Here is a 288,358-nt window from a genome sequence, read left to right as displayed (position 1 = left end):
CAAGTCCTGCATCCATGCTGCCAAGATGGAGGGAGAAGAGAAGAGAGGGATATTGCCTGGAACAATGTCAGGAAGAGAAGAAGTCAGGAGGATGAAATCCTGAGAATAGCAATCTATTTTATTTATTTATTTATTTTATTCAATTTGTATTCTGCCTTCCCCGCACCAGCAGGCAAAGGGTGGATCTACATATCAAAGGACAGTCAGAGCCATAAGCAGAGCCCCTTGACCTCTCTATCTTTCTAACTCTTTGATTTGTCCCCCTCTGAAACCTGAGGAAAGGGATAGCGCTGAATCCTCCTCTTCCAACAGTCATCTCATCTCAGGTTATACCTCCTGCTGATTTCCACTCCAAGCAAATACTTGGCTTGTTTGAGCAGTAAACTGGCCCTACCTACATACCTACATAACCACAGGGTGTTTTATATGCAACTGTGTGTAGTGACCTCAGTCTCCATGATGAAAAGGGGAAGAATAATAATTAGCCATTTTAGTAGGTGGGCTACTACATTTTGTTTCAAAGAGGGACAAGCCTTGATGAAAAATTTATTGAAACCATGACCTTCTTTATGTAGTGAAGAGAAGCCTCCAAATCCTCCAGGTCTGAGTGGAAGATGAGAAAAGAGTAGGGTGCTTAAAATAGCCCCACAGTGTTTTTCTGCTCAGAAATCATCCAAAAGTACTACATCTTCCCTCTGTGGGATTGCATGTGTATTAATAAGGAGAAGCAAGAAAGAGTTTCGCATCCCCCCATCCTTTCCTTTTGAGACTGTTGTGATAGGTGACTCAGCATGCCTTGGACATGGAGGGGGAGCGATGCTACATGTCTGTCTGTGTGTGTCTTGAAAAATAAACACTTCTTGATTCCTCCCTGACCCTCCATTGGGTCAAGTTGTCACTACTAATGCTTTTAGAATTGGTCTGTTTAGTCCAAACTTCTATACAATGCAGGACATCCAAAGCTAGAGCATTACACACCTGATCAACACTTATTTTATGAGTTGGATCCAGCACAAGAACCTTGTGCGGTCCACATAAGGATCTCCATCTTCCTGGCTGTCCTCGCTCTCCAATAGCCATTTCCAAATTTATTCCGGAATTGGGTGGCTGTTCTAGGGAGAGGGAAGATGTAAAATTGCTCCTCTCTGCCTCTTCCATCAGTTGAACTCTGCTCATGCAAGAGACAAAATAGAGCCCCCAGCCTATATGGTTGAGATTCCACATGGGTCCTATAACCTTTCTTGGGGTCAGAAATAGCTGCAGGATAAGGAGGGAGGTGTGGAACCAGGAAGATTGGTGACCTTCAGCACCTTCTGATCATGGATTGTGGGATCTAATCCAGCACTCATGGCTTCTGGGTAGGGGTATGCAATCTGGCATTTGTATATCAGCTAATTGGCCACCTTTATGCTGATCCAGCAAAATCTGGTTATACTGGTTCAGAATAGAGGGTCCTGGATCAGATTTGGGAAGTTGGATACAAATGGGCCAGATTAAACTAAGATTATTCAGTTTAATCTGGTGAATGCTGCAGTCTGGGTTTTTTTCTTCCTAGGCATGTGGGGGGGCAAGACCATCTCCCTTGGCCCGTGCCCTAACAGCTCCCCATGCTCCTGGCTGGCTTCTCCCCCAGCTTCTGCCTGCTGCCCCCACTGGCCTTGTGCTGCTCTCCTGCCAGAGGTTGCCTCATCTGCACTTCAAGCCACTTCACTCTGCTGCCCTCTCACACAGAGCTGAACTACATGATACGAATGACACGTAAATGACATGTGAACGGACTTATACATGTCTCCCTGTTGCTTTCCTGTACAGTTGCCAGCCTGGCCAGACTGTGCTTGATCCCATGTCTATGCTGGCACGAGTTTCTTCTGTGCTCCTCCAAGATGCAGGAATGGTATCCCATCATGCACCGCCAGTTTGCACATGCTTAAACCGTTCCCTGTCCCCTATTGCCTTTCTGTGCAGGAAGAGGGAAGCAGAAGCAAAACAGAATCACCATTCTGCAACGGCAACTTGATGATACAGTCTGCGGACATTCACCAATGTAAACTGCTATCTTGCTGATGTGTGCACAGAGGAGAGCCACAGACACGAGTTTGTCGGTGGTAAAAGAAACACGGGAAGGTGAGGAAAAAAACTGAATCTGGCCACTCGCATAGACTCGTGTAATTCGTCTCATCTAGTTCGGCTCTCACTGTTGCTCAACCTCTGCTGCCTGCTTTCTTCCATGAGGAGAGAGTCATGGATTCCCTCTCCTCTCCTCTCATTCCATCCCCACCCAAATTCCAAAACAGTTCAAGCCACCACCAGCCTCCTTTTATACTCCACAGCTAGTCTGGCAAGCCTCAACCCACTTGCTTCTGTTTGAGATTCTCTGGTTTGTCATTGGAGTTCTTTGGTTTGACATTGGTTCCCTTGCTGTAGTTTGGTTCTGCTGGGCTATGTTAGTTCAGCTTTCATTGGGACTGGCTTTTGGCCAGGGGTTGCCATTGCTTAAGGTTTCTCTTTGTATGGAAAGTCTTGGTTTCCCCCATAGGAAACAATGGAGATTGGCTGGGGCCACTGTTAGCAGTCAGACTCCTCCTCGTTGCTATAAGGGCAGTTTATAGATGGAATATTATAAACAACTTTCCCCATATATCATATGCCCAAGGCCCAAAGTGGATGCCAGCGGGCGGGAGCCTGGAAAATGACCAGTGTGAGTGAAAGAAAAACCGGAAGTGTAGAAGAGGAGGTGGAGTGGTGTTGTATGTGAGGAGAGGGCTTGATTGTCAAGAAGTTATGGAGAATTGGGCGGACAGCCCGGTGGAAAGTATGTGGGTAGAAATAAGGGGAGGAAGGACAAAGGTTATTATTGTTGGAGTCTGCTACAGACCACCTGACCAGCAAGAAGAAATGGATGCTGCCCTCTTTGAGCAGATTGGCAGAGTATCCAGACATCAGAACCTTGTAATTATGGGTGACTTCAACTTCCCCGATGTGTGCTGGGAGACAGGCTCAGCAAAGCGTCATGAATCACACAATTTCCTGACCTGCCTGGCCAATAACTTCCTTTTTCAAAAGGTGGAGGAAGCTACAAGGGGTTCGGCCATACTAGACTTGATATTAACCAATAGGGAAGAATTGGTAGATGAGATGAAGGTGGTGGGGACCTTAGGGAGAAGTGACCATGTCCTTCTCGAATTCCAGTTGCTGTGGGGAGCCAAGGAAGTTCATAGCCAGACTCGTAGGTTAGATTTTTGTAGGGCCAACTTCGATGAACTCAGAGGCTTGATGAGAGTCATTCCGTAGGGGAGTGTGCTAGAAGGGAAAGGAGCAAGTGAAGGGTGGGCCATTCTCAAACACGAACTTTTGCAAGCTCAAGCCCTCACTATCCCAGCAAGACGGAAACATGGTAAGGGCTCCAAGAAACCGATGTGGATGCACAGAGAGCTCAAGAATAAGCTAAGGGAGAAAAAGGAAATGTTCAGGAAATGGAGAGAAGGACAGACCTCTAAAGAGGAGTATATGAGGGTTACGAGGTACTGCAGATCAGCCATCAGAGAGGCCAAAGCTCAGTACGAGCTGGGTCTGGCCAGGAGGGCTCACTACAATAAGAAAAACTTCTACAGATATGTGAGAAGCAAACGCAAGGTAAAAGAGGCAATTGGACCGCTGTTGGGAGTAGATGGGGAAACTCTGATGCAGGACAGAGAAAAAGCAGACAGGCTTAATGACTTTATTGCCTTTGTTTTCTCCCTGAAGAACTCAGGCACATCTAGAGATAGTAGAAAATGTGGCAGGACACCTGAATGGCTAATTGACATTGACAGAGAGGTAGTGGAGAGGCATCTGGCTGCACTGGATGAATACAAATCCCCTGGGCCAGATGGGGTGCACCCAAGAGTGCTGAAAGAACTTTCCAGAGAACTTGCAGAACCCCTGTCCATCATCTTCAAGGCCTCCTGGAGGACTGGGGATGTGCCACAAGATTGGAGAAGAGCGAATGTTATCCCAATCTTTAAGAAAGGGAGGAAGGATGACCCGGGAAACTACAGGCCGGTCAGTCTGACTTCTGTTGCTGGGAAGATATTAGAGCAGATTTTAAAGGGATCAATCTGTAAGCATCTGAAGGACCACTCAGTGATCCAGGGAAGTCAGCATGGTTTTGTTCCTAACAGATCTTGCCAGACCAACCTGGTTTCCTTCTTTGATCGAGTGACCAGCTTACTGGGTCGGGGGAACTCTGTTGACGTGATTTATCTGGATTTCAGTAAAGCTTTTGATAAGGTCCCCCATGACATTCTGATGGGCAAACTGGAAGACTGTGGAGTAGACTATAGGACAGTTTGATGGATAGGGAACTGGTTGGAGGACCGCACTCAAAGAGTGGTGGTCAACGGCGTTTCATCAGATTGGAGGGAGGTGTCCAGTGGGGTGCCGCAGGGCTCGGTTTTGGGCCCGGTACTTTTCAATATTTTTATCAATGATCTGGATGAAGGAGTGGAAGGGCTGCTCATTAAATTTGCTGATGATACCAAATTGGGAGCGGTAGCAAACACCCTAGAAGATAGAATTAAAATTCAACAAGACCTGAATACTGGAGGCAGCTGTGAATAGGATGCAATTCAACAAAGACAAGCGCACAGTATTACATCTGGGCCACAAAAATGGGAAGCACAAATACTGAATGGGGGATACACTTCTGGGCAGTAGTATATGTGAAAGGGATCTTGGGGTAAGAGTGGACTGTAAACTGAATATGAGCAGTCAGTGTGATGCGGTGGCAAAAAAGGCTAATTCAATCCTAGGTTGTATCAAAGGGGCCATAGCATCGAAATCGCAGGAGGTCATAGCCCTTCTCTATACTGCCTTGGTCAGGCCACACCTGGAGTATTGTGTGCAGTTCTGGAGGCCTCACTTCAAAAAGGATGTGGACAAAATTGAGAGGGTGCAGAGGAGAGCGACAAGAATGATCAGGGGTCTGGAGACTGAGCCCTACGAGGAAAGGCTGAGGGCCTTGGGAATGTTTAGTTTGGAGAAGAGGAGGTTGAGGGGGGACATGATTGCTCTCTTTAAATATTTGAAAGGCTGTCATTTGGAGGAGGGCAAAGAGCTGTTCCAGTTGGCAGCAGAGGGTAGGACGCGAAGCAATGGGCTAAAACTACATGCACAAAGGTACCGGCTGGATATTAGGAAAAACTTTTTCACAGTCAGAGTAGTTCAAAAGTGGAATCAGCTCCCTAGGGAGGTGGTGAGCTCCCCTTCACTGGCAGTTTTCAAGAAGAGGCTGGATAAATACTTGTCAGAGATGCTTTAGGCTGATCCTGCACTGGGCAGGGGGTTGGACTAGATGGTCTGTATGGCCCCTTCCAACTCTATGATTCTATGAAAGTGACTGACTGACTGACAGTCCTCCATGCCCCAGAAAGAGATGCATAATTTAGGACAATGAGATATCCCAAGAAACTCCTGACTTACCTTGTCAATGCCTGATCTCATTTCCCTGCAATCACTTACCCTAATCAAGTTACTCAGCAAACCTGGTTGCTTTCCCCATCCAGTACTTACAAGGTCATCAAACACGTTTTCACCTATAGTCCACCTTGGATAGGATCCATCAAACATCTCCCAACTTATTGTCCAACCTCCGGACAACTCATTAAGTTATTTCTGGGAGGGGGGGGAGGAGATGTCAGTTTGCCCCAGGGAGCATTTTGCCCTTATCTAGGCTCTCTAGTCACCAGTAAGTGTGTGTGTGTTCTGGATCCATCCCCACACCCCCAAATCTGTTTGGGCCTCTTTTCTTCATGTGAAATGCTGGTTGTTTTGCTGCTGCCTTCATGGACCCCTATCTTCGAGACGGGTAACTATTGCCTTGCCTAAAACCGCTTTCTTCCCTTTTCCTCCCTGATTTTCTTAGTTAGCCTTGTAAGTGTGCTATGTGTGATTTCTGTACGTTGGCCCTTTAATTTGTCTTCAATATAAAAAAAACCCTTTCTAGTTGAACATCTGCCTGGCTCATTTGAGAGTTCTCTAAGGGAATATTCCCTGTAAACATAGATGGAAAATCCCAGTTACACCCTCTTGCTCATCTCCTTCAAAGCTAATTCCCCCAACAAATTAGGAAATCACCTATTTGGGTCACAGCACCTTGTTTAGGGGAAAATAGAATTGGACCCCTGAGTCCGATCTTCCCAAAACTTTGGGGAGCAGGTCTTTAGTGAACAGAAAGGAGTAGCTTCCCTGCAAATTTGGTGGAGGTTGCTTGAACCCTCCACCCTATCCATCTGGATAGTTTCCCCCTTAGGGAATAATAGACAAATAAATTCAGGATTCTGTAATCCGACCAAATCAAATTAGAAAATTTGACCCAGATTTCAGAGATACCAAATGTTTATGGTACTTCTGGACTTTTTTAGTTCAGAAAGGTGGCTCTCTTGTGGGACTGAATGCTGTCAGTAAAATTATGTATTGCATGTGAAGGCAGCCTTCTCTCTGTAATAACCTACTGCCAGACAGTTAGATTTGTTCACCTAATATAATAGAACTACTAACAAAGCTCATTGTGGGGGGAAAGCCCATTGTGGGGGGGGAAAGCTCTAGAAAGGGGAGGGTGGGCAGGGGGGCATTGCCTCCTCCTCCATGACTGATCCCAGCTGGGTGAAAGTGGGGAGTGGACATTGCCACGTGCTAGGCTCCTGATCCTGGTCGGGTGAAGGGGGGCGGACATTGCAACCTGCTCCGCTACTGATCCCAGCCAGGTGAAGGGGAGCAGGCATAGCCTCCTGCTCTGTGCCTGGTTCTCACCAGGCGAATGGGGGATGGGCTTTACTGCCTGCTCCACACCTGATCCAGGGACAGCATTGCAATCTGCTCATCACATGATTCCAGCAAGGTGAAGGGGGTGGGTATTGCCACTTGCTCTGCTCCTGATCCCAGCTAGGTGAAGAGGGGACATTGCCTTCTGCTCTGCGTCTGATCCTGGCTGGGTGAAGGCGAGGGGTGGCCATTGCTTCCTGCTCTGTGCCTGATCCCAGCTTGGTGAAGGTGGGGGGCGGGCATTGCCATCTGCTCCATGCCTGATCCCAGCTGGGTGAAGACAGGAGGGGGGGCATTGCCACCTGCTGCACTCCTGAGACCAGTTCAGTGAAGGTGAGGGGCAGGCATTACCGCCTACTCTGCGCCTGATCCTGGCCTGAGCGTGCTCTCTGGAGGGATGGGCTGCCTCATCTGGGCTTCCCTCCATGGCAGCGCCCTCAGGAAGCACACCAGGGTAGGAGGCAAGTTGTCAGGAATATGTTTTGCCTTTTATATAGTAAGAAATAACCTAATATAACATAATTTGCATGTTATGAAGGAGGGTGAAAAAATATCTCTGTCTACTCTTTCCATGTCAGATTAAAAAATACTCCATCATGTAATATTTGTAGAACATAAACACACAAAAAAGGGGCAAGACCTGTTTCAGGAGACAGAATGACCATTGAAAACCTCACACAGGTACTTACTACAGTCCTATCAGGAGGTCATTGTGGGCCAGTTATTCCACTTAACTATTTCCTAGTGATGGCCCAGAACACTCATCTTACTGAATTACCTCCATGAAACCTCTTTATGGTCTTTCCCTGACAAACTTGAGTAAATTTAGAGCAAAATGTCCTGCCCATTTTACTGTACTAAGCATCCTGTTACTGATGGCCATGATAACTGGGTATGTTGTTGGAAGTTAAGCTGATCAAAGGCAGTCCTAGAGTTCTCTAGTGAGTCAGCTGAGCAACAAGAAGCATACAGCTGGAATGCAGTCAGCTTGGAACAGGAATTTGTGAAGAGTAAAGATAAACCTCTGTGGCTGTAAAGTTCTGTGGAATTAATGAATTAGGCTCCTTTGAAAGCTGGTTACACAGAAACTTTAAAAAAATTGTAGCACTTATGCAGCAAGACAGATGTCTCATATTTATGCTACTGCATTGAAATGTTTCCACAATCGGGCTATGACCATTGCCCAGTTCTCACAAACAGCAAATGAAGTTGTATAATAACAACAACAACAACAACAACAACATTCGATTTATATACCGCCCTTCAGGACAACTTAATGCCCACTCAGAGCAGTTTACAAAGTATATCATTATTATCCCCACAACAAAACACCCTGTGAGGTAGGTGGGGCTGAGAGAGCTCCAGAGAATTGTGACTAGTCCAAGGTCACCCAGTTGGCTTCAAGTGGAGGAGCGGGGAATCAAACCCGGCTCTCCAGTTTAGAGTCCCGTGCTCTTAATCACTACACCAAACTGGCTCTCATAGCTGTCTGTGTACTGTACCACTTAAGTCTGCAGCCAGGGTAAGAATCATTTGAGGGAATGTTAAAAGAAACAGCAACCTGCACATAGAAAACTAACAGTCAGGAAGAATGGTTCTAATCTAACCTTCCCTCCAAAATGCTACTTTTTATGTATAGAATTTCTTTTTCTCATGTGAGGGGGAACTTTTCATCATGTAATCATGTGCTACCAACTGTAATACAGTCCAGATCCAGTGTTACTACTTCACCTGCTGTTTGTGAAAATTATGCCTGTCCTGCAGAAACCTAGAACAGTCTTCCAATTATATGACTACCCATTCAAAGAACTTTTATTGCTTCTGTGCCATTTGTAAACATTTAGCATATATGATCACTTACATTTCAAACATCTTTCACTCTAGGAAGGCAAAACGCGCCACATCTATAGCTGTCAGGACAAAATTATAAGAAAATCTGCGCTCACAGAATTCTTAAATTTGTCATCAACTTGTAGAGAGCCAGTTTGGTGTAGTGGTTAACAGCGCAGGACTCTAATCTGGAGAACCAGGTTTGATTCCCCACTCCTCCACTTGTAGCTAGCTGGGTGGCCTTAGGTCAGTCACAGCTTCTAGGAGCTCTCTCAGCCCCACCCACCTCACAGGGTGATTGCTGTTGTGGGCATAATAATAACATACTTTGTAAACTGATCTGAGTGGGTGTTAAGTCATCCTGAAGGGCAGTATATAAATTGAATGTTATTATTATTGCATGTGTTCACTGTCAGTGAATATGAATTTGAAAGATGATTTTGGATTTTCTAGAATCTTGAAACATAACACTAATAATTGTTTTGAATGGGTTAATCTCACTAAAATTTGTATTGAGGCTTTCAGTACAGCAGGGATCATACCAGACCTTTGCTGTCTTTGCATTGGGTGCCTATTAGTTTCTGAGTCCAGTTCAAGGTGCTTACCTTGAAAATGCTGCACAGCCGGAGGCCCACTGATCTGAAAGACCGATGATCGTGATCATGACCTATGTGGCAACTTCACTCCGCGTAGCAGCACCCGTTGGTCATCCCAAAGCCAGCAAGGCTGTACTCTGTTGTTGCCTGTTTGTGGGCTTTCTCTGTAGCTGCTCCTGCTTTGTTGAACAGCCTTCCAGGGAAGTTAGGAAAACCCCTTCTCTTTTGTAATTTCCAAAGGGCTGTAAGACAGAACTTTTTAAGAGAGCCTTTGGAGTCACTTGATGGCTTCTGTAGTCTGTTGGTTATTAGGGGCTGGGTTTTCTGATGGATGTCATTTATGAACTTGTTACTGGTAGTTTTAATGGTTTGTTTTATACTTTCTGTAGTTCATACGGTTTTTACTCTGTTACTCACCTTCAATCCTAGTTGTCTTTTCAAACAAATAAAATATTGAACAGAACAGGTCAGAGCCAAAATATCACAAGCAAAGTTCTGTGAGTGGAGCTGAATTTTTTCACCTTCCCCCTCCTGCTGTAACTGCTTCACCCAACCCAATATTTTCAAGAAGATGCTTGATTTCATAAAAGAAGACTCCCACTATCATGGCCCACTGCTGTTCTTCAGGGTCCCATGACCCGTGAGGGGCAGTGTTTAATGGTAAAAGGAGCTAAAACAGGACAGGAAAGGGTAAGAAAAGGGGGTACTTCTCCTAGTCCCTGCCCCCAGATACTTTAAATGTCACTCCAAAGGAGGGAAGAAAGACAACTAAGAGAGAAATCCTAAACAGATTTGCTCAGAATACTACTCAGTCTATTCAGTGGGGCTTACTCCCAGGAAAATGTTCTTAGGATTGTGCACAAGCTTAAGCAGCAGTTCAGCAAATATACCATCAATGCAAATTGAATTGGAAATATGTATAAATAACAATAGTTCCAGAATAAGAATCATCTGAACACTTTTGTATATGATTAGTCAGTTTTTGTCTTCTCTGTGTGGAAACCGCATGTGTATTAACTGTGCAATAGATAAAATTACCTATTTATACATTCATCCCATGTTCATGTGACCGCACACCCTCTGGTTTTCATGCACAGTCTCCTTCAATTGCAACACATACAAGCAAGTCATTACCTGAGTAACTTTGATTTTTTAAAAAATTTATTTTGCCCTGACCTGGGTAGCCCAAGCTAGACTGATCTCAGAAGCTAAGCAGCCCTGATTAGTACTTGGATAGGAGACGACCATACCAAGGACAGCCAGGGTTGCTGCACACAGGCAGGCAATGGCAAACTATCTCTGAATGTCTCTTGTCTTGAAAACTCTCTGAAGTCCCCATAAGTTGGTGGGGACTTGACAACACTATACAGACATTCATCTTTTACTGTCTGGGATATGTTTCAGGAAAATGAGAGTGATGAAGATGGTGAAGAGATGGTAGAGATGGAGGGAGCTGCTGCACTGGATGAAAAACAGCACCTGGAGATGCAGAGCATAGGATACGGGTCCCTTCATTGCAAAGACACATCTGTATTTTGTCAGAGAGACACTTATACAAATGTCATTGAACATGGAGACTGTAGCTTGGCAGATCAAAAGAGTAATCCAGTCCCAGGAAAGTAAGAGCAGTGTCTGAGTCACTACACTTGCCCTGGCAACAACGTACATTCCAAAAGAAAAGAATACATTGTTAGCTACTCAGGAAGTGATGTCAGAATGACCTTAGAAGCAGTTTTCATACTGCATTTGGCAAGGATTCCTCAATGAAAAAATGAGCAATAGCAGATAAGCTTTCCTAAAAGACCATTTCTCCTTATTACTGTGTCCTCAAATGTTGTGTGGCTACTAAGACATACTGAGTATGTTTTAAGGTACAATCTCAGTTCATGTAGGATAAGAATGAGATGCAGGAGGCCTGCTCACTACCTCCTCTCAATGAACTGCATGCATCCAGGATTATATGTAATATGCAAGCCTTCTTCAGAAGATAAATGGATAGGCAAAGGCAGAATTTTTTTTAAAAAAAACTACAACAATGAAGGAAGTAGGTTCTCTTTTTGCCAAAACTAGGTCACAGATTATGTGTGTGTTTGTATGACAGAGAGAAAGAGAGAGAATGAACCATGAAAATATAATGACTTTCTCTGCATCATATGTTTTATACTTTGTGGTAGTTCTTTGTGGATATTTGGAATGTTGAGAAATGGAATGTTGTACTTAAATTGTGATGTAATTTGATTTGAATGTAGTAATCAGGTTGTTCTGAAAAGGAATCTGCAGCATGTGAGATGTAGCAGTATGTTAGTAGGTTTCAGTGGCATGGCAGATCAATTAGGGCTAAACTACACATTACTGTTTTTCAAGAGATGGGACAGAGTTCCTTGGACCCAACTCAGGTTCCGTGCAGCCACATAGCAGCTGTGGAGAATGGCTTCTTTTTGAAAAAAGAAGCGTTGAAATGGGTTCAGAATGCCACCACTGGGGAGCAAAGGCTTCTGCCTTCCCCTTCCTCCCCAAGCCATTTTCCTGCACAAAAACAGCATTGAGGAGGGGAGTTATTTCCCTATTTTTGCTGCTCCATGTGGAATATTCTGTGCAAACGGATAAGCAAAAATGATTAAATAATCCCCCCCAGCTCAAACCAGTTCAATGCATCGATGACTGCAACCTATGCTAGACAGATACTGCTCTCTCACAGGCATTGGGAGGCAAACCTTTTCTTGTCCATAGATAGCCCTCCCCAACCTAAAAACCCCTCACGTATAACAAAGCATGTCCCAACATGGACATAAATTCTGGGTCCAGAGTCTGCAATAAACCAAGATGTCAACTCTGTCCCCATATTTACTCCAACAGCACAATCATTGGACCCAACAACACCAGCTATATCATCTCAGATTCATTCACTTGTTCATCTTCCAATGTTATATATGCCATCAAATGTCAACAATGCCCTTCAGCTCTATATATTGGACAAACAATATACAAAAGTATGAAAGGACATAAATCGGATATCAAAACCCACAATATTTAAAAACCAGCAAGAGAGCATTTCAGTCTGCCAGGACACTCCATCACTGATCTCAGAGTAGCACTTCTCAAGCTGAGAAACTTCAAAGGAAAATTGCAACTAGAGATGGCTAAACTTGAGTTTATTTGCAAATTTGGAACAATAGAACCTCCAGGGTTGAATAGGGACATAGGATTTTTGTCACATTACAGATGGTAATTTTACACACTTTGCACCTATGTCCTATCAACATAATTACAACATGTATTATAGCTAGCTTCCTGACAATCTAATTTGCAATACCCCTCCATTACTCTCCCTGGATTTTAAAGTCTCCTATCCTTTTCCCCTTCATGTGTCTGATGGAGATTTGACTCTTGAAAGCTTACACCCTGGAAATCTAGTTGATCTCTAAAGTGCTACTGGACCTGAATCTTGCTCCTCCTCAGCATTGTTTCCACACAAGAAAATGGCTTGGGCAGGAGCCCTTCCTCCCTAATGCATGAGTAGGTCCTGGGAAGACTCCATTTGAAGCCAACTGGGTGACCTTGGATCAGTCACAGCTCTCCAGAGTTCTCTCAGCCCCACCCACTCACAGGGAGATTGTTGTGGGGATAATTACTTTGTAAACCACTCTGAGTGGGTGTTAAATAAATTGAATGTTATTGTTGTTGTTGTTATTATTGGGCCAAATAAATACTTAAAGTGTTCCCTACATCTATGAATGGTAAGAAATCCAAGAGCAGAAGTTCATTGTTTGGTATTCAGTAGCTGGGAAAACACTGGATATTTATCTTTTTATTATATGCTTTATACGTGAACAGAGCATATTAGAAACAAACTGATACTCCTGTAGCAGGCAGCAAAGCCATCATTCTGAAGTCAGCTTTTCAAAGACATTCCTTGTACCACAAGGTTCTTCACTTTCAGCTCACAGTCCAATTAAACTGCACACTGGCTTCAAAATGTTTCTTTATGCATCTGCCAAGGATTCTCATCTTAGTAAACTATGAGGACATTCCAGGGATGGCAAGCGATTGCTAACAACTCATGTAGAGAGACTCAATGTGGCAATCCTTCAATGAGGATGACAGATGAACTTTGAACAACTCTCTTATAATTATGGCTTTTGCTGTGGCTTGCTCATATTTCCTTGTCCCTGGTCTATTTGCCACCCTCCTGAGTGTACCGCCAAGAACAAGAGGCACTGTCTTGTCCTGCTATAGACAGACGGAGGAGGAGAGAACAGAGGAGGTTGTGGCCACATTGTTAATGGGTGTGGAGTTGTAAAAAACTTGATTGGAGTCTACCAACTCTTTGTGCCCCCGATTTCACAAAGTTGTTCTGAGAAGGGAAATGTTAAGGTCTAGATAAAGTTGTAGTAAAAAAACCCTATTTTGCTGTTATACTGGAATATTTTGGATTTTATCCTCACAATCACTAACATACCTTAGAATCACCAGTTAACATATAACATACACAGAGTGAATTGGAGATGAGTCGAATCATCTCTCTTATCTTTTAAAATTCATTCTAAATGTTTAGAAAGGAATCCTTAATGAGCATACAAAATGAAATGTGTTCAAAAATAATTACACACCACTTCTATTAGATCAACTTACTTGTATTGCGAGAGTCTTACTTTGTATTTCCACAAGATGGCACTACATTATAAGATCCAATTTGACAGTCTTTGAGCAAAATAGGACATTTTTGTTCTACCATTACATTGTGCAGAAAAATGAGTGGGAAAGGATACTCTGTTTTTAGAAGTTATGCTAAATCGGCCTGTTTGCATTAACTAGATCTGTTATTTAAATGTAACATATGTTAACTTAGAATTGTTCACTCTGAAAATGGCTCTCTTTCTCCTCTTTCATAGAGTCCAGTAGCACCTTTAAGACTAACCAACTTTATTGTAGCATAAGCTTTCGAGAATTGCTTATGCTACAATAAAGTTGGTTAGTCTTAAAGGTGCTACTGGACTCTTTTTGATTTTGCTACTACAGACTAACACGGCTAACTCCTCTGCATCTTTCTCCTCTTTGTTAACAATACCCGCACAAGTGATGTGAGTAGGTGTAGAATGAGGCATACCTCATACATCCATTGTAGGTGAGAGCCACCTTCTCACTGGGCCCAGGCCTTAAAAGAAGGAAAAGGAATTGACTGCCACACCCCATTCATCCCTGTCTTCATCCCAAGTGCAATCTGGAAGATTCTTTCTCTTCCTCTCCTCTTTTTACAAACAGACCACAGTGCACATAATACCTTCCAGTAGGATTGGTTACAATGATACAAAACAGTGCAAGCTTTCAAGTTCACCAGAACTCTTCCTCAGAGCTGCAAACAACTTTTATTTTCCTCTCTCTGTATCTTGCAAACTGTCCTCACAATCATTCCTGTTTCCTGATCCCCCCTTCCCAGAGAACCTTTTTACAAGTAGAATAACTGATGCTAATATAATAAAGATACTTAATACATTTTGCTGTATTTTTTCATGCAGGAGATCCTTTCACTGGTTCAGCTTCCTCCTACCAATGCAGCTATTTAATAGTTTAATAGAAACATACACACATTCATATCCTAGAAAAAAATCTGCCATGAATTTCACAAGCGTAAACATTCTAATTTTTTTTAGTCTTGAAAGGTGGCATCCAATGTTGCTAGGATGAATTTAGTAGGGATTTTACCATTATAGAGGACCAAAGCCCCATTTTCTTTTAATCCCTTTTCAAGAGCATAAATCTGGAAGCTGACAAGTTAGCCTGTGAGAATGTTTGGTTGCAAAGAACAAGACAATGAAAACTAATTTTAACAGTGTCAAGGCTTGAGTCGTATGGAAGATATTCTTATCACCTCTTCAGCTCATTTCCATTCTCTAAAAATGTGTCAGACTAAAGAAACAACCTGGCATCCGTGGGAATAACATTTTATCCGGAGTGTAAGGAAGACCATTTCAGATTTCAAGGGGAGAATAAATTTCCACAAAGCTCTTAAGGCTAAATTGCCACAAAACAGCGTATGTTAAGAGCATCTGATGTAAATTACAGTTTTACAGTAATGTTTTCTGTAGAGTTGGACAAGAATATAGTAGTGCCTGATACAATCATGTTTGATTCTAGAGTGTATGTGCATGTATCATTTTTATTTATTTATTAAAAGAAATTATCTTTCACCTTATCTCCTCAGACTCAAGTTAGCTAGCAGTGCAACACAAAGTTGCAAGGACCTAGTTGAATTAACAAGATTTTTAAATGAACAGACTGAAAACACACAGGCTTTTAAAAGTGCAAATTACAGATCAGAAACTGTATAGAATTAAAAACAAATAATTAAAAAGAATCTATGTACCTGCTCTCTCAGTGCACTTTATCTTTTCAATATTTAAGCAATGGAGAAAAATATTCTATCTAGGGCAATCCAGTGATTTGACAAATGGAAGTGACGATTCCTGGGTTAATCGTAATTTACACAGATTTTATTTTGTAAAATTAATTTTAGAGTGTAAACTTGGAGTAGAGTTATTTGTATATTTGCAAGTGTGCCTAGTAAGTTTAGGCTCATAATCTGAACCCATGGCAAAAAAGCCCTCAAGAGATTTCACCAGACTTTCCAGAACTTTCACCCCACCATTGATCTAACTATGAATCACTCTGCACAAGAAATAAACTTCCTGGACACCACAGTACAGATACATGAGGGACACGTATGTACCACATTATGCCGGAAACCAACAGATCAGCAAACATATCTGCATGCCTCTAGCTATCACCCCAACCACATCAAGCAACCCACTGGGTATAGCCAAGCCCTACGCTATAGTTGCATCTGCTCCAGCCCCCTCAGACGGAGCTACTCACTTGAAGGATCTGCAACAGGCATTTTTGCAACTACAGTATCCCCCTGACATGGTGAGAAAGATGATTGGAAAGGCCAGAATGACATCCAGGGACAGCTTGCTACAAGACAAGCCCAAAGAAAATAACACCGCTGGTGGCCACCTACAGCCCACAACTCAAGCCAGTTCAACACATTATTAATGACCTACAACCAAGGTTGGATTTGTGACACTTCCCTCACACAGGCACTGAGGGGTGACCTTTTCTTGCTTACAGACAGCCTGCTAACTTGAAACAACTACTCACACACAATTAAATTACTTAACAGTAACATGGACTCTGGTACCAAGGCCAACAAACCAAGATGCCAACTTTGCTCTCATATAGATCCTAACAACACCATCAGCGAACCCAACAACATCAGTCATACCATCTCAGGTTCATACTCCTGCTCATCCTCTAATGTGATCTATGCCATCACATGTCAGTAATGCCCTTCCACCCTCTACATTGGACAGATTGGCCAGTCCCTTCGACAAAGAATTAATGGACATAAGTCTGACATCAGAAACCACAACATTCAAAAACCAGTTGGGGGACATTTTAACCTTCCAGGACATTCAGTTGCTGACCTAAAAGTAGCAGTTCTCCTGCAGAGGAATTTCAAAGGGAGATTAGAGAGACTGCTGAATTGAAACTGATAACGAAGTTCAAGACAATGGACTGAATCGAGACCTAGGCTTCCTGTCCTATTAACAATGCTGATTTCTCCACACCTATCACCCCTCTGCATACCCCACCCTATCCAATCATGCTTGCTATTGTTATTCACCAGTTTTTGTCATTTACCTGCTATTGTCATTCAGCATCTGAAATTATTCCATTCACCAAGATATAAGGAAAGATGGACTCACATTCTAGCTGTATCTGAAGAAGTGAGCTGTGACTCATGAAAGCCCATACTCTACCACAAATTTTGTTAGTCTTATAGGTGCTACTGGATTCTTGCTCTTTTTTAGGCTCATAATGTAAATGTTATTTTTTATGCTATTTTCCCCCATTTTGACTTAACGTGGTGAGGGGGTTTGAGTGTGTCAGTGAAGCTAAGAGCAACACCATCAGGAGCATAGGCTTGATCAAGAGTCTGAACTCTTGGAAGAGTCACTCAAGGCAGAATGGTCAGAGCTGAGACATCAGACAATGATGCATCCAACCCCATCAGGAATCAATTGCCCCACCAGCAGAAGAAAACTGACTATTCCAATAGTGAGGGGAGCAGAGGAATTCTTGAAGGCTAGCTACTGGGTAGCAGCAGTAGTGGAAGGTGAAACTGGTGGAGGATCTTTCACAGATAACAGTAGCATCACTTCAGCTAACCCTGGTTAGTATTGCGCAAAAAGCAGAGATAAATCACTTCTGCTATCTCTTATCTTGAAAACCATATGATGAGACAATCCAAAATGAAAGAAGATACAGTACTGGAAGACACGACCCCCAGGTCTGATGGCACTTGGTTACTGGAGAAGAGACCAGGACAAGTATGAATAGCACTGTTCTTGAGACTGGATTAAAGCTGAAAGGATGTCCAGTTGCAGATCTGAATAGATGCAAAAGTTGTGCAACACACATAAGAACATGGAACATGAGAAGTATGAAGCTAGGTAAACTAGAAATCATAAAACAAGAAATGGAACATTTAAACATTGCAGTTCTGGGTGTGAGTAGACTAATATGGATCGACTCAGGACATTTGCAGTCAGAAAACCACAAAGTGTTTTACTGCAGAAATGTTAAACTCAAACGGTGTGGCTCTAATAGTGAGGCAAGACATAGCACAAGCCGTCAAGAGCTACAATGAAAAGTTTGACTGGTAAATATCAATCAGACCTCATGGAAGGCCTGCTAACATAAATATCATTCAAGTTTATGTCCAAACTACAGATGCTGAGGGGGAATAAATCAAAAACTTTTATGCAAGTATCCAATAAATTGATCATACCGCAAAACAAGATATGCTGATAATCATAGGTACTGGAATGCAAAAGTAGGAGACAAACCAGAATCAAACATAGTTGGAAAATTTGGACTAGGATCACAAAACTCATAGTGACTCATAGAATTTTGTGAAGCCAACAACCTGTTCATTGCTAACACATGCGTCCAGCAACAAAAAAGATGATTATATATATGGAAATTACTGGATGACCAATGCAGGAACCAAATAGATTACATAATTGGAAGCAGAAGATGGAGAAGCAATATTCTCTCCACTAAAGCAAGACCAGGAGCTGATTGTGATACTAATCATGAGTTGCTAATATCAAAAATTAGAATAAAGCTGAAGAGAAACACTAAAAGAATCATAGTGCCAAAGTACAATCTAAATAATATTTTGTTTTTATTAAACTTTTATTATATTAATAAACATGTACAATAATGATAACATATATTCAAATATATGTATGAGAGCAAGTATATCACACAAAAATATGTTCTTAAATAGCTATTACAATATATTAATTGTTGGCTAAGAACTACATATTAAAGATTCTATGTTCTGCTTAGTTCTATAAAGTATATAATTATTATATTTCAAGATTAATAATTGTTCAATAAGGCAAGCTAGATAACAATAACTCATTTTTTGAAAGAAACAAAAAAAGGACTCCATTTTGTGTATAAGTCTGATGTTAGTAAAGGATTTGTTGACATTAACATGATCGTCGTCGTCCTTCTGTGCAGCCCCACATTGGGACTGCGCAGGCGCAGGCCAGCCGCGGAAAAGATTTTTCTAGCTTATAGAGATGTGAAGGGGATGTTCGGATCCACTGCGCATGCGCGCTGGTGTTCCTGCCAATTTTGAATGTATATATATCCGAAAGTCCCCGGCATTCCCTCAGTTCCTTTTTTGCTGCCGTCGAAAAGGTTCTTCTTGTTCTAGCGTTACTTGTCGTCTCTCTCAGCATCTCTTCGGAGTTTATTCATCGTTTCTTGTGCTGTACGATATTTTTCTGTATCCATCTTGAGGAATACATCATCCCGAGATGTCTCAGACAGCTTTATTTAAGAAGTGTCTGAAGTGCAGCACGAAGATGACCCACTTGGATGGCCATGAGCTCTGTCTCATCTGCCTGGGTGAGGGGCACATTGTGGAGCGTTGTGTGGTGTGTATGTCCTTCACCCCGAAAGCAAGGAGCGATCGAAAGGCCAGACTTCGTGCCTTCTTGTGGGATGCCAACCTTCTCCCCCCCAAGCCATCAGGTTCATCGGGAGATAGGCCCCGCTCCGCCACTCCTTCGCCGGCACCATCTCAAAAATCGCCAGAGCCGCTCCCCTTGGAAGCGACGGGGCAACCCATTCCGGAGGGCCGATCTGACTCTGGTTCCGTGGATTGCCCTTCTAGCCGGAAGGCTAAGAAGCGTTCCTCATCGAAGCCGTCATCGAAGCCCTCGTCTAAAGCTTCGGCCACAGAGGCTTCTTCGGAGCCGCTGCCTAAAAAGGCCAAGGCCAAGTCAAAAGCTAAGGGCCATGCACCATCCCCAGCTCCAACTGTGTGGCTCGTTACGCCATCCAGACCGGTTCTGATTGACGACGATGTGGTGAGACTTCATACCCCGTCACCTCCTTGTACGCCTCCTCCAACAACATCGGAGGATTACGTACCATTCCCGCCTCTCTCGGAACCGTATCAGTCGTTTGAGCGTTCCCTGCCATCCGCCCCGGCGCCTTCGGAGGCCTCCATTCCGATGCAGCCTACCCCATCGGTTCCGACGCCGTACCACTGGCCTGCTCAGATGCCCGCTCTTCTACTTCCTTGGCAGCCTGTCCCGGGAATAGGGAACATGACCTCCTGGCAGGATTTTGTGGCTTGGTTCCAACAGTCCGTGCCCTTCCTGCAACATCCTTCGGTTCCGCTGTCTTCCGTTCCGGTTCAACCAGTCATGCAACCTGCGCCTGCTCCTCCAGCGGCTCCGGAGCAACTGCATCCCTCGGTTCCCGGGCCTTGTCCATCGGCTCTGGCGGGACGTCCGGCTTCGGTTCCGACACAGACCCCGGCGGAATTTTCAGATTCCGAGGATGAAGAGGGCCTGGCGTCTCCGTCCGATTACTCCTCGGATGTGGCTTCTGACCCTTCGCCGGATGACACCGTGGGTGAGCTCCGTTCGTCGTCCCCAAATGACGACTACGGAATGTTCACCGAACAGATGGTCAGGATGGCCGCTGTGCTGGAGATAGATGTTGCCTCCATGACCTCCAAGCCTAAGAGCAAGCTGCTGGAGGCGTTGTATTCGGGATCCTCGGTGGCGTTCCCTCCTGTAGAAGACTTTGTCAACAATGCTCTTGCGCTCTGGCAGACACCGGCATCACTGCCGCCAACAGCAAAGAAGGTCGAAAGGTACTATCGCCTGAAACAGGACGACTGTCCGTACCTTTTCACCCACCCTAAGCCCTCTTCCATCGTGGCGGAGGAAGGTCAGGCTCGGTTCCGATACGGTTCCTCTTCGGCTCCGGCAGACCGGGAAGGCAGGAAACTGGATGGCATGGGCAGGAAGCTATACTCGTCCGCTTCCTTGGGATTCCGTATAGCGAATTTCCAAGCTATAATGGGGTCCTACAACTTATTCTTGTGGAAAAGGCTGTCCTCTTACCTCTCCGACCTCCCGGAGGATTGTCGCCACCTGGTCAAGGCCCTTCAGGCCGAGGCCATGAAGCTGTCGAAACAGCAGATGAAAGCTGGCAAGGACGCCGCCGACTCTGCAGCAGGAGCGATGGCGACTTCGGTGGTCCTGCGTCGGCACGCCTGGCTCCGGTCCACGGCCCTGCCACCAGAGAAGAAGGCAAAGGTGGAGGATTTCCCGTTTGAGGGGCCCCAGCTCTTTTTGGAGAAAACAGATGAATCCCTCTCGCTGATGAAAAAGAACCAGCAAACGGCCAAGTCCCTGGGAGTCGCTCCTTCAGCTCAGCCATCGGGTCCGAGGTATCGTTACGGTCGGTTCCAATCCTACCAGACCCCTTGTCAGCCTTACCAGCAGCATCAAGGGTGATTCTTCTCGGGCCAGTCCTATGGCCACCGGTCCTACTCGACCCAGCAGCGCCATTCTACCAGGCGCTCCGGCCGGTCCAAGGGGAGGCAGCAGCCCCCCTCACCTAAACCCTCGACCTCCGTGCAGAAGCCCTCTGTCTTCTGACTAAGCCTGGACGCTCCCCAGTTGGCCTCCAAGGACACTGTTGTTGCTGCCCGTTTCTTGGACAGGCTTCGGCCTTTTTTGCCCTGTTGGCAACTTGTTACCTCTGACACTTGGGTCCTGTCTATTGTGGCCCATGGTTACAAATTGTTATTTTCTGATGCACCTCCCCTTTCTCTCCCTCCCCGTTGTTCTCCATGTTGGAATGTTGTTTTACACAATAATGTTATGGAATTGGTAAACAAAGGTGCTGTCCGGGTGGTCAATGTCGCTACTTCCCCTTGGGGATTCTATTCAAGATACTTTCTCGTAGATAAGGAAGATGGTGGGTCTCGGCCCATCTTAGACCTTAGGGGCCTGAACAGCTTTTTAAAGGTTGAGAAATTTCGGATGCTGACCCTGACAAGGGTCATAGAGCTCTTGGAAGCAGGCATCTGGCTAGCTATTCTAGACTTGAAAGATGCTTACTTCCACATCTCCATCTTTGAGGGCCACATAAATTATCTGCGGTTTGTCTGTGGGGGTTCTGTATATGAATATACAGTGTTGCCCTTTGGGCTGGCCTCGGCACCCAGGGTTTTCACAAAGTGCATGGCCACTGTGGTGGCGTATCTAAGGTCCAGGGGATGCTTTATCTACCCCTACCTGGATGACTGGCTCCTGGTGGGGTCCTCGGCTGACTCTCTCCAGGGACATATTGCCCTCACCTTGTCTGTTCTAGCTAAGTTGGGTTTGGTAGTGAATTGGGACAAGTCTGTCTTATCTCCGGGCACAGCCATTAGATTTATAGGGGTCCATTTCGACTCGCCACGGGGCAGGGCATTCTTACCCCCGGATCGGTTGACCAGGCTTTCCTCCCTAGTCCGTCATTTCCTGCACAACCGTTTCCAAATTGCCCTCTTGATTCAAACGTTACTAGGCCTTATGGCCTCCTCCACAGGGGTGGGTTTTTTCGCACGCCTGCGCATGAGGCCTCTGCAAAACTGGTTCGTCCGGAGGTACAACCCCCTCACTATGGGCCAGCATCAGAAATTCTCCATCCCCAGGGTGATACAGTGTTCCTTGGCCTGGTGGGCTGTCCCTGAGAATCTGTCTAAAGGTTGTCCTTTTGGCCCTTTCCTGGCAGAGGTCACCGTCTTTACTGACACCTCCAACTTGGGATGGGGAGGGCGCTGTGGGCAGCTCTCAGCCCAAGGCATCTGGTCCCCGACTGAGGCAAACATGCACATTAACCTCTTAGAGCTTAGAGCAATCCGTTACTCCCTTGCTTCTTTTGCAGATGTCATTTGGAACAGGAGGGTTCAGGTCCTGTCGGACAATACCACTATTACCTCAACAAGCCTGCTATTACCTCAACAAGCAGGGAGGAACGGTCTCACTCAAGCTCTGCAGAGAAGCAACGACTCTCTGGAAATGGGCCATTGTCAACAACGTCCTTCCCAGGGCCGTTCACATTGCCGGGGAGCTCAACACCGCAGCAGACACACTGAGCAGGGTGTTTCTGCCTCAACACGCGTGGTCCCTCAACAGGGCTTACCTCCGCCTAGTCTTCTGCACCTGGGGTACACCACTCATCGACCTCTTCGCCACGGCCCACAACAAGCAGGCCCCGCTGTTCTGCTCCCGGGCCGGAATTGGCCGTCACTCGCTAGGGGATGCCTTTCAGATACCCTGGTCCCCGGGGCTCTTTTATGCCTTCCCGCCCTTCCCGCTCATGCACAAGGTCCTCTCCAGGGTCAGGGCCTTCAACACCCACTGTATCCTGATTGCCCCTCGGTGGCCTCACCAAGATTGGTTCCCTCTCTTACTCTCCCTTTCAAAGGGGCGATGCCTGCCGCTGCCACTTGCCCCGGACCTATTGATCAGGGATGGGGTCAGGCACCACAATGTGGCAGTTCTGAGCCTGGCTGCCTGACTCCTGTGCGCTCCGGAGTAGGCCTCTCCTCAGAGGTTCTTAAGGTCATTCTAAATGCCCGGGAGCTATCAACCAGGCTGTCCTACCAGAGGAAGTGGTCCCGTTTTTCCAGGTGGTTGACCCCCAAGGGGGTTTCTCCCTTTGATTGTCCCTTGCCTATCATTCTGGACTACCTCCTGGGCTTGTGCTCGCAGGGTCTTGCCTTCTCGAGCATTAAGGTACACATGGCTGCGATCTCTGCTTTCCATGAGCAGATTGATGGGAAGACCATTTTCATGCACTGGCTTTCCAAGCAGTTCCTAAAGGGCCTGTTCAAGACCTTCCCTCCTAGGGCCCCGCCGATTCCTCAGTGGAGTCTGTCCCTGGTACTCTCCCAACTGATGCTCCGGTCCTTTGAGCCCCTGTCCACCTGTCCCTTGCCTTTGCTCACACAAAAAGTAGCCTTTCTGGTGGCAGTCACGTCCTCTAGGTGTGTTGGGGAGCTGTCTGCTCTGAGGTGTGACCCTGGTACGGTCATGCTCCACACTAGCATGGAATTTCTGCCCAAGGTGGTCTCCAAATTTCACCTACAGCAAAAGGTGGTCCTCCCTTCCTTCTTTCCGACCCCCTCGTCCCCAGGGGAACGGACGCTACACACGTTGGATGTGAAACGTGCTTTATTGTTTTATTTACATCGCACCAAATGTTTCAGGAAATCTCCTGCTCTGTTTTTGTGTTACTCTGGCCCTCGCAAGGGCTCACCTGCTTCTGCCCAATCCATCTCTCGCTGGATTGTGTCTACAATTAAACTTTGTTATCAGCAAGCTGGAGTCCAGTGCCCCTTGTTGGTTACTGCTCATTCTACTCGAGCACAAGCTGCTTCTGCTGCCTTCCTGCGAGGAGTGCCGCTCCGGGACGTCTGCCAAGCTGCGACGTGGTCCACTGCAGACACTTTCATCAAACATTATTCTGTGGACGTGAATGCACGACGTGAATCAGCTGTTGGCACGGCTGTCCTGCATTCTTTGTTCAAGTAGACACTCACACCCGCCCCCATTGGTGAGATGCTAGTTATTCTCCCAATGTGGGGCTGCACAAAAGGACGACGACGATAAACAGGGTTTCTCACCTGTAACTGTTGATCGTCGAGTCTCTTCTGTGCTGACACACATTCCCTCCCACTTACCCCGCTGTGAGTGCTTGGTTAACTAAGTTGGTTCTCCGGCGGCTCAGGTGAACTGAGGGAATGCCGGGGACATTCAGATATATATACATTCAAAATTGGCGGGAACACTGGCGCACATACGCAGTGGATTTGAACGTCCCCTTCACATCTCTATAAGCTAGAAAAATCTTTTCTGCGGCTGGCCTGCGCCTGCGCAGTCCCAATGTGTGTCTGCACAGAAGAGACTCGGTGGTCGTGTGAGGTAGCCAGGCAGTACTGGGGGGAAATAATAAGAGAAATGAGTGAAATTTTACAATTTCAAATTAATAAGAACCCATGTAGAAGTTTGCTATAACTGGGCTGAGAGGGCTCCCCATGGCCACCCCATCCATTTGTTCATAGAATGATGGAATAAGGCTGTTACATCCTCTGGGAAAATCTGATTAATAAGTGCAATAGTGTCTTTTACTGGAACCTTGGTAAACAGGGATACAACATCAAAACTGACAAGTATGTCTTGTGGATTGAGTTTCAGAGAACTGATTTTGTTGATGAAATCTGCTGAATCTTTGATGTATGATGAGGTTTTCCCGATGTGGTCCTGCAGGAGATCTGCCAGATGTCTAGCTAATTCATATGTCGGTGAACCAATGGCACTCACAATGGGTCGGAGTGGGACTGAATCCTTATGTATTTTGGGGAGTCCATATAGTCTAGGTGGCTGTGCTTCACGACAACGAATTCTATGAACAGATGGATGGGGTGGCCATGGGGAGCCCTCTCAGCCCAGTTATAGCAAACTTCTACATGGAACATTTTGAAAAAACAGCTCTAGAATCAGCACCCCACAAACCTAGTGTATGGTTCCGGTTTGTGGATGATACATTTATCATTTGGAGCCATGGGGAGGAAGAATTGATGGGGTTTTTGAATCATCTCAACAACATCCACCTGAACATACAATTCATAATGGAGAAAGAAATCGAGGGAAAACTCCCATTCCTGGATACCTTGGTCATCCGCAAAGCAAACTTTCAGTTAGGTCACAAGGTCTACAGGAAACCAACTCACACTGATCGGTACTTACACAAAAACTCCAATCACCACCCCGGACAGAAAAGAGGCATAATGAAAACATTAGTGGATCGTGCAAGACGGATATGTGAGCCGCACTTTCTCAATGAGGAAATTAATCATCTAAACCACGCACTTCAGGCAAATGGCTACTCCAGAAATGAAATCCGAAGAGCAATCAAACCCAGGATGAATCAAACAACCAAGGAAAAACAGTCTCCTACAGGAAAAGTGTTTTTGCCATATATCAAAGGAATTACTGATCAGATGGGAAAGCTTATGAAAAAGCATAACCTTCAAGCAGTATTCAGACCCACCCGAAAAATACAACAGATGCTACGATCAGCAAAAGACAGTAGAGACCCCCTCACCTCTGCAGGAGTATACCGTATACCCTGCAGCTGTGGACAAGTTTACATCGGGACCACAAAGCGTAGCATCCAGACAAGAATAAAAGAACATGAAAGACACTGCAGACTTGGACAACCTGAAAAATCAGCAGTGGCTGAACATAGCCTAACGCAAACAGGGCACAGTATCCTATTCCAGGACACCAAAATACTGGACAACACTTCCAACTACTTTGTCAGACTGCACAGGGAAGCCATTGAAATTCACAAGCATAAGCAAAACTTCAACAGGAAAGAAGAAACCTTAAGAATGAACAGAGCATGGTTTCCAGTTCTGAAAAACACCAGGCTAACAAAACATTCTATCCCCGACAATAGCCCTGCAGAGAAGATTAGCACATCAAGTACCAATCCATATGCAAAAGAACCTCCTCAGGATACACTGAAGCCTCCCGCCATTAGCATTCCACACCCTGGGAAACTCTTACAGGATGACTCAGCTCAACCCCACCCCTCCTGAGTAGATACAAATGACCTACATCTTTTCCACACTGTGACACTGAGAGATCTCTGTCTTTTGGTGCTACACCTCTGAAGATGCCAGCCACAGCTGCTGGCGAAATGTCAGGAACTACAATGCCAAGACCACGGCAATACAGCCCGGAAAACCCACAACAACCATCGTTCTCCGGCCGTGAAAGCGTTCGACATTACATTGATTGCCACTGTTTGATTAATTTAGGAGGAATATGGATAGGTATAGACCTGAATAAAAATAATAGTTTTGGAAGTATATAGGACTTTATTAAATATCTTTCATACCAAGGTAAGTTTTGTTTCTTCCATTTATAGATATCTGACTTAATTTCTTTAACTTTTTGAAGTTGATTAAATTGTATTAATTTATTGAGATTGGAAGATATGGATATACCTAGGTAAGGTAAATAAGAATGGGACTATTGATATTTATGTTGTTGAGAAATCCTGTTTTTAGATAATATTGTTATATTTACAGGAAATAAACTAGATTTACTTTGATTAATTTTTAACCTCGAAATTTGTTCAAATGCAATTAAATCAAATTGAAGAAATTGTAAAGATGTTACCGGTTGTGTTAGATAAACCAACATATCATCAGCAAATAAACTTAATTTATGATTATTTTGATTAATTGTTACATCCTGGATCAGCTGGTCTCTCCTTACTGTTTCTGCCAATGATTCTAATGCAATAACAAATAAAATTGGAGAAAGGGGACAGCCTTGGCGTGTACCTCTGAATAGCTTAAAGCTATCAGACATTACCCGTTTGAGCTGATTTTAGCTAATGGTTGTGTATGAATTGCTTTGATTGCATGAAGGAATTTATTGCCAAAGTTCATGTGTTGAAGTAGAGCTTGCAAATAAGTTATTTCGAGAGAGTCAAAAGCTTTCTCTATGTCTAATAATAAAATTATTGATTCCAAATGTTGATTTTTACAAAAGGATATGATGTTTAAAATTTTATAGATATTATCTGTTATGTCTCTTAGAGACAAAACCAGATTGATCTTGATGGATATATTCACTTATAAAAGTTTTAAGAAGTCTAGCTAATGTTGAAGTAAAGATTTTGTAATCAACATGGGCAGTGCAATCCTAAGGGGGGTGGGGAAAGTGAATAGGAACGGAACTAAGGCTTGTGACGGCGGAACTGGCTCCTATGTGGGCATAAATGCGCTTCCACCAGCGGCAGCACAAGGCGCACCACCGCTGCCAGGCTGGCGCCGCTGCAAGCGAGAGGCAGCCAGGCGGAGGCAGAGAAGCGACATAGGGCCCCGTGTCGGAGCAGGACGGGGTGGGGTGGAGGGCAGGGCTGGAGTTCGTTTGCTCCCTAAGCCCTTCCAGAAGCAGGAATGCTCACAGTGGCACAAAAGAGCTACGCCACAAAAAAACAAGGCGTAGCCCATAGGCGACCATTGAATGGTGAAAACTCGGCAGCAGCCAGCCCCGCCCCCGTGGCCTGAAGGAGCATAGGATGGGAACTTTTAATGGGGGCCAATCCACGTGCGCTTCCAGCGTGGATGAGCCCCCCTCCTTGCACCCAATCACCTGCAGACGCACTCTACAAAACATCCGCCATGCTGCTCGCACCCTCAGGTAAGTGAGCACACGGCTAAAAGCTCTGTCCGTTTGCGTCCTGCCACAGACACTTTGAACATGAGGCGGGAGAGAGGGTTCCCATGGTGGCAGGCACGGAGTGAACTTTGGGGACTTTGCGAGAAAAGTGGAAGAACTTTGCACTCGCTGAAGGGAAGAAGGGTGAAGTCCAGACTGTCTGGCTAACTAACAATAGCCACTCATGTTTCCTTGAAGGTTATCTGACTCTGAAGTTCATCTCAGTAAGGAGCAAGGTAGCACTTACTGGTAAGAAGGAAATGGGGCGGTGATTGGCGCTGGCCACCCCATCACCTGAACTCGCCTGGCCGCTAGCCGTGGCGGGAGAGAGGACGGCGGCGGCAGCCCCTGCCTGCCCCAGAGGCTGTTGAAACCCAGAAAACTACTCTTGACCAGGTGATTGTAACTACCTGCTCATTTTCTTCCTTAAAGGTAAAAGCACCCCAAGGCAGAGCACATCCTCGCCAGAGGGCCTTGCATCAGCCGGTCAGTGCCGCTGCTGCTCTCTACTATGTGCATCTTCTCAGATGTTGGAGTGCGGGCTTTGCCTTGGCCATGGACCAAGGCAAAGCCTACGTGTGTCTTTCTCTTGCAGGCACATCGTGACCCGTCTGGGAAATGACAGACCAAGCATATCTGCTCCCCTCCACCCCGTAATCCTCTGCAAGTGACATTCAGATCCAGCCCAGGAAGCAATACCTCACAGCAGTTCGCATCTCAGCCTTGCCCCTGGGAGCGAGAAGGAGGGCTGCGTGAAATGCCCTGGCTCCCTTTCCAGCTGAGGGACATTGGCCCTTTTCCCAGTTTAATAAAACAAGTTGAAAAACAACAAACTTGTGTGTTTGCATGCCTGACTTTGTCATTAGCCTCTCCCTCAACACCCTGTCACACATTTCCACTCACACATCACCACAAATGTATCAAGCAGACCCCGTTCAACCTCCCTGCCCCCTCCCCTCCCATGTAACTCAGGCAGAGGGGTGGGAATTGAACTGTGGCCCATGAATGTCTGCGGGGATGGGGGAGGTACTGCGGACTTTCATTCTCTGATAAGGTGAGTGGCTGGCATCTGATAAGCCAGGAAGATGGGGTGCAGGTGGAAAGCTTCTGCCAGAGGGTGGGGGTTCTGTTTGTGGAAGCATAGATGGGCTTGGCATGGGGAGGGTCAGTTCAATCTGGGGGGGGGCATTTCCTCAGTACTTTTTTACTGCCTTTCTCTTTATGTATTTTCTCCAATTGATTAATTCTATTTAAGATTTCTTGCTTATGGGAATTATTTATTTTATTAATATAGGCTGACAAAGATATTAATTGGCCATGAAGCACTACCTTTAACACATCTCATATTATGTGAGGAGCCAATGAGTCTGATTTTCATTAAGATACTGAGTAATGTATCCCTTGATTTTCTTGGTACTGCTGTTATTATAAATTAACTTCTTGTCAAATGTCCAATGTTTTTCTTTTTTAGTTTCAAGATTCATTGACAAGGTGTATTTGACCCAAGCGTGGTCCGAATAATCTGTTACTTATTTCAGTTTGTAATGTTTTCTTTACTAAATCATCTGATATAATGATATAAACTATTCTAGTGTATATATTATGATGGGGTGAAAAGTAAGTATAATTTTTGTCTGATTTGTTCATCTCTCACCATATATCAACTATATGAAATTGTTTTAAGGTTGTAATTAAGCGTCTTGTTTGTTTTTCTTTGGCTTTTTGTTATGAAGGTAAGTCCTATCCAAATTATAATTCATAATGTAGTTAAGATCTCCTCCTATTATGGTTCCTCCTTCTTGAAAATTGACCACCTTTTAAAATATTTATTCTATAAATTCTAATTGGTTAAGTGTTAGGTGGATAGATAGAAGCTAATGTGATTAGTTGGCCTTCTATAAATCCTTTAAGGAAGATATATCTTCCCCTAGGGTCTTTTAATGATGCTTTGTAAGTAAATTGAACATTCTAAGATAGTAAAATAGCAACACCTCTTGCCTTTGATGAACCCTTGGCATGGAATTTATATTGAATCCATGTTGCTCTTAACTCATTTTCATTTTTAGAATGGAGATGAGTTTCTTGTAAAAAGATTGTGTCTGTGTTGAGTTTAGCCAAGCTGTTTAATATGCTTTCCTCTTAATTAGATTAAGTCCGTGAATATTCTGGGATAAAATATTTAGTTTTGATTGTAGTGACATTGAGTTAAGTTCTCACTTACCTACTTGATGACAGATATATAATGAGTTAGCTTGTTGTTTAGTAGCTTTGCTCTTCTGTGCTTTTTTGCTTCTGTTTTCTTTGTTTCTTTTGTCTAGTTACAGATGTTTCAGAACCAAGCCTTTAGTATATTGAAAAATATATGAGGTTATATCCAATGTCAAGTACTAAAAAATAAAGATAAATTTTAGGTTAAATATTTTGAAAGTTTAACATTCCACTTTAATTATAACAATGTAATTAACAATAATTCAAATTTACTACTTTACAGATAATGGGCTCTAATACTTAACTATAATAGTAATGAATTATAATATAAATTTTACACTATATCTCTAATTTCTGATATTCAATATTATTTGCCAAAACTGTTCAACTAACTACTAAATCTGCTTATATAATACTATCTCTTAACTAACCAATATTAACGCTAACTCTACTAAACAATTTAACTTTAATTCTATAAGCTAGATTGAATGAGTTCAATAGTTATTTTTACTAACTTTATCATGTACTTAACTACAAACTAAATGCAATGAATATTTAATATAACATTAACTAAAATGGAATTTAAGACAAAGAAGAAAGATAAACTTATTAAATAACCACAATTTTGCTATCAATTTAAAGTTAACAATAATATTATTATTCCTCCTAATTAGTGAACTAATTTGCTAAACAGCCCTTTATAACCCTAGGTTTAAGTCTTCACCAGGATTATTGTGTTAGAACAGTAAAAAAGGCTGTCTTAATCGAAGGCTATTAGGCAGACTATTACTCAGCAATTCCCCAAAGCTATGTGATTGTAAAAACACCCCCTAAAATTAACTAAAGCATTTGAGAGAGTTATTAAGTTATAGAATAGTCCCTTAATGAGTTCTTGCGAACAGGGATTTTGCCATTCTTCTGTAGTGTTGTTGGGTAGCTCCTTTTTGTTCTCTGAGATCCAAGTTCTGTTTCCATAGGCATTGAGATACCAATTTTTTGCAGTAAAAGGTGACCCATCACTTGATCTGTTGCATAAAGGAGTTTTCCGTTGTGTCTGTAGTTTGCAGACATTTATCCAGCGATAGTTTACTTGGGCTTTCTGTAGTTCTTCAGTTACCGGTTTAAGAAGTTTTCTTTTTTCCAAGATTTCTTTGGGTAGGTCTGTATATACTGAAATATGTGTATCATTATATGCAAGCGATTTTTGAGCTCTGGCTATCTCAAGACCTTTTCCCTGTAATTTCCAGACATAAAAGACTGCAATTATATCTCTGGGGCTTGTTCTTATTTCTGCATTTGGAGAGCCGATTCTATAAGCTGTGGATATAATTGAAGCAGATCTATCCTCTAGCTGCAATATTGAAGCAAGGAAAAAAAGGATGCTAGCTCTGTATCTGCATTTACATTCTCTTCAAAGCCCCTAATTTTTAAATTATGACTCCTTGCTTGGAGTTCAAGTTGTAAAATTCTGCTTTGTATATGATCATTTTCTTTTTGGAGCTCACTGATATTGTCTTTCATTGCAATATTAAGATCAAGTTGGATGACATTATTCATAGCAAGTTTCAGTTCAGAAATCTGCTCCATAAGCAGTTTTAACAGATTGGAGATTTTACCTAGGATACTTTTTTCTAGGTTTATTACCAATGATTTTAATGTTGGATCTGAAGAAAAGGCTTCTTGTAGATTCTCCGCATTTTTGGTGGCAGCAGCCATTTTCTCTGCCCCTAATCTTGTCCCACAAGGTCAGGGAAAGCAAAAGGAATGTAAAGCCATGGTTCAGGATGCTGAAAGATCAACATTAGTCGCCGCTTGCTGTGTTGCTGCGAAATAATAATGTAAACGCTTTGCTGATTTAGAGTTTTGTTTTTTGTTGCTGCAGTCACTTTTACCCTTCATAGTAGCTTGACATGAATGCTTTAAGTGCCTTAAAACAGGGCTTTAAGGAATGGCTGAGCCAGAGCCTGCTCTCTAGGCGTCCATCTTGTAGGAGCCGACGCCATGCCCTCTCTAAACAATATTTTTGAAGAATTTAAAGACCATGTAAAGAATAGATTTGCAATGCTAAGTTTATTGATCATGAACCAGATATATTATCAAGGAAGAATGTACAAAGACTATTCCTGTAGCCAAAAGAAAGGAGAAGCCTAAATGGATGACTGAGGGAACTCTTAACATTCCTGAAGTGGAGAAGCAAAAGCAAAAGATAAGAGAAATAGAGTCCAAATTCTAAATGCAGCTTTTCAGCGACTTGCACACAGAGACAAAGAAATCTATTACAATAACCAGTGCAAAGAAATAGAGAACAATAAAAAGGAAAAACAAGAGATTTGTCCCACAAGATCAGAGAAAGCGAAGGGAAAGTCAAGCCATGGCTCGGGATGCTGAAAGATCAACACAAAAATACAGTATCTGGTCAGGACAAAATAAAGAAAAGATGGAAACAACACACTGAAAAACTATACAGAAGAGATGGAAGGATGACAGTCCCTTTGAAGAAGAATCTTTTGATGAAGAACCGGAAATCGTAGAAAGTGAAGTAAAAGCTGCACTCAAAGTAATTGGGAGAAACAAAGTACCTGGAGTAGAAAGAATACTAATAGAGCTATTTCAAGCTATAGAAACTGAGTCCATCAAAATATTAACAAGAAATCTGTCAACAAATATGGAAAACAAAACAACAGTTCACAGACTAGAAACATTCAATCTGTATTCCAATTCTAAAAAAAGAGGATGCCAAATATTTTAGCAATTATACGACTATCACATTAATTTCCCAAGCAAGCAAAGTGGTGCTCAAAATTCTACAGCAAAGACTCTTACCATATACGGAACGAGAAATGCCAGATATCCAAGCTGGACTCAAGAGGACGCAAAGAGGCACTAGAAGAGGCAAATTTACGATGGCCAATGGAACATACCAGGGAATTTCAAAAGAAAATCAGCCTATATTTTATAGTTTACAGCAAAGCTTTTGAGTGTGTGGATCATGAAAAGCTATGGATAGTGTTAAAAGAAATGGGGGTGCCACAATATCTGATGGTTTTGATGTACAACCTATACTATGGACAAGAGGCTACTGTTAGGACAGAATATGGGGAAACAGAATGGTTTTCAATTGGCAAGGGTGTCACACAAGGATGCTATCTCACTACAAGGATGTTATCTTGCCACCTGTTCAACCTCTATGCAAAGCATATCAAAAAGAAAGCTGGATTAGATTTGCAAGAAGGTGGAGTGAAAATAAATGAACTTAGATTTCTATTAGGCAATGTTGGCATGTGTGATGTTTTGCATATAATGTATTTTGGATTTTATTTCTGCTTGCTAATATGGGTTTTTAATCATTATTATTGTGAGTTTAAATGCAGGTCTCTGAGGAAAAGAGAGGGGGGGGTGGATCATTGGAGTCAACTGTAGCCAGGGCCTGTGCCAGCATTTCTGGTGCCTGAGGCTGGGGGGCAGCTTCAGGACTGTTGTTGCCCCCATGTGCATGCGCTTTGTGCGTGTGCACACCTGGACTGTGCGATGTGTCCGGGGTCCGAGGCACAGCCCCCGGCCTCAACAAGAGGAAGCAGGGGGAGGCAGCCAGGAGACAGCAGTCCTGCCACCTCAGCCAGCAGCCAGGGCCAGAACCTGCCTACACCAAAGGGGGAGGGCAGAGGCAGGAAGAATTGGGACCCAGCAGCAGCCCAAGCAGGGCCCTTACCTGCAAAGGGGGAGAAGCAGCCACAGCAACTCAGAGCCACGCCCCAGCATCCACCCCAGCTTGAAGATGGCAACCTGACTCAGGAGGTGCTCAGAAGCCAGCCCCTCCGGGTAGAGCTGCTGAGGGCACTCTGTGGGAAGAGCTGGGCAGCCAGCCAAGGGGCCGCAGCTGGGCCCACCTTCCCTAATCAGCTCAGCCAGAGAAGCCCAGTAGCCAGCCAACATGGTGCAGCTGTGGCTGATCCCGGCAGCCCAGCCAGCTACCCCTGCTGCAGCAGCTTGAGACAGCCCATGGCCACGCCAGGGCTAGAAGACAGCAGCCTGGCTCAGGAGTTGCTAGAAGCCAAGCCTCTACAGGGGGGGCTGCCACAGGCATTCTGCGGGAGGAGATGGGTAGCCCCGCCCAGCATTGCCAAGCAGGCAGCATGGAAGCTGGCTAAGGCAGCTCCTCGTGAGCAAGGCCAGGCAAGCTCAGTAGCTCAGAAGCTGGCTGGGGCAGCCCCTCGTGAGCAAGGCCAAGGAGCCCTCAGCTGGGGATGGCTCACACTCAACCCCACCCTGCCAGCTAGGCAAAGGAGCCCAGAAGGGATTAGTGGTTGGAGGGAAACACCTGGGGGAACGCACAGCTGGGCCCGGTCAGGAGAGGGAACAAGCCTGGAAGGAGGGCGGGGTGGAGATAGGAAGCCCTATAAAGGGTGGCTGGGAAGAGCTCTGGGGTGGTGGGTGTGAGTGAGGAGTGATGATGTGGAATGAGAGCAGTAGGATGCAAGGGTGGAGGCTTGGAGGAGAGTTCTGGAAGGAGGAGATGGAGGACACAGAGGGTAAGCAGGCCAGGTTGAGCAGGCCAGCGAGTGGACTGAGAGGGAGTCTGGGTGAGGTATACCGCCCCTCCTTCCACAGAGCAGGGTCCTGCAGAGTCCCTGGCCCCCCTGTGACGTCAGGAGCAGACCGCCCAGTGCCATGCCCAGCGGCAGCCGCGGCAAGCCCTGACAAGTTGGTGGCCCGTACGGGGAAGGTCGTTCCAACGCAGGCGCCAGGCGAGGGGATGCACCCCAACGCCACGGTACAGCTCAGACCATGGCTAGAGGCACACCTGGATGAGATGTGGAGGAAGCTGGAGGCAACCTTCCAAGCAGCTCAAGTGGAGCTAGTGCAGGCGGTGGAGAACCAGATACAAGCCTGCACCCCTGCAGCCACCCCACCAGTGGTATGCGCATTTGCGTGGGAAATTAACCCACCAGCCGGCAAGGCGGTGCAGGGTCTGTGCGCCACCGTGAGAATAGGACGGCAGACCCTACAAGCCCTATTGGACTCAGGGAGCGCAGTATCAGCAATTCGTTCCCAACTCATCCCAGCTGACACCCCAGTGCACCGCTGGGTCCCAGTGACAGACGTGATGGGCCGCACCCAGCTGTACCCTATGGTCTGGATCACAGTGGAATACCTGGGAGCGCTCCGCCGCCTGGAAGTTGCCAAGGTAGCCCACTTACCGCTCCCTATGCTGCTGGGGAGAGATGCCCCGGGGTTCTCCAGGCTACTTAGGGAGGCAGCCGAGGGACTGGCAAACCCACAGGTGGCCCCAGCGCTGCAAGTGGAGGAGGCTCCCGACCCAGACGAGGGTCCCTCTACCAGACCAGGGGCAGGCCCGCGGGCCAAGGACCCAGCGGGACCTCCGGCCGACCGCCCCTTCTGCGAGGCCCAAGGGGCAGATAAGTCCTTACAGCGCTTGCGGGAGACAGCAGCTCGTGAGGAGGACCGAGTGCAGGATGAGCGGAGGTCCCAACGGCTTCCCCGCATTCAGAAGCAAGGAGGGGTGTGGGTCCGCCTAGCCCGTGCCCCAAACGGCCAGGGAGAGATCCGCCAGCTACTGGTGCCAGCCGCTTACCGGGCAGAAGTCCTCCGCACGGCCCATGAGCACGCTTGGGCCGGGCATCTGGGGCACCACAAGACCCTGAAGAAGATCCTCGAGCGGTTCTTCTGGCCCTCTGTGAACGCGGACGTGAAGGCCCACTGCCGCTCGTGCCCCACCTGTCAGCGGGTGGCAGCCCGGCGCCCACCGAAGGCCCCCCTCTCCCCGCTGCCCGTCATGGAGACGCCCTTCCAACGCATCGCGATGGACTTTATCGGCCCACTGCCATGCACGCCCCGGGGCCACCGCTTTGCCCTGGTGATCGTGGACTATGCTACACGATTCCCTGAGGTCATCCCGCTTAAGACGATGCAGACCCCGGGGATGATACGAGCCCTGTCCAAGCTTTTTGCCATGGTGGGACTGCCTGATGAAATCTTGACAGACCGGGGGGGGGGGCGTTCCGGGCCAAAGCCATGCGTCAACTCTGCCAGAATTTGGGGATCCAGCAGGTATTCACCTCGGCATACCACCCTCAGACCGACGGTTTGGCAGAGCGTCTGAACCAGACCGTCAAGGAAGCCTTGAGGAAGATGACACGGGACAAGCCTCGACAGTGGGACCTATACATCGACACCCTCATGTTCGCCCTTAGGGAGACCCCGCAGGCGTCCACCGGCTTTAGCCCCTTCGAACTGCTGTACGGGCGCAAGCCGCGGGGGATGCTCTCTCGGCTGGCGGAACGGTGGGGTCCCCGCACCAGCAGCCCTGCTCCCCCCATACCGGAGTACATGAGCCAGCTCTGTGAGCGGGTGCAGCAGTCCCAGGCCGAGGCCAACCGCCAGCTGACCCACGCCCAGACAAAGCAGAAGGCGGCCTACGACCGGGGCACAAGGATGAGGACCTTCCAGGTCGGAGAGAAGGTCCTGGTACACCACTCGGTGTTCCCACGGGAGGAGGGGGACCCGTGGAGGGGCCCTTACCAAATTCGGAGGGTGCTGGGCCCTACCACCTATGAGCTGCAGTGCGGGCCAGGCCAACGCCGACGGAGAACCCTGCACGTGAACCTGCTCAAGCGGTGGCATGAGCGGCCAGAGGACGGGTGTGCCTTGGCTGAAGACCCCTTAGACCTCCCAGACAGCGAGCTGCCATGGACCGCTGACGCCCCGGAGTTCGAGGAGCCGAAGGTGGATCCACAACTCAACTCTGCACAGAAGGCCCAGCTACAGGCCCTGTGGAACCAAGTGCCCGGGGTCTTTTCAAGATGCCCTGGGGTCACGAACCTGGTGCACCATGCCATCCCCACCCAGCCGGGGCAATCTGCACGGGCAACCTGGCGACCCATCCCCCGGAAGCAGTGGGAGGCGGTGGATCGGGAGACGGAGGAAATGCTGCGCCTGGGGGTGATTGAACCGTCCCGAAGTGAATGGCGCAGCCCCATCGTGTTGGTGCCGAAGCCAGACGGGTCGACTCGGTTCTGCGTCGACTACCGCGAGCTGAACAAGGTGGCCAAGTTCGACGCGTACCCCATGCCCCGAGCGGATGTTCTGGTGGGGCAGTTGGGGCCCGCACGGTACCTATCCGCCCTCGACCTAACGAAAGGGTACTGGCAGGTGCCAGTTCGCCCCGAGGACAAGGAAAAGACAGCCTTTGCCACCCCCCGGGGCCTCTTCCAGTTCCGCCGCATGCCCTTCGGCCTCCATGGGGCAGCGGCTACCTTTCAGCGACTGGTGGACCAAGTCCTGGGGGACTGTCGGGACTTCGCAATGGCTTACATTGATGACATCGTCATCTTCAGTCCCGACTGGCCCACCCACCTGCAACATCTGGAGAGAGTCCTCACCGCGCTCCAGAAGGCGGGGCTGAAGGCCAACCCCAAGAAGAGCCACTTGGGGTTCCAAGAACTCAAGTACCTGGGGTTTGTCATAGGGGGTGGGCAGGTCCGCCCTCCCCCTGAGAAGGTGGCCTCCATCGGGGATGTCCCCCAGCCTCAGACCAAGCGTCAGCTCAGGCGGTTCCTGGGGCTCCTCGGCTACTACGGGCGCTTCATTCCCCATTTTGCATCCCGCGCAGCCCCCCTGACAGACTGCCTGAGGAAGGGCAGCTCTAGTCGCCTCAGCTGGACGCCAGAGCGGACGGCTGCCTTCCAAGATTTACGCACCGCCCTGTCAGACACCACAAAGCTCTGGAACCCCGACTTTGAGAGGCCCTTCATCCTGGCAACTGACGTGTCGGCCTCGGGCCTCGGGGCGGTCTTGATGCAGGAGCGAGACGGGGAGAGGGTGCCCATCTTGTTCTTAAGCCGCAAGCTCCAGCCAGCAGAGCAGAAGTATGCCACCCTCGAGAGAGAAGCCCTCGCCATCAAGTGGGCCGTGGGGGCTTTGAGATATTATCTGGCCAATAACCCCTTTACGCTGGTGACGGATCATGCACCGCTCCAGTGGATGCACCACATGAAGGAGCACAACCCCCGCGTCCTGAGGTGGTACCTGTCCCTGCTGCCATACCGATTTGCCATCACCTACCGTCGGGGGGCCAACCACATGGACACAGACTTTATGTCGAGACTCTTCGAGCCAGACCCCCCGGAGATGGCATCCAGGATAAGGGGGGAGGTGTGTCCGGGGTCCGAGGCACAGCCCCCGGCCTCAACAAGAGGAAGCAGGGGGAGGCAGCCAGGAGACAGCAGTCCTGCCACCTCAGCCAGCAGCCAGGGCCAGAACCTGCCTACACCAAAGGGGGAGGGCAGAGGCAGGAAGAATTGGGACCCAGCAGCAGCCCAAGCAGGGCCCTTACCTGCAAAGGGGGAGAAGCAGCCACAGCAACTCAGAGCCACGCCCCAGCATCCACCCCAGCTTGAAGATGGCAACCTGACTCAGGAGGTGCTCAGAAGCCAGCCCCTCCGGGTAGAGCTGCTGAGGGCACTCTGTGGGAAGAGCTGGGCAGCCAGCCAAGGGGCCGCAGCTGGGCCCACCTTCCCTAATCAGCTCAGCCAGAGAAGCCCAGTAGCCAGCCAACATGGTGCAGCTGTGACTGATCCCGGCAGCCCAGCCAGCTACCCCTGCTGCAGCAGCTTGAGACAGCCCATGGCCACAACAGGGCTAGAAGACAGCAGCCTGGCTCAGGAGTTGCTAGAAGCCAAGCCTCTACAGGGAGGGCTGCCACAGGCATTCTGCGGGAGGAGATGGGTAGCCCCGCCCAGCATTGCCAAGCAGGCAGCACGGAAGCTGGCTAAGGCAGCTCCTCGTGAGCAAGGCCAGGCAAGCTCAGTAGCTCAGAGGCTGGCTGGGGCAGCCCCTCGTGAGCAAGGCGAAGGAGCCCTCAGCTGGGGATGGCTCACACTCAACCCCACCCTGCCAGCTAGGCAAAGGAGCCCAGAAGGGATTAGTGGTTGGAGGGAAACACCTGGGGGAACGCACAGCTGGGCCCGGTCAGGAGAGGGAACAAGCCTGGAAGGAGGGCGGGGTGGAGATAGGAAGCCCTATAAAGGGTGGCTGGGAAGAGCTCTGGGGTGGTGGGTGTGAGTGAGGAGTGATGATGTGGAATGAGAGCAGTAGGATGCAAGGGTGGAGGCTTGGAGGAGAGTTCTGGAAGGAGGAGATGGAGGACACAGAGGGTAAGCAGGCCAGGTTGAGCAGGCCAGCGAGTGGACTGAGAGGGAGTCTGGGTGAGGTATACCGCCCCTCCTTCCACAGAGCAGGGTCCTGCAGAGTCCCTGGCCCCCCTGTGACGTCAGGAGCAGACCGCCCAGTGCCATGCCCAGCGGCAGCCGCGGCAAGCCCTGACACGATGATGTCACTGCATGTGATGTCATCACACAGCATGCGGTGTGAGCTGGCCCCATTGGTGCAGCAGGCAGCTGGGACAGCACACGGGTGGCTACCCAGCCCTCCCATTCAGTTGCCCCACGCCTCCCCGGCCGCCTGCCATGCCTGGCCTGCAGCTGTGTGTAGGTGGCAGTGGCGGTGGCAGCAGCACGGGACAACTGAGCAGGAGGGCTGGGAAGCTGCCCACTCAGACTGCCTCGTGCTGGTGCCGCCAGCACACACTCCCAGCCAGGCACAGCAGCTATGGGCCAGGCATGGCAGGCGGCCAGGGCGGTGCACGGGCAGCTTTCTAGCCCTCCCGCGCTGCCACTGACAGCTCCACAGTGCACGCCCCCGCAGCTGGTGCCCCTTCCGGCGCCTCAGCACTCGAGGTGGCTGACGGACCCACCTCCATGGACACGATGGCCCTGACTGTAGCTGTACCTTAGGGAGCACAGTGAAGTGCAGTTTTTAGTCAGTGCTGAGGGGAAGGTTTTCAGTTAGTCAGTCTTTGAGCATCTCAGAGAAGGATTTAGACTAAAAACTGTGTGGAAGCCTGAGAGCCTAATTCTGTTTATGTCAGGCAAACTGCATGAGCCTGGGTTAATCTGTGTACATCTGACAGAGAAGTTATTCTATCTAGGTAAGGCAAGCTATGTGTAAAGGTCTAAAGGAATCTAGCTCTGTGGGGATGAGATATGCGTTTGTTCTGTTAGTGAAGATCTGTGTGGAAAATTAGTTTATGTGAGTGAGAGCCAAACTACAAGTGACACCTGACACAGGTTGGACACTTGTCAGCTTCCCTCAAGTTTTGATGGGAAATGTAGGCATCCTGGTCGTGCAGCTGTAATGGAGAGCCAAGCTGTAAAACCAGGACGCCTACATTTCCCATCAAAACTTGAGGGAAGCTGACAAGTGTCCAACCTGTGTAAGGCGTCACTTGTAGCTTGGCTCTCAGTCTGTGAATATACCTTTATTTTTGAAACTGCTAAGCTTAAGAACTATTCTGAAACCAATAACCTTATCAAAACCATCACACTGATATTCTTATAAGTAAGTTCTACTTTAGTTTTAAAAAAAATCCCTTTTTACCTCACAACCACCCTTATGCACTGACCTTTCTACTTTGTTTCTCCCAATTTCAGGTATACCGTATACCCTGCAGCTGTGGACAAGTTTACATCAGGACCACAAAGCGTAGCATCCAGACAAGAATAAAAGAACATGAAAGACACTGCAGACTTGGACAACCTGAAAAATCAGCAGTGGCTGAACATAGCCTAACTCAAACAGGGCACACCAGGACACCAAAATACTGGACAACACTTCCAACTACTTTGTCAGACTGCACAGGGAAGCCATTGAAATTCACAAGCATAAGCAAAACTTCAACAGGAAAGAAGAAACCTTAAGAATGAACAGAGCATGGTTTCCAGTTCTGAAAAACACCAGGCTAACAAAACACTCTATACCCGACAATAGCCCTGCAGAGAAGATTAGCACATCAAGCACCAATCCATATGCAAAAGAACCTCCTCAGGATACAGTGAAGCCTCCCGCCATTAGCATTCCACACCCTGGGAAACTCTTACAGGATGACTCAGCTTAACCCCACCCCTCCTGAGTAGATAGAAATGACCTGCCAACATCTTTTCCACACTGTGACACTGAGAGATCTCTGTCTTTTGGTGCTACACCTCTGAAGATGCCAGCCACAGCTGCTGGCGAAACGTCAGGAACTACAATACCAAGACCACAGCAGTACAGCCCGGAAAACCCACAACAACCATGGAGGGCATTTCTTTTTATTGTGTCAAGCCATCTTGTTTTAGGTCTTCCTCTTTTCCTACTGCCTTCTACTTTTCCTAGCATTATTGACTTTACCAGAGAATCTTGTCTTCTCATAATGTCACCAAACTATGATAGCCTCAGTTTTGTCATTTTAGCTTCTAGGGAGAATTGAGGCTTGATTTGATCTAGTACCCACTTATTTGTCTTTTTGGCTGTCCGTAGTATCTGCAGAACTCTCCTCCAGCACTATATTTCAAATGAATCAATATTCTTCCTGTCAGCTTTCTTCACTGTCCAACTTTCACATCCATACATCGTAATGAGGAATATCATTGTTTGGATTATCTTGATCTTAGTCTCCAGAGAGACAGCTTTATTTTTAAGGACCTTATCTAGCTCCCTCACAGCTGCCCTTCCAAGTCTCAGTCTCCTTCTGATTTCCTCATTGCAGCTTCCATGTTGGTTGATGATTGAGCCAAGGAATAGAAAATCTTGGACAACTTCAATTTCCTCAGTGTCAGCTTGAAAATTGTGTAACTCCTCAGTAGTCATTACTTTAGATATTAAGTTATAATATTAAGTTTGTAATGTGTTTATGAAAACCATATGGTATTTTTGTACTTGGATATGTACCTATAGCACTTGCACTTTGAATAATAGAAATTTGTGATATATTGTGTCGGTGGTCTTTGGTGGAGGTTTTCCTCTTATTGTTAGTTTGCCACTGTATGGAGACTCCCTTTCTCTTTTCTTGTAGCTTGTGTCTCTGCACAGTGACAATGGACTTTCTCAGTCGTCTCCCATCGTACTAACTAGATCCATTCTTGCTTAGTCAGACCAAAATCAAGCTACCTACTTACCTACCTACCTACCCCCCCCTCTCTCATGCAGTTCCCCTCACACAAGGTGGGACTTTCTTCTGAGTAAATATACACAAGAACTGACTTTATAATTTCTAATCCTATGCATACTGACTTGGTGGCCATATGATAATAAGGTGTCAAGCTTTGGAATGGGCGCGGCTGCGCAGTGTGCCAGTGAGCCTGAACTCCAGCTCCCAGGCGCAGACAGGGACAACACAGGATCCAGCTCTGTGGAAGGAGGGGAGGTATACATCACCCTTGCTCCCTCTCTACTACTCACAGGCCTGCTCAACCTGTTGAGCTCCCTTCCACCTCTGCTTCTTGCCTCCAACCCTTGTCCTCTTTTCCTCTCTCTCTCTCCCCCTCTCTCTTCACTCACATACTCTCCTAAACTCTCCACTCCATCACTCTTCACTTCTCTACCACCATTCCTTCACAACCCACACCTGGCTCCACCTGCCAGCTACACCTGCCAGCCACACTCTAGCCATGCCCAGGCTGTCCTAGGCAGCCACACCTGGTGTTGCTCTGCTGGCTGCTCTGGCCAGCCACACCTATGCCTCCTTTGCTGGCTGCTGGGTTCTCTTTGCTAATTACCTCAGGCAGTCCCACCTGAGACTGCCTTGCTCCTAGCCTCACCTGGTCCTTGCTACTCCCTTCCACCCTGCTTGCAGGTTGGTGCATGGCCCTGTGCTGCCTCTGCTGCCTTTCTTTCCCTGTCGGTAAGGCTGCTGTCTGGCTGGCTGATGGCTGGCTGTCCCTGTCTCCTGTGCCTTTGTAAGCGGTCGGACTGGCCTCCGCCATTTTAATAAGCAGTCCTGGATATGGCTGCTTATGTTAATAAAGATGTTCAGGCCGCTGGAGTAAAAATGACTGCTGTATTGCCACTAGAGAGCCTCTAACAGTTGCTGAGTCCCGCCTGGGAGAACCCGGCATGAATGGAATACCACTCAGGAATGCAGGGTGATTAAGGAATGATTGGACTTGCAGTCCCTCTGGCCCTGAAGGTGCCCAGTGCAACAAAGGTCTCGCAGATTCATCCCCACTTAACACATTCCTTTCCCTTCTTCCGTGATGAGATCTCCTGTCCATGATTGAGGAGCTAATCAAATGACATTCATAAGTATATACAGTCGTTTCTGGGAAATAACAGTGTCTAGCAGAGCCCCTTTAAGTTCATTACCTGTATTGGTTCAGGCTTCTAAGTTTCCACAGGCCCAGTTCTAGCTTAACATCCTGGGAGCAGAATGTCTGGCTCAGCTAATTAACTGCACCTGCAAGCTGTTGCCGAGAGAGGGGGGCCTTGAGAAACAAGGGAGTCTTATCTCAGTTTCCGCTTAGCAATGCTGATTGATGGCACCTCTGAATGGCTAGGAATCTGAGAGGGGGATGTTGGCTCCTCTCAGCCCTCAGATTGCTCCAGGCTACTTTTCCATCAGCATGAGGGAGATTTTTGCTCTACGCCAAGCCTGACGACCAGACCTGCCTGGTATAGTTTAAGGAGTATGTTAGTGAGTATAAGCCTCAAGTTTTCCTCAGAGAAATGCTAAGTTAGCCAGCTTTATGTTTTAGTTAGTCAGCTATAGTTACAATAGACAAGCTTTTATTGTTTTAAATGCCCTTTGCTTGTGCCTTAGTAGAGTGGTTCCTGCTACTTGCATACATTCTTCTGAAGTAATAAACACCTTTTATGTAAGCCTTGTGTCTGTGTCTGACCAAGTGTGTGCAGAGTCCCCCAGATTGGAAAAGAACCTGGAGACCAGTGAGTCTCAACAGGAGGGGTTCGGGCTATTCTTCCAGGAGGCCTGCTAGGGGTTTGAGTGGCTGTAAGCAGCACTTGAAACGGCAGGCGGGAGGTAGCCCCTTGGACCCCTATCCCTGGATAAACAGTCCCTCCCAAAACGTACTGTACTTAGCTCCAGTGTACTTCTTCAGCAAACTATCCCTTTTGTGCAGCATTTGCTTTTACACACCCCGGCAGCTACCGATCAAAGTACTCAAGCCTTTTGTCTAACCCAGGAACTAACCATTGGAGCCTTTGTTCTAACAGCTAGGTGGGCTCTTCTAACTCAGGACACATTTTACCTATAAAGGTAGAGCTCTGGCCCCATTCAAATTGTTCACGCTTCGGGATCCATAAGCGTTGTTCCTTTGAGGTTTGCTCTGAGCCTCTTGCTCTCTTGGTCGAGGACGCTGGACGTTTGAAGATTCTCTCTCTCTCTTTCTCTCTCTCCTCACCGCAGACTGGACTACTCTCCAGGATAGGTAGATACACTCCCTCCCTCTCTCTATTCCCAATCTCTGGCTAAATTTCTTAGGACTGTGTGTGTGTGTGTGTGTGTATGTGCATGAAGACTTGTTCTTAATAAAAGTTATTTTTTGACTTCAAGAACCGGCCTCATTTGCTACTTTGGGAAGGGACCTGGTAGAAATTGGTGGTGATTTCCCGCTTGTTACCCCTCTCGTATAGCCATTCTCCTTGCTTGCTAATTCCTCCACAAATTATTTATTGCAAGGAGACCACTTCCGGTAACAGCTTCTCCCTCTGGTCTGGTCCCCTCCTGGCTGCCCTCCCTTTCCCTGCCTGGGCTCTTAGCCTCCCACCAGAGGGTGGGGCTAGCTGGCTTCCACCTGCCCTGTCTGACCCTCTGAGGCTTGGGTGTTTCTTTCCCCCCCTCTGCTGCTGGCTTGTTCAGGACCTGGGTGATTGTCAGGGCGGCTGCGTGGCTGTCTCCCGTCCTCTCCTCCCGGTAAGTCCTGGGGCTGAGCCTCAGACCCCGGACACAAGGATTTACTCCAAAGTAATTGTGGTTCTGAAGGGTATAGGAGCACAAATTTATATTTCATTAATCTGGAATAGTTAAAATGTGATTAGGGCCATTTCCAGATGGCTTACCTGGCTCCGGAACGTTGCGCCATCTTGTGGGGAAAATGCAAAATATCGCGTTTTCTCATGCGAGTTTTGCGCGATGTCACGTGACGTCGTGCAAAACTCGTGCGAGAAAACACGATATTTCACGTTTTCCCCACAAGATGGCGCAACGTTCTGGAGCCAGGTAAGCCGTCTGGAAACGGCCTAGGATCAGGAAGTAAGGGTCTGTTCTCAAGAGCACACAGTTCTGTTTAATCTGTATTACCCAAAAATATTGTTAAGATCTGTTCTCAGTACATCTGTTCACTTAATCTGCATTAGTTACCATGTTCTGGTTCAGTACTCTTGCAGTGCAATCATATGCAAAGCCACTCCAGCCTAAACCCATTGAAATCAGTGACGTTTAGAGTGACGTAGGTACCTCTGCATACACTTGCATTGTCAATCACAAAAATGGACAAGAAGCGTTATCCTAATTGAAGACAGGAGAATACACAATTGTGTGAGTGAATGCTGTTTAAAGAGCATTGAAGGATAACTTGTAAAGTTCTACTCACAAACTTGCAGAAACCGGGGCTTTCCATCACGCTCCCTAAACAATCTTTTCTCCTTTCGTCTCTTACTTTTTTGTAGTGGACACTCAACCTTAAGATTTCTTGACAAATTGAAAATGTGTTCAGCTGATCAGCTTGATAGGCGCACGGAGCTTCCATGTTCAAAGGCAGCGTACCTTTGAGTACCAGGTATTGGAGACAACAGCAGGGAATCCGTTGCCTTTATGTTGTGTCTATTCATTCTAAAACATCTGATTTGGCCATTGTGGCAAACAAAATGCTGAAAATAGTTGGACAATTATTCTTATGTTTTTTTGTGTTTAAGGGTACACATTTTCAACAGAGACACAGATTTTTCAGCTTTCATTTCTTGTGAGAGAACTTTGTATTTTGGGAGTAGGTGGAGATGGGTGGAGCTGGATCATTTCAAAGTTACTTCATTTTAAAAGTTGATCTCATTCTGATACCCACTTTAAACAATTATGTATGTACTGAGTATTGAACCAGGATATGGCATGCATATTTGAATGTCTGTCTCGTTGAATCCCAGTCTTGTTTGCTGGAACCAAAATAACAAACGTGTCTTGTAACTTCTTAAAAACCAACCTATTTAGTATGGCATAAGTTTTCATGAGTCAGATGCACGAAGAACCAATTGAAAGTACATTGCTGAGAACATGATCTCACAAGAGATGCTTTGGATTTAGGTCCAATTTTGTGAGTACCTAAATTTGTATGTTTTTTTTTTTAACCTGTGAAGAAATTTTTAAGATAAATTTTAAATATTTTTGTAACAGGTTTGAAAGATTTCTTATTTAGCCTGGAGATTCTGATACTTTAAAGTGTCATTTTATCAAGGTTTTTCTTGGGGGGGGGGTGCCTTCTACAGGCAAGAATGATCTTTCATAAGCAAACATTGAAGATTAATTGAAATCCTGTATGCTATATAAATAGCTGCTACTGAAGATGGGTCAAAACACATTTGACAGTTTGGCATGTTTTTGGATGCCAAGACTGAATTTATTGGGGATTTTTTTTATTTGTAAGTTGTAGCTTGAAGCGTTGATTATATATATAATTTTTCATTGTTGGTCTTATTTAGCTTGAACTGTATGTTTGTATGTGGAAATTAAAGGTAGCCGAATAGACTATATTGGTTGTATATTTTTAATTACTTTTTTGTCAGTAGCTATAGTGAAACATTTTATTAGGACCTACTGAAATTTCAAAGTTGCCAACCTCCAGGTGGGGTCTGAGATCTGGAATTACAATTGATCTCAGGGCTACACACATCAGTTCCTCTGGAGAAAATGACTGCTTTGAAGGGCATCACACTTCCTCCCTTATCCTGAACCCTGCCTTCCCCGGTTTCATCCCCAAATCTTCAGAACCAGAGTTGGCAACCCTGCTAGACTTTTCCTCTATAAATATGCCTATATAAGCATGCATATTTGAAAAACTGTATTTTAATGGGCAAGAGAACGACATTCGAATGCCTCTCTCGACGCGTATAGCTTTCTTTTAAAGACCTACTCAACCCTCCGCGTTCAGTAGCGCCAGCAGAGGCAACAGAGCCACGCTCAAGATGGCGGAGCTGTTTAGCCACATTCAAGATGGGGGTTGCCTCATAACCGACCCTCCCTCTTTCCCCTCCACTTTCCCTCTCCTACGTGCCCAGCCGCTTTCCCGGCACTGACTTCCGGAGTGAGAGAGAGCCCGTCTCATAGTAACTGGGCTACGTTTGGGGACGCTCGGAGGGCCGCTCATTTCTTGCCCTACAGCCATAGCGGTCGGAGAACGGAACCCAGCGAAGCACAAAAGTGAGGAGAAGCGAAGGGGCGAAAGCGGAGCTCCACACAAACCCCTCTGGAGGGCTGGGCAGGGACCGGATCTGCACCCGCCTTGCTCGGGGCCCCAAGCAGCAATCGGTGTCCCACTTCTCTCCGGGGACCAAGAGAGCGGTAGAGTTGGTAGACGGCGGATCCCTCTCCCCCCCCCCAGGTATTTGGGCAGGTAGAGTCCGGGAATCGCGCTTTTCCTCCTGGACTTCGAGGAGGCCCAGCCTTCCTTGTGTGCAAAGCCCAAACACGCTCAGTAGTGTTGCCGGATTGGAGCTGTGGATTTCCGTTACGCTCTTTTAGGGACGACTTTTCTGGGATTCTTTTAAACCCTCAATAGGACTATTTGAGAAGCCTAAGGATGGCGGGAGTCCCGAATGGGTATTACTTTAATAACAGCAAAGTGAACGTTGAGGATTTTAGCGGAGACATCAGTAGACATCTGCCTTGTTTTCCTGCCCTGTAGCGCAAGCATATCCTCTTTAGACTAAGCAGGGCAAGTACAATTTGGGAGCATCTCATAAACAGCTGGTTTTCAAAGTGTATAGAATTTTCTACTCTTTGAAAGGCGCAGTGCTAGTTGCCAGCTCACTCGCATTAGGTCTTTGCATCCAGCTCTTACTTGCTTTGAGTCATAGGCAGAACGCTAAGCAATCTGATACTTTACTGATGATTTTAGTTACAAATTTAGGTGCTAAAGGTGTCTTCCTACCAGATTTTCATTTCTCTGTGCTCTGGTGAAGAACCTGCTGTAGTGAGGCGTGTTCTTGAGAAAGAAATGTAGTTGTGCTATGGAATACTTGGAACAGCTCCAGTGGGTGCTGTAGTGCACATTTTGGAGTGCAGGAAATTATTTGGGTTAATTCTGGCGCTTCTTACATTTGAGACAGGCTTCAGCTTAACTAAAGAAACTCCCACTACATATACAGCAGAACCTGTGCAGTGTGGATTGGCCAGGCTTTAAAAAGGGGTTGGTGGGAGGCAAACTCTGGGGATTAAAGTAATGAAATGTTGCCTCGCAATCTTCTAATGATAGGGCTAGACATCTCTAATTTTAAAGAGTTATCTGGGGAAGTCTGGTATGTTGTTACTGGGAAATGTGCCATTGATGCCTCACTCTGTGCCTCAAGGGAGATATTGTTATATAGTTATTAACTTGTGAGTCAGTGAAGAAAGATTTTTATTCTTGCATGTTTGGATTAGGTAGTTTTGTGTAGTGGTTAAGAGCATGGGACTCTAATCTGGAGAGCCAGGTTTGGTTTGCCACTCCTCCACTTGAAGCCAGCTCAGTGACCTTGGGCTAGTCACAGCTCTCTGGAGCTCTCTCAGCCCCACCCACCTACTTCACAGGGTGTTTTGTTGTGGGGATAGTAATGGCATACTTTGTAAACCGCTCTGATTGGGCATTAAGTTGTCCTGAAGGGCGGTATATAAATTGAATGTTGTTGTTGTTGTTGTTGTTGTTGTTGTTATAAGACTGTTCCAGGTTATTATACCTTGTATATGCATAATCTTCTTAAAAGTGCTTTTATACCTAAAGAACACAGATAGCATGTAATGGTTCAGGCAATTGAAGGGTGGAAGGAACACCCCACTAGCCTAGTGGTCTTTGGTGTTTGCAAATCCAGGAGCCACTGGGCTGCAAGCATATGATAGGAAGTCATATATCAAGACATGTGACATGAAGAGGGGGAGCCAGAGTTATAACCTCACTGATGCCAAGACAGAACCATGGGAACTAAACCAAAAAATCCCTGGAGTTGGGAGCCATGAGCCAAGTACCAGGAGATGTACCATAGTCAGGAATGAGCTGATGGGGAGAGTCAGGGAGGAATCCTCTTCACCACTTGCCTCAACAATCTGCTGCTCTTCTCAGCATGTATGCAGAGGGGCAGATGGCATGGCATTTTTATTCTCTGCGCAGCCAACCATTCCATAATAGGTAGCTCTATAGGGACTCAATGACCCACCAGTCCTCGAAGGCTTCTGGTCTAACCTAACCTTCTGCTCTAAAAAAGGCATCCAAAATTTAAGGTGCTTGCTCAACAATCTTGGAACGGACTTTCCCAAATAACTAATATTGTTTTAGAATAAACGTTAATGTAAGAAGGTGATTTATACTGTTTTGTCTTACTCACAATTATTTACTTCAACTGGCAGCAGCTCTCCAGGGTGTTATGTACAGATTTTTCTCAGGCCTGCTACCAGAGATCTTTTAAATGGAAGTGTCTGGGAATTAAACATGGGACCTTCTGTGTGCAAAGTGTTTGCTTTAGACCTCTCCCCTGTAGATTCTTAATAGCTTTTTTGATTGATATTCTGATGTGCTAAACAAGGATCTACTAAACCACAATATTTACATTCTTGTGCTAAGTGTGTGTTCAGAGCAGGGAGAGCTTTCTTAGCTTTAGCCATAACATTTATGCAATCAGACTGCTACTCGTTCAGATTTAACTGTTCAGATTTAACATGGGCATCTACTAATATTCTTAATCTGTAGTGGAAACAGAAGCAAGCTACACATTTTTAAAAACTTTTTGGTTTGTTTGTTTCAGGCATGAAAATAGTTCTTTTTGATGGGAGGTACATTTGGCAAACTGGATGCTAAGGCTGTGTTCACTGTTATCTCCCAAATACACCAAGGCTTGAGGTTCACTTCTGTAGGGTTGGGTTAGAACATTGATATCTGCTCATTTCAAATAATACATCTGGATCTTTTAATGCCACCATAAAACATTAAATGAAGTCTTTTTGCTCATTTGTTTCCTAATAGACATTCCACAAGACTACACTGTGGGTTTCCCAGGCTGAACATCTTTACAGTTAAAATGTACCTAAATAACTACTATTATCTAGTCCTTGAAACTTTGCCCGTTGATCCTGGCAGTCACTTAAAGTCCCTACCCAGAACGAGATGTACATTTGCAGAATCCTGCCAGCTCACCTGGAGAAGGAAAATCTAGACATTTAATTTCTTCTTGTAGTAAGAATGTCTACCTAGTTGGATACAAGTAGACTTCCTCTTAGAATCAAGTGATCTGAAATGCCATTAGGCTGTCAGTGAAAGAAGAATGAAGGACATAATCTCAGGATAAATAACCTGGCATCTTTTTTCTGTGCAGATTCTGTATTTGAGATGTACAGACTGTTAAATATGTGCAACACAGATTGCATTTTAAGGGGTCTGCTGGAAAGAAACATGAATTCCAATTGACAATACTGATTTCTAAATCTTTATATTTTACAACAGTGTGTGTTATTTTTTCCCTATAAGCCATCTTTTTAAGATTATGTACAACATTTTTGCAATTATGATAATCCCTCAGAAACCTAGCTAATTGAAAGTAAAACCATTTGGGCTACCAAATCTGGGTTCTTGGTGCAGGACACAACTTCATAAAATAGGGGATTTCACTGATCCATTTTAAATTTTTGTGGTGTTTTGATTTGTATACTTAGTAAGGAATCTAAACCTGGTAAAGCTAGGTATTGTGGAAAAGTTCATTTGTAGACCTTTGTATAACCAGTGGGTTATAGCTGTGGTTTCAGTACTTATTGGATTCCTTCAGGTGAGTTAATTTTGATAAAAAAAATTAGTCATTGGGAGAGGAAAAATGTGCTTCTGAACTAACTCCTATGATGATGATGATGATGATGATGATGATGATGATGATGATGATGATGTAGGATGTTATAGAGCTGCTGCTGAGCCTCATGACTAAGTGTTCTCTTCCATTTGTAAAAGCAAAGAGAAGTACTGAAAAGAAAATTAAATTTCAGCTCTAAGACAGCCACATCCTCTTCCTTCTTCCCCTCTACCTACAGCAAGATCCAAAGGTAATTGAAAACCCATTGAAATGGTTCAGATACAGAGAGCCATTGTGGTGTAGTGGTTATAGTTTCAGACTAGGTTCTGGGAGACCCCAGCTCTGATCCCTACTCTGCCATGGGAGCTTGCTAGGTGACTTTAGGCTAGTCACACAGCTTAATCTACTTTACAGGGTTGTTGTTGGGATAAAATAGAGGAAAGGAGGATGTTAACCTCTTTGGATTCCCATCAGGGAGGACTGTGGGGCATAAATGAAAGAAATGCTAATAAAGTTCTAAATATTTATGAACTGCCTGTTAAATGTTAGTATTTTCCATCTATATGTCCAAAATTGATCTTCCTGGGAACTTTTGCACAAGTTTAAACTTCTGGCCAGTTTTATTCTGAAGATTTGTAGCTACTTAACCATGCTTATTTATAAAACCCCTAACCAAATGAAATGAAATCTAATGTTAAAATTCCACAACTATTCATGGATACTAAAAGCCAGACCAGGGTTTTAAAAAAAATCTTAGTAACATTTCTGTAAAATTATGACACAATGGGTTTGATTCCTTCCTCTGTGGGAAGGAAATTGAAAAAAAGCATTGATGGACAGTGACATAATGCCCTTGTGGTTCTAAAAAAAACCCTTTCTAGTTACAAGGTTACTTTTGTAATATAAAATGCACTTGAGATTTTGTCCATATATATATATTAAGTATTGTTGAAACCTTGAAATGTTAAAAATATTTCTGGATAAATATGAGAGAGCAAAAACCCAAGGCTTGTAATAAAGAGCCTTGGGAGCTGTAAGTTGTAAATCTTATGGTAGGCTCTTTTTTGGGCTTGTTTATTGTATTACAAGTCTTGTGACCAACTTCTAATGCTAGTTTCTGCACCTAGTCCCTTCACTGAGCTGCTGGCATGCTGCATTTCCCTAGAGAAGCTATTCAACATAGGTTTTGTAATTTGCCTTTCAAAACCAATTCCTGGGATGTGTCAGATGCCAGAAGAAGCAAAGGTGATAATCGATGGTTGTTGTGGGTTTTCCGGGCTGTATTGCCGTGGTCTTGGCATTGTAGTTCCTGATGTTTTGCCAGCAGCTGTGGCTGGCATCTTCAGAGGTGTAGCACCAAAAGACAGAGATCTCTCACTGACACTGAGAGATCTCTGTCTTTTGGTGCTACACCTCTGAAGATGCCAGCCACAGCTGCTGGCGAAACGTCAGGAACTACAATGCCAAGACCACGGCAATACAGCCCGGAAAACCCACAACAACCATCGTTCTCCAGCCGTGAAAGCCTTCGACAATACAAAGGTGATAATCATTCTAAAATCCTGCTGAAAGCAAGCTATAGTCATTCTAAGTATATCCGCAGTTTGCTTTTTAACCTGAGCTGGTCTTTCCACATATACACATTTTTAATCAGTTATACTCATCAGTTGAGGATTTACTTATCATTTTACACTATAAACATTTTATAGTCATAATTTTTAATATGGTAGATTTATTCAAAATAACTCTTTAATCCTAAAAATCTGCAGTAAAGTTTCTTACATGGAAAGCAGTTCAAGTATTATTATTAGTTTGTACTTTTAAAAACCTTGACAAATCTTCTCTTTTAGGGTAGTTGTATTTTGTTTCAGAGTGAATTTATTTGGCAGTAGAAAGCTTGGCTGGGGAGGGCTAAAATAACAAAATGGATTAACTCTGAGTACAAGTCACCCACCTCTATTTCCACTGGAATGTTATCAAGAATGGTATTTCTCAAATAACAGTTGTGCTTCAGGGTAGTGGCAGATTTAAAGGTGTGAACTAAAAAACTTCATTAGAAGCTTCTTATTTCACAACCATAAATTACTGGTTGCTGCATGGGTGTGTGTCTGTCTCAGCGGGGTAAACATGTTTACTTGTCTGTTCAAACAAACCTACTTGCACAAAGTTCTGAGACACTGTTGCATACCACAAAATGACTTGATAAATGTTTCCCCTTACTTTTGATGAAAAGCTCTAGTCTGTAACCCATCACCAGCTTCCTCTGAATCAAACTTATTCTTACTCTATGGTGGTTGACTGTGGGGCTTTTCTCCCATGTGTGCTAATTCATTTATATCTACTCCTTACCATGTTGCCTTTCTGTTTCTTTCCCCTTCTTTCCCCTTTTCATCATTAACTCTTATATACTCCAGTAATTAGTTAGATCAGTATATTAAAAGGTGACCCTGAATAATTGAGCCGCAGAAACTATTTTGCATTGTTTATACTTAAATCATGAGAGAGAGGTGACAAAAGAGAAGTATTCATATGTTTTTCAGACAGGAGGAAACACTAGTTTTGAGATGGAGCTACTCCAGCATGTACATTGTCTAAAACAAAAAAACTTTTTTCTCCCAAGCTGCTGTTCTCATTACATGCACATATTTATGTACGTTCAGTTAATTAAAAATTGTATATTAATCAACTAAGGTCTCTTTAACTGAGGAAAGTCCCAAGTGACTTGCTTTTTGCCTACAGATGATGTACATTATCCTTTAGTTTTAAACTGGGTGTACACCCTGATGTCTGTGTACAATTGCAGTTATTTGACAAGATCAATACATAACAGTATAGAGTTTCAGGAGAGTAGTCATGTTGGTCTGCAGCAGAACAGCAAGATTTGAGTCTAGTACCGCCCTAAATTCCAGTGAGATTTCCAGGGTATCAGTTTTTGAGAGTCAGTCTTTCTTCATCAGATACCATAAGAGTATACAACTGTCCTGTTAATTTTCCATTCATATTTTGTGATGGCTTTCTCTCTCTGCCCCCAGGCTAGTGAGCATCTGTATCTGTCTCCATATACACTTAGGCAATATCTTTACAAGACCTTAAAAATATAGCTCTGCCATCTTGGTCTTGGTTATCCTCTAATGTGAATGATGAATATCTTAACAATGTACTGCACTCAACATAGAACACACAAGTTAGTCCCTACACAAAAGAATAAATAGTTACATAGCTGATAATAAAAACCACAATATTTAGAAACCAGTTACAGACTTCAGTCTCTTAGGTACTCTGTTGTTGGCCTGAAAGTTACTGTTTGTTAGCAAAATAATTTCAGAGGGAGACTGCAGCTAAGATTGTTGAATGAGGATTATGAGGATTCTTAAAGAGTTTCAAGCCTTTCCTCCAGGCTTGGAATATCTTAGTCTTTATAGGAGTAAACTATCGTAGCAAAGCACCCAGTGCAGTGCTAACTAATTTAGCTTCTTTAGTGAAGTGTTTTTCTTTACGTTCACCTTGTACATTTGGGTTTAATATAAGAAGAGCCCTGCTGGATCAGACCAGTGGTCCATCTAGTCTATCATCCCCTCTCATGCAGTGTCCAACCAGTTACTCTGGAGGGCCAACAACAGCCCTTAGAGGCCAAGGCCTTCCCTTGATGTTGCCTTCTGGTTTTACTGCCTGTGAATGTGGAGGTTCCCTTCAGACACCATGTCTGAGTAGTCACTGATAGACCTATCCTCCATGAACCTGTCTGTGCCTGTGGCTATCACTATACCATCTGGCAGTGGATTCCGGCAGTGCTTTTTTTCTGAAAAAATGTTTAGGGGTACTCTCAGTTTGACTCAAGAAAATCACCATTTTATAGTTCAAATTGTAAAAAATTAATGCAGTCTTTTTTTTTTCTTTTTTTTTATTTACTAACAATACAAAGGAGAGAAGGGGGGCAGAGGGAAGAAAAAAAACCCAGCACATAATTAATGCAGTCAATGGACAAAATTACTGAGAACATGCATTACCTCCTATTACACAGCTCACAATAACTTCCAGACTGGTATGAGGTTGTGTCACAAACATCTTCCCGATTTATTGTCGAAGGCTTTCACGGCCGGAGAACGATGGTTGTGGGTTTTCCGGGCTGTATTGCCGTGGTCTTGGCATTGTAGTTACTGACGTTTCGCCAGCAGCTGATCAGTACTTACACAAAAACTCCAATCACCACCCCCGACAGAAAAGAGGTATAATGAAAACATTAGTGGATCGTGCAAGATGGATATGTGAGCCGCACTTTCTCAGTGAGGAAATTAATCATCTAAACCACGCACTTCAGGCAAATGGCTACTCCAGAAATGAAATCCAAAGAGCAATCAAACCCAGGATGAATCAAACAACCAAGGAAAAACAGTCTCCTACAGGAAAAGTGTTTTTGCCATATATCAAAGGAATTACTGATCAGATGGGAAAGCTTATGAAAAAGCATAACCTTCAAGCAGTATTCAGGCCCACCCGAAAAATACAACAGATGCTACGATCAGCAAAAGACAGTAGAGACCCCCTCACCTCTGCAGGAGTATACCGTATACCCTGCAGCTGTGGACAAGTTTACATCGGGACCACAAAGCGTAGCATCCAGACAAGAATAAAAGAACATGAAAGACACTGCAGACTTGGACAACCTGAAAAATCAGCAGTGGCTGAACATAGCCTAACTCAAACAGGGCACAGTATCTTATTCCAGGACACCAAAATACTGAACAACACTTCCAACTACTTTGTCAGACTGCACAGGGAAGCCATTGAAATTCACAAGCATAAGCAAAACTTCAACAGGAAAGAAGAAACCTTAAGAATGAACAGAGCATGGTTTCCAGTTCTGAAAAGCACCAGCCTAACAAAACACTCTGTACCCGACAATAGCCCTGCAGAGAAGATTAGCACATCAAGCACCAATCCATATGCAAAAGAACCTCCTCGGGATACAGTGAAGCCTCCCGCCATTAGCATTCCACACCCTGGGAAACTCTTACAGGATGACTCAGCTCAACCCTACCCCTCCTGAGTAGATAGAAATGACCTGCCAACATCTTTTCCACACTGTGACACTGAGAGATCTCTGTCTTTTGGTGCTACACCTCTGAAGATGCCAGCCACAGCTGCTGGCGAAACGTCAGGAACTACAATGCCAAGCCCGGAAAACCCACAACAACCATCTTCCCGATTCCTCTGCTTTTGGTGTCCGTCACCAGATGTCGTCCTTTCAAAAATCATGAATTTTCATACACTGAAGGCTTAAACAAACTCAAAGGAGGGCCTACCAATTTTATACACATTAAGTTTGCTACAGTGCTTAAATGCAATGAAGCTCTTGTTACCAGAACTGCTCTTATTAAAGGGGGAAATTAGCTTTTGGCAATCTGTAACTTAAAATTAGCGCGGATCTTAACCTATGTTTACGGAGGTCCCGATTCCAGACACTCTAGTGACAAAGAGGCAGACTACAAATAGGTCCAAGCACGTGTATTTGCTAACAATGTGGCGTAAGCCTAAACTTGCACAAGCATACAAGAGAACACACAAGATCTAAGAAATACAGAGTAGGAAATGCAGAGACTTTCGCATTAGCTGGTTCCCAATGATGGTGGGGAATACTCACAATCCTGAAGCGAAGCAGAGACACGACAGCGAGGTGGCCCAATGCCAGCAATGGGACCACGAAAACAACGAGACCAGGGAATCACAAAGATATATAAAGTTAATATTAATAGTTCAAAGTGCAAACGTGCAAAATTGTGTCAAATTTGAATAAATACAGTACAAAATTACAGAGTCCATCAATGACCAATTCATACAGTACACGATAAATATCTACAGTCCATAACATTCGTTAAACACTTGTAAAGTGCAAAATGCTATCAATGAAAAGCCGCCAGTGGGTGGATGACGGTGCAAGATGTTATCTCTTAACAGTCCATGGAATGAGTATATAAATGCGTAGAAAATCGCCGACGGGAATGTGCAGGCAATTTTTCAATAACCTGTTTCGTGAGTACAAACTCACTTCATCCTGGGCGTACAGCAATTAGGACTGGGCACACTGTAAGTATGAATTTACAAAGGTAAGGATTTACAAAGGTAAGATTATGTTACAACAAACATTTTAAATAAATCATTCTCATTCACATACTCACAAGTGCAACATATTATTCAACCTTATGTTGCACTTGTGAGTATGTGAATGAGAATGATTTATTTAAAATGTTTGTTGTAACATAATCTTACCTTTGTAAATCCTTACCTTTGTAAATTCATACTTACAGTGTGCCCAGTCCTAATTGCTGTACGCCCAGGATGAAGTGAGTTTGTACTCACGAAACGGGTTATTGAAAAATTGCCTGCACATTCCCGTCGGCGATTTTCTACGCATTTATATACTCATTCCATGGACTGTTAAGAGATAACATCTTGCACCGTCATCCACCCACTGGCGGCTTTTCATTGATAGCATTTTGCACTTTACAAGTGTTTAACGAATGTTATGGACTGTAGATATTTATCGTGTACTGTACGAATTGGTCATTGATGGACTCTGTAATTTTGTACTGTATTTATTCAAATTTGACACAATTTTGCACGTTTGCACTTTGAACTATTAATATTAACTTTATATATCTTTGTGATTCCCTGGTCTCGTTGTTTTCCTGTTTATAGTTACCGGGGTCGCCCGTTGTTTTTCTCCAGCAATGGGACCACGGACAGACAGCAAGGGGTTCTGGACAGGAATGGCCTAAGCACCGAGTGGTCTGGGAGACCAGCTTAAATACCCCAAAACGTACCCTGGGGCAGGTGCTGTACTTGGTGGTTCTCACAGATTAAAACAAAGGTTCTAATGGGTTACTGAATGGCTTGGATAGGCCACTTTGGTAATCTGATTGTGATAAGTGACACCTCAGGAAGAGGGGACAAAAGAGGGAGGGGGAAATCCAAGCGGGCTGAAAGGATGTTCCAGCGGACAGGGCTTGTCCTGATGTCATCAGCTCTGGAATGCAGAGGTTTCTTTGAGATGCATTCTCTAAGTGCTTGGGATGGTCGGCACTTAGTTCCTTCTCCGGGGCGGCTCCTAAGATATGCAGAGCGGGGCGAGGTACTCTCGCTGCGGACGTGGTGTGCCCGCTTTGCCAAAATGGCTTCTCAAAGCAGTCTTCTTCCCTGGGTCTTCTGGCTGCCTGAGAACATGGATGCCGGCTGGGCATAGCAGGGGCTGGATAGCAGGCTGCCCGGTAGCAAGGGCAAGCTCGGCGACCGGCTCGCGGGAGGCTCCAGGTGGGAACTGACCAGGGAGCACCTAGCCAGGCTCGCTGGAGGTTTCCCCGGCAGGCGCCCGGCTGCTAGCAGCGGCTTGGGCCCATATGAGGCAGGCTTCCATGGAGGCAGGGGTAACAGCACTTAAAACACAGTCCAAAGCAGGGAACAGGCACGGTCCGTGGCAGATGGCTATACAGGCATGGGGCACACTTGTAACACAGTCCAAACACACACTGGGAAGTCCAGATATAGGTCAGGGCAGGGCTGCCCAGAAAGAGAGTCCTTTGTGCAGTTATCCAAACATGGAGTCAGTAAACTACACAGTCTATTGCAGCAGCAGGGTAATTAGCAAGCAGGCAGGAAACTGACACGTGTATCAGAACACACACGTGCAGGGCAATCTTTGTGTAGCAGTGAAACAGCAACGCAGGAAACTTTAACACAGTTCATGGCAGGCCTTAAAGCATGAGAGGGGGCCTACTTGGCAACACTCTTGTTGGAGTTACTATTCATCTGTGAGAAGCCACGTTCACACTCACTTGTTGAAATGGGGATGTTCTTGATTGCATTTTAAAGAGGCATAAGAGATGATGGAACCTTCTTTTCTGAAAGATACTCTCGAAAACTCCTTTGGATTTGTCTGTCGGGAAGTCCAAATCTTTCACGCAAGTTTTACGGTCTGGTCCCAAAGCACCAACTTCTTTGCAAGCTCTGCACCCAAGTTTTTTATTGCAGAATTCATTTTTCTTGTTAAAATCCCAACATTCAGGAAGGTCCTCAGAAGATGGAGAGCCGTATGCCCACTTTCCACATGGTCTACAGCAGACGCTGTATCACACAACACCGTTGTCGCATCTTTTGTTTTTACAGAGTCATCATTCACTTTACACTTCTTTGCTGGCTGTGATGATGTAAAATAGTAATTTTCCTACTCATATTGAAATACTGCCACTCAATGAGGTTATAGGCCAAACTTTTGTCAGTAAAACACCACACTACTTCACAGATTAAACACTCGCTTCCATCTGAGACTCAGGAAACACTGTGAAAGGAAATGACGTCAGAAGACTGTTGGTGATGATAATTATGGGTATCAATATTGCCAACCAAGCCCCTCTATAGTGACATGTGCGCACAACCAAAGAGTTTCGGTACAGACAAACTCTTTGCACTCTTTGCGCAAAACGCACACACACACAAATTGGTTGCCACCATCGAGGGTAGCAACTACACTGACCAATCACCGTGCTAGATTCCAACTACCAGAGCTCCAAGTGGCTTAGAGAAAACTTGTTTGTATTTGTCTGCATCCTACTGATCACCGATTATGGCAGTGATCTCGGAGGCGTGTTCGATGCTCAAAGACGTTCCATTTTTTGTAAGATGAACAGCGCTCCTAGTGAGTTTAAATATAACTAAATATCTTTGTTGCCAACGTATGCTACATAAAACTTAACAAATCACATAAATATTCATATTATGTTTGGAGTTGGTTTAGTGGGAATTCCAACATTTTAAAATTTTTACTTTTTCCCGTTACGTTCACAAAATGTTTAGGGGTATGCGTGCCCCTGCGTCCCCCCAGAAAAAAAGCACTGGATTCCGGTCTTTCTGAGTAAAGAAGTATTTACTTTTGTCTGTCCTGAATTTACTGCCCATTAGCATCATAGGATGCCCCCAAGTTTTTGTATTTCAGAGAGAGAGAGAGAGAGGAAAAAGTACTCTTTGTCCACCCTCTCTACCCTGTTCATAATTTTATAATAATCTATCATATCCCCCCTTAGTCTCTTTTCTAAACTGAAAAGTCCCAGACTCTTCAGTCTTTCCTTATATTAAAGATGCTCCACACCCCTTAATCATCTTGGTTGCCCTGTTCTGTACTTTTTCCAGCTTTTTAACATACAGCCACCAGAACTGCCCACAGTATTCCAAATAAGGCACCATCATAGATCTATACAGAGGCATCATTTATTTTCAGTCGCTTCCCTAATAGTCCCCAGCACAGAGTTTGCCGCTTTCACTGCTGCGGCACACTGTGTAGACGTTTTCATAGAGCTGTCCGCTATGACCCCATGATATTTTTCGCTCTCAGTCTCAACAAGTTCAGGACCTATTAACAGGTACTTAAAGTTGGGCTTTTTTGTTCCAGTAGTTTCAGGTGGGTAGTCATTTTGTTCTGCTGTAGAACAGCAAGATTTGCGTCCAGTGGCACCTTAGAGATCAACAAGATTCTCAGGAGCTTTAAAGAGTCAAAAATAGAAGAGTCCAGTAGCACCTTTAAGACTAAACAACTTTATTGTAGCATACACTTTTAAGAACCACAGTTCTTTTCGTCAGATGCATTTACTGTTTTGCGACTACAGACTAACTCCTCTGGATTAAAGAGTCAAAACTTCCTTCTTTAGACACAAGTAAGAGTGGAGATCCTTGAGCCTTCATAGCCCAGCCAGAAGGTGGGAAGGGTATAGTAAGGAAAGCTATCCAGCTGCAAAGGTGCAATGCAGGTTTAGAACAGAAACTGGCATCTGTAGTGAGATAAGAATACTATGTCTGTTCAACGTGGGTGGCTGGGTGGGTTCCACTGTTCTGAATTTGTGAATGAACTCAGTTTCAGCAATCTCACATTGGAATCTTTCCTTGAAGTTTCTCTATTTGAGGACAGCTACTTGTAAGTCAGTGTGGAATGTCCTTGCTCAATATACATCACCTTACACTTAACAACATTGTACTACATTTGACACACTGCTGCCCAGAGATTCTCCTGGAGCTTTTCATAATCAGCCTTGGTTTTCACCATCTTGAATAATTTTGTGTCATCTGCAAACTTAGCTGAAACATTGTTCACTTCGAGTTCTAGATCTCTTATGAACCAATTAAATAGCCCTGGTCTCTTTTGTTAAATCAGATTTTTATTCCATAAGAGGACCTGTGCTTTTATCACATGACTGCTAAATTTACTCAGGAGTCTTTTGTGAGGTATCTTGTGAAAAGCATTTTGAAAGTTCAAGTATATAATGTCTACCATGTCACAGTTATCTACATGTTTGTTCACTTTCTCGAACTCCAAAAGGTTGGTTAGGCAGGACTTCTCTTTGCAGAAGCCCTGCTGATTTTCTCTCAAAGTAGGCTTTATTCCTCTTATATGCCTAATAATTGTCTTTGATCACAGTTTCTACTAATTTGCCTAGAATAGACAGACTAACTGGCCTGTAATTTTCCAGGTCCCCTTTGGACCTCTTTAAAAAAAATAATGTAATATTTGCTATTCTCCTGTCCTTTGATACAGCGGCTGATTTTAGTGACAAGTTACATAGTGACATGTTGTTAGTCGAGCAACAATTTCACATTTGAATTCCCTAAGAACTCTCAAATGTATGACATCAGGACCTGAAGATGTTTTTTTTTAATTTCCCCAATAGGCCTAAAACTTCATATCTCATCACTTCAATTTAACTCAGTTCTTCAGACTCCATTCCTGAAAATAGTTGCTCTGACCTGGGTTCATGCCTCACACGTTTTCACAGTGGACACTGACACAAGCAATTCATTTATCTTCTCTGAATCTGTGTTCACTGTGGAAAGTGTGAGATGTACCCAGGTCAGGGGCAGAGCATCATGGCCTCTTGACCCTCCCCCCCATGTCTTTTATATAAACTAGAGCATAGTGAAGATCCACTCATTGCATTGGAAGAAGTGGATGCTTTATGACACAAGCTTATACTAAAATAAAATTCTGTTAGAAAGAAAAACAAGCTGCTGTGACTTGTGATATGGTAGAACCGGTTAATCCCAAACATTTCTTGGATTAATCAGGATAGAATATCTGTCCGCATCCGAAGCATCTCAGGTTTGTTGCGGGAGACAGGTGCCATTCGCCCTACAAAACTCCCGGCCCCTCACAGGAAAGAAAGCGAGCCCATAAATGCGGTCACTTATGCCAATCACGGACCCCACTCCCAGTATAGGCCCCAAGGACATGGTCCTTACCCAGAACCACGGGGAGGGATCCTGTGCGGGAGGAGCAACAGCTTCAACCGGGGACGAGGCCCTAGAGATTACCGCCAAGGTGTTTCCTTTGCGCCCGCCCCGAGTTACGGCCCTCCTCCTCTGCAGGGCCCCCCGGAACCCCGGAGACAGGACATGTCCTTGGCCTTTATTTGACCAGTTTCTGTACCATGCATCTGACGAAGAGAACTTGATGTATTGTCGAAGGCTTTCATGGCCGGAGAACGATGGTTGTTGGGGGTTTTCCGGGCTGTATTGCCGTGGTCTTGGCATTGTAGTTCCTGACGTTTCGCCAGCAGCTGTGGCTGGCATCTTCAGAGGTGTAGCACCAAAAGACAGAGATCTCTCAGAGAGATCTCTCACTGAGAGATCTCTGTCTTTTGGTGCTACACCTCTGAAGATGCCAGCCACAGCTGCTGGCGAAACGTCAGGAACTACAATGCCAAGACCACGGCAATACAGCCCGGAAAACCCCCAACAACCATCGAAGAGAACTTGATTCTCGAAAGCTTATGCTACAATAAAATTGGTTAGTCTTAAAGGTGCTACTGGACTCTTTTTGATTTTGCTACCACAGACTAACACGGCTAACTCCTCTGTATATGATTGAGTTTCCCAAATATACCAAAAAACACTAATAAGGTACCCCAAGTGCAGTCACAGTTCAGTGGTTGAATTTTGTTTGAATATTATGACATGATAACTAATGTTTTGCATGTAGATAAGTTTGTGTATTTTATTTCTGTGTGTTAATGTTGTTTTGAATACTGATTGTTGTGGGTTTAAATGGAGGCTTCCTGAAGTAAAGAGGAGGGGGGTGGATGGGTGAATGGAGTGTTTTGTGATTGGATGGTAACTGTATCTGGGGGGTGGAGTAAACTGCAGTTATTTGTCAAAGTGCTGGGGGAAAATGTTCATTCTGTCAAGTTCAGCGGATCTGTGTGGAGTTCTGAGAGTCAGGCAACTGTGTGTGAGTCTGTCTCAATCAGTGTGTATCTCAAAGAGAGGTTATTAGGTCAGGCAAGCTGTATGAAAAAGCCTGAGTGAATCTGTGTTTGGGTGGATGAGAGGAATGCTTGTTCTGTTAGTCAAGATCTGTGTGGAAAATTAGTCTTTGTGACTGGGTCTGTGAATATACCTTTAAGAATAACTATTTTTGAAACCACCAAGCTTATGAACCTATTTTGAAACCAATACACTTAAAGACACTCTGCAACCATAATGCTCATATACTTATAAATACATTCTACTTTTGGTTAAGCAAAAAAGATTTCTTTTTTACCTCACAGCCACTCCCAGACACTCTCCGTTCTGTTATACTACCATCTATAACAAAATTTTCCTATAATACCAGTTAAACAGAAGAGATCTAGGGCGAAAGCCTTTTAAGCCACACAGACAGGGTAAAACGCTGGAGGTGGTGGTTGCAGTGCAATTCAAACCCCGAAGTGAAGATGTTCTCAAGGTAAAAGCCTGGGTAAAGTCTATATGTATGGAGAAAAAAGAAATGTTGGTTGTGACTAGAGCCCTCTTGAGGTAAAAGTTTAAGGTAACATAAGGAGAAGCGGTAATAAAGGTCCAAGGCAAGGCTGGTTAAAACAAAATCATTATCATTTCTCTGTTAAAAACTGACAACATAGTCATTGCAAGTTTTATTTTTTAGCTGATATATAGTGTGTGTGCTAGAAAATCTATTTGAATCTTGTTTCAAATTTTTGATTCTTGTCTCAGGTGTATATTCCTTATGTTGTGAGCCTGTACAGTCAACAGACAGGGAATGGGAAGCAATAATCTATTATACCGATATGTGGGGGAATAGTTTAAAAATAGGACTATGAAACAGTTGGCATTTTTCAGGCAAATAGTGTGATTATCCCAGAGTATTTTTTCATATGTATTGGTTCTGATGAGAGATAACTTTGAGTTGTTCTATTAACATTAAAACTAAACTCAAATTTGTCAGTTTTTGTCAGTTTATTAGCTTTATTTCACTTATCAAAAAGAGACTAATGTAACATAGAATCAATCATCATCTTAATGACAAGTGGGTAATTAAGGAGGTATCTAAATTGTCAGTGTAAAAATGAAAAATATTACATTAACTAAGACCACAATCTGCTAGTAACTTGGCATACACATGTGCTGATCCCTTTATCAGTGACCAGAAGCATAGCTGTTTTTGCATCTTGGTCCTAACTGCTGCATCTTGAAAGGCTGCTGATCGATTTCAGTTGGAAATTCCCAATAGCTGTACTCACCATCAAAAGTATTAGAAACTTATTTGCTTGGTTCTAAAAAGTGGGTTTTTTCATAGCTAATTTAATATGCAAGTAGTTATATCATCAGAATTGCTGTCAGAGTTTAGTAGTTAAGAGTGTTGAACTAAGATCTGATAGACTCAGGTTCAAATCCCTACTCTGTGTCCTTGAGCCAGTCACATACTCTCAGCTTAACCTACTTCACAGAGTCTTTGCGAATATAAAATGTAGGAGAGGAGAATGATGCAAGCTGTTTAGGAACTCTATTGAGGACAAAAGTCAGGGAATAAATGAAGTAAATAAATGAAGAACTTGTTTATTTGAATTTATCTGCATCTTACAAATAAGGTGGTTTGTATTTTACTTTTTTAAAATGTATGTTTGTTTTTAAATGTTCAGCTTCTTTTGAGTATTAGAAGCGCTAATGAATATATGATTGTCTGTCTTTTAGGTACAGAGAAGCCATCTGCTGAGGTGCTTGCTATTGCCTTAAATTATTTAGTGGAACCGCTTTATGACTGAAGAGCTGTGTATTTCAGCCAGGATAAGAATTGTGACATTGACAAAAAGGTAAATGATGTAAGTTTCTGAACACAGCTATTTAAATGTTACCATTTTGTTAGTAAATTCCCAATCATAATGGGAATATGTATGAAAACCCAGGTGTGGCTAACTCTGTGAATAATGAACAGTGTGACAAGAAACTGGCCTAACCCTAGCCCATTTCTTGGCTAAACTTTGGTTCAGGCTTCTCAGGCCACAAAAGAAATATCTGGGAAACTTAGTGAAACCGAGCTAGCTGTTCCCAGAGAGATCAGCTTTAGATATGGTGTTCACAGAACATAGGTGAAATCATCAAAGACAGAGGCTGGAGGGAGGTTTGTCCCCTGCCTTCCATCTCATTAGAGCTCAGGTGGCAGCTGGTTGCTCAGAATAAGGAACATGTCTCAGCTGCAGAGGGGCATTGTCATGTGTTTAGCAACATCCTAGTTGGGTGTCACCCAGTGTTGCAGATGACATGGAATAAGAATGGGATTTTGAATTAGCATTTTGCTCTTGGCCATCTTGTCTTAGCCACCTTGCTCTCAGACTACCATCTGGCTTGAGTGTTGGCTCTTGGATATTTGGACCAGCAGTTGGATAACTGTTGGCCCTGAAGTTTTGTTTTGTTTGTTTGTTTATGTCATTTATAGTCTGCTTGCCTCACTATGACTCAAGGCGTATTACACAGTATGAGATTAGTACAATGTGTATCAAGTACATTTCCATACAGTATCAAGGACATTTCCATAAACAATGCCATAGGGTAAATAGATACAAGTTTTAAAAGACATAGCATTAGCAAGAATCTGATACAAAGAGAAGAAAGTACTGAAACAGAACATAATCACTTTTAGAATTGACGGTAGACAATTTAAAGCACAGGTAGTACATAGGAGTACATATTTAAAGCAACAGATGATATGTAAGGCAACCTAATGGTGAAGTCTATGGTCCCTAACTCATTAGCAAAGCATCTGAGACCCCAGCCCTACAATACTGCCTTTCATTTGAGTAAAAAGCCTTTTTGAATAATTCAGTTTTTCATCATTTATGGAAAGCCAGGAGAGTGGGGGCTTTCCTGACCTCAGGCAGGTCATTCCACAGGGTAGGGGACCACCACAGAGAAAGTCCATGTACGGGCTGCTGTTGATTTCTCCCATGTACAGCCTGTCACTGCAGGAGACGCTGTTCAGATGAGCAAAGCTGCCATAGAGGAACATAGCGAGGGAGGCGGTTCCGCAGGTATGCCAAACCAAGGCCATGAAGAGCTTTGTATGTAATAACCAATACCTTGAACTGAACATGGTAACTGATAGGTAGCCAATGGAGTGACTGTAGGATGGGAGTGTTGCTCCTGCTCCTGCTCACTCCTGATAACAGTTGAGCTGCAGCATTTTGCACTAATTGGAGCCTCCTAGTTAGCTATGTATAATGCATTACAATAGTCAAGCCTTGATGTTACCATAGTATGGATCCAAGTGGCCAGGTTGGCCGTGTCAAGATAAGAAGCCATCTTCCAGGCAAGAGTGAGGTTGTAAAAAACATGTTTTGCCTGCCTTAACTTGTTTTTCTAGTATTAGCGCTGGATCCAGTATAACTCCTAGGCTCTTAACTGAGTCAGTGAGGGTCAAACAAACTCCATTGAAAGTGGGGAGTACAATATCCTTCAAGATCTCTGCCTTCCCAACAAGCATCATTTCAGTCTTGTCTGGGTTCAGTTTCAATTTGTTGTTTTTGAACCATTTCACTATGGCTGTCAGGCGATGATCTGAGATTTCTACTGCATCCTGTGGGGACCTGGATAGAGTTGGGTGTCATTGCATATTGGTGACTTTCATGGTTTGACTTGACAAGGTACCATCTAGATTATTAGGCTGCAGAAACCTGTTCAGTATTTTAGGTTTTAATAAGGTAGATTTTATTTTTTTCCTGTTTCACAGAATTTCTATATATGTAATCTTTTGCACAATTGTTATTAAATATATTGGTGCTCTCAAGTCAGAGTTGACTTATCGCGACCCCAGGTAGGGTTTTTATGGCAAGAGATTATCAGAGGTGGTTTGCCATTGCCTACCTCTGCCACCCTGGTGTTGTTGGAGGTCTCCCATCCAATTACTAAACAAGGCCAATCCTGCTTAGCTGCTGAGATCTGACAAGATCAGGCTCACCTGGGCTATCCAGGTCTGGAATAAATATATTAATTATACTGTTAATTATACTCTTATATGGTGTTATTGAATGGGGCTTCAATCTGAATCCATTGTCCTGGTTTATTTGGTTTAGCTACTGGTTAAATGGTTTTATGGAACTCAGTCTGCTGGTGGTTGATCTTTCAGGGCCAACTTCCTGATTAACTCCTGGCATGGCTAGAAACTTTGTTTCCTTGGTCTCTGGGGTTAGGGTTACTTAAAGGAAACTGGTGGTAGTGTTCTACCCTGAAGTGCAAGGGTGTTTGTCCCCCAGAAGAGTGTTTTGTTCTTGAACCCCCACCCTCACAGAGTTTCTCTTTTTGATTTCTCTCTGCTACTCTTGGTCAATGTTGATCAAGGTAATGAGTTGCTGTCTACATCTACAATATCCATTTATATCTCTGGCATCCACTGTACTTTCTACCCCAGATCTGGTTCCATATTCCTACCCAAACCTCTCTGTTTTAATTATGTCTCTACCATGGTCTCTCCATTTAATCATGCATGTGTTCTTTACTCCTGAATGCAATAGAACTTTGTTTGTTTGCATTCGAATGTTACATTTAACCATGGTTAAGGAAAAATGCGCACAAACTTAGCTCATTGCCAGGCTCCTGCATGCCTTACTCCTCTCCCCTTCTGGTCTTGAGAATTTCAGTTAAACATTAATAGTGAAACCCTAAGCAGATTTACTCCAGTCTAAGCCCATTGAAATCAATGAGTTTAGGGGACTTCCAGTTTGGGATCCATGGAGGTCTAATGCAGCTCTAAGTGCAGAGCTGACCGGGCTGCCGTTTCAGCGGCCAGCGGGGCACAACTAGCCCGCGGCCACCTGCTCTCAGGCGGAGAACAGGCAAAGAATGCTCAAGAACCTCAGGGCGCGTCGATCTTGGGCGAGGGGGAGTTCTGCACTAAGGACTCTCTCTCTCGTCCCTTGAGGTCCCACCCTAAGACAGGTCGGCTAAAATCTCTGCGGCAGAACCGGGGCCAGTGCGGCTGGCATAAGATCTACATGCCCAAGCTTCAACAGGGGAAAAGAAGGAGGAAAAGAATTTGAGATCGAAGCAGTGATTACAACCCAGAAAGACGCTTGAAAAGGTAAAGATCACTATCTCTCGAATCGGGATGGATTGCTTAAAGTAACGAACTTTTAAAGTGAAATCTTAAACTGCAACAGACGGAATATAATGAGGGGAAGACTCGGCAAGAAATAGATTAGAAAAAGGACTAAGTTAAACGAAGTTATTAAAGAAATTGGACAATTGTTTTTCATACCTGTGGTCAGAAAGTGATAGCAGGCTGTGAGAAAATTTCTATCATTGCGAGAGCTGCAGTGGAGAGACGGGAAACAGGAAGTGCGTCATAGTGATAGAGCTGCTGGAGAGAGACGACCCTTATTGGAGGACAGGAAGAAGGGAATCGCCATTTTTGAAAAGGGAAGGACTTTGACTTCAACAGGAGAGGAAGTAGGACATCTTGGATTACAAAAAGACTATAGAAAAACCGTAGAGAAAAGACGCCCGACATTTTGGATTTTTTAAATATCTTTTGTTTTTTTTAAGAATCGGGACATTTAAATTAATTTAAAGGGACACAAACTTAAACGCCACGGAGTTAAGGAAACGTGCAGACTCGTGGGAGCGAGGTAAATCAAGCCCCACGATGTCGAAAAAAGAGTGGCAAACGGCTATTGAGAACCTGGATAAAAAATTTCTTGAAATGTTAAAGGAATTGAAGGAGACAAAACAGGAGTTGGTGAGGGAAGTTAAAGATGTCAAAGAGACAGTAAAAAATGAATTGGCAGAAGTAAAGAAGGGAATGGAAACAATACAAAATGACTTGCAAGCAGCGCAGCAAAAAGTTAATGTTGTTGAGAAGGTGGTGGAGAATCTTACAGAGACGCAACGAATGGATATGAGAGCGATGAGGGGAAGGATGGCAGTTGCGGAGAGCAAGTACATGGAGAAGCAGCTGAGGTTTCGAGGTTTGCCGGAAATAGATGGAAAGACAGCACAAGAACAGGTTATAGAGGTGTTAGCTGAATACCTGGGAAAGGAGGAGGAGGAGGTTGTGGCTATCCTTGATGTGGTGTATCGAATAAATTCCAGATTTGCGACCCAGAGGAAATTACCAAGGGATGTGATTGTGCAATTTACGACAAGGAACTCAAGAGAAATGATAGTGAGTAAGCAGTTTCAAGATCCATTGATAGTTGATGGCAAGACGATTATCATCATGAAAGAGTTACCCAGATCGGTGCTGCTTGATCGGAACAAATACTGTCTTAGTTCAGAATTTGAAGGACATGAAAGTAAGATACAGATGGGAATTACCGGAAGGGATATCCTTTGAATTCGGAGGAGTGAAAAAGCGCATCAGATCTGAATTTGAGATGGAAAAGTTTATGAGAGACAATGAAAAATACTTACCAACAACAGGGCTATGAATATGGAGTGTAAAGTATTATCTTGGAATGTAAATGGACTTAATTCACCTAATAAGAGAAAAAGTATTTTCCACTGGCTATTAAAACAAAAATGTGATATTGTATGCCTGCAAGAGACCCATATTAGAAATCAGGATGTAAAATATCTTAAATTGGGTAAGTTGGCCAATGAGTTTGTAGCGGCCTCAAAAAAGAAAAAAAGGGGAGTGGTATTATACATAAGAGAGGAGCTACAGCCAAAGTTAATGATTAGAGATGTGGAAGCCAGATTTATAGCAGTGGAATGCATATGGAATTTAAAGAAAGTGTTGGTGATTGGAATTTATGCACCAAATGGAGCAAAAGAGAGCTTCTTTGAGGATCTAAGGAAGCAATTAGATGAACTTTCTTATGATCAGATAATCCTTGCAGGAGACTTCAATGGAGTTACAAATTTAGAACAAGATAAAAAATCAGTAACTGCACAAAAGAAAAGAGGACTATTACCAAAGACTTTTTTTGCATTAATGCAACAGGAAACTTTGGAAGATGTGTGGAGAATGCAGAATCCCACAGGTAGACATTATACATTTTTCTCCGCAAGGCATTCTACCCTATCACGAATCGACATGATCTGGGCCTCAAAGGACTTAGTGCTTTGGACTAAGGATGTAGAAATAATGCCCATGGTAGGCTCAGATCATAACCCAGTAATGTGGAAGTTTGGAAAAAGAACTAAGAGGAAAGGATGGAGAATAAATGAGGATTTGTTACAAGAGGGAGAAAATATGGAGATGTTGAGAAGGGAAACTAAGTTCTTCATACAGCACAATATGATTCGAGAAGTACCAACCAATAAGGTATGGGATACATATAAAGCAGTAATTAGAGGCATACTAATGGACTTAAATGGAAGAGCTCGAAAGAAAAGAGATGAGAAGAGACAGGAGATTATGGAAAAAATAAAAGCAAAAGAAATACAATTAAAGAAAAGACCAGGGAAAAAGAAAATCTATCAAGATATTAAAATCCTTCAAGAGCAGTTGACGGCAATGAATAATAAAGAATTGGAATGGAATCTTAAAAGAATGAATCAAAAGTCATTTGAAGGTGCAAATAAACCTGGGAAATATTTGGCATGGCAACTGAAGAAGAGAAAGGAGAAAAAGACAATTAACAAAATATGTGAGGACAATAAAGTGCATTTGGAACAGACTGCTATTAGTAGAGCTTTTTACAAATCTTACGCTAAATTGTATGACAAAAAAGAAGTGAATAAAGATTCAATAGCGACATATTTGGCGAAAATTAAGCTTCCAGTAATCTCGGATGATTGGAGAGCTAAATTGAACAGTGAAGTAACAGAGGAAGAGATAAGGAAAGCAATACAGTCAACAAATTTGGGGAAGGCGCCGGGACCTGACGGACTTACAGCTAAATTTTACAAGGTAATGGTCAATGAGCTGGCATCACTTTTAAAAGAAGTGATCAATGGTGCTTTGAGAGATCAAAGAATTCCAGATACTTGGAGTGAAGCTAATATATCATTGATCCCTAAAGAAGGACAGGACTTGACTAATGTTAAAAACTATAGACCTATTTCCTTACTTAACAATGACTACAAGATCTTTGCGAAGGTCTTGGCAGAGAGACTAAAGGGATGGTTATCCGAAGTTATTGAGGAAGAACAAGCAGGTTTTTTACCAAACAGACAAATCAGAGACAATTTAAGGACAGTTATAAATACTATTGAATATTACGATAGGCGTTGTGACAAGGAGGTTGGTTTCTTCTTTGTAGATGCTGAAAAAGCATTTGACAATTTGAACTGGGACTTTATGTTTGCCACTATGGAACAGCTACAAATGGGAGAAAGATTCATAAGAGCAGTGAAAGAAATTTACAGAGACCAGAGTGCAGCAATTGTGGTGAATGACGAGTTGACCAAAAAACTGACTATTGGCAAAGGTACTAGACAAGGTTGCCCGTTGTCTCCACTGTTGTTTATCTTGGTTTTGGAAATTCTAATGATACAGATTCGAGAAGACAATGCAATCCGTAGAATAAAGATAAAAGATTTTTCCTATAAGGTCAGAGCATTTGCAGATGATATAATGTTAATTGTGGAAGATCCAATTGAAAATATGCCTAAGGTAATAGAAAAAATCAAAGAATTTGGAGATTTGGCAGGTTTTTATGTAAACAAAAAGAAATCAAAGATACTGTGTAAAAATATGACTAAGTTAAAACAGCAGCAATTGATGGAAGTAACAGATTGTGAAGTAACATATAAGGTGAAATATTTGGGAATTGAACTGACTGCAAAAAATATAGATCTATTCAAGAATAATTATGAGAAATTATGGACTCAAATAGAGCATGATTTGATTAAATGGAATAGATTGAACCTGTCATGGTTGGGAAGAATTGCAGTAGTTAAGATGACTGTGTTGCCAAGAGTGATGTTTCTGTTACAGACAATACCAATTATTAGGGATTCTAAGCAGTTTGACAAATGGCAGAGGAAAATATCGGAATTTGTGTGGGCAGGCAGGAAGCCTCGAGTGAAAATGAAAGTATTACAGGATGCAAAAGAAAGAGGTGGAATGCAACTGCCCAATTTGAGACTTTATTATGATGCAATTTGTTTGGTATGGTTGAAAGATTGGATGAAGCTGAAAAATCACAAATTGCTGGCCTTAGAGGGATATAAAAAATTATTCGGATGGCATGCATACCTATGGTACGACAAAGTAAAAGCAGACTCTATGTTTTTGCACCATTACATTCGGAGAAGCCTCTTCACAATTTGGAAGAATTACAAAGATTACCTACAAGAAGGAATTCCCTCCTGGGTGGTTCCATATGAAGTAATAGATCCGAGAACGGTTGACAATGAACAACAGTGCTTAACATATAAGGAGATAACGCGAATAGAATCTTCTAAAATAAGAATAAAGACGCAACAAGAGTTGTCTCCAAATTATGACTGGTTTCAATATAGACAAGTTAGAGATCTTTACTACTCGGACTGTGTGAAGGGAGGGATAAGAATGGAGAATTCAGACTTAGAGAAAGTAATTTTACAAGTAGATAAAAAGGAAATCTCTAAGGTTTACAAAGTGTTGTTAAAATGGTACACGGAAGATGAAGTAGTTAAAGTGCAAATGGTGAAGTGGGCTATAAACTTTAATAAAGAAATAACAATGGAGGCGTGGGAATACTTGTGGAAAAATACATTGAAGATTACGACATGCACCAGTATCAAAGAGAATCCCTATAAAATGATTTACCGTTGGTATTTGACACCAAAGAAAATTGCGCTAGGGAATTTGAATACGTCTAATAAAAGCTGGAAATGTAAAAAGCATGAGGGATCTTTGTATCATATGTGGTGGACTTGTGAGGTAGCTAGGCAGTACTGGGGGGAAATAATAAGAGTAATGAGTGAGATTTTACAATTTCAAGTTAATAAGAACCCAGAACTCCTGCTACTGAACTTGGGAATGGAAGACATTCCAGCACAATACAGGACATTGTTATTTTACATGATAGCTGCAGCTAGACTTTTGTACGCGCAGAAATGGAAAGTACAAGAAGTGCCAACTATTGAGGACTGGATTTATAAATTGCTGTACATGGCGGAGATGGATAAAATGACAAGAAAATTGAGAGACCTTGACCCAGGACAGTTTAACACGGACTGGGAGAAGCTGAAACGATATTTGGTGAAAAAATGGGAGGTGGGAGGACTGTGGCAGTTCGAAAATTACTGAAATATAACAGAAGGAGAGGGGAGTGACTATACCGGGGGGAGAGAGTTAAGTGAAAAAATTCTAAGCAATTATTTTATTTGATTAGTATGAATAGTTGGGTATTAACAGTGTTATTATCATAAGGATTATAAGGATAGAATTTAATTAATTTTTTATGCTAGTAGATAACTGTACAATGGAGAATGAATATACATTAGCATACAGAATGTGGGTCTAATTGATAGACTTATGCTGAACGTGTACATGAATTGTTTATTTTTGTTGGATAGTTTTATAATGGAGAAATTAGTTAATTAAAATGGACAAGATATGTAAAAGAAAGTAAAGAACAACATATAGAGTATAAGTCAAACTGATTTATAATAAATGTATGCAATGTTTATAGAAGTATTTGAAGATGCATAAGGAGGGACAAATTGTTTGTCCCATTTTGAAGTAATTAGAAAGAGTAAGATAGAGTACAGACTATCAAAAAGATTATTATTATTATTGAAGAAGATAAGTTAAGAGTGTTATACTTTTACCCATTTGGGAAGGGAATTGTAGATAGCACTATGTTATTACAGATAAGCTTAGAAGAGTTTGAAAGTATATTACAATCATAATAAGTTTGAAATGAGTAGAGGGTGAATAGATAAGGGGTTGGAAAACTGTTGGAAGTCAACAAAAGGGGGGGAAAGGGAGGGGGTTAGAATTGGAAAATTTAAGGGAATGTGAGTGTAATAAATTTTATATGTGTCTAATCCAATAAAAAATTTTATAAAAAAAAAAAGAAATCAATGAGTTTAGACTGGCGTAACTGTTTAGGATTTCACTGTAATTCTGTTTATTTGTAACACAGGAATGCAGGTATGTAAGTTAAGAAGAGTTGGGCTTTTGTTCACTAATTGGGATTCTAAACCTGTATTAGGCCTGGGGCAGGGAGAGGACATCCTATTTAACCCACACACTTGCATTCATCTGCCATGGGTAATCAGTCATTGTTCAGCTGTGGTATTTGGCATGAGGAAGGAGAAGGGCAAACAGATCAGTCCCTATGCAAAAGAATAAATGAGCACAAAAGAGATTAAAAATGGAAGAATTCAGAAAACGGTTATCATTTTAGTCTTCTGTGGCATTTTCTTGCTGATCTAAAAGCCATTCTGCTACAAAAAAATTCAAAAGGAGAATACAATAGGAAATTGCTGAATTAGCATTCATCAATAATTTCAGTACTGTCTCCCTGGGGGTCTTAACAAAGACGTGACAGTATAAGTGCTGATAGCTTAGCACATCCTACCACTTACAGATGTTAATTAGTTCAGCTGTATGTCTTCACTCTTAAATTAAATTTGTTTATCATGTTTTACCCTGCACTAGACTTATTTTATATTAATCCCACTTTGCTTCTCTATCAACAGTTGGGAGGGGGTCTCACCTGCAGTAAGTGAATTTATTTTTTTAATAGATCGTGTTTTAAATTGCCCCCCCCTTTCTGCTGTCTGCAGTGTTGAGTATAAATATGTTTGCCCAATGGCTGACCACTTCATAAATCTGAAGAAGAGAGTGCTGACTCATGAAAGCATATTTTGGGATAAATATTAGGCTTTAAAGTGCCACTGAACTCCTACTTTATTCTCCCTCTTAAGTTTTCTGATGGTACTAGGACTTGATGCCTTTGTTGTGTTATGAGGGTTCATACCTATGGGGGAGGGTGGGGAATAAACACCGTGTTATGGTATAGAGCAAAGATAAAATGGTAAGCTGAGACTTGCCACTTCAAGGCTTACTTCAGACATGAATTTGCTAAGGGACCTTAAACAAGCAAACTGCTACTTTATGCTCCCCTTCCCTCATTAGCAATATGGGAGTGATACTAATGTACTGCACAGATTAAGGTAAACATCACTATGGTGATTGTGAAGTGCTTTGCATTACTATTATTAATAATTCTCTACTGTCAATGTGCATAGTGCTTTGCAAAGAGTCATCTTGTAATCTGCCCCCAAGAAATTCTTACAATTTAAATCCGATATGAGATAAATTCATGATATTTTGTGTTTATTTCTGTTCAGATTTTGTGTGTCAGCACCATTGCATTTGAGGAGAGCTTTTCTTGAAACTGCCAAGAATTTTAAATGTAGTGTAGTTAAATTGCAAAGACTAAAGATTTTGCCAGATTAGGAAGTACTATAATTATATAAAAACAGGTATATGCGAAGAGTTTGTCATTATTTAAACAATGGGGTTCTCAAATTCTACTCAGAGGATGTCTGTAGAACAATGGGTACTAGTTTTCTGCTATGGTACCATCTGATTCTATTGAAAGGTTAATGCAGATGTTTAGAGACTTGCAATGTGATCCTAAAGCTTTCTACATGGAAATAGCACTGAGTTTAGTGGGACTCTCTTCCTAATAAATATTCTAAAGAGTACAACTGTACATTTTTTGGAACCAGCCTTCCATGAGAGATTGCTGTGTCTGCAAAACTTGTTCCTGCTTGCTCTCTAATGTGTTACATTGACTTCAGACAAGCCTGCACATTATGCATGCTTCTTTGTCTGAAACAGCTCTTAAAATATAGGTTTTCACTTTGGCATACATTTGAACATTGTTTTGCCTGCACTGCTTTTATGGCTTGAAAGCTTTTTTAATTCAAGGTAACATTAGGCAGTATGTTTAAAATGTCTGTGACTTATTTATGGCCTTTAGTTTTTGCATTCCCAAAGTGAATGCAAAATGTAAGCAAATGTAAAGAACAGTATTTTTCAAATCATTTGGCTGTTCTGAAGCAAGCACATGCCTGTGTTTTTCAGACAATACTGATCCTTACCCTACATTTTGATAGTTTGTTTTCAGGGTTTTGATTGTGTGTGTTTTATTTCAAGTCAAGCAGCACAAAAGAGAAGCTATCTTAATGTTGGTTTGTTGAATACTAGAGATAAAAGACAGACTTGGCATTTTGGTTGGTTAGACCATCCTCCCAAGACATAAAAGGCAAACAGTGTTGCCGATGACTTGCTTTTTATCTCCACACAAGAGCAGTATGTGGGGATAAGAACTGAGATAGCAGCAACACAGTTTGCCTTCCTGCTCCCACCTTGGGGCTTCCGGAGGCCCAGGAAGGACCATTCCAGTGATGGGAAGACCCACCGTGGCAGCGGAAGGCCTGGCGGCTTGGCAGTGGGGAGGGCTGCACTGCAGTGCCAGACTTCTCCATCGATACAGCAGCTTCCTCGAGGCCTCTGGTAGGTCTGGCTGCTCTGGCCGTGGAGGCAGTAGTGAGGCCTGGTGCACCGGCGCAGCCCTCCCAAGGCCTTGCAGCAGCTGCCACCTTGGTAGGAAGGCCCAGCATGACGGCAGCCCCGAGCATGCCGGGGTGATGCAACAGGCCCTGAAGTGCTCCTGCACTCTGCAGTGGCCCAATTTCAGCCTGTTTGAGGCTGAACTGGGCCTGTTTGGGGCTGAAGTCGGGCTGCTGCGGAGCTCAGGAGCACTCCAAAGCCCATTGTGGCGCCCTGGCAGCATTCCTGCGCTCCACAGCAGCCCGATTTTAGCTCCAAATAAGCCTGATTCAGCCTCAAACAGGTCAAAATTGGGGCTCTGTGGAGTGCAGGAGAGCTGCTGGAGTGGCGCAACAAGTTCTGGAGTGTTCCTGCTCTCTGCAGCAGCCCGATTTCGCCCCCAAACAGGCCTTATTCAGCCTGCGTAGCACAGGAGCCGATTGTAGAGCCCCCCCCTTTTAAAATGGGCTTGGTTGCTAGTCTTAACCTTGATGAGCTGCTCTGGCATGCATGGGTATTCATTCTCCCACTTGTTTTCTACTTAATTTCACCTATATAGGGAATTAATTGAGGCTTGTTGACACTTGAACACACTGACATTAGCTTGTTGTGCAGGAAGAAAAGTAAATTACGGATTATATTAAAAAGAATGTTCATAAACAAGATCTAGACTATGTTCATGGATAAAAAAAACTATAGTATTTAAATAGATGGGCTGGTTTTTAGATTAGGAGAGCTATTACAAGATGAGGATTGCTCTATTTGTATTGTTTAACACAATAGTAACTTTATAAATTTTGTAAGCCCAAGTATCCCTTTAAGAATGGCTGTATTCACAGTTTTCTGCAACAGTGATATATCCAGGATGGAGATTGGGGAGGGATCTGCTGTATGAACTTAAAGTAGCCATTCACATAACATTTGTAGTTCTAAGTTTGTCTTTTGCTTCAGAGGAAATAATCTGTAATTAGGTATATTAGGCCTCAGGTACATGGAGTTCATGAATCTTCTAAAGCTCTTACTAGACCTTCTGGAATGCAGTGATTATGGCAATTTGGCAAGCTTCATATGAGTCCTGTTTTCTTTCAGATCCCCGTTATTTGATTTATAATACCCACTAGTCATTTAGGTTTTGGTGGGTTATATAGCCTTATAAAATTGCATGTTGAAATCTAAACAATAGATAGAAAATATAAAGTATCTCTTAAAAATAAAAACCTTTACTTATCTTAACCCTTAAGTGCTTGTTCAAACAGAGATTACTTCCAGAATATATTTGAGCTTTTGTGAACTCTAGGAGGAAGAAAATTCTCAATCATGGTGGCAGCCACTGAGGCCTACTTCTTACAAGCAACAGATGAGATGGTAAGACTGTTTCTGTAATTCAGACTGTAGCTCACATAATGGAGTACTTGCCCACAAGGCTGGGAAAACAATCCTTCTTTCTGAGATGCTAGCTTTCTGTTTACAAGGGGATATTTTTATACGGGGGAGGGCTCATACCTGTATTTTGAAGTTGTATATTCCAGGCATTTTACCATCTCATCAGCTGTTTATGAAAACTAAGTCTGAGATTCTTTGCCCTTATTTAAACATGCTGTGATGGTGGTGCTGTTAAGATGTACTGTATGATGTTAAAAGCAGCAGTTCAAGATGAGGATGAACAGAATAAAAGATGCAGAGCCCATGTGGCCTCCTGACTCACATCTTAACTCAGAAAGTATTTCTTAATATATAGAGCTCCAAATGGTGTATCTAAAGTATTGTGAATAAAACTCTGCCCATGAAATGGAAATCTCATCCACTTCCTCCTCTTGCAGTCATTACACCCCAGAGTTCAAGAGAGCCCCAGGAAAAGCAGTACATCCAATGTAGATGCTTGTGGTGGAGGTGGTAGTGGGGAAATCAGCAAAAATAACTCTGCCCTCCACATCCAGGTTGGCAGGCATCCCTTTTTGCTAGTAGCAAACAGGTATTGTATCCTCAAATCTTTAAACTAGAACCATTTTTACAGAAAGCTCAAATTGAAAGGATATTTGTTGGGGAAAGAATGAAGTTGGATGAATTAAGTAGTGATAATTGCACACAAACTTTGTGTTTATAATAAAATCTGCATTTAAGCAAATATAGATAAGTGCTACTTTTCAGTGCTACTCTTCAACACTAATCTAAACAGGGTTTTTTTCTGGGGAAAGAGGTGGGGGAACTTATTTATTTATTTATTTCAAATTTGTATTTCGCCCTCCCCGCAAGCGGGCTCAGGGTGGATACCAACATATTAAAAATACAATTAAACTCTCACCCAGGTGAACTCCTAGCAGGAAGTGGACATCACTTCCAGGAAGTGATGTCATCGTGCACGGTGTAGCCACCCCCCTGGAGAAATAAAGAGAAAGGAAAGAAGGAAAGAGGGAGGAAGGGAAAGAAAGAAGGAAAGAGAAAGGAAGGGAGGGAGGGAGGAAGGGAATGAAAGGAAAGAAATGGAACGAAGGGGAAGTAAGGAAGGGAGAGAAGAAAGAAGGGAGAGAGGAAGGAAGGAAGACAGACAGACATGGAAAGCCATGGAAAGAAGGAAAGAGAAAGGAAGGAAGGGAAATGAAGAGAAGACATGGAAGACATGGAAAGAGGGAGGGAGGGAAGGAAAGAAGGAAGGAAGGAAAGAAAGAGAAAGGAAGGAAGGATGAGAGGAAGGAAGGGAAAGAAAGAAGGAAAGACATGGAAAGAAGGAAAAGGGAAGGGAGGGAATGAAAGAAGGAAAGACATGGAAAGAAAGGAAAGGGAGGGAGAGTGGGAGGAAGGAAGGGAAAGACATGGAAGGAAGGAAAGAAAAGAAAGAAGGGAGAGAGGAAGGAAGAAAGACAAAGAGACATGGAAAGACATGGAAAGAAGGAAAGAGAAAGGAAGTGAGAGGGGAAGGAAGGAAGGGAAAGGAAGGAAGGACATGGAAAAAGAAAGGGAGGGAGGGAAGAAGTAAGGAAGGGAAAGAAAGGAAGAAGGGAAAGAAGAGCCATCTAGAGAAGGGGGGAGTTTAAATCATGCTCTTCTCCACTCTTGAGCAGCATGGAGCCCGATTTAAACTACCCTCCTTCTCCAGCTGACTGGTCACCTCCAGCTGAGACACGTGCTCTCTTTGGAGAGGTGCCGGAACACCATTCTAGGGCATTCCGGCTGAAAAAAAGCCCTGAATCTAAAAATCACTTATATGAAAATCTTTTTTCTCAATCACTGTTGGACACAGCTCTGAAAGACATTTAGGGTGGAATCACACAGCAGAACCGGATTAAAACCCATAATGGATTTCCTTATTGTCTTAGATCTTGTGCCAAAAATTCACTGTTTTATATCTTCAACAGCTGCTTAGAATACTGTGCCATTCCTAAAATGTTATGGAAGGCAGAAATTGATTGCAGTGGCTAAACCTGGCAAACTTCTGTATGACCCAGAAATCTATTGCAGTTTGTTTACTGTACATTTTTCTGTGACATATTGTGGTTGATCTACTTCAGCCCTAAAAACCGATATCTAGGTGAGGCCAGGTACTTTTGCATGGGTTATTTGATGGACTCAAGTAAAATACACGAGCAGAGGGTTTTTTTCTAACAGTATGTGATATGTGCTATATTGTCTTGATACTGAGCTTTAATTTTCTGTGCATGCAACTCGAGTATTATGATGAATCTTGTGAAACATTAGCGTGACTGGAACTATGCAGGTAGTTCTGCATGCCCCAGGTTTCTTTGAGCTTGTTATTTTCATATAGAAGCCTCAATGCAACACAAGCTAAAATTAACACCTACTGACAAGAGACTTCTGGCTTTGATTGAGATTCTGAATTCTAACCCCACTGCACAAGTCTGCTATGGATCAGATGGACAGTTTTCCAGCGTAATGTCACTACAGCAGAGAGTGCATCAGGAGTGCATGCTGGACCCTTTATTGTTTAATTTATATATTAATTATATGATTTCTGCTGTTTCCTCCCAAAATTGCTGCTCTCCATCTATTGCTATTTGCTAATGTTAAAGTTCCTATTTACTTTTTGCTGATGATGCTGTTCTCCTATCAAGAACAACAGCAGGACTGTCCTCTGATAAACACTTTTGTCTCTTACTGATAGTAAGAGCCTGATAGTTAACTATCAAAAATCCAAGCTTCTTGGGGGCGTGGCGTCGGCGCAGAGAAGAATGGACGCTTGTTGCTAGAGCTCCATTCCTCCCCAGCACAAATCCCTGCTTTAAAACATCACAACTAAATGAAAATCACTCAGAGTATGAAAAAACAGTCGAATGAAAAGAAGCAAAAGGTAAAAGCTGTTAAAAACTTAAAAGAGTTTTTTTCGGGTCAGGAGGCAGCAGCAAAGCTGGTAAAGAAACAGGAAGGGGGAGACAAAATGGCGGCTGCAACTAAATGCACAGAAAATAATTAACTCTCCCAACAGCAGAATGACGTTACAAGCTTAATCCAGCAGATGGAGCAAAACCTCCTTAAAAAAATGACAATGCTATCAAAGCAATTCACAGACCAATTTGCTGAAATGAAAATCGAACTGAGTAAAGCAATGCAGGATGCCAAATCTGCTATTGATATCCGCAATACTGTACAGAGCGAAGTTAAAGAAATACAAAAAACAAACGTAAATTTTCAGGAAAGAATAATAAAGCTGGAAACGGCAGCGAGTCAGAGGAACATCAAATTTAGGGGATTCCAAGAGAATATAAATGTAAATGAAGACCTGTCTGCTTTTTTAGCTTCATGGCTACAGACGCAGTTGCAGATGGAGGAGGAGGAAGATATAAAAATAGAAAATGCATACAGAGTGGGGATAAGAAATAATGCAAAGAGAGAATTTCCTAGGGAAATAATAGCTACAATCCCGGATGGGAATATCAGAAAAAAGATTTTTGAAACAGCCAGAGCCAGGGGAGGGCTGGACTTTAAAGGCACTCAAATATTAGCCCTTACAGACTTATCCCCAGACGTATTGAACAAAAGAAGAGACTTAAAAGGCGTTACTGAAGCTTTAAGAAATGCTAAAGTCAACTACAACTGGAGCAACTTAATTCTGCTACAGGTCAAACATAAAGATAAAATCTACAGAATATCAGTCCAAGAGTCAGGAACAGCATTTTTAAACAAAGTGGGACTTGAAACCTCAATGGACGTAGAGAAGAATTCACAAAAAAGAATGCCAATAGATTTATCCCCGCATAAGAACAGTAAAATTCTGGTCCGCTGGAACTAACTGATGGAACTTTGTATGGAAGAAATGAAATGCAGGTTGTGAAAAAATGGAACAACAAAAAGAATTTCTAACAGGGATTTGGGGGGAGGAATAGGAAGGTATAGCATCCAGCTCTTATAGTTACTTTCTGTTCTTGGGTTGGTAAAATACCAATAACCTGTGAGGTGAGTAATCACAGGTTAGATAGAACAAGATTGTGTGTAGGTTAAATAAGGGGGGAGGAGAGGAAGGTAAGGGGGAACGGGGAAGTGGGGAGGGGAACAAAGAAAAGGGGAGAGGGAGGAGGGAGGTTTAATAGGGAAGGGTAAATTGTAAATAAAAAAAGAGAAATATATATATACAAAACTATAAGTACTAGTTTATAATTGAAAAGGAAAGTTTGGATAACCAAGAAAGAGATTACACTTACTATTCACCACGACATAAAGTACACACTAGAATAGACTACATACTAATATCACATGGACTAGTCAAAAAGGCAGTAAATCCAGAAATAGGAAATATTGTGTGGTTGGATCATGCTTGGATGAGCTGCATGTTTTCCATTAGATGTGACACTATAACTACAAAACATTGGACTCTCAATAAAGACTAAACTAGCAAAAAGATAGAGCAATTTATAGCCCAGTACTTAAAAGATAACAATGAAAAGGACACATTGGCTCATATGAGATGGGATGCACTCAAAGTAGTTTTAAGGGGCCAAATTATCTCTTTGACAGCTCATCTAAATAAACGAAAGAACACAAAACCAGTTATGGATAGGATAGGACAATTGGAAGCACAACATAAAAAAACGGAGTAAAAAAATTTATCGGGCACTGCTTCGTGAACATAAATTATTAGAAACCATAGAATCCGGTCAAATAAAAAAAACCCTTTTATATTTAAAGCAAAAATACTGGTATAATACACCCCAAAATTTAAAGATTTTATCATGGAAAGTAAAAGAAAAACAGATGTCAAAACAAATAATAGCAATAAAAAACACAAAAGGAAAAATATAATACAAGCCAGAAGACATAACACATAGCTTTAAAGAATACTATAAAAAACTCTACACATCAAAGAACCCAACTGAAGACCTGATTAAACAGTATTTTCAAAACCATAAACATTTTAAAAAACTTACAGAAATGCACAGACAGATATTAGAAAATCCAATTACAACACAGGAAGTTAGAGAAACAATACAAAGACTAAAAAACAACAAGGCAGCAGGACCCCGGATGCAGAATTCTACAAGAAATTTCTTAATAACATTCTAAATTCTTTAACAATGTGACATTGGGAAATTAACCTTTGAAAGAATACCTTTGCCTGTTTAGAGGATCTTGTCATTGGTGATGCAGTCATGATGGGGCTTGAAAAAGCAATGTGAAACAGGCTGTGATAAGGCTGCCGCACCCGTTGCCAACAGCCCAGGAGAGGGTTTTTCTACCTTAGCTCTGCTGGAGCGTGTCCTCCCGCCGTCAAGTGCCGATGGGAGTTTGCCTGCAGAAAAAAGGAAAAGAAAAAAACGGATCACCATATGGTTATGTTGAAAGAACTGTGAAACTCACCAATGTTGTTTCTTCAGTGACAATTTATTGATAGTTATTGGGACATTGCCTGATTGTGAACACTGGTATTAGGCATTGGTCAAATTTTTGCCAGAGAGCCTTGAAATATTATTAAGAGCTTTGATATTGATTGGGATTTTCTTGTACTTTGCACTTTCACTGATATATTAAATTTATACATTATGTACAGTGGTCTCTTAGGACTGTGTCTCTGTACAGGGTCCTCTGTGTTAATTTGCTGTGTTAGAGACCACTTTCCTCTTATTGTTTGAGAAAAAAAGAAACCTACAAATCCCATGGTTTACATATTTTCAAATTAATTATATGGCATCTCAAATACGTCTTGTAGAGATCCTTAAAGAACAAAAAACTGATTTTGAGATATTATTAGAACAAAAGAATTATAAACAGAAAGGACTCTTATCTAAGATTTATAACATCTTATTAGAATCAGGAAATGTAAAAAGACATATGTATCAAAAAAAGTGGGGACAAGAATCGGAATTAACAATCTCATCAGAGCAATGGGGGAAAGTTTGGTCATCAAAATTATTCAGCTCACCGATATCTACTAAATTACAAACATTTAAAATAATATCCTATTGGTACTACGCACCAAAGAAATTAGCACAGCTAACAGTAAAGTATTCACCATTGTGTTGGAGGGAATGCGGGGGGACAGGAACTTATAACCACTGTTGGTGGACATGCCCGAAAATAATGGCCTTTTGGAAAGAAGCAACGGATATCATACATAAAATAACTACCTATTCAATACAACTGCAACCAACAATAATATTCTTAGACTTATGGCAAGACAATAAAGTTCCACAAATTAGAAAAGAACTCATCAGTAGTCTACTTGTAGCAGCAAAAACAATAATCACAATAAATTGGAATGCTAAGGCAGCACCAAATATAGACCAAGGGCTTAGTAAGGTGTGGGACCAAATGATTATGGAAAAAATTACAAAGAATTCAGCAATCATCAGGAAAAGAAAAGACAACAGAATTTTACAGTAAAAGTGAAAGCCATTTCTTGACTATATTACAACAAGCAACATACAATCTACGAACACAATCTACCAGTCATTAATAGAAACATAGGCAACTGAAGAACAACAAAACTTTCATGGATCTATATGGGAAAAACCATGTAAAGAAAAAGAAACTTTAAATGTTAATGGTAAAACTAGTAAATAAGTTATTGTTATGTGAATGTAAAAGTAAGACTTGAATTGGACTATGTACTTGATAATCCTTAATTTAAAAAAAAATCCAAGCATCTTGTGTTTGGAAAAAAATATCATGTACCTTGAAAGTGGCAAACTCATGGCAATAACATCAAGGAGGGCCCCCATTTCTAAAGATCTAGGGGTCTGGTTTGACCAGAGATTGACTTGATCAATGCAAGCTGCTCGTGTTAAAGATTGGCTACAGCAGCAACAAACATTATTTGTTGTTTCTTTTATTCATCTAGGGCTCATTATATTCCAGCTGCCATCAAACTTTTAAATGCCAAGGTGGCTGCTCAAAATTTATGTGGGACCTCTATCTGGATTGGTAAAATAGGAGAGTCCTTTGAATCAGTTTTCCTTAAATTCCTACGTTCCACCTTTGGAATTCTGAACTGTGTAGCAGGGGTGGCTCTCTGAGCTGAATTGGGTCAATCATCTCTTGAAGCTCAAGCTTGGTTTAAGGCTTTTCCCTTTAAAATCAAAATTATACACTCTGACATCTGAGAGGAATACCTCGGTTTGATCAGAGAGGACTCTTACGTTTCCCATTGAGATAAACTTGTAGAGCAACAACTTTAGCTCCCTAACCTCTACTTGAACTCCTTTCATTCAGTCACCAGACAGGAAGCTATGAACATGATTCAGAAACATTTATTTAAATATCATCACAACAGCACAATTCGTAGAGCCCGACATGTTTGCTCTACTCAGTTCATTGGTATTCTTCCATCTGGCCAGCTTCCTGACTATTGCTCATATTTGACTGTTCCTCGATACAGGCATGTCTTTATTTTGGCACACCTAAATGCCTTCTTATCTAGAGTTTTGCAAGGGAGGTACTGTAGGGTACCATACTCTGATTTTGAGTGTGTGACTGTGGTGTAGGTAGCATGAATGCTGTATGTCATGTGACTTTTGAATGCAGTCATTTTTCTGAGACTAGAAATCTTTTAATTTTACCGTTGCTCCAAAATATAGATCATATATATCATATAGATTACCTCTTTTATTAGCAGATAAAAGTAGACCGATCACTCTTTGTTGTGAAATTTTATGTGCTCGTAATTGATTTTCACAGTTGTTTAAATGTGGTTTAGGTTTTTAATCTTTTAGTAGTCTGCTTAAAACTAATAAGCGGTTTAATGCAAAGCGGTTATCCTCCGATAACCCTTTGCATTAAATCAGGCTGAGAGAGTATGACTGGATCAAGCTTACCTAGTTAATTTCACCCAAGTCTCCCCTCTTGTAATCCCACACTCTAACCACTATACAACTCTGTATGTACACTTTTTGTGTCTGTATAATCTATCGCATGCTGAAATGTAGTGCTTATGTCCCATTTTGGAATCTAGGCTCAACCAGTCATGCCTGTTGGAGATGGGACTGACCCATCTCTGATAGGCAGCTGTTTGGGGTAGGAGATGGAGAGTTTTTAGGCAGTTTTAGGCAGGACAGCCTTCAAGCCCAACTTCTCATGAATGGAGTGATGTCTGGAAGATTTGATGTGGGCCTGTACTTTATGCTATGCAATCTGTGGAAGTTCAGGGATGCCAGGTGAAGCAGCAGTGCAAAGCAAGGGTCAACAGAAGGAAGTGGAGTTGTGTGCTGTAAGACTGCATAAGAGTCAGGAGAGAACCTGGTCATTACCCTCGGCTTGGAGGAGGCAGACTGGGTGGAGGGGCATTGGGACCAGCACCCTAATGGTCCTCATCATGGAATGAAAACTAGGCCTAGCTGATGATGTGATAGAGAGATGTGTATGTGTGAGAGAGATGCCACTTCATACTGTAGGTGGGGGATCAGAAAGTAAAATGCTCTTCCATGCAAAACAGTTTCCTACATATAAAATGCTAGCTGTCAAAGTCTAGTCTAGCCATCTCCCTGACGCACTAGGTCTTTTTCTTCAGGGATCTGTATTTTGCGGACATCGTGTACGAGCTGAGTGATCAATTCTGTTCTATTCTGAATTTCTCACTAAAAGTCTTTTGTAGCAGTTATCCATAGTTCAAAACTGGCATAGGATAAACTTTCTTGCAATGACTGAAGGAATGAGTTGTGGGACTAGGACACCTTATTTGCATTTGTGTTGTATTTCTGAACAGACATTTGTAATTCTTTCTAGCCCTTGTGCTCCCTTCAATTATTGTTTCAGTTGTGCTTATTGCAATGGCTTGGTGCAGCTTTGTTATTTTTATGAACCTTTGGCTTTGTAATCTAATGCAAGCAGGTAATAAATAACATCTACATTTAAGGTTCTTCTTGGTAGTTTTATAGCACATAGCATTTGTTTTTAACTTTTTTGCATAACTTTTTATTTATATAACTAAGCGGAATCTCATTCCAACTTACAGCAAGCAAGCTAGTCGCTTAAAAGTATTACACTGGACTAAGAAAGACACAGGGCTTGTATGATTACTATTTCATTCTGTCTTGTTCTAGGACTAGCAAGATCCTACTTAATTACTACTTAATGTCTACCTTCTTTCTTTTGACATGGCTTGGAATGTCAACATGTTGAAGAATGAATAAAAGTAGGTTAAAGGGTAAATGGGACAGAGGCAGACGAAACTCACTCCCATAGTACCCTTTGAAAAACCAACTCAAGGGAACCTATAACTGTAAGTATATACCTATAAAATTCCCTAACACTAAACTTCAGTTACATTAAATAGTTGATGCAGCTGTGTCTGAAGTGTTGTGACAAAGGTCTTGTTTTTAGACTTGAAGGCAGCCCTTTCAGTTTGGAGTCTTGTGGCAATTCTGTTGTAGTTTCACTTTGAATTTTTTCTTTTCATTAACTCCCTGTACTTTGATTTCAGTGTTTTCAACAGCTGGCACTGATCGAAACACTTCGAATATTGGTTAGAAACAGGTAGAATACATTCTAAACATCCTGAAGTTGTCAGGTCATGGCTTTTTTGTTGCTATAAACCTAGAACAGATTGTATTTGCTTTTAACTCTTTCACCAGGATATAAGTAGACTGAATCTTCTTTCAGTAAACATATTACACTTTTAAACTGCATGTAAAATTCAGTACACTGTATGTAGTGTGTTGAAGAAAAATGTTGCTAATTAATTGGATAATAATTTCATAATCTGTGGATGAAGCAATTCCATTTGGAGGTTTAAACATTTCTTCCTAAATTAAATTTCTCTCTGACAACACTTAGTGTTGGCTCCATATTCATTTAAGTAAATGGAAGTTTATTCAAACCTTTTCTTTTTAACGAAATCCCAAGTGCATTACATGAGCTAAAACAAATTCTGACATTTGGTTTTCATTAGCTTTGTAACTGAAACAAAAACATACTTAATCCCAAAGTATTTTGAAGTGAATGTGCAGCTTTGCTGGGAAGGTACTTAAACTGTGATATCAGTTCAAGTCGGGCATATGCCAGTGTTTCAGAACTGTTGCTAAGCAAGATGTTAAATTACTTTTAATGTGGGCAAGATTGTGCGGTGTGGTATGGTGCGATTTGGGTGAAGTGTAAGAGAGGCTTGGGAACTGAAGTAAACACTAACCCTACCCCCACCATGTACTGATAACAGATTGTTTTCCATTTCATTTAAGCCAGCATTTTGCAGATGCTCGTGCAAGGTTCCTTTCTTGTGACTGCAGGATAAACTACCACCACCGACAACAGATTAGTTCTCAACTCAGAGCGGTGAACAACATTAGTGCTATTATTATCCCCACAAAACAACTGGGGAGCTGGGGCTGAGAGGAGGCCACCTGAGGAACTCATAGCAGTTGTAGGAGTCAAACCAGCAAAGTGCTGATTCAAAGCCTGTCTTAACCACTATACTACAGCAGCAGTTGGTCCCTGCTGGGAGATTGCTAAATGATTGAAGAGCAGGAGCTGTAAGCCAACTACAATATCTTAGCTGATAAATGGTTAAAGTTTTAATAGATTAAATGTGCATATCAATAAGGAGATGGATCCAAAGACACTTCTCCTCACTCAAGGGGAGTCCATAATGTCAGCGCATGTCACCCATGTAGCATCATCCACTGTTCCCAAGTTATTTCTAGCCCTCAAAAGCAGTTTTCAGGTGGCACAGGGAGTTGTAGAAGATGGTGGGAAAGATCCATTGTGCTTTCAGGTCTTTATTGCTAAGCTTAATAGTTGGAACAGAGAAGCATGTATTCCTGGTTTTCTTGGACGATGGATGCATATGTCACTGGAGGTGCCATTTTGAGAGACGGATTTCCCCCCTTGTACTGTCAGAGGAAGATGGAATCTGTAGTTTTATAAATACTGAATTAAAATGTGTTTTTTTTTTAAAAAAAATCTTTTGTATGGAGCACATGTTTAGTTGATTGTTAATTTAACCAGTTAACTAAATGTTGCAATTCTAGGAGAAACCTCATACTTAGGGTAAGTGGCTAGTTGTAGAATAATGAAGTAGATGGTAACTGGGGAGGCCAAGAAAAATATGGGACAGTCTAGGGACATAGGAAAATGGAGTAGAAGAAGCAGATGATTAGGGAGCACAGGATAGGAGGATTGCTGTCAGGGAGCTTTCTGTTGATTTTACTGACTTTCGTTATGTAACCTACCTTGAGTTTCAGTGAGAAAAGTGACTATAAGTAACATAAAATAAGTTATGTGGTTTTGTACGAGCAACTGCTTCAACCAGATGCTTGCCAAATTCAGTACGCTTTTATGCTTGTAGCTACGAGTTCAGCCTGAATTGCTTGAAACTGACCATCGTAACTTTTTATTGCATGATACTAAGCATGTGAAGAACAATATTACAACAGATTCACTGGCTAAGATAGCTACTGGAGTAGTCCGTCATGCAGAAATGGGACAAGGTTTTGCAGTTTTCAGTGTCTGGAGAGCTTTGGAAAACCAAGACAAACATAATTTTTATGTCTGCAATAGCATATGACTTTAATTATGCATGTATTAATGACACAGCTTTGTTGTAATTGGTAGGCAAAAATAGTCTTCTGTCCTGCATGACCTTTCACTATTTTCATGCATGCTTGAACGGTTCTTCGATTTTCACTTGCTTACCACATGTCCTTTGAACTGTAATGTGCTTAGTAATTCTCAGGAAAGTGAAAGGCTTAAGAATATTTTATATGTGTCTTTTTAACACACAAAATTAGACCTGATAACCTTGAAAAAATTGTAATACTATTTTTATTTTTCTTGAAGAAATCATGTTAAGGATTCCCTATTTTGGTTTCTCTTCTAACAAGTATGCCAATTAAAATAGGGAAGTTCCACATATGCTTCTAAACTTTAAAGATTTCCATACTTGCCATTCTAGTCTTAGTCAACTGAAGGCTCTTCATCTGATCCTCTTTTCCTTGGCAGCCTTTACTTAATCTCCTAACCTCCTCAATGGTTGGGGGAGGGGGGGAAGAAGAGAAGAGTGAGAATCAAATACAGTTGAACACTTCCTTCTAGTGGAATGTAGATGGAACAGTGAATTTGTTGTTAAACAGATCCAGAAAGCCACTCCAACACCCCCACCCTTGGGCTTGTTTAGTTCTCTTTTAAGTCTTTGCCAGCGCCCCTATTACATTTTATTCGGCAGGGGGCGAGGGATGACTTCTTATGTTAATGCACTCTCAGTTGCATTTTGTCATTTGATAGTTTAATGCAGTGCAGATCTTCATTTTGTTTGGGAACTTTTTCTTCTTTCTATTGTGCTGTGTATAATGATTATTTTTTTAAGATGACTTCTTGATAAGTGCTGTGCTGTCATTACTAGTTAACTATACCTACTTTCTTAAAAAATCAACTAATGAAATGTACTCCAATTTTTGGAGAAGTGATTTTTTTAAAAAAGTCCAGGTTCAAATATTGTTTGGGAGGAGTAGTTCCACTTTTTAAAAGACTGTATAACAGTAAAAGTATTGTGGCAAACAAGGACTTCCTCATTCGCAGGAGCAAAATAACAAAGCAATACAGTATTTGTATAGCATAGGGACAGGGGATTGGTTATCAACAATACAGTCAAGCACTAAACAAGGCAACATGTCTGATTTGGTAGTGTGGTGAGATGGCTGGGTTTTCTTTCTGGCAGAATCATTTAACCAGCAGTGTAGATACAATTGAAAGAATTTTATACTGTCTGTAATCAGTACACTCTGTCTTCCTGAAAAAGTTAACTTCTGCATGAAGCCTAACAGTCTTTTTTCTCAGTCTGTAGGTAGTTCTGTTTTGTGTTTGTCTGCAAAACAACTTCGTATGGAGAGCTCTTGTTAGAAATTTCCTACAGCACATATGTTAGAAATTCTCTGCAGCACGTAATACATACAGACTAGGCTTCTCTTATGCATTACTAGCTGGGGTATAGTTTATTTTGTTAAAATTCAAGAAATAGAAAGCTCCCTTCTGTGACAAAGCATGTGAGCACTAAGCATAGAACAAGATGAAAACTGGTGCTCTTTCTGAAGAACAAATTAATCTGCTTTTTAAAATGTATTGTGGAAAAATGTGTTCTTGTCTAAGAGAAAAATATTTTCTGAAACAATTTGATGTCAGAGCATTGAGTAGTGTTCTAAACTTGAGAGTATGTTTCTGTTCATGAATGAGGGTTCTGCCCCAGAGCTCATGAGCTGAAAGAACTATTCATTTATTTCCTTTTAAATAAAAACCTAATTAAACATCTCACTGAGTAATGTGCATTTGTTGCCCTTCTGTACCAAGCATAGTATATGAAAAGCTAGCTAACTTCAGTATGAGTCCTGTGACATTTAGAACTGACTCTTTTTTCTCCCTGGCAATGGTAATCATTCAGTTTTGTGGGGCATTGTCTGTCCTTTCTGTAAGTTGTGTCAGCACAATGGTCTGTAGTTTGTTGGCTTATTTCTACTGTGTTGGAGTGCTCATCCAGTGCCGATTACAGTAGAAAGGCTGTCCTTTCTCCTTTCCATTTGTGAGTTGGTCATTGCGATGAACAGGACTGACTCTGGCTCTGCCTCTCCTGGGAGACAGCCAGTGGGAGTGGGTGGAATGCTGAGGCAATGAAAGAGATGGTCTGTTGGAAGGGAAAGAAGGCTTTTGAGAGACTGAGAGGGCAAAAGAGTTGGAGACACTGCTAAGAGAGCAGCAGAAAGATAACTGGTTGTTAGTATGTTCTTTTTATTTTGAAATCTTTCATGTTTAATCCCAGCATGTGTTTTAAGTTAACCGTTCACTCCTATGTTCCATTGTGTAAATAAAGTTTATTTTTGTTTGTTTTAACCCTGGCTGGCCTGAAGTTGTTAGCTGAGGGAAATTATCTGACACACACACACACACATGCACGCGTGCTCTGGTCATGACAAAGGGGCCTAGCAAGTGAAATGGTGGCAACGTATATTGAGGGAAAGTAACTTCTGGGTTCCCCTTTCCCAATAGCTTTGGGCAGTAGCTGAGTGCAAGGAGGTACATACAGGGAATGTGCTGCCTGTCTGTGGAGCCTCTGGAAGAGGAGAGAAGGACCATGTGAGGATTTGGGTCAGAGCTGTAGTGGAGGCAAGACAGGTGGCATGTGGCAGTGGACTCCTGGCCTTTACTTATCTGGGAAACCCCAAACCTGTGAAGGGAGGTTTGTGATGGGTGGCAAGGAGTGTGAAAGGCTTGTGGGTCTGTGAGGTAGGATATACCCACCATAACAACAACAACCGCTACTACTGATTTATATACTGCCCTTCAGGACAACTTAATGCCCACTCAGAGCAGTTTACTAAGTATGCCATTATTATCCTCACAACAAAACACCCTGAGAGATGGGTGGGGCTGAGAGAGCTCCAGAGAACTGTGACTAGCCCAAGGTCACCCAGCTGGCTTCAAGTGAAGGAGTGGGGAATCAAACCCAGCTCTCCAGATTAGAGTCCTGTGCTCTTAACCACTACACCAAACTGGATAAAGATAACATAGTCATCTTTATCAGGAAAAGTTTTTTTATAAAGCAAAGCCCACATTTTTTTCCATTAGTGTTCATCCACTCAATTAAAAAAAGGAATATTGTTACATGATTTTGTAAGATAAGATTCTTTATAGTTTCAATAGGAGAGCTAATATGAGCGCTAAGAATAAATTCCTAAATTGTCTGGAAAGGCTCTAGCAAACAGCCTGCACAGTAGAATGATACTGTAGCTGTCATGAAAGAAAACATTTTGAAGATTTGCAGCAAGGGGAAAGCGTAACTGTTTATCAATATATTCATTGATTTCAGATGATTACAACTAAAGCCCTACATCCAACAAAACCAAAACATAGAATTTCTCTCAAGTACCGTTATCAAAACCATCAACCGTATCACCAGTGGTTGGTAAGGTACCACCAACCATATCACCAATAGTTGATAAGGTACCAGCCTTACCAACCATAGGGGGGTTACTCCTCTTAACCTTGCGTTGGAGTGAAGCAATCTAATAAATCTAGATCCAGACAACCTTAGCCACAGTGTCCAAAGTTGGGCCATCAAAAACTGCTGTTCTGACAACCCCCCCCCCAGCCCACAGGGACGGGCTAGCCCCCTTTCGTGATGCTTGGGCATGATTACGCCAGACTCTTCGGTCCTCAGAATTATCAACCAAGGCTACTGCCTACATTTTACCAAGTTACCACAGTTAACCCCACTCTCCAATGCTTCAGCTTGTTCTGTTGAAGCCCTTTTCCCTGTTATTGCTGAGCTGCTCTCCAAGGAAGCCATACATAAATTACCACTTGGAGATTCTCCGCTTGGCTTCTACTTCAGATACTTTCTTGTGGAGAAAAAGGATGGTGGACTCTGCTCTATTTTGTATCTCTGCAAGCTAAATTTGTTAAAGTTGAAAAGTTTAGAATGCTAACTCTCTCCAGTGTCTTACAATATTTGGAACCAAATCATTGGTTTGCTGTAATAGACCTCAAGTATGCCTACTTCCATATCACCATACATCCTGAACACAGAAAGTATCTTAGATTCTCCTTCCAGGGAGAAATATTTCAATACACTGCACTCCCTTTTGGCCTGTCATTGGTGATTGTAGTCATCTAACTTAGGTCTAAGGGGTGTTCTATCTACCCTTACTTAGATGACTGGCTCCTTGTTGCCCACTCAAGGACTCTCCTTCTAGAGTATGTGAACGTCTCAATAGAAACCATGTCGCATTTGGGCCTCATCCTCAATTGGAAAAAGTCTTCCCTTTCCCCCACTCAGATCATTCAATTCATAGGGGCTAAACTGGATGCTATGTTGGGGAGAGCTTTCATGCCCTTGGACAGGGCTAGATCACTCAATCTCTAGTTTATAAGTTTCAGGCTAACCGATTCCAATTAGCATTGGTAATTCAGAGACTTCTGGGGCTCTTGGTGGCCACTACCAGTATTGTGCCCTTTGCCCACCTCTTTATGAGACCTTAACAGAACTGGTTTCTCAGACACTTTGACCCATTGAGGGACTTCCAACAAAGAAAGCTTTCTGTTCCTAGGTCTGTACTTAGATCCCTCAACTGGTGGTCATATGATGAGAACGTCCTTGGTATATTGTTAGGAATCTAGTTACCAGATATCTCTATAACTACAGATGCCTCCCTTTTAGGTTGGGGGCACATTGTGGGTACCTCTCTATACAGGGGATGTGGTAATCTTCAGAACCTTCTATGCACATTAATGTCCTAGAACTAAGAGCAGTTTGTTACTCCCTTGCTTCTTTTGCAGATCTCCTATGCAACAAGAGGGTTCAGGTCCACACCAACAACACGACTGCCCTCTACTGTTTGAACAAGCAAGGGAGAACAGCTTCATTGACTCTGTGCTCTGAGGCAGAATTGTGGCACTGGGCCATACAGAACGTCTCCCCTCAAGCAATACGCATAGCAGGCACCATAAACAGCAAGGCAGATTCTTTAAGCAGAGTGTTCAAATCTCACCATGAGTGGTCCATCAACCTCAATTACCTACTCCCCATTTTCCTGATATGGGGAACACTGGATGTGGACCTCTTTGCAACCTTGAGGAATGCCAAGGCCAGAGCCTTCTGTTCAATGGCAGGCACAGACCCAAAATCCTCTTAGAGATGCCTTCCAGTTTCCCTGGGACCGAGGCCTCTTCTATGCTTTCCCACCAACACCTAATACCCAGGGGATTGTGCAGAATCCAACACTTCTGAACACACTGCATTTTTGTCACCCTTTCTGGCCACGCAGAGATTGGTTCCCAACCCTATGGAAAATATCCTAGGGCACATACATACACCTACTGATGGCCCCAGACCTCATTCACAGAGACAGGGCCGGCGCGCCCATGGAGGCCAGGTAGGCGGTGGCCTCGGGCGCGCGGGCACTGGAGGGGCGCCGCTTGAGCCCCGCTGCCGCCGCCACACTTCCCAGCCGGGCGCAGCCTCCACGCACCGCCCCAGCAGCGGCTCGCAGCTTCTGCTCCCGGCTGGGGCATGTGGGGGCGGCGGCGGTGGAAGCACGGGGCTGGCTGGCTCCGTTGCGTGCTCCTCCGCCCCAGCCGGGCGCAGAAGCCGTGAGCTGCTGCTGGGGTGGCGCACGGAGCAGCCTCCGTGCGCCGCCCCAGCCCCGGCTCGCAGCTTCTGCGCTCGGCTGGGGCATGTGGCGGCGGCAGCACGGGGCTGGCTGGCTGGCTGCAGCTACTGCTGCAGCCAGCCACCCCAGCTCTGCTGTGCACTCCTCCGCCCCAGCTGGGCGTAGAAGCCGTGAGCTGCTGCTGGGGCGGCGTACGGAGCAGCCTCCGCGCGCCGCTCCAGCAGCAGCTCGCAGCTTCAGCGCTCGGCGGTCCTCCACACGCCGCCCAGCCCCCCTGCGGCGCGTGATGACGTCTGCAATGACGTCATCACGCAGTCCGTGGCGCGCCCGCGCGCACACGCCGCCGCGGGCGCCAAAACCTCTGGCACCGGCCCTGCACAGAGAAAACAGGGTTATACATACCTGTAACTATCGTTCATCAGGTTCTTCTGTGCATCCCACATTGGGGACTGCACATGTGTAGGCCTGCCAACCGGAGAAGTTTTTATCTCTTCCATAAAGCTCCACTAGGGAGCCGCTTTCCCCAGTCACGTCTGTCTAGCAGAGCCCCTTTAAGTCCATTGCCTGTATTGGTTCAGGTTTCTAAGTTTCCACAGGCCCAGTTCTAGCTTAGCATCCTGGGAGCAGAATGTCTGGCTCAGCTAATTAACTGAACCTGCAAGCTGTTGCCGAGAGAGGGGGCCCTGAGAAACAAGGGAGTCTTATCCCAGTTCCCGCCTAGCAACGCGGATTGCACACACCTCTGATTGGCTAGGAATCTGAGAGGGGAAGGTTGGCTCCTCTCAGCCCAGAGATTGCTTGAGACTTTTTTTCCAGCAGATGAGGGAGATATTTTGCTCTATGCCAGGCCTGACGACCAGACCTGCCTGGTATAGTTTAAGGAGTATGTTAATGACTATAAGCCTCAAGTTTTCCTCAGAGAAATGTTAGTCAGCTATAGTTAATATAGACAAGCGTTGTTTTAAATGCCCTTTGCTTGTGCCTGAGTAGAGTGATTCCTGCTACTTGCATACATTCTTTCTGAGGTAATAAATACCTTTTATGTAAGCCTTGTGTCTGTGAGTGTCTGACCAAGTGTGTGCAGAGTCCCCCAGGTTGGAAAAGAACCCAAAGACTGGTGAGTCTCAACAGGAGGGGTAAGGGCTATTCTTCCAGGAGGCCTGCTAGGGGTTTGAGTGGCTGTAAGCAGCACTTGAAACGGCAGGCGGGAGGTACCCCTTGGACCCCTGTATCTGGATATGGTGGCAGCCGCGTGATACAATCAGAGGTGCGTGCAATCCGCGTTGCTAGGCGGGAACTGGGATAAGACTCCCTTGTTTCTCAGGGCCCCCTCTCTCGGCAACAGCTTGCAGGTGCAGTTAATTAGCTGAGCCAGACATTCTGCTCCCAGGATGCTAAGCTAGAACTGGGCCTGTGGAAACTTAGAAGCCTGAACCAATACAGGCAATGGACTTAAAGGGGCTCTGCTAGACAACGTCTCAGCCCGTTTTCCTGGCTAAACGGTCACGTGACTGTGGGAGGAGGGGCCCCTTCCCCTCAGTTCTCTTAAGTCTCTGTGATCTCATACTGGACCTTGCCTGAGAGTTCACAGTGGGGCAGGAAGGAGGGATGTGCGTCTGCACAGAAGAACTCAATGAACAATAGTTACAGGTATGTATAACCCTGTTTTCATCTTCATTCTTCTGTGCATCCCCACATTGGGAGATTACCAAGCTACACACTCACAAGGAGGTGGGATGAATCTCTCTCAATCATAGTTTAATAATAATAATAAAAACTTCATATTAAAAAAATTTCAACTGTACAGGCAAATGGGAGATATGCTAATAAAGACATAAGAATTTGCAATAACTTAAAATTGTATAGTGTTTACTCTCCCTTTTACTTTCTATTTATTTATTTGTTTGTTTGTTTGTTTGTTTATTTAATGTCATTTATTGTCCGCCTTTCTTACTGAGACTCAAGGCGAATTACATAGTGTGAGATCAGTACAATCAGTAGCAGGGACAAGGGTAGGCATTTCCATAAACAATGTCATAGGGTAGATGAGTATAAGTTTACAGAGACATAGCATTAGCAAGGATCCAATACAGGGTTGAAAGACTGCTGAAACAGAACATAATCTATTGTAGGATTGACATTAAACAACATGAAGCACAAGCAGTATATACGAGTACATATTCAAAGCAACAGATAATATGTAAAGCAACATAATGGTGGAGCCCATGGTTCCCAACTCATTGGTGAAACATCTGAGAGCCCCTCCCTACAATACCACCCTCCTGTTACCAAAATATCCAAGACCTCCTCCTTACAATACTGACCTCCTATCTGAGTAAAAAAGCCTTTTTGAATAATTCAGTTTTGCATTGTTTGCAGAAAGCCAAGAGCATGGGAGCTCTCCTAACCTCCTCAGGCAAGCTGTTCCATAGGGTAGGGGCCACCACAGAGAAGGCCTGTGTATGGGCTGCAGTTGATTTTGCCCATGTGCAGGCTGGCACCTGCAAGAGACCCTGTTTGGATGAGCACAGCTGCCATAGAGGGACATAGGGAGGGAGGCAATCCCGTAGGTATGTCGGGCCAAGGCCATGAAGAGCTTTGTATGTAATAACCAGTACCTTGAATTGAGCATGGTAGCTGATAGGTAGCCAATGGAGTGACTACAGGATGGGGAGTGATGTTCATGCTCCTGCTTGCACCTGCTAACAGTTGAGCTGCAGCATTTTGCACCAATTGGAGCCTCCTAGTTAACTTAGATGGAAGACCAATATATAGTGCATTACAATAGTCAAGTTTTGATGTTACCAAAGCATGGATCCAGGTGGCCAGGTTGGCTGTGTCAAGATAAGAAGCCATTTTCCAGGCTAGAGTGAGATTGGAGAAAGCTTTTTTTGCAGCTGCCTTAACTTGTATAATCCCTAGGCTCTTAACCGACTCTACAAGGGTCAGACAAACTCCATCGAAAGTGGAAGTACAATGTCTTTCAGAATATCTGACTTCCCAACGAGCATCACTTTGGTCTTGTCTGGGTTCAATTTTAATTTGTTATTTTTCAGCCATTTCACCACGGCTGTCAGGCAGCGATCTAAGATTTCTACTGCATCCTGCGAGGACCTGGATAGCGAGATACAGAGTTTGATGTTGTCCGCATATTGATGACACCCAACTCCATAGCTGCAAATGAGTTCTCCTAAAGGTTTTACGTAGAAGTTGAATAACATGGGAGATAGGATTGTGCCCTTCAAACAAAGGATTAAACAAAGACTGCAGTACTGCTCTAATTGTCACCACATTCTATGTGATGTGAACCTCTACAGTATAATGTCAGACAAAGAAGTCTGGCTATGACTAGTCAGCTGTCTTGCAGATTCGCTCTGCTGCTGCTGCTGCTTCTTTGTCTTTGTTGTCTTCTTTGTCATTGTCATTGGATCTGAAGGATCTCCCCTCTGAGAAAGGTCTCAGATCCAAAAGAAGTTTTGGAGCATGGTGCTTTTCACCCTTGGCTGCTATCTCACTGATCCAGCCCAAGATGGGCGCTTCTTCACGGCAAGCAACTCACTACCGGAGTATCGAAAGGTCTTGGATCTGAAGGAGGTTACGGAGCACAGTACTTTTCACCATTGGCTCCTACCTCACTGATCCAGCTCAAGACGGGCGCCTCATCACAGTAGGCGGCCTGCTGGAGTATTGGAACTCAGTGGATGCCCTTTAGCGTTAGATGACTTAACTGCCTGGGGGTCGGACTATGTTAATGCCTGTTAACGGCAGATGACTTAACTGCCTGGGGTTGAAGATTCCTGAACGCCTATTAACGGCAGATGATTTCACTGCCTGAGGCCATAGCCTGCTGGATTATTTACGCCTCAGAGCTGAGCAGATGCTTCACCACAGCAGTTGACAGAGCTACCAGAAGAACAGAGCCTGTCAGAGTTATACCTCAGTGTAGGCCATCTTAGTACCCTATCCAATGTCCTTCATAAAACAAAACAATCTGAGGTAATCTGAGGGCCAGTAGTTGTGACATGCAAAAGTCAAACTAGCTTGTTCAAAACCTCCTCAAAACATACAAGACATAAGAATGAGTGAAGATGTTTCAAAATTTATTCATTTTCTCTTCAAATAAAATTTTCAATGTTAAAAATTTACGGAGCTTCTGAGCAACATTCTTCCCATTGCGGAAACTAAGAGAGAACTGAGGGGAAGGGGGCTGCTTCTCCTGCATAGTCATGTGATTGTTTAGGTGGGAAAACAGGCTGAGACATGACTGGGGAAGTGGCCTCCTAGTGAAGCTTTATGGAAGCGATAAAAACTTCTCCAGTCAGCAGGCCTGTGTGTGAGCAGTTCCCAATGTGGGGATGCACAGAAGAATGAAGATGAACAGATCCTTCACCACAATGTAGCTGTCCTCAAGCTTACAGCTTGACTTCTACTCCCTTAGCTACCCCTTTCTCTAAAGAGGTGACTCAGATCATACTGAATGCCCATAAACCATCTACAAGGTGGTCTTACAGTCATAAATGGTCCTGCTTTTCTGCTTGGGTAGCACACACTGCTTTTTCTCTCTTCTCCTGCCCACTTACACTCATTTTTGAGTATTTAGTGTTACTGCTAAAGAAGGGATTAGCTGCCTCTTCTATTAAGGTTTACCTGCCATCTCCGCATTCTGTGAACCCATAGATGGCAGGACAGTATTCTTGCACCAGATTTCGAAACAATTCCTAAAGGGTATTGTTAACACCTTCCCTCCCTCCTAGGATACCTCTCTTACTATTTATTTATTTTATTTATTTATTTCAAATTTCTATTCCGCCCTCCCCGCGAGCGGGCTCAGGGCAGATAACAACATATTAAAATACAAAATACAATAAAAACAACATATTAAAATACAATAAAAATCCATACACATTTAAAACAGGATGGTGGACAGCCTTCACAGGGAGGGTTAAGGTTTTATGCACCCCACCCTTTTCCCCCCCAGGCCGGCGGAGGCCCAGCCTCAGCTATATGCCTGGCTGAACAACTCTGTCTTGCAGGCCCGGCGGAAGGATAGTAGGTCCTGCCGGGCCCTGATTTCAGTAGACAGAGTGTTCCACCAGGTGGGAGCCAGGACCGAAAAGGCCCTGGCTCTAGTCGAGGCTAGGCGGGCCTCCTTGGGGCCAGGGACCACCAACAGCTGTTTATCCCCTGATCAGAGTGTCCTCTGGGGAATATATGGGGAGAGACAGTCCCGTAGATATGCTGGTCCCAGTCCACACAGGGCCTTATAGGTCAATACCAGAACCTTGAATCTAATCTGGTACTTCGCTGGCAACCAATGCAGCTCATGTAAGAACGGTATTATATGTGCCTTATTTGGCACTCTCGTAATAACACGCACCGCTGCATTTTGTACCAGCTGTAATCTCCGGGTCTGGCTCAAGGGCAGCCCTGCGTAAAGCGATTTACAGTAATCTAGTCTAGAGATGACCGTTGCTTGGATCACTGTAGTAGTCATGGGTTGACAGGTAAGGGACAAGTTTCCTGGTCTACCGCAGATGGAAAAAAGAGGACCTGACAACCGCTGTAACCTGTGCCTCCATTTTCAGGGAGGCATCCAAGATCACCCCCAGGCTCTTATCCCTTGGAACTGGCACTAACTGTGCCCCATCAAGGGCTGGGAGCCAGAGTCCCAAACCTAATCCCTCGTGGCTCAAGTACAGGACCTCCATCTTCATCGGGTTCAGTTTCAGCCAACTCTTCTTCAACCAACCAGTCACGGCTGCAAAAGCATGTTCCAGGACATCTGGGGCTGAGCCGGGCCGTCCGTCCATCATCAGATACAACTGGGTGTCATCTGCATATTGATGACACCCAAGTCCGAAACTTCACACCAACTGGGCAAGGGGGCACATATAGATGTTAAACAATAATGGGGAGAGTATTACTCCCTGTGGGACCCCACACACCAAAGGGGGGCGGGATGACAATTTCTCCCCAAGCGCCACCCTCTGTCCCCAACCGTGGAGAAAACAGACAAGCCACTGTAAGGCAGTCCCTCGTATCCCCACATCAGCAAGGTTGTGAGTCAGAAGATCGTAATTGACTGTATCAGCCGTCCCAATCCGGATGTCTACAAAGATCGTCTGTGAGGGCAACCAGCAACGTCTCCGTCCCATGTCCCAGACGGAACCTGGACTGGAAGAGGTCTAGGGCTGAGACATCCTTCAGGAAGCCCTGCAGCTGTTCCACCACCGCCTGCTCAATCACCTTTCCCAGAAACGGGAGGTTCGAAACCGGGTGGTAATTGACCAGGTCAGTGGGGTCCAGCAATGGTTTCTTTAAAAGATGTCTCACCAGATGACTGCAGCCCCTCGATGGGCATGGGTCCAAGGGACATGTGGTGGGCCTAACTGATCGCAGGGTCCTGTCAATGGAGCCTTTCATTAGTTCTTGGACAACTTATGCTACCCCAATTCGAACCGTTAACCCACTGCGACCTTGCTTTACTCTCTTGGAAGGGAGCCCTCCTAGAGGTTGTCACTTCACTGAAGAGGGTGGACAAGCTAGCTGCTCTTTGCATATATCCATCTTTTCTGCAGTTTTTCAATGAGAAGGTCATCTTATACCCCAGCTTGGAGTTCCTTCCAAAGGTAGTCTCTAGGTTTCACCTACAAGAAAAAGCTATCCTGCCAGGACTCTTCCCCAACCTGACCTCTGAATTAGAGCACACACTCCATAAACTAGACATCAAGAGGGCTTTACTGTATTATGTTCATAGGACAAATTCTTTAGGAGGTTCAAAATCCTATTTGTATGCTATTCAGGTCCTCCAAAGGTCTCCCAGTAGCTAATCAGTCTCTTTCCAGATGGATCATGGCAGCCATCAGATGCTGCTGCTCCTTGGCCAAGGTTCCCTGCCTAGTGACCATTAGAGTACACTCCACCAGAGTGGAGTCTTTGTCAGCAGCTTTCTACAGGGGACTTCTCTACAAGACATCTGCCAAGCCGCTACCTGCTGATGAGCAGACACATTCATATGCTGCTACTTGGTGGATGTGAACACCAGAAGAGATGCAGTAGTGGGGACAGCTGTCCTTCACTCACTGTTATCTTAGGTCATCTCACTCCTTCCTTCATTGGTAAGTAGCTTGCTATACTCTCAATGTGCAACTGCACAGAAGACGATGAAAACAGTTTTGCACTTATCTGTAACTGTTGTTCGTCTAGTGTCTTCTGTGCAGGCACACATTCCCTCTCTCCTACCCCGCTGTGAGAGTCTCAGTTTGACTTGCGACGGCTTAGGGGGAACTGAGGGAAGAGGGGTCACTCCGCCTGGCAACACTGCATTTTGGCAGGAAAACTCCATGCATGCGTATTGCCGGAAGTAGCGCCCCCTACTATTTGCGAGTTTAAGAATCTTTTCTGGTGGCCAGCATGTGCCTGCACAGTCCCAGTGTGTGCCTGTTTTTCCCTTAATGCAGGTGGCAGTTCAACATGGGTGCTTGGCTTTTGCAGTTCCTGTCACTCTGCGTAAACTCCAGTTATAGCTCGGCTCCTGGAGCATCCTGCCTCAAGTAGCTGCTCAGCCTGGGAGTCTAGCTCACTGACAAAGTATGCTATGCTAGAGATTGTCCAGGCTTGTCACAGCTGGGAGAAGCTGTCACTGACAAAAGTGCCATGCTGGACAGGGCAAGTTAGCAACCTGAGTCCTCAGACCCCCTACGTGAAGTGCATTATAATAAGGTCTGACTTGTTTCACAACTGTCTCCCTGTCTGTTTGTAAGTGGATAACAGTAGCTCCATGCTCCTTCTTGCCCTGCCTCTGCCCCCCCCATATGTGACTTCCCCTTAGGATTGCCCCTTCACATGTCCAAGAGGGTGAGCTCTGACTCAGGGATGTTCCTGCTATGGTTGGTTTTCCAGGTGCCACTGCTTTGTTCTACTGGAAAATAGAGCAGTGGTCCAGCGGCACCTTGGAGGTTGAGCCCGCACTTGGGTCTGCCCCCACACATGTTGCGAGCTGCTGTGTGCAACTTGCACAGGAGATGTGCTGGTTGGTGGTCCAAGACAGTGTGTGGCAGTTCTGGGAAGGGTAGGGGCTCTAGGTCTCACACACACCACACAGACTGTGCATGGGTGGGGCAAAGGGAGCCAAAACGGATGGATGGGCTCTGCTGCCATGAGTACAGCAGACGGGAATTGTGGAGCTGCATCCAAGCCAGAATGATGGATCTCTAGAGTGCCCCATCAGCTAGGCCATGCTTGTGCCCCCTTGTGCTGTTTGAGGGGAGCAGAAAGTCAGCCCCAGGGCCTTTGCCTGCCTCTCCCTTCGTCTCATGTGAGGACTGAACCAGGAGCCCCAGCTGTCCTATCCCAGTGCCTTGTCACTGAGCCTTACTGATATGTGTGATAGTATCTGGCCGTCCTTCATGTTGCTTGTGGTTACATCGGAGTTGCTATGTGATGCCTAATGCCTGCTGGCATGTCTCTTGAGAACCTTTCTCCTGGCCTAGAGATTAGGGGGCTCGTCCTGAGTGTCGGGGCTGTGGAAGCCTGGTCTTGGCCTTTTTTCCTCTTTGCTTTTCTGTTTTATCTTTTCTGGGGGAAGGAGTGGGTTGGCTTAGAACATGGGTGTTGTGAGTAGGTAGCTTTTGCTGACAGTCTGGATCTTAGGAGTGACAGGGTGGGCTTCTGTCAGGGTGCTGCAATTATGAGGTCTTTCCTCCCTGTCTGCTGGCTCTCAGGGGTGGGGGGAGTAGCAGTGAGAGACAGTGGCTGTATTGGTGGCCAATGATTAGCTGTGGGTCTGTAAGTGCCACTCACAGGGTTGACATCAGCTGCTGTTGTGTGATTGTAGATACAAACGATGGTGTTACTATGGGCTCCAGAGCACTTGCTTTGCTGTCTTTGCTGGTGGGGGTGCACATTGGCATATCCCCCTTCAGAATGTCCATATGGAGCAGACTAGTGGCATTGTAATTTTGTGAGTTAAGGGTGCCTCTGTCCTGGGACCTCGGGATTGCATTGTCTTTCAGTTTTCACCAGTAGTAAGACATATTGGTTATTTTTTATGTCTTTTAAAATCTGTTTTTCTTAATATTTACAAGTTCTGTGCCACGTTAATAGCTGGATTAGCTGTTATATTAAAAGGAATGAAGTGCTAATAAAACCGCTTCAGTAAATGTTTTACTTTTATCCATTTCCATTGTAAAATGCAGCTGCTGAATAGCTTCGAAGGGTCACAATAGCGTTCACATGCAATTGCTCGAGGACTTTAAAATTATTACTTCAGAGAATAGTTTTAAACATTACTTTGAACTTCTGGCCTTTATTCCCAGAGATAGGTTTATGAAAAGATTGTTTTGATTCTTAAGTGGGATTAAATCAATGCCTTTGTTTTCATTAACTTACTCTGCCCCAAAGATTGACAGGAGAGCAAAGTTCGTTGGGCTTTATTATTATATGATCTTGGTTTGCAGCTAAACTCTCAAAGCAGTTTACAAAAATTTAAAAAACAATATGAATTACATCACAAATGTTCCATGGGGAGGAGGATCTCAGCTAAGGCTGACATGGGAGTGCTGAAGAGGTATGTGTTTACTTCCTCCTTTCCCCCATATGGCCACATTGGTGGTAGTTTGAAGTTGAAGGTGTAAAGTTCAAAGTTCAGGCTTAATGAAGGAGGTGTGCTTGGTGCTTGCCCTCCCTTTGATGGTTTATCTGTATTTTATATGAAAGTGCGCAAAGTTGTATTGTATGAATGGGGTAGGCGATTCAGAAGTTTGGTTGTTGTGGGTTTTCCGGGCTGTATTGCCCGGACAAGAATAAAAGAACATGAAAGACACTGCAGACTTGGACAACCTGAAAAATCAGCAGTGGCTGAACATAGCCTAACTCAAACAGGGCACAGTATCTTATTCCAGGACACCAAAATACTGGACAACACTTCCAACTACTTTGTCAGACTGCACAGGGAAGCCATTGAAATTCACAAGCATAAGCAAAACTTCAACAGGAAAGAAGAAACCTTAAGAATGAACAGAGCATGGTTTCCAGTTCTGAAAAACACCAGGCTAACAAAACACTCTATACCCGACAATAGCCCTGCAGAGAAGATTAGCACATCAAGTACCAATCCATATGCAAAAGAACCTCCTCAGGATACAGTGAAGCCTCCCGCCATTAGCATTCCACACCCTGGGAAACTCTTACAGAATGACTCAGCTCAACCCCACCCCTCCTGAGTAGATAGAAATGACCTGCCAACATCTTTTCCACACTGTGACACTGAGAGATCTCTGTCTTTTGGTGCTACACCTCTGAAGATGCCAGCCACAGCTGCTGGCGAAACGTCAGGAACTACAATGCCAAGACCACAGCAATACAGCCCGGAAAACCCACAACAACCATCGTTCTCCAGCCGTGAAAGCCTTCGACAATACATTCTGAAGTTTGTTGCAAACAGTGGGCAGCTATACATGTTATATGGAATTTATAATGGCTGCATGGAAAATTAAGTTGGATCCTTGTCAAGGAAAAAAACTTTAAAAAAACACTTGTTCTGAGTTCAATTTCTGTTGCCTATTAGTCATAATGATTAGCTTTTGCCATCATAATTATCAGTTCCCTATATGAAAACATGAGAACATCTCTGCTGGGTCAGTTCAGTGGTTTATCTAGTCCAGCATCCTGTTTCATACACTGGCTAACCAGTTCCTTAAAGGAAAACATTGTAAAATAAAGTAACCTGTATTGTAATACCTTTTACATTTGAAATACTATGTGTATTTCCAGTTGTTCTTTCCCAAAAAGCAAAATGGAAATTATTGAAGGATAGGGCACAGAGGGACAAAAACCCTGATGTTGCCTGCTGGCACTGGTATATAGAGGTTCACTGCCTCTGAATGTGGAGGTAGTTATCATAGCTAGTAGCCATTGATTAGATCCTGTGCTCCATGAATCTGTCTAGTCCCTTAAAACTATGTTTGTTGCCATCACTACATTCACTGCCACTGAATTCCTTAAGTTCATTAGTCAGTGAGTTTAAAAAGTCCTTTTTGTTTCTCCTGAGTCTGCTCCCTATCAATTTCATTGAATGCTGTCAAGGTTGAGAAAAATCTAACCACTATCTCATGCATATTTTTATAAACCATTATCATTTTCTTTGTCACCATTCTTCTGTGCAGTCCCACATTGGGACTGCACAGTTGAGGGTCAGCCATGGAAAAAGATTATCTTTAAAACTGTAGGGGGCACAATCCACTCAAATACACATGTGCAAGCATTTTCCTGCTAAAACGAAGCGTCGATGAGCGGAGCATCCCCTTTATTCCTCAGTTCCTTTTTTGCCACTGTCAAGAGAGGTTCTTCTCTTCGCTCTTGCCTCTTTGCTCTTCCCATCATCTTGATCATCTTCAGATAAATCATCTTCTATCTAAAGGGACACAGAGATGTCTCACAGGGCATTATTAAAAAAATGCTCAAAGTGCGACATCAAGAAGCCTCATACAGATGAGCATGAGTTTTGTCTTCTCTGCCTGGGGGAATCACATAATGTGATTGTTGGCATTGTCAAAGATTTACCCCAAAGGCCAGGAGTGATTGGACTTCCTGCCTAAAAGCGGCAGTTTGGTAAATGGTCTTACCGGGTTCTTACAGCCTGGCAGCTAAGTCATCTACTGAGCATGAACCCAACCCAGGATCCAAGTGACCTTTCCCAGTACTGAAGGCCCGGCTGCTGAGTCTGACCAAGAGTCGCTCACTGGTTCAATGCGCTATCTGCAGAGCTCCACACACCTAGGGCTTTGATACCCAACAGACATCTGACCCACAAGGTGGAAACATTAAAACACCATTCACCACAACCATCCTGTTCCAATGGAAAATGAAGACCAAATATGCTAAGAGACCAGCCTGTACTTCTTTACACCGCAGGCACCGTCACTCTCTGTCTTCGATACCGTCACTCGTTGTTGAAGAGGAGGTCGTTATTGCTCCCTTGACACTTGAACTATACATCAAGAGGATGAGGAGGTGAGCCCAGCAGAAGAAATAGTGTCCATATTCACTGTGGCTCTTGACTGAATTGGTTCTGTTTACTTTGGTTCCAACATCCTTGGTTCTGACTGCCTTGATTCCCATGACAGGTCCCTCCATTTCATTGCCTGCACCACAACTCATTCAACTTTTGACTCAGCCGCATCTCCGGTCCCAACTACTGGTGTACTGGTGCTCCTCCTGTGCCTTTGCCTTGGCCTCTTCTACCTACCAGGCACAAATACCAGTCTTACAAAAAATTCTCACTTGGCTAAAAGCCTCGGTTTCAACCCCATCGGTTCCAGTAGATTCTTTGGTTTCATCTCACCAGCTCTGAGCTTGATCACCAGCTTTCTTTGATTTGGAGGAGGAAGAAGTTGTTGCCTCTCATTCTGACATTACATCTGTACTGGCATCAGACCCTTCTGATGAAGCGGTTGGAGAGGTTGCCTTATCATCCCCCAGTGATGATTTTCACCTCTCCTCTGAGCAAATGTTAAGGGTGGCAAGGCACTGGGAGATAGATTTCTCTGCTTCACCACCAAAACCTTAAAGCACGGCGCTGCAAGCCCTTTACACAGATTGACGGGCATCCGTGGCCTTCCCTGAAGTGGAAGATCTGGATATTGCCCATGGCATCTGGGGGAAACTGGCATCCATACCGGCCACCTCGCGCAAGATAGAAAACTGTTACAGACTGAAACAACAGGAACGTGCCTTCCTTTTCATCCATCTGCACCCCTCATTATTAGAAGCTCTCTCTGTGGACAGAGAGGGATGCAAACTGGGTGCGTTAGGTAGGAAGGTTTATTCCTCTGCTGTTCTCAATTTTGGAATCTCTAATTTCCATGCCATAATTGGTTCCTACAACCTGTTCCTATGGGAATGACTATCCAAGTATACCCAAGATCTGCCTGAAGATAAAAGTGCGCTTGTGAGGGTTCTGAAGGGTGAAGCCACAAGACTGGCCAAACAACAGATGTCAGCTGGAAAACAGGCAGCTGATTGTTTTGTCAGGTCTATGGCCTCAGCCACTGTCTTGCATTGTCATGCATGGCTACATTCTGTTGCACTGTCACAGGACAAACACAACAAAATCGAGGACTTTCCTTTTAAGGGTACTTCCCTCTTTTCTGAAAAGACTGATGATTCTCTCCTCCAAATGAAGAAGAATCATCAGACAGCATGATCCTTGTGGTCATCGCCCCCCCCCCCAGCAACAGCAACAACCAATCAAATATTGCTATCAACCCTACCAGCACCGACCTGAGAGATATACCTCACGAGGTACATACCAATCCCAGAGAAGCTATTCTTCCTACCAGCGTACAAGAGGGAAGCTATCTACCGGGACAAAGTCCAAGCATCCTCAACCTCAGTCTCTGGAATCATCCCAGAAACAAAAAAGCCTTTTCTGACTGGCCATCCCTCAGCCAGTATAGCCTTGTTCATTTCTGGACAGACTAGCACCCTCTGAGTCCCAATGGGGCTTGGTTACCAATGACTCCCGGGTTCTTTCAATTGTTAGGCAAAGTTATTGGTTACATTTTTCTGAGTTCCTCCATTGTCCCCACCATGGAACAGTTCATCAGTTCCCTCTCAGGACCTTTAATGAGTTGTTTTCTAAGGGAGCTATTCAAAAGATTCCTCAGGAAGAGTCCCTTCTGGGGTTCTATTCAAAATATTTTCTTGTAGATAAGAGGGATGCAGGTGTGTGTGTGACCCATTTTAAATCTCTATTCTTTGAATAAATTCATTACAGTTGAAAAGTTGTGAATGTTATCCTTCTCTAATGTGAACCAGTTCCCAGAACCAAGTGTCTGGTTAGCTGTAATAGATTTCAAAGATGCATATTTTCATATTGCTATACACCCTGGCCACACACAATATTTCAGAGTCCTATACAGAGACAAAACATTCTAGTTTACTTTTGGATTAGCCTCAGCAGCTCGTGTCTTTACCAAGTATATGACTGTGGTAGTTGCCTTTCTGATGTCACAGAGGTGTCCTATCTATCCATACCTTGATGATTGGCTCCTTGTTGCGAAATCGAGAGAGCTGTTCTTAAGCTATATCAATATTACCATATTCACTATGTCCACCTTGGGTCTCACAATTAACTGGAAAAAGTCTTCCCTTATATCTACCCAATGTATTTAGTTTATAGGGGCTAGGTTTGATGCTCCAGTGGGCAGGGCCTTCCTACCACTAGATATGGCATGATCTCTCCAATCACTTGCCCTGTGCTTCCAGTTTATCTGTTTCCAGTCTGCCTTGACCATACAGCCGGGACTGATGGCAGCCACTACCAGTGTGGTTCCTTTTGCTCATCTCCATATGAGACCATTGCAGAACTTTGACGCTTTGATCTGTTTAGGGTATCACAGCAGGTTAAACTTTCCATTCCCAGATCCATAGTCAGATTCCTTTGATGGTGGATCCATAGTCAGAACCTACTTAAGGAATTGCCTTTTAGGTTCTAGCTCCCTGATATTTCCATCACTACAGAAGCTTCACTCAGGGGTTGGAGAGTGCATTGTGATGTCCTCTCCACCCAGGGCATTTGGTCCCCTTCAGAAGCCAGGATGCATATAAACGTTCTTGAGCTGAGAGCAATCCGTTTACTCCCTTGCTTCTTTTGCAGTTCTCTTATGCAACAAAAGGTACACACTGACAACACCACCTCTCTTTACTACCTGAACAAGCAAGGGAAATGGCATTGCTGACTCTGTGTGCAGAGGCTTCAGAACTTTGGCATTGGGCTATAAAGACCAACATCTTCCCACAGGTGATACACATAGTAGGCATAACAAATAACAGAGTAGACTTCCTAAGCAGAATGTACCATCCACATCACTAGTGGTTGATTAATGTCTACATACATGCCATTTTCCAGACGTCGGGAGCCCCATGCATGGACCTCTTTGCAACTTCCTTCAACACTAAGGCCAGAACTTTCTGTTCGCTGGTGGGCTCAAACCCTGTTTCCCTGAGGGATGCTTTCAAAATTACTTGAAATCAAGGGCTCTTCTAAGCTCCCCCCCAAACACCTCTACTGCCCAGGGTTCTGGGCAGAATCTGCCACTTCCAAAATTACTGTATCCTCATTGTTCCTTTCTGTCCACATTGAGATTGGTTTCCCACCCTATTAGCCATGTCCTGGGACTGGATCATACCTACTGAACGTGCTGGACCTCCTCCACAGGGGCCATGTCCTCCACCACAATGTATCCACCCTCAGACTTACAACATAGCTGCTGTTTCCCAAATCACCTTCTCGAACCTTCTTCTCCACAAGGTCCTTGTATGGGCACAAGTAAAACTGCTTTGCTACCTGAATGGTTAGCACAGGGCACTCTCCATTCTGCATACTTGTTGACATTTGTTATAATTTCTATTTTTTTAAGGAATTTTTATTGGATGGGTTTACAAACATAAACATAAAAAACATTATCATTATCCACCCCATTACATTTCCCCCCATCCTTCCCTCCCCTTTTTTCTGGTGACTCCCCGCAGTTTTCCATACCCAACTTAATCTAAAAAGTATATTATATAAATTCTTAAAATCTATAATATATATCTATATTATACATACTAATCAAATCTCTTTACTTATCTTAACTATCTACACTAACTATATTGCTTATCTTAATTGAAAATATAAAAATCATATAAATAATAAGTACATATACTAACTAAAGCAAAACTACATATATATATATTACCTACTATTCCTTACATACCAATTAACTATATTGTCTATATTTCACATATACTCCCTATAACCTTATTACTCATACGTATACTCCCCTATAAATATAAAAATACAGTAAAATATACCCCTTTTTAAGCTTAAGTAAGTTTCTATCTCCCCTAATTCTCCAAAGACCATAGTTTCCCCTTCATGTCCCACTTTTTCTCCACATATTTCTTGAATTTTTCCCAACTTAATGTATAGTCCAATTCTTCTTGTTCTTTCAATTTCCTTGTTAGTTTGTCCATTTCTGCCATGTTCAAAACTTTCAAAATCCAGCCTTCCATAGATGGTATCTCCTGAGTCTTCCACATCTGTGCATAACACATTCTGGCTGCCGTAATCATATAAAACACCATAACTGTCCATTTTATCAAAATCTTCTAGGTTCATACATAATAACAGCAATTCCGGGGTTTTATTTATATTCCTTTGTAATATATCTGACATAACTTTAACTATATCCCCCCAGAATTGCTTAGCCTTATCACAAGTCCACCACATATGATAGAATGAACCTTCATGCTGTTTACATTTCCAACATTTATTAGACATCTGGCTATTACCATTGGCCAACTTCTTCGGTGTTAAATACCATCTATACAACATTTTGTATACATTTTCACGCACAATGGTACATGCTGAAATCTTAACTACATTTTTCCATACCTTTTCCCAAGCTTCCATTGAAATTTCCTTATTACAATTTATTGCCCATTTGACCATCTGAACTTTAACAACTTCCTCCTCTGTAAACCATTTCAGCAATATCTTATATATTTTAGAAATTATTTTCTTCCTCCCCTGAAGCAAACAGTTCTCAAACTCAGAATTTTGTAATCTAAAACCATTTTTTCTTTTGTCCTTCTCATATAAATCTTTTATCTGCATATATTGAAACCATCCATATTGGAATGGCAATTCATCATTACCTTTAAGCAAATAATTGTTCTGCTTTATCTCAAGAATCTCTTTATATGTCAACCAGTCTTCCCCTGCATATTCTGTTCTTGGATTTACTACTTCCGCAGGGATAATCCACATTGGTATAGACTCTTCCATGTATTTCTTGTATTTGTTCCATACAACAAACGAACTTTTTATTACATAATGGTGTAAAAACATAGAGTCTGCTTTCACTTTGTCATACCATAGCTATGCATGCCATCCAAATAATTTATTGTATCCTTCCAGTGCTAATAGCTTCAAATGCTTCAATGACAACCATTCCCTTAACCAGTCCAAACATACCGCATCATGGTATAATTTAAAATTTGGTAATTGCAGACCTCCTCTTTCTTTTGCATCGTACAATACTTTCATTTTAACTCTGGGTTTCTTTCCAGCCCAAACAAAGTTTAACATCGTTCTCTGCCACTTTTCAAATTGTTTACTGTCTTTAACAATAGGTATTGTCTGTAGTAAAAACATCATTCTTGGAAGAACATTCATCTTGATTACTGCAATACGACCTAACCATGACAAGTTCATTTTATTCCATCTAATCATATCTTTATCTATTTGTTGCCATAACTTGTCATAGTTATTCTTACATAAGTCAATATTTTTCACTGTCACTTCCACTCCCAAGTATTTAACTTTGTTCACTACTTCACATTCCACCTTATCCATCAACTCCTTTTGTTGTTGTTTAGTCATATTTTTACACAGTATTTTGGACTTCACCTTATTTATTACAAATCCCGCTAAATCTCTAAAGTCTTTCATTTTCTTCATCAATTTAGGCATGCACTCTGTTGGATCCTCCACTATCACCATTACGTCATCAGCAAAAGCTCTCACTTTATATTCAAATCCTTTTGTCCTCAGTCCTCTTATTGAATTATCTTCTCTTATTTGCCTAAGTAAAATCTCCAGTACCATTACAAATAGACGTGGGGAAAGCGGACACCCTTGTCTTGTTCCTTTTCTTATTTCCAGCTTTTTTGTTACATCCGAGTTAACAATTATATTTGCAGATTGGTTTTTGTATATTGCCTTTATTGCTTGCATAAATTTCGCTCCCAACTGCATCTTCTCCATTGTTGCAAACATAAAATCCCAGTTCAAATTGTCAAACGCTTTCTCCGCATCCACAAAGAAAAAACCAACCTGCTTCCCTGGATTTTTGTCATAATACTCAATGGCATTCAGCAACACTCGTAGGTTATCTTTTATTTGCCTTTCCGGTAAAAAGCCAGCTTGGTCTTCATCTATGAATTCAACTAGCCACGCCTTGAGTCTTTCTGCTAATATCTTTGCATATATTTTATAGTCATTATTAGTTAGAGATATTGGTCTGTAGTTCTTAACGTTACTTAAGTCTAATGTCTCCTTCGGTATCAGTGTAATATTAGCCTCATTCCATGTATCTGGCATCTCAGCCCCTTCCAATATCTCATTCATCACTTTTTGCATCAGTTGTTTCAAATCCTCCGCCATCACTTTATAAAATTTTGCTGTAATTCCATCTGGTCCCGGAGCTTTACCAACTGTAGTAGCTTGTATTGCTTGTAAAACTTCCATTATTGTTATCTCAGCACTAAGCTTCTCTCTCAACTTCTCCGGCACCTTTGGTAAATCAATCCTGTCAAAGTAAACTCTTATCTTTTCATAGTCCACTATTTTTTTCTGATATAGCTTGGCGTAGTATTTATAGAATGCTCTCTCAATTGACCCTTGATCATATAATTCCTTCCCCTCTTATAATTCTACTTATTGTTCTTTTCTCTCTCTTTTTCTTTAATTGCCACGCCAAATATCTCCCTGGTTTATTAGCTCCTTCGAATGATTTTTGCTTCATTTTCTTCAACTCCCACTCCACTTCTTTATTTTCCATAATCCTAATTTGTTCTTGCAATAACTTTATTTCATACAACAATTTCTTTTTACCTGGCTTCTTTTTCAGTTGTTCTACTTGAATAATTTCCCCCTGAATCTCTTTTAATTTAGCTTCTTTTTTCCTCTTCTCTCTGCCATTTAAGTCCATCAACATACCTCTAATTACAGCTTTATATGTGTCCCAGACCATGTGCATTGGCACCTCTTTATCCACATTACACTGAATAAAAAACTTCGTTTCTTTTCTCAGCACCTCAATGCATTCTGGGTCACTCAAAAGATCCTCATTAATTCTCCATCTCCGTTTCTTACGTTTCATTCCAAATCTCCACATCACAGGATTATGATCCGAGCTAACTTTCGGTAGTATGTCAGTCTCTTTTGTAAACACTACCAGTTCTTTAGACACCAAGATCATATCTATTCTAGAGAAAGATTGGTGACTAGTTGAAAAAAAAGTATACTGCTTCACTTTAGAATTATATTTTCTCCAAACATCTTCTAAATTTTCTTGTTCCTGAATTTCAAAAAAAAAGACTTTGGTAATTTCCCCGTCCTTACTTTACTTGTTGATGAACTTTTATCCAATTGCAAATCTACCACTCAATTAAAATCTCCAGCTATAATTACCTGATCATAAGTCCATTGCGCCATTTGTTCTCGTAAATCTTTAAAAAATATATCCTTGGAACCATTTGGCGCATATAGTCCGAGTGCCAAAGTTTTCTTTGCATTACATAAACATTCCACAGCCAGGTATCTTCCATTTTTATCAGACACTATTAATTTAGTTGCAATTCTTCCTTTATATATATAACAATTCCCCTCTTTTTTTGCTTTGTTGCTGAAACAAATTGTTTTCCTAAATTTTGTTAGTTAAATATTTAACATCTTGATCCCTAATGTGAGTCTCTTGTAGACAAATCAAGTTACTTCTTTGTTTAGATAACCAATGTAACACAGCTTTGCATTTAGAGGGTGAATTAAGTCCATTAACATTCCATGAAATTAATTTGTACTCCATAATTATAATCTGGATGAGCTAGGAAAGTCTTTTCCATTCTCCATCAAAAAGACATCCATAGCATATTTCGATTTAATCACTTGTCTCCCTGATTGAAATTCAAAAGTCACTCCTTCTGGTAGCTCCCATCTATGTCTAATTTCCGCTGCCCTCAGCTTTTGTGTTAAATCTCTATACTTTTCCCGATCCTGGAGTACTTTACGTGGTACTTCTTTCATGATTCGAATCCGTGTCCCAGCTATTTCCAGTGGAGTTTCAAAGTGTCTTCTAATAATTTCTTCCTTCATTCTCCTTGTGGTCAATTGGACAATAATATCTCTTGGTAAGTTCTTTTGTTCTGCATATTTTGAATTGACTCTATACACGATATCCAAATAAGTCATCATTTCCTCCTCTGTTTGCCCCCAAAATTTTGCCAGTATTTCAGCTACTTGTTTAAGAACAGATCCATCCATTTTTTCTGGAACTGCCCTCATACGAATCTGTCTGTCCATTGCTTTGCATTCCATCATCACAATTCTTTCGCCCATACTCACAGTCTCATTCTTTATAGCCTCTGCTTTTTTCTCCCCATCCTGCACCATCTGTTGCGTTTCTTGCACCTTTTGTTGGGTATTCTGTAAATCTGTTTTTATTGTCTCCATCTCTTTTTTAACTTCCATAATTTCCGATTTAATCGCTTCTTTCATTTCCGTCATTAAATTTTGCTGTAATTGTGGTATCATCTCCTGAATTTCTTTATTTCCCTCTGTTATTTTCTTATCCAAGTTCTCAATGGCAACCTGCCAGTCCTTTCCTTTTTTGGAGGCCATCGGACTTGCCTTGGGTCCCCACAAATCAGCTCTCTTTCTTAACTCCGTCTTCTTTTTAATTCAAGTCTCTATTTTTATATATCAAAATTTTTAAACGTTTGCCCCCAATTAAAATGGCAATTGAGGCTTCCCTTACCCTTAAAATGTCGGGCGATGTTTCTCTATGATTTAAAATGTCGGGCGATCTTTCTCTATGGTAATACTGTCACACCGATGATCTTCCCTTACTTTCAATGGTGAATCCTTTACTTCCGTTTCCTTTCCCTTACTTTCAATGGTGGGTACTTCACTTCCTCTTCCAACTTTATTTTTCTTCCAGGTCCTCCTGATCTTCCTGACCTCCCTTGCTGCTCTTTCTCTCTATCTCCTCTCCGTCTATTGTCCTCCACTTCCTGTCACGCGGCACGCCTTTCAATTCCCACGATCTGCCCACTGCGTCGCTATCTCCCCAACCGCAGGTATGCAAAACAATATTCTTCTTAGCTCTTTTTAACTTTTTCTCACTCTCCAAACTCCAATTAAATTACTCAGTCTTTTAATATACTTTTTCAGCTTGGTAACTCAGTCTTTAGTTCTTTTAAAATTACGGTCTTTATTCAGCAAAACGGTCCATTGGGGAGATAGTAATCTTAACTTAACACAAACTTCTTGGGATGTACTCACTGCTTCAAACGTCCAAATCTGTTCAATTCCGTTCCCAAGGCTTGGGGAACGACGAGCCTATGTCAATTTAATGACTCCCAAAGCTGCTGCAGAGATTTTGGCCGCCCTTCTCCGAGGAGGATCTCAAGGCTTGGGAGGAAAGCCCTTAATTCAGAGCCTCCCACCCGCCGAGACCCTTCACTCTCAGGGCTAAAAGTGTTCCTGCCGGATTTCTAGCTAAAATCCGGGGACTGTAGGCGATCTGAGAGCCCCACCAGCCCAAAAAACAGCACCTCGGATGATCCGGAGCTCCGAATCACGTCGGTCTTGCCATTACCCCAACCGGAAGTCTCGACATTTGTTATAATTTCTAAAGCAGGTGTTAGCTGTCTCCTTGATTAAGATCCACCTAGCTGCCATATCTGCATTTCTTGAGCTGTTGGACGGCAAGACAGTTTTCTCTCACCATGTTTCCAAACAATTTCTGAAGGGCATACTTAACATATTCCCTCCCAGACCTTCCCTGGTGCCACAATGGAGCCTTTTGCTCGTCCTAGCACAACTCATGCTACCCTCTTTTGAACCTTTGGCCCATTGTGCCCTCTCCTTACTATCTTGGAAGGTAGCCCTCCTAATAGCTATTCTGTTAGAAGGGTAGGAGAATTAACCACATTTGGGTTAGATTCTCCCTTAATGCAATTTTTCTTTTCTGAAAAGGTGGTTTTATACCCTACTTTAGAATTTCTCCCTAAAGTGGTTTCCAGGTTCCACCTGCAACAGACGGTTATTCTGCCTGAGTCCTTCCCTATTCCCACTTTGAACTCAGAACTCACGCTTCATACATTGGATGCTGGAAAATCTAAGGCTCTCTTTGTTATTTTGGATCACGTAAGGGCCTTCCCTTCTCTAACTAGTCTCTATCTAGGTGGATAGTAGTATAAACTGTGTTACGTCTATGACAAGGTTCCATGCCCAGTAATGATCAGGGTGCAGTCTACCAGAGCTCAGGCATGATCCGTTGCCTTTCTTCAAAGAACTCCGCTGTGAGACATCTGCCAAGCCGCCACATACTTCTTGGAAACACCTGCATCTAGCATTATTCTGTGGATACAAACTTGAAAATAGATGCCGCAGTAGGGATGACCAGCCTGCATTCACTTTTCAGCTATACTTCTCACACCCTCCTCCATTGGTGAGTAGCTTGCTATACACTCAATGTGGGACTGCATGGAAAACCAATGATGAAAACAGGGTCGCCCTTACCTGTAACTATTGTTTGTCTAGTATCTTCTGTGCAGGCACTCATTCCTTCCCTCCTGACCTGCTGTAAATGTGTTGAGATTTGACTTTCAGTCGCTCAAAAGAACTGAGGGATAAAGGGAGTGCTCTGCTCATCGACGCTTCATTTCATCAGGAAAATGCTCACACATGCACACGCATTTGAGTGGATGGAGCACCCCCTACAGTTTTAGAGCAAGAGAATCTATTTTCGTGGCTGGCCTGCAGCTGTGCAGTCCCAATGTGTGCCTGCACAGAAGACACTAGACGAACAACAGTTACAAATAAGTGCAACCCTGTTTTCCCTCAATTGTCTTTTTTTCTAAACTAAAAAGATCTGGACTCCGTATTCTTGCCTTCTGGGAATTTCTTTAATCCTTCAATAATTTTTCTCTCTTCTCTGCACTTAAACGGAACAACTGGAAATACACACAATATTCCAAATGTAACTTCCCCATAGATCTGTGCAGTGGTATTACAATATTGGTTATTTTATTTTAAATTTCTAATAATATTGAATTTGCTAAGTTCCTATAAATTGTACTTGCTGACTATCTTTAGTATCCCTAAAAATAAATGAGTAAGAGATATTGAATGACATTGTCTCTGTTTTGTTGTTGTTGTTCCTCTTGTGAGTTTCACTTGTTTGGTGTAGTGGTTAAGACTGATTAACAGCGGCGGGACTCTAATCTGGAGAACCAGGTTTGATTCCCCTCTCCTCCACTTGAAGTCAGCTGGGTGACCTTGGGTCAGTCATAGCTTGCTCAGAGCTCTCTCAGCCCCACCCACCTCACAGGGTGATTGTTGCGGGGATAATGATAATATACTGAGTGGGTGTTAAGTTGCCCTGAAGGGTGGTATTTAAATTGAATGTTTTTGTTGTTGTAATTTTTATAGTGGCTTCATATGACAGTCATGTTTGCTTTCAGTGTTCTAGTATTTTCCATAGCAAACATACTGTGCGAATGATATACATGTTTAAATCTTTGTGTGGATCCATCACGGAGGCACTTCCCTGAAACATTTGTGCGCAGAGATTAGAAAACCTTAAGGTTTTCTGATCTCTGCACATGAATGTTTTAGGGAAGTGTGAGTATCACTTATATTATGAAGTATTCTCATTGGTAAGTGCTATGTGTATGCAGCAAATGCAATCCTTGTAGAAAGTCTGGGGCAAAGCCAGCATCAAGAGGGCAAAAGATCCACTTGTGCACAGCCTAAATATTGTTCTTTTAAAGTTAAAAGTTAGAATGGGAACATACCTGATTGAAAAATTTGACATAAGTGATCAGGCAAGTAATTAATTTCATGTCTTTTGTAATGTTCTTTTTGTCCAGAGTAATTCCCAGATGGAGCAGATAAAATCATGCAAGGAGAATTGGATATTCACAAACATGCCATTTACTGCAAAAGGACTACAATTTTACAAAATTATCAGTTGAGCACTTTAAAGGCAAGACAAGCAAACTGCTTCTTATGCCTTGAAAATAAGGCCTTGCCTGTAAAACTGTGGCTTCTGAAAAGTATACGTGTTTTAAAGCAGCCAGTAATTCTCCCAAGTATCTTAATGTGTTTATGTTTTAATATACACACAGTTTTGCACAGAAACTTACTTCAGTTGTTTAAGCAGACAGTTGCTTTGGAAATGTGTGTTCAGGCATTCAGGTCTTTTGACATTTAAGTGGCTATGTCTGAAACTGATTAAGCTGTGCAAAGGATTTATGATACAGCTGGTCAGCTGTGTCAATATCTTCTTGAAATATGCTAAAATATTTTTGCATTGATGTAACATTTGTTAAGAGGAATTTATTAGTATATGATTTAAAGTTAGTTTGTACCTAGCATAGGCAATGATTTTGTGTTGTAAAAATTTAGGAGTGTGTCCTAATCTTTCTAGTTTAGCATTCATCATGAATACATTAATGTTTCCGTGTTGCAGGGGAATCTCATGTGCAGCAATGTTTGTAATGATTAAAATGTAAAATGAGTTGCATTAATCTTTTTGGAATTTAATGTAAAAATTTGTCTAACAAGAATGTCTTCAGTCTTCATGAAAGGGGTGTAATGTGTGTTCTGTTAACTTTATGAAGGCTGTTGTTGATGTAGTCTGTTTTGTTTGTTGAGAAAAGACTGCTTGTGTAGAAAAGGAAATTCTCAGCATAGAGAGCTGTCAGTTTGGTTTCTAAAAATGGCACAAAAGATTATTAGAAAATATGAAAAAGATTAAATGATGGCTAGGTGAGAATGATCTTAATCTACCGCACTTCCTGAAATTTTCAGCTTTTTATTACAAGAAGAACTAAAGCATTTAAAATTATGCTGCCATGTTATCAATGGAATACAGTTCATTAGCAGCTTTAATTCTGAAAAGAGCAGTTGCTAATGGATTATATGACAAGTTTATTTGTGTTAGTGTGCTGTGCTTTTGGAAGCAGTTTTAGCACAGATGGCATGTGCATAAGCCTGGAGGGGACAAGAAATGGACTGATTTGGTTATATCTCGGTCCTGTTATTATCGGTAATGCATTTGAACTGTTTACATGGACTCAAACTTTATAGATCTTAGTCATGGCAGTCCTTCCTTAAACATCTCATCAAATCCTAACTAACTTTCTAGTAGCCTTCTGATTTCCTAGCTGTGAAAGACATTTTATCCCAAGACTGGTCTTGCCCATTCCTTCCCTGGCAGCTGTTTTCTTGTAGCATCTGATGCTTTTCCTAACTGGCAGAAGTGCACACACCATTTTAAAATGCTCTCCTTTCTGTAACAGTAAGCTTGCTGCAAAGCTGGTCATATGCCTCGGTTTGCAGCAACATGAAAAAAGTGTGGCTGTCTATTTGAACAATAATGTAAAGGAGGAACTTTCAAAGCCAGTTTAGTGGTTAAGCACTCTAATCCGAAGAGCTGGATTTGGTTCCCCACCCCTCTGCTTGAAGCCAGCTGGGTGACCTTGGGGCAGTCACAGCTCTCTCAGAGCTCTCTCAGCCCCACCCACCTTACAGGATGATTGTTGTGAGAATAATAATAATAACATATTTGGTAAACTGCTCTGAGTGGGCATTAAGTTGTCCTGGAGGGTGGTATATAAACCAAAAGTTGTTGTTATTATCTATATGAACTTTCCCAGAACAGGTATATTGTTCCTAGACTAGTACTAAGTTGAGTGTTCGGTTCTTGTTTATATCTTGTGCTGAGCAAGCCATGAACAAAAGCACATACAGAATTGTCACCATTCAGATAAGGTTTAAGGAGCTGTATTTTTCTATGTTTTGGAGGGTAGTGTTGCAAGTGTCTACTGAAAGCCCACATTGTTATAAGTCAAAACATGGCAGTCCTGTTGTTTATTTATTGGGATATTTATATCCCTCCTTTCTCCAGAGAGTCATGGTTGCTGAAGAGTGAAAAATGGCAGGGAATATTAAAGGCAGGGAATATTACAAAAATCAAAATAGTACAAAAATAGTACAAAGACAGACACAGGCTAACAAAATTTGCAGATTCAGAACAAAGATGTTTTCAGTGAGATCAGGGTCAACAAAAGACTCTCTGAAATATAAAAGCGTTGAGTGGCTTTTATAATCTCTGCCCTTTCCCCAGCAAATTGTTCCACAGGGATTGTCCAATGGCTGACAAAGCCCAGGTCTGCACCAAGAGAAACACATTTGTAGGATAAGTCATAACTGGTCAGAGGAAGGCAATTGGCACATGGGTTCATACGTATGTTCCAAGTTGTAAGTGGCAAGAATCAGCACCTTAAATCAAGCCTGGAATTAAAATTGCAGCCTGTGGAATTGTTTCAAAAAAGGTAGGGCTGTGGTTCAGTAGAAGAGTCTCTGCTTTGCATGCAGAAGAGCATCTGATTTGATGAGAAGGTTCCCGGTCCAATCCTTGGCATCTCCAGTTAAAAAGGACTAAGCAGTAAGTGATGTGAAAAACTTCTGCCTAAGACCCTGGAGAGCCACTGCCAGTCTGAGTAGACAAGAGTGACCTTGATGGACCAATGATTGATTCGGTATAAGGGAGTTTCATGTGTGTTACGTTCAAAGCAGCCTGTCACTGTTAAAAGATGGACAGCTGTATTTTACACTAATTGAAATGTCCAAGTTGTCTTCAAGAGTACTCCCTCATAGAGTATTCTACAGAAGTCCAGCCTAAAAGTTAATGTGGGATGGTTCAATGAGGCTAGGTTGGAACAGTACAAGTAGGGGAGCCATTTATGTGACAAATGTAATTGACAGAAGGTGCTGTTGCAAAAAAACACCATCTGTTTCTCCATTAGTAAGGCTGACTCTCCCAAAACTATAAGAAACAGATGATTTTATAAAATATACTGATTTGTTATATTTGTGGTTGCCTGTTCCTTTGAATAAATAAAAATATATATCTCATAAATCATCAGCTGCCTTAATTTAAAACTTTGATGTATTGAACCACATTTAATTCTTGAATAAAGACACATTTAGATACAGATGGATTAAAACTAAATGTAAGTGTTCAGATTTAGAAATCAGAGCTTTTTAGTATTACTAGTCCCTTCTTTAGGCAACTTGGCTAGAAAGCTCTCTGACTTTAATGCTTGCTTACATGGCAATGTAAATTTATCATCTCCTAAATCCAGTTCTCTTCTTGAAGGCGTGAGAATTTCTCTGCTGTTTGAGGTTTGTGCAAATCATCTGCACTACAAAGGAATTGCATCCCAGTCCATTTTTGTAATCTGGGAAGGGCAAATATTTAGAAACACTCTGTGTAACAATAGCAAGAAGAGAAGTAAATTAAAGTTTTCTGGGACCTTGTCCTGGGCTGTGTGAGGCTTAAAGATGAGAAAGGATGCTCTTTAATGCAGTTCTTTAAGGGAGGCGGGGACATTTCACTCCCCAAATAAAGGCAAAAATGAATATTTGCTTTTAAGATGGTAGCTCTAAACTTCTTAATTGCATCAAATCCCTTAGCATCCTGATGTAACAGTGTGAAGCAAAACTTGCTACAAATTGCAGATAAGTTGAGAAATTAATCTTATTTGTTTGGGCTGTTTAATCTGTGAAATTTATTTTAAAAAATATGGTGACTATATATGCAATACACAATTTCTAATTAACATTTAAAAACCTGAAAATAATCTAGGCCTCACCATTGGGTGAAAGCACAATGGTATCAATTTTGCTTCTGATCAGAAATCTGTTATAACTCTCATGAGTACACAAATGTTTCACAATAAAACGATTAAAAGTAATCACCTTAATATAAAACAAATGCTAGGAGGTTCTGACAAGGATCCCAGCTCAAATCACAGGAAACTATGGCTTGAGCCTGGGATCTAGACTGGGAGAAATAGAGATGTGCTACATCAGCCTGTGTGATTGGAGAGCTAGATGAAGCCTCTGGATAGGCTAGGTGTATTAAATGCTAGGTTCCTAGTATTTTTGCATGTTAACAAGGTTAGGTTCAGGAATCAGGATTTGGACTTGGTTTGAGAATCAGGGCTACAGTAGACTTCTGAATGGAAGCTCATTGTATTGGAATGTAGAATTGGCCCAATCATGCACAGAAGGTTGGAGATGGTCAGATGCTAAGCCCAAAAGATTTGTGGATGAACAGTGCAGAAGCCTTCCTCTGACTATGATTTGCCTCTTTTCCCTCTTCCTTGGGCTGATCTCCTCAAATGAGCATCAGAACTTGGCCAGGGAAGGGGTGCCCACGCATCCTCTGACTTAAAATTGGAACCCCAGCCTATTCTTTCTATATAATTTGGGCTCTTAAGTTATATTTCAAACACAATTACAAAAGATGCATATGAAATCTTTACATACATATCAGTTTGGGTGTGCATATGTGCTTGCCTGACATTACTCCAGCAAGAAATTATCTTTTATGCTATCCCTAACTCTTTGCTTAAAACAGGGTTTTAATCATGTTTTCATCTGCTTCTAGTAGTTTAGAAAATTATTTATCATTAATCAAATTGACAGTGGCAGTTTTGAATTTTGAGGAAGCTCTAGTGATCCCAAAAAAGTAATTCATTGAATCTATCACTGGTAATTCAATTCTTTAGCTAATAGTACTGAGTTTAATCCAGAAATTATGAGCCAGGCTTCTTTCCTCCCCAGGGAAGAATTTCTTACCATTTTGAAGAGTAGGACTGCGTGCGCGCTGTATTTAAAATAGGTTTAATAGGTTTTGTACTTTTTGAAAAGGAGTTAAGCTTTCTGTAAACTCAGAGTTATACTTCAGTGTAAAACATAAGTTATATATTACAATATCCTTAGTTTTTTTAATTTGATATTAATTCTGAAATTATACATATTTGCATGAATCCTTTGAATAACCATGTTTTCTCACAAAACCTTATATCCTGTTTTCATCTATTTTCTTTCTAGTCATTCTGTAGGTTTTAGGGACTTTGAGGCAAAGTGAGGTTTAAACTGTTGCAAAATGAAGGCTTGCATCATGTGTTGTCAAGAATCTGTATGAGAGAGATTTTGCCACAGTTGGATGGAGTTAAGAAGAAGAAGAATCTGGTATATGGAATGTCTGGCCCATTTCCTCTTAATTTTGATCAACTATGCTTGTTAAGATTATAAAAATACATTTGGAAAAACGTACTCTGAAGGAGAACAGAATTAGGGAATTGCGCATGTCTCAGTAAAAAAAAAATAGAAGAATCGTGAAATAAAATAAAAAATGCTTTATGTCCTGACATTGGAAAGGCAGCATTAAAATATTTTAAATAAAATGCTTAATGTGAATATCATAAGTTTGCAATACAAAGATTATTTTTTCTCAAATAATAAATAGTATCAACACAATAATTTTAAACTTTTAAAATAGTCATAAATACAACATGCCTGACTGGATCCTACCAGATTTTCCACAACATGGGAGGAGAAATGTCACCCAGTTCCTCTCCCTTGCATTCTTCTCCCTTGTTGCTTTTTTCCGTGCAAGGCTCACAATCTCTAATACAGCTGAATGAAACATTTTTGCTCAGGTTTGTTTTCCCACTTTCTCATTCAGGCACCTTCTGTAGCTTAGGTGTAACCAGAGATATAAGCTGAAGGGTTATACCTTAGGCCTGAAGCCTAGCCTCTGTCTTTGAAAGAGCCAGCCAATGAGTGCAAGTTCAGCCCAAGATGTTTGTTATTTATTTTGTTTGCTATATCTGGATTTTATATATATGTGGGGATTTTTTCCATTATTAGCAACTTTGGGGCCTTTCTGGGAGAGAAGTGTGGTACAAATACTTAAATAACTCCCTTGCACCTGTTATCAATCCTGGTAGGATGCAACCTACTGACTCAGATCTTTTCATGTTAGTCCCAAGTCAAACACTTGGCTATTTCAAATGGTCTCTTTTCATATAATTAGGTGGCCTACTACAAGCACAATGTTTTCACTTACAGAAACGCTGCAGGGAGGGGAAGGTAAAGGTAGTCCCCTGTGCAAGCACCGAGTCATTATTGACCCTTGGGGGGACCTTGCACCACGTTTTATTGGCAGACTTTGTTACAGGGTGGTTTGCCATTGCCTTCCCCAGTCATCTACACCTTACCCCCCCCCCCCCCGGAAACTGGGTACTCATTTTACTGACCTTGGAAGGATGGAAGGCTGAGTCAACCTTGAGCCGGCTACCTGGACCCAGCTTCTGCTGGGATTGAACTCAGGTTGTGAGCAGAGCTTGGGCTGCAGTACTGTAGCTTACCACTCTCCGCCATGGGGCCCGGGGGGGGGGGGGAGGCGCAACAGGAAATCTCTGCAAGTAGAGCACAGCATTTAGGGTCCTTTTTATTGTCTGCATGTACTGCAGACTAAGTCTGTTGTATCATGTAATTTCAATGTTAAGAGTCTTTCTTTCCGGCTTCCTGAGCCTTATTACTTCTTAGAGTGGTGTGGAAGAGAAATGCTCTCAAGCTATTTTTGTGATAATACTTTATTTCCCCCCCCCCCCATTTAAAGGTATAACCAAACAATTGATGTAACAGAAACTGATTAGCTCAAGTGGTGGTGGTGGTGGTGGTGGTGGTGAATGCTCTCAAGTCAGAGTTGACTTATGGCGACCCCTGGTGGGATTTTCATGGCAAGAGACGTACAGAGGTGGTTTGCCATTGCCTGCCTCTGCAACCCTGGTCTTTGTTGGAGGTCTCTCATCCAGTTACTAACCAAGGCTGGTCCTGCTTAGCTTCTGAGATCTGACGAGATCAGGCTCACCTGGACTATTCAGGTCAGGGCAGTTCAAGCAGACATTATAAACATTTCACAATCAATAGGGCTTTCTGACAAGACAAAAAATTGATACCTTAAGTGACAAGTTGTTTGAACAAACTGCAATTGTACAGTATTTACTCAAATAACACATATTATGGTGGCTGCTAACAATGCATTTCAAATTTTTTAGATGCTTGCATGTTATTCTTATCTTCAAAGATGTGGCATATACTTCTTTTCTCTCATAAAGCCACTTGTTTCTCTTTCTCAGGTCCCTGCAATGCAAAGTCACAATTGTTTTTGTATGGTTATTTAGGTCTCATGCATTTTTTCTAATCATGTATGTGAGTAGTCAATGACTTTATATTTTGGTGCATGTGTATATATTTTATAATTATTTTCATTATTTGTGGGTGTTTTCCCTTTTGTGGGTAGCTTTACCCTTTTGTATGTTTACACTTTACTTTGGTTGTTCTGGAGGAGTGCCTTCTATTTCTTTTTTCACAGATGCCAGAAAAAAAGAGGGGGTTGTATTAACACTTGCATACAAGTTAGTAATATCCAATAATAACTTTTCTATGTGCTTAATATTTTAAGCAGGGTCATCTTCCTTTCAAATAAATATAATATTTACATACTGCTACTAATGTTTTAAAAAAATGTTCCACATTTGCTACAAATTCATAGAACCAGTTTTTTTTAAATAGTTAACAGCTAATAATTAGAGGTAGTATTTAGCATACAGTATCCAAAATCTAAGTGTTCTAGAGAAATTTAACACGTACTTCAGAAAGTGTTGATGGTTTGCATTCTAAAAGCCTCATCATTGATTTGTCTGCATGTGAGAGAAATTCCCAGGCTTCCATTTCTTGGCAAAGTGACAACTAGAAAAGATTGTCTCTACATTGGAAGAACTGTGTTTGGGCACTTCTCTCAAAAGTAAGCAGTCTAGTGAATAAACATTTAAATTTGTGTTCAAATAACATTTTCCCTTGCCTTGTCTGCTTCAGCCCTCATTAGCGTGTCAGCAAATCTCAGATCAAATAAAACCTTCTGTATGAGCTGTTGCAGTGTCCAGTTTACTCAAGCCACTTGGACCTCCTTTGTAAAGAAGGAAAAACCTAGTCTGGTATTTATTTCATTTCCCTAAGCAGGAAATGTGCCAGTATTCAGTAGGTGCTCAATAAAGGCAGGAAAAAATGCTCTTTATGTGCACCATTTGAAGTTTTGTACTCTATTTTCTGGAAATTGCTTGGAAAAAAGCAAATCCCAAGTGGCTAGAGTCCTTGGTGTTTCAAACTTAAGCACCAACCTCCCAGGTTGAAACCAGGATTATTAATTCAATAAAAGAAATATTTGTAAGAACTGCATAAATAGCTTAATTTGTTCTTAATTGAACATTCACGATCTTCCACTGCTTATGTCCATGGAAAAAACTTAACACAAAGTCTTATTCTGAACCTCTGCAGAGAAGGCAATACCGTGCTGAACAGTATTTCAAACTAGTCATACAACTGATTTTTGGGACTTTTCATAACCGTTACTCCTAGTGGTTTCTTCTTTTTTAAGAACTAAGTTTTAGGAGGAAAGGACTAATGACTGTTCATTCCACTTCGAGCTTTGCCTTAACTATATCAGTATCAAGAGAACATCCTCATCCTTTTCTTTCGTTTCAACAACATTGATCTTAAATGGGTAGATGGTATTTTTATAGACATTTGACAATGTAACGATCACATTAACAAGATGCTAGGATTTTTTTAAAGTGCCAGCCTTAACCAATTTATAATGTGCTACATATGAGTATTTGCATGATTTGTTATGTTTGTGGATGATGGGCACTCTTACATCATTTCTGTCCTTGCTGCTGCCAAAAAAAAAATCCAGTCTTGGGTTTTGAATGCACTTGTTGTAATACGTTTTCTATTACAACTCATAATGGAAAGCCAATACCTGTGATAACGGAATTCATACAACTATGTAACTTTGTATAAATGCTCTTCAGTGTTGCTGGTGTATTGTGCATGTTTGTAGGATCATGTAAAGTACTTGAAGTTACAAACAGATGTGCTAAATGGCACCCTAGAAAGTCATATTGTTATGGTTTGTGTCATTGATCTCTCTTATCCAATCTGACAAATTTTAATAAAGGCACGTTTGTAACATTGTTTAAAACACACAGAGATTTTTATATAGGCACTTAAGAATTTTTTCCTTAATTTTGGCGTATACCTACAGGTTCTTTGTATGTAATTAGGTGAGAGCCAAATTGATCTTTTTAATGATCTATTAGTGACTTATTAAAATCCTATGATTTGAATCTATATTATTTGAATTTATTTTAATATATTTGAATTATTTTCAGTGTGATAGATTTTATTTTGAAAAACAAAATTGTAATAAGAAATGATATAAAAAGAAAACAAAGAAATATATGATATAGTTGTATAAACTACAGAGTGTTTCTCCATTCTTCTGTGGTTCTGGAGTCGGACAGTTGACACTCGGGTAGCTCCTCCTCCATCTCTTGTGCAGGGTTGGACAAATTTGCAATCCTGGGGGAGGGGCTACCAGGCTCTCAGTTTTTTCCAGCCCTGCTCAGCAGGGAGGCATAGTTTCTAGCTCTGCGGAGCAGTGAGCCTTTGAAGGCACCAGAGGTGCATGAAGATGTGTGCTTGCTGGGGAAAAGGAAGAATGTGTTCCTCCCCCCCCACTGGGCTATTCGGCGGTGTCAGGAGCCACAGGGAAAGAGGCAAGCTGCAGAGCCGACAATCCTAGATCGCTAGGACCCAGCTTCTGCAAAGGCCAGCCAGGATTGGGCAGGGACACCATGGCAGCCACAAATTGAAGGATGGACCTCCGGGGCTCCAAAAGTGGCAGAGGCCTTACAGAATGCAGAAACATCCAATAAAACCTCAGAAAGTGAGGAAGGGGTACTGTCAGAAGAAGAAACTGAGGAAGATGCGGGTCAAATGCAAACCAGGGTTTTCCCACCAGAGGTGTATTCTAAGCTGCTTGCGAAGGTACTCAGAGCCGAAACAGATGTGACAAGATACCTAGGTTCAACTCGTGTTCTCTTACCTCAAGGTTTGTCGGGAAGTGTAGGTGTCCTTGCAGCTTAAAGTTTATGCAGCTCCGATCCGCGCAGCTTCAGGTGGGGGCCAGGCAAGCGAGGGGGAAGATGCAGCGATACCCTCACCCAGCCCCCGCAGAGCAACGCAAGGCTGCACGGGGAGAGCAGGAGGAAAGGTGCCCAGAGCATTGCTGCATCTCCCCACCCACTCGCCTGGCCCCCACCTGAAGCTGCGTGGCTTGGAGCTGCATAGCTCGCCGTCGCTCTGCGGGGACTGGGCAAGGGGTGGGTGGAGCGACGGTCCGTGCGATCGGGGTAAAGGCAGCACATGCTGGGCTATGCAGCTCTGGGCCATGTTGCTTTGGGTGCCTTTCCTCCCGGCTCTCCCGGTGCAGCAGGCGCCGCTGTGCAGGGGCCAGGTGAGCAAGGGGGGAGATGCTCTGGGTGCCTTTCCTTCTGGCTCTCCTGGTGCAGCCAGGCGTCGCTCTGCAGGGGCCAGACCGGGTGAGGGGGGGGCAGATGAAGCAATACTCCATGTAAGCGGGGAAGGGAAAATGCTGCAATGCAGCTCGAGAGCGGGAGGAAAGGCGCCCCACGCCTACACTTCCCTCCCTGCTGCTCTGTAAATGCTAAACTTTAAGCTGCAAGGACGCCTACACTTCCCAACAAACCTTGAGATAAAAGAACACGAGTTGAACCTAGGTATCTCATCACGTCTGTTTCGGCTCTAAGAACTCTGGAGATCTCACATACTGAGACAGATAAAGAAGCTACAGCAAGATCTTACCACGAATGTTTGGAGAGGGTACTTCCAAAGATGAGCACAAGACAATCAGGAGTGCCTCTTCCAGCTATCTTCCACGACATCCTTAAACTGAAATGGGATAACCCAGCAAAACCAAAAGTGTACCAGTCGGTGTTTAACAAGTTCTATTCTCTCACGTCTGATGCTGCCAAAAAGATAAGACTCCTGATAGTGGATGACCCAATTACTAGTCTAGTGACAACCTCAGTTCTGCCCATGGATGCAGAAGGTACGCCAAAGGACCCATCTGACAAGAAGATTGAACAAGCACTGTGTAGGAATTGTGATGCAACGGCAGCATCCTTGAGGTCATCAGCGACTGGGTCACTGTTTGCTAGAGCAGCTTATACCTGGGCCTCAGACCTAGCAGCCGCAGGTAGAGAGGTCCTAAAAGAAATCAAGAATGAGGTCAAGAAAATAGCCTTTGCAGCAGACGCTACCTTAGACTCTTTCCAAATGTCTCCAGGGCTATGGGGTTTAATGTGACAGCACGAGGGAACACATGGCTGAGAAACTGGGATGTACTTCCACAAGCTCGCAGCAAGGTGGCTGCAATACCGTTTGCAGGCGCCAAATTGTTTGGAGATACACTAGATAAGCACCTAGTGGAGAATACAGAGAAAAAGAAGGTACTACCATCAAAGAAGAAGGACCCCAAATACAAGGAAAGACATTCCTTTTGAGACTTCAAGAGACCCTCACGGCAGAACACGGACAGACCCTTTAGAAGTAGATGGCAAAGCAAACCAAGATCCAACAACAGATCTTTCATCTTCAGAAAATCAGCCCCCCAGACCAAAGGCCAAAAGAAAAATGCTCAAGCATGACTACACCAGGCATCAGACAACAAAGCAGATAGGCGGACGTCTTCAGGAATTTTCTTACCAATGGAATCACACAATATCTGACAAATGGGTACTGGAGACAGTATCCAAGGACTATTCCTTGGAATTTGAGAAGGTACCAAGAAGGCGCTTTTTACAGGTGTCTCGGAATCCTTCACAACAGAAATACCGGGAAATTCTAAAAGCCATTCAACACCTATTGCAGATAAAGGCCGGTACCAGCACAACACAGGAAACAGGGAGTGTACTCAATTTTCTTTATCGTTTTGAAAAGAAACAGGGATATCAGGGCCATTCTAGACCTAAAATGGTTGAATCTCTACATACGATCCAGGAGGTTCAGAATGGAGATGATGAAGTCCACCAATGGGGCCATACAGAAAGGAGAGTATCTAGCTTCCATAGATCTGTCAGAGGCCTATCTACACATCCCTATAAGAGTCACTCACAGAAGTTACCTGCGTATTGCTTACGACAAGACGCATTACCAGTACAGAACCCTCCGGTTTGGCTTGATGTAGGTCAGCGGTTTAGGCACACTACCCTGACCAAAGGACACTCTGCTGATGCTCATAAATGCTTAACAATACAAAGTCTTTCTTTACGTGCAGTTTCCCTGTCTCTGCTAGTAACTGGTTAACCGGATGTTAGCAAAGACAGACATCTATTTCCTTATTCATTGTTCACCCTGGGTCGTGTCATTCCTACATGTGGCGCCGCGAACAGGGACCCTGCTCATCAATGCTTGGCATAGGCCCCTTGAGTGCACTCCTTCGTCGCTGTCTCAGTGACCCCTTCATTGGTGAGTATGGGAGGACAATTTTCACATGCCCAGCGCAGGCATTTAGAGGAACTCTGGTTCCTGGTTCAGAAGTCCGGCGGGACCGTGACTTCTAGTCAACTTCGCTCTTTGTTTCAGGAGCTTAATAAGCTGTGCCCTTGGTACCCTGAGGAGGGTTCTCTCTGCCTCAAGGACTGGGAGAAAATTGGCTGCGTTCTTCATGCCCCGCCACGAGCTAATGTAGAGTTGTTGCATACCTGGCACCAATGCTGGCATGCAGTGGAGAAGTTCCCACCCATTCCCACGACTGCTCAATTGTCTAAGGAATGCCCACCAAAGTATGCTGATGTGCAATTACTTCCTCCAGCACCGCTCAGCTCCCCCTCCCCTCCCCAACCTTCTGCGTCTCCAGGTAAAGATTTTAATCCTCCACCTTCCGCTGGAGGAGTCCCAGGGTGGCTTGTGAGAGAGGTTCTGGAACGTGAGCTCAGGCAGGCAAAATCCGAGGATGTGGCAGAATTAACTGAAATGCTTGCTATCTGCCCAGTTCATCTTACTGATCAGGTTGGTGATCAGGGCCGCCAGATTGTGGAATATAAACCTCTCTCTTATCCTGTTCTCACTGAGTTAAGGAAAGCTATTCAAGATGTGGGATTGCAAAGCAGTTATGTGCAAGGCATGCTTGAGGCTGTCATGCGTAATCATACCCTAGTTCCGGTGGACTGGAAAATCACGATTCGCATGCTTTTATCTCCTGCACAATATGTGGTTTGGGAAAGTGAGTTCCGCCAGCAGTGTGTACTAAGAGGCGCCAATTCTGGCAGAGCTTACACTGCTGAGCAACTCTGTGGGGCAGGAGATTTCAGTGACCCTAATCATCAGATAGTCTTACCTGCAGCTACGCTGGAGGTTGCTTCTCAATGTGCTTATCATGCTTTCCAGCGGGTTCCAGCTTCTGGCAAGTCGTCTCAAAACTTTTCAAGCATTCGCCAGAAAGCCACAGAGCCTTATACAGATTTTATCAATCGCCTGCAGGAAGCTCTTAGGCGTCAAGTTGATAACGCTGCAGCCCAAGAGGAGCTGTTGCTTAAATTAGCTAAAGAGAATGCTACCTCTGACTGCCGAAGGCTTATCACAGGTCTGGGAAAAAACCCGGAGTTGGCAGAAATGATTAGATCTTGCCAGGATATAGGAACTCCCTCACATCAAGCCTCTCTGCTTGCTGCCGCTCTCCGCCAGGGTATAAAGCCTGGGGGGAAATGTTTTAACTGTGGCAACCCTGGTCATTTTGCAGCAGAATGTCAGGTTTCTGGGGGTGGAGGTGTACAACCGACACCTACCAGCCCAACTTGAACAGGAAAGCCCCTCACACTTGTAGCTTTGCAGCAGCTCCTAGGCAACCTTACTTGGGTGCGACCTTATTTTTCTTTACCTACCAGTCTTTTGAGCCCATTGTTTTCCTTACTTACTACTGCGAAACATCCCAGTGATCTTATTACTGTTCCCCTGCAAGCCCAGGCAGCTTTGCAAAAGGTAAATGAGATTTTAGCTCAACAGTGTGTAAACAGAATCCCTGCAGGGCTTGATGGCCTCCACCTTTTCGTCCTTCCCACTCCCCAAACACCCACTGGAGTTTTGGGAATACTGCATCTTGGCCAAGTCGTTCTTGTAGAATGGTTGTCTCTCTCTCATGGCTCTCACCAAAATATCCTTCCGTATCCTCATGCCATGGCTGATCTCTGTGCTATGGCACGAGAGCGTGCTGTTGAGCGCAGTGGTCATGATTTGCTGTCTGTCACTATGCCTTTTCCTAAACATGATTTCAATCACCTCCTGCGTACTTCCCTGCAGTTTCAAATTGCTCTTGCTGACTTTGTGGGAGACATCCTCTTTCATTTACCTAAAGATCACCGCTTTTCTCTCCTGCAGTCAGCACCTATTTTCCTTCGATCTCTTCAGTCTCCTCAGCCTCTGCGCGCAGCAGCCTCAGTTTTTTCTGATGGTGGCCCCTCCCAAAGAGCCATTGTTTATCAGAGCGAAGGTCGCTGGATTACTAAATATTCAGCGAACCAGGCCTCTCCCCAGCGGGCCGAGCTTGCTGCGGCTATTCCCGCATTTCACACCTTTGCCCATCAACCTTTCAATCTTATCTCCGATTCACACTGTGTTTGCAAACTAATTAGCTGCCTTTACTGTTCTTCTACCTTTCAACACTTTTGTGATTAATGGGATATTTGTCTTTCTCATGGCATTCCCTATAACTCCACTGGCCGAGCTATTGTTGAAAGGGCTAATTGTTCTTTCAAAACCCTGTTGCAAAAACAATTAAAACGGGAAATATAGGACCCCCAATTTAGCAAACATTACACAGCAAGTCCATAAAGTTCTTTTTACTTTAAATCAATTAAATTTCTCTCAAGCCCCAGGAACCATGTCTTTAATAACCTGGGGTCGAGGGTTTTGCTTCTGTTCTTACCCCTACAGGTCCTTTGTGGGTTCCAGCAAAGCACAACAGGTCCTGAGAGCCAACAGTCAGCTGGAGACACCCGAGAATCTGTGTGCTGCCATCTTTGCAGTTATAACTGCCAATTCACTTCTCATTCTTTGTGTGCTGTGCTGTTTTCTTCCTCCCGGGAGAGCAACCTCCCTGCATCACCGTTTAGATTATAACCTGTGGGAGCGGCTAGCTCGGCAAGTCAACGCTTTGACCTTTTGCCTTGCAGCCTCTCTTGTCGGTGTTCCAGCGCTCACCATGGTGAACCATCGAACTCTTAGCAAAATAGCTTGTAGCCTGGCAAAGACAATAAACACAACTTCTATTGCAATTGCTGCCCTGAATGCTGAGCTCATACAGCTCCGCCATGCTCTTCTGGACAATCACTCTGTCATTGATTATTTGCTGTTGTTGCACCATCAAGGTTGTGAATCTGTTAAGAATATGTGTTGTTTTAATGTGTCTGATAATTCACAAAAAATATCTGTTGAACAATTTACATAACCTAGCTTCTGATATTAAGCAAGATCTGCTGCCTTCCTGGTGGGCCTCATTATGGTCCTGGCTGCCTACCGGATGGCTCGGTCTCTTTGTCCAATACGGAATTGGGTTTTTAGCATGTTTAATTCTAATTTGTTGCCTGTTACAGTGTCTCCCTGCTCTTGTAACTATGGGGTCGAGAGTGATTGCTAAACAACCTCACGTGTATCCATTAATGGCCCCTCAGGCCAAAGCTTTAGCCAAACAACTGCGTTATTACAAACTGCATACTTCTGATGTTGAATCTGGCTTAGAGTCAGATACTGAATAGAAATGCTTGCTTTAAAGAAAAGAAAAAAGAGTGGAATGTAGGTCAGCGGTTTAGGCACACCTACCCTGACCAAAGGACATTCTGCTGATGTTCATAAATGCTTAATACAAAGTCTTTCTCTACATGCAGTTTCCCTGTCTCTGCTAGTAACTGGTTAACCGGATGTTAGCAAAGACAGACATTTATTTCCTTACTCATTGTTCCTGGGGATTATGCAAGAATGCACAGGCTATGCTTAAATAAAACGACCGCTGCCCGGTGGGGAAACTGGTGTTCGAATCTTCACCCTGGGTCGTGTCATTCCTACAGCTTGAAATCTTCACTGAGAGTTTTCACGAAAGTACTGGTAATTCTGGTAGCCTTTCTCAGTGTTCAAGGAATACCCCTGTCACCTTACTTGGACGATACCTTGATAAAATTTCCGTCCCTAGATTCAGCCCAGGAGGCCGTAGCAATTACGGTGAGCTGCCTGGAGCGACATGGGTTTGTCATCAACTGTCAGAAGAGTGTCCTTACACAAAGGCAGCGGATAACACACCTAGGAGTAATAGTAGACACAATTATGGACAAGATTTTGTATCCCCAGAGAGAAAACAGAAGATCACGTCCCTGATAGTATCAGTCCAGAACAAGAAGGCGGAAGTGATGCAACTGGCCAAGCTTCAAGGGATGATGGTATCCTGCCAGGATACACTTCAATGGTCCAGATTCCACATGAGACTATTACAGAGGTTCCTGCGTCCCTACCAACGGATCATAACTCACAGGTGGAACAAGCTCGTGGAGATCTCACAAACGCTGTCCGAAGAACTGAATTGGTGGACGGAAGCAGGCAAGTTCAAGGAGGGTTCGCCACTAAGGGAACCAAACAGGATAACGATGATGACAGATGCGAGTCTGACTGGCTAGGGAGCACACATGGAAGATAGGATGACCCAGGGAGAGTGGCACCCCAAGAAGAAGGGGTGCAGTATAAATCTTGTAGAATTAAGGGTGATAAAGAATGGCCTATGTAAGTTCCAGGACTGTCTGAAAGGGAAGCACATCATGGTGGACACAGAAACATGATGGCAAAAGCCTATATAAACAGGGAGGCAGCAGGTTCAGAGCCCTAAGCAAGGAGGCAGAGGAAATATTCCTCTGGGCAGAGGTGAACCTAAAATCAATAAGGGCAAGTCATGTTGCGGGGCAGCAGAACATTCTTGCGGACTGGCTGAACTGGAAAAGAGTGGACCAGTCAGAGTGGATGCTGAACAAACAGGTCTTCTCACAGATATGTCTGAGGTTTGGCAAAAAACACTCAAGTTCCAAAGTTCTTTTCAAGATGAAGGGAACAGGAGGCGATGGGAACAGACGCCCTGTCCAAAAATTGGCCCCGAACGCTCCTCTATGCCTTCCCCCCACTGAAAATAATCCACAGGGTGATACAAAGTAGTGGAGCAAAAGGCAGAAGTAATAATTATCACACCATTTTGGCCACGGAGGCCATGGTTCCAAGACCTCAGAAGGTTGTCAAGGGTCGAACCGTGGAGGCTCCCATACAGAGACAACTTACTGACCCAAGGGGAGATTCAGCATCAAAATGTGAGGTCTCTAAAGTTAATAGCCTGGAGGTTGAGCACAACCAACTCAAGGACTTGGGTCACCCCGAAAGAGTGATCTCCACAATGCTAGCCTTGAGGAAAGGCTCAACAAACAAAAGCTACAATAAGACATGGCAGGTGTTTCATGAGTGGTGTGAACAGAAAGGGAAGAATCCACTAACAGCCTCTGTTAAACAGATTCTGCTGTTCTTGCAAGATGGCCTCGACAAGGGACTAGCACACTGAAAAGACAGGTTGCAGCGATCTCAGCGATTAGACGGTCGAAGAGAGGAGCGTCTCTCACTATACATCCCCATATCAAAAGGTTCCTGAGAGGGACCATGTTACTGAATCCTCCACAAGTGCATAGATTTCCTACTTGGAATCTGAACGTAGTGCTTAAGGCACTTACAGTGGAGCCATTTGAGCCAATGGCAACTTGTCCCCTTAAAGAACTGACCCTTAAGACAGCCTTTCTGGTGGGGTTGACTTCAGTGAGAAGGGTGTCAGAGATAGGTGCACTGTCAGTAAATAGGGATCTGTGTATTTTCCACTATAATAAGGTAGTTTTAAGGACAGACCCTACCTTCATCCCAAAAGTCAATTTGACCTTTCATAAGGGGGAAGATATTATCCTACCTTCCTTCTGTAACAATCCAAAACATGAGAAGGAGAGGGAATGGCATAGGTTGGATGTGAAACAGGCATTGAGCTATTACATAGAGAGGACCAAACATATATGCAAAGTAGAGAGTATGTTTATCTCGTTTAGGCAAAGCTCATTGGGTGAGAAAGTGACACCCTCAACAATAAGTAGATGGATTAGGGAGTGCATAGGGCTGGCGTACAAATCCAGGAAGTTGTCGCCTCCTAAGAGAATTACTGCCCACTCCCTGAGAGGGACAGCCACCTTGGCAGCATACAGATCTTTCCCATCGTTAGAAAAAATTTGTAGGGCTGCAACTTGGAAGTCAGTACATACCTTCACAAAGCACTATAGAATAGATCAGTTGGCTTTAGCGGAAGCAGCCTTCGGCATGAAGGTGCTACAGCACGTCCTGGAGACATAGGGTTTGAAATACCCACCCGAAGGTAAACAGCTAGACATATATCCTGAGTGTCGACTGTCCCACTCCAGGACCACAGGAGAATGGAAGATTTATATTCCCTTACCGTGAAGCTTCCTTTCTCGGTGGTCCTGAAGTGGGACAGTCCAAAACCCACCCAATCTCCAAAAAAGAGAGAGAGAGAGAGAGAGAGAGAAGCGACAATGAGGACACGTTCTAGATATATGTTAATATAAATGTTGCAGTATTGTAGTTGAACAGTTTAATCTGTTGGAGTTCTAGTTATACTGAATAGGGTTAAAGAAACCAGGAAAGGAATCAATTTGTCTGACCTTGTGCAAGAGATGGAGGAGGAGCTACCCAAGAGTCGACTGTCCCACTCCAGGACCACCGAGAAAGGAAGCTTCACGGTACGTGAATATAAATCTTCCATTCCCTTAGTTACATTTTTAAAAATACATTATATTTAACATTTGAAATTACTGATTTGATAATTAAACTATTTTACTGATAATTGTTATTAGTTTCTCTTAATTTTCAGCTACATAATAAAGAAAAGCTTTCCATTTTTTCTGAAATTGACCAATTATGTATATAAGATGTTAATTTTGCCATTTACGCATATTCATGTAGTTTATTCATTCATTCTATCAAATTCTGACAGGATTCTGCCTTCCATTTTATTGCATATACTACTCTCGTCTCTGTCACCATATGTTTAAATAGTTCGCTATCTATTTTTACAAAGTTACTTGGTAAGATATTTAATAGCATATTTTTAGGATTCAACATGAAGTGAAACGTTAGTAGCTTTTGTATCTCTTCATGTATTTATATCCAATATTTCCTTGCTTTCTTGTATTCTTCACCACATGTGCATCCGTTTATTGACATTTCCAGCACTTTCCACTGTAATCTTTATTAGCTTTTGCAATGTCTTCAGGAGTAATATACCTTCTAAAGAGTATTTTTTACCAATTTTCTCTTAATATTTGACAGTCAGTAAATTCGATTGCCTTAATCCATAAATTTTCCCACTGACTCATAATATATTTTCTCCAAAGTCTTCCATCCATTTTATTCATTTTTACTTGTTCTGATTCTGTGGCATATTGCAATAATATTTTATATACTTTTTCCAATAGGTTTTGAATCTCCAGTGATTAGTTGTTCAAACACTGTTTTCTCTTTTAACCAGCCAACTTCTTTGAATAATTGTTCCTTGAGTTTAGAAACCATTTGATAATACATCAGCCATGAAATTATTCTTCCTTGAGCTTGAATTTCTTGCCAGGTTTTTATTTTGCCTTGTTTATCTAACATATATTTTAATATAATTTGCATATTAACTTTTATTTCTTGTGATAGTATCATAGTAGACATCTATTGGTGATGTCAGTGGCAAAGTTGGCGGACTTAATCTATTTCTATGTTGAAACCATATTTTTAATAACCCATACCTCAAAATATGAGCACCATCTTGTATTTTAAATTGATCCATAAATAATTATAAATTCCTTCTTTGGTGCTAATTATCTCCAGTTTTATATTTCATGTGTTTGGATTGATATCTAAACTAGTGCCCCGCTTGACAGCACCATTTAATATTTGGTACCACCAACCCCCTTGGCATTTTTCAACCTGTAATATCTTAAATCTTATTCTTGGTTTCTTCCCATTCCATACAAAATCATTTATCCTTTTCTGCTATTTTTTTAAAAAAATCTTCTCATCTATGTGGATTGGCAACATTTCAAACAAAAATTTCAATGTTGGTAATATGTTCATTTTAACAGCAGAGATTCTTCCTAGCCATGACATATGCCATTTTCCCATCTTTGCAGATCTTCAGTAATGCTTAACCAAACTTTTTGGTAATTATCTTTATAGATGTTGTCATTTTGTCCCATTACATTTATTCCAAATATTTGACTGGTTTTCTGGTGACAGCACAATCTGTTACTTTTTCTCTCTCTTCTTGTTCTGTTCTGATTGTCTCTAATAACATTATATTAGACTACTTTTTCTTCAGTTTATAACCAGAATACAATCCAAATCTAAATATTGTTCCATTTTCTGTTACAGAGAAATATTTGGTTTCGTCATTGATATAACAACATCATCTGTATAGCTTCATTTTGTATTCTTCTTTGCCTTCTTTTATTCTGACAATTCTAGTGTCTTGCTTAATTTTTACAGCCAATATTAGCAATGCCATAATAAACAATAGTAGTGATATTGGACACCCCTGTCAAGTTTCTTTTGTAGTTTCAGTTTTCTTCACTAGAGAACCATTTACTAAAATTTTAGCTTGTTGATCAATATAAATGCTTTGCATCCAATTTAAAAATTCAGTCCCATAGTTCATTTTTTGTAATACTTTTATCAAATATTGCCAAGATACATGATCAAAGGCTTTCTCTGCATCCAAAAACATAAATGCTGTTTTTTCCCTTTCTTCCTAGAATATTGTATTAATCAGATATCTGATGTTACTTCTCATATATCTCTTTGGAACAAATCCTGTTTGATCCTCATATATTAAATATGGAATACATTTTCTTAATATCTATGCTATTATCGTTATAAAAATTTTATAGTCCTCCACATTCAATAAAGAAATTGATCTGTATAATTGTGGTAAATTCTTTTTTTTATATATTAAAGTTATATTCACGTCTTGCCACGCTGATGTTATATACTTTCTGTCTTGCATTCCATTCATTACTCTTTATAAGGGAATTGCTAATATGTCTTCAAAGCATTTATAATATGTTGCTATCAGTCTGTCTGGGCCACAAACTTTGCCTATTTTTCATTTTTTGTTGGCAGAGTTGATCGTTTGTATTATCACTTGATTCAAGATTATTCTTTGTTCGGATGTAAAATCTTTAATTGGTACTTCAGATAAATATTTCACCATCTCCACTTCATCACTAGCTTCTTCTTTATACAGATTTGAAAATAATTGTTTTAATTTGCTCCTTCATTTCTTGTTCTGCATAAATTACTTGGTTTCCTCTCCTGATTCAAGGTATCCTCCTTTTTTCTGTCTCAAACAATACACTAAATATCTCCCATATTTGTTCACTTCTTTGAATTGCCTTTGTTTTAAATATTTCAATTTTTTCTGCACTTCTGCTTCCAATAAGTCTAATTGTTTTTTTATTGCTTCATTTCCTTCCATTTTTTCTTATCAACAGTAATCTTGTGCTCTTGTTCCAATGTCTTCAATTTTTCTGTTATATTCTATAAAGAATCCCCTGCTTTTCTTTTTTCTTTTGTGCCTCTATTGTCAATAAAGTTCTTCTGATACAGGCTTTATTAGCTTCCCATATTGTTGTTGGGTTAACATCCGTTGTGTTGTTCAGCTTAAAATATTCCATCAAATCCTTCTTACATTTTTGTACTACCTTTTCTGTAACAGTACAGTGTAATTTAATCTCCATCTTGTTTCTTATTTCCATACTTCCAAGTTAATTCTGTTGGATTATGATCTGCTAAAATCTTCAGGAGAATCTCTGCTTTTTCAACATTTGTGATTAGGGTTTTTGTTACTCAATACATGTCTATTCTAGAATATGATTAGTGTCTGTCCAAGAAATATGTATAGACTCTTTCATTTGGGTGAAATAATCTCCAAACATTTTCAAGTTCTAAAATATGCATATAATTAAATACACATTTTGGGAGTTTCCCTTCAAGATTTTTTGATCTGACTTTTTTGATCTGATCATCCTATTCACATCTCCAAAGATTAAGATTTCTCCTTCTTGAAAGTCTAATAATACTTGATACTTTTGAATATTGTTTGGTGCATATATTTATGCCAATGTCCATACTTGTCCTTCTGGTAATTTAATCTATAAAATCAAATATATTCCATTATGATCTTTAAATTCTTTATGAACTTTCAAACTTTTGATTGGTAATATGTATTGCTACATCTTTTTTTCTTCAGTTGTGATGATGCTGTATAAACCTTGCCCAGTCTTTTACAATTTATTTAATATTCTTGATTTTTTTAAATATGAGTCTCTTGAATGCATAAAATAGCTGCTTTTAATGTCTTCAATTAATTAAAAATTCTTGTAGAGGGCGAATTTAAACCATTCAAGTTCACTGAAATTATTTTAAGTGCATTCATTTTTTCTCCCTTCCTTTTTTTCCCTTTCTTTTTTTGGTTGCTCCTTCCTCTTCCCTGGTTGAAAGGCCCTGAACTCTGAACTCGAGCTTTGATCACTGTCTTTCACTTCCAGCTCTTGTAAAGGTGCTTCCACTTGTTCACCTGTTATTATTTTCTTGCCCTATATCAGGAATATTTCTACGGTGAAGGGAATTTTCCAACATTATCATGTTTGCTTCAAATTTCCAAATTCTTTTCACTTATTATATTTGGTGGTAGATCTTAAAATATTTGTATTTCTTTTCCTTCAGTTTTTAGCAGTACTTCTATGTTGTAATAAGATAATATATATTCCATATTTAACGCATTTAATTGTCATACTCCTGTGATTAGTATGAATAATTACATGTATTTAAATATGGCAACAACTGTGCTGATCTGACTAGCCCAACAACCAAGGATATATCAGTGTAAGGTATGAGTGTATCTAAACAATTGACCAAAAAACCTGAGGGCATGATTCATTAGCATGCAGGTACAATGACATGTGCAAGGAAGCATTGACATCAGGCTCCTTGGACGAGCCTGCCCTTTCCATTTTGTGTGATGCATACATGCCATCCTGGCAACCTTTGACTGACATGTTCAGCATTTTCCAGCTCTTTCTGTTATCCTTACCCTATTATATTGTTCATTGAATGCCCCAGTTGATTATTGTGTTGACTTATATTGTGTAATCTGCCTTGAGTCTCAGTGAGAAAGCAGACTATAAATAACATTAAAAATAGAATATTGTGGAGCACCATGTGCATATATAGCCTTTCCCGGCAGTTGAACCTCTGTATGTAACATATGGCTTCCAAGTTCCGGGTGTGTGCATGTGGTGGCTGGGAGCCAGTTTGGCAGGGGGAAGGAGGGAAGTGATGTGATTTTATTGGCAGTAATTTTTCCACTTTCCATAGTGTCTTGTGAAAAGTACATGGTACTAGCTGCCTAAGATATAATATATTGTAGAAGAATCGCATTATACCAGCTTTATACCTTATTTCACTGTATCCCTGAAAAATGAAGGATTGCTTAAATTGGCAAATTTAATAAGCAAATCATACTATACATTATTTAATGTGAAGAATATAACTTTATATGTATGAGTAATGTTTATAAGCTTATAAGTAGTGCTAGTAAGGTTGGCACTCGACCCACTCTCATACCTCATAATAAGCCACTATGCCTTTTAAATTGCCAGAAAGGAAAGACACATGTGACATGACTTGAGCAAAACCACACATTCCTTTGCTTACAACCAGCTGACTTTCTGAAGTGAAATGGAGATCAGTCTAATAGATTTTGTGGTTTGATTGAAACTCCGCAGGTGTATGAATAGTAGTGTTCCTTTTGAACTCAAGAGTCTATATTGTTTATTTGTAAAGAACTGAAATTTAAGTATGCCTGGCAAGGTTATTAATCTACTTCTATAGTTTGAAATCCTTTTTTGGCTTTTTCATACCTGGCATCCTTACTTCTCTTGTTTTCATCATTGCCATGTATATTTATGTTTTAGGGAAGGGGAATAATCTCGTATCTGAGAATATTCTGTGGTGATTGTTTGTGGAAATTTAAATTTATTAACTTGTAGATACTTGAATAATAAATAATCATGGCTTTGTTCTACTGCCTATCTAGACTTTTTATATCTTTTTCTTCTTCATGTTTTACAATTGAGATAGCTTCCAGTCAGATATCATTTGCTTATTGAGGTTGCATTATTTCGGTTGATCACTGTAGTGACTCATCCACAGGTCAGCAAAATGTTTCTTATTCCAGAATGTGGTTACATCCTTTTTCTGATGTCAGCTGGCAGTTTAGATGACATCTTCTGCTAAGCAAGGCTGAGCTCTGTGTGTGTGTCGAGATGCATTAGTTGTTTTTTGATATATCTTAACTCTCAATGTGGCCAAATCTGTGATTATTTAAATCCAAAAACTGGAGAAATGAACAAATAAGACAGATCTTTCTAGAAACTTAAAAAAAACAACCACCCCACATTTGTAGAAAAATCAGAAATCTTAAAAAAGGGATGGTGGTACTGTTGCTAGGCAACTGCAACAGGATTGGCAAGCCTTGGTTTATGCCAGGAAAAGACAGTGTGTGTGTATGGGGGGGGGTTGAACTTTCCAGAGCTATTTTGTCTTTTCAGGAGGATTCATTGTGGCCAGGCCCACCAGCAACTACTGGGTGCCTTGTATGACTCACCTACAACTGCCAGTTTGCTACTGTTCAACAGCAGCCACCTCACAAAAGCCAGTGTGGTGTTGTGGTTAGAGTTTCCAACTAGGATCTGGGACACCCAGGTTTGAATCCCCTCTTTGCCATAGAAGCTCATCAGTGACCTTGAGCCAGGCATACATGCTCAGCCTAAGCTACCTCACAGGGTTGTTCTGAGGATAAAATGGAGAAAAGGAGAATGATGTAAAGTGCTGTGGGTATCTCTACTAGGGATAAAAGCAGGGTATAAATGAAATAAAAATAACTGAAAGTAGGGGGCAGATAAAAGAGGGGTGGGTGGGGGGATAAGAAGGAATGAGAGAAAAGTGAAAAAATTAGAGTTGCCAACAGAAGGGGAGGATGAAATGGTTTGGGGAGGGAGATACAGGAGAAAGTGAGGGCCCCCCTGCAAGTTGTTGTGGTTTCTCCACCATGCAACTGGGCCCAGTCTGGCAGCCAGTAACACACAAGTGGTCCATAATTTTCCAATGTAAAGGTTGCTGGGTGGGGAGGGGAAGGAGGGAAGTTGAAGACAGGGAGCAGATAAAGGCCGTCGTCACATGGGCTTTTGTTTAGCGCTAAAATGGCGCTATTTCCTGGCAAACACCCACCTTATTCCAACACTGTAGCGATTTTCTCTCTTTTGCTTTGTGCTTGATAGTCGCGCTATTTTGTGCCTCAGTGTGAATGCCTCACATCGATGTATTTCGCCTCACAACGTCCTATGCCCTCCCTTCAATCCCAGAATCCATTTCTTCCTGCGACTTCCCTTTTTAAAATTTTATTATGTCCTTATAACGCCATAACGACATAACACAATGCAAACTTTCTGCTGAAGTAAAAATGACTCAATCGCCATGGCAGAGTCTTCAGCGATGGGGATCATGTCAGACAGGGAGTTTTCTGCGGGCAAAGGGCTATTTATATAATTTCAAAGTTGGAAAAACAATAGGGTCGTAATGTTTTGCTCTAACGGAATGTTTATATGCTGTTATTCTGTTATAGCGGAATTAAACGCCAGAATAATAAAAAGGGGGGGGGGAGGAGCAGCTTCTGCGCAGTTAGGGAGAACAGAACAGAGTGCTTCGGTGTGGACAGCTGGTGGCACGAAGAACTGTTAGGTGACCCAAAGAAACGTTACTGTGCCGATAACAGGTAGGACGCTATATGCTGTAAATTTAACAGAAGAGATGCCCGTGTGACGACGGCCAAAGTTAGGCTGGCTGGTGGGTGGGAAGGAGAAAAAGAAAGCAGGAAAACAGAAGAGACTATAAGGAGTTTCATTGGACAGAAAGAGGAAATAGTGGGGGAGGGGAAAATTAGATGCACAAGGAAGTCCTTGTGGGTCCCCCACTTGAAATACTGTCTAACTGTGAAATGACTTCTTCAAAAAGAAGATACTGTATAAAAAAATGTAAAACAGAGATGTGCCATTGAAGTGTAGAGTATCTGTCTCTTAACCCTTTCGCCCTGTCACTGGTAACATCTAGCAGAGAGAGTGGCTGTATTATAAGGACACTAGGAAATGCTTCCCAACCTTCTTAAAATAGTTCAGTTGTAACTCTGTAGTGCTTCTGGCACAAGTTTTGTTCTTGAATGTTTGGTTAGAAGCTGTGTTCAGGAACACTTTTCACCAACTGGTATACTAGATCAAGCCTATCTATCTCTATCTAAAGAAGAAAATATATTGTGTGAGCTTGGAATGTCTTGACCTGATTATTGCAATGCTGTTACAGAGTTGCCCTCGAATACTGGACAGAAAAATTAGCTGACACGGATATTTTGTTTTTGGCCTGAGAAAGTCATATGGAATATTTGAAGGTAGCATTGAAAGACTTTCTTAAACAGTTGCTTTCTAGGCACAGTTCAAGGTGCTGGTGTCAACCTTTTATTTATATATTAATGAGATTATTAAAATATTTTGGAGCCTGTTCTGCTTTTCATAAGCAAATTATTCAACAGACATAGGGTGAGTAGTGCTGTTTAATTTATACCAGTCAGTGCCCTTTTATATGAAAGGGCTTGTCAAAGAACATATTTCAAACAGGCAGTGCCTAACAGTGCTAGTCATACAACAAGATTGTCAGCGCATGAGCTTTTGAGAGTCAAAGTTCCCTTTATCAGATACAAGTAAGAATGGAGATCCCTGAGACTTTATCCCTGCTAGAAGGTGGGGTGTCTGTGGGGAAAAGGATATCAAAGGTACAGTGGTACAGTGCAGCTTGATTGCAGCAGAAATTAGCAACTGTAGTGAGAAAAGAACTTTGTCTTTATTCAGCCTGGGTTGTGTGTTCCATTGTTCTGAAGCTGTATTGTATCTTTGCATCCTGACACCCTTCCTTGCAGCAGGGATCACCATTGTATCTGATGAAGGGAGCTTTGATACTTGAAAGTGTACAACTCGAAAATTTTGTTGGTCTTTAATGTGTTACTGGACTCAGATTTATGGTATGACCTTGTCCTGATGGGTGAGGGAGCCATATCTCAGGGGTACCTGTGTTTTGCATATAAGGAGCTTTAGGTTCAGTCTCTCACATATCCCATTAAATAAAGATTGATTAGCAAAGGTAGGGGAGACATCTGCCTTCGACTTCAGAAAACAGCTGCCAGTCAGAGTAGAAAATGCTAAACTACACAGACAAATAATTTGACTCTATGTAAAACCATGGAAGTGTGATTGTGATTACACAATCATAGAAATGGTCTGCACTTGCCCAAAATGAGGGGTGTGTGTGTGCTCATTCTTGGTATGTGTGATTGTTTCTAACACATTTCATTCTGGGTGAATGGGTACTTGCAATTGAAGTGTCAGTGTAGGTACATTGGGGTGTATAGTTCAGCAAAATCATCAACTAAATAACACAATGGCAGTAAAAAGGCAAAATCCATGTTAGGATTAGGAAATATCAAGGAAAAAGTTGAATATAAGATAACTATCATAATGCTTTGACGTAAAACTATGGTGTAATTGGGTCAGCCAGTGACAGTGATCAGCAATAGGTGCAGGTGGTGGTTGTGGAAAATGCTGTCAAGTCACCATTGACTTACATCAACCCCTGCTGGGACTTTCAAGGCAAGCAACATGCAAAGGTGGTTTGCAATTACTTACTTTTGCCTAGCAACCCTGGACTTCCTTGATGGTCTCCCTTCCAAGTACTAAGCAGGGCTGACTCTGCTTTAGCTTCCAAGATCTGATAAGACCAGGCTAGCCTGGACTACCCAGGTCAAGGCATAGGAGCAGGACAAACCCAAATACTTCACACAGCACAAAATTATTTATTCATTTCATTTATTTCCCATTGTATCCCATGGCCTCAGAGTTGTTCATGGCAGTTTTTCTAGATGAATTTCAGTCCTTGGAGGGCTCACAAATCTAGCTTGCAATAATTTCCTCTAGTAAAAGTCTGGGGACCAGAACTCAATATCAGTGTTCTGTGGATAAGGAGATCTACCCTAGAGATAGGTTAATCCAGAGCAGCACCAACTGTCAATGAAATCCATTAAAAAAAGAAGCTGCGAAGAGGGAGGGCTGGTTGGGCACTGAGCTATGGTGGAAGTTGTGTTTCTGGAGCTGGAATTTATAGAGTTCATTGCCACAAAATGTGAAGAAACAATCTTTCCTAGCTGAAAGGGACCTCTAGGTTAGCTTGTGTGTGTGGTGCCCTCAAGTCAGAGTTGACTTATGGCAACCCCTGGTGGGGTTTTCATGGCAAGAAACTATCAGAGATGGTTTGCCATTGCCTGCCTCTGCAACCCTGGTCTTCTTTAGAGGTCTCCCATCCAATAGGCTGACCCTGCTTAGCTTCTGAGATCTGACATGATCAGGTTCACCTGGGTGATCCAGGTTAGTGCAAACAACAAGAGAGAGCTATTACCACTATGCCTTCCTGAACTAGATAGATTTTCACTCTGATTGAGCAGGCTGTTCTTATTTTATTTGTTTGCAGTGTGGTGAAAAGTCCCTGTACATGACCAGTCATATGATGATGTATCAAAATTGCTAGGTATCGAGCAGGTCTCTGGAGAGGCAGCACATCAACTTTCTAAACGAATTTTACTCTTTGAGATTTTTAGAAAAACACAAGCAAGGGCATCGTTTCCAGTAACAAAAGATTTTCTGTCAGAGTAGACTTTCCCCATAATTCCTTCTCCCGTTGTAGCCTGCAATGTTCCCTCAAATACTGCTCCTGGAGATAGCTGACCTCCCCCCACCCCGCAACCAGCATGACTGGGGAAGTCATAGGCCTGCAGTGTGACAGAGGAATTAGTGACAATCTCCCACCTTTCTAGTCACAATAATCATCCACAGGATCCAACTCAAAAAGAAAGGTCTTGATCCAATGTCTAGTAAATGTGATTTCTTCTTTTAAAGCTATAATTAGGAGAAACATTTCTACAATCTTTTGTAGAAATAGGGAGACAAAAAAAATTGATAATGCCTTCCTTCATCTTCCTGGCTTTTCAGCCTTGTCCAGAGATCAAGCCTTCATCATACCAGCTGTTACCTTTAAGCCTTTGCCTCTTGGGGTTAAACTAGAGAGAAACTCAGCTGTCCTATAAGAGAGAAAGGGAGGGCTGAAAATTCCAGCCCCCAACAAGCTAAAAAAAAAGGCAATCTGCATGTGCTATGTCACTTCTCTTTGCAGCATTGCAGAGCAACCAGCTTTGTTGGTTCTGCTGTTTTGAGTAGCTAGCCAACAGCATTTGTCTTCAAGAAGATTTCCTAAAATATTATATGAATATTTCTGCGTTTTCTTTAGTTCACTTTAAGGTAATGCTTTAATTCAGTTTTTTGGGGTCTTTGTTAACCATTGAGAAATATGTTTTCTGCTTTCTGTATTACATTTTTGATACAGCTTAAAAGTCAGAAATTTCAGAATAATTTAGCTGAGTTCATGTATGCAGTAAGATTTCTGCTTCTTTTGGCACGAGTATGTTTAAGTTACATAGAATTGTTGGTATAGAATGAGACTGAAGTGGAAGAGAGATATAGGATGCCTGAAGTAGCGTGGCAAAACTTGATTGGCTTCTATGATGTGAATAACTGCTGTTGATAAATGTGTCTTACTGTATATAAGAATCATTCTGTTAATCAAGGTGACATTGATTAATATTTGTTTGAATAATCATTGCAGGAAATAATAAATATCAGGTGGTTGAGAGAGAATAGAATGCCTATAAAATTGGAAGGAAATGTAAACTTGGTTTGTATCTTAAATTTACTTGGAGAAATTCCACAAAACATTTTTTCAGCAGATAAATTAAGATTTGAATTGCTGTGAATGCCATCTAAAGCTTTAGTCACTTTTTAATACACAAATTAAAATTGTGCTGTTGTTACTTTTCCATGTTAATTGTGTACAGATGTCTTAAAGTATTCCAAATATAGTTTGAAAAGTATGTCCATGCTGCTTAGGTATAAAATATTTAACCAGTTATGTTTGATTGGTAGCTCTACTGTATGTAACAGTTGTTAGAAATTGCCTTAATTTATTTCAGGTATGGAACTTGTGCTAGTGCAATACACAAGATGGTACATTTATAGTGCACATTATCCAATATTGTTTTTAAATTTCTTGTATCATGTAGTAATCAAGAATGCATAGTTAGAAGTTATTTTTTTACAGTAAATAAGTGTATCCCACCAGGATCTGCTACTGGCATATTAATTTAAATTTGACCTTTCTATTTGCATAACTTATTGCAAATCTCTAGTTTATTTTTCACTTGGAAAAATACTCACTTTTACTCACTGTGTACACACTGTGTGCATGTGTAGAGCATTATTTAAGCGTAGGCTGTAAAATAATGAAAACTACCATTTATGTAGTAGTGGAAAATTATTGCACATTAAGCTGTGTAAATAATATTGAGGGTAATTACACTACTTAAATTGTAGGCTGTAGGTTTTATAGCTTGTACTTTTAACCTGTACCGAGACTGCTACTCTTTCCCTTGTTTTTCCAAATGCAAAATGTCTTACAGTAGTTGATGTCTTGTTGATAAATAATTTTAGTTCAAATTAGGAAAATAACTGCTTAATATGACTGTTGTCTTTTGAATTTAGTGGCTTGGGTAACAAAAATTCATCAGATCTACTTTTATTTTAAGCCATGCATGACTTTACCATTGACAGCAATTGCAGTTGTATGATAAAGCTTCTACTAGTTAATTTGGTGTGACCAGGTGTGAAGGGAGGAGAAAAGCAATTTGCTTTGCTTCATTTATTGCACACCTTTCTCACAGACACAAGGCAGATTACAAAATATTAAAAAACCTAATCAGTTGGAAAGCATAAGACATCCAATAAACAGTGCAGTAGTACTAAGATCACAGAATTAGAAAACAATATGAACAGAAAACTAAGGTGTTGGCATACCATAACAATGTAGATCATGGATTACAAAGGTGAAAGTCAGTAGAGTAAAAGCAAGATGTTATATAAAATTAACATTGCAATAGACTACAATATTAAGTGGACTTTCTTATATAGTGATTCATCTTTAGCTTCACTTTCTGCTAGGTGAATTAACCTATTAATAGAATGTTTATAAGGCTTTAAATTTCATCTCTCCAATTCTGCCCTTGTTCCCATTAGTCATTCCTTCATCATTACTGCCAGAAATGTATTAATTTGCATTCTCAATCCATTCAGAGACTGTCCTCAGTTCAGTTTTTACAACTCTGGAATAGTGATATCTGGAAACTTTGTCAAAGGCACAGTATTTCCTGATGCAGCTTTCAGCACAGGAAATGGAATGGAATAATATTTCTCAAGGCTCAGAAAGACACATCAAGTAACTTGAGTGTGGATTGGCAGTAATATAGCAAGATGTAGAATGTTTGAATTTTAGAGATTTGTTTTGTAGCTTACATGTTATATATTATATTGTGACTAATTAGTTTAGCTAACAAATATGTAAAGAAATATCAGCAAATGATGGACACAATGACAACATTAACGTAAAGTTAATATGCAGATACCCTGTGCAAAACACCTTGTGATTAAAGAATGTAAAATTAAGCAGTGACATTTATAATAGCAAGTTGCCCTGATCCAGAGAAGCCTGTCCATATTCTAATGCAAGTGTGTGTGTATGCACACACACAATTCCACTGTTCAAGTAAAAGTTTGCTGAAGGAGCATTTGCATCCAGTGCCATGGCTACACAGTCTCATAGATGTTCAGCGACTTCAGTTCTAATGGTTCTGAATTGTTTTTCAGAGAGAGGAATGGGAAAAAATGTTTCAATCCAGGTACTGACTAGGGGTGTGCAAAATTAAACAGGCTGGAAATACACCTGAAAATCGCTGTTTCGTTTAGTTCAAGTAGCTTCCAGAATGGTGAACCAAATCTGGTAAACCAAATTATAGTGATGCCCTCCCACTGAAAAGTGTGTGTGTTTTGTTTCATTTCGGTTTTTACCTTGCAGCAGTGGCAGCAGGCAGGTCCACATGACAGCTTGTGTTCCTTAACAGCGTTCACCAATTGGATCCCAAGGGGAGAGAACCCTTATGTTATTCTTTTACTCTGTTGGCAGGAAGAGAGAATGTGCAAGATGCACATGAATACATTTTTTCTATTGCTACCTGGACAATGGCATTGTCTCCCTGCCAATTGTGTCCTCCCAAATTTATTTATTTATTTAACTTCTCTGAATAAGGGCAACTTGCAAAGGGAGACCCGTTCCTGCTTATCGGTTTTGGAAATGTTTGGAAAGGGAATGTGCACACTTCAATCATAGACTGCAATTCTAAAGACTCTTCCCTGGGAGTAAGCACTATTGAATAACATGGGACTTACATCTGAATAGACCTATTGAGAGGGTCATCTCAGTTTGTTTTGCAGAGCTATCTGGGCACTTGTCTGTCCCCTCCACCCCTATCAGGGCACTTGAATGGTTGATGTGAGAAGAATGCTGCGGGGTGTGTGTGTGCATGCATGCGCACGAGTGGTCTGTTGAATCAGTCTGACTTCATAAAAGCCCTGGAAGACTTCAGGTATAGGCTGCAATTCTATATCAAGGCAGGATGGGGGAATTTGTGAGTTGTGTTCATGTTGCAAGCAAGATTCTTGCTTGGGGGTAGGGGACAAAGAAAATACTTGATAAAGATGTAATTTTATAGCTTCCATTATAACTTGTGTAAGGCAGGCATTTCTTGATAAGCATGTTAGAGTAGCAAAATAACAGAATGGTTGAAAGAATAGCTAGCTGCCCTTAAACAAAGTAAAAAACAAGTGCCAGGAAACTGCAATCAATGCCCACATATTGTTAATAGCAAATTTGCTAGGGAATTTTAAAAATGTATAACTGGAAGCTAGAAAATAAGATTAAAGACATAGAACATTTTTAAAAACCAGGGCTCATTTTGAGGGGGAATGCGCTGGAACGCAGTTCCAGCAGTTCCCCCAAAAGGTCACATGTCAGGTCGCCCCGCCCACCTGACTCTCGGCCATTTGGGGCCTGTTTCTGCCTGGATTGGCCTCTGATGGGTGGTGGATCACTTTCCCACTCAGCAGCAGCCCGATCCTGACCATTTTGGGCTCCTTTTCGGCCATTTTCAGCCCCTTTTTGCCATGTTGGGCCCAATTTTGGCCCTGGATGGTCAGGATTGGATCCAAAACAGCCAGGATAGGTGATGCCAGGGTGTGTGGCATATGCAGATCAGTTATGCTAATGACACACTTCTGGTGATGTCAAGGGGCGTGGCATATGCTAATGAGTGATGCTAATAAGTTATGCTAATGAGTTCCTCCAGCTCTTTTTCTAAGAAATGACCTCTGTAAAAAAACCCTTAACTGCTGGAGGAGTACTGACTTAATAAGTAGATAGACTTTGCCCATACAGTATTAAGGACCACCTGTTGTTTCCATTAATAGGGGGAGGGGAGCCGATCTAAATATTTGCAGTAGAGGAAAACTAACTTTTGCAGCTTGCCTTTATCTAGTAGGTTGGAAATGCTTGTCTCTAGCTGATATATACACTTTCTCAAAAAAGAGGAATTGTATGAATGTAAATTGAGCTTGAATTTCAAGAAGTCAAGGCTTGCCTAAGTATTCACTAGACAACCATAAAAAGGTAACTCTTATGGATAGCTTTTAGTATAATGCATGCAGATGAAATGGAACAATGTGAAGCAATTTTGCAACATTTAAAATAACATTTAAGTGAAAACTTACATGTAAGACATTTCACATTTCTACAATGATTTCTACAACTGTTGTGGAGCTTATTTGACAGATTTTTTTTAAAAAAACAAAAATAGTCTGACTAGTATGAACAGACAGGATAATTTAAAGCTTTCTTTAGCAATATATAGGAATGATTTCAGACTCTCATAGCATGAGCTGAATTGCAAGCTAAATGTAAGAAAGTGGCCGGGGGGGGGGGTCCCTTTAAAGTTGGACCTAACTCTTTTTCAAAGGTCTTGGAATTCAGTATATTAAATTGTTAAATAAGCCAATTAGCTGACTCCAAAGTATTCTAAAGAGTTAAATGCTGTGTGCTGTAAAGCAATTTAAACCACATTTCCAATACATCATTCCTACCTGATTTGCACTTGTCATTTTGAGCAGTAAGTAGTGATGGTCCAGATGGCTTTTCTTCAACCAGTGTTATTTCAAGCTTGCTCTCCTCTTTAAATAAAAAAAACAACTTTTAAAGCAATAAAAAACGTCACCTGGGCCCAAAGTAATGGGTAAAGTTTATTCACAGCTAAAATTAACATTCACTTGAGTGAGCACAAAATCCTACATGTTTGAATGTAGTACATTACTTCTCTTCCTGAAAGGCTTGAACTCCAGAGGGCAGCTGTCTGCAAAGAAAACAGGTTCTCAGTGTAGTTGCAAAGAACAAGCAGGATTATTAATGGAAACTTCATGTGTAGAGCTGCCATACTGCTTGATTGGATGAGTTTTGCCTAGTTTCTCTGCATGCCACCTGGTGCCCATTTAGGTCATTAACTGGACTGGATTCTTGGCGTCATTTAAACAAAAAACTTTTGCCTCTGTAGTTCAAGATATTAGCGAAAATGAGCAGGCAATACTCAACCAAATATTCAGACACAAGTCTGTTCCCACCTATTTGCATTTTACCCAGTGAGTAGAAGCCATTGTTTTGGCAGGGTAATTGACCAATATGCAGTGTTGATTTTTGTGTAAAAATTGTCAAAGGCTCTTCTCCAGTAGATTAAACCAAGTTGTTACCTGCAGCACTGCCAAATCTTGTGTTTCCTTGGAACCTCACCACTCTTCATTTCCAGGAGAGAATAGTAATGCTGTTAGGGAAACTGTTGCCATGTAGTTGGTACCCAAGGGGCTTACATAATTCTCCCATCCTCCATTTTATTCCCACAACAAACCTGTGAGTTAGGTTAGGCTGAAAGTGTGTGACTGGTCCAAGGTCACCCAGCATACCTCATGACAAAGGGGAGATTTGAATCTGGGTCTCCCAGATCCTAGTCCAACACAAGTCACTACAGCACCTTGGCTTTCATTAAAAAGCTGTATCTTTATTGCCTCCTTCCATTTACTTCCTGTGGTAACCAGATAGCCAGCATTGTATAAGTGGTTAGAGTAGTAGACTAGGACCTGGGGAATCCAGGTTTGAATCCCCACTCTGCCATGGAAGATTGCTGGATGACTTTGGGCTAGTCACTTTCAGCCTAATCTACCTCACGGGGTTGTTGAGAGGATAAAATGGAGGAGAGGAGAATGATGTGGGCTGCTTTGGGTCCCCATTAGTGAGAAAGAGGGAGTATAAACAAAGAAAATATATAAGCCTGGGCATCTCATAAACTCATCATTCAATAGACTGACCTGCTTTTTACTGTAAGCAGCTCATGTTGGCAAGCTGCAGATTCTATGTACAATACAAAATATGTCAAATATATAATTGACATGCAAGGATGTAGGGAATTACAAGAGATGATACGATACTTAGCGCTAAAGGAGTTTGTTTTGTCCCAAGTGTGGCTTAACTTTAGGAGAGCTGAAATGGCAGGTGTTTATTAATTGAATTCCAGCTTAAGCTGTTAACCAATTACTATCTTAGATTAATCAGTGTTTGTGCAGCCATAGTTTTTTATATATCTGCTGTTGAATATACACAGGAAATTGTTGTCTCCTGTGCAGTGTTCTCAATGGTGTATTTGAGTTTCTTGTTCAGAAGACAAGTCTTCAGTATGTCAACATGTCCATTAATGTAGCACACAACAAAATTTGGGTTGGCATGTGTTAAGACAGTGTTCTTTTATGGAATATATACTTATGGCTCCATGTGAAAATCATGCTATTTCAGCTTTGCGCAGCTATTTCAGATGTCTTATCAGACAACAACTAGATTTTACAAATGTGCTTCTTCTGTAAGGTTTAAATGGGCTCTGTTGGTTTGGGGTCATGGGGGTGGGTCTAAGGTGATATTAAGCAAGAATGGGAAGAATTGGTCTGTTAAGCAAAATATTCTTGCCTAGAAGATGTTGTCAAGTTCAAAGGAGTTGTTGTTTGCTATTTACTTTCCAAAGAGTCTGGTGTACTGTAGAACAAATAACGTAAAGTTACTTTATTAAGATCTTACATTTTCCACTATAGCTTTAGGCTAAAGACTTATTGCAAACCTAAGTGATGGTGAGAAGCAATACCTTGTGTTGCTATGGGCAGCATTCCATTGTGCAAAACACCTTCTGCTCATTTTTGTGTCAAGCCAATTAAATAGCTTGGCTGGTTGGAATATTTCAAGTATTCAGCCTGCTTGATAGTGGAGAAAGAAGAACAGGCCAGTGTTGTAAGGTCCTTGTGAAATGAAAATAATCAGTCTGAATCTCGTCAAGCTGTTAATGCCAAGTTTTAATATTGCATGTATTCAAAAGAGGTCAATATAATGGCAGTTGCCTTTATTCATTACATTAAGATACATTAAGCATGTGTCTCCTATAATGTACATATAAAATAGACAATATCTCAGCACTTTTTCTGCCATATTCTTAAAAACCTAAGATTCCATCACATTCTCAGATCACAAAAACAAAATAGGAATATGCATATAGAGGATGGCTCAGTTCTCAGTAGTTCTACTTGCACCTTACAGAACAAAGAAAGTGGGCTACAGTTTTATTTTGCTTTGTTTTTTATCAATAACAGTAGGGTGTTTCAGAAGGTTATCATTTACTCTAATATGGAAAAGTGCTGTTATTGAGCGACTGCTTTACAATGTGGGCACACAGGCTGCCCATTCTGATTGTGGATTGTGTGACCTACACTGACGCTAATCAGTCAGTAATCAACAATACAACAATTCATGTTATTACGTTATGACTTGATACTAGAGAACAGAGACTGGCAAGTCTCCACAAATGTCATCCTCTCACCCTGGGTGACTTGTTCTTGATCTCTGCAGTTGGTTTACTACTCTAATTGTAAATGTCAGATAATATGGACACATATCTTCTGTTTCCTGGAGAATGCTGATTAGCGCAATAACCAAATTTGTGCTTCTGGTTGACATTATTTACTTTTGTGTGGGGGAGAGTGAAGGACATTTGTAGGATAAAGTAAAAAGGGCAGGCTAAAACAAAAAGTATCACAGTTACAGGTAGTTAGAGGCTTCATTTAAGGTTATGTGTTTGATTATGTAAAAGCAAGAAATGTACTGTATACAGTTTCTAAAATAATAAAAATGATAAGGCGAATGTTTATATCCTATGCTATTGTATAAAGTCCTTGTTCAATTTTACAATATGGTTTTATGTTTATAGAAGTTAGTATGGAGTTCTGTTTAAAAAATAGCTAAATAACATAAAACAATTATTGAGATCAACTTTTTCATTTCCTATTGATTCAAACTTTTAAAATGACTTTGTCCTGAATCATCCCACTCTAAACTGTATGTGACCTTCAATGTGATTTTAAAATGTGTGTGTGCATAGAACATAATGATGCTTGAAATTGTAAAGAAGGATTGTAATACTTACACAACTGGAGAAAATTTTAACTAATACTATCTAAAGGTCCAGAAAGGATCCTATTCCTTATATCCACCATCAACATTGGGAAGTTCAACACCAACTTTACCTCGTTTTATATTTAGTTGGGCTTTGCAGTCATCTACAAGAGCTAAGTTTATACTGCCCTTATTGAGCAGGTTTTCTCATTCATATAATTTTCATTTGTTATATCTTTTGACTGTTAATTTTTTATGCAAATAGTAATAATAGATTTCACCCCTTTGTCACCAGTGCTGTATGTTTAATTCAAACAGGGGAGAGATGATAAAGATATATGTAGTAAAAGTTCGACCCATATAAAATCTATTTAAGGCCACATTTTTAAAAAAAATTGTGTGGACTCAGTAGTTTTAATGGACTGTGATATAAATCCTGCCTTGGAACCATAGATGTTCTCATAACTAGTAAATTACGTTTTGCCATTATTACCCAGATTTCTCTTTTTTTCAGTATATCACACTTTGAAAGAACTGTATCTTTTGAATATTATGTTTAATTTTCCTTTGTCTCTCCCCCACCCTTGAAGTATTGCAGGCCATCAGGACTCTGGAGTATGGCTACAATCAATGGAAACAATGATTTCGTGGTTCTGAGCAATGGCAACATTTCATCCAATGTCACTAGTCCTGATACCCTCGCAACCAGTGATTGCAATGCTGCAGTCCCAAACCTCCCATCTAACGAAACCACAAGAAGAAAAGTGAGTGAAAATGAGTGTCTTCAGCTTAATGGCATGTTAAAAGCATCATTTCTGACTGTAGATGATCAAAGAACTCCACAGGGGCTATCACAGTGTTGTCATTCTTGCCCATATCATCATCATCCACTAAATAACCATAGTAGTCAACAAGAATGTCTTTCACTGATGGGCAGTGCAGCACCATCTCCATTGACTTCCTGCTGCTTAAACCCTCATACCGAATATTCAGCATCTGCTTGTCAAAAACGTAAACCCCTATATCAGCCTGCCTGCTGTCTTCAGTCCTCCCCCTCTTTCTGCCTACATCATCAGTGGCCAGAACATTTTCAGCACCAGCCTGTGCCACAACATATCACCATTATAAGGTAAGTTGATTACATTTTATATAATGTCTAAACTGATATCAGTGTTACATGCATTTCACTTTGCTTCACAGTGCAGATAGAGATTTAAAACAAATTGTGATGAGCAAAATATTCTTCATCTGCAAATGTATGTAAACAGGTGGCTCAAGAGCTCATGCTGAGGTAAATGACATAAGTACAGAAGATCTGGTTGTTTTAAGTAATGTACAAAACTGCTAGTCTTACTAGTGGCTAATGAACTTGAAATATCTGCCAAATGAAGTACATGGATGAAATTGTATTTTAATTGTATTTTTAATATGTTGTTCTCCACCCTGATCCCGCTCACAGGGAGGGCGGAATACATATTTGAAATAAATAAATAAAATAAAAAATAAATAAGTGTTGCTGAGTGATATATGTATTTTTGAACTGTCCAGTGTGTATAGCCATGTGGAGACTTAGCTCTTGTGAAGACAAATAAAATTTGTAAGGTACATTGTTGGAATTGGTGGTAATGGGTAGAGATCCATTTGTTATAGAATATCTAATCTGATTATTTAATTTCGAACAAGACCATACATTGTTGGGGTAAGTGATTATATGCATTGATGAGGCACGTCTGGTAATCTTGGAAGTCCACAAATTTCTGTTTGGAAATACATGCATTGGTTCCACATTGTTCAGTGGAGCTTACTTTCAAGTAAATGTGCAGCACTGAACAAAGTATACTTTCCTTGCTATTTTACAAGCAGATGACATAAGCCTTTATATTAAATACTGAAATACACTGAAATCACTAGTGGCTTGAGTCTCAGCAAGCAAGGAGAACTATAAATAAGGTAAATAAATAGAATAGATTGAAAATCCTAACTATTCAGGTAGTATTAATGTGCTAGCTAACAAGATGTGTTCTCTGATCTTTTATATTCTCTAAACACCAGTTTTGGTATATTATATTATTAATTATGTTAATAATAAGGTCATAGAAGAGTATTGTTATGGGAATATGTGGTATCAGTCAGGCTTCTACCATCCCATACCTGATCCAAACCACCCTTTAGTTTTTAAACATTACTCTAAATTAAAAGATTATATTTTGTGACATAAATTGTAATAACTAATAACTTTTAAAATTTTTACATCAAATAGAGATATTTAGTGAACAGCCTGTTTATTTTTGTTTAGTGAAACATTTCTGTCCTACTTTTCATCTACAGAGCAGCTAATGAGAAATTCCTCAAGAACCAAAGTACAAATTAAAATCACATAAAACAATAAAAAAGTAGTCATGCTATTCAGAAAATAAAAATGGTAGCAGTAGTGCAGAGACTATTTGAAAGACTATTGGGAAAAAAGTCTTCCTATCTTGCTGCCTAAATGCTAACAAGGACTGAGTGAAGAGGACCTTCCTTGAAGAGTTTCAAATGTTTTTAATGTTATAAAGAATTTTATTTAAAGAAAATAAAGTAACTGCATAGTATAAAAAGTTATGCAGATTCTAAATTAGACATTAGATTAAAAGTTATACAGTTTCTTTTAAGAACTTAAGAATTTTATTAAAACAAAGAAACGGAAGTAAAGTAAGTGCATAATATAAAAGTTATACATATTCTAAATTAGAGTAAATTGAAAGTTATACAATCTTATACAACCAGTAAGCATATAAACAATATAGGTATAATAGCTTTGGGAGTAAAACAAGCAACACATTCAAATTTCCTTAAACCTAACTACATAACATTTCTCCTTCTCCCTCCCTCCCTCCCTCTAAGCTTCTGTGTCAATTAGTTTAGCCTAAGTAATCGAAGAAATCCTTCCATTTTTTCCAGAACTCGGTTTTGTAAGTTAGGTAGTCAGTTTGGCCATTGAAGCATATTCATAAATCTTATCTCCCTAACTCTGAAAGACCTGGACAGGCATCATTTTTCCATCTATCTGCAAATAAATCTCTTGCTGCTGTCACCATATAACAGAAGAGGTCTCCTTGTTCTTGTCTCACATTAGTTGGTAAAATATTTAACAGCATATAATGAATACATAAATCATTGATAGACAAAGAAGGAAACATAAAAACCTGGCAAGAAATCCAGGCCCAAGGCAAAAACATTCCTTGATTGACTTATCACCAAATAGTATCAAGATGTTCGGTACAGCCAGTCCTCCTCAATTTTTGTCATCTGGCAATACTTTGAGATTTATCCTTGGTTTCTTTCCTTTCCATATAAAATCATTTATTGCTTTCTACCATCTATTGAAAATATTTTGTTCAATGTAAATTGGGATAATTTGAAATAGGAAATTCAGTTTATTTCTTCCTAGCTGTGAAATGTTTAAATTATGCCATCTCTGCAAATCTTCAATAATTCCTGTCCATACTTTTTGATAATTATCTTTGTAAAGGTTCTCTTTGTGATAATACATTTATTCCTAAATATCTTATTGACTTTGTAGTTATGGTACAGTCGGTTATGCTTCCGATCTTTTCACATTCCTCTTTCATTGTCGAGAGTAACATTATCTTTTCTTCTTATTCAGTTTATATCCAGAACGCTGCCCAAATCTTAGTATTTGTTCCATTACATAAATCCGGGAGGTATGTGGATTTGTCACTGATATAACCACATCATCTGCGTAGCTTTTCATCTGATACATCTCCCCTCCTTTATTCCAGCAATTCTGCTATCTTGTCTGATTCTCACTGCCAAAACTTTAAGCACAATGATAAACAATAGTGGTGAGATTGGAAATCCTTGAAGTGTTCCTTTTGTTATTTCAGTCTTCTTTGTAAGTGAGCCTGTAACGATTTCAAGTAAATGTGTGCATGTGTCTTTAAATGCTTGGTTTGAGCTAGGTGAAGAGTGGGGGTGAGAGAGTGAGTGATATGATTGGTTGATGACTGAGAGTGTGGGCGGAGTGAATGCAGTTTTGAGACTGACAGGGCAGGGAGCAAAGTTTCAGTCAGAAGAAAGCAGGCTAGCTGTGTGCTGCCTGAGTATATTGAAGTATTTATGAGAGAAATATAACCTGTGTGGAACCTGAACTGAGCATGTTTGTGAAAGAACACTCAGTCAGGGAAAGAGAGGCCAGCTGTGTGCTGCCTGAACAGGTTTAATATTTCTGTGAATGAGAGTCAGAGAAAGAGAGGCTAGCTGTGTGCTGCCTGAGGAGTTTTAAGCATTTCTGTGAGACAAATATTGAGTTAGAGAAAGAGGCTAACTGTGTGTGAAGCCTTAGAAGAGATCTGTGTGAATGAGAGTAAATGAAGTAACTTTAAGAACTGAGAACTACGTTTATGAAACTGATACACTTCTTGACTAAATAAAAGTTTATTTTTGTTTTGTTATATCCCAGTGTAGCTGTCACATTGCTATATCCCATTCCTATCCTCAGGGCCACATAGAACCACGAAGGAGCCTGACGCTTAGGAACGTTACCAAAGGGAAAACTTAAATAAAATATCCTGGAATATAATATTCCTGGTGGCAGCAAACTACCCAGAGGGTGTTAAGGGAAAGATTAAAAGAAAAATCTTCTCAAAGAAAGTAAAGGTCATAACAGAGCCATTGACTAAAATTGCAGTTTGCTGTTTGGTATAAATACTCTGAATCCAATTCAGAAACTCATTCCCACAATTGATTCTTTGCAGTGCTTTCATAAGTAACTTCCAAGAAACGTTTCACAGTGTTGGTGCCCTGCCCCTTGCTGCAAAATTAGAGTGCTCCAAATGACTGATTTTGACCTGCATCCTAACAGTAGCATTCTGAACTGCTTGTAGTGTAGTGTAGGCTCTGAGGATAGACCAATCTACTTAGTCCTTCTTCTCCCTCTCACCCTCAAGTTTCAGTATTTCTGAGTTACCCAGCCAGGTAATGGCCTGTTCAGTTAAATGAGCTAATGTTAATTTTCCTCCTGCTCTTACTGTCCTGTTGCTCTGTGCATATGGATATGGCAGTGTGTAACTTGAGACAGACCCGTGGTTGCATGGAGGCCATGAAATTATGAGCCACACTCAGCTAGATGGCCTTGGCATTGCTAGTGAAGCCCACCAGTACAATCTGTCAGGAAGTCCTCAACACCATCAGTAATTATTTTGTGTGTGTGTGTGTCTTTAAATGCCTGGTGTGGTACAGATGAAGAGTGAGGTGAAAGAGAGATGAGTGAATGAGATGATTGGTTGATAACTGAAAGTGTGGGCAGAGTGAACTGCAGTTTTTAGTTACTGAGTGGAGAGAAAAGATTCATTCTGCTTTCTGGTTTAGACAGGCAAGCTGTGTGCAGCCTGAGGGTGTCTGAGAGAAATGTTGATTCTGGTTCAGACAGGCAAACTGTGTGTGCACCTGAGAGAAAGTCTATGTATATTTGAGTGAGTGATTGAGCTATCTGAAGCAGGCAAACTGTGTGCGCGCCTGAGAGAGAAAGTTTAGGTATATCTGTGTGACTGAGCCTATGTAAAGAAACTTTAAGAACTGAGAATTTTCTTGGAAACCATCAAGATTAAGGAATAGTGTGAAACTGATAACACTTCTTGTAAAAGTAAGAGTTTATTTTGGGTTTTTTCCCATCCCAGAGTATATGTTATTCCTATATCCTGTTCCCTTCCTCAGGGCCACATGGTCCCACGAAGGAGCCTGACACTTGGGCACGTTATTAAAAGGGAAATTTAAATTAATTATTTTGGAATATAATTACTGGTGGCAGCAATCTACCCAGAGGGTGTACCCAGCAGGTTAAAAGCAAAATCTAATTGAAAAATAAAGAGGGTTGTAACACCATCCTTAAGACCAACTTCTCCAGCTCAGTTAAGAAGACTGCTGTGTAATTGGGTGAACAGTAGAGGTGGGTATGAACTGGTAAAAAAAGCAAACTTTGAGATTCATGGTTCGGCCCATTTGACAAAACGTGAACCACGAATTTTCACGAACTTTTCCGTTTCATGAATCAATTCATTTGGTTTGTGGTTTATCAGATCCCAGGGCCCTAGAACAGCCTCCTTCATACTCAGAGATCCTATACTTGCAGGGAGTCTTCAAAAGGCTCTCCTCCAGCCACTCTCCCAAGTTTTGCAAAGATCGCAATACAGATCTTGAAGTTACAGACCCCCAAAGCTGGCGCCCCCAGGAAAGTCCCATTGGATATAATTGGAGCCACCAGTGGCTCCATTCGAAGGCATTGCAGGCAGCACCAAAAAGTTACAGGAAGGACTTACAGAATCTTCAACTGACAACGGAACAATGGACCGCAGACGTGGGTTTTGTCGGTGGCCGCCCCCTCTTCACAGGCCCGGGAGGTGGGCTACAGTCCGCACCACCTCCCCTCCATTTCCCGGGGTGCCACGGCCTCGGCAGCTGGGGTGGCCCGCAGCACTCCCTTGTGCCCCAACAGGTGGCCAGCACATCTGACAGATGAGTTTTGTCCATGGCTCCTCCCTACGATTGGGGAGGGTAAGACTAAGTTCCCTGGATGGGGATAGCAGAGTAATGCAGTGGATTGATGCCCATCCCTCGTGTTGAGGAGCGGTGGCCGCTGAAACCACCCACCTGCCAGACATGGTGGTGCTGGTGGATGCCCTCCCCCAGGTCGAGGAGGGAGAGACTACGTCCCCCGGAAGGGGACAGCATCACATCATATTGATGCCCATCCCTCACATTGAGAAGTGGAGGCCGCTGACAAAACCCACCAGTCAGATGTGGCGGTGCTGGCAGATGCCCCCCTGGGTTGGGGAAGGAGAGACTAAGTCCCCTGGATTGGGACAGCAGAGTAGTGGATAGGTGCCCGCCCCTCATGCTGAGGAGCGGTGGCCAACAAAACCACTCATAGACCTGGCAGCGCTGGCAGATATCCTCCACAACCACCCAGGAGGGACAGGGTGCACAAAATAAGACCTTTTCCTGCCTCTCATCTGCAAAACCCACCAGCCAGACGTGATGGCAACGACAGATGCTCTCTTCCGGGTTGGGGATGGAGAGACTAAGTCCCGCAGATAGAGACAGCATGGCAGCATGGCTGAACTGATGCCTGTCTCTCATACTGAGGAGCAGAGGCCACCGACAAAACCCACCAGCCGGACGTGGCAGCACTGGCAGGTGCCCTCCCCCAGGTAGGGGAGGGAGAGACTAAGTCCCCCACATGAGGACAGCAGGGCAGTACGGCTGAACTGATGCCCACCCCTCATGCTGAGGAGCAGAGGCTGCTGATAAAACCTACCAGCTGGATGTGGCAGTGCCAGCATTTGCCCTTCCCCGTGTTGGGGAGGGAGAGACTAAGTCCCCCAGTTGGGGACAGCAGAACAACACAGTGGATAGGTGCCCGCCCCTCATGTTGAGAAGCAGTAGCCAACAAAACCACCCATGGATCTGGCGGTGCTGGCAGCTGCCCTCCCCCAGGTCGGGGAGGGAGAGACTAAGTCCCTGGATGGGGACAGCTAAGCAACACAGTGGTTAGGTGCCCACCCCTCATGTTGAGGAGCGGTGGCCAACAAAACCACCCATGGATCTGGCGGCGCTGCCAGATGCCCTCCACACCCACCCAGGTGGGACAGGGTGCACAAAATAAGACCCTTACTCGCCTCCCATCTGCAAAACCCACCAACTGGATGGGGCAGTGCTGGCAGATGCCCTGCCCCAGAGGTCGAGAAGGGAGAGACTAAATTCCCCAGATGGGGACAGCAGGACAGCACTGCGGATTGATGCCATTACTTTAAGGGGGCCCATTACCTACCCCAGCACATGATAGAGACATAATAAGGCCCTCCCACTGAGGAGTGGTGGCTGCTAGCACTGACAAAACCCACCTACCGGACCATGGTGGTACTGGCGGATGCCCTCCACACCCACCCAGGAGGGACAGGGTGCACTAAATAAGACCCTTGCCCTCCTCCTATCAGCAAAACTCACCTGTTGAATGTGACGGCAGGGACGGGTGCCCTCCCCCAGGTCGGGGAGGGAGAGACTAATTCCCCCAGAACCGGAAAGGGTCACAGCCCCTACACACCATGACATTGCAGGAACGGCACCGTGCTGCACAGGGGTCTTTGGGAAGTGCTGCACACACAGTGCTGCACACAAGAATAATTGGGAAACAAACGAAACAAGAAGAGTTTGAGCCCTCAAAAGAGGAACCCAGAAAGCTTGGTCCCAGAGCCACACAGTGACCCTGAGACTGCGGTTGGGGGGGAGAGCCTCTAAACACCACAGAGACACCTGCCCAGGCGGGACAGGTGCTCTAAATAAAAGTAAAATGCACAAAATAGGTGCACAAAGTGAGATACACCAAAGAAGTGCACAGTAAGAGAGAGAGAGCAAACAGAAGATTGAGGCTCTCAGGCAAGGAACCCACAGGGAAAAGTCCCAAAATCAAAGGAAACAACAAGAGTCTGAGCCCTCAAAAGAGCAGAGAGAGAATTGAGAAGAAACAAAGACAAGCAAAGAAAAAATAAAGGAGGCCTCAGTCAAGCTAGGCCTCTGAGCCAGGCAAAGGCCTGAGATTAGGGTGCAGTGGGGTGGAGGGGGAAAAGGCACCCTCACCCAAAGACCTTCCCAGAAAGGACAAGTGAGGAAAATAAGAAAGAGGCTTTTCAGTCTCTTTTGAAGCAGCAGCAAATCCAGCAAAAAGCTCCCAACTCCACACTCTCACTCCAAATCCCAGCAACAGCTTCTCCCTCTCTCTCTGTCTACTGGAACTGAAAGCATGAGGCAGAGAGAGATGCCTTATATAAGAAATACTCACATAGAGCAGAACAGGAGCTCTCTGGTTGGCAGACAGACCTGCCAAAAGGATTTTGAGGAGTGAGATTGGTGTTCCCATGGCTAAATCAAATCAAATCAAATCAAATTTATTATTATGGTCCTAGACCAGCAAAAGAATTACAGGAATGATCAATGTTACAGAGATAAACTAGAGAATTCTGATTAAAAGATACCTCAGTAACATAATAGATTACATTTCCTTAAAATATTTAAAATGTTTAAAATATTTAAAATATTTAAAAATGCTTAAAATTTAAATTTCAGCATATCATAAAACCCAGGTACCCTAAAACCATAGTACAAAACTGTCTTTAGTTGGTAGTATACGAGCTCCTGTTCTTTATTGCCATCCAACCAAACTTAGCAACCTTATGTATTATGTCCTGGGATCTATCCTAGAGCATTTTTGAAAGTAGAAAAGCTCTTTGTCTACCTGGATGGGCAGAAAGTATAGGCCTTATATAAGGCCTATGTATTTTGCAGTCGAAGATGACATGTTCTAGCGATTCTATTTTCCCATCACCATAGGGACACAGGCGTTCTTCCAGAGGCGTTCTTTTGTATCTGCCTTCCAGTACAGCTGATGGGAGAGCGTCCCAACGCATTAACGTAAAGGTTCTCCTGTGTTTGTGATTGGCAAGGTTGAAAAGATAAGGCATAGGGGTTAGCCTAACCATGGGGTCAGGATCAAACAGTAACACCTTGAAACTGTTCAAGTCGTGTTGTCTCTCGACCTCTATTATTCTCTGCTTAATGGCCTTTTTGGCTTGATTATAACCCATACTGAGCAATAATTGCTGTGATAAGCCATAGGAGGCTAGTTTACTATCTATCTTGCTGGCCCAAGATGGTGTACAATGATCAGTTAACATTAAATTTACAAATCCTTTAGGGAAGAAAGTTAACTTTAACCAATGAAGAATTGCTGCAATCCATAATCTGGCTTCTACTGTTATCAGGCCTGAGTCTAGTTGGACTGCAGCATTTGTAGTACAAGGGGGGACCTGAAAAATACCTCTCAGAAATTTTGATTGTGTTATTTCCATCGGGGTACAGTTGGATTTAATACTAAGCAGAGCTCCATACATTAATTGGGCTAATGATTTTGCAGAGAATAACCTGAGCGCAGCTGTCAGGTATCTGCCTCCCTTGGTCCAAAAGAATTTTTGAATTGCTCCGGCAGACTTTTGAGCACTCAAGGCAACATGGGCAATATGTGCATTGGACGACCCAGTTGCTTGGAAGACCACACCCAGATACTTAAAGCATCGCACTTGCTCTATGCGGACTGAGTTCAGGTTCCATGAATAAGTTCTGGGTCTCTGGGCAAAGACCCATGGCTATGGAAGGCCCATCTCCTCAGTTGCCTAGGGGATTAATCCCCCTGCCCCTTGCTGTAAAGGGCAAAATTAGAGCTCTCTAGTTGGCAGGGAGAGCTGCCTATCAGGGTTTTGAGGGCTGAGATTGGGGCTTCCGGGGCAACAAAAGGTCTGCAGCCTTTCCTGACTTCCATTGCCTAGGGAATTGGTGCCAGCCTGTCTGGCATCACAAATCATACGAATCGGCAAAAAAGTCATGGATTTCATGAAAAACGCAGCCCCACAAATTGCATTTTCCCAAATCACGAATCGGCTTGATTCATCACGAAATTTGAGTCATAGTTGTATTCGTGCCCATGTCTAGTGAACAGTGTGCCAGCTGGATTCCTGTTCGGAGACCCCAACACCAGATGCATATCCTTGAAACTCATGAACTGCTGAAGATAATAACTTTATCAAAGAATACTAATATGTGAAATAGAATATGTGAAATAGAATACTTGATATGTGAAATGTGTTAATCACGTCATATCACGTAGTTTGTCTGAAAACAAAGAAAAAATGACTGTGATGAAAAGTTAATTAGCAGTTGCTCAACAAATACTCTTGGTATAGCCACAATACTAAAATGTAAGATTGTTCTAAGAATCAGTAGTTGCAGCTGAGCTAACTTAGCCTCTCTCATTTACAGAATTGATTTGTATTATGTCATATGCCTGCAGCTGAGTAAAACTAAATGCAATTAGATCAGCATTTGTAAGGCTAATCTCTTTAGGAATGTTTATATTTTAACTGAGGTTTAGTAGCAGATGGGCTTCAATAAAATTCTTTGAAAATTATGTATAGTTAATAATTTTGTGAGAGCCCATGTTGAACATGAATTTTGTATAGTACCAAGTCATGATTTAGTGGTGTTGATCTAGCCCAATTTGCCCCATATTTCCTCTGCTCTTGCCAGTGGTGGTTATTATCCACACAGTCTGGACCTGTGGATAATAACCATCATTGTGGGGGAGAGAATAAGTGTCAATCTGTGCATAGCACATAGGGCAGCCTGGGAAGATCATAGTCAGGATGGCATTCAGGAAATGTTTATATGTGTGGGGGACCATTTCCTATCTCCTGAACTGTTATTGTGGACATTTGTAGGGTGTGCTTAGCAGGAGAGAAGATCTGTAGCTGAAGGAAGTGTAAGGCAATCTGAAGCACATAGAGGCAGATGTTAAGCTTGAACCATGCAAGACTGGAATGTAGTTCAAAAAACCCCATTTGTGTCAGTGAAACAGTCATAGCTGGAAGTCATCCAGTGCTGTACATGTTACAACACAAAAATATTCAATGCAGGTGCCGTCCCATTTTTTGTAAGGCACATTAATTAAATTTAGTTCATAATCAAACCAGCTTTCATTACTGTTCTTTAACTGCATATGCCCACATAGTTAACTTTCATTGGAAACTGGAAGAAAGTGGTACTGTTACAAGGGAAGGAACACAGTACCAAATTCAGCTAGAATTTGACACTTGGCAAGTTATCAAATAAACAACACAGCAGGTTGAATCATGTTTTTCAACCATGTGGAGCTTAACATTTTTCAGTGACCTAACATTAAAAAAATGAGGCATTAATTCTTATTGTAAATTTGTTTTAGAAAGTTATGCTCTGTGTTTCATTGTAATGAGTTTGGTACTGTTTGCAGATTCGTTATCTGTCACTCTAACTTGTTTTTTGCTTTATGTTGTTTTGGAGTTGAAGGGGGAAAGTGTGAGTCTGAATAACAGATTTTATTTACAACTTGTAAAACAATTTTGCATATCTCCTTTTAAATCAGCATAATTACATCCTGATCTTTTTTCCACATGTGTGAACAGTATCAATGCTATATTATTCATACTACCAGTATAACTACTCAAAGTATTGTTCATCTGCGGTCTTCCTGTGCAGTCCCACATGGGACTGCGCACGCGCAGGCCTGCCGACTTCGGAGATTTTTCAAAGCTCAAAACACTAGGGGGCGCCCTTGCCTCTCAGCGCGCATGTGTGGCCGTCTTTCCCGCCGAAAACGGCTCCCAAGAGGCGGGGCGTGCCCGACGTACCCTCAGTTCCTCTTTTGCTGCCAACTTGAGAGGTTCTAGCTCGTCCATTATCCAGTGTTATTCAGCGAAACTGTAAGAATGTCTGAAAAAGCTTTAAGAAGTGCGTGTCTTGCAGTCGCAAGATGACGAAGTCTGATGGGCATTCTAATTGTCTATATTGCTTGGGGGAGACCCATAATACACAAGCTTGTAGACACTGCCGTAGGTGTACCCTGAAAGCCAGAGCCGAGCGCGCAGGTCGGCTTCAGGCCTACTTACGGCAGCGTGCCATAGCAGCTACTGATCCAGTCCCGCCCAAACCTTCGACATGGGGTTCATCTAAACCAACAGATCCGTCGGATCCAAAGAAGAACACCCGACCGCTGCCATCTGTGTCGGTTTGCAGCGCTTCGGAACCGATGGCTTCAATGTCGGATCCGACGCTGTTGGAACCCAGACCTAAGGCCCCGTCGGAACTGCCTACCGTACGCTCTCACTTGAGTTGTGAAGGTTCCTTGACTCCGAGGACATCGGAACCGAGGACTCCTCGAAGCGGAAAGGGTTCAGACCAACGGAACCACCGCAGCGAGCCCGGTATTCCAGAGTCTTCGGATCCAGCCAGTTCTCAGGTAGCTTCGGGCTCCGACCTAAGTAAAAAGAAGAAGAAAAAGCATCACTCTTCTAAACGCGACAAACAGGCCCTGGAAGCCGTGATAACCCCGCAACGACCAGCAGACCATCAGGCTACAGGGGACTCCGAACCACCGAGGAAGAAGCGCTGTGGTTCCGATGACCATTGATCTCGGGGAAGTACTCCCCATTTGAAGGGTCCTAATGAGGAGGAGGTACCTGTACTTGACAAGCCCCCTACACCTTCGGGGGGATCCAGGTCACCCCCTCAGAAGTCATGGTCCTCCCGCTCCTCTCGAGGTGAAAGAGGCCGCTTGAGGGAAAGGAGAGGCTCCCGTCAGGATCGTGAAAGTCCTTATTTTGGTTCTTGTTTGAGATCTCCACCGCGTCAACATTACAGGGAGGATTCCTATTACTCCGAGCTCGAGTTTCGGGACCGTTCGAAATCGTCCTCCCTGCGGGCTTATTCCTACCCGGGCTCCAGGAGGACCCCTAGACTTTCTGACTCTGAACAAGACAACAGTGTCCGCTTTGACTGACCTTATGACTCTCCTCCGTCTGACTCCCCAGATGGGACTCTTGGACCTTCAGAGGAAGCGTCCCCGACGGATGATTTTCGTGCGTATAATGAGCTTCTTCAGAGAATAGCGAAAGCACTTGAGTTGGAAGTGGCTTCTACGGAACCACGCTCGAACGCTAAGATTCTGAGGTACATTTATTCTGGTTCGACCCCAGCACTTGCGTTTCCTATGATTGAGGGTTTTGTTGAGCTCCTCACGGGGCTGAATTTGAAGCCCGCTTCCACACCTGCAACCAACAAAAGAGTGGAGAACTTATATCGGGTCAAAGATGATCTATGCCCGTTTTTGTCTTTACACCCTCCTCCATCATCTCTGGTAACAGAGGATATGCAAACTAGACCTAAACAGGGATCGCTTTCGGTTCCGTCGGACAAGAAAAGCAGGAAAATAGATTCGATGGGCAGGAAGGTTTATACATCTTCAGCCTTCGCCATTAAAATTGCTAATTATGCAGCCATGATGGCTGCCTACCAGTTATTGTTATGGAACAAGGTAGCTACCTTCGTCCCGCATTTGCGAGAGGACCAAAGGATTTTCCTTCGGGTGATCCAAGAAGAGGCAGTTCGTTTATCTCGCCGTCAGATCAGTGTGGCCAGAAATATGGCAGATACTTCGGCGAGAGCCTTACTTTCTGCACTTGTTATCCGTAGATTTGCTTGGTTGAGGTCGACCGCTTTGCCTGTGGAGACAAGAAATAGAGTGGAGGACCTTCCGTTTGAAGGACATACACTCTTCTCGGATAAGACCGATGAATATTTATCTAAGAAGCGCAAGGATAGGCTTACAGCCCGCTCTTACGGAGTAGTGCCTCAACACCAGACTTACAACAGATCTCAATACAGGCCCTTTAATAGAGGCCGCTCGCAGCGTTTTCACCCCTACCCACGGGTATGGCTACCATTCTCAACGACGTTATCAGAGCCCTCAAATGTCTTTCTCTCAGAGGAGGCTGGGCCAAAGGAATAAATAGGGAGGCCATCAACAACAGGCTAAAGAACCAGCTCATGCTCAGAAGCAATTCTGACTATTACAGGGACCTGACCCTCTGTTTGGAGTCAGGCTAGCTCCCTTTTTTTCTGAATGGTGTTGTATTTGTTCTGGTTCTTGGGTGTTACAAATCGTTAAACATGGTTATAAAGTTGACTTTTCACAATGGCCTGGCCTCCAATTGCCTACTTTCTCCCCCCAGAGTACTCAACCAGGGGTGGTATCTGAATTAGCGGCCCTTTTGGATAAGGGTGCGATTGAAGAAGTGTCAGATAATCCCTCCCTTAGGGGTTTTTATTCCAATCTATTCATGGCAGAAAAGAAGGATGGGGGTCTCCAACCTATTTTAGACCTTCGGGGTTTGAATGCGTTTATTCAGACCCGTAAATTTAAGATGACCACTTTGCAGACGGTCTTGACTCTGGTACGTTATCAATCTTGGTTTGGTGTTTTAGATTTGAAAGATGCTTACTTTCATATTTCTATCTTCCCGGACCATAAGAAATTTCTGCGTTTTACATACGGTACTCGCATTTTTCAGGATCATCCACTGCCCCTCGGGTCTTCACCAAATGTGTGGCGGTAGTCATTGCCTACCTAAGGTTGCAAGGTTGTTGTATTTTCCCGTACCTTGACGATTGGCTCATAGTGGGACATTCAGCTGCAGATGTGGAGAAACAAATTTCCATCACTTTGTCCACTTGTTTATGCCTGGGATTGTTTGTCAATGAAAAAAAGTCTTAAGTTGGTTCCCTCTAGGATCACACAATTCATAGGGGCGGTGATAGATGGCATACAGGATTCTGGTTTCTTGCCCCAGGACAGAGCCAATAAGATTAAACTTTTGGTGAGAAAGTTTAAAAGGTGCAGATTTCAACCCGCTAGGTTGATTCAAGTGTTACTAGGGTATATGGCATCGACGACTGCTGTCATTCCCCTAGCGCGACTTAAAATGTGCCCTTTTCAACTCTGGTTTGTTTCTGTATACCACCCAGAAAGGGATTCTCAGAACAAGAAGTTTAGTATCTCTCGTAAGGTGCTTCTGTCTCTACACTGGTGGTTGGTTGAGTCTAACCTGTTTGCAGGAGTGAGGTTTGGATGTAGGCAACCGGAAGTGTCGATTATTACAGATGCCTCCTCTCTGGGAGGGGGTGCCCATTGTAATGGGTCTTATGCTCACGAGATGTGGGATGACTCAGAATGTACTGAACACATTAATATTTTGGAACTACGGGTGATTCTCTGTGCCTTAGTTTCTTTCTCTGATATTGTTCAGAATAAGGTGGTCCAGATCCTAACAGATAACACTGCCACCATGTTCTATTTAAATAAACAAGGGGGTACAGCTTCTGCCCAACTATGTATTGAAGCTATGAGGATCTGGGATTGGGCAATTGACCATTCAGTATGGCTATTAGCGGTCCATATCCCAGGGGTGGACAACACGGTTGCTGATCGCCTTAGCAGGCTACAGGGTGATAATCATGAATGGTCTCTTCAAGATGTGTATTTACATCCTGTCTTTTCAGACTGGGGCTTTCCCGACTTAGACCTCTTTGCTTCAGAGGAGAACCACAAGACTCCCCGGTATTGTTCAAGAGGAGGAGTCAGCCTAGAGTCTCTTAGGGACACCTTCCAGCTAAAGTGGTCCGACCACTTCTACTATCTGTTTCCTCCGTTCCCTCTCCTAACCAGAGTCATCTGCAAGATTCTAATGGACAAAACAGTGGCCATCCTTGTGGCCCCATTCTGGCCAAGACAGCCTTGGTTTCATGTGCTCATGAGACTACACGTGAGGAGGTATCAGTTCCCACCTCAGCCGGACCTGTTATCATGGAAGGGGGTGTTTCACCACAATGTGAACGAACTCAGACTGACGGCTTGGCTGATCCTCCCGGACGGGGTTTCTCTGAAGGAGTAATGCATGTTCTAGAAAATGTTAGGTGGTTGTCCACTCAACAATCATATACTCTGAAATGGAATAGGTTTACTCTATGGTGTCGAGGACGGGGTTTGGATCCATTTGCCTTCCCGCTTTCTACAGTTCTGGACTTCCTTTGGGAACTTAAACAGACAGGGTTGTCTAACTCGTCCATTAAGGTTTATATGGCAGCTATCTCTGCCTTTCATCCCCCGGTGGATAGAAGAACTGTTTTTTCTCACTATACGTCCAAGTTATTTTTGAAGGGGTTGAATAACTTATTCCGTCAGGTGAGGGCAGTGGTTCCTTAGTGGTCTCTGCCACTGGTCTTGACCAGGCTCATGTCTAGACCTTTCAAACCCTTGGCCACATGCCCCCTACGCTTCCTGTCCTTTAAGGTAGCGTTTCTAGTGGCAGTTACTTTGGCTAGGAAGGTTGGGGAGCTGGCAGCGTTATCCTCTGAGCCCCCTTATCTGAAGATTCACTTGGAAAAGATTGTTCTTAGAACTAAGGTAGATTTCTTACCTAAAGTAGTGTCAAAGTTCCATATGTCTCAGGAAATTTCACTACCAGTGTTTTTTAAAGGACACACTTCTGAGGCAGACAGGGCCCTTCACACTTTGGATGTACGTAGGGCTCTGCTTTTTTACTTAGACCGGGTTAAGGATTTTAGGATAGATTCTAATTTGTTTTATGTTTTGCAGGCCCAAAGAAGGGTCATAAGGCCAGTTCTCAAACGTTAGCTCGTTGGGTTGTTCAAACTATTTTGTTATGTTACAAGTCTATGAACTTACCTCGTCCTTTGGAGGTGCATGCTCATTCCACCAGATCTCAAGCGACGTCAGCAGCTCTCATGAGAGGCATTCCACTGCAGGACATCTGTAGAGCAGCTACATGGGACTCCGCTGACATGTTTGTCAGGCACTACGCCCTGGACGTCCTAGACAGGAAGGAAACGACAGTGGGCACTGCAGTCCTACAATCAATCTTCCTGTGACAGCTGTTTATCACCTCCACCCAGGTATTTAAGCTTTTTAATCTCCCATGTGGGACTGCACAGGAAGACCGCAGATGAAAAACAGTGTTTCTTACCTGTAACTGTTGTTCATCTAGGTCTTCCGTGCAGGCACACATACCCTCCCTCTTTCCCCGCTGAATCTCTTAGTACTTACCTTGTAGTGCGGCTGCAAAAGAGGACTGAGGGTACGTCGGGCGCGCCCCGCCTCTTGCGAGCCGTTTTCGGTGGGAAAGATGGCTGCGCATGCGTGCTGAGAGGTGAGGGCGCCCCCTAGTGTTTTGAGCTTTGAAAAATCTCCAAAGTCGGCAGGCCTGCGCATGCGCCGTCCCATGTGTGCCTGCACGGAAGACCTAGATGAACAACAGTTACAGGTAAGAAACACTGTTTTTTCCCTTTAGAGGCCATAAGAATTTTAATGGGGGAGGGGGTCAAGCTTCCTTGGTACAGGGCATAGCATTGCCATATCCGGTTCTAAAATGTTGGTTATCTCTGTCATCTGTTAACACTGCTCTAACAGGGGAGGTTAAACAGCTGTTTTTATCAGTGTGAAAATTCTAAATACTGGTGCAGGCCAGTGCTAGTTCACACATACATGTTTGTCATTTGCTGACTACATCAAATGATAACGAGCCATAACATGTATTATGCCATAAATAGTACTTTTAGATCACCTTAAACACAGTACTTTCTGATGGAGTCAACCAGTTTCACCTGCCAGTGATAATGCATATATGTGTGAACCAGCACTGACATGGGGAGAAGCTGTTGGTAGTACATGTTACGCTGCTGTGGTTGAAACATATCTGTGTTCTTGTGTGTGTGTGTAGTGTGTGCTAACCATGCTGTTGGCATGAAATATAATACAGTACAGGCTTTGTTATCTGCCCTTCATGGGGATGGGCATTGCCAGTTAATCAAATATGCTGCTTTCTTAAGCTTTACACCATGCACATTTGTTTTGAGGCTTCCAGCCATGGTACCACACATCTCCTGATGTCCCAAGTGCCTCTTGCATAACTTTGCTCTTTCAGTGCCTTGCAGTCTTGGCTGCTGGCTTGACTCCCCTCCTCCAACTCTGCCCCCCTTATGACCTGAATGTGCAGCTTCACTTTTCCATCTGCCACTGCGGTTCACTGTCTCTTCTCCCCAGCCAATAACCTCATAGCCATTCCAGTGAGTTTTTCCAGATAACAAAGCTTGTACTGTAATCACAAAAGAATGTACAGGAGAGGTAAACTGTTGAAAAGAAAATGAAAGTTGTTTGTGACAAATATAATGGTGATGACTCTCTATGTAAAAGTTCCAGCAGTTTTACAAAGCAAATTCATTTTGCACATTGGCTCCTGGGCTCCAAGTGTGTGTATGTGTAGAGTTTTTGTTGTTGTTTTACTATAGCCATATTATGCATAAATTAAGAGCTTGTATTGTATTCAATAACAGAGCTGTAGTACTTGGAGCTTAAAGACCATTTAGATTTATTTTATTTTTATTTTATTTCATATTTCTATTACACCCTCCCTGCAAGCAGGCTCAGGGCGGATTGCAACCCATTAAAATACAGTAAAATTCCATCTCCATAAAACATTTAAAAACATCATTAAAATAAAAACATATTTCTAATTATACAGCAATCAGCCTTACAAATTAAAAAAGGATGGTGGACAGCCTTCGCAGGGAGGGTTAGATTTTATACACCCATTGTTTCAGGCTGGCGGGGGCCCAGACCTCAGCCATGTGCCTGGCATAACAACTCTGTCTTACAGGCCCAGTGAAAAGATAGTAGGTCTTGCCGGGCCCTGGTCTCAGTACACAGAGTGTTCCACCAGTTGGGAGTCAGGACCAAGAAGGCCCTGGCTCTGGTCAAGGCTAAGTGGGCCTCCTTGGGACCAGGGACCACCAACAGCTGTTTGTCCCCTGATCGGAGTGTCCTCCAGGGAATATATGGGGAGAGATGGTCCCACAGATACGCTGGTCCCAGTCTGCATAGGTCCTTATAGGTCAGTACCAAAACCTGGAATCTGATCCAGTACTCCACTGGCAACCAATGCAGCTCGCGTAAGAACAGTGTTATATGTGCCCCACTTGGCACTCTCATAATAATGCGTGCCACTGCATTTTGTACCAGCTGTAATCTCTGGGTCAGGCTCAAGGGCAGCCCCGCGTTGAGCGAGTTGCAGTAATCTGGTCTAGAAATGACCGTTGCCTGGATCACTGTAATTAAGTTACAGGTTGACAGGTATGGGACAAGTGGCCTGGTCTGGCGCAGATGAAAAAAGAGGGCCTGACAACCTCTGTGACTTGTGCCTCCATTTTCAGGGAAGCATCCAGGATCACCCCCCGGCCCCTAACCCTCGGAACTGGCACCAGTGGTGCCCCATTGAGTGCTGGGAGCCGGAGTCCTGAACCTAACCCCCCATGGCTCAAGTACAGGACCTCCATCTTTGTCGGGTTCAATTTCAGCCGACTCTGTTTCAACCAATCAGTCCCAGCTGCAAAAGCACATTCCAGGACATCTGGGGCCAAGTCGGGCTGGCCGTCCATCATCAGATACAACTGGATGTCATCTGCGTATTGACACCCAAGTCTGAAACTTTGCACCAACTGGGCAAGGGGGCGCATATAGATGTTAAACAGTAATGGGGAGAATATTGCTTCCTGCGAGACCCCACACACCAAAGGGTGGCGGGATGACAGTTTCTTCTCAAGCGCCACCCTCTGTCCTCGACCGTGGAGAAAAGAGACAAGACACTGCAAGGCCGTCCCTCATATCCCTACATCGGCGAGGTGGTGAATCAAAAGATCGTAATTGACTGTATCAAATGCTGCTGAGATCTAATAATATCAGCAACGGCGAGCTACCTCGGTCCAGATGTCTGTGAAGATTGTCTGTGAGGGCAACCAGCAATTTCTCCATCCCATGTCCCTGGTGGAACCCAGACTGGAAGGGATCTAGGGCTGAGACATCCTTCAGGAAGCCCCGCAGCTGTTCCTCCACCACCTGCTCAATCACCTTTCCCAGAAATGGGAGGTTCAAGACTGGGTGGTAATTGACCAAGTCAGTGGGGCCCAGCCATGGTTTCTTTAAAAGAGGCCTCACCATGTCTTCCTTTAATGGACCAGGAAAAACCCCAGAGCCTAAGGATAGATTAACAGAGGGGATAGGAGAGGAGCCCAGCAGGCCCCTCCTGCCCCTTTTCAGGTCCATAGAGATGCTGCAACATGTTCTCGTCCCTTCCAAAATTTAAAACTTAGGTAGAAAACCAGAAAGAGAAAGACAGCTGAGCTGATTCAGTGGCACAACAAATGCTCACTGGGATTATTGCTAATTTACACCTATTGAGGCAGATGTCTGATTCCCCATTCATGCTGTTCCTGGGGTCCCCTTTCCCTTAGAAATACCAATTTGTGGGCATTTACGGTTTTAGTTGCAGGAAGTTGAGGAAATCATGCTTTGCTGATGGAAATCTTTATCAGGGGAGATGTTTTCCCTCTAGGTCTTGTATCCAAAACTACTTCAGAGTGACATTTTCTGCTCCAAAAATTTCTTATCTGAGAATTCTCTGAAGTGTCAGTACACTAGCCAAACCTGTTACACCTCAGCCTGCCTGAATGTTGGATCCAACAGATTACTTACACTCAACATTTAGTCAGTTTGTTTAGACTATTAATCCCAAAAGATATCCCATATTGATTATTAGTGAGCATGTGCTACACTTGAGCAGAATATGCTGTTCATCTTCGGTCTTCCAGTGCAGTTCCACATGGGAGTGCACTTGCGCAGGCCTGCTGAATTTGGAGGTTTTTTAGCTCAAAACCACCAGGGGATGCCCTTGCCCCTCAGCACGCATGCACAGCCGTCTTCCTGCCGAAATGGTACCTTAAGGGGTGGGGTGCCCCATTCACCCTCAGTTCCTCTTTTGCCACCATTGGGTACAGAGGTTCCAAGCTTAATGTCGTCTCTGGAAGAGAAAGATTACAAAAGTATTACTAGGAAGATGTCTGAAAAGGCTCTTTTTAAGTGATGTGCTTCGTGCGATCGCAAGATGACCCACTCGGATGGGCACTCAAACTGCCTGTTCTGTGGTTGTTGTGGGTTTTCCGGGCTGTATTGCCGTGGTCTTGGCATTGTAGTTCCTGACGTTTCGCCAGCAGCTGTGGCTGGCATCTTCAGAGGTGTAGCACAAGGTGTTACACAAAAACTCCAATCACCACCCCCGACAGAAAAGAGGCATAATGAAAACATTAGTGGATCGTGCAAGACGGATATGTGAGCTGCACTTTCTCAATGAGGAAATTAATCATCTAAACCACGCACTTCAGGCAAATGGCTACTCCAGAAATGAAATCCGAAGAGCAGTCAAACCCAGGATGAATCAAACAACCAAGGAAAAACAGTCTCCTACAGGAAAAGTGTTTTTGCCATATATCAAAGGAATTACTGATCAGATGGGAAAGCTTATGAAAAAGCGTAACCTTCAAGCAGTATTCAGACCCACCCGAAAAATACAACAGATGCTATGATCAGCAAAAGACAGTAGAGACCCCCTCACCTCTGCAGGAGTATACCGTATACCCTGCAGCTGTGGACAAGTGTACATCGGGACCACAAAGCATAGCATCCAGACAAGAATAAAAGAACATGAAAGACACTGCAGACTTGGACAACCTGAAAAATCGGCAGTGGCTGAACATAGCCTAACTCAAACAGGGCACAGTATCTTATTCCAGGACACCAAAATACTGGACAACACTTCCAACTACTTTGTCAGACTGCACAGGGAAGCCATTGAAATTCACAAGCATAAGCAAAACTTCAACAGGAAAGAAGAAACCTTAAGAATGAACAGAGCATGGTTTCCAGTTCTGAAAAACACCAGGCTAACAAAACACTCTACACCCGACAATAGCCCTGCAGAGAAGATTAGCACATCAAGCACCAATCCATATGCAAAAGATACAGTGAAGCCTCCCGCCATTAGCATTCCACACCCTGGGAAACTCTTACAGGATGACTCAGCTCAACCCCACCCCTCCTGAGTAGATAGAAATGACTTGCCAACATCTTTTCCACACTGTGACACTGAGAGATCTCTGTCTTTTGGTGCTACACCTCTGAAGATGCCAGCCACAGCTGCTGGTGAAACGTCAGGAACTACAATGCCAAGACCACGGCAGTACAGCTCGGAAAACCCACAACAACCATCGTTCTCCGGCCGTGAAAGCCTTCGACAATGCTTGTTCTGTCTTGGTGAGACGCATAACACCCAAGTGTGCAAGTATTGCCGCAGTTTTACTCCAAAGGCGAGGGCGAAAGGAGCGGGCAGACTGCAGGCCTCCCTCTGGCAAAGAGCCATGGTGGCCACTGATCCCCGGGCCAAGCACTTCTGGGCCAAAGCCCGGGTCAAAGCACTTCCAGGCCAAAGCCTGTGCCTCGGAGCAGTTCATCCCTAAACATGGCGGATCAAGAACACCCCATTCCAAGGCTTCGCCAGCACACTCGGAGTCAAGACCACCGTCGGAACCGTCTCTGCTGGAATTGACTGGTCGAAGCACCTCGGAACCGATGTTACCTGTTCTATCGGACCTGATTCCTTTGGGTTCTAAGACCCCTCAGAGCCGTACTCCCCTCGACATCGGTTGCACCTCCATCGACTCGGACGCCGCGTTGACCCGTCTTGATGCCTTTCCCTCAGACTCGACCTGATCATCCTCGAAGTTGAAGGATCGAGGTGCACCTTCGAATCTGATGCCTCCCTCCGATCCTGTGGGGAAGAGGAAGAAAAAGAGACAACATGCCTCAAAGGAGGAAAAGGCTGCACTGGAGAAGGTATTATCCCCCCATGTACCTGATAGCGATTGGGATGCAGGGCTCGGTTCCGAGCCTCCTAGTAAAAAGAGGAAGGAACCCAACCGTCGGGTCTCATCTAGAGGCATTTCTGTTTCATTCCGGGAAGGGATTGAGGGTGAGGTTATAATCGTGGAAAGGCCTCTCACGCCTACTGGTTGACCCAGATTCCCGACCCCCAGATCGTGGACACCGCAGTCCTCGAGAGAAGAAGGGGAGTTATCAGGACGGTGCTCAACACCCCACAAGTACCGTGGGGATAGCCCCTACATGAGAGGCTCGTGGCGAAGGGATTTTACCCTGCCCCATTGTTTGAATTGTGAACGGTCCTATTACTCAGACGCTCGTTCCAGATACCATTCCTTATTGCCTGATAGAGTCTGTTACTGCTCGAGATCCAGGGCGACGTCTCACTTCTCTGATGACGGATTGGAGAAGGAGTTTTACCAGAGGCCCTATGATTCTCTACTTTTGGATCTGTCCCGTGATGACACCATAGGAGCGACGGAGGAAGCTTCACCTACTGACGATTTCTAAGCCTACACTGAATTACTCCAACGCATGGCCAAGTCTGGAAATTGATATAACCTCGTCGGAATCAAAGTTCACTGACAATATATATATTTCAAAACAAGCGGGGTACAGAAAAAAGAGGGGGGATAACAGGATCCAAGGAATGGTAGGATTTTGCACTACAAGGGTTGTTAAAATACAGCGTACATACTACATACCTTCATCAGAGTTCATCAGTGTTAAAATGAAGATTACATCTACTATTCCAGCTTCTGTGTACTTTACTGACTAAATACATTCTTTTTCTACAGTGTTCACTTTTAGATCAACTAAAGATCAAAACGAGTGGACTCCATGCACATTCTTACTGCTATATCTTAATATGGTCTAATGCTTCAATACAGATCATTTCTATTTCTTTTAACTATTATTCAGTTTACATATCTTGTATTCTACCTCATCAATGATATTTAAGCATTTTCCATATTATCAGATCCTAACCTTATATTCAGTCTAGAACAATATACCAGTATACTATCTTATTCAGATTTCTAAAACTAAAACATTTTATGCATTTTCTCCTTTGTGAGTAAAATAATTCCCCCATTTCTCTTCAAATTCTCTCATTGGTCTTCTGTTTAAATAACTTGTCAGTTTTGCCATCACTGAGTATTCTGCCATCTTGTCTTTCCAGATTTCCCTAGTTGGGCATTCTTCTTCCTTCCATCTGGTTGCAAATACCACCCTTGCCGCCGTCAATAAATATCTAAATAGTTTGTGTAATTTTCTGTCTACATTTTCTGGTAGTATTCCCAACAGCATAGTTTGTGGATTCATGGTGAACTGAAATTTTTAAACCTTTTGCATCTCAGCATGTATTGCTTTCCAGAAGCTTTTGCTTTTGTGGCAAGTCCACCATATATGATAAAAAGAACCATCAACTTCTTTACATTTCCCACATGACCCCGCATATTTCTTGTCCATTTTCTCGATGTCTTTTGGTGTAATGTACTATCTGAAGAACATCTTGTACCAGTTCTCCCTTAACGTTTGACTTGCTGTAAATTTTATGCCCTTTGTCCAGATTCTCCCACTGTTGAAATGTTGTTTCTTCTCCGAAATTTTGCATCCACTTTATCATGCACACTTTAACTTGTTCTGTTTCAGTATCATATTGGAGTAAAAGTTTATATATTAGACACAAGATGTGTTCTTTTTTCTGCATGATTATTTTCTCAAAATCAGTAAGATTCCTTAACTGTCCTCTGAGTTCCTTCAGGGCTTCTTGCATTCTGGAAACTGCCTGAAAATATATCAGCCATTGTATTTTTTCCCCTTCATCTTGAATTTCTTGCCATGATTTTATCTTTCCTTGAGGGTTTGTCATGTCTTGGTACGTTATAAAATCATCTTTCCTCTAATTCTTATCACAAAAGGCATCAACTGGTGAAAATAGTGGTGATACCAATGGGCTTATTCTTTTTCTAACTGAACCCCAAATTTGAATGAGACTCTCTCTTATAACATGACTTTCTTGTTTTTTCCTTCTTTTTGCCACCCAAAGCAGGTTGTGTAGTTCATCTGTCAGGTCCACTGCTTCTAGTTGTATTAGTCTATCTTTGGGATTTCTTAGCCAGTCTATAATCCAAACTAGACCAGCTACTTCATAATATAATTTGATATTTGGGACTGCCAACCCTCCTCTGGAAGTTTGATCTTGTAATACCTTGAATCTTACTCTTGGGGTTTTTTTACTGTTCCAGATAAATTGGTTAATTTGTCTTTGCCAATCCTTCAGTGTCTTATCTTTTATACTAATTGGTAACATTTGAAACAAAAAATTGATTTTCGGTAAAACATTCATTTTAATCACCGAAATCCTTATGATCAAAGAGATTCAATTTAGACCATCTTTCCAAGTCTTTTTGAATTCTCCTCCACAATTTTTCATTATCTCTAAACAAGATGTCCTTATGTCTTGTTAGATAAATGCCCAAATATTTCACTGGGTTTGCTGCTATCTCACATCCTGATACTTCTTGAATTTTTTCTTCCTCCTACTTTGTTAAAAATTTAGGGATAATTTTTGTTTTTTTCTTGTTAATTTTAAATCCTGAGTATTTACTGAACTTCATAAGCTGTTCCATCACAATTTGTATTGTTTCCTGCGGGTTCAGAATCGTCAAAACCACGTCATCTGCGTAGCATTTCAATTTGAATTCTTCATCGTCCACTTTTAAACCTTTGATTTTGGGGTCTTGCCTTATCTTGGAAGCTAGAATTTCCATTGCCAATATGAATAGTTGTGGTGACAAAGGGCATCCTTACCACTGACAAAATATTGAAGCACATTTACTCAGGTTTGACCTCCAGCATTGCTTCCCCGGTGATCGAGGGTTTCATGGATATGTTCAAGACTTTGAACTTGAAACCTGCCTCTACTCCCGCCACTAATAAGAAATTTGAGAGCTTGTATAAGGTTTGGAATGAACTGTGTCCATGCCTTTCCCTACATCCTTCTCCTTCATCTCTAGTAACGGAGGAGATGGAAAGCAAGTCTCAGCAAGATATGCACTCTGCTCCTTCCAATAAGGAAGGGAGACATCTTGATGCCATGGGAAGGAAAGTCTACACCTCAGCAGCGTTGATCATAAAAATAGCCAACTACTCTGCTAGGATGGCAGCTTATCAGTTATTACTATAGAACAAGATTGCCGCATTCATCCCTAAGTTGCTAGAGGACCAACTGCAGGTAATTCAGGAGGAGGCTATTAGGCTGTCTCGACATCAAATCAACACGGGTTGGAACATAGTTGACACTTCGGCCAGGACCCTCTTGTCAGCAGTAGTCCTCCATCGTTATGCATGGCTAAGAGCTACTGCTCTCCCTCACGAGACTTGAAATAAAGAGGAGGATCTCCCTTTTGAAGAGAATACTCTGTTCTCAGAGAAGGCCAATGAGTACCTCTTTCAAAACAGAAAGGATAGATTGACTGCCAAATCCTATGGAGTTTTTCCGCAACATCCTTCTGGGTGGGCCCCATATAGATCCTTCTCTCGGAGCTACTCTCAACGTTTCCAACACTATCAAGGGTATGCCTATCAGTCACAACAATAGTTCCAAGGCTCTCGGTACTCTTTTTTGAAGAGGAAGCCAAATCACAGGAATAAACAGGGAGCTCATCAGTAACAAGCTAAAGAGCAGACCCTAACACAGAAGCAGTTCTGACAATTACAGGGCTGAGATCTGAGAAATTATTGGGGCAATTCTGAGATTTTACCATACCAAGGGTGGATTTCTTGTAGACCCTGCAATAAAACTGTATTTATGCAAGGCAATCCCCCACCTTCTTTATGGTATAGAGGTCTGTGGTTGGAAAGAACATGCCAGAATCCATCTGTGGTTAGAAAGAACATATTAGAATCCGTCTGGAATCAATCCAAAATCTCTTCATTAGACGACTGCTTGCACTACCCAGGGGGACCCCTGCAGCCCTAATGAGGGCAGAACTTGGTCTGCCTTCAGTTAGAGCCCGTGCCCATTTGGCCATACTTAAATTCTGGAGCAAGGGTAATACTGTTATTACCAACACTTTCAGCAAGCAATGCTTTCAGCTGATGACACACAGCGACTCACCCTGGGCAGCCTGCTACAATAACATCCTTGTTCATTATTCCATCCCAGATTATTTGCTGGGGGATTCAAATAATGGCTCCAATTTACGAAATTGGGTCTACAGATGTGATGCTCTATTGGACAGTTTTACAATTTCTCAATCCAGATACTCCCCCTGGTTTAAACTTATCAAGAGAGATCACGTTAGACCCATTCTAAACCTTCGTGCCTTGAATAAGGAGGTCAGGGTGCGCGAATTCCATATGACTACCCTTCAAACAGTGCTGACACTCCTTCCCCCGGAATCATGGTTCGTGATCCTAGATCTTAAGGACACGTACTTTCACATTTCTATATTTGCAGAGCATAAAAAGTTCCTGCATTTTATTTGGGGCAAGCATATTTTCCAATATAGAGTCTTGCCGTTTGGTCTTTCCTCAGCCCCTAGAGTGTTTACTAAGGTGGTAGCTGTAGTAGTGGCCTTTCTCAGGACCAAGGGCTGTTGTATTTACCCGTATTTGGATGACTGGCTCATAACGGGTAATTCTGCCAAGGATGTTGAGTCTCAAGTGTCTATTATACTCTCCACCTGTCTAGACCTTAGACTCTTTATTAACCAAAAAAAGTTGAAACTTATTCCATCTAGATCAATGCAATTCATAGGAGCTGTCCTGGATAGAGAGTGGAACAAGGGGTTCCTTCCCCCGGAAAGGTTGACAAAGATCAGAACTCTTAATTGGTCAGTTTAGGCATTGCAGGTTTCAATCTGCTAAACTCATACAGACTCTACTGGGTTTGATGGCCTCCACCACAGCAGTGGTACCCTTGGCCAGACTTTATATGCATTCATTGCAGTTATGGTTTATTTCTGTTTTTCAACCAGACAGGGATTTTCAAGATCTGGACTTGGGCCATGAAGAACTCGGTTTGGTTTCAGGCGGTCCATATTCAGGGCACGGACAACACCTTAGCAGATCAACTGAGCAGGCTCAAGGGGGACAATCACGAATGGTCTATAAGAGACATTTATTTAGACCCCGTCTTCAACGATTGAGGCACTCCTCAAATAGATTTGTTTGCCTCAGAAGACAACCACAAACTAGATCGTTACTGCTCTTGTGGTGGTATGGGCAGGGGATCACTCAGAGACGCTTTTCAACTCCAGTGGTCAGGCCAATTTTACTACCTGTTTCTACCCTTCCCTCTTCTGGCCAGGGTAGTGAGCAAAATGCAAATGGCCTAGACTTCAGCTATCTTTCCCCCCCCCCCCACAGGCTATCTTGATAGCTCCCTTCTGGCCGAGGCAGCCGTGGTTCCACGGTTTCATGAGATTGCAATCTCAGATTTACCACTTCCCTCCTCATCCAGATCTTACTTTGGAAAGGGGTTTTGCATCACAGTCTCAACAGACTCAAACTGACTGTGTGGCTGATATGCCAATAGAAGTGTTTTCAGAAGGAGTGACTCATGTGTTGCAAAATGCTAGCCATTTGTCTACTATTAAATGGGGAAAGTTCTGTACCTGGTGTAGGGAGAAATGACTGGATCCACTAGAATGCTCCCTTCCAGGGATATTGGAATTTCTCTGGGATCTCAAACTAAAGGGGTTGTCAAACTTGTCCCTTAAAGTGTACTTGGCAGCAATATCTGCCTTACATCCTCCTGTAAACAAAAAGACCGTTTTTTCACATTACACTTCCAAATTGTTTCTTAAGGGATTGAACAACCTGTTCCCCCTGTTACCACTATTGTCCCTCAGTGGTAGTTGCCCCTTGTACTTACTAAGCTCATGGCTAAACCGTTTGAGCCCATGGCCACCTGTCATTTGAGATTCTTGTCTCTAAAAGTGGCCTTCTTGGTTGTGGTCACTTCTGACTAGAGGGTGGGCGAGTTGGCTGCATTGTGTTCTGATCCACCTATCTGAAGCTTCATTCAGAAAAGGTATCTCTCAGAACTAAGGTGGACTTCTTACCCAAGATAGTGTCTAACTTTCATTTATCCCAGGACTTAGTCTTACCTTTCTTTTTTCAAAATCGGTTGACTGAAGCAGAAAGGGCCCTTCACACGCTGGACATCAGAAGGGCACTGCTCTTTTATCTAGATCGCACTAGACCTTTCTCCGGTGGTCCTAGGAGTGGGGCAGTCCTTACTTTTGGGATATAGCTCCTCCTCTCCGAAGGCAGGGTCAGTCAGCTGATTTTGATCCTGGTGGGGAGGGCTTGTCCCTGGAATCACCAGTCTTTCTAGCTCTGCCATCCGAGCAGGACGTCTTCAGCAATGCTCTGCAGAGCGCAGTGATCCTGGTGAAGAAGAAACTGCCAGAGATTAGCTGGGCGTGGTGGCGTGCGCCTGTAATCCCAGTACTCAGGGAGGCCGAGGCCACAGGCAGTGAGGAGCTCGCAGGGGCAAGGAAATGCCCTACCACCTACCACATCCCCATTTCGCTCGGAGCGACAGCGAGCATTAGAGCCGATGGCCCTAGGTTCCTCCTAGGAATAATGATGATTCTGACCTTATCACAGCCCCTGACTGATATCACAGTCCAGGCAAGCCAGATTTCATCAGATCTCAGTACCTCAGCAGGGTTGGCCTTGGTTAGCAATTGGATGGGAGACCTCCAAAAAAGACCAGTGTTGCAGAGGCAACTATGACTGGATGACATTTTCCACCACTAAGGGGAAAGAAATTACATGCCCCCTATGTACATAGTCACAGCCATAGTTACTATTTAACAAACGAACTGGCATGGCCCAGGATGAAATAAGGAATTCAAAGAGGTCCTGAAGGCACACCAATAAATAGTCTAGCAGCTAGACTTTCAGATGGGCAAGAGAGTAATTCCACTATGGGAGTCTGACTCCAGATAGGTAAAGGGGTGCCCCCTCCCCAGATTAAAAAGGAGGCAAGGGCCATTAAGAGCACAGATCTCGGTTAAGCCTTCAATCGAGGACCCTGATCTATCAGTTTTCTCCCTCAGCCAAGAAGAAAGGGGAACTGTTAAAAGAAGGGAAAATTCCCTAGCAGGTCTTCCTCAGGAGCTGTATCCTAGAAAGCTCCCTATGGTGATGAGGATCCTGGAGTCTTCTCCCTTAAGGACTAAGGGGTTGGAGAGAATCCTCCCTAGAATCGGGAATAATCCCATCAGGGATTCCCTTCCAGTAGTCTCTCATACTTGTAGAAGTCTAAGAGGGACACTTGGGAAAACTAACTACTCTTATTTCCTCCCCCCCCCCCCCAAGTCTTATACATTAGTTCCAGGGGTTACTGAGAGGATCAAGCTGCCATTGGTGGATGATCTGGTAACCAGCCTGCCATCTAATCCTGTGCTGCCCGTTGACAAGGATGGACTATCTAGGATTCCAGCCTCAGGTGGTTTGAACTGGCTGCGCGCAGAGAATTGCAAGTTTCCGCTACATTCTTCAGAGCATTGGTGACAGCTCCACTCCTTCCTAGAGTCACATTCTCTCGGGTCTCAGACCTGGCTGCAGTGAGCAGTAAACCCCTGCCAAAGAGCAAAACTAAGAAAATAGCCCCAGCAATATGCTATGTGGTGGTCAACAAGGACCATGGTTTTCAGGCAACCAGGCACAACACTTAGCTTAGAAATTGGAACGTGGACCATTTGCCCCAAAGCCAAAGTAACTGTGGTTCCTTTCAAAGATATCAACCTGTCTGGAGAAACTCTAAATAAAGGAAAGCAGACCAGACATTGAGAAGAGGGTAGTACCTTCTCCCTCAACAAATCCAATTAGAATACTAAAGGGCCAAAGAAGGGAACTCAATGTGTCTACACCAAGACAGCAGGCACTATGGTGTTTGGGGGATGCTTACAATGTTTGACAAACCCTTGGCAGCTAATAATAAGAAACAGGCGGATACTGTGATCAGTGGAATTCAATTATGTGCCACCTGGTCCTTTTCCCGCTAGATCCAAAGGAATTTGGTCAAATAAAATAGACGCCTAGGAACAAGAAGGTGGGAATGGAAAGGGTAAAATTAGTCATGACTGCCATTCAGAAGGGAGATTGTCTGGCTTCCATCAATCTACCAGAGGCACTTCCAACATTGGGCCCTTTACTTTGAGCTGAAAACGCCACCTGTGGTGTTATTCAGAATCCTAGTATCACTGATAGCATGGCTAGGCCACGGATAGTGGCTCCTTTCCCATATCCAAATGACATCTTGATCTGCGCACTTCAGAAATGCCTGTTGCCATATCATGGGGTGTTAGATCACAAGAGGTCCAAGATAGTTGAATTGCCAGAGATCCTCAAACAGGAAAACAACCAGTGGCTGTACCTCATTCAGTCCCACGTTGGTGTCCCACTCAAGGAACCAGAGAGAACAGTGATGACTATGGACATGTCTTTGGGGATGGAGATCCCACATCCAAGGAAGAATGGCATAGGGCATCTGGCTGAAGGACAAATGATCAACAGGGTAAACCCTTTGGAACTTGGAGCCATCACACACGGTATGATGGAATCTCAGAATCTTCCCACAGGTCACTATACGTTTATACAGAGGACAACTCTGAGGCGGACTGGCTAAGCCAGAGAGTGATGAACCAAGCAGAATGGATGCTATCCAGAGAGATTTCCCCAACTGGTCTACCACAGTTTTCAACAAGGCGCAAGGAGAAGAAACCCTCAAATCATAGAGATAGATGATGTGAGCAGCAAGCTGCCTTCACACGTCCTGTATGTCTTCCACAGTACAGCTATTGCACAGAGCTGTTCAGAAGATCACACAGTAAAGTGCTGAAGTGATGCTAGTAGCAACCTTCAGGTCCAGAAAGACATGGTCTCAAAACCTGAAGAATCTTTCAAGCATGGATCCCTGCCACTTCCACTGCAGGAGGGCCCATTGATGCAGGGATCAATACGACACCCCTAACCAGCTCTGACAAGCCTCACAGTCTGGAGGTCGAACACAAAGAGCTAATAGGGTTGGATTAAACAGAAGGCATGATTGGTACTATGCTAATCTCCAGGAAGAGTTCCACAGAGTCTATAAAAATTCCTGCCAAGTTTCCAGAAGAGTGCATGGATAGAGTCATGTAATCTTTTGGAGCTAATTAGGGAGTTACTATCCTTTCTTCAAGAGGGGTTGAAGAAAAGTCTTAATACCAACACCCTTAGACAACAGGTAGTGACCAATTAGGGGTTCTAGGAAGGGACGTTCCCTTATATATCTCCTTCATGGCAGTGGATTCTAAAAGGGGAACTCATTGTAGAATCTTCCAACGATTTGCTGTTTTTTTCCCATGTGAAATCTTAATCTGGTATTGAGAGCATTGTACAAAAGATGCCTTGAGCCTATGACCTCATGTCCCCTAAAGGAACTGACCTTTAAAACCATCTTTCAGATGAGAATAAAATCAGCTAGACAAGTGTCAGAATGGCAGGCAGTAGCAGTAGATAGAGAGCCATGCCCTTTCCTCCAAGATGGTAGAGCAAATTATGAACAAAAACAACTTTCTTCCAAAAGTGAACTTCATGTTTTCATAGGACAGGAGAGATAGTACTTCCCTCCTTCTAATCTAATCCAAAGCACAGGAAGAAAATGAATAAATACATCTCACTACCTTGATATATGTAGAGATGTGAGGTTCCTCTTGGGCAGGACTAAACAGTGTTTCAGAAGTCTGGGACACTAGTTGTGTGTTTGCAGGAGGCCCTTCTTGGGACCCAGAGAGTCCTTTCCTTGGCTAAGTAGGTAAAGCAGAGGGTACATAATTCTGGCATGTCAAGCCAGAGGTCTGGAGATGCCCATAGATGTCAGGGCGCATTCACTAAAGGAAACCAACACAGGCAACCTATAAATCCTTTAGTCGTTAGAAATGATCGATAAGGTGGTCTTCCCAATAATAGTCTAAGATAAGTTGTCTTCTCCAGAGACAACCTTTAGCAGGAGGGTACTAATACACATCCTCTAGGCCTGGAAGCCGGACTACCCACCCTGGGGTACACTGCTCTTGTATGTCCCAAAAGTAAGGACTGCCCCACTCCTAGGACCACCGGAGAGTGGAAGATTTGTATTCACTTACCGTGAAGCTTCCTTTCTCGGTGGTCCAGGAGTCGGGCAGTCCTGCCCACCCAAGTTTCTTGCAGGGCGGCTTCTAGGATTGGATGAAGAGTTAGGACGATAGTCTTCCTCCCAGTGGATTCAAGGGAGGGATCTTTCTATTAAAAAAAATTGAGGGGAGTTATTATTTTCCCTTCTGGTATTATGATGGGGAGTCAGGGCTTGGGAACAGACTGGTGATTCCAGGGACAAGCCCCTCCCCTCCAGGATCAAAATCAGCTGACTGACCCTGCCTTCGGAGAGGAGGAGCTATATCCCAAAAGTAAGGACTGCCCCACTCCTGGACCACCGAGAAAGGAAGCTTCACGGTAAGTGAATACAAAGCTTCCATTCCGATCCGACACTCAACTTTTTGTCTGTTTCTCAGGGCCCAAGAAGGGTAAGAAGTCAAGCCCCCAGACTTTAGATGGATGGGTGGTCCAGGCGATTCTCTTGTCTTATACAGCAGCTAACTTACCTTGTCCACTGGAAGTCCGTGCTCACTCTTCTAGGTCACAGGCTTCCTCTGCAGCCATCTTGAAAGGAGTTCCTGTGCAAGACATCTGCAAGGCCACTACTGGGCCGTCATCAGACACCTTTGTAAAGCACTACGCCCTGGACATCTTGGACAGGAAGGAAATGGTGGTGGATACAGCTGTTTTACAGTCCATCTTCTCGTGATGTATTGTCACCTTCTGCCACCCAGGTAATTAAGCTTGTTAATCTCCCATGTGGGACTGCACTGGAAGACGGATGATGAAAAACAGTGTTGCACTTACCTGTAAATGTTGTTCATTGAGGTCTTCTGTGCAGGCACACATGCCCTCCCTTCTTCCCTGCTAATGCTCATTATTTGCTGGTGGGTACGGTGACGAAAGAGGACTGAGGGTGAATGGGGGTGCCCCGCCCCGTAAGGTGCCATTTCGGTGGGAAGATGGCTGCGCATGCGCGCTGAGGGGCAAGGGCACCCCCTGGTGGTTTTGAGGTATAAAATCTCCGAATTCAGCAGGCCTGTGCAAGCGCAGTCCCATGTGTGCCTGCACAGAAGACCTTGATGAACAGTTACAGGTAAGTGCAACGCTGTTTTTCTTTTCTTACTTAAACTTTGCTCCATTGTCTTAGATTCTATGATAGTATACTAGATTTACCCAAAAAAACCCTTTTTAGACTTTATGCTTGACAATTAAATACAGTAAATGGGCCACTTTTGCTCATTATAATAAAACAGCACATTAAATAATGACCCTAAGGGTTTATAATCATTCTAGTTAAACTGTACTCTTCCTTAAAATCCTTGTAGTTTCAAAAAGTACTCCTTAATTCTTGCTTTGGCCACTGTTCTCCAATCCTGGAGCACTGATGTCTTCTGACCTTTAGAATCTGGCATTTGCAAATGGTAGCAACAAAGTATTAAACTAATTTCCCATGACCTGTATCTCTCACCTTACATGAAAATGTGGGAGAGCCTCTGCTGCTCTGTGATAGATAACTGAAATCGTGTCCTTATGTTAAATAAGACGTATTGCTTAAACATTTTTTGAAACTTGCAACCAACTATCCAGAAGCTGTGTTCAAAAGTCCTAAAATGTACAGTGAATGAGAGCTGTGAGTGTTGTAATTCGGTGACCAAAAAGCAAAGAAGTTTTGATCAGATGGATGAATGGCCTCCTTCTTGCTTAAGCAACAAGAGTCTTCTAAACAAGACAGTAGACAGTCTGAAAAAAGACCAGACTCAACAAGAGTCTATTTGCTTTTCAGCATTCTTGTATGTATGTAGAAATGCTAGACACTTAAATTTTTATGAAGTTTTTTTTATTGGAGGATGGGCTTTAAGAAGAGGGATTTCAAAAGTATATACACACTTTCTTATGTAGTGTCTGCCTCATAGGCACTTAATGACGGTAGTAATTTTACAAGTTACATGCGTTTCTCAGGTAACTATAACTATAATCAAGTGCTGTACTAAAACATAAAAAGATATACTTTACATGAACAAATGACACCTTACTAAATGGGTCTGTAAGAGTGGTACTAGAAGACTATTTATCCTGTGCTAAAACTTCATTTTCCCCCTTTCCACAAATAACATACAGAACTGTTAGCATTTTCTTTGGATGTAGTGAAAGTCTTTTTCTCCCCAGTTTCCGCTGGATTTAAAAAAGATATTTCCCACAGGAAGTGAAGTAGGTGTTTAAACAAGCTAAAGAAACTTTAATAACTAGGTGTGTCCCCAGTGAGTCAAACTTTTGCTGGATTTCCTAAGGAATGCTAATGGGGAAAGGTGTGCAGCTTTGGGCCAAACACATGTTGTAAACTTTGTCAAGAAAGTACACTTGTGGTGACATTTGTTGTTAGCATTGAGCTCCATTTTTTTGATGAAAACTGAGAAAAACAGCACATGGAAACAAAGAGTTACTGCATCTTCCTCTAGGCATCCCTACCATCAGGACCCAGAAGATCACCCCAGAGGCCCTTAAGTCTGTCTCCCATTTCCTGTGGGAGGAGGGCTCAGCAATGGAAAAGAGAACTGTGAGAAAAATGAAGGTCAGATGTTGTAGGGACAGTGTCCAGTTTAGCCAGGACCAAAATATGAAGCAACCTCTACCATCTTAATTGATTAAATGGTGATTAGTCAACTAATGTAACAGCCTTAGCAATTGTAGTTTCTCTGGATAAATGGCATGTCCTCAGTAAGTACATCTGGAAATCCTCTGTCAGCTTTTAAAGGCTACTAGGAAATACTAGAGTAGCACCCAGCTCCCACAATCTTAGATACTTCATTTAAAACAGAACAAGAAACTTTATATGAGCAACTATAAACATAAATTAAATGTTTTTATAGCCCTCAGAGCTGATCATTTGCCCCTGCAAACTGCAAAATAGGAAACAGAATGGTCCAGCTAATGGGCTTCCCTAGAGGTTTGTTAGTTTGGGAGCACAACTCCTCTATGCCTCACCCATGGCAGGAGCTCCCTTGCAGCCACTCTGGGTTCCTTGTACTTGCACTGCCAAACTGCATGGCATGAGATGCCAGCAATACTGTGGGGGAGTCTGCCCCCCCCCCAGCTCCTGTGCTAGTGCAGCCACAAATCCTTTCAGACCTGTTTCCCATGTAAACTGCTTACAGTAGTCAGCAGTGTATGTGAGTTTGTGGGAAGGGGGTAAGGAAAACTGACTTCACGTATTGGTCAAGTTGCCACTGGCTGCACCATTGTTTTGGTATAACTTTCCTCTGGTTTGGTGATTGTTGCTGGCCTACAGAGACTTAGGGAGTCAAGTAAGTCCTGCCATTTACCTGGGTCCACCTCTTCCCTGCTGGCACAGCAACTTCTGCTGGCATTGCTCTGCAACATTACCATGTCAGTGCCATACAGGACACCTAGTTATTAAAGTGTATTAAAGTATCTTGAAGTGTATTAAAGTATCTTGAAGATACACCAGTGGAGCACCTCATTGGCTTCCTTTATGCTTTCACACCCTCGGTCCCCAGATTGTGCTGTAAAATTGAGAATCATTATGAGAAGCCACCAACAAAACACTTTATGGAAGCTGTGTGATGCCAAAACAGCTGATGGTACTTAATGTACCATCACATCTCTTCATTTCACTGCAGTTGTAGAAGGAGATGTGGAGGAAGGGCCACAGAGATTTTGGCATTTGAAGTACCTGAAGTAACAAATCACCAAATTACATATTGGCACGGACGGAAATTGTTGACTCATAGTGATATTAAGTTGTTTTGCTTTCTCTGCTATGTAAAATAAAAGGTTTTGAAATATTCATGCTATATCTTCCTGTTAGTGTCCTGGAAGTGAAAAATCAGCTTCTTGGAATTACTTGAAGGCCCAGGTATATGCTTCATAGTCCCCCAGCTGTGTTTGAGCAGAGAAGCAGAAAAAAATAGTCAGCAATGCTTAACATCTTCCCCTGCCTGTTTGCAACTTTCTCCTGCTTTCTTCTTCAGCAGGGTTCCAGACATATGTTCACCCTTGCCAACAGTCGTATGAAATTGGCAGTAAAGTAGTACTGTGGAGAAGGGGAGAAATGATATGATTTTAAAAATATAAAGCCCACTTTTCCCCAAACAGGACTCAAAGTGACAACACAAGTTAAAAACATTCAGTTACAAACAACAGTAAATCTAATCAGCAAACCAAATCTAGGAAAGATCATTCTTGTCAGTATTTCTAGCCATTCTTAAAAGCCCTAAAAAACTATTCAGTTTTACCCAGCCTTCTAAAGGATGAAATGGCGGATCCCCTCCTGACTTTCTCAGGAAAACCATTCCAAATTGTAGAGGTCACCACTACAGAAGCTCAGGAGTGTACAGTAACATTTCTTACCTGTCTGCCTAAGGGATAGAGAGAAGACACTGTTGGGACAACTGGAGTTGCTGCTTAGGTTTGTACAAGGAGAGACAGTCCTTTAAGTATGTGAATCCTAGGAGCTGTAGCAAAACAGAAGAAAAGTTAAATACTCCACACTGTGCTGTAATCTGCCATGCTGTGGTCTACCGCTACATTTATCAGACTGGTGACCCATGGGGTCTGCAAGGGTACTCAGGAGGGCTAAGAATCCTTAGTAAAGACACAGTGAGCCCCTCCACATCTATCAGGCTAACCTGAAATTGGAGCCCTCTCAGTTTTCTAAAAATGAGACAGGGACTCTCTGCCATAGAAAACAGAAGGAATCAGTTTCATTCTCTTTCAGAGAGTGGAAGCTGATAGAGCAGCTGCTACTTGCAGTCTCCTAGTTTTCAGATCACCTTAGAGTGCTTACCCACAAACACACTGACTGATTGCTGGGACTCAATGGTTTAGCCCTATGAACTCCAGCTGGCTCCAAAGGGGTATAGTCTGAATGCAGCCATCGTTGTTTCCAGTATAAAGTAGAACTGATTTTCACCATTTTCCAATGGAAAGGATTTCAGCATAAAGGAGGAGATGCTGCTCTACGCTCATAGATGATTGCCATCATCAGTTTTTCAGTTTAATGGTGAAGGAGTTTTGAATCTAGAAAGCTTATACCCTGAAAATCTTGTTGGTCTCTAAGGTGCCACTGGACTCTGTTCCTGCTGTTCTACCAACATGGCTGAATTTAATACTGAAAATTCCTGTAGTCTGTGGTGCAAAGTTGCTTTCAATCAAGGTGAGATTGATTAGAACTTGGGTCAGGGACTTTTGGACTTAGGTTACCCTTTGAAACCTGACCCTTATAGGCTATGTACAGTCAATAAAAGCATTTTACTTAAACTTTGAAAGTGTAGCTAATAAGGTTCTCTGTTTTGACTATACAAGAGAACAGAGACCTCCACAGGATATGCATAGCTGGTGTCTCTGCAAAACAGATGGGCTATAAAGTAAATATATTTGAAAAATGTGTAGTATGTTCTAATGAAGTGGAGGTTTATTCAAGGCAATAATCCACATGCTCTTTACGTGCCCAAAAACTGTTCTGTGCAATCTGAGCTTTTTCTGAAATCTTTGGCTCTTCAGCTATTGCATTTCTCAAGCCTGTGTTGATTGCTTGAGCCAGTGTGGCCAGTGTGTTGAAACATGATTCCCTCTTAGCCTCTAAGAAATGTTGTTACAGGGTTGTGCAACCTTGGTAAGGCATGCAGGAGTTATTGCTTGCTGCCTCCTACAAATGGGATCTTGTTGATGATGTATACAACTGCAGGGACATGGTTACTATATCCCTGTTATCAGCCTCTTCCACAGGCTTTGTGAAGAAGTGTCCTTATTCTATAAAAGTTTACCATTTGAATGGTTTAATAACTGTCATATATTGAAAGGGTATTTTGAGGTAAAAAGTTCTGAGTGTTAATAAATGTTAATGAAGTTACAATGTGATATCAGTTGGCCTCCTGCCAAACAGCAGCACTTATAGTTCTTATTATAGCCAAGGAAACGATTATGCTAGTTATTAACCATGCTTGCAATACTCACAAAGTTGTTATTAAGTGATTTCATGGTTAGATCAGCGGTATGAAGGCATGGATTGGAGTTGCTAGAATAAAATTTCAGCCAATGTTATGCTTATATTTGGATCACATGCTCCCAATAGTTGTTTCCAACCAGCAGTCTAGTGGCAGCTTCCAACACTCTTCAAGGGTTGCCCCAGGTAGAGTGTATTGTAGTAGTCCAGTCAAGCTCTAGCTAAGGCATGGATCACTGTGGCTAGAACTGACTGAATGAGAAATGTGTACAGCTGATGCACCAGTCAAACTTGGACAGACACTTTCCGAGCTACAGCAGCCACTTGGTTTCCTAAGGTAACTCCTGTGTCAAGCAGTACTCCCAAGCTGAGAACCTGATTTTTCAAGAGGAGTGTAACCCCACCCAAGACAGGAGAGATCTCACATCACCGATCAGCCTTTTTACTAATCCAGAGAGCCTCTGTCTTGTCAGAATTAAGCTTTACCCCTCATCCAGTCCATTACTGATCCCAAATGCTGGTTCAGAACATTAACAGCATCCTTGGAATTAGAAAGAAAAGAAAGGTAGATCTGGGTTTCATATGCCTATTGGTGACACCACAGCCAAAATCTCCTGATGGCCCCTCCCAGTGGCTTAATGTAAATATTAAATACCATGGGGAATAAAATTGAGCCGGGCAGGAGACTATAGGCCAGTGGCCAGGGGGAAACAGGAGTCTTCCGGCAACACCTTCTGAGACCGATCACTCAGAAATGACTCAAACTACCATAACACAGTGCCTCTTAGTCCCAGTGCTGAGAGGTGACTCAGTAGAATACCATGGTCAATAAGATTGAAAGTCACTGAGAGGTCCGGTAGGACTCTGTCTAGTTCTCAGTAAAGGTCATCAACCAAGGCAACTAGCACAGTGTCTGTTCCAAATCCACGCCTGAAGCCAGGCTGAAATGGATCCAGAAAATCAGTCTCTTCCAAGAGCCTCTGGAGCTAAAAAGCAACCACCTGTTCGTCGTCATCCTTCTGTGCAGCCCCACATTGGGGACTGCGCACGCACAGGCCGGCCGCAGAGAGCTTTTTCTAGCTTTTAGATATGTTAAAGGGGATGCTCGCAGCTACCACGCACGCGCAGTAGCGTTCCCGCCAAAACACGGTTGTTAAAGCGAGTGTCCCTGCCATTCCCTCAGTTCTTCTTTTGCCGCCGTCGACAGAGGTTCCTTCTAGCGTTCGTTCTTCTATCGGTGAAGTAGTTTCAAAATGTCTCAGTCTTCCCTTTTTAAAAAGTGCCAGCGATGCGGCATGAAGATGACCCAGTCCGATGGTCACGATCTCTGCCTCTTCTGTTTGGGCGAGGGCCATAATGTTCCCAAATGCTCCATCTGCCAAGGGTTCACTCCCAAGGCGAGGAATGACAGGGATGCCCGTTTAAAAGCTTTTTTATGGGAGTCCAACCTTCTCCCTCCTAAGACCCAACCGGGGAAACAGTCCGGGGAGAAACCTCAGTCTCCTGCTGCTTCGCCTGCGGCTTCGACATCCTCGGATCCGACAAAGCCCCCCTCAGTTCCAGCCAAGTCTCCGTCCCGATCGGTGTCGAGTGATGGAGGATACTGTTCCAAGAAGCGCTCGGCTTCGGATCCGCCTGCGGCTTCCAGGGCTTCTTCGGAGCCCCCGCCAAAGAAGGCTAAAGCTAAGACGAAGCTCTTAAAGTGCTCATCGTCTACTAAGAGTCGTCGGGATAAGTCCCCTCCACCTACTATTCCGGAGGAAGAGGTCTTGGAGCTTCTCAATACTCCCTTGCCTCCTAGCACTCCGATCCCCGACAACGTTGAATTTCAACCGGAACCGGAGGCTTTTGAGCAGTCGCTGCTTCCAGACCCTGCCTTCCCGTGTTTTTCGGTTCCAACCAGTGATACGGTTCCGCCTCATCTCCTCTCGGCTCCGGCCACTCAGGCGGTCCCGTCTCATTTCCTCTCGGTTCCGACTAGTCAACCGGTTCCGTCTCATTTTCTGCAGTGGTCACAACAACCTTCTGTGGCCCTTCCGCAGACTCTTCTTCCCTGTCAATCTGTTCCGGGGATTGGGGACTTGGCCTCCTGGCCGGATTTTCTGGCCTGGCTCCAGTCTGCGGTGGGCGCTTTCCAAAGTCAACCTCCGCCTGCGCAACTTGCCTCGGCCGAGCCTTCGACTTCTTCTGCTGTGATCCCGCCTGCGTCGTCGGTTCTGTCTGCACCTCAGCCACCATCTCCATCTGCCTCTTCGGTTCCGGTGGCATTCTCGGTTCCGTATCATCCGCGGGAACTGTCGCCAGAATTCTCCGCTTCAGAGGAAGAGGAGGAAGCTTGTCGCTCCGATGTGTCGGATCTGGCGTCTGACCCGTCACCTGAAGAGACGGTGGGTGATACGCGATCCGCCTCTCCTAATGACGACTACCGGTTGTTCGCGGAACAGATGTGCCATATGGTGGTTGCCTTGGAACTGGATGTCTCCACATCCACTACCAAGCCTAAAAGCAAGGTTTTGGAAGCTTTATACTCTGGTTCCCCAGCTTCAGTCGCTTTTCCTCCGGTTGAAAACCTCCTGGATATCACCCACTCTTTGTGGCAAGCACCTTCCTCTATGCCGGCTACTTCTCGGAAGATAGAGAAGTACTACAGGCTTAAGCAACAAGATTGCCCATTCTTGTTTAGCCACCCTAAGCCATCGTCTCTCATGGCAGAAGAGGTGCAATCACGTTACTGTCACGGTTCCCTCTCCGCGCCGGCAGATAAGGAGGGACGGAGGCTCGATGCAGTAGGTCGCAAGATCTATTCCTTGGCTTCCCTGAATTTCCGTATTGCCCATTTCCAGGCCATCATGGGGTCTTATAACCTCTTCCTATGGCAGCGTTTGTCATCCTACATCCCTGACTTGCCCGCTGATTGTCGGCCCTTGGTGAAGGCCTTGCAGGCGGAAGCTGTCAAGCTGGCTAAACAGCAAATGACTGCTGGAAAAGATGCTGCTGACTGCTCTGCTTGATCCATGGAATCCTCCGTGGTTCTTCGCAGGCATGCATGGCTTAGGTCTACGGCACTGCCCTATGATAAGCGTACCAAGATTGAAGATTTTCAGTTTGAAGTGAATCTTTTCTTTGCAGAAAAGACGGATGAATCATTGTCCCAAATGAAAAAGAATCACCAGATGGCCAAGTCCTTGGGTGTCATTGCTCCGCCTCAACCCTACGCTTCCAGGCTTTGCTTCCAAAGGTCCCAGCCCTACTCAGCGCCTTATCAGCAAACCTACCAGCAACGTCAAGGAAGGTACCCGTATCAACAACACTATGGCAGCATTCCTTCCCTGCTTCTCAACGACATGCCTTTAAATGCTCGTCTAGGCCGAGAGGAAAACAGTCCCATCCTCAGTCTGGCCTGGGACAGAAGTTGTTATTCTGACTAGGACACTGGGACTCACAGTCATCTCATCCCTTCTTGGACAGACTGTGTCCTTATCTACCAGTTTGGGAGTCTATTACTGATGACTCTTGGGTTCTTTCCATAATTGCCAATGGTTACAAATGGTTCTTTGAATGTGTTCCCCCACTATCTCGGCCCCCTCGTTCGCTCCCCAGTTGTTTTGATGTTCTTAAGCTTAATGTTCTGGAATTGTTAAACAAAGATGCAGTTCGTAAAGTTAATCTCTTTGCATCTCCTTGTGGATTTTACTCCAGGTATTTTCTGGTTGACAAGAAAGATGGAGGTTCACGGCCTATACTGGACCTGCGGAACCTCAATAAGTTTGTTAAAAGTCAAAGGTTCCGTATGCTGACCCTTGCTAAGGTCCTTGAGCTCCTAGAGGTTGACGTTTGGTTTGCCATTACCGACCTAAAGGACGCTTACTTCCACATCTCTATTGCAGAGAACGATAGGAAATACCTTCGTTTTATATGTGGGGATACTGCCTTCGAGTACACGGTGCTGCCATTTGGTCTGGCCTCCGCCCCTCGTGTCTTCATGAAGTGTATAGCACCCGTAGTAGCATTCCTACGCTCCAAGGGTTGTACTGTTTATCCTTACTTGGATGACTGGCTCCTGGTGGGTCCTACAGCCGACTCCCTTCGTGCCCATATTGACCTTGTCACGTCCCTGTTATCCCAGCTTGGCCTGGTGATAAATTGGGAGAAATCTTCCCTTGTCCCTTCTAGGTCTATTCGTTTCATTGGGGTAAACCTTGATTCCCTACGTGGCAGGGCGTTTCTGCCCCAGGAGAGATTGCGTAGGTTATTTTCCCTGGCAAAGTGTTTTATGTCCCTCGGTTATCAATCGGCCCTTATGATTCAGACCTTGTTTGGGCTTATGGCCTCAACCACTGCCGTGATCTTTTTTGCTAGACTCCGCATGAGACCCTTGCAAAACTGGTTTGTCCGTAACTATGACCCACTGTCAATGAGCCAACAGCGGCAGTTCTCTATCTCCAGGCCAGTTGTTCGGTCCCTTTTATGGTGGGCTACCCGTGCTAACCTGACTGAGGGATGTGCCTTTGGTCCCTTTTTGGCAGAGGTGACGGTCTCCTCAGATGCCTCTAACTTAGGCTGGGGGGGGGGACACTGCGGTGCAGCATCTGTGCAAGATACCTGGTCCCCTGCAGAGACTACTCTGCATATCAATGTCTTAGAACTTAGGGCGATCCGTTACTCCCTCACTTCTCTTGCAGGTCTCCTTCGCAACAGATGGGTGCAGGTCCTCTCGGACAACACGATGGCCTGCTATTACTTGAACAAGCAAGGGGGAACGGCATCACTCAAGCTCTGTGCCGAAGCCACGACTCTGCGGGAGTGGGCTATACGCAACAACGTCCATGCCCAGGCCATCCACATTGCTGGGGCCATGAATACCACGGGCGATTTACTGAGCATAGTGTTCCTAGAGCAGCACGAATGGTCCCTAGGGACAAATTACATCAACCAGGTCTTCCTTCAGTGGGGTTTTCCCTCGATAGACCTCTTTGCTACAAGACACAACAGGAAGGCCCGCAGCTTTTGCTCCCGGGCGGGGGTAGACCCTCTTTCCCTAGGGGATGCGTTTCAAATCCCTTGGTCCCTGGGGTTTTTCTACGCTTTCCCCCTGACCCCACTTCTACACAAAGTGCTCTGCAGAATTCGGGCCTTCAAAATCCACTGTATTCTGGTTGCCCCTTATTGGCCCCGACAGGAGTGGTTTCCCCTTCTCCTCTCCCTGTCCGAGGGTCGCCTCATACACTTCCCACTGGTTCCCGATCTGCTGTCCGCAGATGGGGTGTGGCACCACAACCTTTTGGCCCTGAAGTTAACAGCTTGGCTGCTTCATCCGCCAATATAGCCCTGTCTGCAGAGGTTACTAAGGTCATCCTTAATGCCAGAAAGCTATCTACCAGGGTGTCTTATTGGAGTAAATGGTCCCGTTTCTCGCACTGGTTGGCCCCCACGGGGTTTTCTCCCTTCTCCTGCCCTTTACCATTGGTGCTAGAGTACCTCTTAGCCCTTCACTCATCTGGCCTTTCCATAAGCAGTGTTAAGGTGCACATGGCTGCAATTTCAGCCTTCCATGAGCGAGTTGACGGCAAGACTGTCTTCGCTCACTATCTATCCAAACAATTTCTGAAACGGTTGTTCAAAACCTACCCCCCTAGGCACCCGCCTGTTCCCCAATGGAGCTTGCCTTTGGTGCTCTCTCAACTGATGCTTCCGCCTTTCGAGCCACTTGCGTCTTGCCCCTTATCTTTCCTGACGCTGAAAGTGGCATTTCTGGTAGCCATTACATCTTCCAGGCGGGCGGGTGAGCTCTCTGCACTACGCATTGACCCTCCGTTTTTGCAGTTTTTTCCCCAAAAGGTGATATTACACACTAGTATTGAGTTCCAACCCAAAGTAGTGTCAGAATTTCACTTACAACAAAAAAGAGTCTTGCCAGTCTTCCCACACCCTACCTCACCTGCGGAAAGAGCACTACACACTTCGGATCTCAAGCGAGCTTTATTATATTATTTACATAGATCAAAAGGCTTCAGGAAATCTTCTGCCTTGTTTGTGTGTTATGCTGGTCCACGCAAAGGATCGGCGGTGTCCTCCCAATCTCTGTCCTGTTGGATTGTCTCTGCAATTAAACTTTGTTATCAGCAGACTGGCACTCAGTGTCCCTTTGTGGTAACAGCCCGCTCCACCAGAGCTCAGGCTGCCTCTGCTGCTTTCCTGCGTGGGATTCCTCTTCGGGATGTCTGCCAAGCTGCGACCTGGTCTTCACCCGACACTTTCATCAAGCACTACTCTGTTGATGTGAACGCAAGGCGAGAATCAGCAGTTGGAACAGCTGTGTTGCAGTCCTTGTTCAATTAGTTTCTCACACCTGCCGCTGTCGGTGAGTAGCTTGCTATACTCCCAATGTGGGGCTGCACAGAAGGACGACGACGAAAAACAGTGTTTCTTACCTGTAACTGTTGTTTGTCAAGTATCTTCTGTGCAGACACACATTCCCTCCCTCCTGCCCCGCTGTGAGTGTTATTTAATTTACTTATTCTGGTTCGCTCTCCAGCGGCTCAGGTGAACTAAGGGAATGGCGGGGACGCTCGCTTTAACAACCGCGTTTTGGTGGGAATGCTACTGCGCGTGCGCGGTAGCCGCAAGCGTCCCCTTTAACGTATCTAAAAGCTAGAAAAATCTTTCCGTGGCCGGCCTGTGCGTGCGCAGTCCCCAATGTGTGTCTGCACAGAAGATACTCGACGAACAACAGTTACAGGTAAGAAACACTGTTTTTCTAACACCTTGCCTGAGAATGAAAGATTGGTGACTGGCCAGAAGTTCTCTAACATAGTAGGGTGAAGGGAGAGTTTTTTTCAGCACAGGTCTGATTACTGCTTTCTTGAGCATAGGTGGTAGAACTCCTGATGTCAAGGAAGCATTTACCATTCCCTTTACCCACTCAGCTAGTCCCCCTCTGGCAACATTTATCAGCCAAGAAGGGCAAGGGTTGAGAAGGTGGTAAGTCTTACCTTTGCAAAGATCTGTCTACACAGGCTCCACAAGCTGGGAAGTATCCATATCTGTTAGGCAAGTAAATGCCAGAGGTGCATTGTCTGACCCTGCATCCATGCCAGCATCTGACTCTGAGAGGATCTTGGTGATTTTGTCTGCAAAGTAAATAGCAAGTTGTTCACAGTGGGCTATCATGTGGTCAGAGTTCAATTCCATTTCTATAGAACATGACTTTTCTCCCTCCTCTCCCCACTACAATACAAAATGCTCCTCCTCTCCCCACTACAATACAAAATACAAATGGACAAGGAATTCCCAGGAATAGCATGAGGGTAGAGCTGGCAAAAATCCCCCTGCAACCCATGGAAATCTTCCACTGGGTCTCATCCAGTGATCCCAGTAGGACCCCAATGCTTTTCCTTCAGTTGCTCATTTACAGTTCCTTTCTGCTTTCCCTATTTCTGCTTCACTAGGGGATCTGGCTTCTTGTCCTATCACTGCTAGATTTACTCTGGAACCTTTGGGGTGGGATTTTGTCAAAAACTTTTTAGAAGTCCAAGTGTATGTCTCACAGATAACATTACCTATATGTTTGTTCTTGAAGAACCCCAACAGGTTGTTGAGATGTGGGCTTCTTTTGCAGAAGCCACATTGATTCTTCCTCAGAAGGGCTTGTTCCTTTATCTTTTAGCTGTTTTATGCTCAGAATAGACTAACAGTCAAATCCTAAGCAGAATTACTCATCTGCTTTTGATAGCAATGGGTTTAGACTGGAGTAACTTTGCTTAGGATTGCACTGAAAGTTACCTATAATTCTCCAGATCTCCTGTTTTGCTCCTAGAATAGGTTAAGTTGCCTATAATTCTCCCATGTATTGCTTTTTAAAAATCAATATTATGTTTTCTAGTTTCCAGTCCTCTGAAAGAAATGCTGATTGTGTGTGTGTGTGTGTGTGTGTGTGTGTGTGTGTGACCAGTTGTATAACATGGTTAGTAAATTAGCAGTCTTTTACATGTGAACACATTACCATCCAACCTGATCATTTTTTGTTAACTGGCCCTAGAACATCATTTTTGTTGCCACTATTTTTTTTTAAATAACAATTTTTATTTATCAACATAACAATAAACAACCTCAACCATTAAAACATAAACAGTAAATACAAAAGGTAAGGTATGAAAGTAACAATAAGATATTTGACATAAAAAATTGACAACAGAATGCTATTAATTGTAGTCATTACAGTTACAAATGTTATACAGAGTTTCTTGAAGCGACTTAGCTTATAACTATCTAGTATTTTCTGATATAAACGATTTGGAGGATTTGCTTCTGTTCTGTCAATGTAGTCTAAGAAATGCCACCATTTTTCATAAAAGTTGAATCTGTGTGACGTGTTGGTTAAATTATCTGTTATTTTATCTATGATAAGTTGATTCCATACTCTTGAGAGCCAGTGGGAGATAGGTGGGGGTGTTTGTTTTTTCCAAAATTAAGCAATTGAAGATTTTGCTATAGTTAGTAGGTTGTTGATTAACTTTTTCTGTGAGGATGGTATGTCGTGATTTTGCCAAAGGTTTAAAAAGATTAGAAGAGGATCCAGTGGTATTTCACAGTTCGTTATTAGTTTTATCTTAGTATTTCTACCCAGAACGCATTTATTTGGGGGCATTGCCACCAAAGGTGAGCAAATGTGCCTATACTGCCACAATTTTTCCAGCACATAGGCGAATAGTTAGAGGTTATGACTGATAGTTTCTTTGGGGTTAGGTACCAACGAGTGAGAATTTTAAATGATTGAAGTTTGATATTTATTGCTTTGGATTTCAATGTCGAGGAGGACCAAATTTCTTTCCACTGATCTGGAGAAATTTGGGCATTACAATCTTGTTGCCATTTATTTTGGTAGGCGTAGTGTTTTGGTTTTTGGTGGGTTATGATAGATTTGTAGATTTTAGAGATTAGTCCTCTTCTTTGGTTATTTTTATTTTCCAAGAGATCTTCAAATTGAGTTTTTGGAGTTGATATGATGTCTTTCAAACATATTTTATTTGCCATATTTGCCAGTTGTAAATATGAAAACCATGGAATGGTAGTATTTAATTTTAATTCCAGTTCATTTTTTGTTAAAATTCCTTTTTGGGATGATATATCACATAGTTTTATGCCGTATCGGAATTCCCATTGTTTGCGATTAATTATATTACAACTCGGTAGGAACCATTTTTGCATGAGTATAGTTGAATAACGTGGTATCTTGGGAATTAATTTAGATTTGTAATGATCCCATATTTTAAGTAGGTTTGTCCAAAATATATTGTTAGTGATTTGAGTTGGTCTAAGGTGGTGTTTACACCATATTATCTCTTGGATTGGGATTGATAGATGCAATGTATCTAAAATTTGTGACCATAGCGTTTCTTCTGTGGATCTCAATATGTGTACTACGATTGAAAGATAGGTCAAATGCACGTATAGTTCTACATCAGAGTAGTTGAAACCTCCATTATTGGGAGTTTGACGCAAAATGTTAAATGCTATCCTTGGTTTTTTATAGCTCCATAGGAAATCATTAAAAATTGTTTGCTACTGCCTTATCAGTTTGCGAGGTATTGTTATCGGAACAGTGCGAAATAAGAATGTAAGTTTAGGGAGTGAGAAATTCTTGATCAGGTGGAAAATCTAGAGTACCAACTGTGCTGTTGTTTATTCCACTCTAATAATTCTTTCTTGATTTCCTGGATTTTTTGCCAGTGATTATATTTTAATAGGTGAGACAAAGTAGATGGAATATTAATGCCCAAGTATGGGCGATAGTTGCAGGGTGGATAAAAATCAATGATTTTTTTAAAAAATCAAAAAAATCAGATTTTTTTTATTTAAATCGGATTTTTTTAAATAAAATGCTTTTTGAGGAAAATATATTACCATCCAAAGGTTATTCCATCATGAAATAAAGATTAGTTTTTAATTATGTAGAATAAGGCTGTATATGTTTATTTTTTTTGGTAAATAAATTCCATTAATCCATTCACAATGTCATGCTCTTCCAGAGGTTTTTGTAAGATTATTGGGCAGTTTCTCTGCCTACAAGATATTATCACAGATGCTTGGTTTTGCAGTTCTCAAAACTGAATTTGTGTCAGCTCAGCAGAGATCACATGCCTCTTCTTCACAGCAAAAATGTTATAACATGAACAGAGTTGAGAAAAAGACCTTAATCCTATTGTTCTACAAACCTATGAAGACAGAATCAACCCCTCCAGTGCTAAGTTTCAAGAAGTTCAGTGAATAGAAACAATATTTTTCTGATTGTTTGGAGTGGAATAGATCTGCACAAGAAGAAACTAAGTGTGAGGAGGGAGGGGCAAGCAGTACAAAATGAAAGTGAAACTTTTTGAGCACAATACTGCACAAGTCTTTGGATCTTTTGTGTGTATGACCTGAGGTTTATCACATTCTTTCCTTGGAGGAAAAAAACTATAATGGCAGCAGGCCGTAAAAGAGACCCAGTTTGGGAATACTTTAATGAAGTTCCTTTACCTATCGGTAAGGCAGGCATCTACTTGCATATTAAAGTTACACCAGCAAGAATTAGTCTTTATGTAGAAAACTATGATTTAAATCAAGCCTTATTGACTAGTGATTTAAATCGTGATTTAAATTAGTTTGATTTAAATCAAATCCACCCTGGATAGTTGTTTGTCCATTGATAGTTGTATTTTGAAGAGATACTTTTTCTTGCTGACTGGGAGAGGTTGATCGGCATTAATGTTGATTTTTGTATATTGACTTTCAACCCTGATAACTGTTTAAATTTGTCTAGGGTGATTATCAGATGCTTTAATGAGTTTTCTGGGTTTGTAATATACAATAGCATGTCGTCAGCAAACATACTCAATTTGTAGATTTTGGAGGCAATTGTTATTCCGTGAATTTGTGTATTATGACGTATTTCATTAGCTAGGGGTTCTATTGCTAACGCAAAGAGTAGTGGCGATAGGGGACAACCTTGCCTTGTGCCCCTTGTAAGGTTAATTTCTTTTGATGATGTGTTGTTTATTTGAATTTTAGCTTTAGCTTGAGAATAGATAGTGTGTAGAGCTTGGCATATTTTAGGGCCAAAATTCATATGTTGAAGTAACAAAAGTAAGTATGATGTTTCAAGGGAGTCAAAAGCTTTCTCGATGTCTAATGATACTAGCAATAGTCCTGTTTTCTGCAAGTTACTTAATGAGATAATATGTAGAGTTTTATGTATGTTGTCTGTTATATCTCTTCCTGGGATAAATCCAGATTGATCTTGGTGGATGTAATGTTTAATAATAGAATTTAATCTGTGAGTTATTATAGAAGTAAATATTTTGTAGTCCTGATTAAGGAGTGAAATTGGGCGGAATGATGCTGGGTTGAGATGATCTCTACCAGGTTTTGGGATCACTATGATATTTGCTTCCTTCCATGTGGGAGGTTGTTTTCCTGTGTTTAGTAAAAGGTTACATGCATCTGTTAGCGGTTGGGCTATAATTGTACTGAATTTCTTGTAAAACTCTGGCGGAAAGCCGTCCGGGCCTGCTGATTTATTATTTTTTAAGTTTTTTATCACCGTTTGAACCTCTATATTTGTGATCGGGCTATTTAGTATTTGTTTATGTTCCTCCTTTAATTGTTTGATGTGATTTGCTGAGGATAAGAAATTGTTTATTGCATCTTTTGAAGGATTAGTTGAAGTGTACAACGTTTTATAAAATTCTCCAAAACAATTAGTGATATCTATTGACTTATAAAGTGTCTTGCTGTTTTTATCTTGAATAGCGTTAACTGTTCTAGAAGCTCTTTTTTCTTTTATTTTCCAGGATAGTAATCTCAGTTGCTTTGGTGAATGGAACCAATATTTCTGCTTTAGATATAATAAATTTGTTTGAATTTGATTAGTTTCTAAAGATTCTAACAATTTTCGTTCGTTTAGAAGTTTGCGGTAAGTTTTGTTGCTACCTGTTATTATATGTTGTTTCTCTAATAAGGAAATATTTTCCAATATTGATTTTTTCTGCAATTATTTGGACTTATGAACTTGGGCTGAGATTGAAATTAATTGTCCTCTTAATACAGCTTTTAAAGCATCCCATCTAAAATGGGGAGATATTTCTGGCGAGTCATTATCTTTAAGATAGTTTTTGATGACCTGTTCTATGAGTTTTGATGTGTTAGCATTATGAAGAAGATATTTGTTGAAACTCCAGTGTCGCTCAGGGTTTTCCGATGATTGAGTAGTTAATGAGCAGGAGACCCAGGCATGGTCTGAATTTGTAAAGTTGCCTATTTGAGAGTTGATGACTTTACCTCTTAAATTGTCAGTTATTAAGATATAATCAAATCTGGTGTACGTTTTGTGTCTAGCTGAATAATAGGTGAAATCTTTCTCATATGGGTACATTAGACGCCACAGGTCAATTAGTTGAAATTTTTTTAAAATTGCAGGTAATTCTGTTTCTAATTTATTTGAAAGTTTTTGAGAATTATGGGATGTTTTGTCGAGTTTGTAATTGCAAATGTAGTTAAGATCACCCCCTATTATTGTATAGCCTTCCTGAAAATTAGCTAGATTGTTTAAGGATTCATTCAAAAACTCTAGCTGATTGGAATTCGGGGCATATATTGATCCCAGGGTAAATAATTGATTGTCAATGGTACCTTTTATAAAAATGTACCTCCCCTTAGGATCTATTAGAGAGGATTTATGCTGGTAATTGGTTGACCTGGATATTAGGATTGATACCCCCCTAGATTTTGAAGAACCTTTCACATTATACTGCTGTTGAATCCATTTTGCTTTAAGTATTGTGTTACTAGAGGAGTGAAGGTGCGTTTCTTGAAGAAGGGCAATGTTTGTTTTCTGTTGAGTCAGATCATTCAAAAAAAAATTTTCTTTTGATTACATTGTTAAGACCTCTAACGTTATAAGATATTATATTCAGTTTTGGTAGCATTTCAATTTAGAAAGGGTGCAATAAAATTGTAGGTTTAATATAATGTGTTTTTAGGTAGAGTTATATTGTTTTGATTTAGAAATATAATTGCAAAACAATCAGATTCTGTATATAAGTTGTTAATAGAAATATAGAGCAATCCTTAACCCAACAATGTTTGTAATATACTATTTCATATGTTAGTAATAATACCAAAAGATTGCAATTGAATCAATAAATCTGAAATAGCAAGAAACTTCAATGGTTTGCTATGAACTGCATATAATACACGCAACAATGATAATATAATCAAGTCTAACAATTTTTTTAGAGTCTTGAACCGTGTACTTATAATGAACTTTGGATATTATCCTTGTTAACTGTGGTATAATTCACTAGTGTTGGGTAGTATCCCTAAACACTTGAACTGCCAATGTAACTACAAACTATCATTCACTATTATAACAATCAACAGTCTATAATAAACAACTGATTACAAGTAACTGTAAAGACCAACAAACAAACCAACAAAGGGAAGTTGATTAATAACTACCAACTTCCAACTGTGTCTTCCGCTCTTTTTTTCACTTTTTTTTTGTAATTTTTTGTAATTTTATAATTAACCTTTTTAAAAAAAATATTTTATTTTTGTTTTTTGTTATTATTATTGGTATTATTATTATTATTATTTTGTTAATACAATATTTTATTTTAATTTATTTTGTATTTACTTTTGCAATATCGACAATAAACAAACAATAACACACAATCAATTTTTTGAATCTTATCTAACTGAGGATTCTCTTTGTTTAACTATAAACCCTTCTTCCCCCCCTCCTCCTACCTCCCTTTCCCTCTCTCCAAAGTAGCCCCTTCAATGAACTTATTCCCCTCTTATATCTTAACGTTATAAAGGATAAATGCTCAGCTAAAAGCAAATATATTTTTTCTTTTTTTTTAAAACTAGCCTGTTAATCTCCTTTAACAAATGCTATTCCAACTCCGTGTGGTTGGTGTGTTAGAATTCACACACCAATCGTTGGTACAATACCAAGCTAATCGATTGGAGTTGAAATTAAATACAAATAAATCAAAAGTTTATATATTAAACTATTCTAAATAAAAACCCTTTGCTACAGAGAGCTAAATATAGAAGGTCCCCATCCTCCCCCACCCCAAACCCCGGCTATTATTGTATATATTTATTGTAGTGAAAAACATAACATTTCATATAGTGCTTAATAGGTCTATTGCTGTTCCACTTCAGGTATTTCTGACAGGAATTTTACTCCCTTTGCCGGGAGAGAAGTCCTGCGACCTCTTCCTTTTCTGCGATGTCTGATCCATCTCCATGTCAGGGCTCAAGTTAATGCTTCTCAAAAAGGATCGACCTGATTCTGGATCCGTTACAATATATTGTCTGCCATGGTGTTGAATTGAGAGTTCAGTGAAGTTTCGCCATCTGTATTGGATTTTGGCTTGCCTCAAGAGATCTGTTATTTCCTTAAGCTCTTTTCTTTTGTTCAATATTTCTCCAGGTAAATCTGTGAAAACTTGTATAGGAATATTATTTAGGAGGATTGATCCTCTACTTCTAGTTTCTGACAGGATTTTCTTGCGAGGTTTTTGATTGGCAAATTCTACAAGAATATCTCTTGGATTAGCTCTTTGTTTTTTTGGACCTACACGATAGGCTTTTATTATCAGTGGGATCGATTCTTCTTCCAAATTAAAAGTCTCATTAAGCCATGAGGTCAGCCATCTAATTAAATCTTCATTAATATTAAAATTCTCATCCACCCCATGGAATCTAAGATTTCTCTGCCTTGTGCTCATTTCAAGAGAAAGAACTCTGTCGTGGAGATTTTTGTTCCCAGTTTGTATTTCTTTTATAGCACTGTGTGCTGAGTTGCTAAGCTCCAACGCTGCCTCAGCTTTTTGAGTAGTGCTTATTAGGTTCAATTTAATTTCTGTTAACTGTTCTTTAATTGGGCTCAAAAGTACTGCTATCTCTTTAAGCATGTTGATTTGTAGTGCCTTCAAGTGTAAGGAAAGCTCTGAAGCGGAGGAAGGGTTTTCAGTGTTAATGACTGAGATCACTCCGTCCGCCATTTTAGAGCTAATCTCTTCAGTCAGTTCTCGTGAAGATGTTTGACTCAGTAATACTGAAAAATCTTGTGATTTCTTTGTAACTTTGCCTGTCTGTTTCTTCTCCGATTCTTGTTTGTCCATTTTGAGTGCTTTTGAAACGTTATATTGCTTAGCTCCAGGGTTTTCGGCCAGGGGAGGATTGGAGCTTACTAAAACGCTCCTGACTCCATTGAAGCCGAAGCCATGCCCCTTGTTGCCACTATTTGATGTAGTTCTGGAGTGGAATATTGCCCCATATCTTCTATACTAAGACAGATGCAGAAAATTCATACAGCTTCTCGGCTTTTTTTTCAGCAGGAACATGGCGGAACGGAGTTCCAGCACCTCTTAAAAATGGTCACATGACTGGTGGCCCCGCCTCCTGATCTCCAGACAGAGGGGAGTTTAGATTGCCCTCCGCGCCACTCCAGTGGCGTGGAGGGCAATCTAAACTCCCCTCAGTCTCGAGATCAGAGGCCAGGGCCACCAGTCATGTGACCATTTTTGCTGAGGACGATTTAAACTTTTAAAATCTCTCCTTGTTCCAGCTGACCCAAAGTGACATCATTGCGTGGTCCCGGTAATGTGCGCGCACTTTGTGCATGTGCATGTGGTACCAGGGGCACCACCTCCCGCCAGGAGTTGCCCCCTGTGCTGGCAACCCACTGAGTTCCACCACCTCTTTTCCCAGAAAAAAAGCCCTGCAGCTTCTCTGAAGCCTCCCTGCCTTTTTAAAAGCAAACCTTTGTCATCCAGTGGTTTCTTTGGACCTCCGTATATATTATTCAGAAATTTTTAATGTTTGTCATAATGGTTTGGATCCAACAGAAGAGGTTGGTGGAGTGGATGTTTCCCCACCTTCCTTGAGCAGCCTGCTGCTTGTCTCAAAACTCCTCTCCAAGAATCAGGAGAGCCTCATAGACAAAAGGTTGGGACTCTGTAGCAATGAGGGGGGAATCAGGTAAAATCACTTCTCCCTTATGCCAATGCAAGGCATGTGTGGATGGAGCAAGATGCAATTTTAATTGACCCCCCCCCCTTTTATTACTGCAGCACAGTGCTTTACAGGCTGATTTCTATAGGTTTATATTTATTCAGTAGTAACTGGTTTTATACAAGGTAGTTTTAGAATAATTCTCAACATCTTTCTGAAAAGACAGGTAGGGTTTTTTTTTAAACAATTGTAGTTATCAACAAGTTGCACCATCTTTGATCTATATCAGCAATGCTATTTTTGAAAGCCAGAGGGTTTCAAAAGTAATTTATGATATATTAAAAAATATCTTAAAATCCCACTGAATACATGCAAGTCTTTGGATGGAGCAACATTTCTGCTTGCAACCCCAGTCTGTATTTTGCATTTTACTTCCTCAGTGCTCTTAAGCATCTACTGTGTTGCACAAAATGAAAACGTTTTTCCTGTCTAAAAAGATTAAAGGTCACACCTGCTAATATACTGTTTGCTTCTAAAAGTATGCACAAAAACACCAAGCGTGTCAGAATGAAGTTCTGTATTGTGTTCAGTATGTTGCAGCTGTTTAGGACATATTTATTGTATCGATTGGTTAGAAATGTTATCCCTTTTAGACATCTACAAAAAATTTTTAGTTATGCCTTTAAAATACAGAAATGCATGGCAAAATAGATCTTTTCTACTTTCTTAACGGATGCTTATACGCACAATTTTATGCTTCAGTTTACTTTGTCTAGAGAACCCTGCCCAAACTGTGAAGGCTGTAGATTTGGGCTGAGGGAGCAGGTACTCCCTACCCTTAATGAAAAAATAGTGACTTTTCACATTTTATCCATATGTTGTTGCATATGGATAAGCCAAAGTGTGTAATACAACAAATCAGTATAATGAGACTTATGAACTGTTAATTGTAACAATAGTATACCACTAATTTGATGTACTGTGCACATGTTACAGCTGGATGTATGTCTTAAGCATTTTGTCACTGGAAGGTATATATTTAGGATGATGAAAGACACTTAACTGAATTTTAAAAAAAGGCTCTTGGAAGATAGTAATTTTGAATGAATTCTGTTGCTTTGAAACAAACACTAGTTTAGCTATGGAGGTTTGTGCTTTTTTATCTTATCCCTTTATGATTTCAGAAGTGGTATTGTTGCATGCCAATTTTCAAAAAGCCGTACTGTTTCAGTACCAGAAACACAGTGCCTTCAGGTAGCCCCATGGCTCAGAATGGTAAGCTGCAGTACTGTAGCCCAAGCTCTGCTCACGACCTGAGTTCAATCCTGGCAGAAGCTGGGTTCAGGTAGCCGACTCAAGGTTGACTCAGCCTTCTATCCTTCTGAGGTTGATAAAATGAGTACCCAGTTTTCTGGGGGTAAAGTGTCGATGACTGGGGAAAGCAATGGCAAACCACCCGGTAAAAAAGTCTGCCAAGATTTTTTTTACGGTGTGGTTTGCCATTGCCTTCCCCAGTCATCTACACTTTACCCCCAGAAAACTGGGTACTCATTTTACTGACCTCGGAAGGATGGAAGGCTGAGTCAACCTTGAGCTGACTACCTGAACCCAGCTTCAGCCGGGATCGAACTCAGACTCGTGAGCAGAGCTTGGGCTGCAGTACTGCAGCTTACCACTCTGAATCATGTTAATAAAGCTTACTTAATGAGCCAGAGAGCAACCTTGTATATTCTACTTCAGTGCAGTTTATTAATTATATATATTTCAATTGACGAAGAAAGACATGGCCTTTAAAAATAACCTTGCACTGGAAGTGCATGGTATAGTTAAGAATCAAGGATTTAAATTTCCTGTTTCTCCTAACAGCCAGTCAACTCAGTGTTTTAAAGAGTACCTTTTAAATTCACCTCTGAAGAGCTACTCGAGAGAGCTTTGTAACATTCCTTCTAAGAAATGGGGAGAGTGTTTTTATCTTGTTTTTCTTTTGACTTAGTCTTGAAAATTCTGAGCAATTAGGGTTGTCGGGGCCTCAAGAGCCAAAGCAGGGGGGCAGGGGCAGCAGTATTTCCATGCATGCACTCCCATGCTCTGACATCATTCCTGGCACAACAGAGGAGCCACAGGGTGTGCTGAAGCTGAGCTCAGTGAAAACCACCCCTTTGGAGGCAGTTTTCACTGAGCTTGACTTCAGTGTACACTGTTATTCCTTTGTTGCATTGGAAAAGGAGTGCAATGGAAGAGTTGCAGAGCTTGTTTTACTGAAAACAAGCTCAGTAAAAACCGCCTCCAAGGGGGTGGTTTTCACTGAGCTTGGCATAAGCATGCCGTGAGATTCCTCTGTCACTAGCGCGATGGCAGAACACAGGAGAATGTGCACACGCTTCTCCCCACACCATGTCTCCCCCACCCCTGTTGGCTAGGTGAATGGGGCTGGGGTGTGGTAGGTGGGGGTTGAGGGATGGCAAGCCTATGAGTGACATATGATTTACCTGCATTAAAATACTAGCACAGTATAGAATTCTGAAGATGAACCTTCGTTATTTTAATCAATTGAAAGGTGTTTTAGGGGTTAAGCCAGGGGTCCGTCCCCATCATGGCACTGGCCAAGTGTTTTTAGAAAATAGGTGGGGCCAGGAGGGCTTTTGCCTACCAGAGCTTCTGAATGGCTGAACAGATTTTCTACAAGTTACTTTGGTAGCAGTTTCCACCATAGCACGAGGATCTTCACTGTGTTACTGAATGTACACAGTGTGTATACAACAAGATATTTTTTAATAATACAAAGCAAAATGTTAAACAAAGCTTTTACCTGAAATGCTGAAGAGTTGCTATGAGAATTGTGGATAACCTTCCTCTCTGATGTTTTGTGGTTGGTACCATCTCCTATGGCAGCCATTTTGTGGTTGGTGCCACCCTCTGTGGCAACCATTTTGTGATTTGTGTCTTCCCTGTGGCAGTCATTTTGTGGTTGTGCTCACCCGTTTGTGTCACAGTTCCAAAATTCCCACCAGCTTAAAAAGGTTGAAGACCCCTGGGTTAAGTATTTGAAGGGAATACTGAAGTATAGGTAAGAATGTTACTTAAAATTGTTCAATTTCTTAACTTAAAATTGTTCTGTGTTTGATTTTTTAGGCCAGTCAGAACACTCACATTGCCCAAAAGGTAAGATGCTCCCTCTTATGTGAATTCTTTCTGTTTTCTTTTGTGTTCTTATGCATTCCAGCAACGGGTGGGAAGGGCTACCTTTTGTGTGCAGCTGTTCAGACTAGGGATGCTGCAGACTTAAAGTACAATCTAAATTTGAACTTACCATGTTTGAAATGTGCATTTTTTGTTGAGTTACGCCTTCCTTGTAATCACCTTGGGAATTTGCTGACAATTTTAAATTAGTAATTGCAAGCAGTTTGGCATCTGCTTGGGACAGTGTGCAGCAAAACAGCTTTCTGGGTACTAGCTGATCAGGTCCTCATGAGATGTCTCCTTTAAAAATAGCCAATAGGTTGAATGTGGTGTTTTTGTGCCTGTATAGTTGGCAGCATTCCTCTTCCCTTGCTCTTTACAGCCAGGAATCTTTTTCTGCTTTATATTTCCCACGAGATATCAGTTCTGTATCTAAAAAAGTGTTGCTCAGTTTTACTTCACATTCAAGTATGAGCTGAGCACAGTTCTGAGACTAGGAACTTGAAATGAAATTAGCTCCTGAAAAATATGATGCTATCAGTATTTAACAATATTGAAGAGCTTTGGGGTCCTAAAAGTATGTATTGTGATTTCATAAGGCAGGAGAAAGAAGTGGTCCTATATAACCATAGATGACGGCATCTTTGGCTATATCACCCACCTAGGGTTGCCAGGTCCCTCAAGTCTCCCAGCGGGGGAGACTAGGATGCTGGCTCCTCTCCTGCCAGTGCTTTTGTTGTTGTGAGGGCACGCGCACAAAGCATCCGCGCTCCCGGGCATGCATGATGACATCACTCCCGGGAGTGACATCATCACGCAAGGTGAAAGGGCACCCCCGTGTGACGATGTCATGCGCGCCAGGGAGGGGTAGAGAGAGTGGGCAGCTCTCTGTCTCGCCGCCGCCATGCCCCTTCCCCAGCGGCGGCCACAGCAAGAGAGTGAGCTGCGGTGGCCACGGCCTGCTCTCTTGCCGCAGCTGCCCCTGTGCAGCTGGCAGGGGCATGGTGGCGGCGAGAGAGCTGGTCGTGGCCACCATAGCTCGCTCACTCTCTCGCTGCCACCACCGCGCCCCTTGTCCCTGCCAGCACCAGCTGCGGCTGCGGTGAGACAGCCGGCTGCGTTGGTGGTGGTGAGAGCGGCGTACTCTTGCAGCCACCGCCTGCTCTTTCTCTGCCACCTTGCTGCCCGCTCTCGTGGTGCAGGAGTGCGCCCCATACCCAGGGGCGTGCTGCGCCACCCGCAGATGGGGCGCCCCAGGGAGCACGCCCCCCCCGCCAGCCAGGTAAGTGGGAGCAGGGGGGAGGATGGGATTGGGGGATCCGCCACCCCGAGCAGGGGGATGGCAACCCTACACCCACCCAGTGTGAGCCATTATTTAAGAACTGATGTGCGTATATCTTTTTGTTGCTTTCCCATGTAGCTAACAATAGGATTAAAAATGAAATTCCTGTAAAACAAAACATCTTTATCTTAGTAATAAATGTTTTCCAGCTATCTTTGGGATGCTTCTTAAATTTTAATGTGGCTGGAGATCGCTGAAAAGAATGGGCAGGAGAGTCCTACCATTTTGTAATTTCGTCCTCTTTGTGAGGACTCCACATTGCGAGATGCAATTAAATCTTGCATCACTTTCCTTAATTAACAAAGGTTGCATTGCAGGGCTAAGTATGCAGAAATAAGAATTAATTATTGAAGTAACATTTTGTTGCTGACCACAATATGTTTGTGTGTCCTAATTCGGTCATTTGAGTATTCAGATAAAAAATTCAGTCTCCTAAATGTGACGAGATTGTTGAGCATATAAGAAATTGTATAGACAAAAATAATCAGCATTGTTATACAGGCGCTTAACAAGCATTTGATTAGTTTATTATGAAATTGTTGTTTGTAAAAGCCAAGAATAGACTAAGAATGCAGATTATTTGATCTCTTCAACTTTTTCTTTGGCGATTCTGCATAACTGTCAGCCTTATATCCAGGGGTCATTCTGTAGAAAAAGAGCTGGAGGTACTCATTAGCATAACTCATTAGCATAACTCATTAGCATATGCCACACCCCTTGACATCACCGGAAGTGTGTCGTGACTGATTTCCATATGCCACACCCCCTGACATCACCTATCCTGGCTGTTTTGGACCCAATCCTGGCCATTCAGGGCCAAAATTGGGCCCAAAATGGCAAAAAGGGGCTGAAAATGGCCAAAAAGTGCCCAAAATGGTCAGGATCGGGCCGCTGCTGAGTGGGAGACTGATCCACCACCCATCAGAGGCCCGATCTGGGCCATTTCAGCCCCAATCTAGGCTGAAACGAGCCGAAAATGGCCGAGTCAGGTGGGCAGGACCACCTGACATGTGACCTCTTTGGGGACTGGCCGGAACTGTGTTCCTGCATGTTCCCTTTCGAAATGAGCCCTGCTTATATCTGTAAGATGCCTCCTTTATATTGATAACTGATGAGGCTTCTTCATAGACCTTTATCAATGAAGATTTATTACCTCTATTTAAAACATTAAGTAATTGTTCCCAATTTATTTACAAAAATAACAAGGAACCAAGGGAGTTGCTTGCAGATACAAGACTAGACATGCTGATATCCTTAGTGTTTCCAGGAACCACTATGCAAGGTGGTGCACCACAGTTCTCTTTACCCTCACACAGATTGCTTAATTCAAGGTTTCTTAGCTGATTGATCCAGAGGAGTTAGCCGTGTTAGTCTGTAGTAGCAAAATCAAAAAGAGTCCAGTAGCACCTTTAAGACTAACCAATTTTATTGTAGCATAAGCTTTCGAGAATCAAGTTCTCTTCGTCAGATGCATGATCCGAACTGGTCAAATACAGAAGAGGAGGGGAAAGAGGGGAGAAAGAAGGGGACATATATCACAAGGGGACAGAATGCAATTAGCGTGGAGGCAATCAAAACATTCCTTTGCTTGGAAATGACTCACTCGCAATTACTTCGAATTTGGTGACAACTTATATCTACAGGTGAATGGCACAGCCATGGGCACACGCATGGCACCACAATATGCTAACATATTCATGGCGGACTTAGAGCAACGCTTCCTCAGCTCCCATCCACTGGAACCACTACTATACTTAAGATTCCTGGATGATATCTTCATCATTTGGACCCATGGGAAGGAAGCCCTTGAGAGATTTCATCAGGACTTCAATAACTTTCACCCTACTATCAACCTAAGCCTGGACCACTCTACACAACAGGTACACTTCCTGGACACCACTGTACAACTACATAATGGACGAATAAATACCACCTTATACCGGGAACCAACAGACCGATACTCATATCTACATGCCTCCAGCTTCCACCCTAAACATACCACTCGGTCTATTGTCTACAGCCAAGCCTTACGTTACAACCGTATCTGCTCCAATGCTCTCGACCGAGACTCACACTTAAGAGATTTACAACAAGCATTTTTGAGACTACAGTAGCCACCAAATGAAGTGAAGAAACAAATCAACAGGGCCAGACTAGTACCCAGAAACAGTCTGCTCCAGGACAAACCTAAAGGAACTAACAACAGAACGCCACTGGTTGTCACCTATAGCTCCCAGCTCAAACCCATCCAACGTATCATCAGTGAGCTACAACCCATCCTGGAAAATGATATCTCTCTCTCAGAAGTCCTGGGTGGAAGACCTTTCCTTGCCTACAGACAGTCCCCCAATCTTAAACGACTTCTCACTTACAATCATGAATCGGCCAGCAGAGTCACCAGCACAGGTACCAGGCCCTGCAACAGACCCAGATGCCAGCTCTGCCCCTATATCTACCCGGGGAATACAATTACAGGACCCAATGGCATCAACTACACTGTCTCTGGCTCTTACAGCTGCTCATCCTCCAATCTGATATATGCCCTCATGTGCCAACAATGTCCTTCTGCTCTGTACATTGGACAAACCAGCCAACCTCTACGCAAAAGAATAAATGGACACAAATCTGACATTAGAAATGGAAACGTCCAAAAACCAGTGGGAGAACACTTCAATCTACCAGGACATTCCACCAAAGACTTAAAGGTCGCTGTGGTTCAACAGAAACCTTTCAAAAACAAAATCCAACGGGAGGCTGCTGAATTGGAATTCATATGCAAATTTGACTCTGTCAAGCTGGGACTGAATAGAGACTATGAATGGTTATAACATTATCACAGGTAACAGATTCCCTTTACAGAGGCATGGTCTGGGGGAGCCCAGTGACGCCTGGTGTGGGCTTTCGGGGACCACAGTTCTCCTTGTCAGATGCAGCTGGCAGGGAGAGCTGTGGTTATCGAAGGCTTATACTACATAGGAATTGGATACTTTCTCCCGTGGTCCTGAGAGTGGAGCAGTCAGTCCTGACTCATGGGTAGCTCCTCCTTCCAAGCAGGGTCGGACAAACTCGTGATCCTAGGGGGATGGGCTCCCGTCGGCTCTCCAGTTTTTTCCGGCCCTGCTTCTGTGAGGACGCAAACTTCGTTGCTCTCTGGAGCAACCCATCCTGGAGAAGAAAGAAGAGAAGAAAAGGAATTTGCAGGCGCTCGCTCGCAGGGGAAAAGGAAGGACTTGTTCCTCCACCACCACCCCCATACCCACCACTCCCGAATCCGGGTGGGGGCACGATTCGACTGCGAGCAGCAGAGCCGACATTTTTTCCCAGGAGTGGGAACCCGGCTTCTGCAGGGGCTGAGGCTGAGTCAGGGAGACAGCCGGGCGGCCGCAGAACACACAACCAGACGCTTTTTTGGCACGAAGCCTTGCGAACGGCGCAGCCGTGGCTAAAAAAGCCGCGGCAGAAAAGCCGTGGCTACGGCAGCAGGAGAAAAAAGAGCGGCAAAGCCCCATTTAGCGCCAGAACGCCAGATCGAGGTAAGAGGCGTTTTGAATGGGGGGGGTGCTTGCCGCCCACCGGTTGGGGCTCCGGAGGGGCTTCTAGCAGGCTCTAATGGGGGCTGCTCAGCTCAGTGTGTTCCTGCAATTGGTATTCTCCCTCTTTCTATGCAGGGAAGTTTTTGGCGGGAATGGCGGCGGAACCGAAAGCAACTGAGGGGAGGACGGTGGAATTATCCCTCAGTGGTATGGAGTCATCCAGCTCCCCTTTATCACCCCACTTACCCCAGAGGGGGTCTCTAGATACAGAACCTGACCTTTCTGGCCAAGAAGCTAAGGCCAATATATTGGCATGGATTAGGTCAGAAATAAAGAAAAGTGTGGAAGGGGCTGTGAAAGACCTTAGGACTCAGGCTGAAAACCCCTGTTCAGAGGGAGCAGGACAATCTTTCTCAGGTCGGAAGAGACATGCCAAGCCATCCGTGGCCACTAAATCAAAGAGAAAGAAGGTGGAGAGTTGGCTAGAGGGAGACTCCAGTGTGTCAGAGGATTCCCCTTCAGGTTCGGATTTACATGAGCAATCCTCACAGAGTGAGGAGGGAGAGCTTTCAGATGAGGAGGAGGAAGATGTTGGCCAACTGCAGACCAGGCTTTTTCCTCAAGAGGTATACAACAAACTACTGGCTAAGGTCCTTAGGACACTTGAGATTTCCCAGACTCCTTCAGGGTCCCAAGATTCTGAGCAATTATATCCACAGGGCTTAGAAAGGGCACTTCCAAAAATGGGGCCCAAACAGTCAGGGGTGCCACTTCCCCCTGCCTTTCACAACGTTCTCAAGGCTGAATGGGACAGTCCTGCGAAACCCAAAACTTATCATTCTGCTTTCAATAAGTTTTACTCTTTGACCCCTGATGCGGCAAAGCAGGTTAGGCTGCCTACTGTGGATGATCCTGTCTCGATTCTTGCTACGTCATCGATTCTGCCAATGGATGCAGAAGGTGTGCCAAAGGATCCGTCAGATAAAAAGATAGAGCAAGCTCTGCGCAGAAACTATGAAGCTTCATCGGCAGCACTGAGAGCCTCGGCTACAGCGTCACTTTTTGCCAGAGCAGCATACACATGGGCTTCAGACCTGGCTGCTGCAGGGAGCGAGGTTCCCAAAGATATTAAAAACGAAGCAAAGACACTGAGAGATCTCTGTCTTTTGGTGCTACACCTCTGAAGATGCCAGCCACAGCTGCTGGCGAAACGTCAGGAACTACAATGCCAAGACCACGGCAATACAGCCCGGAAAACCCACAACAACCATCGTTCTCCGGCCGTGAAAGCCTTCGACAAGATTGCTCTTACCTCGGCCTTTGCGGCAGATGCTACTTTGGATGCTTTCCAAATGTCGTCCAGGGCCATGGGTTTTAACGTCACCGCCCGGTGTAACACATGGCTTAGGAATTGGGATGTAGACCCACAAGCGCGTAGTAGAGTAGCAGCCATTGCCTTCTTGGGGAGTAAGCTATTTGGAGAGGCCTTGGATAGGTACCTGGTGGAAGATACTGAGAAGAAGAAGGTTCTGCCGTCCAGGAAGAAAGATGCGAAATACAAAGGTCGACGGCCCTTTAGAGATAACAAAAGGTTCTCGAGACCGGGACCAGACAGACCCTTTCGAAACCGTTGGCAATCTAGACAAGGGAGTGACCGGCGGTCATTCAACTTCAGAAAATCACCCACACAGGCAAAAGGACAAAAGAAAGGAGGTCAAGCATGACTATTGGCCGATGGTCATGCAAATCGGGGGACGACTGCACCATTTCTCCGATCAATGGAAGCAAACGATATCGGACAAATGGGTGTTAGAAATAGTATCCAAAGGCTATTCTTTGGAGTTCGACAAGATTCCGCGACGCCGTTTCATTCAGTTACCACGGGACACTCTCATACAGAAACATCTCAAGGTGAGAGAGGCCGTCCGACATCTGTTGGAGATACAGGCCATAGAACTGGTGCGGGTGAGACAACGGAGGCAGGGAGTGTATTCTGTGTTTTTCATCGTTCCGAAGAAGAATGGGGATGTCAGGGCTATTCTGGACTTGAAATGGCTAAATCGTCATGTGAAATCACGCAAGTTCAAAATGGAGACGATGAAGTCAACCATACAGACCATTCAGAAGGGAGACTTTCTCGCTTCCATAGATCTGTCGGAGGCCTGTTTACATATCCCGATAAGGAGGTCACCTTCGCTTCGCTTACGATGGGAAACACTATCAATACAGGGCCCTGCCATTCGGCCTGAAATCTTCTCCGAGAGTGTTTACCAAGGTTCTAGTGACTCTAATAGCCTTCCTCAGAACTTAGGGGATAGCTCTGTGCCCATACCTCGACGACATCCTGATAAAATCCTCATCCATGCGGTCGTCCCAGTCAGCAGTGAAGGTTACGATGGACTGTCTGGAAAGGCACGGATTTGTCGTCAACAGACAGAAAAGCACCCTGACGCCTACCCAGGTGATTACACACTTGGGAGTTATTGTGGACACGATCAAAGACAGGGCTTTTGTGTCGTTGGAGAGACGACAGAAAATCATAGAGATGGTTCGGGAAGTTCAGAGGAACAGATGAGTGGAGGTGATGCTGTTGGCCATGCTGCTGGGGATGATGGTGTCATGCCAAGAGACACTTCAGTGGTCCCGCTTTCACACACGGCCTTTGCAACGCTTCCTTTGCCCGTACCAAAGGATAATAATGACCAGAGGGGAGAAGGTAGTAGAGGTTCCGGAGGCTCTGGCAGTAAGATTGGAGTGGTGGACAAATCCGATCAGATTCATAGAGGGTGTACCACTCAGAGAACCGAAGAGGATCGTGCTAACCACGGACGCAAGTCTGACAGGTTGGGGTGCACACATGCAGGACAGAATGATTCAAGGTCTGTGGAACAAGTCGGAAAGACGCTTCAGCATAAACCTCCTCGAACTAAGAGCCATAAAGAACGGTCTACAAGAGCTACAGAGCTATTTAAAAGACCATCATGTTCTTGTACAAACAGACAACATGACGGCAAAGGCCTACGTGAACAGACAGGGAGGCACCAGGTTCAAAGCTCTGATTGTGGAGGCAGAGGAGATCTTCACCTGGGCAGAGACAAACTTAAGATCCCTAAAGGCTGTTCACGTGGCGGGCCAACAAAACCATCTGGCAGACTGACTAAGCAGGAACCTGGTGGACCAGGCAGAATGGAGGCTGGACCCTCTAGTCTTCGCCCAGATATGCCAGAGGTTCGGGAAGCCGGAAGTGGATCTATTTGCATGGGCTCGGAACACTCAACTTCCAAGATTCTTTTCAAGACAGAAGGAACAACACGCAGAAGGAATAGACGCCCTGAATGTGGACTGGCCCAAAGGTCTCCTGTATGCGTTTCCACCGTTGAGGATCATTCACAGGGTAGTTCAAAAGGTTGTGGAACAGCGGGCAGTGGTAATTCTAATTGCACCGTTCTGGCCCAGGAGACCATGGTTCCAGGAACTCAAGAGACTGTCGCAGTCGGAACCGTGGAGGCTTCCATGCAAGAAGGATCTGCTGACCCAGGACGGAATATGTCATCCAAACCCGGAGACGTTAAATCTGGCAGCCTGGAGGTTGAGCGCAGTCAATTGATGGACCTAGAATACGACGAGAGTGTCATATCTACAATGTTGGCATCGAGGAAAAGCTCGACGAACAGGATCTATAATAATACGTGGCAAGTGTTCCATTCGTGGTGCATGGAGAGGAGTCTGGTTCCAACGAAGGCTTCTGTCAAGAAGATTTTGCTATTCTTACAGGAAGGACTGGAGAAGGGGCTCAGCACGAGCACGTTGAAGAGGCAGGTGGCGGCATTGTCGGTAGTGCTGGGTTCGAAGAGAGGAATATCACTCACGAAACATCCGCATATTAAAAGATTTTTGAGAGGCGCCATGCTGTTAAATCCACCACAAGTCCATAGATTTCCGACGTGGAACCTTAATTTGCTACTGACAGCTCTTACGAAGGAACCGTTTGAGCCTATGGCTACTTGTTCTCTTAAGTTGTTGACCTTAAAAACGGTATTCCTAGTAGGGATAACGTCGGCCAGGAGGGTGTCAGAGCTTAGGGCGCTATCAGTAAATAGTGAGTTGTGTACCTTCCATAATGACAAGGTAGTGCTTAGACTAGACCCTGCTTTCATTCCCAAAGTGAATTCTCTGTTCCATAGAGAAGAGGACATAGTTTTGCCTTCCTTCTGTGCTAATCCAAAACATGAGAGGGAAAAAGAGTGGCACAGATTAGATGTTAGGAGAGCACTGAGTTTTTACATAGATAGGACCAGGCATATCTGGAAGGTAGAGAGTCTGTTTATATCTTTCAGAAGCTGCTCTATGGGAGACAGGGTATCAGCTTCCACATTGAGTAGATGGATTAAGGAATGCATAGTCTTAGCTTATAGGAATAGGAAGGTGGAGTTGCCCACAGGGATCACGGCTCACTCTTTAAGTGGGGGCGGCTACTTCTGCAGCTTATAGGTCTTTCCCTTCCTTGGAGAGGATTTGCAGAGCGGCAACATGGAAATCGGTACATACATTTACTAGACATTACAGAATAGATCAGTTGGCCTCGGCGGAGGCTGCCTTTGGGAGACGGGTATTACAACATGTTCTGTAATACATAGGTTAACTCCCACCCAGAAATTCGCTGCTAGATGTATATCCCATGAGTCAGGACTGACTGCCCCACTCTCAGGACCACGGGAGAATGGAAGGTTCTTTTTCACTTACCGTGAATCTTCCTTTCTCTGTGGTCCGAGAGTGGGGCAGTCCAAATCCCACCCTGAGACACTGTATAGGAACGCTATCGGTTTATACTAACTATATGATAGGAAAAGGAATTTAGAACTTGTTTGAGTTCGTTTGTTCCTGTTTATGTTTTGTCTTTTGAGTGTCTGTTAGTTGTGAGTTGAGTTATTCACAGGTGCAGAAATTGGAGGGTGTTCCGGGCTTGAAAACGAACTGGAGAGCCGACGGGAGCCCCTCCCCCTAGGATCGCGAGTTTGTCCGACCCTGCTTGGAAGGAGGAGGAGCTACCCATGAGTCAGGACTGACTGCCCCACTCTCGGACCACAGAGAAAGGAAGATTCATGGTAAGTGAAAAAGAACCTTCCATTCACTGCTACAAACTAATACGGCAAACTGACTGCACACCAAAAGGAGATGTTTACATTTCCAAGCAAAGGAATGTTTTGATTGCCTCCACGCTAATTGCATTCTGTCCCCTTGTGATATATGTCCCCTTCTTTCTCCCCTCTCTCCCCTCCTCTTCTGTATTTGACCAGTTCGGATCATGCATCTGACGAAGAGAACTTGATTCTCGAAAGCTTATGCTACAATAAAATTGGTTAGTCTTAAAAGTGCTACTGTACTCTTTGATCTAGCTGATTGAGATGACTATAAAGACAGTTCTACATTGTACTTTTGAATTTGTTATATATGTGTATTTTAGATGACATTTTTAAAAATTGTTCATGAATGCTAGTTGACTTTCTCTAGTAGCTGATTCTAACAAAGCATTGGTGGTGGCCACTTCTGGGGAAAAACAGCTTAGTGTAATTAATTCATGTAAAACTGTCTCTTACAACTTTCAGTTTCTCAGCTTATGGAAGAGCAGCCAAAAACTTGCATGAGTTTGTGGATCCAACTCTTGGTAAGGGCCCACTGCAGCCCCAGTAATTGCAGTATTTTCTTGTACCCTGTACTCTACTAAGCTTACTAGAAGAAATGTTTATTTATTACATTTTATTCCTTCCTCCAAGGAGCTCTTGTAGATGCCCATCTGTGGCAGCAACCAGGATGGAGAGGAGAAGAGAGGGATGAAGGATAACTGCCCTTTGATCTTCTGGTTCTCTAAATCACACACTCTGGGGCTTTGATTGGCTGGCAATCACTTGGCTTTGCATAAGGCTTAAATCACAAGAGTGTTTCTCCTTTTATTCAGCTGCCCGCAATCAGTAAGAAGGGGATACTCAAGCTTTATCTAACTGGTTGTTAGTGTGTAAGCTTTCCCAAAAGGTACTTAATTGTGAGCCCTTTTCATAGCTATTTTGATTTAACATACAATATTCTGATATAACTGAACAACAAACATTTATTTACCGAAAGTAAGGTATAACACAGTAAAGATTTAATGTGGAACTATCAGTATGGAATGTACATCTGTGCTCCCCAGAGACTATATATTTTCCACACTGTGAGTGAACATTTGAACTGAGCCTTAAACATAGACATGGACGGCAGATTTGATTCCTTTTTCGCTTAACTGGGTTCCTCAGCATTCAAGGTTCAACTCTAATCTTTTCACCGCAGTTTGCGGCTTACATTCGGGTTCCAGGCCATTTGTTTAACTCTCAGAGATCCTGATCATAGAACCTGTACTTGAAAAGTTAGATTTGACAGGCCCTTCACAAGGTGCTTGTTTACTTCCTCAGCACAAGTTTCCTTCCCTAACCTGACCCCAAATCCTAACTGAAATCCAAATTAAAAGCGTGTCTGAGAGCCAAGCTACAAGTGACGCCTGACACAGGTTGGACACTTGTCAGCTTCCCTCAAGTTTTTTTTTTAAATTTTTTTTATTGGATTAGATGTCATTAAATTATACATTACAATCAATTTCCTTTAATTTTTCCGATTCTAACCCCCTCCCTTTCCCCCCCTTTTGTTGACTTCCAACAGTTTTCCAACCCCTTGTCCCTTTTCCCTTACTCATTTCAAATTTATTCTATCAAACGTAAACTTTCACTTTCTTCTAAGCTTATCTATATAACACAGTGCTCCTTCTGTCTTCCTACTTACTTTAACAACTAAATAATACATAACTAAATAATACATTCTTGGCATATTTTCTTTTGATAATAATCATTTAGCTAATTTTGATACTCTATACTCTATTTTATAATCTCATCTTCAATATGGGACAAACAATTTATCCCTCATTTAGCATAATTTTAGATACTTCTATAAACAGTACATTCAATATAAGTCAACCAATTTAACTTATACTCTATATATTACTTTTTCTACATATCTTATCTTCATACTGTTTTAATTATATAATTATATTATTCTTCCATTATGCAGCTATCCACCAAAAATAGTCAACCAATTTGACCCATATATACCTCCAAACCAATTCAATCAATTTAATACATGATCTATACCTTAATATATATTTTCCCACCTTACTTAAATTCCTTCATTGCAATTATAAAATTATCTCCATTATACAATTATTGCCAAAAATGAAATTAATTAGTTTCTATCCTTATAATTAGTTATTCTATCATTATAATTCTTGTAATAACACCTATAATATTTAATGCTATATATAATAGTCTAATAAAATAATTGCTTAGAAATTCTCATTTACCTCTCCACCCCCCGGTAAAGTCACCTCCCTCTACTTTTATTGTATTTCAGTAATTTTCAAACTGCCACAGTTCTCCTCCCACCTCCCATTTCTTCACTAAATATTGTTTCAGCTTCTCCCAATCCGTGTTAAACTGTCCTGGATCAAGGTCTCTCAGTTTCCTTGTCATTTTGTCCATTTCCGCCATGTACAGCAATTTGTAAATCCAGTCATCGATAGTTGGCACTTCTTGCACTTTCCACTTTTGCGCGTACAAAAGTCTAGCCGCTGCTGTCATGTAAAATAGCAATGTCCTATATTGTGCTGGAATGTCCTCCATTCCCAAGTTCAGTAGCAGGAGTTCTGGGTTCTTATTAATTTGAAATTGTAAAATCTCGCTTATTACTCTTATTATTTCCCCCCAGTACTGCCTAGCTACCTCACAAGTCCACCACATATGATACAAAGATCCCTCATGCGTTTTACATTTCCAGCATTTATTAGACATGTTCAACTTCCCTAGCGCAATTTTCTTTGGTGTCATATACCAACGATAAATCATTTTGTAGACATTCTCTTTAATATTAGTGCATGTCGTGATCTTCACTGTATTCTTCCACAAGTATTCCCACGCCTCCATTGTTATTTCCTTGTTAAGGTTTATAGCCCACTTCACCATTTGCACTTTAACTGTTTCATCTTCAGTATACCATTTCAGCAGCACTTTATATACCTTAGAGATTTCCTTTTTATCCTCTTGTAAAAGTGCCTGTTCTAATTCCGAATTCTCCATTCTTATCCCTCCCTTCACACAGTCCGAATTATAAAGATCTCTGATCTGTCTGTACTGAAACCAATCGTAACTTGGAGACAACTCGTCCTGCGTCTTTATTTTAGGTTTAGAAAATTCCATTCGGGTTATCTCCTTATATGTTAAACACTGTTGTTCATTATCGACAGTTCTCGGATCTATTACTTCATATGGAACCACCCATGAGGGGATTCCATCTTGTAGGTAATTTCTGTACTCCTTCCAAGTTGTGAATAGGCTTCTCCGAATATAATGATGTAAGAACATAGAGTCTGCTTTTACTTTATCATACCATAAGTATGCATGCCATCCGAATATTTTTTTATATCCTTCTAAGGCCAGTAATTTCCGGTTTTTCAGCATCATCCAATCTTTCAACCACACTAAACAAATTGCGTCATAATAAAGTCTTAGGTTGGGCAGTTGCATTCCGCCTCTTTCTTTTGCATCTTGTAACACTTTCATTTTCACTCGAGGCTTTTTGCCTGCCCAAACAAAATCTGATATTTTCCTCTGCCATTTTTCAAACTGCTTAGAGTCTCGGATAATTGGTATTGTCTGTAACAGAAACATCACTCTTGGCAACACATTCATCTTAATTACTGCAATTCTTCCCAACCATGACAAGTTCAGTCTGTTCCATTTAATCAGGTCTTGCTCTATCTGAGTCCACAGTTTCTCATAGTTGTTTTTAAATAAATTATATTCTTTGCAGTCAGTTCAATTCCCAGATATTTCACCTTACTTGTTACTTCGCAGTCTGTTATTTCCATTAATAGTTGTTGTTTTTGTTTAGTCATATTTTTACATAATATCTTTGACTTCTTTTTGTTTACATAAAATCCTGCCAAATCTCCAAACTCCTTAATCTTCTCTATTACTTTTGGCATATTCTCCATTGGATCTTCCACAATTAGCATTATATCGACCGCAAATGCTCTGACCTTATAGGAAAAGTCCTTTATTTTTATTCCACGGATTGCATTGTCTTCTCGTATCTGTATCATCAGTATTTCCAAAACCAAGATAAACAACAGTGGAGACAACGGGCAACCTTGTCTTGTTCCTTTACCTATAGTCAATTTCTTGGTCACTTCGTCATTCACCACAATTGCTGCACTCTGGTCTCTGTAAATTTCCTTTACTGCTCTTATGAATCTTTCTCCCATTTGTAGCTTTTCCATGGTGGCAAACATAAAGTCCCAGTTCAAATTGTCAAACGTTTTTTCAGCGTCCACAAAGAAGAAACCAACCTCCTTATCACAACGTTTGTCATAGTATTCAATAGCATTTATAACTGTCCTTAAATTGTCTTTGATTTGTCTATTTGGCAAAAAACCAGCTTGCTCCTCCTCAATAACTTCAGAAAGCCATCCCTTCACTCTTTCCGCCAGTATCTTCGCAAAAATTTTGTAATAATTATTAAGTAACGATATAGGTCTATAGTTTTTCACGTTAGTCAGATCTTGCCCCTCTTTGGGGATCAGTGATATATTAGCTTCACTCCAAGTGTCTGGGATCCGTTGATCCTTTAAAACACCATTAATCACATCTTTTAGGAATGGTGCCAGTTCATTAGCCATTACCGTATAAAATTTGGCTGTAAGTCCATCCGGTCCTGGCGCCTTTCCCAAGTTTGTTGACTGTATTGCCTTTCTTATTTCTTCCTCCGTTACTTCATTGTTCAATTTGTCTCTCCAAACTTCCGAAATTACTGGGAGCTTCATTTTCTCCAAATATGTCGCTATTGAGTCTTTATTCACCTCTTTTTTAGTATACAATTTGGCATAGAATTTATAAAAGGCTCTGCTAATAGCTGTCTGTTCCAGGTACACTTTATTGTCCTCACAGATTTTATTTATTATTTTCTTCTCCTTTCTCTTCTTCAATTGCCATGCCAAATATTTCCCAGGTTTATTTGCACCTTCAAACGCTTTTTGATTCATTCTCTTAAGATTCCATTCCAATTCTTTGTTATTCATTGCTGTCAGCTGTTCTTGAAGAATTTTAATGTCCTGGTAGATTTTCTTTTTCCCTGGTCTTTTCTTTAACTGTATTTCTTTGGCTTTTATTTTCTCCGTGATCTCCTGTCTCTTCTCCTCTTTTTTTCCCCTGGCTCTTCCATTTAAGTCCATTAATATGCCCCTAATTACTGCCTTGTAGGTGTCCCATACCTTGTTGTTTGGTACTTCTCTATTCATGTTATATTGTATGAAAAACTTTGTTTCTCTTCTCAACATCTCCATATTTTCTCCCTCTTGCAGCAAATCCTCATTTATTCTCCATCCTTTCCTTTTACTCCTTTTCCCCAACTTCCACATAATTGGATTATGATCTGAGCCTACCATAGGCATTATTTCCACATCCTTAGTCCAAAGCGCTAAGTCTTTTGAGGCCCAGATCATATCAATTCTTGATAACGTAGAGTGTCTCGCGGAGAAAAACGTATATTGTCTGCCTTTGGGATTTTGTCTTCTCCATACATCTTCTAAAGTTTCCTGTGGCGTCAATACAAAAAACGTCTTTGGTAATAGTCCTCTTTTCTTTTGTGCAGTTGCTGACTTTTTATCTAGTTCCAAGTTTGTCACTCCGTTGAAGTCTCCTGCAAGAATTATCTGGTCATAAGAAAGTTCATCTAATTGCTTCCTCAAGTCCTCAAAGAAGCTTTCTTTTGCTCCGTTAGGTGCATAAATTCCAATCACCAATACTCTCTTTAAATTCCATATACATTCCACTGCTAAAAATCTGGCATCCGCATCTTTCATCACTAACTTTGGCTGTAGCTCCTCTTTTATATACAATACCACTCCCCTTTTTTTCTTACTAGAGGCCGCTACAAAATCACTGCCCAATTTATTCAATTTTAGATACTTTGCATCCTGTTTTCTAATATGAGTCTCTTGCAAACATACAATATCACATTTTTGTTTTAGTAGCCAGTGGAAAATACTTTTTCTCTTATTCGGTGAATTAAGTCCATTTACATTCCAAGATAAAACTTTGCACTCCATATTCATAATCTTGTTGCTGGTAAGTCCTTTTCATTGTCCCTTATAAACTGCTCCATCTCTGATTCAGATCTAATGCGCTTTTTCGCTCCTCCAAATTCAAAGGACACTCCTTCTGGTAGTTCCCATCTGTACCTTATTTTCATGTCCTTCAGAATCTGAATTAGAGCTTTATATTTTTTCCGATGTAACAACACCAATCTGGGTAATTCCTTCATGATAATAATCGTCTTGCCATCAATCTCCAATGGATCTTGAAACTGTTTAGTCACAATCTTCTCTTTTATATTTCTAGTCGTGAATTGCACAATCACATCTCTTGGTAGTTTCCTCTGGGTCGCGATTCTTGAATTTACACGATATACCACATCTAGGATAGCCACAACTTCCTCCTCCTCCTTCCCCAGGTATTCAGCTAACACCTCAGTGATCTGTTCTTGAGCTGTCTTTCCTTCCACTTCCGGCAAGCCGCGAAACCTCAGCTGCTTCTCCATATGTTTACTTTCCGCAACCGCCATTCTCCCCCTCATCACCCCCATCTCTGTTCGTTGCGTATCTGCTAAGTTCTCCACCGCGCTTTCCACTACCTTGACTCTTTGCTGTGTTCCCTGCAGGTCATTTTGCATAGTTTTCATACCTTTCTTCACTTCTGCCAGCTCATTTTTCGCTGTCTCTTTAACCTCTTTCACCAACTCCAGTTTCATGTCCTTGAGCTCTTTAATCACTTCTAAAAGTTTTTTATCCAAATTCTCTATTGCCGATTGCCACTCTTTTTTCGACATCGTGGGGCTTGCTTTGGCTCACTCCCACGAGTCCGCTCTCTTCCTTAGCTCCGTGGCGTTTAATTTAATGTCCTTTTAGTTTAAATGTCCCAGTCTTTCCAAAAAAAAAACTTTTAAAGAGTCCAAAATGTCGGGTGTCTTTTCTCTATGATTCCTCTATGATTTTTGTAATCCAATATGGCTTACTTCCTCTTTCGCTGAAGCCGCGGCTCTTCCCCTTTCAAAAATGGCGGTTCCCTACTTCCTGCCCTCTGGCAAGGGCCGCCTCTCTCCAGCAACTCTATTGTTGTTACGTACTTCCTGTTTCCCGACTTCCCACAGCAGTTCTCGCGATGGTGAAACTTTCTCACAGCCTGATATCTCCTTATAACCACAGGTATTCAAAACAATAGTCCAATTTCTTTAATAACTTCGTTTAACTTAGTCCTTTTTCTAATATAATTCTTGCCGGGTCCTCCCCTCCTTATACTTGGTCTGTTGCAGTTTAAAAATCTACTTTAATTCTTCTTTAAGTAATCTGTCCCTTTCAAGAGATAGTGATCTTTATCTTCTCATTCACTTTCCTTGGGCTGTAATCGCTGTTTCAATCTTAAATTCCCATCCACTCTTCCTTCCCCTGTTGAAGCTTGGGCATGTAGGTCTTATGCCAACCGCATTGGCACCAGGACTGCTGCAGAGATTATAGCCGACCTGTCTTAGGGTGGGACCTCAAGGGTCGGGAGAGGATCCGTTGCGTAGGACCCCCCCTCGCCCGAGATCGACGCGCCCTGAGGTGCTTGAGCGTTCTATGCCTGTTCTCCGCCTGAGAACAGTCGGCCGCGGGCTTGATTTTGCCCCGTCGGCTGCTTAAACGGCAGTCCGGTCAGCTCCACGATTAGAGCTGCGTTAGACCTCCATGGATCCCAAACCGGAAGTCCAGCTTCCCTCAAGTTTTGATGGGAAATGTAGGCATCCTGGTCTTGCAGCTGTAATGAAGAGCCAAGCTGTAAAACCAGGACGCCTACATTTCCCATCAAAACTTGAGGTAAGCTGACTAGTGTCCAACCTGTGTAAGGCGTCACTCGTAGCTTGGCTGTAAGCTTACAGTGTTATTCACAGCTGCCAAATCCATGCCTGAGGGGGGAAAGCATCTTTTCCCTTCTTAAGCTAAGGCTAAAGAAGGCTAGCTCACCCCCTCCCAACCAGAGGAGTACCAGGGGCTCTGATTGGCTGGCAATCACTTGGATTTGCATAAGGCTTAAATCACAATGGTTGGTTTACAGCCCGGGAGGAAAGGTGGGACTTTGTGAATGGTTACCACACCTTCCAAACACTGTTGTCTTCACAGAATCCTTTTGTTGTAGGCTGAGAGCGCCAGAGGTAGGGACTGGCTAGAGGTAACCCAATGGCTAAAGTAGATTTGGACAAGGATCTCTCCCCAGTCCCAGTGTGGCCTTATTGGCAATATACCACACTGCCTTTCTACAGCATCCTTCAGTAACTGCCTGAACATTCTTCCAGCTGGAAAATATTTCATGATAAACCCACCTAAATTGTTTGCTGCAGTTTGAATCAACTTAATAAATAAGTAATCTTGATTGTGGCAGACAGATTTAAATTACCTAGCCATCTTTAGTCTTTTTATTTGCGTAAATATGATCAATACCTTCCTCTTTTAATCAAGTCTTACATTCTACATCTTAATCACTTTTGGTGTAGTTTCTATATTTATTTATTTAATACATTTATTAGCTGCCTTTCCTTCAAACAACAGTTAAAAACAGAGTTAAAACACAGTTAAAATATATTAAAAGGTGTCCTAAATAAAACAGACTTTAGCTGTCTCTTGAAGCCAGAAAGTGAAGGTCCAGGCGTACCTCCCTGGGGAGATTGTTCCACAGTTGTGGGACTGCCACCAAAAAAGACCTCTGCTGTGTACCCATCAACTGAGATTTTTTTGAGCGATGAGACAGTCAACAAGGCCTCTCCCTATGATCTTAACTTTTAGGCCAGGACATGTGGGAGAAGATAGTCCTTTGTATACCCTGGTACCGAGCCATGTAGAGCTTTAAAGGATAAAACCAGCACCTTGGGAGCAGATCAGTAGATAGTGTAATTGCTGTAATATTGGAGTTACATATTCCTGATGTGGCCTTGACAGTAGTCTAGTTGCAGCATTCTCTCTTCTGAACAATCTTCAAGGGTAGCCCCAAGTAGAGTGCATTGCAGTAATCCAGTCAAGATCTAACTAAGGCATGGATCATTGTGGCTAGATTTGACTGAATGAGTAATGGATGCAGCTGATGCACCTGTGAATGCTGGACAAATGTAGCCTGAACCACTGCAGCCACCTGGCTTTCTAAGGTGATCACTGTGTCAAACAGTACTCCTAAGCTGCAAACCTGACTTTTCCAAGGCAGAACAGATCTCACATCACTAGTAAGCCTTTCTATTAACCCAGAAAATCTCTGTATTGTCAGGGTTAAGTTTCAGCTTGTTCACCGTCATCCAGCCCATTACTGACTCCCAAGTTCTGGTTCAGAATATCAACAGCATCTTTGGAATTGGAAAAGAAAGGTTAGAGCTTGGTATCACCCCCAGTACTGCCTTCTGAGACTAGTCACCCAGATAGGATTCAAACCACTGTAACATGGTGCCTCTTGTTCCTGAGTCAAGGCTGAATCAGAAGGGATACTATTGTTTATGGTACTGAAGGCCAGTGAGAGAAACAGCAGTCTGTGTTCTCAGTCCTGGCCTGAAGCCAGACTGAAATGCATCCAAAATTTTTAATTCTATCCAGTTGGTTGATTTTGTCCTTAAATTGCAGTGTCTAAATTTGGACATGTTTTTTGAGGACTAACCAATGCAAGATAATGGCGTGCTGTCATTATTAAAATCTGAGCCCGAGGCTCAGTTTTTGCTATTGAATTTGGAATCATCCTGACCAGACCTGAGGAAGAAGATCATATTATATACTTAATCTAATTAGTGCAATTTATTCATTGTGGCATTGTTTTTCTAATTCATTATAGTATTGTGAGTGCCAGGAGGTTTAGGAAAAAATACAGCAATTATCTGTGAGCCAAAGGAATCTATTTTTAGTAGACCAGAAATTGCAAAGTGTTGCAGCATGTACACAAAAATTAACTAGACTGTACCTTTTTGTTAGACATTCGGAACAAACGTTCATAAACTGGTGTAAAAGTTCCTTTCGAGCAGTACTCTGAAGAAATTGCATAGAGAAAGACTGGTTAAAGTCTGAGGTCTGTTTTTTCTAAAAGGGTATCAAAATGAGGAATGGTTGAAGTCTTTTACCAGATATGTGCAAATTAAATTAATCCCACTTGAACAATTTTGGGCATCTAAAGGCAATATAAAATGACCCAATTAGTTCTTTTCTCCCCTAGACTCTTCTAATTGCTGTTTTTGATTCGTTTCAGCTATGCAGCCCTGATAGCCGATTGGCCTGTGGTGGTTTTAGGCATGTGTACTGTGTTAATTGTGGTGTGTGCTTTAGTTGGAATATTAGTACCAGATCTGCCAGACTTCTCTGATCCATTATTGGTAAGTAAACATTATTATCGTGTCCTGTCAGGGCACTGGGTTTGGGTGTTCATTTTCCAGCAATAATGTGCCCAGCTCTAAACTTCAGTTAGACTTCAAATCTGAATATTTATAGAGTTTTGTAGTTGAGTCAGATGTTCTTTCAAATATGTTTTAATGGCTGCTGAATCTTTTCAGCAATTACAAAAATTGAAAATAGTTTCAGGTACGAAGCCCTGTTGGTCTGCAGTAGAACAGTAGGATTTAAATCCAGTGGCACCTTAGAGACCAACAAGATTCTCAGGGTATAAGCTTTTGAGAGTCAGCTGCTGAAAAATTGAAAAGATCTTGTTCCAGCAACACCTCTGATAATAATTTTCACAGTAACAGCAAGGTTATTGATTTGTTCTACTGAAGTAATATGGGTTTAGAGCATTTAGAGTGTCACACCATTAATACTCTGTTAGCTTTCAAGAAAAAAAATGGAAGTCTTGTCTTTTAAGATTGATCAGTTGTGTTCATTTAAAAGCACAGTATCTAAAAAACAGTCTGTAACTGTTGTATTCTCCAGTGGTCCTAGGAGTGGGGCAGTCCTTACTTTTGTGATATAGCTCCTCCTCTCTGAAGGCAGGGTCAGTCGGCTGATTTTGATCCTGGATGGGAGGGGCTTGTCCCTGGAATCACCAGTCTTTCTGGCTCTGCCATCTGAGCAGGACGCCTTCAGCAACGCTTTGCAGAGCGCAGGGATCCTGGTGAAGAAGAAATTGCCAGAGATGACCCGGGCGTGGCGGCGCGCGTGCCTGTAATCCCAGTACTCAGGCAGAAGCCACAGGCAGTGAGGAGCTCACAGGGGAAAGGAAAGGCCCTACTGCCTACCCCACCCCCATTCTGCTCGGAGCGACACTGAGGTTCCCCACTTTCGGGTTGGAAGGAACACCCCCCCCCCCAGACAGCCGGCGGGTGCGGTGTTTGCGTCTACGGTAGCCTGTTGTAGAGACCGATATTATCGAGAACTCCCTCAGGCTTTGAAGAAGCACCCTCCAGCAACAGCAGAGGACCTGCTCCAACCCCGGCAGCCCCGACTGAACTGCGGTAAGACTGCTCCTACGGATAATGGGGGCAGTGAAAGGAAGGAGGGAGGAGAAAAGAGTAGCAGAAGCCTCAGAGCCAGCTTGCCCTAAATAAAAAGGAGCCCTCCTTTATTTCTCTTTCCTTTCAGCTGGGACTTGTGAAGTACGCTTTCACTTTCATTTCTTCTTTTGGAGGGAAAATTTCTGTTGGCAGAATGTCAGCAAAGGCAGGCCTAGCCACCTTACAGGCCTCAAAGAGCGTAAGCCTGCGGCCTAGACTTTCCAAACTCACAGGCCTCAGCCCCTTCTAGGCCTCTCAATAGGCCAGTGAAAGAGAAATGTCCAAGGGCCTGGAAGGCAGAATTCAGCAAAGGCAGGCCTAGCTACCTCCCAGGCCTCAAAGAGCATATGCCTGTGGCCTAGATTTTCCAAACTCCCAGGCCTCAGCCCCTTCTAGGCCTCTCAGCAGGCCAGTGAAAGAGAAATGCCCCTCCCCATCACTGGCAGTTTTCAAGAAGAGGCTGGATGAATACTTGTCAAAGATGCTTTAGGCTGATCCTGCACTGGGCAGGGGGTTGGACTAGATGGTCTGTATGGCCCCTTCCAACTCTATGATTCTATGCCCAGGGGCCTAGATGGCAGAATGTCAGGAAAGGCAGGCCTAGCCATCTCCCAGGCCTCTAAAAGTGCAAGCCTGCGGCCTAGACTTTCCAAATTCCCAGGCCTCAGCCTCTTCTAGGCCTCTCAATAGGCCAGTGAAAGAGAAAAAGCCCAAGGGCCTGGATCTGTCAGGCAAGAATGCCTGGAAAATTTTCTGCTGGTGGTAGGTCAGCAAAGGCAGGCCTAGCTTCTTTCCAGGCCTCAGAGAGTGCAAGCCTGCAGCCTAAACTTGCCCAATTCCCAGGCCTTGGCCTACTCCCAGGCGTCTCAAGAGACTAGTGAAAGGGAGAAGGTATGGGGTTTGCATCTGCCAGGCAAGGAAGCCTGAAATGAGTTGCTGTAATGTTGTGGTTAAGTGCTGGGACATGAATCATTACCCTGCTGGTTCGAGTCCCATAATTACTTGAACTTGGTGGCTGACCTTGGGTAAAAGTCTCAATTACCTGGTGGTTCTGGGGGAATAATGATGATTCTGACCTTATCACAGCCCCTGACTGTGATATCACAGTCCAGGCAAGTCAGATTTCATCTGATCTCAGTACCTCAGCAAGGTTGGCCTTGGTTAGCAATTGGATGGGAAACCTCCAAAAAAGACCAGTGTTGCAGAGGCAACTATGACTGGATGACATTTTCCACCACTAAGGAGAAAGAAATTACATGCCCCCTATTTACATAGTCGCAGCCATAGTTACTATTTAACAAACGAACTGGCATGGCCCAGGATGGAAATAAGGAATTTTATGAGGTCCTGAAGGCACACCAATAAATAATCTAGTGGCTAGACTCTCAGATGAGCAAGAGAGTAATTCCAGTATGGGGGTCTAACTCCAGATAGGTAAAGGGGTGCCCCCACCCCAGATTAAGAGGAGACAAGGGCCATTAAGAGCACAGATCTCGGTTAAGCCTTCAACCTGAGTACCCTGAGCTATCAGTTTTCTCCCTCAGCCAAGAAGAAAGGGGAACTGTTAAAAGAAGGGAAAATTCCCTAGCAGGTCTTCCTCAGGAGCCATATCCTAGAAAGCTCCCTAAGGTGATGAGGATCCTGGAGTCTTCTCCCTTAAGGACTAAGAAGTTGGAAAGAATCCTCCCTAGAATCAGGAATAATCCCATCAGGGATTCCCTTCCCAGTAGTCTCTCATACTTGTAGAAGTCTAAGAGGGAAACTTTGGCAAAACTAACTACTCTTATTTCCTTTCCCCCCCAAGTCTTATATATTAGTTCCAGGGGTTACTGAGAGGATCAAGCTGCCATTGGTGGATGATCTGGTAACCAGCCGGCCGTCTAACCCTGTGCTGCCTGTTGACAAGGACGGACTACCTAGGATTCTAGCATCAAGTGATTTGAACTGGCTGTGCACAGAAAATTGAAAGTTTCCACTACATACTTCAGAGCATTGGTGACAGCTCCACTCCTTCCTAGAGTCACATTCTCTTGGGTCTCAGACCTGGCTGCAGTGAGCAGTAAACCCCTGCCAAAGAGCAAAACTAAGAAAATAGCCCCAGCAATATGCTATGTGGTGGTCAACAAGGACCATGGTTTTTAGGCAACCAGGCACAACACTTAGCTTAGAAATTGGAACGTGGACCATTTGCACCAAAGCCAAAGTAACCGTGGTTCCTTTAAAAAATATCAACCTGTCTGGAGAAACTCTAAATAAAGGAAAGCAGACCAAACATCGAGAGGAGGGTAGTACCTTCTCCCTCAACAAATCCAATTAGAATACTAAAGGGCCAAAGAAGGGAACTCAATGTGTCTACACCAAGGCAGCAGGTGCGATGGTGTTTGGGGGATGCTTACAATGTTTGACAAACCCTTGGCAGCTAATAATAAGAAACAGGCGGGTGTTGGATACTGTGATCAGTGGAATTCAATTATGTGCCACCTGGTCCTTTTCCCCCTAGATCCAAAGGAATTTGGTCAAATAAAATAGACGCCTAGGAACAAGAAGGTCGGAATAGAAAGGCTAAAATTTGTCATGACTGCAATTCAGAAGGGAGATTGTCTGGCTTCCATCAATCTACCAGAGGCACTTCCAACATTGGGTCCTTTACTTTGAGCTGAAAACGCCACCTATGGTGTTCTTCAGAATCCTAGTATCACTGATAGCATGGCTAGGCTATCCCGTATCCAAACGACATCTTGATCTGTGCACTTCAGAAATGCCTGTTGCCATCCCATGGGGCATTAGATCACAAGAGGTCCAAGATAGTTGAATTGCCAGAGATCCTCAAACAGGAAAACAACCAGTGGCTGTACCTCATTCAGTCGCACGATGGTGTCCCACTCAAGGAACCAGAGAGAAGAGTTATGACCATGGACGTGTCTTTGGGGGTGGGGATCCCATGCCCAAGGAAGAATGGCATAGGGCATCTGGCTGAAGGACAAATGATCAACAGGGTAAACCCTTTGGAACTCGGAGCCATCACACACGGTATGGTGGAATCTCAGAATCTTCCCACAGGTCACTATATGTTTATACAGAGGACAACTCTGAGGCGGACTGGCTAAGCCAGAGAGTGATGAACCAAGCAGAATGGATGCTATCCAGAGAGATTCCCCAACTGGTCTACCACAGTTTTCAACAAGGCGCAAGGAGAAGAAACCCTCAAACCATAGAGATAGATGATGTGAGCAGCAAGCTGCCTTCATACGTCCTGTATGTCTTCCACAGTACAGCTATTGCACAGAGCTATTCAGATCACACAGTAAAGTGCAGAAGTTGTGCTAATAGCAACCTTCAGGTCCAGAAAGACATGGTCTCAAAACCTGAAGAATCTTTCAAGCATGGATCCCTGGCACCTCCACTGCAGGAGGGCCCATTGATGCAGGAATCAATACGACGCCCCTGACCAGCTCTGACAAGCCTCACAGTCTGGAGGTCGAACACAAACAGCTAATAGGGTTGGACTAAACAGAAGACATGATTGGTACTATGCTAATCTCCAGGAAGAGTTCCACAGAGTCTATAAAAATTCCTTCCAAGTTCCCAGAAGAGTGCATGGATAGAGTCATGTAATCTTTTGGGGCTAATTAGGGAGTTACTATCCTTTCTTCAAGAGGGGTTGAAGAAAAGTCTTAATACCAACACCCTTAGACAACAGGTAGTGCCCAATTAGGGGTTCTAGGAAGGGACGTTCCCTTATATATCAGCTTCATAGCAGTGGATTCTAAAAGGGGATCTCATTGTAGAATCTTCCAACGATTTGCTGGTTTTTTCCCATGTGAAATCTTAATCTGGTATTGAGAGCATTATACAAAAGATGCCTTGAGCCTATGACCTCATGTCCCCTAAAGGAACTGACCTTTAAAACCATCTTTCAGATGAGAATAAAATCAGCCAGACAAGTGTCAGAATGGCAGGCACTAGCAGTAGATAGAGAGCCATGCCCTTTCCTCCAAGATGGTAGAGCAAATTATGAACAAAAACAACTTTCTTCCAAAGATGAACTTCAGGACAGGAGAGATAGTACTTACCTCCTTCTAATCCAAAGCACAGGAAGAAAATAAATAAATCTCACTACCTTGATATATATAGAGATGCCAAAGGAGCAAAACATATACCAGCAGCCATTAGGATTTTTAATGCTAAGGTTATCCCACAGATACTTTATGGGTGTGGAGTGTGGATTGAAGGTGTATCCGACAACCTTGACACGCCTCTACACACATTTTTGAGGGAGATAGCGGCAGTCCCGAGATGCGTAGCAGGTACTGCACTTAGGGTGGAATTCGCCCAACCCTAAATTGAGAAGAGAGCATGGATTACAGCCTTTAAGTTGTTCTTGAACAAGGAAATTTACAAGGACAATTCAGGGAAAGTAGGTTTTGCACATTTGATCTCGCAGGATACCTATAAGAGTAGCCGAACTAATTTAATTAACCAGAAACTAAAAATTCTGGATATTGATATAACATCTTTACAGACAAATGAGGCCCTAAGAGTTATAAAATTAAAACTAAAGGATCTCGATTACAGCAGTACTCTCCAGAGAGCCAGACGTACATGTTCAGGCTTATCCCTGGGACTTTCACCTCCAGAGGCTATTCCATCTTATTGCTATTCTTTAAAGATTCCAGCTCAACGCAGAGCCTTCACATTGGCCAGACTTAACTCCTTCCCTTCTAAAGTGCTTTCTGGTCGTTTCTCTGGACTCCCTTATTCTGAACGAGTTTGTGACTGTGGACAAGGAAAGTTACAGACCTTGGATCATATAATAGTTTTTTGCCCTAAATGGAGTAAGGAAAGAGAGAGATTTATTATTCCTATTATGTAAAAGAAAAGCTTCCCTTCCTTCCTTGGGCAATCTCAGTGTTATTGTCTGATAACTTTCCTGACAATCAAACCTCTGCTATAGTGGCTTCCTTTTTAGCCACGGTGATAAAGAAACAAAATCTTCATGAGCTTAGATAGTTTAAAGTGATAATGACGAGTTATGTCTGTGTGAATTGGGTATGTTCAAGTGTACAGTTCATATTTTGTTGGTGTTTGTATGGCTTATGGCTTCGGCCGGAAAAGCAATAAACATATTATTATTATTATTATATATAGAGATGTGAGATTCCACTTGGGCAGGACTAAACAGTGTTTCAGAAGTCTGGGACGCTAGTTGTGTGTTTGCAGGAGGCCCTTCTTGGGACCCAGAGAGTCCTTTTCTTGGCTAAGTAGGTAAAGCAGAGGGTACATAATTCTGGCATGTCAAGCCAGAGGTCTGGAGATGCCCATAGATGTCAGGGCGCAGTCACTAAGGGAAACAGTGACACAGGCAGCCTATAAATCCTTTAGTTGTTAGAAACTATCGAAAAGGTGGTCACGTGGAAATCAGTATATTCTCTCATCAAGAAATATAGGATAGATAAGTTGTCTTCTCCAGAGACAACCTTTAGCAGGAGGGTACTAATACATACCCTCTAGGCCTGGAAGCCGGACTACCCACCCTGGGGTACACTGCTCTTGTATGTCCCAGAAGTAAGGACTTCCCCACTCCTGGGACCACTGGAGAATGGAAGGTTTGTATTCACTTACCATGAAGCTTCCTTCCTTGGTGGTCCAGGAGTGGGGCAGTCCTGCCCACCCAAGTTTCTTGCGGGGCGGCTTCTAGGATTGGATGAAGAGTTAGGACAATAGTCTTCCTCCCAGTGGATTCAAGGGAGGGATCTTTCTATTAAAAAAATTGAAGGGAGTTATTATTTTCCCTTCTGGTATCGTGATGGGGAGTCAGGGCTTGGGAACAGACTGGTGATTCCAGGGACAAGCCCCTCCCCTCCAGGATCAAAATCAGCTGACTGACCCTGCCTTCGGAGAGGAGGAACTATATCCCAAAAGTAAGGACTGCCCCACTCCTGGACCACCGAGAAAGGAAACTTCACAGTAAGTGAATACAAATCTTCTAATCTTCTGTTCTTTTTCCGGCTTAGCCAGAATATTAACTTCCCTTTAGCTTTAGGGTTCTTTGGTGAATCAGTCCAGAGAGATTGAAGAATACAGTAACAACAGTGCTAAAAGGCTTAAAATGTGAAGCGCTTGTAGCAGAAAACAAGAAAAAAAACAGGTCTGCATCTCTTAAAATGATGCAGGCTGCTCAGAACTATGTTTCCACCAACTGCCAGTATACAATGCTGATTGGCAGACACAGATCTTTCCTGGGTTCCATTTTACCCAACAGCTGCTTCTTACCCCTTAGATGCTGGTTCTGGAGGTCATGGGACATGTATCAGGGGGAAAGCTACAGTATGGAGGGGATGTTGGATTAAATGCACTGGCACAAGAAAGAGGAGGGGATAGTTCACTCAGTTTTTCCTTCTCACTGCAGCCCTTCAGCCTGTCTGGCTTTTTGTTTTGTGAGTCATGTGACCTCCAGCATCAACTTTTCTCAGATCTTAAGGGGATTCTGAGGATCTCTCCTTCCTCTTCCATCAGCATATGGGCAATTTCACCCCATCTCCTTCTCATTGCAGTTTCCTGACCTGTCACTGTTTGTCCATATGGGTCCAAACCCCAGGAATCATCTTTCCAAAGTCCAATGGAATTATTCAGGGGAGCAGCCTAGATTGGAATACTATGTGTATTTTTGGTTGCTGTATTGCAGAGGACGCAGAACTGAGAAAACAAAGTATTTAAGGGATTGGCACACCTTTCTCATACAAAGAAAGGCGAAGGACCCTGGGACTTCTCACTTGGGGGCGGGGGGACTAAGAGGTAATATAATAGAGGTTTATACAATTATGCATGGGGTGGAGATAGAGAGCATTTTCTCTCCCTTCCACAGTAGTAGAAATCAGGGACACCCGGTGGAGTTAATGGGCAATAGAATCAGAACAGACAAAAAGATGTATTTCTTTACTTAACAAGTTGGATTCTCTGCCAGTAGATGTAGTGATGGTCACAAGTATGTTTAGCTTTAAGAGGGAATTGGATAGATTCAGGGAGATTCCATAGATTCCATCAATGGTAACACTGTATTGTAGCTAAAGGGAACTGTCAGTCCCTGGCAGTTAGGTCCCTCAAGCCCTCCACAGTTAACACGCAGGTGTTCCAGTTGAAGTAGCTTTATTGAGATCCATACAGTACAGGTGTTCACCCAAAGGTGCAGAAATTGGCAGAAGTGACAATTCAAACAAAGGCCTGGCTATTATAGGAAAACTTCCTGCCCTCCTGGGTCCATTGACATTCTGGCACGAAACTCCAAAGAGATTGTATGGGAACAAAGTAGTTTAGACTACATAAAGTACAAAGGAAAACTATCCTTGGGAAGGTTACAATATTTGCTGCTAGCAGCTGTCTCCAAGGACACTAGCTAGAAAAGTGAAAGTACATATTTTCAATAGATAATGGAGGGACCCACTGGCTCTCCTGCAATTAATATCAGCAGTTAATACACTCTCAGATGCTCACACAGAGCTATAACATATAAATCTGGTAAACAGCACAAAACAGCATTGACCATTATAAAATGCAAACTACAATCATGGCAGGTATGTTGGCATACATGACAGGAACCTCCTAGTTCAAAGGCAGCAAACCTCTGCTTACCAGTTCTCGGAGACAACATCGGGGAAATTCTTGGCCTGTGTGACCTGCTCATTGGCCATCCATCAGAAGTAGTTGGTCATGTGTGAAACAGGATGCTGGACTAGATGAACCTCTCGTTTGTTTCAGCGGGTTTCTTCTTATGGTCTATTGGGAATCTGGTGAAAAACTGCACCCACCACTGTCTTCCACTGATAGATCACTGAAGTCAATGAGCTATCCATGATATGTGAAGCACTTAAGTTGTTCACTTTGAAAATACAGTAAATATGAGTTTTGTATGACTTCTGAACATTGTGCCATTATATTTTCAAAGTTTTCTCCTCAGCCATGTAAGTTTGAAAATACAAGCAAATCCTTGGAGAGTGTATGCTGCCTTCCCTTGATTCAGTAAATAAAATATTATAAAATAGAAGGCTAGTAATACATGTTAACTACACACTTGATAAACTTTGCATGATTTGCATAGTTGTAGTGAAGAGGCAGAAGAAAGTATATTTGGGAATTAATTGCATAGATTTGTAAGGTCACTCATTTTAAAGGCAAAATCCATCCATCCACCAGTCCTACAATCCGTACTACATAACGAAAGATGCAGATAATCCTTATCTCTGTCAAGTGAAGTAGGGCCAAAAAGCATTGCTTTACTTTGTGTGTTACAAAGCATTGCTGTGCCCTGCAATAGTTCGTCTGAAATGTTACAAGCAACATTATTGGCTGCTTCTGCACCACAAATCTTACTACTATAATAATAACAACAACAATAACAACAACATTTGATTTATATACCGCCCTTCAGGATAACTTAATGCCCACTCAGAGCGGTTTACAAAGTATGTTACTATTATCCCCACAACAAAATACCCTGTGAGGTAAGTGGGGCTGAGAGAGCTCCTAGAAGCTGTGACTGACCCAAGGTCACCCAGCTGGCTTCAAGTGGAGGAGTGGGGAATCAAACCTGGCTCTCCATATTAGAGTCCCACGCTCTTAATCACTACACCAAACTGGCAACTGAGCCCGAAGCTTATATATTACTTCAGTGAAAAGACCAGACAAATTTCTGTTCATGAAAGCTGTGGGTGATCAAAGTGTACAGTGATCCAGGTCTTCCTTGTCATTTCCATGGACTACTCTGCTTGTATTGAACTTTCAGGATGGAATTACATATGTGAAAAAAGACTGGTCTGCTGCTGAAAATAGCAGGCCCATATTGAGACTGGATATTAGGAAAAACTTTTTCACGGTCAGAGTAGTTCAAAAGTGGAATCAGCTGCCTAGGGAGGTGGTGAGCTCCCCCTCACTGGCAGTTTTCAAGAAGAGGCTGGATGAATACTTGTCAGAGATGCTTTAGGCTGATCCTGCACTGGGCAGGGGGTTGGACTAGATGGTCTGTATGGCCCCTTCCAACTCTATGATTCTATGAGTTATTTCTGTCCATAATAGAAGATGAGTTTAACTTAGTTCTTGTCTTTTGTTATGCTGTGCATTTTCCTTCCCCCCTTAATGCAGAATGTAAGAATGTAACACTAAAGTATGCTACATGTGATAAGGGGAAAGGAACTTGACATGGTGCAGGGGAAGTGTTCAGAGCAGGTAGGAACCCATTATACTTCTATTTCAATGGATGAAAACATCCCCTAAGGGAGCAGATTCACACCAGTAATGCCAAATATTAGGCTATGCTCAGTAATATCTTCAAAATCATTTGTATTAACTCTTTTCTTGGCAATCAATGATCACTGTCTGTAATGATTTTGAAGTGCAAATACCTAATTCAAGTTTATAAGCAAATAGTTTGTACAGCTCTTATGTACTAAAGATGGTAATTGTGCTAAACTGAGTATGCCTAATTTAAAATAAACCATCGTTTCTTTTTTTCTGCTACTGCTACCAGACAAGGCTGTTGTTTTTGTTAGCAATGGCATGCTTCTTATAGCTGTGCTCTCATAATATTAAGAAAGATTAATTGTTCTCTGTAGAGAGTATGGTCTCTAATGAAACGTGTTGATTGAGTTTGTTTTCCTCCTGATAATGCCTAACATGCTAAAAGAGTTATCTAATGTCCTATCTTAGGGTTTTGAACCAAGAGGAACTACAATAGGACAGAGGCTAGTCACATGGAATAATATGGTGAAAAACACAGGCTACAAAGCAACATTAGCAAATTACCCTTTTAAATATGCAGATGAACAAGCAAAAAGGTAGAGATTTTCAATCATTCTATCCTGTCATTGTCTTGCAATGATTATTTGCATATTGTTTAGCCTAATATGTGAACGAAGTATGCAAGCTTTATAAAATTTCCTACTATTAAACAAAAAAATAGCTTTTTACATTTTGTATCTGGTTCTCTCTTAATTAAAAACTGTTCAGTGTTAATAAGCATTTACTGTGATATAAACATTATTTTGACTGGGAGTCATAAGAATTCTCATTTTCTTAAAGAATCTTACTTCATCCAGGTATAAAAGTTAAAAATATGTAAGAGGACTGTGTTAACACCTCCCTCTAGAGTAACTGACCCAGCCCCCCATTCTGTCTGTTTTGAGATTACATCATTTTAGTTCACTTTTAATAATGGAAGGCAAATCTTGGAAATAACGGGTTTATTTTTGATTCAGATACTTTATAAATATTTGGCTTTTCTAGTTATTATTACGGTGCATGTTTTCCCTTTGTGCCTTTATTATTGAAGCTAAAATTAAAGTTAAAAATGCATAACTGGTTTTGCCTCTATACATTAACAGTAAGTGTTCTCTCTTAGTCATCGAGATGATAGACGGTCAGAGGATCACTATGAAAGAGAGAGAAGGGAAGCGGACTGGAATTTCCACAAGGACAGCTTTTTTTGTGACATTCCAAGTGAGTAAGTAAAAGTTAAGGAGTTGCAGCAAACAACTCCCTGGATACCAAAACAACTGTGGTATTATGTACATGATTGTTTGAAAATTTGAGAAATTTGAACTAATTAATTTTTAGCCACTTTCTCTCTCTTCCTCCATTTTTAGAAGTCATTGCTTTCAATCTGGGATAATAAAGGGACATTGAACATTATATTTAATTAAAACACTCATTAGGTTAATTGTTCCTATAGTTGTGACATTTAACATTTACAGCTTCTTTTTCACTGGGAGGAAATACATAAGCATATCTTCTTTCTGAAAAAAATTCATGGTGATCTATTGGCCCTTCCTTGCCAGCTTCTGGTTTGGGTATGGAAAGAAACCACCTCTTCCTAAACCCTATTTCTCACTGAAGTAAAATGGTGATGGAGTTCTTCCATCTTCCAGATTGCACAAGCCTAATATGAATTTGGGTCAAGCTGGATTTTATTGTTCTAAGAGCCCTAGTCACTACACTTCTATTGGGAAAGCAGGAGAGGTGGGCTTGTAGACCCCAAGCCTGAATGCTGGGTAGCTGCAAATTTTTTCTTCCAGCAACGCCCCCCCCCAAAAAAAACTTTCTGGAACAGGCAAAAGATCTCAAGGCTTGAAAGAGCGCTTACAGAATATATATCTTACTTGCGACCAACACTGGTGAATAATCATGGTTGCTAGAATAAATGGGAGAGTCATGGTATTATGTTTCCTCTCTTCATCTCAACAAGGAATTGGTTTAGCTCTACTAAGTTAGGATTCCATATAATATCTGACCTATATTATAAGAATGTTGCAGGTATTTCAATATTCTAAAATACTCTTGACAATGAGTGTCTGTTGAATTTATAAATGTTCTTGGAAACAAGTTTCTGCACATTCATAAAGCACAAAAATGCTTTAAATGCCTTTTTACTTAGGTTATATTAAGGCCATTGGCTATAATTCTATACTGAAAACAGACTCTGATATCTTCAGTCCATAGTGATAAAGTAGTATACAAATCTGTGATATTGGCATTTTTAATATATGTATCAATCATTTTCAGGTGATCGCTATTCGCGAGTAGTATTTACATCAGTAGATGGTGAGAACTTGTGGAATTTACCTGCCATAAAATCAATGTGCAATGTAGATAATTTGAGGGTAAGTGAATGTATTTATCTTGATAGGAAAAATATATATTTCAAACTTTTGACTGTGTCCTTTGCAGCCAGTAAATGGCTATTGGCAGACAGACATTAAAGAACGCAGAACTAAGTTTGCTTTTTCAGCGATAAGGAGGCAGCTATGTGAACCATTCTCAAGCCTAACATTGCTGTCTCTTTTCTCCAACGTTTCCTGTACTGAAGAATGCTTTGTGGAGAGGGGAGAGGTTACCTAATAGATCTGTGTTTCTTGTTTTCTGAAACTAGTCCAGAAAGTGTATCATTGTCCATTTTAATTCACCTTGAAGTAGTTTTTCAGCATATATGGAGTGCAACTCTTGGGCAATTGCTTATGATTGCGACTCCTAAATAATAATAGGTTGGCACTTGGCACACCATACAAACACCTATAATATTACTGTATAAATACCAAAAGTAATTCAGTCCAAATCATGGTGTTTGATTCCTCTTCAGAACACAAAGGGGATGAAAGAAGACACTTTGCTCCTGATTTCTCTGATCAGAAGAGAATGTTTTCCATCACCAGAATAGCTTAGGCCTGTTAACAAAATTTTCCCTAAAATATTAAAAGTAGCCTCTGGGGTTAGTTTTTTTTTTGCATGTGTTAGAAGTTAACATTTCATATAGTCGAGACTATAGTCTGGTTTTAACTAATGAACCTTAACTGGTGCAAGCTTTGCACTGAAGTTAAGAACATATGTTTATGTTGTATATCTGTGATGATACCTAAGTCTGTCATTCTGCAAAAGCACAGTGATTTGTATGTTTTGACAGTTGCTGGAGCCACAGATGTTGATAATCTCAAGTATATGGCAAACAGTTTGAGCTATAAGGTAGACAGGGCTGGCTAGAGGCAAGGTTTTCATGAGATGTGTAGGACTGATATACTTCCCTGTCCTGCCCACCCCCCATTTAAGATAATATAAAGAAAATAGGGAAGGGTGGTTGTTTAGCTTAGTGGAAGGCCCTTTGGACAAAAATTGTTGAAAGCTGCAAGTTCAAATAGATGTTTTCAGTTCTCTCAATAAAAAAATTTAATTTTGATGTTAGTTTCTGATTATCACTTTCCATTGGCATCTGAAAACCTTAATTCCAAATAATAAAACCTATCAAAAGTTTACAAAATAACAGGGTATTTTAAAATTGACCATTGTAAAAGAAAATACAATTTTACATAAGCAGTTGCGCAGCTTTCCGGCACTGGTCTAATTTACTTGGTGTAAAGGGAATGAATTTAAACTCTCAGGTTTTAGAGCTGAGAATAAATATGTTCAGTAGGTCCTTTTTACACACTGAACACCCAGGATCCCAAAGAGAATCCATACTTCTCTGACCTGCACTGCCAGAAGTCACAGCCTCTGAGGTAGGTGATGATGTAAGTTCCATCCAAAGCCACAGAATTCTTGGAGTGCTTATCATGTTGAAGGCCATGAAGGCCAGCTAGTTCTGTGATTGATTTGAACATGATGTTTGGATTGTGAGCATGGAGGAAGGGAGGAAACAATTTGCCTGGGGCCCTCAACAGCCTTGTTGTGGTAGCACATAACCAACTGAGCTGATTGCCTTGACAACAAGAGCAACACTTAGGGTGAAGCTGACGATGAATTTCTCTCAAGAAAATTCAGTAATTCAGTATAGGAGAGCCACTTCCACAGTTTGTTCTCCTATATTTGACAGAGGAAGGAAAGTGGAACAAGGTGAACATCTGCTTCATTATTAAAAGAGTTTTCTAGGAGGGATAATCCTTGTATACATAGGTGAAAAAGATCTCGCAAGTACCCCCTCTCGCTGCCTCTCCTTGCACACTAATTTCCCCAGCTCACAAAGAGACCTTCCATTTGGGGTAACAGTTCTATCCTGCTGTTTAAATAGAGGGCTGTCTATTACAAAGGTTCTCAGTCACAGTGTAATCTGAAAAATAATATGAGGAAACCTAGTCGGTTTTATAGAACCATGTTTAACTTCTTGGCTGTTCAAGCAGTGTATGTGGTGGTGATGAAAGTTTGTTAGGTTTAGAAAATCAGTGCTCCCCACCTGCAAACCTCTGGCCCTTTGAACTGTTGCTGTATTAACTGTTAAAGGAAGTTGATGTCTTCTGTGGCCTTTATCTTAAACTTTCTTCAAAGGCTGCTAGCCAGTTTGGTGTAGTGGTTAAGAGTTGGCAGGACCATAATTTGGAGAACTGGATTTGATTCCCCACTCCTCCGCTGGAAGCCAGATGAGTGACCCAGGGTCAGTCACAGCTTCTCAGAGCTCTCTCAGCCCCACCCACCTCACAGGGTGATTATTGTGGGGATAATGATAATTAAATTAGTAAACCGCTCTGAGCGGGCATTAAGTTGTCCTGATGGGTGGTATATAAATCGAATGCTGTTGTTATTGTTACATCTTTCTTTAATTTGCGTTCTTTTAAAGGTTCCACTTCTATTTGTCTTGAAATAAATAAGTAAATGGAAACAAATCTATCTACTTTTGGGTTTTAATGGAAGCTCTTGTTATACATTTTTAACATTACATACCATTCAAACACAAATTGTCTTGGGCCTATTGTCTCAACTTTAGCTATCTGGTTTTCTTGTGTTCATCTTCGTTCTTCTGTGCCTCCACACATGGGACTGCGCAGGCGCAGCCCAGCCGCCGGAAGATTCTTTATTGCTTTTTGAGCTCCAAAGGGGCCGTTGGTCGCGCGCCTCAGCGACCATTTCCCGCCCAAACGGTCACATGCTCTAACAGCGACCAACGGCCCCTTCCCTCAGTTCTCTTCTTGCCGCCGCTTGAAATGAACATCTGCTTCGCAGCTCCGTGCTTATTAGTGAAGGATTGATTATTTCGGTATTTACTCGGATTTTGACTTGACGTACTCTTCTTCTGACTGATTTGGACGGATTTCGGACTCGGTGTGTATTGACTTGGACTGTTATTTGACGACGTGTATTGCCTTAATCCCTAAATGGCCTCTAAGGCCTTATTCAAGCACTGTGCTCAGTGCCAAATGAAGATGGCCCAGACCGATGGGCATGATCTGTGCCTGTTTTGCCTTGGGGAGGGTCATAATGTCCCAGCTTGTAAAATCTGCCAGAAGTTTACCCATAAGGCCAGACAAGAGAGGTCTGCGCGCTTAAAGGCGTCATTGTGGCAGAAAGTGCTGGATGGAGAGGAAACTCCCAGACCCCCTTTGGTGGCGGGGAAAACTCCGTTGTCCTCCCCAAAGGCTAGCCACCCCTCTACTCCTGCCGAAAGGCACTCTGGAGTGGGTTCAGTGGCGTCTGCTAAGTCGGTGTCGACATTTCGACTCGCAAGTAAAGCAGCCTCAAGAGCGGGGTCGCAGGTGGCGATGTCCCCGAAATCGCCCAGAGGGCCGGCGTCGTCAAAATCAGATCTGAAGAAATCGGCTTCGGGATCGGATCCAAAAGTATTGGATCCTACCACTATGTCGACTCCGACACCGGATCCGAAGTCTACCGCGGTTCCAAGACCAGGGACTGCTGGAAAAAAATCGGCTTCGGATCCGAGGGCCAGCTCGGAACTGTCATCGAAGAAGCCGAAGAAATCCAAGCATTGGCACTCTCGGTCCCCAAGGCGCAAGTCAGCAGATGAGGTTGTGCTGGTATCTCCACACATGCCTTTGCCTCATCTAAATTCTCTGAACCATTCTGCTCTGAAGGATGAGGTGCCGGATCCGGGTGCATTTGTGGTGGTCTCAAGTGAACATCGTTCCCTGTCATCGGAACCTATCCCAGCTGCCCCTTGTCGGAGCCGATGCGCAACCAGGGAGCCGTCCCCTGCGTCTCCAGCTTCTTCCACTCGGAGTCGACGCCGTTTCTCCGATGTGGAAAGCGTTGGTTCCGAGCGTTCCTTGGCATCACGACACCGGCAGGCCTCCTATATTCCACCTGCATACCATTGCCAATGGAAGGGGGCCCCTGCGGAGTATGACTCCTCGGATCCGAGGCCATCAACATCTAGGCAGTGTGAGTGGCTACCTCCACCGTTTCCAACAGACGAGGTGTCGGCCCCTGCTTCTGATGAAGAGGAAGCTGATGTTGACTACGAGTATCGCTCTGAGTCGTTGTCGGAACCTTCTCCGGATGACAATGTGGGCCCAAGTATGAGTTCCCCATATGAGGACCTCCGTATCTACGCTGACCAGATGGCCCGTATGGCAAAGGCGTTGGAGATTGATATTTCTTCAGCCATGCCTAAGACGAAGGACAAGCTCCTGTGTCGCATCTACGGTGACAACCCAGCTACGGTGGGTTTCTCTATGTTGGAGGGCGTGGAGGAGATAGTGGAGAAGGTGTGGAAGGTGCCTTCAGATCTGCCAGCTACATCAAAGTGGATTGAGCAGATGTACAAAATCAAGCAAGGCACGTGGCAATCCCTTATCAAACATCCTCCACCATCATCCTTGATTGCTGAGGAGATCCAGCACCGACAGTCTGGCTCTTCTTCCGCCCCGCCAGATAAAGAGGGAAGAAAGATCGATGCCATGGGCAGGCGCCAGTATTCCATCTCGGCACTGGCCCTCTGTATAGCCAACTACCAAATCATCATGGCTGGCTATCAGTTGTACCTGTGGGAGAAGCTGGCATCTTATGTCTCTGACTTGCCTGCAGATAAGAAGGCAGTGGTGTCCCTGCTGCAGAATGAAGCCATTCGCCTTTCAAAACAGCAGATGAATGCGGGAAGCCATGCAGCTGATACTGCTGCCCGTGGTATGTCAGCAGCGGTGATCTTGAGAAGGCACTCTTGGCTCCGGTCAATGGCTCTCCCACAAGAGGTGAAAACAACGATCGAGAATCTACCATTTGAGGGAGGTTCATTGTTTTCAAGCACCACGGATGAGGCGTTGAAAAAGGAGGAGGATAGGCAGACGGCTCGGTCGTTGGGAGTGACCTCTGCAGACAGGTCTGCGTTTAAGCCACGATACCCTACGAGATACAACCCGTATCAGTAAGGTGGAAGATACCAGCAACATCCTTACTTCCAGCAATACCCTGCTTCTCAACGCCATTACACTCCTGCACAGCAACCCAAGAGGCGTAGGCCTTTTAAGCCCCGTCCGTCTCAGCCTCCTGCTCAGCAAAAATATCTGCAAGGAGCAGGGAGGCAATTCTGACAGAATGAACCAATCATAGCCCTGACTTTCTTGGACAGGTTGAAGCCTTTCCTATTTGAATGGGAGTCAATAACATCTGACTCATGGATCTTAACAATTGTAAACAAGGGATATGGGCTGGAATTCACTGAACTGCCTATGTGTATCTCGCCATCAAGGGCTGTGAATAATACCATGGTTGAGCTAGAGGAGGAGATCATATCTCTCTTGGCCAAGGGTGCTGTGGAGGAGGTGGCATACGAGGAGTCTGAGAAAGGCTTTTTTTCTCGTTTCTTCCTGGTCCCCAAAAAAGATGGGGGTTTACGTCCCATTCTAGATTTAAGGGGTCTTAATGCTTTTCTAAGAGTGACAAAGTTTAAGATGGTCACACTGTCTGCTGTAATTTCCTTGCTAAAGAAAGGGAATTGGTTTGCTGTCCTTGACTTGAAGGATGCCTAGTTCCATGTTGGAATACTAGAGGAGCACAGAAAGTTTCTGGGCTTCGTTTACGAGCGAAGGGTGTTCCGGTATAGGGTGCTTCCCTTTGGCGTGTCCACAGCGCCACGAGTATTTACCAAGTGTGTGGCGCCTGTGGTATCCTTCCTTCGAGAGGAAGGCTGTACCATCTTTCCCTACCTCGATGATTGGCTCATCGTGGCAGATTCTGAAGCTAGGCTTTTGCAAGATGTGGAATTAGTACTGAGCACTTGCAAACGTTTGGGTCTGCTGGTAGATTTTGATAAATCAAAACTGGTACCCGGCCGTAAGGTCTCTTACATTGGTGCAGTATTAGACTCAGTAGTGGGTAAGGACTACTTCCGCAGGAAAGAGCTAGGTCTCTAAAGGGATTGATTTCCAGGTTTAAAAGAAATCGTTTCCAATCTGTGCACATGATACAATGCTTACTGGGTCATATGGCAGCTGCTACCTCAGTAGTACCCTTTGCGAGACTGCGTATGCGTCCGCTTCAAAATTGGTTTGTGCGGAGGTACAATGCTTTGCAGCACCCCCCATCTCTCAAATTCTCCATACCCAGGGTCATATTATCCTTGCTTGATTGGTGGCTGCCAGATGACAACTTGTTTAAGGGAACCCTGTTTGGCTACCTGCATCCAGAGGTTACAGTGACCACAGATGCATCCTTGCAAGGATGGGGGGCCTATTGTGGTGCTGTATGTGTACAAGATGTATGGTCAGAGAGGGAAAGAAAACTGCATATTAACATTCTTGAATTAAGAGCTATTCGTTTTGCACTTGTGTCCCTTGCAGCTCTTCTGCAGAACCGTCAGGTGTTGGTGCAGACGGACAACACGGCTGCCATGTATTACCTAAACCAGCAAGGGGGCACAGCATCTATGATTCTCTGCAGGGAGGCCACGCTCATTTGGGAATGGGCGATCCAGAATGGTGTGATGCTTCGGGCTATACACGTAGCGGGGTCAGACAATGCTCGAGCAGACACCCTCAGCAGATGACATTCCACATGTTGGACCACGAGTGGGAACTAAACATAAAGTACATTGGGCCGAACTTCCAAATGTGGGGCCAACTGCACATAGATGTGTTTGCAACGTCAGCAAACACCAAGGCCCAGATATTTTGTTCAAGGGCGGGGAGCGACCCCCTCTCTATTGGGGATGCCTTCCAATTTACATGGACCCACAGGTTGCACTATATGTTTCCACCTTTCCCGCTAATACCAAGGGTGTTATGCAAAATAGAGAACGACAATGTAGATTGCATTCTGGTAGCACCCTTCTGGCCAAGGCAGGTGTGGTTCCCCAAACTGTTACAGATGTCTGATCAAACATATGTGAGTCTACCTCCCAGGCAGGATCTTCTGCTGAACGGGAGCTTGTTCCATCACGAGCCCAAGAAGTTGCACCTGTCTGCCTGGCGGATTCTACCCCGCCTGTAACTTATTCTGAGCAAGTGAAGAAAGTCTTGCTAAATGCAAGGAAACTCTCCACTAGACAGACTTACAAAGCTGAGTGGCTTAGATTTGAGACTTGGGCAGTTTCAAAAAAAGTGGTGCCTGTTAGTAGTCCCTTAGGGTTAGTCTTTGACTACTTATGTCATTTGAAAGACCAAGGGCTTAGGGTCACCTCTCTAAAAGTACACCTTGTGGCAATATCCGCATTTCATGATCAGGTTGACGGTTGTACTGTGTTCTCACACCATAAATCTCATAAATTTCTGAAGGGGATGTTTAATCTCTACCCGCCTGTGTCACCACCAGTGCCTCAATGGTCTCTCTCCCTAGTACTATCTAGGTTGATGCTGCCTCCCTTCGAACCTTTGGCTACATGCCCTCTGGACTTGTTGTCCTACAACGTGGCGTTTCTGGTGGCTGTAACGTCTGCCAGAAGGGTTAGCGAGTTAGCAGCACTTAGGGCTGACCCTCCGTTTCTTCGCTTTCATACAAATAGGGTGGTTTTGCGACCATGCCTTAAGTTTCTACCCAAGGTGGTGTCCACCTTCCACCTGTCACAGGAGATCACGTTACCTGTGTTCTTTCCGAATGCATCTACTAAAGGAGAAAAGGCCCTTCACACTTTAGATTTACGGAGGGCCTTGGCCTTTTATTTGGATAGGACAAAGGACTTCCGTAGCAGTCCCCATCTTTTTGTCTGCTTTGGAAGTAAGGACAAGGGTCACAAGGCATCATCCCAAACAGTGTCCCGATGGATAGTGTTGGCCATTACTAAGGCCTATGCTCTGGCCAAGGTGGATTGTCCACTGGGGATCAGTGCTCACTCCACACGGTCTCAGGCAGCTTCGTCAGCACTTATCAGGGGTGTGCCGCTGGTTAACATCTGCAAAGCGGCTACATGGTCATCTGCTGACACGTTTGTAAAGCATTATGCTATGGATGTTAATGCAGAGCAAGATGTTGCTGTAGCCAAGGCTGTCCTCCACTCCTTGTTCTCATAACAATACAATTGAATGCCTTACTCCGATGATGGAGAATAGAACTTTGTATATGTATATATGTATATAGTTTATTGTACAACTTTAATGGTTTTTTAACAAGTTATTTATCTTGTGCTAATATTTTTGGTACATAATAAAATTGAGTTGGATTGCACCCCACCTTCCTTATTGTGCGAAGCTTGGTACTCTCCCATGTGTGGAGGCACAGAAGAACGAAGATGAAAACAGGGTTAACATACCTGTAACTTATGTTCATCGAGTTCTTCTGTGCTGACACACATCCCTCCCTCCTGCCCCGCTGTGAATTCCATTTAAAAAAAAAAAGAAAATTGAAGGTTATGTATGGGATAGCAGCGGCAAGGATGAACTGAGGGAAGGGGCCGTTGGTCGCTGTTAGAGCATGTGACCGTTTGGGCGGGAAACGATCGCTGAGGCGTGCGACCAACAGCCCCTTTGGAGCTCAAAAAGCGATAAAGAATCTTCCGGCGGCTGGCCTGCGCCTGCGCAGTCCCATGTGTGTCAGCACAGAAGAACTCGATGAACATAAGTTACAGGTATGTTAACCCTGTTTTCAGGATTATATCCTAAACTCTAACACACACAAAACATCTTACTCAATAAAATACCAAAGGTTTCTGACATTACCCATCTTGACCTGCAGGGCACATCCACAGGGAAGAATTAGGTTGATTTTAGAGAATATGGGTACACAGTTCACACAGGAAGATAATGGTGATGTTTGCCAGCCAATTTTGGCTTGAATCCACTGAAGTGTTTCTGCAGGTGGAAGGATTTACACTGCTGGAGCATGACTCCCCTTCCCCCCGCAGCCCAATTATGCCCTTAAAAGTCATGTTCTGTGCATAGAAATCCTGCTGTCAGTATAGATGCTGCAATGGACCCAAGTACCGGCTCCTTAGTACTCTGCAATGTACAGGTTTTGTAGGCAGATTGAGCAACGTGGAAAGTGTTCCCCAAGGGCAAGACATTTGAAAATTATGAGATTGTACAAATACACTGGTTTTTTAGATGTCTCCGAATATTTATTTATTTTGTTTGATTTATATCCTGCCCTCCCCTCAAGTAGGCTCAGGGCAAGTCACAACATCATAAAATCATAAATACCACAATTTAAATCCAGTATGTTAGATACCTTAACGGCATTATCCCAGTGGTTCATCTTGACCTAGAATGCCCAGAGTTGCTTCTCTGATGCCTTTTGATGAAGCACCAAAATATAATCGAAGTCTTGAATAGCAGTAATTTTAATACAATGTTTTCTTGTGATATTTTGAGAAGTGGTTTCTGGTTCTCCTTCTAAGTTCTTGCAGCCAATTCATCTTTATATGTAGCAATGGTTGCTTGTGTGTAGCAAACATAGATGGCCTGCAACGTGCTGAAGAACAGCAAATAAGTTTCTTTTTGAATTAAAATAATCTTAGTAGACAATAAACACTTCCTCACAGCTTGCCTTGCCTGTATTCTCCAAGGATAAATTTGGATATGTGCCATGAAGAATAGAGATGACATTCCAGTGTTTCCTTTTATTTAGAAGGCGATTCGTTTTTTTTCCTGAGTTTGTCTGCATGAGTATTGTTATCAGGAAACAATCAAATGTGAATTATCCTGTTTTATGGAATGCTAGGTCATTCTTGTTCTGAAATTGTTTGACAAAATTAAGACTATAGCAATCGCATGAATTTCAAAATCCTGTATTTTTTCAGTCTGTGCTATCAGCAGTTTGCTCAGAATAAGCCCAAGTAATTTCAGTATGACTGAAAAGCTACTTGACTGTTTGAAATTTAACTGTCTTTCAAATGCTTAAGTAGGTATGTAATTGACTCAATATAATTAATCCTGTGATAATATTGGGAATACATAATAGTGATACCAAGCAGGCAATTTGACTATTGAGTTCAAAATACGCATTAGAAGTATTTGATTCTGTGGCATTTCAGGCCCAGATAATAGGGAGAGTGGCTTTTCAAACAGAGTTGTGCTCATGCATCCTCCAGATCTTTAGATATGTGCAGGTATTTTACTTGCATAGATTAGAGAGCTTGTAACCCTATATTGGCATAAATATATGCTAGTGTTGGGGATGGGAGGAGGATTCAACTTTGGACTAGATGCTCTGACCAGTTAGAAAAAGTGGTTAGTAAACAGTTGCCACATGCTTACTGCTCTTCTAGGAGATGTGTATGTGTGAACGAAAATCCTCCAAAGTGTCCTATTATTTGGAGCCTGAGCCTGGCTCAGATTTTGCAAACTGGAGGACATGGCTTACTTTACTTAGTTAAGTCATCTCATTTTGAGTCTTCCTCTTTTCCTACTACCCTCCACTTTTCCTTGCATTATTGTCTTTTCCAATGAACCTTGATGTGAACAAAGTATGTTAGCCTCCATTTCATCATTTTAACTTCTAGGGTGAATTCAGGCTTGATTTGATCTAGAACTCACTTTGTCTTTGTGGCCCTCCCATCTCTTTCTTCTGCACAGCACTGGGTTGCACGTTTCCAGATTTGATTACCTTCCAGTTTACCATAATGTCCAAATACAGGTGCCTCTGTAAACCAGAGTTTGTTTCCCCCTGCAATCTGGGACTGTAAACCTTGGTTGAATCCCAATTTAGCTCCCCATCTTGTGTGGGGAAGCAAATTTCAGTTTGCCTTCTGTATTCAAACATTAGATCTTAATCACATCTGGAGATGTTGTGCACATGAAGAAAGAGGTAGTTGGAGCAGTAAGGGAAGCCCACAAAAAAACCCAAGCAAGCTGTAATGGTGTCAGCTGCTTACAAACCAGTTCATTAGCTTGTCATGAAGTCTGAATGCAGCCACGTTTCAATGTCTCTCTAGCTTTGCACTTTTGTTTTGTACAGTAATTCTGTCTGTCTCTTTATACAGATTCGATCCCATTTTCAGTTTGGTGATCTCTGCCAGAGGACCACTGCTGCTTCTTGCTGTCCCAGCTGGACTCTGGGCAATTATATCGCCATTTTAAACAACAGATCATCCTGTCAAAAAATTGTAGAGAGAGATGTTTCTCACACTCTGAAGCTGCTCCGTACCTGTGCCAAATACTATTACAATGGGACCTTGGGACCAGATTGCTGGGATATGGCAGCCAGGAGGAAGGACCAGCTCAAGTGTACAAATGTGCCTCGTAAATGTACAAAGTACAATGCTGTTTACCAGATCCTCCACTACCTAGTAGACAAAGATTTTCTAAGTCCAAAGACTGTGGATTATGTTTTACCAGCTTTAAAGTATAGCATGCTTTTTTCACCTACAGAGAAAGGAGAGAGCATGATGAGTATCTATTTGGATAACTTTGAGAACTGGAACTCTTCTGATGGAATAACCACCATAACAGGGATAGAGTTTGGAGTAAAGCATAGTTTATTCCAAGACTATCTTTTAATGGATACTGTGTATCCTGCTATAGCCATTGTGATTGTTCTGTTAGTCATGTGCATATATACCAAGTCCATGTTTATCACACTGATGACCATGTTTGCCATAATAAGCTCCTTGATTGTTTCTTACTTTCTTTATCGGGTAGTATTTAATTTTGAGTTTTTCCCCTTTATGAATCTCACTGCACTGATTATTCTTGTGGGTATTGGAGCAGATGATGCTTTTGTACTGTGTGATGTCTGGAGCTACACAAAATTTGACAAGTCTCATGCTGAAACTTCAGAGACAGTGAGCATTACCTTGCAACATGCTGCCCTTTCCATGTTTGTCACCAGTTTTACTACCGCTGCTGCCTTTTATGCCAATTACGTCAACAATATTACAGCAATTCGATGCTTTGGTGTTTATGCTGGCACTGCCATATTGGTGAACTATGTTCTAATGGTAACATGGTTACCTGCAGTCGTCGTGTTACACGAACGGTACCTACTCAATATATTTAGTTGTTTTAGAAAGCCTCAGTCGAGGGTATACAACAACAAAAGCTGCTGGACAACGCTGTGCCAAATGTTCCATAAGTTTGTTTTTGCTTCCTCAGAAGTATCCAGAATCTTTTTTGAAAAAGTGTTGCCATGCATTGTTATCAAGTTTCGCTATGTTTGGTTGGTCTGGTTTTTAGCCTTAACTATTGGCGGAGCATATATTGTGTGTGTGAATCCAAAGATGAAGCTACCTTCATTGGAGCTCTCAGAGTTTCAAGTGTTCAGATCTTCTCACCCATTTGAACGTTACGATGCTGAGTTCAAAAAGCTTTTTATGTTTGAACGTGTCCATCATGGGGAGGAGCTTCATATGCCCATCACTATAATCTGGGGTGTCTCTCCTGAGGATAATGGGGACCCCTTAAATCCTAAAAGCAAAGGAAAGCTAAAACTGGACAGCAGCTTTAATATTGCAAGCCCAGATTCTCAGCTCTGGATTTTAAAGTTCTGCCAAAAGCTAAGGAACCAAACCTTTTTTTATCAAACAGAAGAGCAAGACTTCACAAGCTGCTTCATTGAAACGTTTAAGCAGTGGATGGAAAATCAGGACTGTGATGAGCCAGCACTTTATCCATGCTGCAGCCACTGGAGTTTTCCCTACAAACAGGAGGTTTTTGAATTGTGTATCAAGAGGGCCATCATGGAGCTTGAAAGAAGTACAGGATACCATTTAGACAGCAAAACCCCAGGGCCTCGCTTTGACATAAATGACACCATCAGAGCAGTGGTACTAGAGTTCCAAAGTACCTACCTCTTCACGTTAGCTTATGATAAGATGCATCAGTTTTACAGAGAGGTGGATTCATGGATCTCGGGTGAGCTTAGTTCTGCTCCTGAGGGTCTAAGCAGTGGCTGGTTTGTGAGTAATTTAGAGTTCTATGACCTCCAGGACAGTCTCTCTGATGGTACTTTGATTGCCATGGGTCTTTCAGTTGCCGTTGCATTCAGCGTAATGCTGCTTACAACTTGGAATATAATAATAAGCCTTTATGCAATAGTTTCAATTGCAGGAACCATATTTGTTACTGTTGGGTCACTTGTTCTTCTAGGATGGGAGCTGAATGTATTAGAGTCGGTCACCATTTCTGTTGCTGTTGGCTTATCTGTAGATTTTGCTGTCCACTATGGTGTTGCATACCGCTTAGCTCCTGATCCTGACCGGGAAGGAAAAGTAATCTTCTCCCTAAGCCGCATGGGTTCAGCAATTGCTATGGCAGCACTGACAACGTTTGTTGCTGGAGCAATGATGATGCCATCTACAGTTTTAGCATACACTCAGCTTGGAACCTTTATGATGCTTATCATGTGCATTAGTTGGGCATTTGCAACCTTCTTTTTCCAGTGCATGTGCCGTTGCCTTGGGCCCCAAGGTACTTGTGGCCAGATTCTTCTGCCTAAAAGGCTTCAGTGTAGCGCCTTTTCCCAGGCATTGTCAGGAAAGAAAGATGACAAGGAACAAGATGAAACTCATCCAGTTAACAAATACAGTTTGAATTCCAGAGCTCAAAAAACAGATATGGAGCATGAGCATTATGAGTTACAGCCTCTGGCCTTGCATACTAATCATTGCAATCCATCAGAGAAGAGAACCTATGAAGAAACACACATTTGCTCTGAACTTTTCAATGGTAGACCCTCAGATTTACGTGTTCTTCCCCAGTCAACATACAACAATGAATTCAGCATAAATAATAAAAGTGAATCTGAGTCAGTCATGATGTCTTCTGGGGAACAGAATGCCTCTTGCCAGTTGCTCTCTCAAAATCAACAATGTAATTGCTCAGATAGTTATAAGCATGTGGGCACAAAATGGAACCCACATTCATGCCAACAATTAAATGAAGTTTTTTGCTACCAGTGCTCTCCTTCTTCTGGAAATATGCATATCCAGAGTTCTCTTGTTCCCATAAATTCTCTGCATCATTCTTCTGATACTTATATGAATGCTGTCCAGCATGTCCTCCACTGTAACTGTCTACAGGGCAGATTAAAAAGACCTCCAGTCCAGAATTCACTTCCCAGAAACATTTTTCTACACTCGGTGCAACATTTTCAAGCCCATAGTCTTTCAAACACAGCAGAGAACTTGAGAAATCTTTCAAAGGAAGCAAGTTCATCCCATTTTATTTGCAAAAGTGTTGGCTCTCTGATGAAACCTTGTTGTGAAATAGAGAAAAGTATGCCTGATAATCAAAAAGGGCTCGGTAATAATCGCCGAGCCAAATGGGATGTAATGGTCACTGAAGTAAATGGGAATGAAAATGGGACTTCTGCATTAAAGCAGAACAAGAAAACTGAAACAGAGGGCATTCAGAATACACCACAAACAGTTCTAAATGTAAAGCCTAGTCAGAATGAGTGGGAATTTATAGAGAACAGTACTACAATAGAGGATGGTTTTGAGTCTTGCCCAGATAATTTACAGTATTGTAACAGAACCATAGCAACAAAGTGCAATTCAGTTGAGTGTCATATGCCAAACACTGACGCCCATGTGCCTGCTCTGTTAGCACACCCAGAACTTTCCAATGAAAGTTTGCTAATAAAAACACTATAAGTCTTAAACTTGACAGTTTTGTCTTTCTTTTAAAACAGAGCTTAAAATACTGACACCTGTTCTGGTTTAAAGATACTTGGTTAATAACCACAATGGAATCCATTCAAATGGTACAAAGGGCTCAAATTAGGCTGTATTGGTATTGACAGTAGGTTCTCTTATTGAAAAAGCATTTATTAAGTTACTTCCAGACATCACTTTCTACAGAGTTACATTTTCTGTTGCTTTTGTGAGCAATTGCTTTCACCAGTTTGTGCATTACTTTCTATAAGAACAGCCCTGCTGGATCAGCCCGAGGTCCATCTAGCCCAGCATCCCTCTAGATGCACCCAAGAAGCCCCAAAGCAGGGCAAGTATGCAAAATATTTGGGTATGCATTTCAAAATCCAAATTACATGCAAGTCTCATTAATGAGTGGGGAGCTTAGATCCAGACAAACTAGTTTTCAAACTATTTTTGTGTATTGTAACAAACAATACTTACTGTTTTTCTGTATCCGGCTTGGTAAGATTTTCATGAAACCGTATACATGAGAACCTGGTCCTGTTTATCATTTCATACATATTTAAGTAAGAGGCAAAGAGGGCAAAATGGTCTATTTTTAAATAATGGTCTTAATAGAGGGGAAAAGGGGAAATCATTGGATTTAGATAAGGGATTGTGATGTAACATATATTTATAAAACGAAATTAGCTGTCCTTGGCTGGTGTACAAAACAAAAAAAACATGCACTTTTTGAAGTTTTGTGATTACAGCTAAACACTCAGTAAAACTGCATTTTAATAAATACAACACTTTCTGAAGCATATAAAGGCAAGAAGCTTATAAAGAACATACAAAGAAAGGAGAGGTGGAGCCATAAAGAAAAATTGTGCATTAGCTATATATCTTCTATTTATTTTAAATTTTAACACCCCACTTTTCACCAAAATAAGCAAGATGGCTTACAATCAAAAGATAAAAACAAGATCATAAAACAATCAAAATATAATAGAATTTAAACTAAAAACATAAGCAGCAGCCAAAATCTATATATTAAACATCTGCTTCCATTTGAACCAATCAAATACATCAAGCCCTTGGATAGCATCCACATAAACCAGGTGCTCCAGCTCCAGGCCTGGCCAGTAGTGGATGAGAAGACAATGGGCATTTGTGATGAAAAGAGAAACACTTTCTGCTGGTTAATATGAGACAAAAGACTCTTCTTTTGTCATTTTCAAAGGAGGGCATGAAAACAGTCAAGTATTGGTGAGACAGGATCAAGTTTACATCACTAAAATCTAGTAAATGGTTTTGTTGTTAGATTGTAGTGCCATAAACTCTGTGGTTCACTTACAGAATACTGATAAGTGCTAAATGTCTTAGGTAAAATATTCAGCATCTATATTAGGGGTGTGTTCCCAAAAAACACCCATTGGGTGAAATAAAGGAGGGAACTTGCAGGAAACACTTTCTTCCTGCAAGTTTGTGGAAACAATCAACAAGAGAAGGATTGCTGCTGTGCCACCTGAAGCTTACCGAAGCATTCCAAAGCACTTAGGTAAGCTTTGCTTAGACATTTCCGAATCGCTTCAGCAATGGAAAAGCTGATTTGGAAATGCCAAATCTTTCCAGATTGGACCAAATTCAAGTAAAAAACCTGAATCCCAAACCCGACGTGCACATTCCTAATCTATATCTGTGTAATAAGGGCATCAGTTTCAGTTGTTTGGAGAAGAGAAGTTGAAGAAACAATGGTTATTGTAACACTTATTAAGCACTATATTGCATAGATACTCCTAAATTAAAAGAGTTCTAAATTTAGGGTCTATGTAGGAGAATTTAAAATAAAGAGGGAAATAGCCTAAGGTTTATTTAATTTATTCTCTTTCCAGTACTTCCAACCTTCCACCTCTCAATACAATTCTTAACTCATCCACAGACATCTGGCAAGGCCTCCATATACTTTAGAGTAGGGATATTCCCTTAAAAATATATTTGGAGCATGTCGCATTTTACCAGATGGAAACAATAACTGGTCCATGAAATCTCTCTCTCTCAACATGACATTGGGGGAGAACATTCATGATGTTAACGCCCACTAAGAAGGGATTTTAAGAAATTAACCCCCTAAGGGGGTAAAAAGGAATAAAATGTGTTTTTCCAAAGGGAGACAGCTTCCCTGTGTGGCTGGCAGGCTGCTGCCTGCTTGCGCCTCACCCACTGCCAGCTCGGCCACTCTTCCCTGATTGGGCTAGCCTTTCAAGATTATTTGCATATGCAGCCTGATTGATCCTCACCCTCAACATTCTAAACAGCTTGCAGTTGCTACTGGGAGTCATTGAGTGTGTCCTGAGGTAAAATGCACCTCCCTAAAAGTTCACTCGGGTTGCCAATCTCCCTGTGGTGCCTGGCTTTCCTATGTGGCTGGCAGACTCCTGCCTGCTTGCACCTGCCTCTCTCTGATTGGTCAGCTGTGGAACTCTGTGTTCTGAGGTAAAAATCAGGTCAAGGAAACTACAGACAGTTGAAGAAAGGCGGTAACTGGATTTAAAGTAGTTAAATACCATAGCGAAGCACGCGTATCAAGCTAGTCTCACATATAACAAACCTAAAAAGATTTTGCATTAGTAAAAATATCAAGCAAATGTATTTTTTATAGGAAATGCTTTAGCATTCATTGCAAGAGGTGGATTTTTTTCCAGAGGGTAAATGCGGTTCTCTGCATACATCTCTCTAACTTCCTCCTGCTTCTTTCCCAACTGCCACAAGCATCTGATATTCAGGTCTAGTTCCCTCAGCAGCCTACAAGGATAAAAATTGGTTTCTGGACTCTTCTCCTTCAGATAGTAAGCAGGGAATACTTGATTGAATTCTCTTTTGTACAAAGTGAGAAATGTCTAGCATACAGAAAATTGGCAAGAAGTTGAGAAGGCAGCTAGGCCAGAGTCCAGCAGTTAGTGCAGGGCCTTTTTCTGCATGCAGGAACATTTGAACATGACACAAGCCCAGTCCAGAAGCAGTTTTACCACCACCTCAGTTGTTACAGAGAACTATTAATAGAACTACCGCTAATCAAAATCTGTTGAACAGATTAGTAGCCTCTTTTGCCCAACTCTACCTGGACCAAGAAAATCTTGCAATCTTTTCCAAATCCAGAGAGGGAGAGGCAACGTCTGACTTCCATAGGAAGGTAAATTCTTAACAGCAGCTGATAATCTCTTTGTGAAGGTATGCAAAACATCGAGCTCAGTATTGTTACTCTGACTGGCAGCAGCTCTCCAAAGTCTCAGGTTGAGAAGCTATCCAGAAAAACAGTGTTACAGCTCATAATGGTCAGCTTTCAGAGTAATTACTTTGATCATTATCTGTACAGCATCCTTAGCAAAAAATGCAGACCCATTTTTGGCTTGGCAGCAAGTAAGTATAAGTGAACTTCTCATGCAGCAGGTCTTTTCCATTCCCTCCTTCCTTTTGCAACTCTGCATCATCCATAAAGCAATTCCGGAGGAGGGGTAGGATGTGATTCAAGAAGGGTGATAGCTCTGGTGGTGGGAATCATCAGCAGCCAGTAGCTTCCCTGGCTTTATGCCTACAGGTAGGATTGGATCTTGCCCAATGACCATATAAGTGGACTCAGTGAGAGAACTTCTGATCTCAACAGCAACTTAGGTCTTCAGTTGATAAGTTATGATCCACAGTTGGATCACTCTATAGCAGACCATGGCCTTCCTTTTTCTTTTGCGGTTTCTTTTTAGAGAAGCTATGGGGAGGAAAGGGAAAATGAAATAGAAATAGAAAAAACAGATGCAGAGTGGGGAAGAGGGAAACAGACAATATGGTAAGAACATAAGAGACTCAAGAGTCTGGAAAAGACGGATGCAGCTGCTTTTAACAATATGAACCTTGTGTGTCAGGGCAGTTTGGGGAAGGGCCTGTGATTGTTCACATCTGCTTATTTTCAGAATTCACTGCATTTCATAAATGCAGTCATAAATATCACTTCTAATTTTTATTTTGGAGTGGATACTTAAAATATTAGATGTCTTATGTTTCGCTTATAAGGCTGTGCAAGTGCTTTCAAAGCTCATACAAAGCTTAATTTATTCCTGTGGTGATCTTAGTTTTTCTGAAGACTTTCTCCTAGCCTTGCTTGGAAATCAGTATGATGCTGGGATCCAAGAGAATGAAATGTTTCTGCACCCACACTGCTTGGACATTTTATGAGACCAAGTGGGAAGCCTGTAGCAAACTTTTATACTAGCATACCAGAAGAGGCATTGGAGTTCTTATTTCATACATCAACAGAAACATGAGATATGGAGAGACAGCTGTAGATAGTGGGTTGTATCTAATAGGTTGGATCCTACAAAAAAGTTTGCCAACAGAGTAGAGTGTATTTTCCTCCTGCCCATCTCTTTTCCCCAGCAACCTGATAGTTGCCTTGAAAACACTCCCTGAGGTTGGGTGTGTCAGACTATGTCATTCCAGAATTGATAGTCTGTTCCACTCCCTTTCTGCAAGAAGCAAGGTCTTTTTGATTTCAAAAAGGTTTATTGTGAAAAACAGCATTCATCTCCAGACGTACATATTCCAGGATATATATCCTGGCCAACCAAAGTATTGTCAAGAATGACTCATGAAAATAAAGTGGTTACATTTCACACTCCCAAGCCCAGCCTCCCCCCTGAGTTCACATAGCAAAGCTTCTCAGAGGAACGTAGAGCTGGCCAAGGTCAAGCGGGTGTTGGGGCCTAGAGGGAAAGAAAGACTAAATACTACAGAGTTAAACATGGCGTTACTCAGGTTAAACAGGCTCTGACAGGGTGACCCTCATGAGAAAAAGTGTCACACTATAAGGGGATACAATGAGGAGGAACACCGCGGCAACATCACCTTCTCACCAGTGTCAATGATTACTTTCCACTAAGACATTCTCCTATAGAGGTCATCTTTCTGTGAAAAAGATTCAGTGGAAAGGAATGCTTAGATCTGACTTAGCAGGAGGAAGTTACAGGATCCACTCAGTAATTATCTTCTTGCAGTTGGTTTTTACATTACTTGCTTTGTATGCTGTGAATGATGATAACCTATAGCTATTCTCCATTTCTGAAAGACAAAAGTGAATGTCTTAATGCAATGTTTGCATTGTAAAAGTAGGCCAAAGTATTTAGGAACAGTTTGCAGTGGCTCAGGATCTGCAGGAGTACAGATGGTTTTACTCACCTTCCTCTTACATGGCTTTGCCTTCAAGCTTATGGTTCCACTGTAGCCCATTAATGATGACATAATCACCTGCTTTTCATTAAATCAAACGATGGTGAAATTAGTCAGTTTCTAATTCACTCAAATGCTCTTTTTCCCCCTTTCCTCCTCTGGGTGAGGAGAAGCAATCTGCACAAGATAAACAGTTCCTTATACTTTCTTGGGGGAACTAACTGCTTGCATTTTAAGATATTTTATTTTAGTAACAGTTATATATAGCACAAAACCTGCATCCTCTATTGAAGTTTTAAAAATTCAGTATGTTGAGTATTATCATCTATAAAAGTTAATGCACACACACAAAAAGAGCGGGGTAACTTCCTTGATTTGGATTGCACTGAAGCAAGATGATACCTTGGCAGAGGGAAAGTTTCTTGATGAAAACAATCAAGTATTATGTCATTGCCCCTATTGTTTGCAGTGGAAAAGCAGTGCATGGGATTTGAATAGAGACATTTTAACTTTACATAAAGCAAAAATTTTAACTTTAAGATACGTGAAGCAAAAATTTGAGACAACTCAGATCTACATCCTTCAATAATTATTAAGCCAATAAAAAGCCAAAGATCTGTGCTCAAGAGCCAATGATATCAAGGATTTGTCAGATTTACAAATTAATTTTAGCAAGTTTTAAAATCTTAATTTCTCCAACCTTGCTTTCTTAGAGGAAAGTAAAATATGAGACTAAACTATTATAATGCACTCTACATAGGTCTCCCCTCAAAGTCAATTTGGAGATTCCAGATGCACAAAATGTTGCAGTTTGCTCCAGTGGTCTCCACCCTATTGAATGGTCTACTTGAACAGGTCAGGAAAGCTCCCACCCACACTCTAGTCTCCTGGTTTTCTGCAAACTATATAAAACGGAACTATTTAGGAAGGTTTTTTACCCAGGTAATAAGCCTGCCTTAAGAACTAGATCAGGCTTATAGACTGTATTACTGGATACTATCTGTTAGTGTACATGCACTCCAACAAAGTTTCCATGCCCTTTAATACGTTGATGTAAAATTACTTGTGTTTTGTTTCTGCACTGTTTCACATCTGTATTCTCATCTATGCTTGTTTTCAAATTTCAGCAATCCATACTCCTATTGTATTGTTTTTTAAATGTACCAGCCATTGATTATACTGATTTACACTCTGTAATCCACCTAGGTTTCAGTGAGAAAGGCAGACTATAAATAACAAACAGTAAGGGCCCCCCCATTCAGATATTTTTTAAGCCAAAATATGGGAGGTGACCTTAAGCAAGCCTTCTGAAGTATTAGAAACCTAGTATTGACCTGTACTGTTGAAAGTTACTGAGGAAATGGTTGAGATCTGAAGGGTCACATGCAGTGTTTCAGCCCCCCCCCCCGCTTCTCTCCCCAGATCCTGCAAGTCTGTGGACCTCTTGGAGTGGCATTTGATGTAATGGGCAGGGGAAAATAGCACCCAGGTTGCACTGAGATCCAAAGAGAAATATGCCGGAGTACTGTGGTCTACTCTGAAAAATTAGTAGCCGCCATGAAGACGGGGCATAGGTGGAAAGGGGCCACGGTGCTGAGGGAGGGAAGGATTTTAACTCCCCCAGGCCATTAAATTGTGTGTCAACATCCTCCCCAAGATGCTATTTGTCCTGAGAAGAGAAGAATTTGCAACATTTTGTATGGAAGTACTTCACTCACAAGCATTACTATTCCTGTAGGGGGGCAATAATTTGGAATTCCACCCACTCACCCTCAAATATCTCCTCCTCAAGGATCCTCTAAGCACTCAAGAGGCTTGATTTCTTTTTTCTTTCTTTAATTGAGGCTCACTGCCCTTAACATTCCATTCCTTTGGAAGCATTTTCAAACCTTCTCTTGAGGTTTTTAAAAATCCAGGGATCCCCGATATGGTTTCCTTGGACACCATGGCACCTTCTGGTACTTTTCCTGGTGCCCACCAAAAGTTTTTAGAAAGTGTGTGGGGCTAGGTGAGGCTCTTGCCCAGCAGAGTTTATGATTGGCCCCTGGAGATTTAATTAGCTGTGCAGATTAAAATAATGTTGTTTCTGGGACAGATCCCTGACACTACTGCATCAGTTTTATTCTTTCATTTCTCTTTCCCAGTATTTTTTAAAAAAATTATCCCTCTTCTCCCTTTCATTTAGGTTTCCTGATTGTGTATAGCTTCATCACAGAAAAAAGTTATTAAGTTCAAGTTCCTGGGAGGAGCCAGGAAGTTGGCAAGTATAAGACACTCGTTCGGTATCTGCACAGTTGTGCCCTGTGTAGAAGGAGAGAAGGCTCAGACTGAGAGAGTTCTGTAAACTAATTGCCATAAAATTACCATAAGGTTTAAAGATTGTTCAAATTGTTCACTTAGAGACAGTTGGCTTCACCTCCTGTAGCAGTCATTTTGTGTTTGCCTGTGTCCCATTGCCTGTGTCCAATTCTGACACAGGCCCATTGCCTGTGTCAGAATTGGACAATCCATTCCTGTCCAGTTTATTTTTAGAAGCACGAAGGTTTCCCAATCAACAATTAACAATGAGAAACAGAAGTCAATGTGTTAATACAATGCCAAAGTGCAAAGTATAATGAACAGTCAATAGCTCATAAATAGTAACAGTCAGTAATTAATAAATAGTATACATCCAATTCATAAATCACATCTGTATAAAACAGATCATTTCGTAGAAAAAGCTGCAGGAACTCAGCACAACTCATTAGCATAACTCATTAGCATACGCCATGCCCCTTGACGTCACTGGAAGTGTGTCATTAGCATAACTGATTTGCATATGCCACACCCTCTGACATTGCCTATCCTGGCTGTTTTGGACCCAATCCTGGCTATTCAGGCCCGAAAATGGCAAAAAAGGGCTGAAAATGGCTGAAAAGGGGCCCAAAATGGTCACGATTGGGCTGCTGCTGAGCAGGAGAGTGATCCACCACCCATCAGAGGCCCAATCCTGGCAGTTTTGGGACCAATCCTGGCTGTTTGGGGCTCAATCCTGGCCATTTTGGGCAAGAATTGGGCCCAAAATGGCCAGGATCGGGCCCGAAATGGCCGGGAGGCGGCTGCTGCCAGACAAGAGAGTGTTCCCCCACCTGGCAGTGGCCCAGTCAGGGCAGTTTTGCCCCCAATTCGGGACAAAACCACCCAATCCAGGCCAAAATGGGCCCAAAATGGCTCAAAACGGCCATTTGGGGCATGTTTTGGTCTGGATTGGGCTCCAAACTGCCTAGATCGGGACAATGCCAGGCAGGGGAGGGGTCCCCTGCCTGGCACCGACCCAATCCAGGCGGTTTCGGCCCTGATCCCAGCAGAAACGGGCCCAAAATGGCCATTTTGAGACTGTTTTGACCCCGATTTGGGCCAAAACGGCCAGGATCAGGTCAGTGCCGGGCAAAGAAGGCTTCCCCTGCCTGGCACTGACCCAATCCCAGCTGTTTTGGCCCCAATCCTGGCAGAAATGGGCCCATAACGGCCAAAAGTGGCCATTTTAGGGCCTTTTGGGCCCAGATTGGGGCCAAAATGGCCAGGATCGGCCCAATCCAGGCTGAAACGTTTCAAAAGAGGACATTTTGGGCCCAGATCGGGTTGGTGTTGGGTGGGGGAACCCTCTCCTGCCTAGCAATGACCCGATCTGGGCTGTTTTGGCCCTGGTCCAGGCCGTTTTGGCCCCAATCCAGGCTGAAACAGGCCCAAAATGGCTGAAAATGGCCATTTTGGGCCCAGATCAGGACCAAAACAGTCAGCGCCGACCCAATCTGGGCCCTTTCGGCCCCCATCTGGCTGTTTTGGCCCCAATCCAAGCCAAATGGGCCCAGAATTGCCGGAAAACAGGTGGCCGGGGCCGCCAGACAAGTGACCTCTTTAAAGAACTGCTGGAACGGTGTTCCTGCACATTCCCCCTTGAAATGAGCCCTGCGTATAAACATAGCAGCAATATACATATACACATCCACAGATAATTCTCTAATCAATGCAAACGGTAACAGATAGAAAAAACGCTCAGTCCACATCCAGAAACAGTGTATTCAAGGTCTGGAGAACTCCTGAGGCTCCCACAATGACCACACTTGGTATGGTATATGAGGAAAGGAACAGTTGCAATAAATCAGCACTTCAATCTGTGTAGAAGTCTTGTGTGTGGAAGAGGAATGCCAATGGGACTGGCTCCGCCCATGAAACTGCAAGGACGGGATCCTTGGACACAATGAAGGAGTGCCTGGCTTCCTGTCTCCATTCTCCCTGGCTGGACTCAGTGATGGCAGTAAAAATTCACTAAGTCTGCAACACTGGACTAACCAGACTTTGGATATGAGCCTGTTTATGTTTGTCCAATTGAAGTCAATGTCTTGATCTGTCGGAAAACAACCTCCAAAGAGAATTTTTATACTGTTGATTGTAAAGGAAAAGCAGCGTATGCTACCTGGTCCTTGCACAAGTGATGCTTAAACTGAATCTGCTCTTGGATTTCTTGCATCTGTATTTTAACATAAAATCTATATTAACTAGTACAATTGTTTTAGAAATGGCTCTGGATCTTTCACTTCTGTCCATCAGCAGCAGCATTGATAAGCATTGGCCCCATACTAAAAGGTGTTCTTATAGTTTCTTCTGAAATATTTAACAGATAAAGCCTACCCTAGATCTAAACTACAGAAATAAATCCCGCTGGAGTCAGTGGTAAATAAAGTCCAGAAGGACATGACTGTCAGACTACAGGATGTCCTGAACTGAGGACTCAGAGGTGAAGAAGTTGTTTGTAGGTCAGGTTAAGGAAGTCTGTGTTCTTTTTGTTTGCTTGTAGCAGGGGTATTAGGGGACCTATACTTGAACAGTCCTTTGTTCCTTAAGAATGTTTTCACATCAAATGGGAACTAAAAAAAAAATAAAGTCCAAGATGATTTTAAGACAATGTAGGATTATTTGCAGGTAGTGGTCACTCGCTATGTGGAGTGTTTCCATGATGACAGGACCTGTAGTCCCCCAGGAAGCACTAGCTTTGGAGTCTTTCCTTCAGATTGAGATGACCCACAAGACAAGGAGCTTTCAAATCTCACGACCTTTATGGGGAACTGCTGTCATAGGAAAGTTTTCCTGCATCCTTCTTGTTGTGACCATGTTTGATGGAGCCCTCCCTTCTCTGCATAGACTGTTTCCCCCAGGCAACATGCATACACACCCCTTCATTATTAGAAGCAGTTCTTTGCCCAAACACACACTTTGATGTGGTTAAGTTTTTGATTAACAGGATGTCGTTTCTACCTATTCTTGAGGATCTTTTCAGAGATTTTGGCTCTTAATGAAACATGTTTTTTTTTATTCAGCCTAATTAGTACACTCCAGTAACAGTTCAGTGTGTTCATCTGAGAAAAAGTGAACCCTTCCTTAACTTTTATAAGCAATTGTGGATAAGGGTTCTTTAAGAATCTAGTTCAAGCATTTAGGCTTGAATTCTATGTATCCTTCATGTTGTGTTCTCTTAAAGAAAGTATAACATTCTTTGCAAAGGGAGTCAATGATTCTTGCATTGTAGTATGGCATTTTGCAAACATTTTTTTTTTGGTAGGCATCAGGGATTTTGTAATTTCTGTGAAATCCTTGCAAGGCTGTGTAACATCAGTTGCCTGTGAAAAATCCCTGTTTATGAAAGAGTTGCATAACAGTCCATTTTAGCACTTGAGGAAAAATGTACCATGAAATGTACAATCTATTGCCATGAAAAAGAATACAGCCCTAATTGCAAAGCTATGAGGCTTCCCTCCTTTCCCTCGGGGGATTTAAGGCTCCAGCCTAACAGATCCTGAAGCTATTTATTTTCCTGACATTTGGTCTGACTTTTCCTTTACTTTCTGTTCTTTGGCTTCTCTGGTAGTTTCACCCAAGGGCTATTATGCACCCTGGGTGTGTTTTTATCATCACTACTCCTCATCACACAAAATGAAGCTTTTGGCATTCTCCTTCCTGTTAGCTGGCAGTTGCTCTTGTCCATCATGGCACCTTCCTGGTCCACATTCCAAAACACTCACGCATGGCAGTGCTTGCCAACGGGAAAGGATGCTCACAAAGCCTGTACTTTTCTGTGGCATCCCAGCTGAATGCAGATCTTAATTTTGCATTAATGGCATTATGGGGCTTTGCTGTGTTTTGATGGTAGTCAGCTGATTTTGGTTACTTCCCTTGGTGCTTGTGCTTTTCCAGAGGCTGCTCTGAAATAACCATTGCACGTAATGAGCAAATCTCATTTTCTCACTCAACATTAATTAAAAAATGCTGATGTGACTACCAGCTGGGGAGCGCAACTTTCACACTTGCTCTGGTTTCACACTGTTATGATTTAAGATTAAGAGAACAGAGATCTATATCAGATGTTAGTCATGCTCTTCCCACCCTCTTTGCAGTGAAACCACTTGCAAAATTCTCAAAGAAAGTGGGACTCAAAATCAAGAGAAAAGACAGAAGTGTACCTTCCTATAATATGTATGTAATATATTTAGCTCTTTTTTCAGTAAGATTTTCAGAGGATTAAAGATTGTTTCTGCTTGTAGTCAGCTTTGTGCTCTATCTAGTAGAAAATTAGTTACTTTGCCAAAGTGTTTGAGAGAGAATAGTGTCAGTTGGAAAACTGTGTATTTTTGAGCCTCCGATTAAAAGAAATTACCTTAGTCCAAATCTGAAAAGGTGTTTACTGAATAGCAAAAAGTGGGTGGGGATTTTAGCTCCAGTCGCCAGCAGCTCACAGAGGACAGGGACAAAAGAGGAGTTTGATCGAAGCTCCTCCCAGGTGGTCCTCCTAACTCTAGCCCTGCTCCCAGGGCTATGTTAAGTTTCTGCCAAAAATGCGCAGGCTTACAGCTGCTGATAGCATAGTTAGGGGTGTTCGAAAAAAAATGAGTGTGATTATATCAGCATTTTGAGCAGAAGCCTTGCCTCGTTGCACTTATTTAGTACTTCTGGCCCATATCCACTTCTCAAAAGCTGATTTACACTTCTCACACTAGAGGGTATCAACTCCACATTAATTACATTACTGATAGACCTGATAGTCCATCACCCACTAGTCAATACTGTGTAGCAGAAGTCACCCTGTGTAGCAATAGTTACAGTTAATGCTATAGCAATAACTAACAGTATGTGATAACAACCAGCTTTGCTTTACAACGTAGCTAACAGTAATATGTAGTAACAAACAGCCTTACTTTAGCTAACAGTTTATAATGGCAATAGATACTGCAACAAGACATGACAAAATCCACAGGTTGTACATGGGCTGGTATGCATTGGTGAAGGGGAAGTCATGAGTGTGGAGCGTGACGCCCAGCCAAAGAAGACACGTACGCCTTGCTGTAGTAGCATTATAAAAGGTCTGAACATTCTGACCCAAGTCAGAGGAGCATGGTGGCTTGCTTTTGAGAGCCTTGTTCCTCTCCTTTGTTGCAATGAAGCTTTCGTATCATTCTGCTTACTCTAGCCTCTGCGCAGTGATTGGCAAATATGCAGGGGAGCCGACATCAGCACAACATTACTGAACCAATGAAGCACATCCACCACCTGATATATTCTGTGTTGACCATTGATTGATTGTATTGTCCCTCATACTACCTGAGATAAATATTGGACACATTTCAGAAAGTCATAAATGTTTAGTATTATAAAAATCAGAGGTACAGACAATCAAGGAAGTGTCCATATCTTATCACTAGAGGTGGGCACGGTCCGCATAACGGACCTAATTTCATCACGAACTTACCCAGTTCGTGCTTCGCGAACATGCGGGCCGTGGGCTTGTGTTTTTCTCATGAAAGCGCCGAACATTGGGGCTTCTGTCCGTGTGTCCGTTGGCCTGTCATGCCAGGATTCCTGCTCAAACAATTTCCTAGGCAACGGTGGGGCCACCTTCCCCGTTTGGAACACACCAATCTTAGCCCAGGAAACCTTGATTGGCAGCTCTGTCAGCCAAACAGAGATCACCAGCCTTTCTGCATAAAAGACAAAGCGCGCGAAGCCCTGCTGCATTTTTCTGGCGCGGGGACTTGAGTTAGCTTCTAAGCTTAGCAACTGCTTGCTGTGGGGAAGTTTTTTTTTTTTTGTGAGAGCGCGGCTTGTGCCTTAGGACTTTGGGGCTTCTGGTGCAAGAGAGCTTTCTCTTTTCTCCATTCCTGTTTAATTTTTTTCTCCTCCTTTCTATTCTAGAGCACTTTTTAAAAAAACCCTTTTACTGCACTATCGGGTTACTCTGATTTCTTTCTGCGTTTTGAGTCCTTGGGTTCTTCTCGGGCTTAATCCCCCCCTCCCCCCACGAATCTCTTCCTTTTTTCTGGGTTGTCGGTAGGTTCTATTGTGCTGTGACGCCACCCCACTCACCCACAGTGGGTGCAAGACAGCTTTGGGCGTTGTCTGCTTGAGTTCTTGCCTTCATTCCCCCACGTTCTTTTTTGGCTGCTGATGAGATGCAAGGGGAGGAAGACTGCTATTAGGCTCTGTGAAACACCCACTCTCTGATGACTGGCAGCACGATTTGCGGGGCTCTCTCTGCTTCACTCCTTTCAAAGCCTTTTTAGTGGATGACTTGGGGGGACATTTCCAGCCTGGCTTTTGAGGTGCAGGGGGGAGACTGCTGCTGGCCTCTGTGAAACACCCACTCTTTGATGACTGGCAGCTTGCTTTGGGGGCTCTCTCTGCTTGATATCTTTCTAAGCCTTTCACTCCCTAAATAGTGGGTGACTTGGGGGGACATTTCCTGCCTGGCTTTTGAGGTGCAAGAGGAGGACTGCTGCTGGCCTCTGTGAAACACCTACTCTCTGGTGACCGGCAGCTCGCTTTGGGGGGGCTCTCTGCTTCACTCCTTTCAAAGCCTTTCACTCTCTAAATAGCGGGTGACTTGGGGGGACATTTCCAGCCTGGCTTTTGAGGTGCAGGGGGGAGACTGCTGCTGGCCTCTGTGAAACACCCACTCTTTGATGACTGGCAGCTTGCTTTGGGGGCTCTCTCTGCTTGATATCTTTCTAAGCCTTTCACTCCCTAAATAGTGGGTGACTTGGGGGGACATTTCCAACCTGGCTTTTGAGGTGCAAGGGGGAGACTACTACTGGCCTCTGTGAAACACCTGCTCTCTGGTGACCGGCAGCTCGCTTTGGGGGTCTCTCTCTGCTTCACTGCTTCCTAAGCCCTTCACTCCCTAAATAGTGGGTGACTTGGGGGGACATTTCCTGCCTGGCTTTTGAGGTGCAAGAGGAGGACTGCTGCTGGCCTCTGTGAAACACCTACTCTCTGGTGACCGGCAGCTCGCTTTGGGGGGGCTCTCTGCTTCACTCCTTTCAAAGCCTTTCACTCTCTAAATAGTGGGTGACTTGGGGGGACATTTCCAGCCTGGCTTTTGAGGTGCAGGGGGGAGACTGCTGCTGGCCTCTGTGAAACACCCACTCTTTGACGACTGGCAGCTTGCTTTGGGGGCTCTCTCTGCTTGATATCATTCTAAGCCTTTCACTCCCTAAATAGTGGGTGACTTGGGGGGACATTTCCAGCCTGGCTTTTGAGGTGCAAGGGGGAGACTGCTGCTGGCCTCTGTGAAACACCCACCCTAGGACCACTGGCAGCACGTTTTGGGGGTCTCTCTCCGCTTCACTTCTTTCTAAGCCTCTCTAGAGTGTCTTTTGTGGTGCATTCTTCCCTCAACTGGGGTCCAGCTGGGTGCCACTTGGCTCTGTCCTACCCTGTTCCAAGCTTTTGGGGCTCTGTGCTTCATTTAAAATTCTCACTTGTTTGTAGAGATCTTTTCTCATAGCACCATGAGGGTTGGAAAGAGGAACAAGAGTGGTCGTGGTGGGAAGAATTGCAAAGGTTGTCCTGGGTGCCCATCGGTGCCCAGTACAAGTGGCACCAGGGACAGGGAGACCTCAGAGGCAGCACCTCGTTCTACAGATTTGCTCTTGGGGATCAAGGAGCAGGCAGAAGAGCTCTTAGCGTTGCCCACCGAGGATCAGCTGCCAACACTCTCCGTGGATCGATCTCAGGGGGTACCGGAAGATCCGGCAGAAACATCCAGCTCCTTCCCATCCCAACTTCCTGTGGCTTCCCCTGCCTGCACTCCACCCCCCCAGCCCAGCTGCACACTTCAACCATTAAGGCTTTGTCCTCCTTCCGAGCCACAGATTCCTGGTGTCCGTTTTAACCCTACGCTTTGGCGGCACTTCCGAACCATCCCAAACAACCCGTGTTCGGTGCGTTGCCAGGTCTGCAATGCCATGGTGCGTAGGGGTGCTTTGAGGACGGCAGGCTCCTCCATTCCATGTTCCATGCCTCACATCCCTGTGTGTGTCAGGGTGATGGATGCTGTGCCAATGAATCATGATATCTGAAATGCAAGCTTTCCTGTCACCACTCCATCTGGTCACGACTTGGGATGTTCTTGGGCTGGGCAGACTCAGGCCCACAGTACACGTACCATGTCAGAGAGGTGCGTTCCGGCTGCAGTCCACTGTGGACAACATTGATGGCAATGCTCTCATTGAGCGGGACTGTGCTTTCCTTCTTCTGCCTTTTCGCCCCCTCCTCCAGCAGAGAGGCCGCTTTAACAGAGGGAATATTTGTGCCACCTAGTCTTCTAGGCAAGTCTCTTTGGCTGCTTCCTGATCTATCTCCTCTGAAAGGACCGTTTTTGGCATGACACCGGTGACCTGCACTTTCCCTGTGGCCACCACATCAGTGAGGTGTGTTTCGGTCGGATGAAGATAGGCGTGAAGGGTTGTTGTTCCGACATGGTGTTCTGGGGAGGTTGAGCTTTCTGAAGGACATGTATGTCCCTGCCCCCACCATGCAGGCACCTTCCCACCCAAGAAACCACATTGGCGAGGTATCTTCTGTCTGTCACACTCGCTCCATGGCTCCTTTAATCCACGTGCCTTTCCGTGGGGGCAAATGCATCAATCTGGGCCCTGAAGGCTTGAGCTGTCAGAGACCGTATAATCTGGATGCTGCATGAACCCTTGGCGAGTGTCCTGGACACTCTAGCAGCAATTCTCACGAGTCAGAAAGTGGAAGGCTTCCTGTGGAAGCCAACACATCTCAGAGAGGTTTTCACCAACTGCCACGTCATCTCCATGTTGGGCCAGCTTCCAAATCACCCTACATGTGGGGATCGGTCCCGCCCTCCCCTACCATCAGGGAGGGTTCAAGTCACGGTTGCCCCATTGAAGAGGTGGGCTTTGTCAGCAGGTAGTGCTCCTAGAAAGAGGAGACAGCCAGTGATAGGTAGGCCATCTCTGACTGACAGCAGCTGTAGAGGGATTTCAGAGACGCAAGGCGTCGGCTACTATTTGGATCACCACCACCACCACCACCTTCCCTCCATTCCTCCATCCACATCCCTTTCTGTGTGGGAGGCGTTCTCCCAAAAGTGGAGTTCTAGTAGCCTTCCCTGAAGATGGGGAAGCCATGTGTTCCTGTCCATTCAGATGCACCTGGCCTGTTGAAGAGGTGGGTTCTGACTCTGACAGTGGACTTATCTCTCAACCAGGGGGGTCTATTTTCTTGTCAAAGTGGGATTACACATGTCCAACGTGGTTGTTATGTCTTTTCTGGATGTTCTGCTGCAGCTGCCACCACATTGTAAATGTGGGAAATGGTTGCTGACCACAATACTAGTCTTCTTGCTGTCCTTCCCCTTGCTTGTGCTGGAGACACCATGGGAGTGGTGACTTTTTTTGGTGACCGCCCAGATACTTGCCTCCCTTTTATCCTCAACTCAACCTTTAGAAGTATGTTTTTCAGGGGCACTCTTCCATTCTGTCGCAGCTGTCACGTCGGAGAAGTGTGTTGCTGCTGTCTGGTTGACAGGTGGAAGGGAAGGCACTTTTTTGGTGAGACTGTCCTTTCCCCCGAGGATGTGAGAGGGTCCTTCAAGGAGGGGCGCTAGAACTGTTCTTCCTCCAACGTGTGAGGGAAGGCAGGTGGGGGTTGACCCTAGTACCTTCCCATCCTGGACACGACATTGTAGAGGTGGGATTCCTGATAGCTGTGGCAACCCAACAGCCATTTGGTTTCCAAAATAAATGGCTTTTCCATTCACAATAAAACTGGAGTTTAATGGGAGAAGGCCTCCCTGTGGAGGGGTTTTCTCAGCTGTCAGTTTCTTCTGAATAACATTCTCCAATGTTTTCTCTTTGGCAAGCCTCTTTTGCCGCATCTTATTCCATCTCTTCTTTTCATGCTTTCTCTGTCTCATCATGACACCATACAATCTCCTCTTTTCTCCCACTCCCCGCGTCAGTGAGGTGGGTTTTCGGTTGACTGGAGGTGACACAGTCTTCTGGGGAGGTTGACCTTTATGAAGGCCATAGTCCTGCGCCAATCAAGCAGGCACCTTCCCGACTGGCACACCACATTGGAGAGGTGGGTTCCAGGCAAGCTGCCTTCAATGGGTGCACTACCCATCACAATCATGTGTTGCAGGAAGATGCCTGCTAGTTTGCCTGTGCTAGGCACTCCCTCATTGTCTCTGGCCCTCTCTCCAGTGCTTGGCAATGGAAGTTGGGGAATGCTTTGGTCACGGCCACCAAGTCTGTGAGGTGGGTTCCTCGTGCTGTTCTGGGCTGGCAACTGCACCCCAGGATTTCCCACCTTCCACATTAGTGGGCTTCAACTTCTTTCCATGGTACCTGGCATGTCACCCCCCCCCCCGTTGGGGGGAAGGAGTTCCATTGGTTCTGTCTAGCCGTGGCGAAGACGACAGACTGAGCTTTACAAACATATATTATCCTCTTCCCGACGACAAGGCCTTTCCGTGGCACCTTCTAAGTACTTTGTCTTTTTCTTGATATGATTTGTGTGTTAACAAACCAGTGTAAGGCACATGATGACTGACTGAGCTTATACAAACATATATTATCTTCCTCCCATCATCAAGACCTGTCCCTGGCACCTTCTAAGTACCTCCTCTTATTCTTTATATACTCAATGACTTCCAGTATAATTTGTATGACAGAACAGGCTAAGGCACGACTGTTGTCCATCTCATCGTTTCTGGCAAGGCAGGAAGGTGGGTGAGGTCGGCAGCTGCCACCGAAATGTTCCTCGGGGATGGGACCCTGGCTTTAGGATACTGGCCATTTGTGGTATTTCATGGTCCTCCCCCCCCTCCCGACGACACATCCAGTCCCTCCCTGTATCCTCCCAAGGGTGACACGCCCTGCCCCTTTCTGGCAAGGCAGGAAGGTGGGTGAGGTCAGCTACTGCTGTAAGCATGCAAAGTCGGCAGTTGGCACTTCAGGTGCGGTCCCCTGATAGCGGGGGGGGAATCAGGCTGCCCACCAGGCAAATGTCAACTCTCCCCCAGTGACAGTACCGGCACACTCCCATGGGGCTGTTGACATAGTGAGCCAAGAAGCATGTCTATGTCTTGCTGTTTGTATCTGTCATGTCACTACTGATGTAAAAGATCTATTTGACAGGTCCTTGGATGATGCAAGAGCAGAGAAACAACCTACAACACCTCACCAGATATGTTATGATTGGACACTGGGGGGTGCTATGGGAGGATATAAGCCAGCAGCGTCTTGTGCTGGAGTGGAGCTTGTTCCATTAGGTGCTTGGCGAAGCACTTGGACACTGAGAACAAGATTCTGTATATAAGTCACTGTAAATAAACTGTACATACACTTGAATGCTATAAGTGTGTGGAAGCCTTATTTATAGCTCAGCTACAGTTCAAACCACACTGCGCCAACAGGGGCCAGACCTCCCCGCCCCCTGAGGAGAGGCAGCTCGGCGCTGCCTCCCCGGGCCTGCCGGGCCTGGCGGCCTACGTCATCACCCACCTCCCTTCCTTTGCGGGGATTCTGCTCCACTCTCCTTTGGCCCAGTGACCGGGCACATGGGGGGTGCCGCCAGTGAGCGGCCAGACCCCCTGCCCCCTCAGGGGAGGCAGTGATGGGCCCAGAACCACATGGCAGGCGTTGCAGGTTCGAGGAACTGTGAGCTGTGAAGTCCTGTGTGGCTTGGAGATGGAGGCTGTGGATGGTGAAGTCCAGGAATGACTGTTCTGCGTTGTTGAGGAGGAGTGCCCGGCAAGCTGTCCTCACAGGGAAGCAGTGCGGAGGAGGAGGAGAAGGAAGATATTCTCCTGGGGCCAGTCCAGATAACAGAGATGGCTCACGTCCAAACAGCCCTGCCGGTGGAGAAACTCACGGGTGAGAATTACCAGGTGTGGTCCCTCCATATGCAGCATTATTTGAAGAGGGAAGGTCTTTGGGTCAGTGTTGACAACCCTCCAGACGTCCCCATGCCGGCAGAGGTGGCAAGAGATGAGAGAGCGCTGGCTGCAATCGTGTTGAGTATAGCCAACTGCCAGCTAAACCATATAGCACACGAAACCACAGCTCAAGCGGCTTGGAAGGCACTCAAGGCCGTGCACCTGTGAGATTCGGCAGGAGTCCTGATAGCCTTGACGAGAGCCCTGTACCGGAGGGTTCAGCAGCCTGGAGAACCAGTGCAAGACCACATAGCCGCATTGACGCAGAGCTTCAGGGACCTGGAGCTACGAGGGAAGATTTTCTCTGAACCAGACCGTGTGTATATTTTGCTCTCTAGCCTTGCACCACAATACAAAGTTCTCTTAACTACATTAGAGATGGTGAAAACTGGGGATTTAACTTGGAGTTATGTTGTAGCAAAGTTGCTAGACACAGAGAGGAGGCAAAAAGACAAGCCGTTATCTGAGTCTGGGCATGCAACCAAGTCTGGGCATGCAGCCAAGTCTGGGAATGCCTCCAAGTCTACAGCGTGTTCTGAGGGGGCCGACAGCAGGCTTTAGTCAGACTACAGGCAAGCTGTACGGTCGTCTCCTTTCGTGTTGGCAGCCAGGCGGTGTTGGACCTGTGGAAGCGAATCCCATTTCCGCAGAGAATGCCCACGTCGAAGGAAAGGAAGAAAGCCAGTAACCAGCAACAGCCGGGGTGATACCAGGAGTGGTGAAGCAAGGCTTGTGGTGTCAGCTGTTGCCGGGGGTTCCAGGCTTCTTGATTCCGGAGCTTCACAAATCATCTGTCGGGAGGAATCCGTGTTGGAGGAAGCCCACGAGTCATCATTGCCTCACGTCAGGCTAGCTGACGGAAGGTGTGCCAAGGTGACTTGCCAGGGGCAGCTAACTTTTTCTTCCCTAGTTATACCTTCAGAGACGTTTTATGTGTGCCTTCGTTAGAAAGCAACCTGTTAAGTGTGTGTGCTCTAACAAAAGCAGGGTTTAGCATTTCTTTTTCCCAGAATGGGTGTACAATCTCTAAAGGGGGAAAGAATCTGCTGCAAGGTAAATTGCATAACAATGTATATTCAGTTGAGAATGGCCAGGCAGGAGCACAAGTTGTGTCCAACAGGTGTGACCATGAGGGGTGTGTGCATATCTTACATCGCCGGCTTGGTCACATTGGGTTTGAAGCATTGAGAAAAACATTGGCTCTGTTACCAGGGGAGAGTGTGAAACCATGTGAGCATTTTCTAGACTGTCGGGTCTGCAAACAAGTGAAAAGTCATGCTTATCCTGTGGCTAAGTCAAGTAGCCGGATGTCAAACAAGCCCTTAGAGTTGGTCCATATGGATCTGATAGGGCCATATCCTCAGAGTCATTCAGGAAAACATTTTGCTTTGCTTATCTGTGATGATAAAAGTCGTTTTCTCTGGGCATATGTGCTGACGCACAAATCAGACATGTTTCAAACAGTAAAATACTGGTGCAAAAGAGCTGAATTACAGCTGGGTGAAAAAGTACGTGCCATTCAAACTGACATGGGTGGAGAGTTCCAAACAAATGAATTCTCTAAATGGTTAAATAAAAAGGGTATTGTTCACAGAATGGCAAACCCAGGGGTCCCAAGTGAGAATGGTGTGGTGGAACACAGTGGTGGAAAAATTCAAACAATCATGAAAACCATGCTGACAGATGCCAATTTTCCAGTGACTTATTGGGCTGAAGCTTTAGGGGCAGCCTGTTATGTCAGCAACAGGGTTTGGAGTAGGGCAATAAACAAGTGTTTGGAGTTAAAGCATGGATAAATGTGCCTCTCAAGCAAAGGAGAAAAGGATCTGCTAGAGCAGTTCAGCACGTGTTTGTAGGTTATCAGTCTGGTATGAAATCCTACAGATTTGTTACATCTGACCGGAAGGTTTGTTTCAGTAGGTCCGCTAGCTTTAATGAAAACAGCAATTGGGCAAGACTCCATGGTTTGGAGGAGCACTCACAAGTGTTTTTGCCTCTAACAGAGCACAAAGAGGCTCAAAGTGGCACAAGTCAGCCACAGAGTATGATTTCTGAACAGGAGGTTAAAAAGGAGGTAAAGTCTCCTGGAGCTCAGTCTCAGAGTCCTGGTGTTCGAGTTCCAAGGGTGTCAGAACGCTCCACGAAAGGAGTGCCTCCTGTGAGATATGGCTTTGAGCCAAATCAGCCGTAAGTGAATTTTGTATGGGTGCCAGAGCCGGCCAACTTTCAAGAGGTTTTGCGGCTTGATGGGTCTGAGAGAGAGGCTTGGTTTGCTGCTATGCAACAAGAATATGAGTCTCTCACAAATCATCAAGTGTTTTCTCTATCTGAAATGCCAGAGGGGAAGAGCCCAGTGGGCTGCAAATGGTTGTATAAAGTTAAATACAGTCCTAATGGAGAGTTTAAGTGCAAGGCTCGCCTTGTGGCCAAGGGATACTCTCAAATACAAGGGCAGGATTATGATCTGGTGTTTTCTCCAACCATGAGGGGGGAAACCTTTAGAGCAGCTCTTTACAAAGCAAGTGCAGAGGGTTTGTCTGTCTTTCATTTCGACATTGAAACTGCCTTTCTGCATGCAGACTTGGAGGAAGAAGTCTACATGGAACAGATTCCAGGGTTTGAATCTAAGCAACAAAGTCTCGTATTAAAATTGCATAAGTCCATTTATGGGCTAAAACAGGCAGCACGGTGCTGGAATTTGTGTCTATCAAAAGCACTGGCTAGCCTTGGATTTAAGCAGGCAAAGGCTGATCCATGTTTATATACAAAGGAGAATGGTGGTAAACAGTGTTACCTGCTTTGCTATGTGGATGACCTCTGTTTTCTGCGTGGGTCACCTGAGGGATTGGCTGAATTCCAGCAAGCCATAACCAGAGTGTTTAAAACCAGGTTTTTGGGACCTATTTCAAACTACCTAGGTATGCAAATTACCAAAAACAGCTCAGGGTGTTTTGAGCTGAGTCAGAGCAATAAAGTGAAGCAATACTGAAGCAGTATGGGATGGCAGAGGCACGAGCAGTGCAAACCCCCATGTCTGCTGGGTGTCTCAAGGAGCCAAGAAACACTCCTTTAGAAAACAAAACTAAGTACCAGTCTCTAGTTGGGTCACTGCTGTACTTGTCCTGCTGGAGCCGCCCTGATCTGGGCTATGTGGTGCAGTGGTTGTGTAGGCAGTGTACAGATCCCTGTGAAAGAGACTGGCAGGCAGCAAAAAGGGTGCTGTGCTATCTGAAGGGTACTTCAGACTATAAGCTTGTGTTGGATACTACAAAAGGTACTGAAGTGTTAGCCTTTAGTGATGCATCATGGGGAGATGATGAGGGGAGATCTACCTCTGGTTATCTTATCCAAGTTCTGGGAGCGCTGGTGTTCTGGAAGTCTCAGAGGCAAACGTTAGTCGCAACTAGTTCGTGTGAAGCCGAATATGCCTCGCTAAGCGACTGTGTATTACAACTGGAGTGGGTAATAAAGTTGTTGGAAGATCTTAATATGCAGTGTCCATTACCAGTGGAAATAAAATGTGACAGTTCTGCTGCAGAGCAATTGGCACAGTACCAAAGCATCTGTGCCAGGAGCAAACATATTGTGATCCGTTATCAAAATGTGCGTGATGCTATTCACAGAGGTATGATATGTTTGTCTCATTGTAAATTAAATGAGAATGTTGCAGATCTGTTAACCAAAGGACAAAGCCAGGAAATGTTGGTTAAATGCAGAGAAGTGTTGGGTATACATGCCTCTTGTCTCAAGGAGGAGTGTTGACATAGTGAGCCAAGAAGCATGTCTGTGTTTTGTTGTTTGTATCTGTCATGTCACTACTGATGTAAAAGATCTATTTGACAGGTCCTTGGATGATGCAAGAGCAGAGAAACAACCTACGACACCTCACCAGATGTGTTTTGATTGGACACTGGGGGGTGCTATGGGAGGATATAAGCCAGCAGTGTCTTGTGCTGGAGTGGAGCTTGTTCCATTAGGTGCTTGGCGAAGCACTTTGACACTGAGAACAAGATTCTGTATATCAGTCACTGTAAATAAACTGTACATACACTTGAATGCTATAAGTGTGTGGAAGCCTTATTTATAGCTCAGCTACAGTTCAAACCACACTGCGCCAACAGGGGCCAGACCTCCCCGCCCCCTGAGGAGAGGCAGCTCGGCGCCGCCTCCCCAGGCCTGCCGAGCCTGGCGGCCTACGTCATCACCCACCTCCCTTCCTTTGCGGGGATTCCGCCCTGCTGTCCTTTGGCCCGGCAGCCGGGCACATGGGGGGTGCTGCTGGCGAGCGGCCAGACCTCCCCGCCGCCTTCCTGGGCCTGCTGGGCCCAGCGGCCGCCGTCCTCACCCACCTCCCTTCCTTTGCGGGGATTCCGCCCCGCTCTCCTTTGGCCCGGCGGCCGGGCACATGGGGGTGCCGCCGGCGAGTGGCCAGACCCCCCGCCCCCTCAGGGGAGGTGGCTCAGCACTGCCTCCCTGGGCCTGCCAGGCCTGGCGGCCGCCATCCTAACCCACCTCCCTTCCTTTGCGGGGATTCCGCCCCGCTCTCCTCTTGCCAGCCACTCGAAGCCCAACCGGGGCCAGTGAAGGGGGCCCCCGCAGGGAGGGGGTGGCCACTGTCGAAACCCACCTCTCCCACATGGTGGCCGCCGTCTTGCCAGCCATTTGAACCCCAACCAGCATATCCTTCCTTTGCCAACGCTGCCACGTTTGGTGAAGTGGGTTTCGTTGGCAACCGACCGTCCTGCTCCCGTGAGCACAAGGGCCCCTCTGAGGGTCAATCCCCAAAGTCCGGTGACTAGGACAGTGGCCCAGGTCAGCTTGCTTGATAGCAAGCAAGCTGACACACCACGTCACTGAAATGGGTCTCGTTGTCCACTGCCCAAAGAGGCTCCTTCTGAACAGGGTAGCATGAGTTTCCTTCCCTCAAGGTGTGGAAGACATCCTTTCCCTCCCTCCTGTGCCTTCCATTCCAGCAAGGGGCCTTTGAATTGCTGCATGATCTCGTGTTGCAGAGTTGGCTTTGGCTTTCACTCAAGTACATCCATTCATTTCCCATCATGGAGAGTAGGTCTCCCCGCCCCCGGGGAGCGCATCTATTGTTGATGCAGCCCCATGTTGGTGGGTTTTGTGGACAGCCACCTCTCCTGGACAGGAGCACAAGTCTCCCTCCTTCCCCCAAGGGCGGGTAAGGGTCAGTCAGAATAGGGGAGGGGAAGTTGTTGTTTGTCTCTTTGGAACTTTTGGTGGGGAAAGTCGGCTGAAGTGAAAATCTGTGGGAAAACCAAGGCTTTTCTGAATCGAACCGGTTCTTGAACCGGTTTGCGAATTGGGCCCGGTCCGTTAAAAGTTCGTCGTCTGTGGTCCGTGAAAGCCCACGAAACCCGAACTGGCGGTCCGTGGGTGAATGCCGGTCCGTGCTCGTCTCTACTTATTACTCCTAATTTGACATATTTCATGGGAGAGTGGGGATTATGTGAGCATTATGAAATTCCACATGAAGGGAGCTTTAACGCACCTCCTGGAAATCTAATTGATCTCTCCAGTGCTGCTGGACCCAAATCTTGCTCATGAAAATAACTGTTTCAGGTAATTACTGTGATTTTCCAGAATGGTAGTACAAATCTAGGATGCTTGGGAATTATGAAACCCCTTCCCCAAAAAATTCTTACTGCTAGGCTGCTGCTTGACCACCATTTTCCCCTTAAGAATCAGTAGAAAGAAGTGCACCTGCACCAAGAGGCACCTAGTTTGGGAGTCTGTAAAATCAAACACTTTTATTCAATCTGCTTGAGATTTAAGGGGTCTTTATACTATATTTAATTTTTAATTTAATTTAATTTATTATATTTATATTCTGCCCTCCCTGCTTTCGCAGGCTCAGGGAGGATAACAAATACAGACACCATTAAAAACATTTAAAAACATTAAATAATACATTTAAAAACATTTAAAAACATTAAATATTACAGTTCACGCTGCATAGTGGTTCATACATGCCTCT

The 288,358-nt window shown here is 43.1% G+C and overlaps 2 protein-coding genes across 6 annotated transcripts in view; both read left to right on the top strand.

The window, feature by feature from the left end:
• The window catches only part of FAM177B (family with sequence similarity 177 member B), a 22,623-nt gene extending 9,706 nt beyond the window's left edge, over window positions 1-12,917 (top strand). For all 3 annotated transcript variants that reach the window (XM_054984124.1, XM_054983967.1, XM_054984043.1), the window contains one exon: window positions 10,632-12,917. In XM_054984124.1, the coding sequence (XP_054840099.1) occupies window positions 10,632-10,850 (219 nt within the window). In that variant the 3' untranslated portion in view covers window positions 10,851-12,917. The remainder of the gene's footprint in view (window positions 1-10,631) is intronic.
• Window positions 12,918-64,990: 52,073 nt separating this feature from the next.
• Window positions 64,991-262,888, top strand: DISP1 (dispatched RND transporter family member 1). Of its 3 annotated transcripts, none has more exons than XM_054983478.1 (8): window positions 64,991-65,103; window positions 157,208-157,746; window positions 215,120-215,149; window positions 235,426-235,549; window positions 246,359-246,486; window positions 247,050-247,147; window positions 248,210-248,307; window positions 259,269-262,888. In XM_054983478.1, the coding sequence occupies exons 2-8, from the start codon at window positions 157,235-157,237 to the stop codon at window positions 262,878-262,880; spliced, it is 4,602 nt and encodes a 1,533-aa protein (XP_054839453.1). In that variant the 5' UTR covers window positions 64,991-65,103; window positions 157,208-157,234; the 3' UTR covers window positions 262,881-262,888. The 3 variants fall into 3 exon arrangements, with proteins under 3 accessions (XP_054839453.1, XP_054839462.1, XP_054839470.1); XM_054983487.1 differs by having other exon boundaries at window positions 64,991-65,112; XM_054983495.1 differs by lacking the exons at window positions 64,991-65,103; window positions 157,208-157,746; window positions 215,120-215,149; window positions 235,426-235,549 and having other exon boundaries at window positions 246,382-246,486; window positions 247,050-247,151.
• The last annotated feature ends 25,470 nt before the right edge of the window (window positions 262,889-288,358 follow it).

Source organism: Eublepharis macularius, chromosome 1 (genome assembly GCF_028583425.1).
Source record: "Eublepharis macularius isolate TG4126 chromosome 1, MPM_Emac_v1.0, whole genome shotgun sequence".
NCBI lineage: Eukaryota > Metazoa > Chordata > Lepidosauria > Squamata > Eublepharidae > Eublepharis > Eublepharis macularius.
Note: the sequence above shows the minus strand (reverse complement) of the source record. Positions and strands in the feature narration are given on the sequence as shown.

What these genes read in the sequence shown, in the direction of transcription:
- DISP1 (XM_054983478.1), top strand. Translation starts at nt 157,235, where the DNA reads ATGGCTACAATCAATGGAAACAATGATTTCGTGGTTCTGAGCAATGGC. An exon ending in GCAGATGAACAAGCAAAAAG is followed by an intron (nt 246,487 to 247,049) that starts GTAGAGATTTTC and finishes GTTCTCTCTTAG; the next exon opens with TCATCGAGATGATAGACGGT. An exon ending in GCAATGTAGATAATTTGAGG is followed by an intron (nt 248,308 to 259,268) that starts GTAAGTGAATGT and finishes CTCTTTATACAG; the next exon opens with ATTCGATCCCATTTTCAGTT.